The following is a 238,379-nucleotide window of genomic DNA, read 5'->3' as shown; positions in this document are numbered from 1 at the left end:
CCCAAACCACATTTCATTTTTCATTTCATCATCCTGTTACTCGCCGATTGCCTCGAGCAGGCCCCAGTAACGTCTCTTTCATCCTAGCCCTGAGATTATATTCACGGCTCTTTAGGAGAATGAGACCCATCATCGTTACTGGTATTTGGCATATTGGGTACGCCACGGGGAGTTTGCCAGACTCTGCCCTGTGGGCAGGCTACATTCGATAGCCTGCAAGTTTGTCCAAAGTAGGAATGAGATAATAAGATGTCATAAAAAAGATGGATTGGAGTCGAGCATCCCCAAACCACATATGCCCTGAAAACCCAGTCCCCTCAGGAGTGATCCCTGAGCACAGAACCAGGAGTAAACTATGAGCATTGCTGCGTGGGCCTCAGCACAAAAACAACAAAAAAAGAATTTTTCCTTATCAACAAATTCCCAATAATACTTCATCTGTCAGCTAGCTTCCTTTCTTGACCTACTTCTGACTCCAGATGACTGCTCTGCTGGCTCTAAAATGGTACTGCAGCAGGTTCTTACTATCCATCAGTCCTGCTCTCCTTATTCATGGGACGCATAAACCACACCGAAGATCTCTGGTCAATGTTTCAGCTGACAGAAATAACTACCGGCCAAATATTCAAAGCGCAGGGTCCGTTACTGGGAAGGACAGTCCAGCGTTAATGTCTCTGCAGCCATGGGCTCCTCCCGGCGCCTGCCTGGGCTCCAGAGGGAGGAGAGTCCTGGTTCTCGACTCTTCTCGGCAAGCGGCTTGCCTTCCCCTAGGTGCTCCTACGTACAAGGAAGGCAGAAACTTCCCCTTCTAGGGAAATGATGTAAGACTCTTGCAATTTCCCCTTCTAGGTAATTTTGCCCATTTGTACCCATTTTAAGATTTGAGAGGAGGAAAGGGCAACAAAGGGTCACTGGCTTTGCTTTGGCTGCGCGGTGTACCCGCTGAAATACTAACGGCTCTATGCCAAAGACTAATCGTTTTCTGGAACGCTGAATTCAGCTCGTCTCACGCAAAACAATAAGATACAATTCAGTGAGTTAAAAAACAAACCGGGACTGATTTCTGTGATTAAGCAAAATATCCACTCTGGAGTAGAATCCCGTTTGAAGTATGATTCCCTACTAGCTTAATAGAAATAAATGATTTTTGAAGCTATAGGTCATTCCTCAGATTAAATTGGGGAAATAATCATGCCAATTGTGTGTGTGTGTGTCTGTGTGCATGTGGGGAAATAATCACAGTAATTGTGTGTGTTTAAGGGCATTTACCTGGAATGCTAACCTGTGTGCGCGCGCGTATGTGTGCGCATTTATCTGGAATGCTAACCTGTAAATTGTGTGTGTTCATGTGTGTAAGGGAACTTATCTGGAACGCTAACCTGCGTGTGTGTGCGCGCGCGAGTGCGTGTGTGTGTATCTGGGGTGCTAACCTGAAGACCAGAAGGTGAGCTAAAGGCAGGTGTTTACTGGGAATCCTGCACAGGGTCGAGGTGGCTGAAGAGGAGGAGTGCGTGTGTGGGCGTGTGTATGGGGGTGTGTGTGGAGCGGAAGAGTGCACGGGTGTGTGTGGAGAGAAGCACGTGTGGGCATGTGTGTGGGTGCGTGTGTGGGCGCGTGTGTGGGTGTGTGTGTGCCTGTGTGTGGGCATGTGTGTGGGTGCGTGTGTGGGTGCGTGTGTGGGTGTGTGTGGGCGTGTGAGTGGAGAGGAGTGCGCAGGCGTGTGGGGGCGTTGTGGGGGTGTGTGGTGCGTGTGTGTGGGCGGGCGGAGAGCAGCGCGGGCATGCGTGCGGGCGTGTATGTGGCTGTGTGCGCGCGTGTGGTGAGGAGCACGTGTGTGTGTGGGCGTGTGTGTGCCTGTGTGTGGGCATGTGTGGGTGTGTGTGCCTTTTTGCGGGTGTGTGGGGTGCGTGTGGGCACCTGTTTGTGGGTGTCTGGGCATGTGGGGGTGTGGGGTGTGTGAGGGCGTGTGCGCACGTGCGCGTGCCTGTGTGGGTGTGTGCGCCTGTGTGTGGGGTGTGTGTGGGCCTGTGTGTGCCTGTGTGTGTGGGCGTGTGTGCGTGCGCACGCGCGCTGCGAGAGGAGGCGCGGGCAGAGCCGAGGTCCGCCCTCGCGGGGTCTCCGGGCCCAGGGCCGGGTCTGCCGGGCGCTCACCGTGTCTCCGGCTCCGCTCAGGGCCCGGGGGCGGCGCCTTCCGTCATCCTCGTCACCCTCGTCCCTCGGGCAGGTGCTGCCCCCGTGGCAGCGGCGCCTCCCAGTGGCCGTCAGCGCCAACCAGGGGCCTCGCGGCCTCAGCGCCCTCCCCAGGCCTCTAGCGCCCCCAGACACGGCGACCGGGGCCTATCGGGGGCCTGGCGGGAGCCCCCACGGGCCTATCAGCAGCCGGGCCGCAGGGGCTGTCGGGAGTCCCCCCGCGGGCCTATCAGCGCGGGCCGCGGGACCTGGCGGGGGGGGGGGGGTCTGCTGGCCTATCAGCGCAGACCGCGGGGGCTGACGGGAGCCCCCACGGGCCTATCAGCAGCCGGGCCGCAGGGGCTGTCGGGAGTCCCCCCACGGGCCTATCAGCGCGGGCCGCGGGACCTGGCGGGGGGGGGGGGGGGTCTGCTGGCCTATCAGCGCAGACCGCGGGGGCTGACGGGAGCCCCCACGGGCCTATCAGCAGCCGGGCCGCAGGGGCTGTCGGGAGTCCCCTCGCGGGCCTATCAGCGCGGGCCGCGGGGGCTGACGGGAGGCCCGAGGGAGCCGGAGCCGGAGCCGGGGCCAGCGGCGAGGACTGGGCGGCGAGGCCAGCGCGGGGACGGTCCTCGGGGGCGCGATGAACTGGGTCGGGGGCTCGCGGTGAGTGGGTGCCGGGGCGGGAGGCGCGACGTTCCGCCGCCCAGAGTGCAGGGGGCGGTCCCCGAGGGGCGGGGCCGGCGGGGGGCGGGGTCCCCAGGGGGAGGGCGCGAGCTGCCTGGCTGCCCGTGACCGGCCGTGACCGCCCCTGACCATCCGTGATTGTCCTGTGGCCGTCTGTGACCATCCCGAGACCGGCCGCGACTGTCCCTGATCGGCCGTGACCGGCCGTGACCGGCCGTGACTGGCCTTGACCGTCCCTGACCATCCGTGATTGTCCTGTGGCCGTCGGTGACGTCCTGTGACTGTCCGTGACCGTCCCGTGACTGTCCGTGACTATCCCGTGACCTTCATGACCGTCTGTGTCCGTCAGTGACCGTCCGACTGCCCGTGACCGGCCGTGACCTTCTTGACCGTTCGTGACCTACGTGACCTTCGTGGCCGCCCTTGACCGTGCGTGTCCGCCCCGTGACCCTCGCGCCCCACCGCGGTCCCAGGCCGACCCGGTGTGAGCTCGGGGTGCCGGGACTGGCCGGGGCGGCCGCCTGCGAGGCCAGGCGCGCCCCACCCGCCGAGGCTCGGACGTCCTGCTTTCTCCTGGGGGACCGTGGGGTTTCGCGGCCGTCCCCGCCGGGCTTGCTCGGTGCTCGGGCTCAGACCTTTCAGACGCGCGTGGCGGTGAGCTGAGACCGCTCGGCCGGGCCGGGCACCCGCGGGATGCGTAGGTGCTGCTGCTCTGTTGCAGATTCTAGTGGCTCCCAGAGGCGGAATATCCTGGGGCTGTTGGAGGAGGTGGAGGCGGTGATTAGAATGCAGGGAATTTTCATCTGTGCTTCACCTGGTTTTCAGTATAGGGAGCCAAAGGACGAGGATGGCACCTCCCAGAGTCCCGGTTTTACTCAGGGTTTGGAAGCACTGTAGCGCTGCCCACCCGTTGTTCATTGATTTGCTCCAGCGGGCCCAGTACCATCTCCATGATGAGACTTCTTGTTACTGTGTTTGGCATATCGAATAAGTCACAGGGAGCTTGCGAGGCTTTGCCTTGCGGGCGAGATATTTAGAAGAGAACTTTGTTTTTTAAAAAATTAAAAATGCATGGATAAATTATAGAACAAAGTGTAAAACTCTTGAAATTTCTTTGGGGGTGGACTTAATAGGGTCAGAGGCGCTAGTGATGAGGAAATTGTGTCTCCCTGCCTTGTACATACATCTAGGTGGGCAAGAACCGCTCCTTGTGGTGCTCTGATGTTCACATCCTCGTGGGCCTTAGGACCCGAAGCCCACTCTCATCAAGCAACTACAGTCATCAGAGAAAAGGAGTTTTTCTTTCAATATCTGATTTTACAAGGTTTATAAATCCTGATTATAAATTATACCATTTTATGCAGTTCTTAAATCAGATGTATTCTTCTATCAACCATTTTGTATATATATTTTTCAATTAGTTACCATGAAATCAGTTATTCATGATTTGGTTTCAGGCATACAAAGTTTCAGCACAGATTTCTTCAGTCCTCTATTTTCACCACTAGTTTGCTTCTGTAAGAGGTGCTTCGTAAGGGCTGGAGTGATAGCCCAGCAGGTAGGGCGTTTGCTTTGCACGCGACCGACCTGGGTTCGATTCCCAGCATCCCATATGGTCCCCTGAGCACTGCCAGGAGTAAGTCCTGAGTGCATGAGCTAGGAGTAACCTCTGTGCATCACCAGGTGTGACCCCCCCCTCAAAAAAAAGAGGTGCTTTGTGTGTGTGTGTATAGATATACACACACTATGGTTTACAGTACTGTTGCTGATAGAGTTTCCTACATAAGACTTTACCATCAAAGAATAGCAGTTTTATTTTATTTGCTCTTTGGGTAATGCCCGGTGATGCACAGGGGTTACTCTTGGCTCAGGCACTCAGGAACTACTCCTGGCGGTGGTCGGGGGACCCTATGGGATGTTGGGAATCAAACCCGGGTCGGCAGCCTTCAAGGCAAACACCCTACCCGCTGTGCTATTGCTTCAGCCCCAAGAATAGCACTTTTATTTTATTTTTATTTTATTTTTTAAATTTTTATTAGTGAGACACCATGAGGTACAGTTGTAGACTTACAAATTTTTGTGCTTGGGTTTCAGTTATACAATGATCAAATACCCATCCCTCCACCAGTGCCCATTTCCCACCACCATGGATCCCAGTATCCCTCCCACCCCCCATCCTCCCCAACCCACCCTGCCTCTGTGGCAAGGCATTCCCTTTTGTTCTCTCTCTCCTATTGGGTGTTGTGGTTTGCAAAAGAGGCAATGGGTGGCAATCATGTTTGGTCTATAGTCTACTTTCAGCATGCTTCTCCCATCCTGGGAGGATCTTCCCATCACCTTTTATTTGGTGCTCCCTTCTCTATCTGAGCTCCCTTTTCCCCTAGCATGTGTGGCTGGCCTCCAAGACATGGAGTAAAATTCCGGGTACTAATCTCGGCCATTCTTGTTAGTCACCTATTTTGTTACTTTATGTTCCCCAGATGAATGCAATCTTTCTATGTCTATCCCTTTCTTTCTGAGTCATTTCGAGAATAGCAATTTTAAAACTGAGAACACCTTGGAGTACTTGTTCATTCTCTGTTAAGGTTATTTTTTAATTGACAATTTTGAAAATTATTAGGAATCTAAAAATATGGTTTATTCTTGAGCTGCTATGGGGGTTAGAATGCCAAACCCCATGAATAATAATAAAAAAATCCCTGTGTAACTTCGTAGGATTGATTTTAGAACTGCCCCATCACCACAACCGTTAGAATCCAGCAATGCTCATGCCCATGTAATGACCTTCATCTGATAATCTCAGGTGGTTAAATCTGGCTGTAGATAATCCCACAAAATTCAGACCTGTATTCAGAGGTCAACTATATAAATAAGTGAAGTAAATGGAGAGTAATTCTAAAACTCCATTGATATAACTGCTCCCTCAGAGAAGTCATCATTCATTTACCAATTATATATATGTGTTACTGATTACCTGTTCTGATGGCATTGTTAATGGGGGGGGGGGGGGAGGGATTCAGTAAGAGAAACATAATTTAGTCCACAAAAAGACTGTTAGAGAATGAAATCAGAATTAGTCAGATGTCTATAATGCTAGATACACATGGAATAGTTCATTTTTTCATTCATCATCCGGTTATTCGTCGATTCCTTCGAGCAGGCCCCAGTAACGTCTCTTTCATCCTAGCCCTGAGATTATATTCAAGGCTCTTTAGGAGAATGAGACCCATCATTGTTACTGGTATTTGGCATATTTGGTACGCCACGGGGAGTACGCCAGACTCTGCCCTGTGGGCAGGCTACATTCGATAGCCTGCAAGTTTGTCCAAAGTAGGAATGAGACAATAAGATGTCATAAAAAAAAGGTTCCAGGATCTGGATTTTATAGTCTCTGAGTCTTGGCCGCTGATGGGATTACACGGCGCCAGGGGGCCAGGTGGTGGGTGTGACCCCCGCCTACTGGAATTTGGAGGATCTGGGTGGAGGATGCTCGACTCCAATCCGAGTAGGCTGGGAGATCTCGGCCCCGGGACCCGCGAGCCTTCGTTCCTCTGCCAGTACCTTCATGTGTGCGGAGAGTGGTCTCAGCATGGTGGTGGCTGGTCCTGGAGGTCTTTGGCTGCCGGAGCCCTGGTCGGGGCGGGGAGGAAAGCTCAACCCGCTCCCCTCCAAAGGGCCCCCGTGAGGAACAGCCAAGCGCCAGGCGCGGGGGCAGGAGACTGCACTGTTCTTGTCCGGGAGCTGGATTTTATAGTTAAGATGTAGCAAAACCTGTTAAAAGTGCTCTTTGTGGAGCTGGAGCAATAGCACAGTGGGTAGAGCATTTGCTTTGCACGCAGCCACTCCGGGTTCGATTTCCAGCACCCCATACGGTCCCCCGAGCACCGCCAGGAGTAATTTCTGAGTGCATGAGCCAGGAGTAATCCCTGTGCATCGCTGGGTGTGACCCAAAAAGCCAAAAAAAAAAAATGATGTTCTTTGTATATAAAGGTAAAGGTAAAGGCCCTCCCGTTGATCGTCGATTTGCTCGAGCGGGCCCAGTAACGTCTCCATTGGAGACTTAATGGCTCTGTGAATTATGTTAAAAAGTTACCATTGTGGTGGTGGGGGGTACTAAGGCACAATTTTATGTGATTTGCCTAAGATCCTCTAGCATCCTGGTTGTTAGGGTTTAAGCCCAATCCTATACTTAATTGTTATGCTATCTAGAAAGATGAGCTAGAAGGGGCACAAATAAAGGAGTGTATGGATATTCAGAAATTGGAGAGATAGGAAATTTCCCGAAGTCTTGAAGATTAGCTATATCAGTTCAGAACAAACACCATAGAGAAGCAGTTAAGTACAGGTTCTTGAAAACTGAAAGGGTGAGGAAAATAATCGGTCAAATGGGAGGTTTAGCTTTTAGTGAGGCTTCTTAGGTGGGCTGGGAAAGAAAGCACAAAAACTGTGATGATAGTACTTAATAATGGCTCTGTACTTCTCTTTTGTCAATGAAATGAATGAAACAGGATGTAGGCAAGTTTGTGTTTTGTTCTTAGCAACCTGATTTTGTATTTAAACATCAGCAGTGCTCTCTTGTCATACAGTATAGAAACCTGAAATACTTTGATTACAGGATCATTTAATAATATCTTTTCAATCACAAAAATATTTACAGCTTGATTAAAAGAAACTTGTCCTTATGTGTTTTGTTACTCATCAGTTTGGGACTCATCCATCTCACGTGCAAAGGGGCTGGTTCTAGGGAAGAAGAGATGTCCCATATTTTACTTTTTTTAATTACTTGGTCTGGCTTATTGTTACTGGTTTCAGACATCTTTGCATATGTGTTTTATTTGATTACTCATCCAGCCTGAGAAGATCCTAGAGGAGTTGGAGTGTGTGTGTGTGTGTGTGTGTGTGTGTGAGTGTGTGTGTGTGTGTGTGTGTGGAGTGGGGTGGGGGGAGTATTGTCCTACATGCCCTGACAGTTATTGAAAATAAGATAATATGTTTAAATATTTAAAAAATATAAGTGTATCTACTTGAAGCTAGACTGAGAAATAAAAATTAGATCTGTTTCTAAGATCTGTCAAAAATGGAAACCACATAATGGAAGCAGTATTTGTGGCATTAGTGATCTATGTAGGCCGGAATATAGCAGAGAATGACTCCAAGGTGGGGTTGATACCAGTTAAAATTTTTTTATGGAATATTTAACACTAGTTTTTCATATTCTGGTATGACTTTATACATTCTTCAAATAAAATCAACACCACTCTTAATTCACTCTGTAGGTGTTAGAGGCGCTGTGAATTTAGGTTAACTATTAAACCTCTATGCAGAGGGTGGTCTAAGTTTGAGTTATGCTTTATGTGGGAAAATTATACAAAATTGTGTACAGCAGAGACACAGTAGTGAATCCCAGAAGATAGCAGCTTACCAGAGATTTCTCCGGACCCTGTACAGAGAAAATTCCACTGGGGCACCTCAGAGGAAGCAGGTATGCCCTCTCTGCCTGCTCCAGATGAAACTTCAATGGCCAAGAGCTTCTAGAAGCAAAACCCAGGTATGTGGGTTCAAGGACTAAGACTCCAGGCCACATGGCGGCAGAGGAGATGGGCTGGCCCTTCCTGTCTCCCTATCTGCTTGGGGTCTTGGTTGCCATGCCCACAGTCTGCTTCTGGGCACCATCTCAGTGCATCACCGGCCTTGATCCAGAGACTCTCAAATGAATCTCAAAATAGATTAGTTCCCTACAGAGATGTCTCTGGACCCCAACAGTTTACACTTTTAGAATTCCAGAAGCTTGCAACTGCTTACACAGCCGCACAACCTCTCATGATATTCATAATAGGCAATAGAAAAGAAATTTATCTAGCATCTGCCCCTGGCAGGCAGGCTTGAATGGTGGTGGGAAGGTGTAATGGTGGTGAGATGGCTTTTGAAATATTGAATGTAATTAATGTGAACAACCTTATGAAAATAAAATTTTAAAAAATTGTGTACACTACTAAGGACTGAAAACATGAGAACGGAAAACCTTTTTTCTAAGATGATTGGAGAATGAACAACTTATGGGCTGTATAAGGCCCATGAAATCATGTAGTCTGGCCTGAGTACATGACAGAACAGATGTGTACTTTTTGTTGCTTCTCTGCCTGTATCATATGGCCAGTGAGTGATGTTGTAAACTTCCAGTGACCTCTGGTAGAGAAAAGTTTTTATGCCTGCACTAAGATCAGGCCCAAGACCAGGATGTCCATTGTCACCTCTGTTATTCAGTGTAGTACTGGAACTCCTTGCCTTAGCTATTAGGCAAGAAAGAGATCTTAAGGGAACCCATATTGGAAAGGAAGTCTAGCTATCACCATTTGCAAATGGTATATTATAATATTTAGAAAATCTTAAGGACTATCAAATACTTCCAGAAAGAGTGAAACCATTCGTAAGGTGGCAAACTATAGCATCAATATACAGTAATTGGAGACATTGCTATATGAAAATAACGAAGGAGACAGGAAAAAGTACAACTGTTCCAGTCACAATTATATGCCACCCTCCCACTCCCCAATCAAGTATCTGGAAATCACCATAACAAAGAGGTGAAAAAAAATACACCCCCCCCCCCATAAGTCACTGTTAAATAGAAGATACAAGGAAATGGAAATACACCCCATCCCTATGTATTGGAAGGATTGTCACTGTCACTGTCCTCCCATTGTTCATCAATTTGCTCAAATGGGTCCAGTAACATCTCCTTTGTGACAGTTGTTAACTGTGTTTGGCATATCGAATACATCATGGGTAGCTTGCCAGGCTTTGCCTTGCGGGCGAGATACTCTCGGTAGCTTGCCAGGCTCTCTGAGAGGGGTGGAGGAATTGAACTCGGGTCGGCCATGTTGGCCGCTTGCAAGGCAAATGCCCTACCTGCTTTGCTATTGCTTCAGCCTTGGAAGGATTAACATTGTTAAAATGATGACTGTACCCAAGCTACTGTACAAATTCAATGTAGTCCCCATAAAAATTCTGATGGCATTTACATTTTATCATTATTTTGGTTTTGAGGCTACACACAGTGGGCTCAGGGATCACACCTGGTAGGCCTGGGGGGATCATATGGTGTGCTGGGGATTGAACTCAGTTCAGCCACAGCATGGCAGAAATGCCCTACATGCTGTACTATTGCTCTGACTCCACAATGCTATTTTAAATTAATTAATTCATTTTATTAAATCACTGAGAGATACAGAGTTATAAAGTTGTTCATTATTTGGTTTTAGTCATAAAATGTTCCAACACCCATCCTTCACCAGTGTACACTTCCCACCACCAATGTCTCCTGTTTCCCTCCTTCCACCCCCCACTCCTAGTATGCCTCTATGACAGGCACTTTTCTTCTCCTTACTCTCTGTCTCTCTTACTCTCATTTTGAGCATTATGATTTGTAATACAGGTACTGAAAGGTTTTCATGTATATCCCTTTCCTTTCTTTCAACACTTAGTTCTTGTTCAGAGTGATCATTTCCAAATATTACAATACCATTTTTAAAGGATATGGGCAAAATATCCTTTAAAATGGGCTGGAGTGATAGCACAGCGGTAGGGCATTCGCCTTGCACGCAGCCAACATGGCTGACCCGAGTTCGATTCCTCCGCCCCTCTCGGAGAGCCCGGCAAGCTACCGAGAGTATCTTGCCCGCACAGCAGGGCCTGGCAAGCTCCCAGTGACGTATTTGATATGCCAAACACAGTAACAACAAAGTCTCCAGTGGAGATGTTACTGGGCCCGCTCGAGCAAATCGATGAACAATGGGAGGGCCTTTACCTTTTACCTTTACCTTTTATGGGCAAAATATTAAAATTTGGTTTCAAAAGGAGCAGCAACACTTCAGAATGTAGGGTTAAAAACTACCTGAATAGCCAAATCAATGCTGGGAAAAATATTGGGAAAAATATGAAGTTGGAAGACATTTCTTTCCTCAACTTTATATTACACTGTAAAGCTGCAGTAATCAAGACTATAGTACTGGAGTTAAAAACTCAAGCCAATGGAGCAGAATTGAAACAAACCTTCAAGTACAGGGATAAATACTTTTGTTAAAACCACAAGATGTTTGAGGTGGAGCAAGAAAAGCCTTTTCTACAGATGGTGCTGAGAAAATTGGTTAGTCACATGCAAAAATGTGAATCTGGATCTCTATCTTACACCATACATTAAAATTAATACAAAATGGATTGAATACCTGGATACTGGACATGAATCCACAAAATATATTGAGGAAAGTAAGCAGAAATCTCTTTAATAGTGTTTGCAGACCCATCTTCAGTGACTATGCCATTGGCCAAGCAAACAAATGCAAAAAACAAAAGGGACTACACCAAACTAAAAGCTTTTGCACATCAAAAGAAACAATGTCGGGAATTAAGAGACATCCTACTAACTGTGATTAAATATTTGATCATCAAGCATCTCACAGAGGGATTGTATTAAAGATCTCTAAAGCACTAGTAAAAATTAACAAGAAGGGACTGGAAAAAAAGTACAGCATTCAAGTGCTTGCCTTGCACGCAGCCTTCTCCAGTTCCAGCCCCAACATTGCATATAGTCTACCAAACATTGCCAGAAGTGAGCCCAAAGCCTGAAGAAATCCCTTAGTACTTTACCCCAAAACAAACTTTAAAAAAATCTCATTAAAAATGGACAGAAGAGCCAAATAGAAAAAAGGAAAACATACAGATGGCCCATAGGTATTTTAAAAAGTGTTCATCATCCACCTACACCACCTCCACTTTACTGATGATATCATTCTAATAACACCAGACATCAGCCAAGCAGCACAAATGCTGACCAACTTCGACCGTGAGTGGGGAAAGGTAGGATTACAGCTGAATCTTTCAAAGACAATGTTCATGAGAAATAGTCTTGTTCCTGATGTTCCATTCACTCTCAATGGAACGAACATCTCCGAATGTAACAGTTATGTATACCTAGGTTGAGATACCTAGGTCGAGAAGTCAACATGACGAATGACCTGGCACCTGAGTTGCGCAGGAAGAAGAGAGCGGCTTGGAATGCCTTCAAGAGCATCAAGAAATAACTAAGAGGACTAAGAACCTCCAGCTCCAAGCACGTCTCTTCGATTCCACTGTTCTTCCTGCATTAACATACGCCTCAGAGACCTGGGCCCTACAAAAACAGGATGAGAATGCTATTTGGGTCTCTCAAAGAGGAATTGAAAGAGCTATGCTTGGAGTATCACGTTTCACTCATATGAGAGAAAGAATCCAGAGTTTCGACCTCCGTCAATGCTCAAGAATCAGGGATGCTGTCTTGTTTGCCAAGGCATCGAAAATCAGATGGGCTAGACACGTAATGAGATTTAGAGATGACCGCTGGACAAGAGCCATTACCGACTGGATTCCACAAGATGTCAAAAGTTCGCATGGCTGCCCACTTACGAGATGGTCAGACTTCTTCGTCAAGACCCTGAATGATCGGTTTGAAGCTCTTCATGTTCCTAGAACGAGCAGATGCCGTTGAGCTACGCTAGCACACAACAGGGATGAATGGAGACATTATTGGTGCCTGCTCGAGCAAATCGATGAGTAACGGAATATCAAGTGATCAAGTGATCAAGTTTATCATCACTTAAGGAACTGTAAATTGTAACTATAACTCTCCTTACACCAGTGACGCTGAAAAGTTTCCAAAGGAGTAGCTACTAGTGCCTGCAGGGACATAGGGGAAAAAAGAACCCTCATTTGCTGTTTGTAGTAATGCCCTGTGGATCAGCCTCTGTGGAAAGTAGAGTGGAGACTTATCAAAAGATTTAGAATTGAGCTTCCATATTACACAGATATTACACATATTGCAGGCTATCGAATGTAGCCTGCCCACAGGGCAGAGTCTGGCAAACTCCCCGTGGCGTACCAAATATGCCAAATACCAGTAATAATGATGGGTCTCATTCTCCTAAAGAGCCTTGAATATAATCTCAGGGCTAGGATGAAAGAGACGTTACTGGGGCCTGCTCGAGGCAATCGACGAATAACAGGATGATGAAAAAAAAATGAAAAATTACACAGAGATTCTGCTTCTTGGCATTTACCCCAGGAGCCCAGAAACAGTATTTTGAAAAGGTGTTTGCACTCTTATGTTTATTGCAATGCTGTTAACAATAGCCAAGATGTGGAAACAACCTAAGCTCTCAACAGATCAGTGGATAAAGAAACTGTGATATATGTATTATATATACACATACGTATACACACACACACACACACACACAAAATGGACTAAGCTGTGAGAAAAGATGAAATCCTGCAGTTTTCTGACATGTGGATGAAACTAGAGAATGTGTTGAGTTAAGTCGGAGAAATACAAATAAAAGATATCAGAGGGTGAGGAACAAATGAAAGGATGATCTTTCACATGTGGAATATAAAGAGACATAGTAAGGGAATTAAAAATAATAGTCCCCGAGAGTTGGACCACAGAACTGAGTTTGCCAAAAGGGTGGGGTGGGAGAATTGGGGGAGGATCTGGGGGCATTAGTGGAGGGATTTTGACACTGGTGATAGGTATGATATTGGAACATTACATGGCTATAACACTAAACGACTTTGTAGGTCACAGTATCTAAATAAAAACATTTAAGTGGTATTTCAACTAATTATTTAAAAGTTATTTTATTCAAAAACATTTTTGCTTAAAGTACCCTGCGACTGTATTTACCCAAAACTTTATAATTCTAATGAATTATAATTGTGATAGTCAAGTTTCTAAGATTTATTGTGAGTGACCTCAAAAACTGATTTCTGTTGTGATATTGGTCATGTGCTAAAAACTCTTCCATTGTGTGACCCAAGAAGTGGCTGCCCATGTTTGTCATTGTATCTTATAATTGTGGAACAGAGTTTTCTGGGTAAATGTATACTAGCCTCTCTGAACTTTAGATTTTATGTTCTGAGTATTGGAGTTCTAATTCCTTGATTTGATGATTTTTTTTCTTAGTGCCTGGTCTTTTGTAAGTATCACATCTTAAAAATATTTCCCCATTGTATTCTAAAAAAGGTTTATGAAAAAGGTATAACATCCTAAAATAGTTATCATTACTATTCCTGACACATAAGGGAGATCTGCTTTAGCTTTGTGGAAAGCCAATGAAAGTATTTTTCTAGGATAGTTACTGTCCTGAATCTCAATTAGGCTACTAGCTAACATTGTGAGATTATGTTTTAGGTTACTGTTAATTTCTTTTATAACCCTAGACATAAAATGTCTTTTATTTGTTACTACTCTGTAACCATTTTTCACATTTCATACTTTTAATCACATTTAAGATATTAACACATAAGAGATCATAACATTCTGGAAATACTTTTTTATTGGCATAATTCTACTAAGAAAATGAAGCAAAAAGTAAGCCAAACCATAGACGCCAAACCAGAAAACAAAACAGAATGTTTCTAGACTGACAGTGTAAGGCATATGACACCCTTGGTATTTAACCTCTAATGTAATTTGAGCAGCTCTTACACACACCATGTGAAATCTATGTTAGTATTGTTTGCTAGTTGAGAGCCTCATCTTTGTGCCTTTAATATTGCTAGCATGTTTCTTTTTTTTTAAATAAGTTTATTTATTGAATCACTATGAGAGCAGTTACAAAGCTTTCGGGTTGAAGTCTTGGTCATACAATGATGAAACAACCCGTCCCTTCACCAGTGTACATTTCCCACCACCAAAAATCCCAGGATATCTCCCAGCCCCCCCCCCCACCTGTGTGGCAGATGGTTTCCACATTACTCTCTCTACTTTGATTACATCCAATATTTCGACACCAGATTCATCATTATTATTTGGGACTTTGCCCCAACACTCACATCTGCCGAAAAGGCAATACTAGACAACCTCTCCTCCATTGCTGACAATGAATAGTATATAGTCTCATGGGGGGGGGGGGGAGGGAAGGGCCAGCCCCATCCCCATCCCACGAGGCCCCCCACCTGGCTTTCCATTGGCCTCTGGAGGATGGTGGACCCCGAGCCGCCAGGGGAAAGAGGCCAAAGCACGAAACCCATTCCCACCTGGGGTGGCCCGGGGCTGATCACCTAATGCAGAGTCCAGATGCATTTCTGCCAAAAGCCGCTGGGTTCAGAGATTTGTGTCTGAGTCTCTGGGATCATGGTTTAAGCTGCTTGTTGAGGGCTCGTTCGTGGGCGGTGACTCGGGGTCTCATTGGGGCGGGGTGCTAGCATGTTTCTTGAAGTCTCCTTTCTAGAGAGGTTAGCAAAGAGCATAATGCTCTGGTGAGTTTCTGTAGTTAGTGTAGTTTAGTACCTTGAGTCTTTAGTACCAAGTATCTGCCTCTCTTCTCTTCTCATTCTCTCCTCAGTCCTTTGTCTCTTCATTGCCTCCCTTCACATCTTTATACCTCACTGCATTCTTACTCTCTCACAGGTGAGTATGTAACAAATACCTAGTTCCAGAATTGGGTAGAGTATATTCTGTGAATAGTTACATATATTGATTTTAGTTTCAGTTTGTGGCTATGATGGTAGCTAGTGTTCATCTTTCTGAAGGTGGGTGACTGCAGCTTTGGCTTGGAGGAGGGGGGATTGATTGGTGGATGGATCTGTGGTATAGCATGAATGTACCATCACTGTTGCCTGGCCTGACCCAGCTGGGAGGGTCCCAAGGTTGTGGAAATCAGTGGCTCTCCAGATGGGAGAACAGTGCGGTCAGTCTCTGTTGGTAGAAATAAATTTTGGGACAGCACCCACCTCCAAGTCCTGTTGGCTGGGTTCATAGTCTCCTTCTTCCCCTGCCTCCACTTAGGAAACAGCACAGTGATTAGAATGTGATCCAGGCAGAACCGAAGAGACTTTGGAATTATTAGAGGTTGGGAGTGGAAAAGAAGAAGTGAGAGCACAGGCCCTGACTTCGAACTATGCCATAAAAGCAATAGTGTTTAAAATTGTGGTGTTGGCACAGAAACACGTGCTGACCAGTGAAATATAGGCCTCAGATAGTCATCACATAGGACAGAGTCCATGGCAAGGGAGTCAGTCCACACAATGAGAAAGAGAGCCACGCCAGCAAATGGTGCTGGGAAAACTCCGCAGCCAAGTGGAAAAGAATGAAACTGCACGAAGTACTGTCCATAACAGTTATGGAGAGTCCAGTGTTGAATACACATGTAAGGTCACACCCTTGAATTTCTATAGGATTGCTAAACAGTGGTGAATCAGTAATAAAGTGAACGTGATGATTTGATACTTGATGCACAGATACGTTGTCAAGAGAAGAGCACATAGAGTAATGATCACCTCTTTCACCCGATCTCTCTCAACCATGGTGAGAACTTTTTTGTTGTTGTTTGGTCCACACCTGGCTGTGCTCAGGGCTTACTCCTGGCTCTGTGCTCAAGGATCACTCCTGGCAGGCTCAGGGAAGGTCCTTGTTATCAGCCAGTTACAGTTAAGAGTTAGCTCCTCAGATATTACTTGTTTTGTAGCTGAAACTTTGTATTCTTTTACCGACTGATTTTCTGCGCGCTCCTGAAATCACTCTTATTTTCTATTTGTTGGTTTTGATTCCTTACCTAATCACTTATCACTTAATCACTTAATCCCCGTTATTCATCGATTTATTCGAGCGGGTGCCAGTAACGTCTCCATTCATCCCGGTTGTGTGCTAGCGTAGCCCAATGGTATCTGTTTGTTCTAGGAACATGCAGAGCCTCAAACTGATCATTTAGGGTCTTGATGAAGAAGTCTGACCATCTTATGGGTGGGCGTCCACGTGATCTTTTGATGTCCCATGGAATCCAATCAGTAATGGCTCTAGTCCAGCGGTTGTCTGTAAACCTCATTACGTGTCCAGCCCATCTGATTTTTGATGTCTTGGCAAATGAGACAGCGTCCCTGATTCTTGAGCGTTGACGAAGATCAGAACTCCGGATTCTATCTCTCATTTGAGTGAATCGTGATATTCCAAGCATAGTTCTTTCGATTCCTCTTTGAGAGACCCGAATAGCGTTCTCATCCTGTTTTCGTAGGGTCCAGGTCTCTGAGGCATATGTTAATGCAGGAAGAATAGTGGAATCAAAGAGATGTGCTCGTAGCTGGAGGTTCTTTGTCCTTTTAGTTATTTCTTCAATGCTCTTGAAGGCATTCCAAGCCTCTCTCTTCCTCCTGCGCAACTCAGGTGCCAGGTCATTCATCATGTTGATTTCTCGACCTAGGTACACATAGCTGTTGCATTCGGAGATGGTGGTTCCGTTGAGAGCGAATGGAGCGTCAGGAACAAGGCTGTTTCTCATAAACATTGTCTTCGTAAGATTCAGCTGTAGTCCGACCTTTCCACATTCACGGTCAAAGTCGTTCAGCACTTGTGCCCCTTGGCTGATGTTTGGTGTTATTAGAACGATGTCATCAGCAAAGCGGAGGTGGTGTAGTTGCCGACCATCTATCTTCACTCCCATGTTTTCCCATTCCAGTCGTCGCATGATGTTCTCGAGGGTGGCACTGAAGAGTTTTGGTGAAATGGTATCACCCTGCCGAACCCCTCTCTTGATATGGATGATTACTTCTTTGTAGAATGGTGAGATTTTGGTAGTGAATCCGCAATAGAGCTCATGAAGGATCCTGATGTATTGAGTTTGTACACCCTGATTGGCTAGGGCTTCCATGACCGCTGCCGTCTCAACAGAATCAAAGGCCTTCTTTAAATCAATGAACGTTAGACAGAGCGGCATCTTGAATTCCCGAGATACCTCAATGAGCTTGGTTATTGTGTGGATATGGTCGATGGTACTGAATCCTTTTCGGAATCCAGCTTGTTCACATGGTTGTCCTTCATCTAGTATTCTGCTAATCCTATTCAGGATGATTCGAGTGAATAGTTTGTAGATGACAGACAATAGGCAGATTGGGCGATAGTTGCCAATGTCGTGGATGTCTCCTTTCTTGTATAGTAGTACAGTCCTGCTGGTTTTCCATTGGGATGGAACCTTGCATTCAGACAGGTAGCATGTGAAGAGTTGAGCCAATGTATTGATGAGTACTGATGGTAAGTTCTTCAGGTGTTCAGGTTTGATCTTGTCTGGGCCAGGTGCTCTTTGTTTCTTTACCGACGAGATGGCATTGTTGGATTTCGGAAGGGAGAACATTGGGAACGACATATCCATCATGTGGTATGTGGTATGTGGGCAAGTGGATGTGGCTATTAAAGAGATCTGAGTAGAAGTCATGAATAATCTTCTCCATTGCCCTTCTGGAAGATGTGATAGATCCATCATGATGTCGGAGGGCAGTCATCTTGGTTTTGTAGTTGGTGAAGAACAGGCGGGCATTACGAATGTTTTTTCCAGCTTCTGCTGCATCTACCAGTACTGCTGCTCTCCTGTTTTTGAGGTCATCCTTAATGGCTTCTCTGCACTGTTTTGCCAGTTCGGATGTTCACTTGTGGTTGCCTGAGGCATGTGCCAAGCCACGTTGGCGAATAAGTTCAAGAGTGTTCGAAGAAAGATGGTTTTTTGTGGTTATCTCTTTCTTGGCATTCCTTGCACAATCATGGAGGTGCTGAATCATTCGATCGTATTCCTCATCAATGTTGTCAATGACGGCATCTTCCCATGTTACCGCTATAGAGCCAAAGAGCTCCCAGTTGGTGGTTGTTCTGGGAGTCCTCTTCTTAAACCTTGCATTCTTTTCTCCTCGTTCTGTGAGGTAGAATTTTGCACGAAGAAGATGGTGGTCTGATCCCGTTTGGAATTTTGGGACAACAGCAACATCGGTTAGGCAAAACCGCCGATTGAATATGATGTGGTCTATTTCATTGTGGAACCGTCCATCGGGAGACTCCCATGTCCAACGTTTAGATTCAGCCTTTTGGAATTGTGAGTTACCATGGAAGGTTTTGGTTGACATGATGAACTCAGACAGTCTGTCACCCTGTTCGTTCCATTCCAGGCCATGGGTTCCGATGTGGAGTTCATCGACTGATCTTCTTGGTCCTATCTTGGCATTAAAATCACCAACAATGATCTTGTAGAAGGTGTGATCTTCTTTATAGAACTTCTCCAGCTCCATGTAGAATTTCTCAGTTTCTCTTTCACCATAACTGGATGTTGGTGCATAGACAACAAAGATAGAAACTGCCGGTAGTGAGCCACATTTATTCAAGTGTAATCGTCCGATTCGGGTTGTTAGGCATTCAAATGAATCAATGCTCGTGACTAAGTTTGTGTTGACAAGGATACCGACACCACCGACGCCTCTTTTATCACATGTTCCAAGGAACAGTTCTTCTCCAGTGTCGAAAACAGCATGATGGGATTGATGTCTTCTCGTTTCGGTCAGACCAATGATGTCGTACTTGATCTTTCGCGCTTGTACCATAAGGTCTTCAATGGATACAGTAGATGCCAGCGTATGAGCATTAAAAGTACAGACAATCATTTTTGTTTTTCTGCGTTTTGGCAGCCTATGTCTGCCTTGGTGTTTTATCAGCCTCTCCTTCCATATCCTTCTCGACTCTGCATATTCAGGGTTAGGGAAATGAGATCCATTTATTACTGGATTTGGCATATCAATTTGATCTATTTGGCATAGACCACGGATAGCTTGCCAGGCTCTGCCATGCGGGTTGGATATTTAAGGTACCCTGAAAACTTAGAGAAAAGTAAATAAATAGTCGCGCGGCCGCGAATCCTTACCTAAGTAGACTCTAATTTGCATTGTCTGTCCAAGCTAATTGTTTCTGCTTAGCTTGCTGCACTTAGCATAATCTACAGTTTGTGTTGCTGTTAAAACAGGATTCAGTTTTGTTTGGCGGGGGATGTTGCAACCAAACAGTGCTTGGGAGAGCCTGGGGACTATCCTGTCACAGGTCAGATAGTTTGGCGCAGTAATTCTGTGCTGCTCCGCCCCGTGGTACTGAGGTGGTTGTGTAGTACCAAGATTTAAACTTGGGTTCTGGTGCACGCTGGGCATCTGCCTTTGATCATGGAGCTATTTCCTTGGTCCTAGAGTTTCCCTCTTAAAGGTTGAAGTATCCCCATTATGTTTCTAAACACCATATTATTTTGGTCTGTTTGTTTGTGGGAAAATATCTAGGTTAATTCAGATCTTAGCCATTGCGAATAGAGCTGCTGTTACGATGGGAAAGTAGATATCTCATTTTTGACCCTGATTTCTCATTGGATAGATAATACCAGAGTGTTTTTCCTGGTTCATATAGTTGTAGCACTTCCACTATAGCACTGTCCCCCCGTTGTTCATCAATTTGCTTGAGTGGGCACCAGTAACATCTCCATTGTGAGACTTGTTGTTACTGCTTTTGGCATATCGAATATGCCACAGGGAGTTTGCCAGGTTCTGCCGTGTGGGCCAGACACTCTTGGTAGCTTGTCGGGCTCTCTGAGAGGGGCGGAGGAATCGAACCCTGGTTGGCCGTGTTTATAACTTTATTTGAAATCTTGTGAGGAGCCTCAGTGCTCTTTCCCATACTGGCGCTATCGATTCACCTTCCCTCCAGCTATGTGCAAGGGTTCCCTTTTCCCACATCCTCACCTTTGCCCCTGTCTTTCTGGTGAAATTGATCCTATAAAGTGGATCACAAACTCCCTGTAACTTTGATGGGCACTTTCCTGGTTAATGATTGTGAATAATTTTCATGTATCTTTTGGCAATTTGCATGTTATCTTTGGAAAAATACTGAGGTCTTTTCCCGTTTAAACTGGGTTGTCTATTAATGTGGTGGTTCCTGCTTTTTTTTTTTACATATTTTGAATATTCCTTAGCAGATAAAAGGATTGCTATTAGGGGCCAGAGAGATAGTACAGTGGGTAGGGTGTTTGCCTTGCCCATGGCCAACCTGGGTTTGATGGCTAATAACACGCATGGTCCACTGAGCCCTACCAGGATTGACCCCTGAGCACAGAACCAGGTGTAAGCCCTGAGCACAGTTGGGTGTGGCCCCCAAAACAAACAAAAATTCATATATTTCCATCTGAATGTTTCTACCTACACCATAGATTGTCTTTTCATTTTGATCAGGGCTTCTTAAAACTTTTTCTGCCCCTTTGGTACTTGGTACTACATGAAAATTTCACACAGTATTTGGTTTATAAAACAGATATGCATATAAAACATTTTACTGATAATAAACCATAGATTTATTTTATGTGTAAAATTTTAGTGACTCTACCACTTTCAGTTACCGTACCACAGTTTAAGCAGCTAAGATTTTGGGCCACAGAGATCATAATGTGGTTAAGATGCTTTTATTTCATGCAGCTGACTTGGGTTCAATCCCCAGAACCCCAAGTGGTCTCTTGAGCACAACCAGGAGTGATCCTTGAACATAGAACCAGGAGTAAATCCTGAGCACAGCTGAGTGTGGCCCATTAAAAAAATCTAGGATTTGGACGATGGTTTCCTTTATGTAGCATTGTCCTCCCATTGTTCATCGATTTGCTCGAGTGGGCACCAGTAACGTCTCACAACAAATTGTGAGACTTGTTTCTGTTTTTGGCATATTGAATACGTCATGGGTAGCTTGCCAGGCTTTGCCGTGTGGGCGAGATACTCTCGGTAGCTTGCCGGGCTCTCCGAGAGGGGCGGAGGAATCAAACCTGGGTCGGCCATGTCGGCCACGTGCAAGGCAAATTGCTCTAACCGTAGGTTTCGTTTATGTGCAGAGATATTTTAGTTTACTGTAGCCCTACTTGGTTCCTTTTGCTTTAATTTTTTTCGTTTCATGCCAGATCCAAAAAATAGATGTCAGTACCATTGTGTTCTTTTTTATTTATTTATTTTTTTGCTTTTTGGGTCACACCCGGCAATGCACAGGGGTTATTCCTGCTCTGCACTCAGGAATTTCTCCTGGCGGTGCTCGGGGGACCCTGTGGGATGCTGGGATTCGAACCCGGTTGGCTGCGTGCAAGGCAAACGCCCTACCCCCTGTGCTATTGCTCCAGCCCCGCCATTGTGTTCTTACAGCAGCTGTATACGTTTAGGCGTTTGCGTCTTAAATGCGTTCTGCATCACTTTTCGTGTCTGGCGTTCGATAGTGACCTGGCTTTATTCGGAAGTCGCTTATTCGCATATTCTCTAGCAGCCCCTTTGGAAGACTTCTTTTCCTGTTGCGTTTTTGGCCCAAGTGGCCGTTTATTCCTAAGCTGCTTTCTGGGCTGTCTTTTCTGTTCGATTGATCTTTGTGTTTGTTTCCATCACCACGACTTTTTACCAGTATTTTTTTCTTTCTGTGTTCTGGGCCACACTCAGCGTTGCTCAGGGGTCACTCTGGGCTCTGTACTCAGGAATCGCTCCTGTCAGGCTCTGGGGATCCTGCGGGATGCCAGGGCTCAAACCTGGGTTGGTGGTGTGCAAGGGAAGTGCCCTACCCACTGTACTATTGCTTTGGTCCCAGCTATTTAATGGCTTGAAATCTCGAAGTGTGATACTTCCAGTTTCATTTTTCATGATTTCTTCAGATACTCGAGGTCTTTCGCAGTACCATAAAATTTTAGATATTTTTCTTCTGTGAAAAATGCCATTAAAATTTTTGTAGGTATTGCGGTTAAAATATATAGGTTGCTTTGAGTAATAACATTTTAACAACACTGATTTTTCCAATCCACTGGTACCATATATCTTGCCATTTATTTTTGTCTTCAGTTTTTTTTTGTTTTTAAAAGTTCTTTGTAAGTAGTTGCTTCATCTTCTCAGTTAATTTTAAGTATCTTTGGTTGTAATACAAACAGAAATGGGGTTTGGGAACCACACATGGTGACACTCAAGACTTACTCCTGATTCTGTACTCAGGAATCACTCCTGGTGAGGATTAGGTGACAATGTCGAGTGCCAGGAAACAAACCTGGGTGGGCCATGTGCAAGGCACGTGTACCTGCGCCAGCCCATTTATTTTTCCTGTGTTATATGCTTTGTAGCATAGCATTTAATGTCAAGGAAACAGTTCTTCACCACAGAAGATGTTCAGTCAGGAATCTTTCTCACTGAAGTTGGTCTGACTTCCCATAGAGTAAATTTTCCATGAATTGCTGTGTGGAACCTAATATTTTATTTTATTTTATTTTTTGGCTTTTTGGGTCACACCTGGCTATGCTTAGGAGTTACTTCTGGCTCTGAACTCAGGAATTACTCTTGGTGTTGCTCAGGGGATTATATAGGATGCCAGGAATCGAACCCAGGTCGGTCGTGTGCAAGACAAATGTTCTACCTGCTGTACTATCACTCTGACTTCCAACATAATATTTTAATGGCAAGCTCATATCTATTATATAACATTACAAAAACTGCATTTTTTCCTAACAAATATTTTAATGTAATGAAATTTTTAACATTGAATTCTACCTCAACTTTTTTTTTACATTGAATCACTGTGAGATATACAGTTGCAACCTGTTCATGATCAGGCTTCAGTCATACAGTGTTCCAACACCCACCTTTCCACCAGTGTACATTTCACACCACCAGTGTCCCTAGTTTCCCTCTCCTCACTTCCCCCCACCTGTCTCTATGGCAGATGGCGGACACTTTCCTTCTCTCTCTCTCTCTCTCTGGCATTATGATTTGCAGTACAGATACTGACAGGTTATCATGTTTGTTCCTTTACCTCTTTTCAGCACACAGTTCTTATCCAGAGTGAGCGTTTCCAACTATCTTTGCCATAGTGGCCTCTTCTCTATCCCAACTGCCTTCTCCCCCAGCACTTGAAGCAGGCTTCCAACCATGGACCAATCCTCCTGGGCCTTGTTTCTACTTCCTTGGATATTATAAAGATTATTTTAAAAAGCTTATCTAAAATTAATTGTACTAATGATACCCTAACATCTTGTGAACTTAGTATTCAACTTGATTATTGATATGGTTTATGTATTGTTAAGTTAATACATTTCACACTTGAGTTCTATTTTTAGCTTGCTCTAGAACTTAAAAAATTAATTTCTATCAATGGCTACTCTTGGTTTCCTGCTAAAGTATTGCTATTAATCGTCCTCGTACAGGGAGAATATGCCTTCTCTAATATAGCTAATATATCTTTTCTTTCAAGCACATGGTTGTCCTTTGTCAATATTTAAGCCTAATTTAACAAATCACTGTATCACTGTCATCCTGTTGTTCATCAGTTTACTCCAGTGGGCGCCAGTAATGTCTCTATTCCTCCCAGCCCTGAGATTTTAGCAGCATCTTCTTACCCGTCTTTTCCCAACAATTGGAGGCTCTTTCAAGGTCAGGGGAATGAGATTTGTTGTCATCACTGGTTTTGGCATATCGAATACATCGCAGGGAGTTTGCCAGGCTCTGCTCGTGCAGGCGGGATACTCTTGGTAGCTTGCCGGGCTCTCCAAGAGGCATATATTTATATATTTCTCTTTGTGATCTGTTGCCTGCTGTCTGAACCCCATCAAATATGGTGCGGCATTTATGGAAAATGGACAGGGAGTATCTATAATGTGTCCGGAAAACGGCCTGGAGCGTGGCGGTGGTTGGATAGTGGAGGTCGGCTGCCAGGGCTGGGTCCCTTGGGGTGGGGAGGGCTCTCACCTGCCCCACTCTGGGGCGTCCCGAGTGAAAACGGCCTGATGAAGAGTCTAACATACCGTACTGAAATTTGTTTAAAAATACACTTCGTTCAACTATAAAAGATTCTCAGAGTATATATTTAATAATTTCTTTTTAGATCATTTTGAATGCATGATCTTCTAAATATTTGGTAATGAATAATACTTCTTTTGATTTGAAGCAGCCATTCTTGCCATGACTTGTGGTCCTTTGTTATTCTGTAGGTCCCTTTGTGTATATCTTATTTTTCCAAGATTTATCGATGGAGTATGCTAATTTAAAGTTTGCTGTGCAAAGAATAGAATCATATCCTTTTTATCGCTGGGTATTTATTTGTTTGTTTTTGGTTTGGGGGTCCACTCCAACTTGCAAACTGTTAGAGCCTCATTCTGCTACTCAGCAGTGTCTCTTCTCTGGTGGCTACTAAGATTTGACTCCTTGATGTTCAGCGGTTTTTCTGTGATATTTAAGGTATTAGATTTATGACTTTTATGAATTCTGAAGCATCCTGCTATCTCACTCAATATTATTTTGTCTCTTGGATTCTCAAAAAGCTGTTTTCTTAATTTCCTGTTTCTGAGCATGGGCACACCAGGGGTCAGGTGTGTGATGTTGTTTCTCTGCTGCTGAGCGACAGCCCTGGCCTTCATTTCTCTTTCTGATTGATAATTGTCGATTTTAGAAATTCCAGGTTTTGTATGTTGATTTTTCATCCTGAAACTTCACTAAAATTGTTACTCATTCCTAACAGGAATAATACTCTGATACTGCCGATACTAATGCTCTCCCTAACAGGATTCTTACAGGTAGGTCCAAGGGCAGGACCTTCTTGTTGGAGGCTTTCGTCCTAAGCAGTAAAGCCACCTGGCACCAGGACTTTCCTGCCTAGAAGCAATGTAGAGGGAAAAGCTGGTGGGAATGCCCAGAATTGGGGACCAAGGAAAATGTCCCGAGGAAGCCCCATGTGGTGCTCCCCTGTGTTCAGCAGGGCTGCCCACTTCTTGGTCTATCCCAACCCAGAGATCTCCAGGAGGGTATTGTTTTCCTCTCCTTTTACAATTTCCCCCCTTTTGTTTTGTGGGCTACACTCAGCCATGCTCAGCGTTTACTCTTGACTCTGTGCTGAAGGATGACTCCTGGTGGTGCTCATGGGACCATATGTGGTACCAGACTTTGAACCAGAGTCCACCTCATGCACGCTAGCGCCTAAACCATTACTACTGTCTCTCTGGAGCTCTCCCTCTCGTTCTCTATGTGAAGAAATTTTATTAAAAGGAAAATAAGAAATGGTTAAATGTTTGAAAGAACCTGGGCTTATCTAGAAGAGGAGAGAGTCTATAAAATAAAACATATAAAGGAATTATACTCCCCAAGATGAGGTGTCGACAGTTCCAGATTGGAATGTATCTCCTATATTCTTTTTCTTAAGAAAATCGGTCACTGTCTTGCCTTGGTTTTCCTGAGTGAATTCTTTTGTCTTGGAGAGATAAGGTCCAGGACACACAGCATGCTCATATCTCGTGGCGACATACCTGGAGATAGCATCACAGTCTTCATTTGTCGGTGGGGAGCAGACTACTGACTCCGTGCCAGGGGGTCACTTCCAGCAATGCATGGAGAGCTACGCAGCGTGGGGAGGTCAACCCTGAGCCTCCTGCACCAAACCATGTGCGCCAGCCCACTGGACTCTCTCTGGTTACGGACAGTCTTAAAGACTTGACCTGCTTACTACTCCAGGTGGCCAGTTGCAGGCCTAGATTGTCTGTCTTTGCCTCTGACCAACTGGCTCTATATTGGAGATTTCGGTGATGTCAGCCTTGGGTTTGAAAAATTTGCTATAGCAATTTGCAAAACTTGAATGTGTTGCATACTAGAGCACTAGTTAATTATAAGAGAAAGTAGTCTATGAACATCCAGATAAAAGAATTGCACAGGACAGAGTAAGAACTGCACAGGGCAAGATATGGGGAAAAGATGGAGTTCCTTATTCTCTCTGGTGCACTGCTGTTCCAAGTGGCCATGTCCTCACTAACCCAGAACCTGACCACGGGATCAGTTCTCTCCATGACCAGCCTCTAATCTTAGGTGTGTTCCAAAAGTGATGGCATTCACCTAACGAGAAACCCTATTTAAAAAATTAGGAAATGTCGGCCATCTTTGAAGCCTTAAGCATAAGAGAAAGAACACATGGAGGGTGCGGGATCCCGGAGGAAAAAAAAAAAGAAAAAACAGGTTCCAAAAAGAGTCGAGTTCACCCGCAAGTTCCAGATGGAGTAGGTGCCGCATCCCGCCTCCCCCAGATGGAACCCCGGTGACCAGAAGCCTCTACAAACACAGCTCGAGTATGCGGGAACGAGGACTTTTTCTCAAAACAGACTTTTTCTCAAAAACAGACATCTCTCTATATACAAAGTGATCAATGAGAAGTAAACCACCCAATCTTTCTCCCTGAAAGTCAGAGTTGTTTGGAGCACGGCCACAGCCCCAGAAACACAAGGACTTAATGCAGAACCCAGCAGCTTAGAGCAGAAAAGTGAAAGGACTATGCGTTAATCCAGGCCATCAAGTCTGCCGGAGGGGAAAGGGTGTTGCCCCATTCGCCCTCTCTTCTCTGGAAAGAAGGATGGCGGCCGCATGGGAGCCTTGTGGACAGCAGGTATGAGCCGGGGGTGTGGGGGCGACTAAAACCTCATGGGAAGGGGGGCGTTCCGGTCCGTCCTTCACGCCCTACCGAGGTCACCAGTTGCCCCCCACGAGCGGCTCTCCAGCACGGCCACAGCCCCAGAAGCACAAGGGCTTAATGCAGAACCCAGCAGCTTGGAGCAGAAAAGTGAAAGGACTATGCGTTAATCCAGGCAATCATTTCTGCCCAGAGGGGAAAGGGTGTTGCTCCCTTCCGCCCTCCTCCCTCTGGAAAGAAAGATGGCGGCCACATGGGAGCCTTGTGGACAGCAGGTATGAGCCGGGGGTGTGGGGGCGACTAAAACCTCATGGGAAGGGGGGCGTTCCGGTCCGTCCTTCACGCCCTACCGAGGTCACCAGTTGCCCCCCACGAGCGGCTCTCCAGCACGGCCACAGCCCCAGAAGCACAAGGGCTTAATGCAGAACCCAGCAGCTTGGAGCAGAAAAGTGAAAGGACTATGCGTTAATCCAGGCAATCATTTCTGCCCAGAGGGGAAAGGGTGTTGCTCCCTTCCGCCCTCCTCCCTCTGGAAAGAAAGATGGCGGCCACATGGGAGCCTTGTGGACAGCAGGTATGAGCCGGGGGTGTGGGGGCGACTAAAACTTCATGGGAAGGGGGGCGTTCCGGTCCGTCCTTCACGCCCTACCGAGGTCACCAGTTGCCCCCCACGAGCGGCTCTCCAGCACAGCCACGGCCCCAGAAGCACAAGGACTTAATGCAGAACCCAGCAGCTTGGAGCAGAAAAGTGAACGGACTATGCATTGATCCAGGCCATCAAGTCTGCCGGAGGGGAAAGGGTGTTGCCCCATTCGCCCTCTCCTCTCTGGAAAGAAAGATGGCGGCCACATGGGAGCCTTGTGGACAGCAGGTATGAGCCGGGGGAGTGGGGGCGACTAAAACCTCATGGGTCGGGGGGCGTTCCGGTCCGTCCTTCACGCCCTACCGAGGTCACCAGTCACCCCCTGCGAGCGGCTCTCCAGCACGGCCATGGCCCCAGAAGCACAAGGACTTAATGCAGAACCCAGCAGCTTGGAGCAGAAAAGTGAACGGACTATGCGTTGATCCAGCCCATCAAGTCTGCCGGAGGGGAAAGGGTGTTGCCCCATTCGCCCTCTCCTCTCTGGAAAGAAAGATGGCGGCCACATGGGAGCCTTGTGGACAGCAGGTATGAGCCGGGAGTGTGGGGGCGACTAAAACCTCATGGGAAGGGGGGCGTTTCGCTCCGCCCTTCACGCCCTACCGAGGCCACCAGTTGCCCCCCACGAGCGGCTCTCCAGCACGGCCACGACTCCAGAACACAGAAACCAATTTCTTAACTATCTGACTTTCAGTAGAAATACTTCCAGGGTCAATAGGTAAAATAGCAGAAATCCAAAACCAACATTTAATTCTTGAACCCAGCTGTAGAAAGCAAATCACTTCACAATGCTTTTTCAGCATGTCTGATTTGGGGGGGGGGGGTAAACTCTAAATAATAGTGGTGAATCTTTTATTGAAACAATCTAATCAAAGCGGATAGAGTGTTAACTAGAATTCATCTGCCTCACAGGGACGGGGAGGGGTGGGGGGTGGGGTTTTATTGGGGTTCTTCATGGGAAAAAATAAGTATTGGTAAAGGGAAATGTGTTTGATATTTGCATGACTGAGACATAAACCTGAAAGCTTTGTAACCTTTCCCACAGTGATTCAATAAATAAATAAAAAAAAAAATAAAAAAAAATTAGGAAATGTCGATGGTTTTAAATATACATTGTTACCAGATATGTATTTTCTGCTTATATATCAGAACATAAACAGCAATTATCTTGTTGAAAGTATAGTACTGAACTTCCTTGCTATTACTTTATCACTGTTCAGTCAGCCTTTTACGTTTGCTTTCTATACTTAGGTGATGCTGCTTCAGATAAATACAGATATTTTTGCTTGTTGTAGACTTGATAAATTACCTCTTCATCATAATGTAATATTCTTCTTTAGCTTTTGTTACAATCTTGGGTTTAATCTTTTCATGTGATAAAACTGTGACGTGATTCCTTTATTTTGACTTCTCTTTCAACCTGAGTGTTCTTATACATGTTGTGAGTTTCTTGTAGGCAACATTTTTGGATTATTTTTTAAAAATACAATCAGTCACTTCATTTATTTTGATTGGAGAATTTAGCTAATTTTCTAACGTGTTTTCTAGTTTTATTTCTCTGATGTTAACTTTCTTCTTCTCCTTGACTTGATGATTTTCTGCAGGGGGTTACTTATTCAATTTTTTTCTCTTTCTCTTTTTTGTATCTATTGCAGGTTTGTACTTTGTGGTTACCTTAAGGTTTACATAAAACATCTTCCACATAAATGTATATTCCGGTCTGTTTTAAGCTGATAATAACTTCAAATTCAGTATTAAATCTCTCCTACATTTTGCTTTTTAAATCCTTTGCATAGTTTTTATTTTGAATTTATTATCCAAAGATTGTTGTTATTTTTACTAATCTTTTAAACTTTCTACCAGAGGTGCTAGTCATTTATCTGCCACCATTACATCCAGAGATTTCTAACCTAAACTTAACTTGGCCTGCTGCCCCTTTTCAGAAAAGGATTTCCTCAGTGTCCCCCTGGAAATTGCCTTCTGGAAGTGAACAGAGAGCACCTTCCAATTGCACCCAAGGCCCCCTCGTGGGCAGGAACACCCACTTTGGGAAAGATTGCATTAGAATATTATAACCTTAACTCTGTCTTTACTTTTACCAATGAATTTTTCACTTTTCTTATGTTTTTCTTTTAATGATTCTTAATTCTTAATCCCTTAAAATTCAAATATATTTTACTTTTGTATATATTTATATAAGTTAAATATATAAGTATTAAATATACTTACTGTCTTTACTTTTACCGGTGAGTTTTTCATTTTTCTTATGTTTCTTATGTTACTAATTGTGTCCCTTTATTTCAGTTTGAAGAGCTGTTTTACTGTTTCTGGGAAAACTAGTCTAGTGATGATAAACTTGCTCAGGTTTTGTTTGTCAGAAAACTAGCATTCATATTCGAAGGATAACTTTGTTGGGTGGGTTTTTATTAAACTTTTTTTTTGTTCATTCCTTTGAATATACATTATCACTCACTTCAGGTATGTAAGTTTTTACTGAAAACTGTGTTTAAATTTGTATGTGGATTCCCTTGTATATGACATGTGGTTTTACTGTCGGTTGGGGACCTTATGCTTGGGATCAAACCAAGGCGTCTCTGTCCAAGGCAAGCGGCCCACGCATTGTTCTATCTGTCCGATCCCCTTGGCTGTTTTTAGATTATCTGCTTTTTTTTTTTTAACATGATAAACATTTTTATTGATTGTTTTTGTTTTACACCCAGCAGTGTTTGGTGTCTACTCCAGGCATGGTCCTCCGGTTACAGTGCTGGGGATAGAACCCAGCCTCTGTTCCACAGAGCATGTATTCCAGCCTTGGAACCATCTCTTGAGGCCTAAATTTTAGTAGCTTAATTATGCGTATTGATGTTAGTTTCTGGGTTCCTCTGATATTGGTACTCAGTGGGCATTTGGAACTAAGGGCTACTTTTTTCCCAGGTTTTTAACCTTATTTCTGTGCCTCTGTGCTCTTCCCCTTTCTCTCTTCCTCAGGGGTGTCTGTGTTATACGGAAAGAAATGCTTGTGATTTCCCTTTGAGTACCTAAAGTTCTCTTGTTTTCCATTCTTTTTGTCCTCTGGATGAATTGTACTACCCTTTTTTTGAGTTCATTGATTCTTCCAATTGATCTGGTCTATTGTTGAACTTTTCTATTGATTTGTTTTAGTTTAAATATTGTATTGCTCAGCTCTGATTTCTGTTGGCACTTTTAAAATATTCTATTTTTATTAAAATTCTTGCCTTGTTTATGATTTTCTCTGCCAACCTTGGTATCTTTATGACTTCTTGACTTTATGACTCTACGTTGAAGTTATTTACATCTGTTTCATGAAGATGTGTTTCCGGAAGTATACCTTGGTCTTTTGCTTGGGAAATATGCCTCTGTTTCTTTTGTTCCTTGACTTTTTTTATAGGTTTCTTCTCATTAGGTGAAACAACAACAGCGGCAACAACAAACTGCTTGTCCCAGTTTTGACACGACCATCTTAAGTAGGAGACGACCCATGTTGATCACATCTAGGCTGGAGGTTAATGTTAGGAAGGGCAGCTGTCCTTGCTCCAAAGCCTAAAGGTAGGGCAGTGGACTCCAGTTTACCCTTAGCACAGAGGCCTCACTTTACTTTTCTAGGCCTGTAGGCAAGGTGGAGTGTGTTTCATGGAACCAAGGCGCAAGGGAGTCTTACTGCTCTGGCGCCGCTCTAGAAACCAGTGTGTTCAGATCTGACTTAACTAGCTACCAGAACAAGCTGAAGCCTTGCTGGAGACTAGAGCAGTGTATAAGCTAGCATGTTAGGGACCCAGGTACCTCCTAGCTAGAAAAATTTGAATTTGAATACTTTTTTTTTTTTTTGCTTTTTGGGTCACACCCGGCAATGCACAGGGGTTACTCCTGGCTCTGCTCTCAGGGATTACTCCTGGCGGTGCTTGGGGGACCATATGGGATCCTGGGAATCAAACCTGGGTTGGCCACGTGCAAGGCAAACACCCTACCCACTGTGCTGTCACTCCAGCCCCCAAGTTTGAATTCTTATACACACCCATGTCCCCGTTGCTTTTGGGAGAATTTGGCTAGGTGCTTTATTCATATGCCATATTTTGCTCAAGTTTCACTATATATTTGGTGTGTCAGGAAAGTGGGGAGTCAGGCATTTGCTTCATATTGCAGTCTTGGTCTATCTTTGGGCAAAAAGAACAATTCTACCTAACTTCCATATTTGTGAGGAAGGCAGGTAGAACCCGTGGCCTTGAGCTTTAAGCAATAAAACCAAGGTATGACCCAAGGGGAAGACCAAGACCGAGAGACTGTTATCAGAGACTGTCATGAGACCAACACTGAGAAACTGGTCCTCCACTTTGGAGAAGCTGGAGTGAGTCTGTGAGATTCTGAATGGCACTAGTGTCTTCCCAGAGCAAGCTGACCCCCCAGGAGAGGAGACCCCTCAGCAGCAGTGGAACTGCAAGAACAAAAGAAGACCACCACAGTTCAGAGCTCTCCCCTCTGCCAACTCTTCCTTACGCAGAGACTCCAGCCTTTGCTATACGGAGACTCTTCATGTATATCCTCAACCCCGTCCCAAAAGTCATGTAGGCACTCTCCCCTTAGGAGAAGCCAGAGTGAAGCTCCATTGAACGTGTTACCTTTTCTCTCTCTTCCCAAATTTCCTAAATAAAATATTTTACATCCCTACTTGTCTCATCCTGGAACCAGGGAACCTGGGCCAAAGGTCAGGACTGCCTTTCCTTTGCTGGCAAAGGACAGTGAGGCCACAGGCTCCTGAACACTCAGGGGTCTGTACCACTTCCTGTGTTGCATAGATCAGGTAGACCATAGGTGCAGTTTGATGTCTGCCTCGCTGATCCCTGGTGTGCAGGTGCTTGTGGCTGACTTTGACTATTGCTGGCACTTGGGGGCAGGGCACTCTCTACTGCGTCCACTCCACTCCCCGCGCATCATTCCATCAGTTTGCAGAGCAGAGCAACTCAGGAGTGTGTATTAGACCTCACTGTCTCATGGAACTGAGGAAGTCAGCTTTGATTCATCAGCCAAGTTCATTGGCATGACCTCTGTAACGTGTCCCTGTGCACATTTTGGCAGCCGAGCATATGCAGCCTCTGTGTTTGGAGTATTTTCTGATCAATGCGTTTTGGTGAAGGCACAGCCATCTCGGTCTGTAGAAGCTGGAGGGAGGGGGATCCAGTGTACTTCATTTATTTATAACACTCAACATAGGCGTGTGTGGGAAGACCCCACATGGAGTCGTTCATGCTGTGACCCCACCCAGATGCAATGCCTAATCTCCTTGCGCTTTCCACATCTCCCCAGAGTGAAGTCTAAGCCAATTCTTTGCAGATCACTGTGTGGTACCAGCGATGTGTTTACTTGAAGATCTCCACCCCTTTCCTTTAGTAAATCTTGTGCTTTTCCCTGAAATAATCCTGGCCCCCCCCTCCACATTATTATTTTTTAAATTTTTTTTATTTATTTATTTTTTTGCTAATCACTGTCCTACCTTTTTTCTGGCAATGAAAACCCTGCATTGTCCTTTGTGCTTCTAGAAGGATGCGGCCTTGACGCATCTGGTCAGATTTCTGAGGTGATGTATTTGATTGAACTGTAGCTAGGGAATGGGAACATATTCTGTTCAGACTTTGATACCCTTGCCTTGTTCTTTGAATTGAAATAGTGATCAGTAAAATGGGAAATCACAGAGCACTTGTTGGAGATGAAAGAATTTGAGAGCTTTAGTGGGATGAAACGTAGACACCGTGATTCCTGTGTAGCTTCTCATTCTGTGGCGCTCCTTCCTGGGGTCATAGGTATCTCTGTGCACTTTTGCCTGAGTGGGCCATACTTCTCAACTTGGGTTTTACGTTTTTTCTTTATGGGGTTCTCTCTCCTCTCAAACAATTCCATAGTCAGACCATTCAGCTTCATTGTCTCCTGAAAATCTCTCATATGATGAAAAGGTAAGACCTGGACCCCGAGCAGAGATAGGGTCGATTTTTCCTTTTCTTGTGACAGCATAATGAGAACCAGGGCTCTTAAAAAATTGGGGTATTTCTGTAATTGTGTGTTTATGTTATGTATTTTATGCTTATTTATTACAGACAGTCTTTTGTATTACTGGATTTTATAAGGAAGTTTTGTAAAAATTTATGTACAACAAGTAATTTTAAGAAAATTATCAAGAATCAGAGGGTAGGGCGCTTGCCCTTGTGTGCGGCCAACCCGGGTTGTTTACCCTGAACCCCATATGGTACCCTGATCCCTGAATGCAGAGCCAGGAGTAAGCCCTGAGCACAGCCATGTGTGCCCCCTCCAAAAGAAAATTATTAGTTCTCTTTTCAGAAGATAATATATTTATTGCTACATTCTAAGAATTTAACTCCAAATCTTTAGCTCAGCTCAAGTGGCAGTAAAACAAGACCATTTCTTTCTGTTGTTTTTCTTCTTCAATTTTTTTTTTTTTTGTTTTGAATCACTATGAGATACAGTTACAAAGCTTTGGTGATTTGGTTTCAGTCATACAATGTTTGAACACCCATCCCTCCACCAGTGCACATTTCCCACTACCAATATACCCAGTGTCCCTCCTGCTAACCTCCCCCACCCCCAGCCTACCTCTATGGCAGGCATCTCTCTCTCTCTCTCTCTCTCTCTCTCTCTCTCTCTCTCTCTTTCTCCCTTTCTCTCCCCCGCCTCTGCTTTTGAGTGTTATGATTTGCAGTACAGATACTGAGAGGCCGTCATGTTTGGCCCTTTGGCCCCTTTCAGCACACATCTCCCATCCGGAGTGATCGCTTCCAACCATCGTTGTCATTATAGTCCCTTCTCTACCCCAGCTGCCCTCTCCCCTAGCATTTGAGGCAGGCTTCCAGTTGTGGGCCATTTGTCCTGGTCCTTGTTTCTACTGTCCTTGGGTGTTAGGACAAGACCATTTCTTAGTTTAATTATTCATTTTTTATTCTGCTTTTCTTTTTAGGTCCAGGATCCTCATCAAACAGGAGAGGAGAAAACAGAAGGTAAAGAAAAAATAGCCGAGCGTGAGCCTACTTGGATGGTGCCCTTCTGAAGCCTTTTCTGAGGAGAGTGCACTCCTGAGTGAGCCTGGGGCCAGTTTTCCTTTCTCTCTGTCCTTGTAATAGTCTGATTAGTCACATTTCTCAGCCAGGAGCTTAGGATCATTGCTACTTTGTTGTTTCGGTACTTTCAAAAATACATTTCAAGTCTGGGTCATGTCTCACTGGCTGTAGTCTTAGTATCTTGTTCAGATCATCTCATTGTCATCTGTTGCCCAGACCCTTGCTTCTTACACTGGGTCACAGCATCATATTGGGGGGCAGGCAGTTGAATGTGGTGGTTGTGAAGAATTGGGCAATGTAAAAGGTTTCTGAACGCTCAGTGGCAAAAAATTCATTCAGAATCCACTGTTTAATGAATCCAGATATCTGTCAGCACTCCACCTTGATGAGTTTCTTGGATGAAAGGAAGTCTTATGGAGAAAAAGTGTAAGAAACCCTGTCATGGCTGTGTGAGTACTTCTTCCTCTTTCTCGGTTTCATTTTGTCACAAGGCAGAACTCAGCACACACATACCTCATAGTGGTATGGCCTGTATACCCTGGCGGATTTTCCCTTGTCCTTCGAGACATAGTAGGCTTTCTTGGATCATTGTGGAGGGAGGTGAGGTGGAGACGGTCCACAGGGCTGCACTTGTGAGCATTGCCGAACAGTGGCCGGTCCCACCCAGCACGGCAGCTCCTGGTACCTACAGTGTGCACGTTACAAAGATGAGCCTCAGAGACATGGGAGTGAAGCAGCAGCTCGGACAGCACCCGGACAACCTCTGGACCCCCAGAGACTCCCGCACTGGAACAAAGGCCATGCCAAGGTGATTCATCAATTGTAAATGCGCCACCTTGGTTACAACCCTAGCCACAGACTTTGGGTGGCGGTTTGGGAAAACTGTAAAAATGACGACTCCGCAGGGATAAAATCGTTCATTTCCCTGTTTGGGGCCGGCTATGGTTGCCCACATCTCTGCGTAGGAAGTATACTCCTGGCACATTCTCCTTCTTGGGGATATGCCGGCAGCTTTGCTTGCGATGTGTGTTGACTCTCTCCACTCTTGACAAGCCCGTGTTCTCGCTTTATCTCCTCTCATTTCCCAGGTAAATTTGTTTCTCTCCGTCTTGGTTCTTTTCTGTGAGGGGAGGCACCAGAGCAGAGGAGAAGGAACTGGAGAGGCTCAGACTGGTTTTTCTTTTCCCGGAAAGAGCAGCTCCTTACTTCAGCCTGAATCCCAAGCATCCAGAGCAAGCGGCTGGCAGGGATGAGTGCCCAGGCCATGTAGATCAAGAGGAACTCAGGGGCAGTTTGCCAGCTGTCAGGCAGAGCTGGGGGAGATGCGAGGTCTGTGTCAAAGCAGACTTTTACAGCCCTGGCCCTCCAGGCACTTCCCAGGATGGATCTAGAGGAGAGAGGTCGAGTCCTCCTCGAGGTTGTCACATTTCCTCCCCATTTCACAGAAGTCCCCTGACACAAGTCCATTCACAAGTTCCAGTACAGAGGCCCATGCTTCAAGGTAGTCTGAGAGAGAGCAGAGCAAAGAGTGGCCGTCTGGAAGCTGAGAGCGGGCTGAGTGCGCGTCCTTCTTGGTTCTGCCAGTGACACTGGCTGGCTCTCTCCCGGCTTCCTCCTACTGCGCTGTTCTTCCCACACGCTGCCCTGTGTTTTAGTTGGCTTGGCTTTTTCTCACTGGGTCTGGTTCCTTTGTGATTATTTCTCAGCTACATGTGTGCTCAGTGATTCTCATTTTTACTTAATGCTGTCTTCTGAAAAGTTAATTTTAATGTAATTGATCATTTTATATATTCTGTCTTGACTCTCTTTTAGTCTGCCATGTAGCAGTCGGCATGGCATTTTAAAAGCACGAGTTTATTATCTTCACGTTTAAAAGTTTCGTTTTCCCCATTTATAATAAAGTCTAGCCTACAAGACCTTGAACAGTCTGTGCTCAACTTGCTTCTCTGACAACTCCCTACCTCACCATTTGTCATTCCAACCACATCCATTTCTTTTAAGCTTCTCTTTGCGCTTTGTCTGGATTTGGGATTATTCAGTTGAGTCTCAGGTAAAAGTATCTTCTCCATTCTTTTAATAATTTTCCTGTGCTTTTATTTATTCTTTTATCAATATATTCGTGAGAAGAGGGATATATTTGCACCTTTAATTTTATTCATTCTGTATATCTTATGCCTAGAATTACATCTAGCAGTGACATTAGTACTTAGAGAAAAACTAGATGTGGTCTGTTCCAAGATTTGTTTTAGCTATTTTTGGATCATTTTTTAAAAGTATATATGCTCTTCAGAGCCTGGCAAGCTCCCCGTGACGTATTCGATATGCCAAACACAGTAACAACAAAGTCTCCAATGGAGACGTTACTGGGCCCGCTCGAGCAAATCGACGATCAACGGGAGGGCCTTTTATATATACTCTTGGCCCTGCACTCAGAAATCACTCCAAGTGGTGCTTGATGGGGAATATATGGGATGTTGAGTATTGAACCCGGGTCAGCCATGTGCAAGGCCTTACCTATTGTGCTATGGCTCCGGCCCGAAGCAGTTATTGGGGGAAAAAAGATGGGAGGCATCACCTTCCCCAACCTCAAACTGTACTACAAAGTGGTAATAATTAAAACAACATGGTATTGGAACAAAGACAGATCCACACAACAAGGAATAGGATTGAGTATCCTTATACACATCCTCAAATGTATGATCATCTCATCTTTGATTAGGGAGCAAGAAATATAAAGTAGAGCAAGGAAAGTCTCTTTAACAAGTGGTTCTGGCAAAACTGAACAGCTACATGCAAAAAAATGGGTTCAGACCTCTGCCTAACACCATGCACAAAAGTCAGATCAAAATGGATCAAGTAACTCAGCATCAGATCAGAATCCATAAGGTACATTGAAGAAAAGGTTGGCAAAACCCTTCATGATATTGAAGCTAAAGGTATCTTCAAAGATGAAACGCCACTGACCAAGCAAGTGGGAGCAGAGATAAACAAATGAGACAGCATTGAATGACTGAGCTTCTGCACCTCAAAGGAAACAGGGACCAGGAAACAAAGACAACCTACAGAATGGGAAAGGATATTCACCCAATACCCTTCTGATAAGGGGTTAATATCAAAGGCATACAAGGCACTGGCTGAACTCTACAAGAAAAAACACTGCTGGCACTTCAGCTGTGTAGGATAACAATTGATTTGTTCTTTCTCCCTTGCCACAAGGAGTTTAGGTTTATCAGGTTACACCCATCACAGTGCTCCTGAGTCACTCCCATTCCTTTGTTTATCTGTAACCACTTCTCTATGCTCTCTTCCCAACCAGTTAATCAGCTTTCCCCCCTAATCAGAATCTGTTAATTTGTAAGGTCAAATCCTTCTAGGACACTGAAACTGAATTGTAAGTTAATATTGCCTTTCTCCTCTCCTTATGTCTTTTGAACAGTTGACTTTAAAGCAATGTCCTTTTTGTATAGATACAGGAAGACAATATTCTGCTTTTGTAACTTAGGATTTAATTGGCTTTAAATATTATTCACTTCCGGACATCTGCTTTCTCGGTTGCCCTTAGTTCCTAACACCCCAAAAGCAGGGTCCTGACGAAGGACTGAATGGACCCAGGGCAAGCGGTGAGCTACCCTGGCATCGAAATGGGCCAGGCCAAAGTGCCACGATTCTTAACTATAAGTTTAGAGCTTGATCATAGACAAATACTGTCATGATCCAAAAGTAACGACGAGACTAGGACCCTGCTAGGGATAGGAAAGACTATCTGGCCTGAGCACTGTAGTCTGAGATTGAGATGGCCCTAGGAGAGCAATTCTATATGTATTTCTTACTGTAGCCATACAAAATGATTTATATTGGAGCTGGAGAGATAGCACAGTGGGTAGGGCATTTGCCTTGCCCGGCGGCCGACCTGGGTTCGATTCCCAGCATCCCATACGGTCCTCTGAGCACCACCAGGAGTAACTCCTGAGTGCAGAGCCAGGAGTAACCCCTGTGCATTGTCGGGTGTGACCCAAAAAGCAAAAAAAAAAAAAAAGATTTATATTATGTATGCTTATATGTTTGTTGGACAAGGAGAGGAGAAACACACCTGGAGGATTCTGCTCTAGAGTGGGTCGTCCTGCTGAGGAGTATCTGTCCTAGAAACTGCTTTCCCAGAGGGAAAGAACTTTACCCCTATTGTTTGTGACTACACCTATGTGTAAGCCCCAACCCCTCATGCTTTGGGATTTAACTGTACTGTAAGAGTGGGCTGGGAGATCAGAATCGAGACTCCAGAGAAGGAGGAGAAAGGGGATCAGGATCCAGACTCCAGAAGGAGGAGAAAGGGGATCCAGATTCCAGAGCCAGAAGGAGAATGAAGGGGGATCGAGGAGGAGAATGAAGTAGCATGGGGAAAGAAGAAGCAGCAGGGGGAGAATCAGAGGAGAATGGAGATGGGATTGGAATAAACTGCAACTGAGACCAACCAGCCTGGCCCTCGTTTTCTTCCTTCACCCTCCCTGGGGTGGGGGAACTGGCGTGAGACTACTGACGCGGGCAGTGGGAGAGATAGACCGCCAATGTTGTCTTTTTTTGAGTTTACATAGTCCAGCCTTTCTGGAGAACAATATGAACATTTCTCAAAACATTAGACATTGAGCTCCCATTTGACCCAGCAATACCACTTCTGGGAATATACCTTGGGGGCCCAAAAACACACAGAAGAAACACCATCTGCACTCCTTATGTTCATTGCAGCATTATTCTCCATAGTTGGAAACAACCCGAGTGACCAAGAACAGACAAATGGACAAAGAAACTATGGCACATCTATGCAATGGGATACTATGAAACTGTCAGGAAAGATGAAGTCATGAAATTTGTCTATAAATGGATGGACTTGGGGAGTGAAATGAGTCAGAAGGAAAGGGACAGATATAGAATGACTGCATTCATTTATGCGGGGTGATGGGAGGGAACCTGGGACACCCGTGCTGGGAAATGTACACTGGTGGAGGGATGGGTGTTGGAACACTGTGTGATTGAGATCCGATCATGAACAGCTTTGTAATGGTCTATCTTACAGCAATTCAATAAAAAAAGTTAAAAACATATATATAGCAGAGACATGTAAAGAAAGCCCTTCCCCCCAAAATGTGGGACTCTGGTCACATCACTTTCCAATCTTACTCTTCTTTCTCCCTGTATCTCTTCTCAAAATGCTTTTTGTGTCCCGTCAAACGTACAAACCGTCATTTCAGATGAACTAAAGCAGTCACATAAGACTTACCTCAGGTTTCTCTCACCAGATCCTTGAACTCTGTATGAGTGGTTTTCTCCTGTTTAAGGAAGTTCTGTCTGTGATGTAGATTCTGTCTGCTGCTTTCTCGGGAATCTCACTGCATCCATTCCTTCTTGTTCTCCTGTTCTCCCTGTTGGAGTCCAGGGAAAATCACATATCCCTCTGGGTTCTTTTGTATGAGTGGTCAAAATGACAGTGAATGCTTTAGCAAAGGGAAACAAGTTTAATAATAAACTACATGAATTGAGCTGGCTGCCACCTCTGAAGTAAAATGGGGAAGACCCGGGGTATATCCTGAGAAAAGGGGGGAGCGCGTAACAGGAGAGGGTGATTCCATCTCCCCTCTGTTAGGGGATGAGTTTCTCAGCACAGGGGGAATTGTTCATGAGAAACTCAGATCTGGGTGACGACCCCAAACCGCATTCTTCTAGACAAGGAATCGCAGGTACAGGAAGGGACAGGGCATAGGGACGAGAGAGCTCTTCTCTGTCTCTGGAGTCCTCATCCACTTTCCTGTGCCAGGACCTCGATTGACCTTTGTTTTCACAGGAAGTGACCCTTTGTGGAAGAGCCACGTTGGGTCCACTGTGGAAATGCCTCCTTGACCCTGCATAGGTGTCTTGAGCCTCTTCCAGCCCTTGAGTTTCCTGTTGAGAGTGTGAGATGCGGGTTTTCTCCTGTTGGAGGTCACTACGCCCTCTTGGTTCTTCTGCCCCTGCCTCTCCTGTCGCTGGACTGTAGGGAAGGGGCTCTCCTCCGTGTGGACTCGGAACAAGTACGGCCTTACTTCCTGAGACCCCTCTGCGCGTGGTTCTTCCAAAGCACTGCCTGCAAGTTTCTTCTGAATGAGAACTGAAAGAAAGCTCGAGTCACCCTCTCAGGCAAACCAGTTCCCCACCTTTGCTCAATGTGGGAGCGTACTTCATCGAGATGGTCAGAGGCCCTGCTCATCTCTTTGAGTTCTCTCAATTTTGTTAGTTTGTAAAATTTGTCATTTTATTTTGAAAGAGCTATGCTTGGAATATCACGTTTCACTCAAATGAGAGAAAGAATCCGGAGTTCTGACATCCGTCGACGATCAAGGATCAGGGACGCTGTCTCATTTGCCAAGGTGTCGAAAATCAGATGGGCTGGTCACGTAATGAGATTTAAAGACGACCGTTGGACTAGAGCTGTTACCGACTGGATTCCACGGGATGTCAAAAGACCGCGTGGCCGCCCACCTACCAGATGGTCCGACTTCTTCGTCAAGATCATGAACGATCGGTTTGAGGCCCTTCATGTTCCCGGAGCGAACAGATGCCATTGGGCTACACTAGCACGCGACAGGGACAAATGGAGACGTTACTGGCGCCCGCTCGAGCAAATCGACGACTAACGGGAAGTTAAGTGATTAAGTGAAGTGATTTGGGCTGGAGCGATAGCACAGCGGGTAGGGCGTTTGCCTGGCAAGCGGCCAACATGGCCGACCTGAATTCGATTCCTCCACCCCTCTCGGAGAGCCCGGCAAGCTACTGAGAGTACTCGCCCGCACGGCAAAGCCTGGCAAGCTACCCGTGATGTATTCGATATGCCAAACACAGTAACAACAAGCCTCAAAATGGGCACGTTACTGGGCCCGCTCGAGCAAAATCAATGAACAACGGGAGGACAGTTCTCGGGGCTCACTCCTGGTGGTGCTCCAGGGGCCATATGTGGTGCCAGGGAATGAACTCAAGTCCACGGCAAGTGCCTTGCCCACTGTACAAACTCTCTGCCCCAAGAGTGTTTATTATTGGTACCATTCTGAAACACTCAGGTGAAAGGATTGTAACAGTTTCCAAGATGATGCTTACTCTGACATTTCACTGTTTTGCCTCCTTGGGCTTTTCTCACTTTTGATATCTCACATTTAACAGCCATGCCGATGACAGTCTGTTACAAGTTATTTAATAGAGCAGAACATGTTTCCACACATAGTTTCTCAATAAACTTTTTAGCACCTGGGAGATAGCTCAAAAGGTTTGAGCACAGGCATTGACCTGAGTTTGACCTCAACCCTAGCATCCTTTGGCCCTCCAAGCATTGTTGGGGGTAGCCTGCGTGGACCCCCAGCACTATCTGGGTGGCCTCAGCGCTGCATTCCTAGGCCCAAGAACCAAACCATCAGGCTTGCAGTGTCTGATAGGTACTGTCGGGAGCAGTTCTTGAGCCTGCAGTGTGTCCCTCGCAAGTCAACCCAATAGGAGACTTTGAGCTTGGTAAATTAAGGGTGTGATCTGAAGATAAAGATGACACGAGTCCTGGATTTAAAGTAATGGCTGTCTAAGTCTGGTTTTAGAAATAGCTCGGAAGCTTTAACAAAGGGAGTTCATTTTCCTTTTCTCACTAACCCTCTCATCTCAATTGGTCTTTAAAGAACACTCAGTTGTCTGATCTCTGCAGTGTTTTATGGCTGTAGCCTTAGCTTGCTCTGTGTGTGTGTGTGTGTGTGAAGTGAGCCGGCTTTTTTGAATGAAAACATACTTAGAAAGGTGGGAGGAGGTGAGAAGGAAAGGAGTGTTGAAGAAAGAGCAGGAGCTTGAAAGTTCAAGTAAGAAGCACACTGAGATAAAGATACATGTTCAAGAGAGCAAGAGAGAGCACAGGTCAGGCCGTCTCAGCACACTTTATAACCTGTCAGATTTATTTTCAGATTTTTAAACTGTCTGCACATAAGCTTTAATCTTTTGGTACTTAGGAATGGTTTTGTAAAGTTGTATTCTGAAGGCATTATTACATTTTTAAAATTTACTTGATTTTTTAAAATCACTGTGAATTACAAAGTTAGAACGATATTTTTGATTGAGTTTCAGGAGTATATTATTCCAACACCAGTTCCTTCACCAGTGCCCACCACCCTCCACCAGTGTCCCCAGTTTCTCTCCCACCCCGCAGCCTACCTCTGTGCAGGCACACTCCCCCTCCTCCTCATCCTAGAGTTCCCTTCCTGACTTACCCCTACCCTGCCCCACTTTCAAGAACTGAAGACCAGTTCTGCTCTTCGTTTCTACTGCCACTGAGCATTGGATATTCTCCTGGAAAGTTTCTTTGTATCCCACACATCCAGAGATCATTCTGAGTATTTTCCTTGCCCTCTGCCTGATTCCACTCAGCATCACGCTCTCCAGATCCCTCCACACTGCAACAAATTGCATGACTTTTATTACAGACATAATGTTTTGACAAAAGACTGATTATAAGACTGTGAAATTGTGACTCTTCAGATTACCAAAATCGTGGTTAAATTTAGTATATGTGAACTTATAAGATCCCCAAGATACTTTAAAAGTGAAGGGGCTGTATTAACAGTACAGTGGGGGAGGGCATTTGCCTTGCATACAGTTGACCCAGGTTTGATCCCTGGCATCCCATAGGGTCCCCTGAGCACTTCCAGGAGTGATTCCTGGTTGCAGAACCAGAAATAACCCTGTGCACTGCCAGGTGTGGCCCAAAAACCAGAAAAAAAAATTAGGTCAAATATTTAACAGCACAACTGAATTTTAAATTATTAATGATTCAGACCATGATTCTGACACAGTTCTTATGATTTTCAAATGTTACTTTAGGAATATTTTGAAAAGAAAAGACTCAAATCAAAAATGAAATTGCTGGGAGTCTTGTCCCCTGTCAAAAATTCTGCGGTCAGTTTGGACCTACTTAACCTGTACATGGTAAATCAGATATCTCGCCAGAGGAAGATGCCTGGTGAGTAGTCATTCTGTTACTATTTGTCTAACTCTGATGTGAGCCTAACATTTAGGTGTCTAATTCCATGATGTAAGAGCTCTAAGGACATGGAAAGTAAACTATTTCGATTGCTCTCTTAAATGAGAAGCCTGATTATTGCTAAAATCATTTTTTGCTTCATGTGTGTAATTTAACTTTATAGGTTTTGTGGCATATGCAGCTGGTTTTATAAGCTGTAGTTAAATGTCTCATGATTTAGTTCCTTCCAGTTTTCACATTATTCTACCTAGGCAGATTTTTACCAAAATTTAACTGAGGGAGTATCTTTACCATCTTACAATGTTTAGAGAATTTGAAAGAAAAAGGTAAATAATGTGAATAATTTCTTTGTTATCCCCTGAATGTTAACTTGAGTAATTCAACATTTCAAAATACATTCCTTTTTTTTTTTTTTTATAATTTATTTATTTATTGAATCACCGTGGGAAAAGCTACAGAGCCCTCGGGCCTAGGTCCCAGTCATGCAGACATCAAACACATTTCCCTTTACCAACACCCATCCCTAACCCCGAACCCCAATAGACCCCCACCTCCCCCCACCCCTCCCAATTCCTGTGAGGCAGATGAGCTCCAGCCAACACTCCATCTACTTTGACCAGATAGATTGTTTCGACAGAAGATGCACAATCATTGTTTAGAGTTTACGACCCACCCCCCACAATCAGACATGCTGAAACAGCATTGTGAAATGATTTGCTTTCTACAACTTGGTTTAAGGATAAAATGATGTCGCGCGGCGGCCGCGCGGTTTTGAATTTCTGCTATTTTACTTATTGACCCTGGAAGAATTTCTATTAAAAGTTAGATAATTAAGAGATTGGTTTCTGTGCCTGTGCGGCCGCCATCTTTCTTTCCAGAGAGGAGCGGGCGGGCCGGTCAACACCCTTTCCCCTCCGGGCAGGCTTGGTGGCGCTGTTTAACACATTGTCCATTTGCTTTTCTGCTCCAAGCGGCTGGTTCTCTGTGCTAAGTCCTTGTGCCTCTGGGGCCGTGGCCGTGCCGGAGAGCCACTCGTGGGGGGCAGCCGGCGACCTCGGTGGGGCGTGGGGGACGGCCCACAAAGCCCCCCTTCCCATGAGGTCCCCGCCGCTCCCGCCGAATACATTCCTTTTGATCTATAAGTTTAATCTGTGTTTTTCTCTCCCTCAAAGGGAAACTGTGCCTGCCGTTTACTTTTATTTGGAGTGGGGGAGAGGGTTGGCCCACCTGTTGGTGCTCAGGGCTTGCTCCTGGCTCTGTGCTTAGGGATCACTCCCAGTAGTGCTTGGCAGACTGTATGTGGCACCAAGGATCGAATAGGGTCTACTATATGCAAGACAAGTCCTTAACCCCTGTGCTGTCTCTCTGGCCCATAAATTCTTCTTTTGGGGGGGGGGGAGTCAGCTTTTATTGTTTTTGAGCCACAACGTGTGGTATGAAAGGGCTGTTGCTGGCTCTGTGCTCTGGCCATGACCCCGAGCAGCATGCCGGGAACCAGTGCTGGGGATTGACCCTGGCTCGACTGCTTTAAGGCAAGTTAAGTGCCTTCTCTCCTGCCCCGTCTCTACGGCCCTGCTGTTTGACTTTTTGAAACATACCAGGGGCACGGGATTTGGCTTAAGCGGTAGAGCATCTGCCTTGCATATGCGAGATCCTGAGTTCAGTTCCAGGCACTACATACATCCTTGAATGTTTCTGGGTGTAGGTCTGGTGGCACTGGGACCAGCCCCTGGGCAGGAATTATTGCCCCTTAGCCTAACGCCTGCAGGCTCCCTCGTGCTGTTCCATGGATGGGTTTCTTCTTTCTTCTGGCGTCAGAGGCCAAGGTCCTGTATTGCACGTCTCCTCTGTTGGGGGCACATGGACTGTCCTCTCTGGCCCACTGTGAATGACACTGCACGGGACAGAGGGTTCAGATGCTCCTCTGAGACCCCATTTCTGTTTCCTTTGGCGACAAACCCCGGCATGAGATTGCCAGATCAAACACCAGTTCAGTTTTTATGTTTTGAGCAGTCCCTCTCCCGCTTTCCAGGTGGTGGCACAGGGCGGAAGCGCTGTGGCGGCACGTGGAGTGGGGAAGGGGGCAGCGATGGGGGACCTCGGAAGGTCTGGGGGTCAGGGCTCCTGGGAGGGGGAGAAAGAAAAACAGGGTTTGCAGAGCGGCTTCCGCGAGAAGTGTATGATTTCTGTTGGTTAGTATTCTGACAATTTCTTCTAGCAAGCAAAGAATATAACTGTTTCTAGTAAACGTAACTTCTAAGAATTCTAATGAGCATGGTAGATAAAAATGCCCTTGAGAGTTTATCATTTCTTATTTTTAAATGACAATTTTTTATTGTAGAAACTGTGAGAAAACCAATTCATGTGAATATGAATAAGGACATAAAAATGCCCGTCAGAAAGCAGGATTTAGAACTTCCAATGTCACCTCCCCGTAGACCATCTAAACTGTGCATTGATGATCTAGAAACCAAGTAGGTTTACATGAATTTCACAATAGATATTTAAGTGGGTCATCATTGACACTGTTATTCCAAGGGTAAGTTCTACATGTCCTTCAAGCTTGAGTTTTTGTTTGGCTATTATCAGTATAATTAAATTATTAAGACGCGTTAAATGATCATATCTATGCTGTTATATGTACAGTTTGACTTTCCTTATAAAATTTTTTATCTCTAGTAATGTAACCTCTATAATGATCTGGGAATGATTCACAACTTACTTCTGAATATTTTTGTGTATTAGTGCAGAACAGCATGATTTTTTAAGTATACATAAATGTCAATTTCAGTGCTGATTTTTTAACCTTAAATTTTTTTTCATAAGTATACATTACCAAATACACGGCAGAAAGGAAGAACATGGACCAGTGCAGGTAAGATTTTATTTTTTTAATTTGTTTATTATTTTTTTTATTAATGTAGGAGTACTGCTATTTTATTCAGCCACTGATTAGGCTGATTGAATTGGGCATGAACTCCACCTTACTTTTTTTTTTTTTCATTTTTTATAATTTTATTTATTGAATCACCATGAGAGCAGTTACAAAGCTTTCAGGTCTAAGTCTCGGTCATACAATGAAACACCCATACCTTCACCAAGTGCCCATTCTCCACCACCAAAAACCCCAGTATACCTCCATCCCACACCCTCCGCCTACCTGTGGGACAGATGATTTCCACATTACTCTCTCTCTACTTTGATTACATTCAACATTTTGACATCAGACCCATCATTATTATTTGGGATTTTACTCCAATACTCGGATCTGCCAAAAAGGCAACAGTAGACAATTTATTTTCTGTTGCAGGTTATGAATAACATATGATGTCGTGTGGCTGCAGTAGTAGCCACACAATTTTGAAATTCTGAAATTTTAACAATTAAATCTGGAGGGATTTCTGCCAAAACCTGCTGGGTTCCGAGATTTGTTCCTGAGTCTCTGGGATCATGGCCGTTAAGCAGCCTGATCAGGAGCCAGAGAGGCCGTTCATGGGCAGCAACTTGGGGTCTCGTTGGGGCGGGGAGGAAAGGGTCGGCTCCACCCCCATCTTGTGAGGCCCCACGTGTCTCGTCACTGCGGGCCCAAACCTGACTGTCCAATGGCCTTTGGTGGATGGGGGCCACTAAGCCGCCAAGGAGGAGCAGGCGGAGGGACAGCACCCTTTCCCTCCTGGGGTGGCCCGGCAACAGTAACCTACTGCAGGGTCCGGACACAATTCTTCCAAAAGCCACTGGCTTTCGAGATTTGTTTCTGAGTCTCTGGGATTAGGGCCATTAATCAGCTTGATCATGATCCAGAGAGGCTGTTTGTAGGCGGCGACTTGAGGTCTCACTGGGATGGGGAAGAAAGGGCCAGTTCTACCCCCCTCTGGCGAGGCCCTGCGTGTCTCGTCACTGCAGGCCCAAACCTGACTGTCCAGTGGCCTCCGGAGGATGGTGGCCACCGGGCCGGCAGGGGGAACAGGCCAAGACACGAAACCTATTCCCACCTGGGGTGGCCTGGCGCTGGTAACCTACTGCAGGGACTGGACGCATTTCTGCCAAAAGCTGCTGGGTTTCGAGATTTGTTTCTGAGTCTCTGGGATCATGGCCATTAAGCAGTTCAATCAGGAACCAGAGAGGCCATGCCTCCGATTATATAGCTGAGCCGGAGGTGGTTTGTGGGTGTGTCTCCCACATACCTAACTTTTGGCCGTTTACTTTCTTGGTAAACTTTGCCCCAAGTTTTGAGGTCTGGCCAAAGGCGCAGCAGCAATTTGGGGGTATCTGGAAGTCTGAAGGCGCCATCAGGCTGCTGATGCACTCGCCTCACAGGTACAGATTGACCTGCTGGCGGCACCATGCCCCCCAGGTAAAATTTTAAAGAAGAGTTGTTTTACTTATTTTTCTGTTTGAAACTTTATTTAAACATGATTTACAAAGTTGTTCACAGTGCAGTCACGTCAGGTGTTCAATATCCCAGTGCTAATCCCACTTCCAGTGTGACATTCCCTTCAACAGTGTCTCAGGTTGCTCCCCCTCCACCCTGCCAGCCTGCCCCATTAGCGGCATGAAACAGTTTGCTTTATGTTGCTTGTTACAACCTTTGTCTTAAGTCATCGTCCACGGACTTGCTGAGCTGTCAGGTACTAGGTGAGCCTTTTGTGCTCTTGTTTTCGCTCCTTGAGCTTAGTGGGCTTCTTTTGCATCTGATTTTCTGTGTTCCTCCTGGGCTGTCAGTCTGTCTGCAGGCTCTAGCAGCTGAGGCCCTGTGATGGTTCTCCGCGTGATGTCTAGATGACTAACTCTTATATTTCCTGTCACTTAGAGTGTGTGCTGGTTCTGTCTTTCGGGTAGGATCAATCTCTACCTCTGGGGAGCCCAGTGAGGGCTGCTCCCCTTTGCACTGCAGAAGAGGAAAGCCTCGGCTGGTGACGGCTGGATCACGGCATGGTATCATTGTGCAGCCACGCTCTGCTTCTTTGGGAGGGTTTCAGAAAAACAAGGCAGATTAAACTCAAACTATAAAGAAGGAAAGTTGTCTGTGACTCTCTGGGCTCCCGAGACATCCTCTGAGCCAGCTAGGTGATGTGATGCCTCTCAGTTCGAAGGATGCCTGTGTCTTTTTTTTTTTTTTTTTTTTTTTTTTTTTAATTTTATTTATTTATTTATTGAATCACTGTGGGAAAGGTTACAAAGCTTTCAGGTTTATGTCTCAGTCATGCAAATATCAAACACATTTCCCTTTACCAATACTTATTTTTACCATGAAGAACCCCAATAAAACCCCACCCCCCACCCCTCCCCGTCCCTGTGAGGCAGATGCATTCTAGTTAACACTCTATCTGCTTTGATTAGATTCATTGTTTCAATAAAAGATTCACCACTATTATTTAGAGTTTACTCCCCCCCCCCAAATCAGACATGCTGAAAAAGCATTGTGAAGTGATTTGCTTTCTACGGCTGGGTTCAAGAATTAAATGTTGGTTTTGGATTTCTGCTCTTTTACCTATTGACCCTGGAAGTATTTCTACTGAAAGTCAGATAGTTAAGAGATTGGTTTCTGTGTTCTGGAGTTCTGGCCGTGCTGGAGAGCCGCTCGCGGGGGGCAACCGGTGGCCTCGGTAGGGCGTGAAGGGCGGAGCGAAACGCCCCCCTTCCCCTGGGGTTTTAGTCGCCCCCACACTCCCGGCTTATACCTGCTGTCCACAAGGCTCCCATGTGGCCGCCATCTTTCTTTCCAGAGAGGAGAGGGCGAATGGGGCAACACCCTTTCCCCTCCGGCAGACTTGATGGCCTGGATCAATGCATAGTCCATTCACTTTTCTGCTCCAAGCTGCTGGGTTCTGCATTAAGTCCTTGTGCTTCTGGGGCCGTGGCCATGCTGGAGAGCCGCTCGCAGGGGGCAACTGGTGACCTCGGTAGGGGGTGAAGGACGGACCAGAACGCCCCCCTTCCCATGAGGTTTTAGTCGCCCCCACACCCCCGGCTCATACCTGCTGTCCACAAGGCTCCCATACGGCCGCCATCTTTCTTTCCAGAGGGAGGAGGGCGGAAGGGACAAACACCCTTTCCCCTCCGGACAGACATGATGGCCTGGATTAACGCATAGTCCTTTCACTTTTCTGCTCCAAGCTGCTGGGTTCTGCATTAGGTCATTGTGCTTCTGGGGCTGTGGCCGTGCTGGAGAGCCGCTCGTGGGGGCAACTGGTGGCCTCGGTAGGGCATGAAGGGCAGACCGAAACGCCCCCCTTCCCATGAGGTTTTAGTCGCCCCCACACTCCCGGCTCATACCTGCTGTACACAAGGCTCCCATGTGGCCGCCATCTTTCTTTCCAGAGAGGAGAGGGCGAATGGGGCAACACCCTTTCCCCTCCGGCAGACTCGATGGCCTGGATCAATGCATAGTCCGTTCACTTTTCTGCTCCAAGCTGCTGGGTTCTGCATTAAGCCCTTGTGCTTCTGGGGCTGTGGCCGTGCTGGAGAGCCGCTCGTGGGGGGCAACTGGTGACCTCGGTAGGGCGTGAAGGACGGACCGGAACGCCCCCCTTCCCATGAGGTTTTAGTCGCCCCCACACTCCCGGCTCATACCTGCTGTCCACAAGGCTCCTATGTGGCCGCCATCTTTCTTTCCAGAGAGGAGAGGGCGAATGGGGCAACACCCTTTCCCCTCCAGCAGACTTGATGGCCTGGGTCAATGCATAGTCCGTTTACTTTTCTGCTCCAAGCTGCTGGGTTCTGCATTAAGTCCTTGTGCTTCTGGGGCCAGGATGCCTGTGTCTTGGCACAGCTGCCAGTGTCTTCAGGGTCAGACGAGTCGGGAGACGTGATTCCCAGGTTCCCCAGGCTTATGGCTTACCCCGTGTAAAAAGTGCTTGCAGTATGGTTTTGGCTTTTTTTTAAAAATATTTGTCATTGGTTGTCTCTGGGCTTCTCATTTCTGTTTGTGGTTTATAAATAAAATGTGTTATATACATAAATATATCATTGTCAGATCCGTGATAGCCTATGATACCTTATATTTAAATAGGACCTTCCACATTAAAAAGTGAATTATCACATTATTGTATACATCTTCATATTATTTATCCATTTTGCATATTCTTATTCAGAAAAAAAATTTTTTTTTTTGCTTTTTGGGGTCACACCCAGCAATACTCAGGGGTTACTCCTGGCTTTGCACTCAGGAATTACTCCTGGCAGTGCTTGGGGAACCATATGGGATGCCGGGGATTGAACCCGGGTCGGCCGCGTGCAAGGCAGACACCCTACCTGCTGTGCTATCGCTTCGCCCCCCCCAAAAAATTTTAATAGCAGTAAAAATTACTAGATAGGAGAACTGAGCAAGTAAAGCTATTTCCTTGGGAGAAACCATTATTTTCAGTCAGAATGCATCTTTAATTTACTAGCTATCCTGGTGTCCTTGGTATTTTCCATAATCTTTGCTTTTCTTTTATTTTAGAGAAAGTGGTTAGCTCAACAGAGTATCAACTATATTTTTAAGCAATCATTCACATATTGATATTATGTTCATTTTTAGAATATGGTTTTGTTTTCAATAAGGGCATCCAATTTTAGAATAAAAATTACATATTTTGAATGGATGTGTTCCCTTAAATGGATTTCATGGCAAAACATACAAACTATATTGCATTGATCATTTTGACATTTTCTTTTTTTTCTGTTTCCAGCTTAGTAATGTTAATTATTCTAATTCCTTGGCTTCCAAATTATATGACAGTAGAGATGTCCTCAGTTCATCTTACAAGACTGTGCAATCTGGAACATCATTTGAAAGTTTAAACAGGTAAGCAAAGTTGTTGAAGGAAATAAAGAAGTTGTAACATTTTTTAAGGTTATTAATTTCATTTATTGGGCAAAAGTAATTTCAGTTAGAAACAGGATATGATAAAAAGAACTCTTCTGGGGGGAATAAAGTAAAATGAAGTATTTAATTAAAACCACTTTAAGTAATTACTCTCTAGTGTATATGTCTACTTTTCCTTTGTTTTTGGTTTTGGGGCCACATGTGGCAGTGCTCAGGATTACTCCTGGCTCTGTGTTCAAGAATTACTCCTGGCAGTGCTTGAGGGACCATGTGGGATGCTGGATCGAACCTGGGTTATCCCTGTGTAATGCAAACACCCTGTCCACTGTGCTGTCTATCTGTATTTAAAACAGTGTTTTGTTAAGGTGCTAAGGTGTTTTGTACCTTTTCCATAATCTCCGTGAAGTTCTCTTTACCATAACGTGTCTGATTTTCACGTGCTGCTGGTGTGAGGCGTGGAGGGTAGGGAGGAGGCAGTACCCTAAAGTGCCGCGGCTCTCCCGCTTCACTGGACTTGGGGAGTTCCATGCCTGGGACACGAGGACCCGGGTGGAAGTGGGGGTGCTCAAGTTTCACCGGGCCCACCAGGCAGTGGTCACACCACACCGTGGTATGGCGCCTATCCCTGCCACGAGAAAGAAGTCACGCTGACCCAAGCCGCTTTCCAGATGGCGCCCTACTTGCCAGGAAATAGTGTTAGGAGGAGACGCAGTGGCAGGGAGAGAGTGTGGCGGGCCTGGGTCCCAGCCCACCACTGTGCAGCCCCCAGAGCCCTGAGTGTGGGCCCTGAGTGTCAGCCCTGAGCACCTCTGGGTGTGGCCCCTAAAGAAACCAGGAAATAAACAGAAGATCTCATGTCTGAGAGAGAACAGGCTGTGAGGGGGGAGGGGGAGAGGGAGAGAGTCAGAGAGAGACAGAGAGAGACAGAAGGGTCTGGAAGTCTGGCACAGCCTCATGTCTCTGCAGATAGGTGTTACTGCCGGGTGTTTCATAGTGAAGGACTTCAGCCTCTGGGGGTCTTCCTTCATATTTGTATTTTAGGGCTGGAGTTTCTCTTCTGCCAGGGATCCGCCTTTCTCTGACTGCCACTTGCTCATAGTGGACTCCCGTTCCTGCATCTGAAAAGAGGTCTGTTTTGTGATTTGGGACTGGAAAAGAACTGGTGGCAGTGACTTTTTTCCACATCATGTCACGGTTCTGTTACTTCCCAGAACTTTCATCTCTCTCTTCTCCTCGCCCCTCCCCTTCTCTTCCACTCCCTGTGTTCTGTAGGGCCAAGGTTGCTTTGGGCATCCCCTCTTTAAAACGTTGCATCCCCTCATCCAGTTATTCTAAATACCACACATCAGTGCTATCATCGGGTGTTTGTCCTTCTGTTTTACTTCACTTAGCACGGTATCTGATTTCATCCACATTGCTGTGAATAGCATGGTTTTTATTTTTGAGCACAAGCTTATCTTTTATTGTTCTCTCCATTATTTTGTGTAGATGTAGATTTCCATCTTTTTTTTTTTGTAATTTCAGTCTGTTAGTTTTCCCTTATTACAATTTAAAATCTTTATTGTGCTTTTCTGAACTAAATCTTTTGTTTATTTTGGAGCCATGCGGGATTCAGAGGCTCATGCATGGGGCAGGGGATTGCCCCAGGGTCCAGCCACCACAGCCACAAGCACCGCACCTCCTGTACTAGCTCTCTCTGGCCCTGAACTGTGTCTTACTAGTTTTACTGGGGGGGGGGAGGGGCACTCTGTTGGTACTCAGATCTATTCCTGGCTCAGTGTTCAGGGGTCACTCCTGGTAGTGATCATGGAGCCATATGCAGTGCAGGGGTTAAACTGGGTTCAGCTGCATGCAAGGCAAGCACCTTAAACTCTATACTATCTCTCTGGCCCTAAGTTGTGCCTTTGAAAATAAGTGTTGAGGGGACCGTGGTTTCTAGTATGTAAGATTCAGTGTACAGCATTATTTTTCAGCATTTTTGGTGGATACCATCCTTGTACTTTCCTCTAAAAGCTTAGTTTTTAATCTTCATTGTGTGAATAATCCCCTTTGCCACTTTCCTACATCCTTTCTCCATTCCCTGTCCTTCTGGTTATCACTAGTTGTGTCTTAAAGTTTATTTTGTTCATTTAGTTCACTCATTGGTTTCTATATGTACCACATATGAGTGAAGTTATATGGTGTTTATTCTCTTTATCTGACTGAGACTAGGTACGTGTTAGTTCACTGTCACTGTCACTGTCCTCCCGTTGTTCATTGATTTGTTTGAGTGGGCCCAGTAACATTGTGAGACTTGTTACTGTGTTTAGCTTATCAAATACGTCATGGGTAGCTTTCCAGGCTTTGCCGTGTGGGCGAGATACTCTCGGTAGCTTGCCGGCCTCTCCAAGAGGAGCAGAGGAATTGAACTCGGGTCGGCCATGTTGGCTGTGTGCAAGGCAAATGCCCTACCCGCCATGCTATCGCTCCAGCCCAAGTGTTAGTTACTACTTAAAATATTTTCAAGTTGAATGAAAAGCTGTTCTTGCTAAATATGTTTTTTCTCACAGTCCAGGAAACAGGGATCTCTTTGGGAGACCTGAGGTTACCAGTGAAGGTGGTGGAAGCTTGAAGGAGCGAAGACAGTCAGACCTTCTTACTGACAAGAATCTTGCACAGAGCTTCTGGGCAGAGAATGCAAAAGATGCTCCAAATTTTCTTGAATATATGAACCAGCCAACTCCAAGTCTCCTGTCAAAAAATTGTGACTCTTTCATTAGTCCAAATCTGATCAATTTATTAAATGTAGACCAACAAACAGTCAAGACAACCTTTGACTGCATGAGGGGTGTTCATGCAGCAGTTAGTTGTGGTAATAGCCGTTCCACTGACAGTTGCATTAGTCGGATTTTTACTGGGCCAGAGTTGACTTTTAGTACTTCTACTCCTAAGGAAAAAATTTATCCAGAAAAGTGTTGGTCAAACAGGACCTATCAGAGAGAGTACAGCAATAATAAAGTGAATCAGCATGGCACATTCCTTCAGAAAGACTCTTACCCAGCGAACTCTCAAAACGGTTTGTGTTACGTTGGAAAGGGTGCACCCTACGGGGCATATTGTGTTCATGTATGCATGCAGGTAGTCGTATGTATCTGGAAGAATATGGAAATAGTATGATCTTCTGGTGTGTGACTTGTGGATTAGTGGTTCCTTATATTAGGATCATGAGAATAGGGTACAGATGTATACTTTTTAAAGCCTATGTTCACTTTTTAGTCTGATGGACACTTTTATTTTTAAAGGGATATTTGGAAATGATTGCCAAGAAAAAATGCCTCAGAACTCCCCCCTGAAATATCCGCTGCACTGCATGTAAGTTCTCGGTACAATCAGGTACTGTGTGTTAGAGGTGTTGCTACTCAGAGTGAGGTAGGGACAGTGATGTGTGAACCTGCACGGCTGGCCCCAGAGGAGACCTCTGCTTGGGAGGGTCTTGGCAGCCTTACTGAGGGCACTCACTCAGATTCCACTGGAACATACCTTATCTGAGTCTTAGTGGAATTAGATTTGGGGAAATTGACTGATATGTTCAAGAAACTTCATATACTCACCCTCATTGTCAATCAGTTTACACAAAAAATTTTGAAGGCGATATGCCAGCAGATGTTCCTACACAGCATGTTTCCTGACTTTCACTGACCTAACGTGAGCAGGTTGCTTGGTTGGTAGAGAGCCAGAGGAGAAAATGAGTTCGGAAGTCAGCAGCATAATCAGACCCTAGTTTATGTGGCTGCACTTTATAGGGAAAGGAAACCTGTAGTTTCAGAGTAGCTTTGAAACTACATCTTTTCATCAGAGTGAATTAAATCATCTGGTTGAAAATCACGGGCTAGAACACACTTTTACTCTGAAAGTACTTTATTTGTAATGCCATGGATGGAAACCAGGGTCTCACATGTATCCTCACTTCACCACTGAACTATAACACTTGCCCCTGGAAGTACTTTGTTATAGAGATATTAAAAAAAAACTTTCATGGTATAGTAACTGACATTACTGTTTTATTCTGCCCACTGCCAGTGGCATGACCCTTCCACCCTTACCCAGGGTTCTCTTTCCCACCACAGATGGATATGATTTAAAAGGACATTCATCAAAATAGACCATGTGTTAGGCCACAAAACATACCTCAATGGAATCAGTAAGATAGTATCAACAATCTTTTCAGACTATGATGCACTGAAGACAGAAGAGAATCACACAAAGACACCGAGAAACACCTGAAAATTAAACAACTCAATGTTGATCAACAAGTGGGTTAGGAAGGAAGTCAAGGACGAAATCAAAAGATACCTGGAAACAAATGAGAATGAAGACAGGAGCTACCAGAACCTATGAGACGCAGCTAAAGCCATGTTAAGAGGAAAATTTATAGCTTTGCAAGCATTCCTAAGGAAGGAAGGAAGAAAGGGCCTACATAGATAACCTGACCTCAAGATCTTAGAAAAAGACCAACAAAAGGAATCAAAACTTAGCCGAAGGAAAGAAATAATAAAACTTAGAGCAGAAATTAATCACTTAATCACTTAACTTGCCGTTAGTCGTCGATTTGCTCGAGCAGGCGCCAGTAGCGTCTCCATTTGTCCCTGTCGCGTGCTAGTGTAGCCCAATGGCATCTGTTCACTCCAGGAACATGAAGAGCCTCAAACCGATCGTTCATGATCTTCACGAAGAAGTCTGACATCTGGTAGGTGGGCGGCCACGCGGTCTCTTGACATCCCGTGGAATCCAGTCGGTAACAGCTCTAGTCCAGTGGTCGTCTTTAAATCTCATTACATGACCAGCCCATCTGATCTTTGACACTTTGGCAAATGAGACAGCGTCCCTGATTCTTGATCATCGACGGATGTCAGAACTCCGGATTCTCTCTCTCATTTGAGTGAAACGTGATATTCCAAGCATAGCTCTTTCTATTCTTCTTTGGGAGACCTGAATAGCGTTCTCATCTTGTTTGCGTAGGGCCCAGGTCTCTGAGGCATATGTTAATGCAGGAAGAACAGTGGAATCAAAGAGATGTGCCCGGAGCCGGAGGTTCTTCGTCCTCTTAGCTATTTCTTCGACGTTCTTGAAGGCGTTCCAAGCCGCTCTCTTCCTCCTGCACAGCTTGGGTGCCAGGTCATTTGTCATGTTGACCTCTTGACCTAGGTACACATAGCTGTTGCATTCGGAGATGGTCGTTCCATTGAGAGCAAATGGGGCGTCAGGAACGAGGCTGTTTCTCATAAACATTGTCTTCGTAAGATTCAGCTGTAGTCCTACCTTTCCACACTCACGGTCAAAGTCGGCCAGCATTTGTGCCGCTTGGCTGATGTTTGGTGTTATTAAAACAATGTCATCAGCAAAGCGGAGGTGGTGTAGTTGCCGACCATCTATCTTCACTCCCATTCCTTCCCATTCCAGTCGTCGCATGATGTTCTCGAGGGTGGCACTGAAGAGTTTCGGTGAAATGGTATCACCCTGCCGCACCCCTCTCTTGACATCAAAGATCACTTCTTTGTAGAATGGTGAGATCCTGGTAGTGAATCCGCAATACAGCTCACGGAGGATCCTGATGTATTGGGCTTGAATGCCCTGATTGGCTAGGGCTTCAATGACCGCTTCCGTCTCAACAGAATCAAAGGCCTTCTTTAAATCAATGAACGTTAAACAGAGCGGCATCTTGAACTCCCGAGAAACCTCAATGAGCTTGGTTATCGTGTGGATATGGTCGATGGTGCTGAATCCTTTGCGGAACCCGGCTTGCTCGCATGGTTGTCCTTCATCTTGTGTTCTGCCAATCCTATTTAGGATGACTCGAGTGAACAACTTGTAGATGACAGACAATAGGCAGATCGGGCGATAGCTGCCAATGTCATGGATGTCTCCCTCCTTGAACAGTAGTACGGTCCTGCTGGTTTTCCATTGGGACGGAACCTTGCATTCAGACAGGTAGCGAGTGAAGAGCCGAGCCAGCATATTGATGAGTACTGGCGGCAGGTTCTTCAGGTGTTCAGGTCTGACCTTGTCTGGGCCGGGTGCTGTTTGTTTCTTTACCGACGAAATGGCGTGTCGGATTTCGGAAGGGAGAACGTTGGGAACGACATATCCATCCTGTGGAATTTGGTATGTTGGCAAGTGGACATGGCTATCGAAGAGATTTGAGTAGAAGTCATGGATAATCTTCTCCATTGCCATTCTGGAGGATGTGATGGATCCATCAGGACGTCGGAGGGCAGTCATCTTGGTCTTATAGTTGGCGAAGGACAGGCGGGCGTTACGAATACTTTTCCCGGCTTCTGCCGCATCTACCAGTACTTCTGCTCTTCTCTCTTTGAGGTCTTCCTTGATCGCATCTCTGCACTGCTTTGCGAGCTCGGACGTTAGCTTGCGGTTTCCTGAGGCATGCGCCAAACCACGCTGGCGAATTAGCTCAAGAGTTTTCGAAGATAGGCGATTTTTTGTGGCTATCTCTCTCTTGGTGTTCCTCGCACATTCATGGAGGTGCTGAACCAGTCAATCGTATTCCTCGTCAATGTTGTCAACAATGGCATCTTCCCATGTTGCCGCAATAGTACCAAAGAGTTCCCAGTTGGTGGTCGTTCTGGGAGTTCTCTTTTTGAACTTTGCAGCCCAACACTACTTCCACTACTCAGCCGTCGCCACACTCCAGGACGCTTTCCGGACCCGCGTGGCAGCTCTGGCCGAGACTCATGCATGACTGAAGACCCACAGAACAAGATAAGCGGAACTCTCTGAGACCTTGGACTCCAGGCTCGGCGGACCCAGGGACAGAGCTTCTCTGCTTGCTCCCACCAACCACAGGTGACAAAGGGATTCTAATCAGGAGCCCCACCCTACCCTGCCCTGTCTGCTTCCATCAACCACCCAGGGATCGAATTGCGCACAGGAGACCCACCCTACCCAGATGAATACTCCACTGGCAGACTTCCACTATCGACACTACCTCCACTACCCAGCCGTCGCCACACTCCAGGACGCTTTCTGGACCCATTAAAAAATGGGGTGATGAACAGAAACTTTCTCAAAGAAGAAATCCGAATGGCTAAAAGGCTCATGAGAAAATGCTCTGCATCACTAATCATCAGGGAGATGAAGATCAAAACAACAATGAGATACCATCTCACACCACAGAGACTGGCCCGCAGCCAAAAGATCAAAAGCAAATGGTGTTGGCATGGATGGGGCGAGAAAGGAACTCCCCATCACTGCTGTTGGGAATACCGACTGGTTCAGCCCTTTTGGAAAACAGTTTGGATGATTCCCAAAAAATTAGAAATTGAGCTCCCATTTGACCCAACAATACCACTCCTTGGAATATATCCCGGAGAGGTAAAAAAGTACAGTCGAAATGACATCTGCACTTCTATGTTCATTGCTGTACTGTTAACAATAGCCAAAATCTGGAAAAAGCCCAAGTGCCCGAGAACAGATGACTGGTTACAGAAACTTTGGTACATCTACACAAGGGAGTACTATGCAGCTGTTAGAAAGAATGAAGTCATGAAATTTACATACAAGTGGTGCTACATGGGAAGTATCATGCTAAGTGAAATGAGTAATAAAGAGAGGGACAGACATAGAAAGATTGCATTCATCTGGGCAACATAAAGTAACAAAATAGGAGACTAACACCCAAGAATAGCCAAGATAAATACCAGGAGGTTCACTCCATGGCTTGGAGGCCAGCCACACATGCTAGGGGAAAAGGCAGCTCAGATAGAGAAGGGAGCACCAAGTAAAGGGTGTTGGGAGGATCCTCCCAGGATGGGAAATGCATGCTGAAAGTAGATTATAGACCGAACATGATTGCCACCCAATGCTACTTTTGCAAACCACAACACCCAATAAGAGAGAACAAAAGGGAATGCCCTGCCACAGAGGCGGGGGAGGATGGGGTGATTGGGGAGTGGGAGGGATACTGGGATCATTGGTGGTGGAGAATGGGCACTGGTGGAGGGATGAGTATTTGATCATTGTATAACTGAAACCCAAGCACAAAAATTTGTTAGTCTACAACTGTACCTCATGGTGTTTCACTAATAAAAATTAAAAATAAAAACATTTATTAAATTTTTTAAAAAATAAAAGGAGATTCATAGCTTACTTGATAAAACCAGCAAATTAGTTTCTGTTGAATATTCTCCAAATGTCAGAAATTTAGGAATGAAAAATTTCATATTAGACCTTTCAATTTTTAAATATTTAAATTTTAAAGTCACATATTTTATGACTTTAAATACGTGCAGCCGCGTGACATCTTATTATCTAGTTCTGACTCTGGAGAACCCGGCAGGCTACTGAAAGCATTCTGCTCACACGGCAGAGTCTGACAAACTCCCCGTGGCATCCGTGGCATATTCAATATGCCAAAACCCCGTAACAGTGATGGGTCTCATTCTTCTCACCCTGAAAGAGCCTCGAATGTGGCACTTTCTAAAATCTCAGGGCTAGGACGAAGGATATGTTATTGGTGCCTGCTCGAGGAAATTGATGAACAATAGTATGACAGTGAAACAGTGATATTTTATGAATGTGATTTAGAACATTATACTCAAACTTAAGGGGTTGAATTTAAAATTAAAGTTTACTTTTGTTGCTGTTGTTTTATTTTGGGACCACACCCAGCAGTGCTCAGGAACTATTCCTAACTCTGTGCTTGGGAGTGACCCCTGCAAGTGTCAGAGAACGGTCTGTGGTGGGTCAGCCACTTGCAGCACTTCAATCTCTGTGCTTTCTCTCTGACTCCTAGTAGTCAAGTTTGACACTCATGTAATAAATTGGTTCCTTAGGATGGAGCTTAGGAATCCGTATTATGGAAGCTCCCCGTATAATTCTGATCTTCGACCAACTCCGGGAGCCTTAATTTGGAAGCAGTTTTCAGAGGGAACAGGCACTTGAGCACTGTTTTCTTTGTGACCCTAGGGGGAATAATCCTTTGGAAGAAGTGCATCCTAAGCTTCCATGGGACTTTGGACTTGGCGAGGTAAAGTACAGCTTTCATTATCTTTCCAGTTAAGTCAGTTGTATTTCTTTCATATGTTTTCCCCTGGGGAAATGACAGTTTAGATGTAGAATTAAATTTTCAGATACCATAATATGCCTAATTTGGGAAGACTGATCTCTATTTAATTTCCTTGGGGGGGGGGTGTGCTGGGCCACATTGCAGTGTTCAGTGCCACTCTGGCCCTCTTCCCAGGAGTGAGCGTGGCAGTGGTCTGCGGACTGTGTGACACCAGGAGCCAGTCAGGAAGAGCTGCACACACGGCACACTCACCTCTGTGCTCTCTCTCGGGCTCCAGTTTAAAATCCCTTAAGCCCTATAAAATTACCTGCAAGATGAAAATTCTTTAGGTTTCAGTGGGCTACAGATGAAGAATAGTTACATACTGAAATATCTTTAAAGGTCCTCTATGTAAGTCACAACCCCTTCCATGAGTGTGCTTGTTTCCACCCCTTTCCCTGAGTACTTTTCCCAACCCCTTCCGTGAGCGTGCTTGTCCCAACCCCATTCCCTGAGGGTGCTTGTTCGCTTGTGGTTTGGGCTCTGCTAACTTCCTCCCAGGTCACAGAGCCTGACTCTGAGGACACTTTCGAGAAGGGAGACTGAGTTGAGACTGAGTTGAGTCTTCCAGGATCACAAACTTGAATGAGGATTCACTTCTTCTGACTATATTTTAACTGTGGCAATTGCTTCCTCTTTTTATCCTTAATTGAAGTGTACATTGAGCACAGATAATGAACTGATTTAATAGATGTTGATTGACTATCGCTACAAACACACTTGCATATGATGGATGATAAACAGCAACCACCACCGCATAGTTTTGGTTGCGGTGAAGTTGCTATTCTCTGTTGAGATTCTGCAAGCTACAGAGACACCAGAACAGGAAGCATGCTTTTATACCTTCCCACCACCACATTTCAAATTTTTCTACCCCGACCCCAAAGCCTGCCCCCAGAGCAGGCTCTAATTTATTTTGTATTGCTTGTTATGAATAATTCACTAAAAATGATCAAAAGAAGTTTCCTTAGAGGAAAGTGTGTGAAGATTGTTATATTTCATCCTGCACCCATTAAGCCCTTGTATACCAGATTACTAACATGGCTGTTAAAAGCTGAGTCCTGTGTGCCAATATATATGTTATTCAAATGTGGCGTGCTGCTTTTGGCACATCAGTGGCGTAGAGTATGAGATGCCACATGGCTGCAAATGTGGCTGTGGACTTTAAGAATTCTAAAATTTTACCACAGTGATACAGCTGAGTTAATTAAAAAAATTTTTTTAACTGGATGGTAACCTTGGAAAGCGTCCTGGAGTGTGGCGACGGCTGGGTAGTGGAAGTAGTGTCGAGAGTGGAAGTCTGCCAGTGGGGTATTTATCTGGGTAGGGTGGGTCTCCTGTGCACAATTCGATCCCTGGGTGGTTGATGGAAGCAGACAGGGCAGGGTAGGGTGGGGCTCCTGATTAGAATCCCTTTGTCACCTGTGGTGGTGGGAGCAAGCAGAGAAGCTCTGTCCCTGGGTCCGCCAAGCCTGGAGTCCAAGGTCTCAGAGAGTTCCGCTTATCTTGTTCTGTGGGTCTTCAGTCGTGCATGGGTCTCGGCCGGAGCGGCCGCGCGATACATCATAAGACACTAAATACCCATCTTCTGGAATTGTCGTACCATATTTGATAAGGTTCAAATATGGTAACACCTACCATGGTGATTAGAGGTCGCCCAAAAAGCCTCTATCCCTCTCGGAAAGACTGGCAAGCTACCGAGAGTATTCCGCCCGCACGGAAGAGCCTGGCAAGCTATCCGCTGTGTATTCGATATGCCAAAACCAGTAACTACAACTGGTCTCATTCACCTGACCCTGAAGGCTTCACCGACATGGCAGCACTGAGAAGGATGAAAAAGGAGAGGCCGACAAAATCTCAAGGCCGAACTAGGCTGCCACAACGAAGGAAGACAAAAATGATCGTCTGTACTTTCAATGCACGTACGCTAGCATCAGATGCATCCATCGAGGACCTGATCGTACAAGCGCGAATGATCAAGTATGACATCATTGGTCTGACCGAGACAAGAAGGCACGAATCTCACCATGCCGTTTTCGACACTGGAGAAGAATTGTTCCTCGGAACATGCGATAAAAGAGGTGTTGGAGGCGTTGGTGTCCTTGTCAACACAAACTTGGCCAAGAGCATTGATTCATTCGAATGCCTAACAACCCAAATCAGACGTTTACATTTGAATAGATGTGGCTCACTGCCTGCAGTTTCTATCTTCGTTGTCTACACACCAACATCTCATTATGATGAAAGGGAAATCGAGAAGTTCTACATGGAGCTAGAGAAGTTCTATAAAGAAGACCACACCTTCTACAAGATCATTGTGGGTGATTTTAATGCCAAGATAGGACCGAGAAGATCAGCTGAAGAACTTCACATCGGGACCCATGGCCTAGAATGGAACGAACAGGGTGAGAGACTGTCTGAGTTCATCATGTCGACCAAGACCATTCATGGTAACTCACAGTTCCAGAAGGCAGAATCTAAACGTTGGACATGGGAGTCTCCCGGTGGACGATTCCACAATGAAATAGACCACATCATATTCAATCGACGGTTTTGCCTGACTGATGTCGCTGTTGTCCCAAAATTTCGAACGGGATCGGACCACCATCTTCTTGGTGCAAAATTCTACTTCACAGAGCGGGGAGAAAGGGCTGCAAAGTTCAAAAAGAGAACTCCCGGAATGACCACCAACTGGGAACTCTTTGGTACTATTGCGGCAACATGGGAAGATGCCATTGTTGACAACATTGACGAGGAATACGATTGACTGGTTCAGCACCTCCATGAATGTGCGAGGAACACCAAGAGAGAGATAGCCACAAAAAATCGCCTATCTTCGAAAACTCTTGAGCTAATTCGCCAGCGTGGTTTGGCGCATGCCTCAGGAAACCGCAAGCTAACGTCCGAGCTCGCAAAGCAGTGCAGAGATGCGATCAAGGAAGACCTCAAAGAGAGAAGAGCAGAAGTACTGGTAGATGCGGCAGAAGCCGGGAAAAGTATTCGTAACGCCCGCCTGTCCTTCGCCAACTATAAGACCAAGATGACTGCCCTCCGACGTCCTGATGGATCCATCACATCCTCCAGAATGGCAATGGAGAAGATTATCCATGACTTCTACTCAAATCTCTTCGATAGCCATGTCCACTTGCCAACATACCAAATTCCACAGGATGGATATGTCGTTCCCAACGTTCTCCCTTCCGAAATCCGACACGCCATTTCGTCGGTAAAGAAACAAACAGCACCCGGCCCAGACAAGGTCAGACCTGAACACCTGAAGAACCTGCCGCCAGTACTCATCAATATGCTGGCTCGGCTCTTCACTCGCTACCTGTCTGAATGCAAGGTTCCGTCCCAATGGAAAACCAGCAGGACCGTACTACTGTTCAAGGAGGGAGACATCCATGACATTGGCAGCTATCGCCCGATCTGCCTATTGTCTGTCATCTACAAGTTGTTCACTCGAGTCATCCTAAATAGGATTGGCAGAACACAAGATGAAGGACAACCATGCGAGCAAGCCGGGTTCCGCAAAGGATTCAGCACCATCGACCATATCCACACGATAACCAAGCTCATTGAGGTTTCTCGGGAGTTCAAGATGCCGCTCTGTTTAACATTCATTGATTTAAAGAAGGCCTTTGATTCTGTTGAGACGGAAGCGGTCATTGAAGCCCTAGCCAATCAGGGCATTCAAGCCCAATACATCAGGATCCTCCGTGAGCTGTATTGCGGATTCACTACCAGGATCTCACCATTCTACAAAGAAGTGATCTTTGATGTCAAGAGAGGGGTGCGGCAGGGTGATACCATTTCACCGAAACTCTTCAGTGCCACCCTCGAGAACATCATGCGACGACTGGAATGGGAAGGAATGGGAGTGAAGATAGATGGTCGGCAACTACACCACCTCCGCTTTGCTGATGACATTGTTTTAATAACACCAAACATCAGCCAAGCGGCACAAATGCTGGCCGACTTTGACCGTGAGTGTGGAAAGGTAGGACTACAGCTGAATCTTACGAAGACAATGTTTATGAGAAACAGCCTCGTTCCTGACGCCCCATTTGCTCTCAATGGAACGACCATCTCCGAATGCAACAGCTATGTGTACCTAGGTCGAGAGGTCAACATGACAAATGACCTGGCACCCGAGCTGCGCAGGAGGAAGAGAGCGGCTTGGAACACCTTCAAGAACGTCGAAGAAATAGCTAAGAGGATGAAGAACCTCCGGCTCCGGGCACATCTCTTTGATTCCACTGTTCTTCCTGCATCAACATATGCCTCAGAGACCTGGGCCCTACGCAAACAAGATGAGAACGCTATTCAGGTCTCCCAAAGAAGAATAGAAAGAGCTATGCTTGGAATATCACATTTCACTCAAATGAGAGAAAGAATCCGGAGTTCTGACATCCGTCGACGATCAAGGATCAGGGACGCTGTCTCTTTTGCCAAGATGGGCTGGTCATGTAATGAGATTTAAAGACGACCACTGGACTAGAGCTGTTACTGACTGGATTCCACGGGATGTCAAAAGACCGCGTGGCCGCCCACCTTCCAGATGGTCAGACTTCTTCGTCAAGATCATGAAGGATCGGTTTGAGGCCCTTTATGTTCCCGGAGCAAACAGATGCCATTGGGCTACACTAGCACGCGACAGGGACAAATGGAGATGTTACTGGCGCCCGCTCGAGCAAATCGATGACTAACGGGAAGTTAAGTGATAAGTGGTGACCTTGGGGTCCAGAGGCATCTCTCTGGCCTGTTGTTCTCGTGTTGCTCTCTTCTGAGAGTTATTAGTGAGTCCCTGGATCATGGCCGTGAGTTCAGTTAGAAGTCCCACATACCTGAGCTTTTCAGGAGATTCACTCATGGATGAGGCTCATCCAAGCCTGAGGAGCACGCGCATGATGGCGATTGAGTTCTGCAGGTTTTGGCTGCCGGGCTCTGTTGGGGCAATTGGAGGGGTTCACCCCTGCACCCCCAGGTTGCCCCAAATGAGATAGCCTGGCACGGAATCCGGAGACATCTTTGCAGCATTTTGCTCTCTGGTTTCAATATTTTTAAATTGACTAAGATTTGTTGTAACCTCTGCTGTCGTTTTGGATCAGGATGTCGCTCAGCAGCAGAACAAGGGCCCTTCTTGCTTGGTGCCCTGAGTCTGATCACTGACAGGGAACAGTTTCGAAAAGGGAGCAGCAGTGTATGCTTGTCCTTGAGAATGCTCAGTGTGTGCTTGAGATGTGGGTGAATAGAGGAAGTGTGCGTATGCCTGTTCAGTCTGGCTGGTCTAGGGTGCCAGGGCTTTATTTATGGCCAGGGCTTTCCATCTGGATGGCAGTCAGTCCTTCCTGCCAGTTTCTGTCCCTGTTTGCTTTGTTTTCAGGTGGTACTGTATGTAGTATGTAGGAGCTACAGATGGTTCATTCCAATGTTGGATCCACTTTTATTGTACAGTTGCCCTTTTTTTGGTCTCAGCATAGTCTCTTTGCCATTTTATCTGGTATACATATAGCTGTGGGCTGGAGCCATTGCACAGCGGGTAAGGCGTTTGCCTTGCATGTGACCGACCCAGGTTCGATTCCTGTACCCCTCTTGGAGAGCCTGGCAAGCTACCGAGAGTATCTCGCCCACACGGCAAAGCCTGGCAAGCTACCCATGATGTATTCGATTTGCCAAAAAACAGTAACAACAAGTCTCACAATTTGTTGTGAGATGTTACTGGTGCCTGCTCGAGCAAATTGATGAACAATGGGAGGACAGTGACATATAGCTATATATCAGCTAATACTCAGCTTGCAAGGAGTGTCTTTGCCCATCTTCATTTCAGTCTGTGTCTAAATCTCCAGTGAGCTGCATTATAAGCAGCATGCAGATGTCCTTGTCCATTCAGCTGGCCTCTCTTGTGGGGCATTTGGTCCATTTCTATTTCCAGTAATTCTATGGGATGAACTTTCATTACTTAGTTCGTTGTTTTCTGTTCTGTAACTCCTGTATTCTATTCTTTTATTCCTTTTTTGATTTGATTTTTTATTGGTTTCTAATTTCTTTCTCTTTCGTTTATCTACTATACGTTTTTGTTTTGGATATTAAACTTACATAAAGCAACTTCTGTATAAATTTACATTTATAACTGTCTTAAGTTGAAAAAAGTTTTCAGTGTGCTTTATGTTTTATTTTTGATGCTGCCAGTTAATCTTTTTGCCTTCTCCATTAATAAGTGATTGTACATGAACAACTTTATAACTGTGTATCTCATGATAATTCAATAAATTTTTAAAAATAATTAAAAAATTAATATGGTCATTGAAAACTAGTACTTTAAGAACTTGTATATTTTAAAAGCAGAATAGAGGCTGGGGAGATAGCTCAGCCGGCAGAATACACACCGAGCACGTGCAGAGCCCTGGGCGGGGTCCTTGTACGTCCCCTGCCCTGCTGGGTGTGTCCTGGTACCCCCCCACTCCACCTGGCTCACACCCCTTAGATGGACAGAAACAAAAAGAAATGGAACTGGTCTTACTATATTAGCAGGCTAGTAATCCATTTCTTAGCAAGTGTTTATTGCTTCTTGCATCTAAGTCAGTCCAAATTTTGTTCTATTGTCTGTTGCAGAAAAATTTTTCTTTGTGGCTTTAAAGTCTTGGCCATTGATGGGATTACACGGCGCCAGGGGGCCAGTTGGTGGGTGTGACCCCCACCTACTGGAATTCGGAGGATCTGGGTGGAGGATGCTCAGCCCTGATCCGAGTAGGCTTGGAGATCTCAGCCCCGGGCGGACCCGCTTGCCTTTGTTCCTCTGCCGGTACCTTCAGGTGTGCGGAGAATGGTCTCAGTGGCCGCGCGACATCTTACTATGACATCTTATTATCTCATTCCTACTTTGGACAAACTGGCAGGCTACCGAATGTAACCTGCCCACATGGCAGAGTCTGGCAAACTCCCCATGGCGTACCCAATATGCCAAATACCAGTAACAATGATGGGTCTCATTCTCCTAAAGAGCCTTGAATATAGCACTTTCTTAAAAATATCAGGGCTAGGATGAAGGAGACGTTACTGGGGCCTGCTCGAGGCAATCGACTAATGGTCGTGGCTTTAAAGTAATATGAAGGCTGAGAACTGCCAAAGGAGCTGGGGTTAGGGGTGACAGGAATACGTGTTTTCAGAGCTAGCAGTCAAAATGTTGTTTTTCTTCCAGACTCCGATGGGAGGAGGATGCTCACGCTATATGAAAGGTAGGGGACCGTATCAGCAGATTTCATTCTCTTAGGATTCTATATTGAAATAGAAATAAGCTAAAATTTTAAGATTTGCAACGTATCTTTATCAGAGATGTTTCATCTATATCTTAGCATATGTACTAGTAATGTAATTGGTCATTTACATTTTAACGTGTTTATAAATGTATGGGTACAGTTCACTAATAGTACAGATCACTTCATCCACTTTGCAGAAACACCCAGAAACACTGTGTGGCCAGTAGAGACCCTCCCAGCTGCCTTTTCTATTCTGCCCCTTCACACTTTCTGCTGTTATTTAAATTTAATTCTCTGTTGGTTGGTTCTGAATTTCTATAAATTAAGGAAGACTATGTTATTTTTCTGCAGCTTGCTAGGGTTTTGTTCACAAGTAATATATTTTGAGTTAATCACGTTCATACTTGGATTCTGTATAGTACTTCCGTGTAACTATCAGCCTTTTCTTGTATCATTTACCACAATTTATCTAGGCATCTTCTGGCAACAACTTGTCTAGGTTATCTTGCATGTTCTGTGATGATACATGATGTTATCCTGGCAATTCGTGAAAGTTTTCCTTACAGTTTTACGTTTTATAACAGATGTAAAATGTTGCCCCAGAAGTAGAACTGGCTAGCTTATATGACATACATGCCTTCAGTTCTGTAGGGCATTGTAAAATTATTGCCAAGATAGTTGTGCCAGTTTAAACTCTCATTAGCAAGATGTTAGCATCTTAGTTACCTATTCTGTTCTTAGAAACACTGGGCAGCTTTCTGCCTGTTTGAAATCTGGTATCACATTGTAATTTTATACTTCCCTGATGAGTAGTTAGGTTGACAGATCATCCGTCTCATCTGTGAAATGCCTCTCATAGTGTTGCCCGTGTTACTTACAGAAATTTCAGCTTTATTTGTGGGAAATGTCTGATGTGTATGTGTATTTATTCTGTATGTATTTTATACATCCTAAATACTGATTACCCATGTACTGGTGTGTAGAAAATACTTTATATCTGAACAGTGTTTTCATTCTTTACCGTATCCTTGTGTACAAAAGGTTCTCACACCTTTGTTTTGTGACAGAGTGAGTTTCCTGGATATCTAGTGTAGTAGGATACCTAGAAATTTTCAAGGACCTTCTCCCTTTTGGTTTAATTTTTAACATGTAAAATATTATTCTCCACCCTATTCTGTCTGATTTTCTTCTGCTTCGTAAGAATTATGTTTGTTAGTTTTTCATTCCAGTGTAACTTATCCCTCCAAATAGAGCCTGTATGTGTGTGTATCACATAAACATGAGTGTTAGTTCCTTGCCTTTCTTAAAGATATTTAATGTAGAATATTTCAAAAAGGAATTGAAAATGAATCTTTTTATTTTGAAAAAACACTCTAGGGGGCTGGAGAGATAGTACAGCAGTGCAGAGAGCACCCCATGTTGTCCCTCGAGCTCTGCCAGGAGAGACCCCAAGCAAAGAGCCGGGAGTAAGTCCTGAGCACCCCCGGGTGTGACTGAAACCCCCCTAAGAACGTGAAATACACTATGTATTTATCCATGATGGTAGTTGCTGTTTCATTCATCATTATGAATGTTTAAGTTCAGAGAAGGTCTTTTGGGGAGTTTGGTTGTTTTTGTTTTGTTTTGAGGGGCAGCTCAGAACCGGCCCCTGGCCCTGGGATTGCCGGGGACCCTGGGGTGTGTGGGGATCACTGGAGCTCTGCCTTTCACCCTTTCTTTGAGCCTTTTCCTGACCCACAAAGTAGTGCTTTTAGCAGGAAAATGGAAATTTTATGTGTGATCTTACTATGTAGGAATTTCCATCCTAAGGGTAGACTTACCTAAAACAGGGGGTATCTTTCTGTATAAGCAATCTGATTTTTTTGTAATTATTTAGAAAAAATTTGAAGCATTTTAAAGGGCTCCAGTTGATCTGTATGGCTTTGTAAGATTTTTCTGTAGGCATCCTTAGCTGTTTCTATAGCTACCTTAGTGTGACTGCATTCTCTGCATTACTACAGGGAGTATAATTTGGATTTTGAAATTAGACACACTAGTTTTTTAAAATAAAAGTGATTGGGACTCGGGGCTGGAGTGATAGTACAGCAGGCAGGGTGTTTGCCTTGCACTCGGTCGACCTGGGTTCAATTCCCAGCATCCCATAGGGTTCCTCTCCTGTAGGCTTTTCTGGCACATCGAGAACCTAGGGGCCGGATAGGGCATTAGTCTAGCACATGGCTGACCCAGATTCGATTCCCAGCATCCCACATGGTCCTCCAAGCACCACCAGGAGTGCACAGAAGTAACCCCTGTGCATTGCCGGGTGTGAACCCCCCAAAAAGTGATTGGAGGTAACAGTAATTTGGAGGAGTATTGATTCATCATAGATAAGAAATGATTCATAACTTGTCTTTATCATTTTTATAATGGAAAAGGGTTAAATCCACCTTCCTAAGAGTTAGGACCTCTACAGACCCTAACCCCAGCCAAGCACAGCCACAACCTACTTTCTGTTTTTATGGGTTCAGACATCTAGGTAGCGCTTGAGTGGAAGCATCCGGTACTCGTTTTTTCTGTGGTCAGTTTCTCTAACTTACAACAGTGTCACCAAGGCTTATCCATGTTGTTGTAGCATGGAACAGTGTTTCCTTCCCTGGAAGGGTGACTGCTGTCATGGATGGCCTAGCCAGCCTGTGCTGAGTCCAGTCACTCAGGAGACACTGTGTTTGCTCCCACCGTGTGGCCGTCTGTGGGTGATGCTGCGGTGACGCAGCGTGCAGGATCGCAGGGACTCTGCTCTCCTCTCTTGCCTGCTGACCCAGCGGGGGATCGCTAAATCACCCGGCAGTTGTTTTTTGTTTGGTTGATTTTCTTAGGAACCACCTTATACCGTTCCGTAACAGTGAACCTTGCAGAGAGCATCACACCTGCCCTAAGAAGTATTGCACTTGAGAAGGTTAGATCTGATTCAGGGCGTCAGTCCTGCCTCAGGAGGGACGAGAGGGACCCTGTGGTTTCTCTCCCTCATGGGTTAGATCTGATTCAGGGCGTCAGTCCTGCCCTCTGGCGTGACGTAGTTGGAGTCCTGGTGCGTGTACCTTGGTGGTTGTCTGATCTGCATGGGTGGTTGCTTCGCGTTTCCTTATTTTCACAGATGAGAGGAAGAGTTGTGGATGCTCTTGTTCGTGGCAGTTGTGCATGTGGGCGAGTCATGAGGTCCTTTCCAGGGCACTCTCCTGTAGGCTTTTCTGGCACCTTGAGAACCTAGGGGCCGGATAGGGCATTAGTCTAGCACATGGCTGACCCAGATTCGATTCCCAGCATCCCACATGGTCCTCCAAGCTCCACCAGGAGTAATTCCTGAGTGCAGAGCCAGGAGTAACCCTGAGTATTGCCGGGTGTGGCCCCAAAAGAAAAAAATAACAAACAAAAAAGAGAGAATCTACTAAGGAGATGGAAAAACAATATCATATGGGATATTTCTTTCTTTCTTCACTGCACACTGAAAATTTATTTCTAATTTAGTAATTGATTCCTTGTTAATAAAGTCAGCTTTTTTTCCTCTTCCTGCAACCTGATACTTGATTATTTATGCATTAAAAAGTGTTTCACATAGGGAAAAAACAAGTCTAACTATTGTGTTCCTTATTTAATTTGTCAGTTGGAGTCTTTTAAGCATTGAATGTACCAAAAATGCAAGCAGTTGGGAATGCAGGTCGTCCGCACCCAAACACAGGTTTCCGGTGCCTCAGAGACACGTCACTGTGTGGGAGTGTCAGACGGGACCTCTCGGCTACCTAAAGTTTCAGTGAATCGTGATTTTCTCTTTGTGGAACGTTTATTTACAGATCCTGGTTCTCCGGAGAGCAGTCAGTCTGCCAGTTACTCTCCAAGGCAGACAGACAGCGACTTCAGTTCTAGTTCAGAGATGGTAAGTTATGCTTTGCATTTTGACTCTTGATTATGTATGACCTGCTACTTTATAATTATTTGCATTTATATAATTTGCGTTCTGAAAAAATAACTAGGACAGCAAATAGTGGAAATAAATGTGATGTAGCTAGAATGGTTTAAAATGCAGTTAAACTAAGAATACAAACATACATATGATCATTCACATTTAAAAAGGTAATGTGTGTGTTATCAAAATGTAGTTCTGCCTATAGATGCTATATTTGTTTTATAAGAAGACACAGTGATAAAAAAAATTCTGGAACCACCTAGAACCATCTAGATAAATGAAATGTTTTAATGTTTACATGAAGAAAAACCTAGAGCATGTTTTTGAAGGCTGAAAAGTAAATAATGAAGTTGATTTCTGCTCTTCTGAGAGGGAATGGGGCACTTATCTCGTCACAGTTTTGGAAGGAATTTTCTCGTGTTGGTTCTCCATTCATCAGTCTTTTCCCTTTATCTGTGAACATTGCTTTTGCTGAGGAAGCGTGCAAATGACTTTGTGTTGCCAAATTCACTGGCACTTTAAACGTCTGTTCTCTGTTGTGGATTTTAGGTTACTCCTGAGGTGCTCAGGGATTGAACCTGGGTATCTGTTCAGTGGAGTGAAGGTGTGCACTCCAGCCCTTTGAGACATCTGTCAGACAGTTCTTTAAATTCCTAGTAATTTGGGTAAAAATTATTATTTTCCTTTTTGGTAAAAATTTTCTCACGATTAAATTATTAAATCGTTTCTTTCGTTCCTCTCTGGATGCTCATTCTTCTGCTTTGGTATTTCCCATCCCTCTCCAGCACTACCCAATGTGGTCACCTGTAGGTTGCTGTCCCTCCCTCTCCTGTGAGTGTCCCTGTGGGGTTTGCTGTCCCTCCCTCTCCTGTCTGTGTCCTGCAGGGTTTGCTGTCCTTACTCTCCTCAGTGTGTCACCATAGTGTGTCACTCCTTCCTGTCTTCTAGAATACAAATTAAACCATGTCCCCTGTTTCACTTACGTCTAGTTGACTCTAGACTCGGCAGTCAGTCCCATGGCCACCCTCTTAGCCCTGCTCTTGGGCAGTCACACCCCGTCTCTCATCCTCCCCGGAACTGAAGGCCTCTGTTCCCTCCCATATCAGCCTTTCACTGGTCCATGTTACCGTCTTAGTCAGGAGCCTTCTCTCTAGTCGCCCACAGCAGAAACCCAGCAGTAGGATGTTGCTTCTTCTTGGCCGCTCTGCCTTTCTGTTTCAGTTTGTTTTCTGGTGGTGCTCAGGGTTACTCCACGCCTGAGCTCAGAGGTCCCCCCTGGTTGTGCTCGGGGACTTACAGGCTGCCAGGGGCCAAACCCTGGCTCTGCCCTTTCGCTCCATCCGGCATCTCTGCTTTCCTGGGCCGTGCTCTTCTCACCCCCTTCTTGGCCCTTTGTCCAGTCCAGACTACCTGCATGCTTACTCACTCCTTAAGGCTGGCGTCAGCCCCTGGGCCTTCAGGGCCACACTCCTGTCTGAGCGGCCGTGTTTCCCAACGGCTCTCCCCGCACGCGCCCTTGCTGCCCGTGGCTGCCTGCACCTGCCGTCCCTCATCTCCACTTTGCTTGAGACTGCCCAGAGGGACTGCAGCCCCCTGGATGTCCTTCCTCAGACTACACCTGCCCTTGCTGTCTGTCTCTTCTCTGGGCGTTTACATCCTGTTCCCAGTTACCTTCATCCCTTTGACTTTCTGGTTTTGGGAGCGTCCTAGCGTTGCTCCGAGCTTACTCATAGTTCTGTGCTCAGGAGTCACAATGGAGTGCAGAGGACCAGTGGTTGGCGTGTGCAGGGCAGGAACCTTCCGCTGCCCTTTTCTCGTTCATCAGCTTCAGGAAGTCACCCCTGAAGGCCTCCCAGAGGCTCAGACCCGTCAGAGCGCTGTGTGCTCTTCCTGATGTCCTGCACCGCTCCTGGGGGCCTGGGAGTGTGGCCCATGCCCCAGGCAGTGGATGGCTGTTCCTGAGAAACACGCTCTTGGGGTTGCTTTGTCCTTTGTGCCATTAGGATTGTTCTCAGTTTTTGAAAACTCCCTGATGTCTGTTGGAAGACTGTTATACTATCTTTGATTTGTGACCTGCCAGTCTCATGTATTTTGAAATTTTTCTATAGTATGGATAGAAAAAGTGTGCCTTAACGAATTTTTTAAAAAAAGATTCAGTATTGTTTACACAACAGTTACACAACAGTTTAAGACTGCCTTAACGAATTTTTTAAAAAAAGATTCAGTATTGTTTACACAACAGTTGCTACTTTTTTAGCTATCTGAAGATGAAGGTTCAGTATCGCAGCAAATGGAACCGCCTGAGAGATCCATCAACACCAAGGAGACGCCCAATAATGTTTATCTGGAACGGGAGACTAGACTTCCAGGGGAGAAGGAAACCCGAGGCAGCCCTGGAATTCAACAAAATGATCATTTCCACCAGTTATCAGTGAAAAATAATCCCACCCATTTTTCACAGTCTCAGAGTAACTCAGTGCAGGTACTGCAGAAGGACAGCATGAGGAAGCTCCCTCCACAGGGGGCAAGGTGCGACGCGGGGACACAGACAGAGGGCTGGCCTGGGGAGGCTGCAAAGGTGGACGTGGCCGTGCAGTGCGGGGGACTGGTGTCTCTGGGTCTCTGTGATGCAGGGGTGCAGACTGAAGGCTGGCGTGGGGGCCCCGCAAAGGCGGACGTGGCCGTGCAGAGCGGGGGGCTGTCTCGGGACACTGAGAAGTGGGCAGGCATGTCAGGGTACCCTGGAGGGCAGGGTGTCCCCAGGGACTGCCAGGACTCGGAAATCCCAGCCTGAGATGTAACCGTGCAGTTAGGGCTCAGAATCCCACTAGCATCATAATGAGAAATGGAGTTAAGCGTTGGTTTATAGCCGGCTTGTCTGAAGACACTTTAATATTGCACATTTAAGTTCACACAGCTATTTCTTTAATCGCTTTTACGTGTCTTCAGATTTCTTGAAAATGCAAATGTTAGTGTCGTCATTCTTTATATGATTATGTTATGATACAGTATATGTGAATTAAAATGCCTGGCTGCTTCTTCCCTTTTGTGCTTATCTTAAAATTTAGTAAGCTGTATCCTTGAGAAATGTTTCCATCCAAGATTTCAAACAAAATATTACAGAACATCAGAAATGCTTTGTAATTTAGATTTAGACAACATAGTTACAATATTGTTACATTTATGATTTTGTTGTACAAAGTTACTGTACCTTCTCATCCACCAACGGACAAAATATGTTTATAGCCTTATTATAAGAATTTTGTCATATAAATTATTTTATTCCCATTAAACATTCTGTCATTGTTTTTATTACTACATTTTATTTAGCTATCACAGTTTCTGGCACTGATTTTTATACAAAATGTATCTTCTACTGTACACCAAAATTTTTCTTAGTGCTTGTATTCAAAGGAAGGTATTTTCTCTTCAAGACTCAATACATGTTTTGATGCTTTTTTCAAAGAATAATTGAGCAGGGACTTGAGATAGTACAGGGCGTAAGGCCTTGCACTAGCCAACCCGTTTGACCCCTGTAATATTCCCTTTTGGCCCCCTGGCCTCCCCCCTCCACCCCAGGCCAGAGCTCCGGACTCTCCTTTTGCCCAGGCGAGTTGGGGGATTGCACGTGGAAGCATGTTCGCTGGCTCTCCGGGCGCTCTCTCTCGCTGCCCACGTTTGAGCCGCTTCTCCACTGGGGACGGCTGTTGCCTTGGACAGATGGAGGAGGATCGAGGGCCAAGCTGGTTGCTGATTAGTTGCCATTTGTTCAGTCTCTCGTCTCTTCTCTGCCTCTCCCTCAGTCTTCCTCCAACTCTCTCTCCCTCCCTCACTCTACTCCTCTTTCTGTCTCTGTGTCTCCTTAACCGTCTCTCTTCTCGCTGTAACCCTGCAACTATTTCCTCCTGCTGTATCCATCTCCTCTATCTCTCTCTGTCTCACTCACTCTTTTACTTCTCCCCCAACCAACGGGAAGCACAATCAAAATGTTTTCCCAGTCTTCCCGACCACCTGCAGCCCACGAGGGCAAAACAGCCCTTAACGTGTGTCTCTTCTCCTTAGACCTGCAACTTAATTAGCATCTTTATTTCTCCTTCCTGATACTTACCATTCTGTATGGACACAGTAATAGACACTTTAGGCTTGTAGGTGACTCTTCTGGGAGTGAGTGGGGACAGGAATCTCAACTTGAATAGGGAGTTTCTGCACTCTCAAATTGGAGGAACATGAGAAGTTTCTTACTCCTTCCAGCATTTACAACATAATTTTAAAAACCCTCTCCAGAGAAAACTAGCATTACCCCTTCATTACTTCACTGTGTTCAAATTCACTTTCTACTTGAACAGAAGAGGTACCTTGAACACACTGGTTTTTAACTTTCCTGGGTGTCCGACATGCTACCGCAGAACAGAGAGAGAATGGAGGGCTTCATGAGGCCAGGTGGGATGAATTCAGGCCAGGCCTATCCCAGGCTTGGTTGCTGCAGGCACAAGACGCCTTCCAGGGATGCTGCAACTAATAGTTCACACGATGCAGGGATGTCACCCCATGGCACGTAGAAGAGATGGATCATAATGACATCACACTGCAGACCACGAAACAAGGCAGAGAATGACCATGCAGCTGACAGGCAGTGAGTGGAGGAGGGAGGCTGGATCCTCCTCACATCTTGCCTTCAGAATGTCCAGGCCTGAGTGGGGCCAGGCGAACAGCTGCTGCCCTCTGCTGCACGGGTGGCGCCCTGCTTGGACTCGCCGTTCTCCTGCCTGGGCCTGCGAGAAGAGCTTAAGGAAGAGCCAGGAGAGGAAAACTGGCGGACAGTCTGCAGAGGAAGTGCTTGATTCCAGGCTGGTCCAAAACGTCCACGAAGACAGCAGTGTCCCCAGCACTGGGCTGACCACGGACACACAGACTGTGCTCTCAGCTGCACTCTCAGGTAAGCACCCGGGGCACAGGCAGTGGAACTGCCATAGGTGGTCTGATGACTGGGTCTCTCTCTGCCTGCTGGCATCAGGGTCCTTGGTTCCATTTGGGGTGGGGGTATGTGGCTTAGTCTCCAGGCTCTTCTCAGGTGGGACTGGTGTGTTCAGGACGCACATCCTGCTGTGAAGTCCAGCTGTCACCCGCTCAGTGACTCATAGGTCAACGGCTTCCAAGAACTTTATTCCAAAGTTTAATTTCTGCCACACCCAGCAGTGTTCAGGACTTACTGCTGTCTCTGTGCTTGGGATCACACTTTGTGGGGCTCAGGGGACCTCATGGGGTGCCAGGGATGGAAGTGGGGGTTGGCCATGTGCAAGACAAACACCATGTCTGCTGTACTACCTCTCCAGCCCCTCCTTGGAACAAGTTTTAGGTATCAAAAGTGTTTTAAACTATGTCAGGTATGATGAAAGGAGAAGAGGAATACCTGAGAATACCAACATGTGCAGTCTCTGTTGATGCTCTTTTTTGGGGGGGTGAGGTCAGGGCTGCACATCATTTGAAGGATTGATAAAAATCAAAGGCTGAAATAGATGTTCTGGAACTGATAGAAAAGTTAAAGGTAACGGATGCTCTGCCCTGGCCCCCAAGGGGTCCTCTGTAGCTGTGGGGCGTGAGCATGAGTCGTGCCTTTGTCACTCACCCCAGAGCTTGCTGGAGAGATTCTCTGCCAAGTCAGACCCAGACCAAGTTGGTTACGTGGTCCCCCGATTCTCGGAGGCCTTCACCTGCTCATCCAGGTAGAGTCTCCAGGACATCACACAGCTTGGGTCACTGTTGCCTGTGGCCAGTTTAGCTCCAGTACTGAATGATTTGTGCTTTTCTTGACGTGTAACACACACTCCATTGCATTAGCCCGTTCTCCGTCATCATGGTTTGGTTTCTTGGTATCTGGAAGGAAAATCCGACCACTTTGCTGGCTCTACAGCTTCTCAGCACGTTCTCTCTCCTCACAAGATTGGTGAAAATAGTTGGCAAAGTTCTCCAAAGCCACCTGGTGGCAGTCGTAAGGCATGGTCAGGCAGACACAGGTGGCACGGAGCCCCAGCTGGCCTGGAGGGCGAGGGTGAGCTCCAAGTCCTAGACAGCCACGAGGGGACGTGGTGCTGAGGCCAGGGGGATGGGCAGCCCTGAGGGGTAAGCACCAGGTAGCCCCCGCACGGCTGGGGGGGACCACGCAGTTTCTGCTTAGAAGTAACTTAGACCCTACTACTCAAGGGAGAGAGAGAAGAAACTGCAAGGAAGATAAATGAGTAATAAATTGTTTCGACTTTTATTATTTCCACTTACAATTCTGGCACTGACACTTTTTTAAAAAAGATTTAAATTTTATGTAAAGGCTAAAATTCAATAAAATAAAAAACATTTACATATACATCACTCCATAAAATATATAATGCTTTAGATACAGCGGTAAGATAGAACGATTTTGAAGAAATGGATAGTCATATTTAAGAGATATATTCTATTTGTCATTATAATAATAAATACTTTGACATGTGAAATATTAAACACTGTAATATATAACATGCAATCAGAAATGAAAATACACATTTGGAAGTAACAGTTCAAAGCATAAAACTTAAAATGTCTAGATGTACATTGTTCTAAATAGAAACTGGAACATTTATTACAAATAAATCTATCATGACATCAATTAAGATATAGTTCAAAAGACGGAATTCTTTACTTGGGTTAGCATTTGGTCTCATTTTTTTTAAATCTTCAAATGAGATGACTACAAATTGTTTACTTTAAAATTTAGGTACTTGCAAGCGGCATGGTCCATTTTTCTTTCGAAATTAAAATAAGAAAAGGACAAACACATTCATGTTCTGAAATAAAGATGTCTAAAGAGCACTCATGAAAGGTGGGTATGTAATATTCCAGAAGTTAAATCACTCAAGTAGAACATTGTTATACACATGAAGGTTCATGAGCATACTGTTTCATATAAACAAGTGAAAAGAGGACAAAGTGATTTTATGTGCTGCATTCTGAACATTGTTAATACCCTTAGAAAACATGTGATGAACACTGGCACTTAAAACGTTTCCTTTATAAGAGACCGTACAGAGCTGGTAACAGGTAGCTGGTCTGGCATTTAAAAATGAGTGCTGTTTCCAGGAAATAGCAACAGAGTTCACTCTGAATAGACAGCTAATAGATAGGGCTATCAGTCTAAATCACTTCATCAAATTAGCTGAACGCTACTGTACACCAGGCTAAGAAAACTGAACAGAGAGTGACAGAAAACAGGCCACTCCAGTTAATCCAGAGAACAATCCTGGGGCCTCTGAAGGAAACAGCTACATCTTCTCTTTGTAGTATATCTACAGTTCGACACATTTTCAGAGAGTAATTCTGGGGCCTTTGGCGGGAGCAGCTACACCTTCTCTTTGCAGGATATCTACGCTGCATTACATTTTGCTACAAAGCACAGGCCCTTTCTCTTCTCCTGGCCTGGTATGTCCGCTAACATTTCATTTCACGAAAAGGTCTAAATTAGGTAACTGAAAATTCACCCGAATGAAAGGAAGTTGTTAGTTCTTTACATAATCTTAGATTTGGCGGGGTGGGGGGTTGGGGTGCTACACCTGGCAGTGCCCAGGGCTCACTCCTGGCTCTGAACTCAGGAATCTCCTGGTGGGTTCGGGAACCACATGGGGTGCCAGCGACTGAACTGGGTCAGTTGTGTGCAAGGCAGGCACCCTACCTGCTGAACTATCACCCTGCCCATAATTCTAGGTCTTACAACCAGGACCCAGATTATAATAAAACACCAAATTCCCTCATCCGAGCATGCTGAGGAGGCCGTGGCACAGTGACTGCCACCTGCTGTCTCGTGGGGCTGCCCGTTAGTGTTGTGGCTCTGGGCGACTCTCAGATAACCTAGGAACGGTATTTTTCTGTTTCTTAAGTCTTTTTCTTAAGCACTCCCATAAGAATCTATGGATTATTAACAATAATTCAGTTTTTCTAGTGTAAAGCAAAAGGACAGAGTTGTAAATTTTCCTATTTTTTGTTTCAGATAATACACATTTTGTTTGAAATTACAGTAAGAAAATTTAAGTCATCTGCTTTAATGGATTCCCCATTTTAAAGTCAATAACTTAAAATAACATTTTCACTCTTCTACTGACATGTGTTTGATGATTAAAAAAAATTATGAGGGGGCCAGAGTGATAGTCCAGCAGGGAGGGCATCTGCCTTGCACGCAGCTGACCCAGGTTCAGTCCTTGGAATCTCATATCGTCCCCCAAGCACTGCCAGGTGCAATTCCTGAATGCAAACCCAGGAGTAACCCTGAGCATCCCCGGGTGTGACCCCAAAATAAATAAATAAATAAATATTTTAAAAAATTATTAAAAAGCCGTTGGTTAGCAGTACCCCCATGGAACTTTCCAAGCAAGGAAGTGTTTATTACATGTGGCTCAGGACAGAATTTCCAAGGAAGCACTTTCTTTTGGGAGGGAACCCTAAGGGAATGGAACCTAGATTTTTACTTACATCATCTATATGTACACTAAAAACTACACTATGTGTAATCGGTGACGAAGGTAGAAGAATGAAATGTAAAGGTAAATTAGTGTTTGATCTTTAAAGCCTTTTGGCATTCCATCTTGCCTTGTGTGTTTGGACTGCAGATGAAACGCTGCACTCTTGCAAGTCTAGTCAGGTGGTCCAGCCAGGCAAGTGTCAGGGCCTGGACCCCTCCTCAGCTGCACTGCCTCAAACAGGGAGACTCGCCGCATTGGCAGCGTACGTGGAAAAAACCACGCAATTTCAGTTAAAAGCATTGAGTCTACAATTTCAGTTAAAAGCATCAGGTTGAATGGATTTCAAGATAATAGGTCAAATCTTACCATATATAAATTGTTCTACACAATACACAGAGGATAGGGTTATTTTCACACTGAAACAGCAACTGGAGATGCTGTGACCCTAAAAGGTGTGTGGCATTTGGAAACTGAAAAACCATAGCATCTAACTTCTAATGTTCTATAAATACTTTTATCTAAAAATAATATCCAGTTTTATTAGGTTCCTTTTCTTCAAAAAACAAATTTTTTTCTAAAAATTATGTTATACTGTGCTCTGTCATACTTCAAAGATATATTGAAAATTATCTTCCTTACTAAGTAACAAATAGTTCTTTAAAGAAAGATCGAGGAGACTCAGGGAGGAGAACTGTGGTTAATTTTCCCTGGAATCGTGTATTTGTGGATATAAAGTCAAAAATACCCTTTGCTATGTTAGCCATATCCTGGTTTAGGAAATAGTCAAGTTCCTGTGCATTTAGCCTAGCTGGTCATAGAAACAAGCATAAAGTTAAGGCTGTATATATAATAAAAGAGAACTGAGGCAACTGTCTGGACGAATGGAAAAGCATCTTTGAAGAGGGTACTTTACTGAACTAGAATAGTTCCCCTCATCATTTTTTGATTTTCTTCCTTTACAGTTTATTTTTTTTACCTCCTTTTACCTATTGCAGAGCTAAAAATTTTTTGTGGAATACAAATATCAAGAAAATAATCTATTAAATCACATCTTTCCTGGGGATTCCCTTGGGAATCATTAAAGCAGCTAATTCAAGAGAAATAATGTCAAAAATAATGAACTTAATATGAAATAATTACTTGGGCTCCACCCAGATGTGCTGAGGGAATAATCCTGGCTCTCTACCAGAATAACTCCTGGTAGTACCCGGAGTAACATCATCACGTCTTTCCACCTGCCCCCCCAAAGTGAAACAAGACATCTTGGACAGAGGCAGAAATGCTGCATGTCGAGAGACCCACCTTTTAATTCCAAGGAGTACCTCACTGGCTATCTAGCCGCATGTTAAATGCACCAAACTTAGGCATTCCTAACCAACCACAGAAAACTTGTTTGTATTTCCACTGTAACTGCAAATAAGCTTGTACGTAATTTTTACACATATTATGCAATTTCTAATGTAAGAGTAGAAATTAGGGTTCACTGATGAATGAGCATTACTTTGTAGAATGGTGGGGAAGTTGGCATTTTATCAGATGTGCTATGTAAGAATTATTGGTTTCAACAGAAAATCTAAATATTGATAATCAAGTATGTGAGAAAGAAACAGACCAACATTTATGAACTGTAGCCCCCCCTCCCCGATTTTGTTAGGGAAAGTGAGAAAGAGTGAACAAAATAAAAACCAGTACCAATAAATCATGAATGTGATGATGCTTTTAGGATGAGTATGAAAAAAGCTAAGAAGGAAGCCCCACTATCTGACTGAATATCAGTAATAGCAGGTTTACTTCTTGTACTTTACTTCCACGAATGTAGCTAAAAGAAGAGAAGTACAGGACTGCTTGATGCTATTCCTATAACACAGCGAAGGCACAGAGAGTAGACTCCAGAGTCACGAATGAAGTCATGCTGAACGTCGGCAATTTGGGCATGGACACACACTGACCCTGAAGTACAGGCAAAGATCTGGCACTATTTTGTGTTTGCAATTATGTGATCAATTCAATCAGAAATCCATAAAAATCTAGCAATAAAAATACTTACTATAGCTTGCTAAGCTTCTCTGTGCAAATGTACACTTCTCACTGATGCAAAAAATATGTAAGAAAATAATCCTTCAAATACCTGCTTTTTACAGTGTTCGAAAGAGTCCATGAAGTTTCTGAAAACACTCGGATCTGAACTGGAGAAAGAAACCCAAACGTGGAAGTCAAAGGAGACACAGACGATGGAATCCTTACAAAAGGTGCTTGGGGTCTGCTGATGACAGGCGGATGGCACTTTCTCACAGCTGGGCCCAGCCCAGCTACTGTCCTCAGGGCACTGCAGGGCCAGGAGGGGGTGACGTGACACACGCCGGGCCACACCGCACAGGACTTAGGTCAGCACTGACTGGGCACTGAGCGTGACATGGGGCATCACTGAAGTCACTGGATACGATACTCATTTAACTCAGGGAGGAATCACACGTTTGTTCTAGATTATGTAGGTTGGAGTCTTTGCGGATATGATTTCCGTATCTTTCGTGTGGGCAGCTGCCACAGTTGTCTCCTCCTGAAGTCACTCTGGCGGGACTGGAAAGAGCCGGGTGAGAAGCAGGGCACTGAGGCCACCATTCGCTGCTCTCACCCCAGGCCGTCAGACAGCGAGAGACAGCACAGTGACAGCTACTCCACGTCAGAAGCGTCGTTGTCCGAAAGATGGTAGTTACTTCCCTTCACCCGAATGTATTCAATGTATCTCCCTTCCTCGGAATCCGAAGCACCACACGTGCAAAGCTTGTGGTCAAAGAGAGATTCAATTTCCTCTAACTTTTTCCCTTTGGTCTCAGGAAGACAGCCGTAGACGAAGAGGAGTCCCAGAGCGGCAAATCCAGCGTAAAGGAAGAAGGCGCCTGCAATCGGACAGACTCATGTGAGTGATGCAGTGTACACAACCACTCGCTCTCGGGACAAGGCGTGGGCTTTTCTTTCTGGTCAACCATGCCTACCCGTGTTCTGACACGGAGCCAAACCGAAACACCACTGCTGGCTTGGCTGACTGTTAGCAATCTAACCCCGAGAATAGAATTCACGTTAGCTCCCCAAATTCAAGGACTGTACCAAGCCCAAGAATGGTGGATGGACTCAAGGGTCACTTCTGCTTTGAAGGATTTTTACTCACTATTCTGGCAAGAGAATTCTCCCCTTGTGTTCTCCTGTAGCTGCTGGTGAGGACCCTGGGGTGGTAACCTGGGCGCCCCTACAGTCTGACCCTGCCTCTGCCTGGGCAAGACCCTCTGGTGGGCCTCCCCGCGGGTCATGGTCCAGCCTCGTCCTGCATGTGGCCTCCAGCTGACACTGCCCCACTGACCAGAGCAGCACGTTTTCCCACTGATGTCCTTGACCTGTGCTGTTCGTGTGTGTAGCTTTGCACTGGGCTCTCCTTTCTCTTCCATGGTTCTGTGTCTACTATGCATTTACGTGTTTAGTCCAATACCATACTGTAACCTGTGGCGTATTTAATACGCCAAAAATAGTAACAACAAGGGGCTGGAGCAATAGCACAGCAGGTAGGGCGTTTGCCTTGCACACGGCTGACCCGGGTTTGATTCCCAGCGTCCCATGTGATCCCCTGAGCACCACCAGGAGTGATTCCTGAGTGTAGAGCCAGGAGTAACCCCTGTGCATCGCCAGGTGTGATGCACCCCAAAAAGCAAAAATAAAATAAAATAGTAACAAGTCTCACAATGGAGATGTTACTGTTGCCCGCAAGAGCAAATCGATGAACAACGGGAGTACAGTGCTACAGTGCTACCATACTGTAAGATAAAGATGGAGCATCGTAGCTTGGCAGTATTTGAAATCTGGTGGTGTGGCTTTGATAGCTTTGTTATTGTTTACTCAGGGTTACTTTGGTTATTGGGATATTTTGTTTTTCTGGAAGGTGTGTGTGTGTGTGTGTGTGTGTGTGTGTGTGTGTGTGTGTGTTTACCTCACAGAGAAATCAGGTGAATGCATCTCAATGGGATTATTTTCTTAATTTCTCCTTTTGATAATTTGTTAGTACTGTATATATACACAGAAATTGGGTAGGGAGCATGAACACCTAGCTATCCCCAGACCCTAAGTTTTATTTCAAAATATTTTATTTTATTGATCTTACTATTAGTTTGGGCTGGAGTGACAGCACAGCAGGTAGGGCATTTGCGTTGAATGTGGCCGACCCGGGTTCGATTCTCCTGTCCCTCTTGGAGAGCCTGGCACGCTACCGAGAGTATCCCACCTGCACCTGCATGGCAGAGCCTGGCAAGCTACCCGTGACATATTCAGTATGCCAAACACAGTAACAACAAGTCTCACAATGGAGGTGTTACTGGGCCCGCTCGAGCAAATCGATGAACAACGGGAGGACAGTGCTACAGTGCTGCTATTAGTTTACAAGACTGTTTTGTTTCAGGAATTCAGCTTCGTGTCTTGGTAGAAGTATAGGCCACAACCACTAACGTTAGCACCATCCACCACTCTGGAGTAAATCCTTCTCGACCCCTTCCTTGCATCCTGTCCTTCCTGCAATCATCTCCTGGTACCAGGGCTTAAATGTTATTTTTCTTGTATTGGTTAGTGTGTTTTGTTTATACTGTGCGTCTAAATGAAATCTGGTATCTTTCTCTTCCTGACTCTTTGCTTGATTCATCCATTCAGCTCCCGACTTTTGCTTTGTGCCCAGCAGCAGGGCTGGAAGCGCCATACGTGCCATCACTTGCTGTCACCGGCCTATGGCGTCTGCTTCCTCCCTCATGGTTGATGCTTTCTGCTGTCTTGTTCTGCTTTAAAGCTTCTAACTCCTAGTAAACATCTCTCTCAGTGGTGCTTTGGAAAGGGGGCAGTACCACCCCCCAGGGAGCACTGTGTGGCTTCTTCCCCCTAAGAAGGCCGAATCGCCTAGGGCCCTGAGGTCGATGCTTCAGAGCAGGTCTGTCGGCAGTGAGTTTCCGTTCACCTGGGGAAGACCGTCTCTCTATCAGGTCTGACAGTCTGGCGAGGCTGAGAACTCCTGTGGTGGCTTCTGCCTTTCCTCATCTCCTCTGGCTGGGGTTCGAGGGGAGAGCCTGACAGTGCTCTGCAGTCCCAGAGGGGCCTGTGTCTGCGTCCTCCTCTGGGTCGCCCCGTCTCACTCACACTCTCTCACAAGCGGAAACATCTTGGAGAGTTTCTTCACTTTTCCTAACTCGTGTCTTTCCTCTTCCAATTCAGTCATTTCTACCGTTTCAGCGACCCTTTCCTGAGCAAGAGAAAGAAGTCTGCTTGCCGTAACACATGGTTACTTCAACTCCGACTCGGCTGAGGAACCCTTCTTTTCTTCCTGAGGTTCCTGGCTTTCCATTCTGTGCTTATGTACGGTTCTGCACGTGACTGGGATCCCCAAGGGCAGGTTTTTATTCACTGTCTCTTAGATCCCAAACAAGTCCGAGTCTTCTTTCTGGGATGGGGGTAGCGAGGCCTGGTGGTGCTTAGGGACTGCTCTGGCTCTGTGCTCGGACACAACCCTTGACCGTGATCAGGGGAACTTACGTGGCGCAGGGGATTCAAACCACAGTTGCAGCTCCAGACCAAGTGCCCTAATTCTTGTCCTCTCCCTGGCCCCCAATTCCACATCGTTAGGTTGGATTTCTGTGTATTTATTAGTCTTCTTCAGCATCTCCATTTTGTTGTGATCTCTGAATCGGCATCCTGGGGCCGGGAGACAGTACTGAGGGCACCTGTCGTGCACAGTGTGGGCGGGATTTGATCCCGGCATCCACAGGGCCCCCCTGAACAGCATCAGGAGTGATTCCTGACTGCAGAGCCAGGAGTAACCCCCGAGAGCCGCCGGGTGTGACCCCCAAACCAAAGACTGAACTGGCACCTGTGCAGCTTTTCCTCTGGGCATGGACTGCCTTCTCTTCCCAGCAGGTGGCACTGTGGCTCTAGTCTTGGAGTTTTGTACATCAGGCTCTGTTGGTGAGGCAAAGGGGGTGGCATTCTCCTTTGTTAGGTCTGGGAGGGGCGGGGGGGAAGACCTAGGCTTACAGACTTGTGTCTTTTCTTTGCCTTTCAACGCGACCAGGTTCTGCTTAGTGAAAAGCACAGAAAGCCTCCTTTGCAGAATGCGAGAGCATCCAAGACCCTATCTGAGCTGAGTTCAGTGACTCAACACAGGCCATTTGCCATCACACCAACACCAAGTGGAATCATGATGACACTTTCAGGATGAGTTTCAGTAAAAACACGAGTGAGGAGGCCTCAGCAGTGGTTTAGAAGAAATAAAAATCTTAAAACGATAAAAAAGGGAAACAAAAAAAGTAGGTATAACCAAAAAATAAAACGCTGGGCTGCATATTTGTGAAATCAGGATTATAAATATAAACCATCTGTAAATCAACATGTAGGCTAAAACGTCACAAAGAAACTCACAAACCCATAGAAAAACTAAGCTGAAACTGCCAGCAGTAATGTCAGGGTTCAGGCACAGGCACAAGCCAGTTTAGCTTATTGCAGAAGCAGAAGCCTACTTCTCACTGCACGCTTCTGAGAGAAACCTCACTGTCCCCATGTACATTTTTTTAAATATATATATATATTTTAATTAGTGAAACACCATGAGGTACAGTTGTAGATTTACAATTTTTTGTGCTTGGGTTTTGATTATGCAATGATCAAATACCCATCCCTCCACCAGTGCCCATTTTCCACCACCATGGATAATATCCCTCCCACCCCCAACCCCCCATCCCCCCCTGCCTCTGTGGCAGGGCAATCCCTTGTGTTCTCTCTCTCCTTTCCCCATGTACATTTTACCTCATGTGTTAGCATCCGTTTGAGAAAGGGGAGCTTCACTATCAAAATCTGACCATGCAGACTTTCATTATTTGGTCCAAGACTTTCTATAAAAAGTGCTTCCTTGGGATGTTTATATTTAGTATTCAGAAGTAATGGAATACTTTTAAATATGTTATCTCATTGTAAGTATATCACAAAGGTAAGGTTCTTAGTAAAAAAATTGTTCAAATAGTAACATTTTATTTTAAAAGATTTACTTCTATTATTATTATTATTATTTTGCATTTTGGGTCACACCTGACCCAAAAGGGGTTACTCCTGGTTCTGAACTCAGGAATTACTCCTGGTGTTGCTCAGGGGCCCCTATGGGATGCTGGGGATCGAACCCAGGTCAGCCGCATGCAAGGCCAATGTCCTCCCTGCTGTGCTATTGCTCTGGCCCCAATTGGTGAAAAAATTCGAGCATCCCAAATACTTAGTTTCAAATGCCTTTTCCCAAAAATATTTCTGACAACCTGAGTGGCCGTGCCTGGAGCCTGGACAGAGAAGAGGTATATATGCGACCTGGGCTCATACATCCCGACCACTTGCAGCAGGTACGGACTGAAAAAGCGTCTCAGTGAAACGACTCATAAGGAGAAAGACAAACACTGGTTTCCCCGAGGGAGAAACAAACAGTGAAAACAAACATCTGGGCCTAAGGCCAATTAGTGTTATCAGAGGGAGGGGTGGCGGTTGTGGGGCGACCTGAGCAAAGGGATGCACACCGGAAACCGGTCCCATCAGGACGCAGGTGCTCCAGAGAAACGCCCACGTGGGGTCCTGGCTGCTCAACAGCGGTTTATGACTTCACAGCAGAGGATCAGAAAACGAGGAAAGAAAGACCAATCCGACATGCGCAGAGGGAGGAAGAACAGATTTTCCTACTGTACGGAACTTCCGCTTTATCGTCTGTCTACAAAATCCATCTGTTCATTTACTCATTTCACACCTTCTCACTGCCAACAGGTGAACAGGTTCCCCTGGGAACGCCAGGACTGTCATATGAAATACACAGTGTTGGCCGGAGCTCACTGTCCAGTCCAGTCCTGGGTGCAGGGGGAGAAGGGGGGACAGGGAAGGGGGCGGCAAGGGCCTAAGGGGGCCGGGATGGAGTGGTGGGGGAAGAACTCAGTCCCAAGCACGGAACAGTGTCTTCGTCCAGTGCTGACGACGAGCAGCTGCCCCTTCCCCTCCCGAGCCCCTCCTGACACTGGGCACGACCACTCAGTGACCCGCCATACCGACAGCACAGCAGGGGCTCTTCCCCCTACCACGAACCCTGCGAGACCCTCCCCACGCAGCGCCACCCCTCTGCAGGGGGAGCTCCACGCCTTGGCCCAACACCACGCCCACATATCACATATCGATTCTCCTTAAACCTCGGGAACCAGCTGGGGAGAGGGCGGTGAGGAACGGGTGCGAGGGAAGTCATAGCAGTGGTCTGCAGCCACCGAGTCACGTCTGTACAAGACTGAAGCCACTGAGGGAGGGATGTGAGCTGCAGTGTTGCCTGGAAGATGAGAATTCCCCTCCCAGTTTCAAGGCCCCTGGGGAACAAAAATCCCAAGAAAAATGTTACAGAGCTCTCCCATCCCTACTCCCTGGGGACAGATTCTAATCTCCACTCCGGGCGTCTGAAACCACAGACAGCACCAGACCCCTCGAGACCCCTCTACAGACTGGCCCAACCCCCCAAGCATGTACACTTGTGATGAACTTAATTCACACATCAGGCACAGTAAGAGATCAGCTACAATTAGGACAATACTCTACAGTGAGTCTGTGACTGTGGTCTCTCAGAGGTCTGTAATATTTTATGGGACAATGTGACTGAAGCAGAAGGCAGACCCTTGAATATTTGGGGGGGGTTCCTATAACAGCGGAAAAAAAAATAGAATGAATCGTCTAGACCAGAGGTCCCCAAACCCTTTATTCCTGGGCCACACCCAGCTCTGCTCAGGGATCACTCTGGTAGAGCGTCAGGGAACATATGGATTGTTCGGGATGCACCCAGGCTGGCCACGTGCAAGGCAGACACCCAACTTGTGTTCTCTCTAGCCCGGAGGTCCCCACACTTAGGATATGACCTGCTACCCCCTTCTCAGAGAAATCATTCACCACCTCCCTTCCTCTGGGAAATCTACTTCCTTTAAGTGAACAAAGTGGCACCCAAAGCTGCTGCCTACTCCCTGGGTCATCCCAGCCCCTCCTCCCTGGGGGATGTAGTGCCACCCATTCTAGGAAACTACACCAGTGCCACCTCCTCCCCACCAGAGCCCCTTCCAACCCTGTTTCTCTCCTGTGGTCCTCTGTCCTTCCGGCCGGCCCTTCAGTTACATGGTTTCACCCGTGGCCCCCTTGGAACATCCAGGGGGCGCCCAGGCGGCCACATGGCCCCTGGCTGGGAAAAGCTGCCTGAGACGTTTGCTTACCCCAGAGCAGAAGCAACGTGTTGGACGATTTCCTCTTACCATAGTATGTCAGGTACTCTGCTGTGTGTAAAAACGTGAGCGAAACCAGGACGTTAAAAATCCAGTTTACTCCAGATGAGCACGCATTTCCTGTGCTTCTTGCCCAGAGGGGATAGATCTCAGAGTTCACAGTCCAGGGCATTGGTCCCATTCCTGAAAACACACACTACTATCAGGTAAAGCAGGAAGTGATTTGAGAAACAGTAGTTCTTCTCATCTAAAAAGAGAGTATTTAATTCACAGTAATAACAAATTCTTTGTTTACCAGGTGCGAAGAAAACAAGATATAAAATGAGGCCCACGAGTGCAGTCCAGGAGTAGGGGGTGGGGCAGAAATTGTAAGCCCAAAATACATCTTCTGTTTTGAATTTGGTTTCGTTTGCACACCTGGAAAAAAAATGCAATGTAAGTATTAAGTTAGTATTTCATGTATAGTTAAATAAACTCAATGTGATCATCTTGGTAGGATTTGAAAATTTCTTTACATCTCTAATGAATAGGGTCCAACATATTTTAAAAAGTCAGATTCTCTCTCTCTCTCTCTCTCTCTCACACACACACACACACACACACACGAAAGCAGAGACGTAGCTCAGTGGTACAAAGCGCTTGGCTTGTGGACGACCTCGGTGTGATCCTGAAACCATAAAAAAAGCACATAGTATTAGAAAGCAACTTTTGTTTCTGCTTTGGGGTCACATCCAGCAGTGCTCAGAGCTTGTTCCTGGCTCTGGGATCAAGGGCCATTCCTGGCATGTTTGGGGACCATATGCAGTGCCAGGGATTGAACTGAGGTCAGCCAGGTCCAAGAAAAATGCATCAACCCTGTGCTATTTCTCCAGCCCCTCACACAACTTTTTAGAATGATACAATTCAAGAGCAACACCAAGAAATACAGGATGTATTTCCTGTAAGTTATCTCAGAAATCAGATGATTTCTAGTCAGTTCCTGAAGCCCCCTGAGAGCAGGTTCGGGTAGAAATACTTCAGGAATCAGAATTAAGAGAAAAAAACAGTTTAAGCACTGCGATTAGAATCCTGGTAATAGTTTCAGGTTTATAATGTCCCAACTCAAACCCCACCAGTACCATCGTCCTTCCACCAAGGTCCCCCAGTGATTCCCACCCTCCACTCCACTTCAGAAGCACGGTGGGCTGTCCTTCCCGCAGGCACTGCAGATGGAGACTGAGGCAGCAGTAAGAGATCCGGAAAGAGCATTGGATTTCCCATCATCTGGCTCCTGCCTCTGATAAGCCCGTGTGCCCCTCTGGAAGGCACTGTCAGGGTGAAGGCTGCATCAGGACATTCACTGCTAGTCCTCTGTCCCCGAATGCCAGGCCCTTTCCAGGTGGCCCCATGCGAACCACCGCCAACACGCAGATGCCGGGTGCTGACCCCCATGTGGAGGTGCAGGTGCTGCCACTCCCAGCTGCCCTCACGCAGGCCTGGTCCCCCCCAGGGAAGGCAGTCTCAGCTGGCTGACCCAGAGGGCACCAAGTGGCCCCCACACTTCAGAGAGGTGTGCCCCACCACTATTGAGTCATGCAGGCAGATCCGGGGGTGAGCCACTGTCCACACAGTCACTCAGCTGCACCGCAGAGTCCAGGGGCCTGCTTCTGCCTTTGCAGAGGAGCTCACTGCACAAGGAGATGGACGCCCACTTGCACACATCCATGCCCAGAGTCCTTAAGAGCACTTGCTGAAACATCACCTCTGCTCTGCGAGGAGCATGGGGTAACCCCAGCTCTACACTGCAGTCCCCAGAAGGGGGATCACTTGGGCTAGTTTGAGGAGCACAGACAGGACCAGAGAAAGGTGACAGGGAACAGGGTGGTTGCCTTGCGTGTGGCTGACCTGGGTGAACCCCCAGAACGACACACGGTTCCCCTGGTCTCTGGTCTCTGCCAGGACAGATTCCTGAGTGCAGAGCGAGGGGTTAGCCATGAGCATCCCCTGGTGTGGCCCAGAAACAGAAAGAAGGAGAAGAAAGCATAGGCAGAGGGAAGAACGTGTACCAAGCCGGAGAGACACGAACAGGAAGCACTTCCGTGAGCAAGGCTCGCCTGGGTTAGGGCGACAGACAGGAGGTTTAGTGGGGATGACCCGCAGAAGGACACAGGAGCAGTGAGGCAGGACGGCTGCTGGAGGGGACGTTCCCGTCTCTGCCACCACCTTGGGTGCACTGGTGAGTTTAAAATTGGTACTGTTCCTGCTTTGCACAATCTCAGAGACAGGCAGCTGAACACAGAGACGAGAGAGCTGGGCGCAGAGCGGACTTGACAGGAGTCGGCGGACATTCTCCCACGCCAGCCCGGCCTAAATCTAATGAGTTGCTCTGGGAGTGGCTCTACGCCCCCGAATGTCGTCAGGATTTAGTCTGTGCACAAACAGGCATGTTCAGGAGGCCGAGCTGCTTGGACAGGAGAAGTTCCAGCACCAGCAGGCAGGCAGGGGTCCCGGGGCCATTGCTGAGCGGGCGAGGAAGATGTCGCTTACACCCTGCAGCCACCAGCAAGGGCATTGCCACCAAGCATCCTGTCACTCACTGGGCACGATGAACCATGGATAGGGAGCGCCACAAAGTCACAGCTTAGGAAATGGAAAGAGCTCATTAGTGAACAGAAAGAATATCCCTTTGGTAATTTTTTTTTACCAGGCAACCAAAGCAAATGCTATGCAATTTAAAAGGGCGTCCTGAAGGTAGCTTCCAGGCTTCAGGGATGAAACTCCATCAGCATGAGCACAGGTTTGTGTTTCTTAGCTTAAGGCTGTAAGACCTGTCACCGTCTGACGTCACAGGTTTCATTCCAACAGTCTGCAGCCACAAGACACAGAATTCCAAAGAGCTAGCACAGCAGTTTTGCTCTTGAAGATGTTAAATTGTAAAAGAAAATCTGTCAAGAAATGGAGCTGGCAATTGATGGCAACAGACGTCCAGCCCAAAGAGGTGCGAGATGAAGCTGGGGTGTGTAGCGAGCGCCACTGTGTACGCATTCAACAAGGGAGCGCCACAGTATACACAGCAAGTACGAACTGACTAGAGGGGGTCACGACAGCAGCACAGACTCCCACATCGACCGCTGAACGAACAGATCATTCAGACGGAAAAACCACTTCCAGCTCAAGGCCTTCCTGCACCCGAGTAATCCAGAAGACGTTCCTCTCAAGTGCACACGAGGCCATCTCCAGGGCAGGACTCAGGCTGAGGAACATACCTCAAACAATGTATGAAGTCTGAAATCGTATCAGACATTTCATAGCTGAATGGAAGTTAAGATCAAAAGAAGACAGGGAAGAGAAACACTAGTTTCTGGAGAATAAACTATCTGCTATTGAATAACCCTTGGGTCAGTGAAGAAGGTGAGCGTGAAAATAAAAACTAGGAAATGGCTAGAAATGGAGACACCTTATCAGAATCCAAGGAAGGGCTGCAAAGCCAAGTGCAAAGAGGGCAGAATAGTGTAGTAATATGGGTCAACTTCAGGGAATAAAAAAAAATCACAAGTTAAATATCTGAGTCATATACTGATGACCTAGAGAAAGGAAAGCTAAAAGTCAGTACAAGGAAGAAAATGATAACAATCAGAGCAATATTTAATGAAATAAATACAAAAGTCAGTTCCAAAGAGCAACAAAACCAAGGGTTGCTACTTTGTGCATGTGTTTTTTTCTGCTTGTTTTGGACTGGCAGTATTTGGCTTACTCCAGGCTCTGCATTCAAGGGTCAATCCCCGCAAGCCCAGAGAACCTTATGGGGTACTGAGGGGCAAACCCAGATCACACCCAGCAAGGCAACAGCCTTACTCACTAGCCCCAAGGGGTGGTACTTTGAAAAAAGGTTTCAATACAGTATATAAATACAAAATATGAGTGATTCATGAACAATTACATGGTAACAAATCACACAGTGTAGGGTAAATGGACAAATTCTTTGAAACTTGACATTCTAAGACTGAATCGAGAAGAAAAAGAAAAAACTGATCAGGCCCATGAGAAAGCAGAAGCTCAAAAAGGAACCTCTGCTTGCAGCTCTACCTTTCCAGGTGAGATGAATTTCTGGCTGACATCACTGGCCCCCCTCGGAACCTCAGTCTGGCAAGGTCCCGGCAGCCTCCACACCCAAACTCCACCTACGCCACATCTCCTGAAGCAGCAGTGCAACAGATAGACTCAGCAAATTTGACAATGCTCACAGTTATACTTGGGTGTCACTGGGTGAAAACGTTTAGAGAAATCAATATTTCTGTACCACTATCGAGGATATTGAAATGGTAATCAAAAGTCTCTCCCAAAATAAAAGCCCAAGCCCAGATGGATTCACTACTGAGTTCTTTCAAACCTTTAAAGAGGATCTTATGCCAATCCTTTTCAAGCCTTTTCAGGAATTTTAAGAGACAGAAATGCTCCCAAACAGTTTCTGTCAGGCAAATGTCACCCTGATACCAAAAGCAGCAAACAGACACCACCAATAAAAGAGAACTACAGGCCAAAATCCTTGATGAACACAGATGCAAAGATCCTCAACAAAACAGGATCCAATAAGCCATCAAAAAGATCATCACCAAGTAGGAGTCATCCCAGGAAAGCAAACATAAGTCAATCAACATAATACACCATGTCAATGGAAAAAATTACATGATCACATCAACAGATGCAGAAAAAAACATTTGGCAAGATACAGCATGTATTCACAATAAAAAAAAAAAAGAAATCTCTTAACAAGATGGGAATTGAAGAAAATTTTCTCAATATAGTCAAAGCCATTTACAAGCCCATATCAAACATTATATTCAGTGGGGACTGGGGTGGGGTGGGGGAGCCTTCATCTAAGATCAGGCACAAGACAAGATAGTCCACTTTCACCACTTCTGTTCTATATAGTGCTGAAGTACTTGCCATAGCAATTGGCAAGAAAAAGTTATCAAGGGCATCCAGATAGGAAAGGAAGAAGTCAAGCTCTAATTGTTTGCAGATTACATGATACTGTACTTATAAAATCCTAAAATCAAGTGAAAGCAAAGATAAACAAATGAGACGACATTAAATTAAGAAGCTTCTGCACCTCAAAGGAAATGATGAGCAGGATATAAAGACAACCCACGGAATGGGATCACAGATATATAAGGCATTGGTACAACTTTACAAAAATACATCCAACATCATCAAAAAATGGGGATAAGGGGCTAGAGCGATAGCACAGCAGGTAGGGCGTTTGCCTTGCACGCGGCCGACCTGGGTTTGATTCCCAGCATCCCATATGGTACCCTGAGCACCGCCAGGAGAAATTCCTGAGGGCAGAGCCAGGAGTAACCCCTGAGCATCGCTGGGTGTGACCCAAAAAGAAAAAAAAAGAAAAAAAATGGGGATTAAATCTTATGTGGAGTGGGGGGCAGGAAGGGGTTTTTGGGACAGTGGAGGGAAGAGTCCACTCTGGTGATGGGTCTGGTGTTTGGAATGATGGATGTATGAAAGTGTGACTGACAGTCTTGTGAACTCCAGAACTTCAATAAAAATGTCTAAAAAAACCTGAAACCGCCCCCCAGCGCCATCTTTGAAGCCTTAAGCATAAGAGAAAGAACACATGGAGGGTGCGGGATCCCGGAGGAAAAAAAAAAAGAAAAAACAGGTTCCAAAAAGAGCCAAGTTCACCCGCAAGTTCCAGATGGAGTAGGCGCCGCATCTCGCCTCCCCCAGATGGAACCCCGGTGACCAGAAGCCTCTACAAACACAGCTCGAGTATGCGGGAACGAGGACTTTTTCTCAAATCTGCCGGACTACACCTCCCAGGTAACCTCTGATTCCGGAAGTCATGCCCACAGCCCGCCCCCCAGCGCCATCTTTGAAGCCTTAAGCATAAGAGAAAGAACACATGGAGGGTGCGGGATCCCGGAGGGGGAAAAAAAAAAAAAAAAAAAAGAAAAACAGGTTCCAAAAAGAGCCAAGTTCACCCGCAAGTTCCAGATGGAGTAGGCGCCGCATCTCGCCTCCCCCAGATGGAACCCCGGTGACCAGAAGCCTCTACAAACACAGCTCAAGTATGCGGGAACGAGGACTTTTTCTCAAAACCGCGTGGCCGCTTATGCGGCCGCGCGACATCTCTCTATATACAAAGTGATCAATGAGAAGTAAACCACCCAATCTTTCTCCCTGAAAGTCAGAGTTAAGTTTGGAGCACGGCCACAGCCCCAGAAACACAAGGACTTAATGCAGAACCCAGCAGCTTAGAGCAGAAAAGTGAAAGGACTATGCGTTAATCCAGGCCATCAAGTCTGCCGGAGGGGAAAGGGTGTTGCCCCATTCGCCCTCTCTTCTCTGGAAAGAAGGATGGCGGCCGCATGGGAGCCCTGTGGACAGCAGGTATGAGCCGGGGGTGTGGGGGCGACTAAAACCTCATGGGAAGGGGGGCGTTCCGGTCCGTCCTTCACGCCCTACCGAGGTCACCAGTTGCCCCCCACGAGCGGCTCTCCAGCACGGCCACAGCCCCAGAAACACAAGGGCTTAATGCAGAACCCAGCAGCTTGGAGCAGAAAAGTGAAAGGACTATGCGTTAACCCAGGCAATCATTTCTGCCCAGAGGGGAAAGGGTGTTGCTCCCTTCCGCCCTCCTCCCTCTGGAAAGAAAGATGGCGGCCACATGGGAGCCTTGTGGACAGCAGGTATGAGCCGGGGGTGTGGGGGCGACTAAAACCTCATGGGAAGGGGGGCGTTCCGGTCCGTCCTTCACGCCCTACCGAGGTCACCAGTCACCCCCCACGAGCGGCTCTCCAGCACAGCCACGGCCCCAGAAGCACAAGGACTTAATGCAGAACCCAGCAGCTTGGAGCAGAAAAGTGAACGGACTATGCATTGACCCAGGCCATCAAGTCTGCCGGAGGGGAAAGGGTGTTGCCCCATTCGCCCTCTCCTCTCTGGAAAGAAAGATGGCGGCCACATGGGAGCCTTGTGGACAGCAGGTATGAGCCGGGGGTGTGGGGGCGACTAAAACCTCATGGGAAGGGGGGCGTTCTGGTCCGTCCTTCACGCCCTACCGAGGTCACCAGTTGCCCCCCACGAGCGGCTCTCCAGCACGGCCACAGCCCCAGAAGCACAAGGGCTTAATGCAGAACCCAGCAGCTTGGAGCAGAAAAGTGAAAGGACTATGCGTTAATCCAGGCAATCATTTCTGCCCAGAGGGGAAAGGGTGTTGCTCCCTTCCGCCCTCCTCCCTCTGGAAAGAAAGATGGCGGCCACATGGGAGCCTTGTGGACAGCAGGTATGAGCCGGGGGAGTGGGGGCGACTAAAACTTCATGGGAAGGGGGGCGTTCCGGTCCGTCCTTCACGCCCTACCGAGGTCACCAGTTGCCCCCCACGAGCGGCTCTCCAGCACAGCCACGGCCCCAGAAGCACAAGGACTTAATGCAGAACCCAGCAGCTTGGAGCAGAAAAGTGAACGGACTATGCATTGATCCAGGCCATCAAGTCTGCCGGAGGGGAAAGGGTGTTGCCCCATTCGCCCTCTCCTCTCTGGAAAGAAAGATGGCGGCCACATGGGAGCCTTGTGGACAGCAGGTATGAGCCGGGGGAGTGGGGGCGACTAAAACCTCATGGGTCGGGGGGCGTTCCAGTCCGTCCTTCACGCCCTACCGAGGTCACCAGTCGCCCCCCGCGAGCGGCTCTCCAGCACGGCCATGGCCCCAGAAGCACAAGGACTTAATGCAGAACCCAGCAGCTTGGAGCAGAAAAGTGAATGGACTATGCGTTGATCCAGCCCATCAAGTCTGCCGGAGGGGAAAGGGTGTTGCCCCATTCGCCCTCTCCTCTCTGGAAAGAAAGATGGCGGCCACATGGGAGCCTTGTGGACAGCAGGTATGAGCCGGGAGTGTGGGGGCGACTAAAACCTCATGGGAAGGGGGGCGTTTCGCTCCGCCCTTCACGCCCTACCGAGGCCACCAGTTGCCCCCCACGAGCGGCTCTCCAGCACGGCCACGACTCCAGAACACAGAAACCAATTTCTTAACTATCTGACTTTCAGTAGAAATACTTCCAGGGTCAATAGGTAAAATAGCAGAAATCCAAAACCAACATTTAATTCTTGAACCCAGCTGTAGAAAGCAAATCACTTCACAATGCTTTTTCAGCATGTCTGATTTGGGGGGGGGGGGTAAACTCTAAATAATAGTGGCGAATCTTATATTGAAACAATCTAATCAAAGCGGATAGAGTGTTAACTAGAATTCATCTGCCTCACAGGGACGGGGAGGGGTGGGGGGTGGGGTTTTATTGGGGTTCTTCATGGGAAAAAATAAGTATTGGTAAAGGGAAATGTGTTTGATATTTGCATGACTGAGACATAAACCTGAAAGCTTTGTAACCTTTCCCACAGTGATTCAATAAATAAATAAAAAAAAAAAAAAAAAAAAAAAAACCTGAAACCAATCAAAGCCCTCACAAAAATCAGAAGCCCAGGATCTGTTGGCTGAACAGGGGAATTGTTACACACTGTCAAATAAGAATTAGTAATATCTATTCTTCTAGAACTCTTCTGAAAAGGTTGTAAAATTTTCCAATGCATTCCATAAAGCCAATTATAATCCCAATTCCAGCACTAGTCAAAGACATTAAAGGAAAAACAATAGGTCAGTCAGTATTCTGATGAACATAGATGCAAAAGTCTGTGAAATACAAGCAGAACAAATTCAATATTACATTAAAAGATTCATACTCCAAAATCAAGTTGTTTTATTCCAGAGATACAAAGAGGGGGTCAGCACACCCAATTCAATAAGCTTGATCCAGCAGATGGACAGAAGTCTTATGATCATCTCAACGGATATAGCAATAGCTTTCGACAAGATTCATTCGTTGACAATTACACACCAAAATGATGATAGATGGAAAATATATCAACATAATGAAGGAGACCATATGTGACAAATCCAGTCGGCACTATATCCAATACTGAAAAATGGAAGGATTTTACTCTAAGACAAGGATATCCACTCTTATCACTGCTACTCAACAGTGTTGCAAGTCAGTAGCTAGAGCAATTAGACAACAACAATAACAACAAAAATAGAAAAGGTATGCAAATGTAAATAAAGCAAAACTATTACTGTGTGCAGTCAGAAAATTCCAAAAGACTATCAAAGATGATCTAAAAGCACTACTTGAAAATAACAAACGACTACAGTAAAGTACTGGCAGGTTACAAAATTATCATCCCCAAATCAGCTGCATAGCTATACACAACAGCTGAAGGAGAAAACCGGAAAATAATCCCACTCATAACTGCAGCCCCAAATTACATGCATTGCCATGAATTTAACCAAAAGAACTAAAGACTTCAACACTGAAAATATTAAGACAATTTAAAGAAGACACTCACAAAAAGGGAAAATATTTCATGTACATATATTGGAAGATTTAACATTGCCAAAATGGCCATACTACCCAAAGCAATGTAATGACTCAATGAAATCCCATCAAAATCCCAAAGCATTCTTACAGGAACAGAAGGGGGAAACCCCCACAAAAATTATTTTTAAAAAATATCTCAAATAGCAAAAATCAAAAAATGCCTGACTTCCGGCAATAACACAAAATGACAGTAATTAAAACAACATGGTGCTGAAATAAAAGATGACAGAGGTCAATGGAATAGTACCAAGAACCCATAAATAGACCCACACACATATGGCAAATAATTTATGGCACAAGGAATATGTCTTCAACAAATGGTGTGTAAACGGAAACGATGATCCCTCTGGCCTGGTGGGGATAATCATGGTCCTGATGCACAATTCACACTGACTGACTCTGCAGCACGATACTCCTGAGACCTGACTCACAGGTCCCTCTAGCCGGCACACTGTTTGTGGAGCGGGGCTAGAAGGAGGAAGGAGGGGTAGACCTCTGATGGAGCTTGGCAGAAGTCCAGCTGACTGCCCTACAAACCTCTTTGTATAAGGGCATATACGATCCTTGGTCACCCCGTATTACATACACGATCTGATTGGTCTTTCCAGTTGGAACACCTCACAGGGGATAACCAATCAGCAGGAACAACTAAGGGGTGGGGACACATGCAGGTCACTCTTGGAGCGCACTGTGGAAGGAGGAGAAGCAGAGAGAATAAGCAGTGAGTAGGTCATGACGAACAGAGAACAGAGAGATGGGGAGAGAGGAACAGTAACTGAACCCAGGATGCAGGTTCCTGTTTCTGAGGCTGGTGCAGTTCGCAGAGATATACCAAGACAAGCTGTTATAAAAGGAGCTGTTTAGTAAAAGCTGTGACACAGAAAACCTCTGGTTCCTAAGAACCACTGTCCACAAGAACCCAGAGCTGTTCGCTCAGTACCTTCTGTCGCAGGAGCCAAACAGCTATCTGGAGAGCTCTATAGAAAGGCAAATTTTGGGGACAACAGACGTCAAGATAACAGATGGAAGATAACCAGAATGGAAGTTCTTGTATCAAGGCTCTACTGATGGCCCTATGGGATCTGCCTCTTCAAGGCAGCCACTGAATTTCTAGGGTGATACACAGGTGCTCTACCTAGACACAGCCTAAGAGTCTTTCTCGAAGTTCGGCAAACATTCAAATAAGGCCGACAGGACCCAGGGCTTCCTCATCTTCCTACACTTCCTTCTATCTGTATATCCCCTCTGAGTAGCCCCTCTCCGTACTGCCCAAGGGACCCTCCGGAGCAGGCAGCCTCAGGGGATGGAACCGGGTTACTGGTCTACACAGTCTGCAGAACTAGTCCCAAGAGTTGCCCAAACAGGCCAGGCCAATATGATGTACAAACCCTGTAAAATTCACAGCAACAATTAGGGGTTTCTGTGCACTCTTTTTTAGCAGATTGGGCTGCTGTTTGTTCTGGTGTACAAAGCGTAGGTTTTGTGTCCCTTCCTTGTACATGCTTGTAGAAGGCCGTGGTTCCACCTCCTCCATCACCAGAGGTTACCTGCGAAACAGCTCTTGGCCTTCCCTGGGTGTACACTCGCGCTCAGCCCTGCCCCATAAGGCTGCGACCCCCTGCCCTGCTGCCTGTATTCCCAGAGCAGTGGCTCTCAGCCCACCCTCAGGCTCATGCCCACAGGGCAGTCAGTCTTGCCTCTGCCCCTGGGTGCTGCCCAGGAGGCCCCAGTTCTCAGCTCAGCCTCATCCTCTGCTCATGGTGTGGGGGGAGGCAGAGGGAATCGGTCTCCTCCCCTGTTCCCGAGGAAACAAACGGGCTCAGCCTCCTCCTGGTCACAGAGCTTCACCGCCTGGTGTATGCCCACTGAGAGTGCCTGATCTCAGCCCCAGGTGCTCGCTCACCAGGCAAAGATTGTGCATCCCCTTTCACTCTCCAAGTCCCTGACTAAGAACCACCTTGTGGGACTCCTGGCCCCCAGATTGCTGCTTCTGCTTCTGAGTCTGCACCTGCAGACACGGTGAAGTTGGCTCAGCAGAGCTCCCGGCTCTGGGGGGAGATGCCTCCAGCCTCTGGTCTCAGCCCCCAAGGCCACTCCCAGGGGTATTCTCTAGATGGGGGCACATCCGTGGGTTTCCACCCAGGGCTGGTATCTCTGCACCGGGCTTGAGGTTTTTATCTCCTGCTGGTGATTCTATGCAGAACATTCCTGGCCTGTTACCCATGAGACACTGGTTCTTTGGTTCATGGACTTTCACCTACTCAGTGGCTTCCTGATGACCCATGGAAGTGGGGTCCCCTCCTTCATGGCAACAGGCACCTGGCAACAAGAAGTCTTGGGTTTGGTGAGAGGTACGATGCCCTGATCAGAGACACACACCTCTTCTGCTTATGTGTTTATAAATCCTAATGCAAACACCTGCCCGGATTATTAGGGAAGGTCTTCAGAAACAAGATTTGGGTCCCCAGGTTTGAGGACAACTCTTAAAGTTGCCTTTCTTTTTGTGTCACAACCCAGAACAGGAGGATCGAAGGATTCTCCAGAGAGACAAAAGGAGATTAGCCTCCTGGGAGCTGCCCCAGCTGCCTCTGGGCTTTTCTGTGCCACCTCAGTGGGAAGGCCCATGTGCTGCCACCAGCAAGGAGAGCGAGTGTCCAAACAGGAGGAGCCCCACCACGCCCTGCCAGCTGTGGCAAAGGATCCACTGTGCAAAGGATCGCCGGGTGTGTGGCTGTCCTCCGTGATCAAGAATGTCGGGTGGGACAGTCAGTTTAGGTGATCTTACAAAGGAAGCCAGGGAGACTCCCACAGCCAAGAACACTGGAGGTGGCAGCAAAGCTACCGACTGTCCTGGACATGGGAGCAGCCAGCAAAGTTTCAAACCCATGGTCAGGACCCCACGCCCCTCAGACCCGCAGCTGACTGGGTCACAGGCCGTGCGTGACACCACGCTACCTGTCCCCTCTGCTGTGTGGAGTGAGCATCCTTCTGTCACCCCTCACAATCAGGACACTCTCGTCTCCAAACCCTGGAGCGTACATGTGCCAGTGGACTTGGCTGTCGGCTAACCTTTTGTCCACCGATGCAGCTCCTCTGTGGGACAGGGCATCCGAGAGTGCAGCGATCTGGTCCCAGGGAGGTAGGGAAACCCACAGGGTGTTCACAGGACCGCGGACATACAACACACAACCATCCTCTAACCATGGCCTCGGAGTCTCCTACCAAAGAGCAGACGCTTCTCACCACCCTCCTCTGGGCAGATGACGGCCCATACGCTTCTGTTTGGTTTTGTCTGGGGGTCACACCAGACAGTGCTGGGGGGGGGGTGCTTCCGGAGGTTCTCAGGGAAGACGCTGTGTGTTGAGGACTGAATTGAGGCCTCCTGCACGCACTAACTTTTGAGGTCCCTCCCCAGCAATTCCGCCCCTGCCGTGTTCTTTACATGAGAATTTCAGCACAGAGCGTCTAGCCAACTCCGAGATCTTTCGGATAGTCTGTGTCCAAGTATTTGACTGTTAGTTCACAGACTGGGTTTCCCTCGAGAGTCGCCCTCTCTTCCCCCCGATGATGGGGTGGGGGCACCGGCACGGGCATCTCCTGTGCGGCTGGCAGTGTGCCCCTTGCTGAGGTTAAGCTGTAGCTCCCAGGGCTCTAACACTGGCACGCCTGTGCATCTGTGCCGCTGGCCGGAGGCCTCGGTGGCAGCTCACCCGAGTGAAGCAGCACCTGGCGAACGACCCCACAGCCTCACTCTGGCCTCACACCAGCTCCCGTGATGACCAAACCTTCCTCCCTAAAAGTGCAAACTCCCATCCTCACTAGCGACAAGGGGCCTATAGTCCGGGGGTTTCCTGCCCGAAGGTGCAGCCCCTCGCCCACAGGGTACACTGCAGGGACAGTCTGAGGGGGGCAGTGCGGCAACTGTGATGGCACTGCCGACCGGACCACTGGATGTGTGCAGGTGCCCGCGACTCACCGGCCCCAGGCTGCCTCACTCATGGACGCCTTGTTAATGGGGTCGCAGGACGACTCGGTGATGGTGGATCTGTTCACCTTGTAGCAGAAGCCACACTCGGGGTCCAGCATACACTCGTCGCAGAAACTGAAAGAGAAGAGGCCAGCCACGTCCGCAGGGCCAGGGAGATACGGGGGCAGCGGGAAGGTAGGAGGTCACGGAAGCGGCAGGGGCGTTCCCTGCAGCTATGGGGACTGCACCCCCGAGTGGGTGTCCCCAAGTGGGCAGCAGGCTTCGGGCCGCCCTGAGGCGCAGGCCTGGAATACCCTCGGGTGCCTCTGCTCAGTACTTTAAGCCAGTCCCCGCCTCACCTTGGTGTAACCCCTACTCTGCAAACAGCGCCCTCCATTTGACTTTTGAGGACACACCCAGTGGTGCCCAGGGCTTACTCCTGGCTCTGTGCTGAGGGGCCCCTTCTGTGCTGCTGGGGGACCACATGGGACACCGGGAACCAGACCCAAGTCACCGTACCACAGCACTCCTGCTCCAGCCCAGCCCACTCCCAGTGTGGCCCCACCCATCCTGAAGCGGCTGTGAGGCCTCTGAGCCTGCTGGGAGCTCCTGGTAATCAGGGCGGCACTAGTGCCCATGGGAGCACTGGGCACGAGGGCTGCCGTGTGGCTGCTTAGCCAAGACCAGCAGCTGAACCGTTCCTACTTGGATCTACTTATTCATTCTGACTCGGGAGGTGAAGCTACGATCCCGTTCATTCCCAGGCCTTAACTGGTGCCCATTTGGAAAAAGTGTGTTGCCAGTGTGTGGGAGAAAGAATGACTGAAAACACCCAGTAATTTCTAGAAAACATCAGAGCACACGGTGATGAAAGGGATCAGTGCCAGAAAGCTGCCGTGTGTGTGCCAGACTCCATGTCTGGTCACTGCTCTGACACAAGTGTCTCTTGGTCTCCCTGACTCTACCGGGCCCTGTCGGGTCACTCAACCACCAATTCTTCTTTTTTTTTTTTTTTATTAGTGAAACACCATGAGGTACAGTTGTAGATTTACAAATTTTTGTGCTTGGATCTCGGTCATACCACGATCAAATACCCATCCCTCCACCAGTGCCCATTTTCCACCACCAGGATAATATCCCTCCCCCTCATCCCCCCATCCCCCCCTGCCACTGTGGCAGGGCATTCCCTTTTGTTCTCTCTCTCCTTTTGGGTGTTGTGATCAGCAAAAGAGGCATTGAGTGGTGAACATGTTCAGTCCAGTCTACTTTCAACCTGCATCTCCCCTCCTGGGAGGATCCTCCAAACACCCTCCACTTGGTGTTGCCCTTTCTATCTGAATTGTCCTTTCCCCTAGAATACCTGGCTGGCCTCTAAGTTATGGAGTAATTCTCCTGGTGTTGATCTCAGCCATTCTTGGGTATTAATCTCATATTTTGTTACTTTATATCCCCCAGATGAATGCAATCTTTCTATGTCTACCCCTCTCTTTCTGACTCATTTCGCTTAGCATGATACTTTCCATATTGTACCACTTGTATGTAAATTTCATGACTTCATCTTTTCTAACAGCTACATAGCACTCCATTGTGTAGATGTACCAAAGTTTCTTTAACCAGTCATCTGTTCTCGGGCATTCAGGTTTCTTCCAGTTTCTGGCTACTGTAAAGAGTGCTGCAATGAACAAACAAGTGCAGATGTCACTTCGGCTACACATTTTTGCCTCTCTGGGATATATTCCCAGGAGTGGAATCGCTGGGTCAAATGGGAGCTCAATTTCTAATTTTTTGAGACTCGTCCATACTGTTTTCCAAAAGGGCTGAACCAGTCGGCATTCCCACCAACAGTGAAGGAGTGTCCCTTTCTCACCACATCCGCGCCAATAACGTCAACCACCAATTCTTGCCCCACACAACGACTCTGGCTTGTCCCTACTCCTCTGTGTGTCCGGGGCCTCTCTCGTCTCCCGGGTAAGACCACAGGAGCGGGGATGTCCTCTCTGCGGGACTCCGTGAGTAGAGAACTCTTGCTGGAGTTTCCTGGCAACGGAGCTGGGGCCGCCAGCACTGAGAGCCCCAGGATTGAAGAAGCTCCTGATCGCAGTTGGACCTTGAGTGCCACTGAGTCACACAGCACCACTTGGGCTCCAGTCAGTGCTGCCGCTTCCAGGGGATACCACGGGTGGGCCTCCCAGCTGCCCCGTGGGCACCTTCCCTCTACCCTGCTCTTCCTCCTCCCTCTGGGTCCCTCCCCACCTGTCTAGGGCCCTTCTTTCCCTGGGTCTCTCTCCCTGACCCCATCCTGGGGGTCTCTCCTCCCATGGCCCCTCTCCCCCTTCTTCTCTCTCCAGCTGCTCTGATTTTCTGCCCTTCTGTCTAAGCCTGGATGCCTAACACACTGCCACTCCGATGTGAAATTTTAGACTTGAAAGCTTCCCAGGGTAGAGAAGAGGCACTCTCACCTGTATCTCGTACAAGAAGTGTTCTGGCCCGAGGGAGCCCCTGGCTGGAGAGTGACGTGTGGTGACACCTGGGCTGACAGCAGAAAGCCCAGCGCCAGGACGACGAGTGCTACGGTGGTCCCTGAAACAAGAGGCACAAAGTCTGTCCAGCCCTCAGGTTAGCAAGCCTTCACTTGAAGTGGGCAGAGTGTGGCAAGCCAGGTCTAAGGCGCCCTTTCACTGGGCTGAAAGGATACCCCCAATCTGTGGGTCCTGCTGCCCCTCCACGGGGACAGAGCGGGCTTGAGTGTTTACCTGTCGGCTGGGCTAGGACCCTCGCTGGGCCTGCAAGACAGGCTTCTCTTGTTACCAGAACCACCCCAACCACTGATCTGGAAAGATCCAATTGGGACCAAGGAGGAACAAATATGGCATTTCAGAAGGGGCTGGAACATTTCTTATTAAGGAGGTATTGAAGACTTTTGGGTCCCAGAAATGGAACAGATCAATCCATCCTGGTTGTACCTGAATAAAGAAGATATGTCTTCAATTTTTTTTGTTTTTGGGCCATACCCGGCGATGCACAGGGGTTATTCCTGGCTCTGCACTCAGGAATTACCCCTGGTTGTGCTCAGGTGGACCCTATGGGATGCTGGGAATCAAACCTGGGTCGGCCGCGTGCAAGGCAAACACCCTCCCCGCTGTGCTATGGCTCCAGCCCTGTGTCTTCAATTTTAATGAACAGGAATAGTGATATGTTTATCACATAGAAAGTTCTGCTTGAGTCCCTGACGGACATTCTGACAGGAAACCATATTTCAGAGCTTGGATTACTGTTCCAGCCACGGTGCAGAAAACAGGAGAAAGGGGAACACACATGTCAGCACTAACTTTCATGCTGAGTGGATTATTTCATATTTAAAATAGGAACTTCACAGAGTGAAGTTTTCATTCCTTATCCTGGGAGGTGTTAAGGTACACTCAGATATATTTTAAAGACAGTGGACAGAGAGGGAGAGAGGAAAAGAGAAAGAGAAGAGGGAGGGAGGGAGGAAAGAGAGGGAGGAAAGAGAGGGAGGAAAGAGAGAGAGAGAGAGAAAGAGAGTGAGTTCATGGAGCATGGTGGGGAGGAGAGGGTTCAGGGTTCATGGGTCTCAGTGGGAGGAGGAACCCTGAACCAGGAGGGGAACAAGGATTCCTGGAATGTGGTGGGGGAGAATACTCGTGATCTCTGTGGGAAAGAGGGGTTCACAGCTCATGGTGGGAGAGAAGATCGGTGGGCCATGGTGGAGCGAGATGATTCCTCAATCAAAGCGGGAGACGATCCCTGCATCACGATGAGTGAGAGAGGGTTCCTGGACCACAGGGGAGACCGAAGTATTATTGGTTAAAACAGAATTTGTAAAATCTGGCCTGGAAACTGTTTGGGGGCCACCAGCAGAGCTCAGAGCTCACTCCTGGCTCTGTGCTCGGACCATGCTTGGGAGTTATACGCGGGGTCGGGGTAAAACCAGGACTGATGTATGTGATGTATGTGCAAGCAAGTGCCTTAGCTCACGCACCACCTCTTCAGTCCCCAAACTTTGTACTTCTATGGGAAAATGTTATCCTAACTCTAAAATGAATGTATAGAGGAAGAAGGAGTCTGCTTGTACATTTGAAATATGTCACAAAGTTCTCTGATGCGACCATATGAAGACAACACAGACAGGCCTCGTTACGGTCAACAAAAAAGCCCTTGCTTCAGGGAGAGAACAGAACAAGTAGGCAGAATTTAAAGAAAAAAGGCACTTGAAAAAATGAGAAACATTTTCTTGTTTACTAATATAGAAAACACATTTGGTCTAATCTTAATTTGCCCTAAACCAGGTTCAAATTAAAGCAATTTGTGCCTGCTTTGTGATTTTAAATTTTCTAAATGTAGAAATTGTTTTGTTCCACTATTCCACTGCTGAGTGTTTTGGGAAAATGCTCCACGAGTGCTTTGATATTATCCTAAAATTAAAAATAAGACAGGTTAAAGTGTGACTTATGAATACTTATGAAAGTTTTTCAGCCAAGGAAGGACAGAACAAAACAATTATCCTGGTCTCTTTTGTGACTATATCACAAAATAGCCTTCACAAATTCAAACTGTTCTAACAATTTCAGCGTCTCGCGTTCCAGTTTCTATTTTCATTCCCAGAACAGACCCAGTTCTTCCCGTCGTTCTGGCTAGCGTTTCAGTGCGCGCCTCTGTGGGCCTGTCCTCAGAGACCAGCCAGGACCATCCCCGACCCTCCACCCACCTGCCAGGCTCCCGAAGGTCAGCTTCCTGCGGCCCAACCTTTCCACCAGCCAGACGCCCAGCAGCGTGAAGAGGAAGTTGGTGAAGGCCGTGACGGAGGCCAGCCAGATGGCCAGTCTGTCGTCTCCCACGCCGGACATCTGCAGGATGGTGGCGCTGTAGTACCTGTGGGAGAAGCACGGCTGAGTTTCCGCACAGATGGAGCAAACCAGGGGCGTCGGGGGCTAGGGACGGGGTCACACAGACCGAACCAGCCAGGGGAGATGGGAAGTCCTGGAATGACTCAATTCACACCACAGGCTGAAGATCACAACTTAAGAGGATTTCATGCCAAGCGCACTCTTTTATTTTTTGAAAATTTTATTTCCCTGCTCTATGCTCACCGTCGCCCTGGCAGTGTCTGGGGGGACAATCTGGTGCGAACCCAGGTCTCAGGCCTGCAGAGCTTGTGCACCATCCCTTGGGGTCAGCATCCTGGCCCCAGGATTTGTTTTTAACCCAGTGCCAAAGGAAAAACAATAAAGCACTGAGAATTGTGTTCCGAGACGGCACTCACCCCCAAAGGGCTGTTGCTGGCAGTCTTGCTACAATGGGCAAAGGCAAGTTCCAGGTTTGGCTAAGATGCTGAGATGACACTGCAGGGAATAAGGGTCCAGAGCCGAAGCCAGTGGCGTCTGGGTTCTCGGCACTGAGCACAGGGTCCAGTGTTTATCTCTTGCGGCCAGCAAGGGGCCAATGCCTCTGAGTACTGGCGGGCTGGTGGGTCTGACCGTCTTCACCATAGTCCCAATCGCATCAGAATCCTTCTCCACGCCTGCTCTGTCCACACTAACATCCACAATCCCCATCTCGTTTGTTTCTGCCTCTGCTGTCTCGATGTTTGAGGCACCTTCTCCACGGCACAGCCTGGTCTCTACCCCCAACTCCCCATACCGCCCCCCAACACAAACACAATCCATCTCCAGTCACACAAGCGGGCTTGGCGCAGGGCTTGGGGAAGTTCAGGGTTTAAATCACGGGCACCCACACCTGAGCCGCAGGGGACCGAGGGGCGGGCACAGCCAGGGGCCTGCCCGAGTGGAGCAGCACCCACCCTCTCTAGTCCTTCCCAGTGTGGTGGGCAAGCGTCCAGATGCTGCGGCTTCACTGCACAGGTTACGGAACACATTGTTCATCTTTGTGCATGTAGCAGAAGAAAATGGAAAGGGAACCGAATAAGAGCAGAGATTGCTGGAGTTCAGCGCCTGCCCTGCATGTGACGAATCCCTGCCCAACCTCGACGCACACCCTGAGCACTGCTAGGAGTGGTCCCTGAGCACAGATCAGTACCTAGGGGCTGCTAACTGTGGCTTCAGAACTGAAGGTGTGAAAGTATCTGTGCACGGAAGAGCCAGTCTTATCCATTTGTCCTCCCCTCACCCCTCGGACTGAGGGTTATCTCAACAAGCTGTTGACTGTAACAAATCTGCAGCATGCACCCACGAACCCTCCAACCCGGACATGCAGCGACCAAAGGCTCTCGGCTTTGCCCCCTAGGAGTTCTAAAATTAAGTTAATCTATGGAACACAGAGAAGCCGAACAAGGGAGTAGGCAGTACCGAGTGAGAGTGAACCTTAGACTTTGATAAACATGAGGCTACCATAACCAAGCTCATTGAGGTTTCTCGGGAGTTCAAGATGCCGCTCTGCTTAACGTTCATTGATTTAAAGAAGGCCTTTGATTCTGTTGAGATGGAAGCGGTCATTGAAGCCCTAGCCAATCAGGGCATTCAAGCCCAATACATCAGGATCCTCCGTGAGCTGTATCGCGGATTCACTACCAGGATCTCACCATTCTACAAAGAAGTGATCGTTGATGTCAAGAGAGGGGTGCGGCAGGGTGATACCATTTCACCGAAACTCTTCAGTGCCACCCTCGAGAACATCATGCGACGACTGGAATCGGAAGGAATGGGAGTGAAGATAGATGGTCGGCAACTACACCACCTCCGCTTTGCTGATGACATTGTTTTAATAACACCAAACATTAGCCAAGCGGCACAAATACTGGCTGACTTCGACCGTGAGTGTGAAAAGGTCGGACTACAGCTGAATCTTACGAAGACAATGTTTGTGAGAAACAGCCTTGTTCCTGACGCCCCATTCGCTCTCAACGGAACGACCGTCTCCGAATGCAACAGCTATGTGTACCTAGGTTGAGAAGTCAACATGACAAATGACCTGGCACCCGAGCTGCGCAGGAGGAAGAGAGCGGCTTGGAACGCCTTCAAGAACGTCGAAGAAATAGCTAAGAGGACGAAGAACCTCCGGCTCTGGGCACATCTCTTTGATTTCACTGTTGTTCCTGCATTAACATATGCCTCAGAGACCTGGGCCCTACGCAAACAAGATGAGAACGCTATTCAGGTCTACCAAAGAAGAATAGAAAGAGCTATGCTTGGAATATCACGTTTCACTCAAATGAGAGAGAGAATCCGGAGTTCTGACATCCGTCGACGATCAAGGATCAGGGACGCTGTCTCATTTGCCAAGGTGTCGAAAATCAGATGGGCTGGTCACGTGATGAGATTTAAAGACGACCGTTGGACTAGAGCTGTTACTGATTGGATTCCACGGGATGTCAAGAGACCGCGTGGCCGCCCACCTACCAGATGGTCAGACTTCTTCGTCAAGATCATGAACGATCGGTTTGAGGCTCTTCATGTTCCCAGAGCGAACAGATGCCATTGGGCTACACTAGCACGCGACAGGGACAAATGGAGACGTTACTGGCGCCCGCTCGAGCAAATCGACGACTAACGGGAACTTAAGTGATTAAGTGAGGCTACCAGCTTGTGGGGGTCTGCGGGGGGAAGAGCCAGCGTGAAGGAGACGTAGGGCTGTGGTGAAGGGGCAATAAACTTATACATCAAGCTCTGAGTACTAATGCTATGACAACTACTCAACCTAAACCACAATAAAACAAAAAAATGAGAAAACCTAAACCACAATAAAACAAAAAAATGAGAAAATTAAAATAAGGCGGGAGCGAAGGCGCTGCCTGTGTGCAGCTGGCCCCTGCGGGATCCACGGCACCGTGTGCTTTCCCTGTGCATCACCAGAAGTAGCTCCTGGGGCAGTGCTGGGTACGGCCCCAAGCCCCTCTTCCCCCCAATTAAATTAACAAATGAGATGGAACAGTTTTTTATTACCAAAGTGAAATCAGGAGAAAAGGATGTCTAACCGAGGTTTGCCATCTCGGGAGAGCTCAGTATTCCCTTGTACTCCACATGCATCAGTCCTCTTAGTTTACCTTCAGGCTAATTTAGTCCCCCCTCCTTTACATAACCTCAGCTATCTCCTGTTACTAGCAGACAGCAGATAGCTTCATGTTCAAACTCAGAAGAAACTAGCAACTGGCATGTGAATACTTCCCAACAGTTCTGAGTCTGATTTCTGCTGAGCTACAGCTCCAGGAGATGGTCTGTCCCTGATTCAGGACGAAGGGAAAGTAAGACACGCAATGAGCAACGAATAAGAGGGATAGAGGCAGGAATAAAGACCACATGGAAACAGACTACGGCGTTGAGTCCCATAAACAACTCTGAATGGCAGCTACAGCTTAAGTCTAAATTGGCCTGACATTGATACCACGCAAGGGCCAGGAAGATTGCTCCACGGCTGGAAGCCTGCCTTGTGAGCTGGGGGAGAAGGAAGCTGGGATGGAGAAGGGACCACTAAGTCAGTGATGGTTGGAGGGATCGCTCGGGATGGGAGATGTGTGCTGAAAGTAGATAAAGGTGGCCCAACATTGGTGGTTGGAAAATGTGCACTGGTGGAGGGATGGGTGTTCGATCATTGTATGACTGAAACTCAAACATGAAAGCTTTCTAACTGTAGCTCACAGTAATTAAAAAAATATGCAAGCAAAAAAATAATTGGCCTGACAGATGTAGATCAGTTGCTTACAAAGTCCGAATGACATTCAGAATCTGAATATGGTACTGCTGCTCTTAGTTCAGTTGTAGACTTAAAGGAGTTTTCCAAAAAGCACATCAATAACAAAGACACAGTCATAAATTTATCAGGTGTGCCACTGATTTTTTATTTGGTATGTAGACATGTTGTGAAATAAGGTTATTGAACACATTCAGCAATTTACATAGTTCCATTTTTCCCTCCTGGGATGGAGCAGATGTTTTAAGATCTAGTCCCTTAGAAATATTTATACACAGAACACAGATGACTGTCATCTCCTTGACACGCCAAGCTCTTATGTGGAACCACCAACCTGCTGTGTCTCTATGAGTTTAGAAATTCAGATTCCACATAGGTGATATCACACAGTCTTTGTCTTCTTGGACTTGACTTCACTAAACATAATGCAATAAAGATTCCCTGTTCTTGCAAGGTAAAGGTAAAGGTAAAGGCCCTCCCGTTGATCGTCGATTTGCTCGAGCGGGCCCAGTAATGTCTCCATTGGAGACTTTGTTGTTACTGTGTCTGGCATATCGAATATGTCACAGGGAGCTTGCCAGGCTCTGCCGTGCGGGCGAGATACTCTCGGTAGCTTGCCGGGCTCTCCGAGAGGGGCGGAGGAATCGAACTCGGGTCGGCCATGTTGGCCGCTTGTAAGGCGAACGCCCTACCCGCTGTGCTATCGCTCCTGCCCTTGCAAATGACAGAATTTTCTTCTTTTCTAAGAATGCATACTATTCTAATTCTTACTAGCAATACAGTTAGAGAAACATACATGTCTGCATCAACCATGTTTCCTTGACTCAATCACATCCTGCCCACAGTGCCTGCGTTCCAATTCCACACTTCGGCTGTCATGCCCAGAGCAGGAATGAAGAGGGGATGGGTATCCCATCATCCTAAGTCCTTCTGGCCTCTAAGCCCACAAGTGGAGTAACTGGACTTGTGCAAGTTCTATTTTTAGTACTTTGAGGAAACTCCTTATGGTTTCCACGGAGGGCATGCCAGTTCACAACCTCACCCCTCACGCACATCTCCCCATCCCTCTCCAACACGTATGTCCTCAGTTCTTTTGACAGCAGCCAATCGCTCAGGTGCAAGGGAATAGCTCACTGTGATTCTGATTTGCATTCTCCTGGTGATTAATGATGGTGAACTTTGAACCTACTGGCTACTTACATCTTCTCTTTGGGAAGATGTCTATTCAGACCTTTCAATCATTTTTATGATTAGATATTTCATTTTTTGCTGTTAAGATGTTCGATTTCTTACAATTTGGGTTCTTAGGGCGTTTGCCTTGCATGCAGCCAACATGGTCGACCCAAGTTCGATTCCTCCGCCTCTCTCAGAGAGCCAGGCAAGCTACCGAGAGTATCTCGCCCGCATGGCAAAGCCTGGCAAGCTCCCCGTGACGTACTCGATGTGCCAAACACAGTAACAACAGGACTCACGATGGAGATGTTACTGGGCGCACTCGAGCAAATCGATGAACAACGGGAGGACCGTGACCGTGACCTCTTAGCAGATGTATAGTTTGCAGAAATTTTCCTCTTCTACACGTTGTCTTTTCATTTTGTTGATGTTTTTTATTGCTTAGCAGAAGGTTTTTTGCTTGATGCCAACCTACCTGTTGATTTTTGCTGCTGTGGCTTTTTCTTCAAATAGCTGTATGGTTTTAAGTTCAGAATTTGAGTCTTCAACCTATTTTGAGCTAATTTTCATGAATGGGTAACCATTCCGATCCTTTCATTCTGTGGAAATGTTATTAGTTTGGGACCACAGCCATAGTACTGCACGTAAGGTGTTGCCTTGTACCTGGCCAACCCAGGTCCTATCACCTGCATCCCAAAAAGGGGGTGGGAGTTGTTAGTACTTTTATTAATAACATTCATTTTCCCATTGAGTATTCATGCCTCCTTGTGAAATATTAGTTGGCCATGTATGTGTGGGAAATAAAACTGGAAGAAATTGCCGAGCCCTAAGGGAGCCTAAGACGTGAAGATCACATCCCTCTGAGATGCAATCGTGAGTTCCTTGGAGATGGGGAAATTGAGGGCCCACCCACAAGAGAGGACCCCTCAGAAAACCAGAGGTTACAGGAGAATCTAAAGGTTGGGCGACGATTATGAAAGCACCGCGGCAGTGTGAGGCTTCCTCAATGACAATGCAGATTAACGATCACGTGGACGGGAACTCCAGACCAAGACAATTCAGAGAAACTGTTTATAATCTTCTCCCAGAAGCAATTCTCTGCCTCTTCCACTCTGGAGGAGAACGTGTTCTCGCCTGGACATACATCTCCTCTGCCTCTCTTTCTTGCGTGCACGCTCTCTCTGCTTCTCTCCCCTCACTTCTAAATTTCTTTCAATAAAAGATAAACTGCTTTGCGACTTTGCTTTCTGCTGAGATTATTTTCGGTGAGGGGAGGTGACGGACCTGGGCTGCCGGTGCTGGGCTTAGGTCTGACTCTACCTCCTGCATTTTCCTCACTCCACACTGAGTCCGCAGCTCCCTGAGAGCTCGGGTGGTAGGGACCGAGTCTGAAGTCTGTGGTGAGCACACGTGAGCCTCTGCGGGGGATGTCTCTCGGGGCTGGCGGGACACGGGCGTCTGTGCTGTGGAGGGCCCTGTAGCAAGCTCTGCCTGGATGACACCAGGCCTCTGCTGGGTGGCGACGGTGGGTGAGGCAGAAAGGTGGACGCACTCTCTTGAGGCTACCTCCCTTGCCCCCACTTTACCTAGTCACTGCAACAAATCCATAGATGAATAAGGAAAATGACCTTTATGTTAACAACACTGGTTCTTTTAATCCATAAGCATGTGTATCTTCCCATTTACTTGTGTCTTTAATTTTTTTTCTTAGAGAAAAAGAAAAAGAAAATATCACGTTTCACTCAAATGAGAGAACGAATCCGGAGTTCTGACATCCGTCGACGATCAAGGATCAGGGACGCTGTCTCATTTGCCAAGGTGTCGAAAATCAGATGGGCTGGTCACGTAATGAGATTTAAAGACGACCATTGGACTAGAGCTGTTACTGATTGGATTCCACGGGATGTCAAAAGACCGCGTGGCCGGCCACCTACCAGATGGTCAGACTTCTTTGTCAAGATCATGAACGATCGGTTTGAGGCCCTCCATGTTCCCGGAGCGAAGAGATGCCATTGGGCTACACTAGCACGCGACAGGGACAAATGGAGACGTTACTGGCGCCCGCTCGAGCAAATCGACGACTAACGGGAAGTTAAGTGATTAAGTGATTAAGTGATTAATTTTTTTTCATCAATGTCCTAGAGTTTTCCATGTACTGATATTTTATCTCCTTAAATTTGCCCAGAGGCATCTTACTCCTTTTGACCATTATAGACGTGACTGCTCACTTTCATTTTCAGAGAATGATTTTTTTTTTAAATGGTGTCTAGAAACAAAATTTATTTTTGCAAGTTCATTTTGGATCCTGCAATTTTACTGGTACGGTAAGAGATTATTCTATCTAGCAGATTAGATGTAGACATTTCTAGATGAAGTACGGGATCATCTATGAACAGAAACAATTACACTGCTACTTTTCTTCTGGTCTTGAGTCTTTGTTTTTCTTTTGTGTGGATTTGATGCTGCTAGGAAGCCACCCCGGAAGAGCGCGGGGTGTTGTGGATCAGACCCGGACCCCCACGTGCAAAGCAGCACCCCAGCTCTCTGTGCTGTGCTCCGGGCCCCTCTTACTTTTCTTGGGTTTTTTTGGGGGGCGGTCTAACTGCTATTGCTTTCAACGCAGCATTTAACAAAAACGGTGAGACTGGTCTTATTCCTTCTATTCAAGGAAAACTTCAAGACTTCCACTGTGGGGTCTGACACGGGCACCGATGGGTCCTCTGCAGGAGGAAGACTGAACAGAGACAGCCCTGGGTGCATGAGTCATCTGGTCTCAATCACATTTTGAGAGGAGCAGCGTCTACTGGACGCAGGCCCTCTCTTACTGATAAATTAGGCTTCAGAATGCTAACTCTCCTATGGCGTTTAGGTCAAAGGACTGTGTGTGTCGTGACTTTCTGAGGAATGTTTTGCCAACATTACTGATTTTAATGCTGAATGCTATCTTTTATGCCACTGAAACCTATAAATATTAATATTCTTAAACATTTCAGAAACACTGAGCCACAGAGCCAGATAAATTTCAGGAGCAATCATGTATATCTTTTTAATATTTTCAGTCTAAAGAAAAAAATCCTGTTGATATAGCACTAGGCCTTTTAAAAAACTTCCAGTACAATCTCCACGCTTCCATAGGCAACCCCTCCCATTGCCTCTTAGAGATGAATGATCCCTTGAGAGTTTTAATCAAAATCTCTTTGGCTGTGATGAGTAATAATTTCGGCAAAATTATATCTGGCACCCACAGTATACTTATAATTTTATTTTTCAAGTGAAATCAAGCAGCTGATTAAGAAGATTCTTATAATCTGAAAAGCATCCTAAATTCTAAAGGCACCTCATTTTTGTCCTCACAGACACACTTGTTACATAAGCAAGCTCTTGTCCTTAACGTGAAGCCTTCTCCAGCCCCTCGGCAGTGACTACAACACATGGCCAGCCGTCATGGGCAAAGGACAAGCTGAATTACTAGGGGATTTCAATTTGACCAAGTGGGTAAGCTTGCTGATTCAATTCCATCAGCAATAACCATCACTCTCCCCCTCCTCTTAGGCGACGTGGACGTCTGTGACACACCCTCACAGTCACCCACGACAGTGTTCGATCTGCTGGGGATCACCGCGTGACTGCCATGGTGTCTTTACTCTGGAGGCAACTGCTTCATTTCACTGGTTTCTGAGATAGTTTGGCCTATTTTTTTGTTCTCTGGGTCTCTGCTCTCTCCTACGTTGCCAGGCAACCAAGAGGCTGAGGCTGGGTGGAAGCTTAGAATCCCAGTTGCGTTGATTCAGGCCAAGTAAATATTAAACCAATTATAAAAATTCTTATGAAAGAGCGACTTAAACAAAGGAGGTGGTGTGTCTGCTGAGGCTATTTTAAATGAGAGGCGCATACAATGGAGACGGCTGCTCCACTTCCGCTGGAAGCAACGGACAGGCCAAAGAATCAAGACAAAGAAAGTGAGATGAGCTGTTTTTTCCATTGGGAATAAAAATGTGTATGTACCAAACTTACCAAACTGTCTTATAAATGAAAAAGCCACGGCTTTGCGTTGGCTTCTTATTTAGATTTCTTCCATTGCTACAGTGAACTGTTTTCAAAGAGGGAATTAGAAGAGGCACCCACAACCTCAAGGCAAAAAAAAAGAAGAAGAAGTATTGCACTGTCGCACTGTCCTCTCATTGTTCATCAATTCGCTTGAGTGGGCCCAGTAACGTCTCCATCGTGAGACTTGTTACTGTGTTTGGCATATGGAATATGTCATGGGTAGCTTGCCAGGCTTTGCCGTGCGAGTGAGATGCTCTCAGTAGCTTGCTGAGCTCTCCGAGAGGAGAGGAGGAATTGAACCCGGCTCGGCCGGGCCAGCTGCATGCAAGGCAAAAGCCCCACCGCTGTACTATTAACTATGCTTAAATACTATCATGTTATTATTTCATTAGCAGCAGATATTGCATTGCACTAATCACTAATCCTTTGTGACTGTCCTGCAAATTCCACAAATTCACAAACCTGGTACACAGGAAAGTCATTCTATGTAGATGCTCTCACAAAGATGAGTCAGCATTGAAAGTATATATGTATACATATGTACATATTCACAAACATCCATAGGAATAAAGCGATGAAAGAGAACATACAGATAACATTTACAGAACATTTACAGATCTAGTGAACAGCTTATTCTTCCTATTTAACTTTCTTAATTGAGAAACAAAATATTTGTTCCCTAGCAATTCCCTATCTAGAAGATTCAAAAATATTTATGCGTGCAGTACCCAGGCTAAGTTCTCTCATCAAAATGGAAGTTGGAGGCCCAGGGTTCTCACAGAGCCCTCTGTGGTGTGTCTGTGCGTACGAGCAGCCCTCAGGAACTGTCTGTCACAGAGGGTGATACCTTGATGTTTAATGTACTACAGTAAACAACCTACTGTGAGTCTGAGATGACACCCCCAAAGCCACCATGGAGACAGAAACAGACACGTCCCCCAGAGAGCCCCTGAAAGGCTGAGGCTGAGCCTATCAAGGGAGCCTCTCACTGGCCTGGTTCTAAGGAGGCTCAGCTCAGTGGAGATGGCGGGGATCACCCTGTTCCCAGGACCAGAGGAAGTCTGCCCTTCCCGAACCCTCAGCAAGCACCCAGCCGGCCTGGAGCCCGGGGGCTGGCCGGAGAGCAGATCTGCCCTCCAGGAGACAAAACAGCAGGTAGAGGCTGTGAGTGAGGAGGAGCAGGGAGCATCTGAGGGAAACTCTCAGTCTTCTGTGGAAGAACATGAGCAGCTAAGAGGTGTCTGATCTGGTGAGATGGAAAGAAGAAAGGGATTCACCCAGGACAGGTCCCAGGCTGGGACAGGACATGCTCCAGGTCCAGGCACCTCCAGGACAGAGACAGGAAACACCATAAAAATCAGTGATTATCACTTTCAAACAAAGAACTTCCGCCAGACCCTTCCTCCCCGCACCTTCCTCATGCCAACCGCTCCCCGTCCAGCAGGGCCTGCACAGGCATTGCTAGATGCTACTTCACACGGACTTCTCTTCTCTGCAGTTCCATTCACACAGCCGAAGGAGAGCATTTGCAGAAGGCGGCACAGGTTCACCCAACAACAACCCATGAACAGCTTGTATCTGTCCACGATGAGGGAGCAAGTAAGGAATCACCCAACGTTCGGGATTTGATCTCAAATGCTTTACCAGGAATATTTCAGGAGAATGTGCTTAACTTTATTTTATTTCAACGATGCTGTTAAATACATGAGATCTGTGCAAATCCAGGGTGGCTAAGACAACCCCTCCAAGCCTAGGGCACCAGCAGTGACTAAAAAAATAAAATAAAGCAAAGCAGTTCATTTTCTGGTTGTTTTTGTTTACTTGTTTTGGGTCACACCTGGTAATGTTCAGGGGTCACTCCAGGCTCTACACTCAGGAATCACTCCTGGTATTGCTCAGGGGACCATATGGGATGCCGGGGATTGAACATGGGTCAGCTGTGTGCAAGGCAAATGCCCTCCCTGCTGTGCTATTGCTTGGTAGTTTTAAGAAGTTCATTTTAAGTAGTTACTCCAAATTTCCAACAGGTCAGCAAAAAATATAGCACCAGCACACTGGACCTCAGGGCAGTATGACACTAGAGAATGAGAACCGTAGGTGGCAGGGTTGGGGACAGGGTGGAGTAATGTCCTAGTAATAGAACTAATGAGTGGAGAAATTAAAGCTTTAAAAAGGAAACTAACAGACTCAAGATGTTAAGAACTCGGTCAACCAGATGAAGAGGCTCCAGAAAGCTCTGCAACAGAACAGACCCTGTGGAGAAGCAAGTCATTGAGCTTGAACACAGACACCACCAGCAGAGAACAAGAGAACAGAGAGAAACAGATACAAAGAAGAAGAAACCTGATAAGAACCATTCAACTTCAAAAGGAAAAGCAACATGGAGAAAATGGGTATTTGGGAAGGGGGAGAGAAAAGGATTGTTCAAAAAAGAGATCATTTTTTGAACAGTTATTGCAGAGAACTTCAAAAATGGAAGCAGGAACTGAACATCTAACTCACTGACACTGACACTCGCTACCTCTGTGCAGAGACAGATGCCCAGACACAGAGAGGAACCGGCAGGAGCGGAAGGAAAGGGGGAGTCCTGAGGGCAGCGAGGGGTCTCGTGGAGGCTCTCCCAGCTGGCTCTCATAAAGCATCTCAGCACAGATTCCATGGCGAGGGGGGGTGCGATGACACATCCTTACATCCAACGACAGCTCTATCCTCAGGACGTGCCTTCAGACACAAGGGGAAATACAGGCTTTCCAAGACAAATGAAGCTGGAGTCTACCACAAGGCTCTTACAAGATATTCTGGTCAAGAGTTCTTAAGAACAACTGGTGTTCTTAAGAATAAATGGCCCCAGGTGGCCAAGTGGGGCTGTGGGTCAAACTCAGGGTCTGGATGTGTATTTAACTGCTTTGACCAATGTACCATAGCCCTCCTGTGGAAAAATATTTAAATTAGGAAAAGCTATATTGGGCTCATATAAAACAGACTTTCGGCCAAAAAAATTGAACAGAGACAAAGACAGACCTTAAGTAATAAAATAAGAAATGACAAAAAGACATAATATTAATAATATATATGCACTCAATATAAAATCACCAAAATATATAGCAACTCTTAAAGGAGGAGAATCAAGAAAAACAAAGACGTAGAAAATAATATTCCAAACTAGAGAACAGATTAATGAGACCTGTTAGGCAGGAGGGCTGGGAGGGAAACTGGGGACATTGGTGGTGGTAAATGTGCACTGGTGGAGGGATGGGTGTTGGAATATTGTATGAAACCTGATCATAAACAGCTTTGTAACTGTGTATCTCACAGTGATCCAATTGAAAAAAAAAGTACAAACCAGGAAGCAAACAACGGAAGAAAACAACTAAAACTACTCAGTAGAGGGGCTCTGCATCCCAGGTAAGTTACGCAAGAAAGAAGGATCAGCAGAGGCAGCTTTGTAGCAGAGGGGAGTGGGGTAAGGGGCGAGGAGGAGGAAGAGGAGGAGGAGGAGGAGGAGGAAGAAGAGGAAAAGGAGGAAGAGGAGGAAGAAGAAGAGAATGATGAGGAGGAGGAAAAGGAGAGGGAGAGGAGGAGGAGGAAGAAAATGAGGAGGAAGAGGAAAAGGAGGAAGAGGAGGAGGAGGAAGATAATGAGGAGAAAGAGGAAAAGGAGAAGGAGGAGGAAGAGGAAGAAAATGAGGAGGAGGAGGGAGAAAATGAGGAGGAGGAGGAGGAAGAGGAAAAGGAGGAAGATAATGAGGAGAAAGAGGAAAAGGAGGAGGAGGAAGAGGAAGAAAATGAGGAGAGAGAAAATGAGGAGGAGGAGGAAGAGGAGAAGGAGGAAGAGAATGAGGAGGAGGAGGAAGAAGAGAAGGAAGAAGAGGAGGAAGAAGAGAAGCAGGAAGAAGAGGAGGAGGAGGAGGAGGCAGTGACAAAAATGACAAAAGCTTAAGGGACTGGTGGTTCAGCACCAAGTGAACTCCTAGATGCTTCACTGACTGCCAGGAGACAGAGATGGAGGAAGGGCCGAGAGACTGCGGGAAGAAACGATGCTGAAAGCCTTTCAACCTGCTGAAGAAACAGATCCTGATTCAGGAAGCACCAAATAACATGACTCAGATACAGGATAATGAATCAGTAAAAGGAAAACGCAGACCTTGGGGGCTAGAGGGAAGACGGCACTCAATATAAACTGTGCGTCCCCTCAGCCTCTGAGATCCCGAGGCTCTTGACTACGCACATTTCAGCAGTGGCTCTGCAGGGCAGAGGGGATGGGGTGCTAGAGTTAAGGGGCCGAAGGGAAAAGGCTGGCAACCGATAAAACTCTACCAGCCAAGGTTAGCTGTTCTTCAGATAAGAAGGAACGATAAATGATTTTCCAACAAACAGAACTTGGAAGAATTCATTGCGGGGACGGGGAGTGCATACAGTGAGGTGAAGCCTATGCCTGAGACACTGCACATGGCCTCGAGCACCATCAGGTACAGCCTTGTCAAAGAAACTGCGGATAGCACTCTTTATACCACAGGCAGACAAATCAAAAACTTAACAAGGTCATTAAACAACGGACAAAGGGTCAATGTGTACCGTATATATTAGATGTAAATGCTTAGGTAGCCACTACGGGAGCATTCAAATGTAACATCAACAGAACTGAAGGTACAGAGAACAAAAGCATAATAGGGAACTCCATAACCACCTCCCCTAAAAAAAACAACTGTTTATTATTATTTTTATTAAATCACGGTGAGATACACAGTCACAACGCTGTTAACGATCAGGTTTCAGTCATACAATGTTCCAACATACACCTCCTTTTGGGCATTATGATTTGCAATACAGGTACTGAGAGGTTATCACATTTGTTCTTTTACTTATTTTCTGCAGGTAGTTCTTATCCAGAGTGATCTTTTCCAATTATCGTTACCATAGTGCTCTGAGAGCATTTCTCAGGAAGGAAGAAAGGGCCCATATAAATAACTTGACTTCACAGCTTAAGATCTTAGAAAAGGACCAATAAAAGGAGCTCAAACTAGGCAGGAAGAAAGAAATAATAAAACTTAGAGCAGAACTTAACAACATGGAAAACCGAAAAACAAGATCAATGAAACCAAGAGCTGGCTCTTTGAGAAAATAAACAAGATCGATAAACCACTAGCAAGACTCGAAAGAGAGAGAAAACCCTAATAAACCGAATCAGAAATGAAAAGGGGGATATCACAACAAAAACCAAACAAATTCAAAAGATCATCAGAGATTACTTTGAAAGTCTATGTGCCACGAGACAAGAGAACCTAGAAGAAATGGATAAATTTCTGGATTCCTAAAAGTAAAGTAATCCTATAACCTCCAAAACTGAGCCAAGAAGATTTGGAATACCTGAATAAACCTATCACTATCAAGGAAATTGAAACAGTAATCAAAAGCCTTCCCCAAAACAAAAGACCAGGCCCAGATGGATTCACTAGCGAATTCTTCCAAACATTTCACTATCACTATCACCCCGTTGTTCTTCAATTCGCTTGAGCAGGCCCAGTAACATCTCCATTTGTCCCTGTCACATTCAAGTGTAGCCCGATGACATATTGGGGGCTCCTTCATGGTCAGGGGAATGAGGACCATCATTGTTACTGTTTTTGACATATCGAGTATGCCACTGGTAGCTTGCCAGGCTCTGCCGTGCGGGCGGGATACTCTTGGTAGCTTGCCGGGCTCTCCTAGACGGATGGAGGCTTTGGGGGCAGCCTCTAATCACCTTTACAGGTGTTCCTAGTCAGGCATATAGGTGGGTATGATACTCTCAGTAGCCTGCTGGGTTCTCTGAGAGAGAGAACTAGAGAATAAGAGTTCGGGAGCTTCTGGGAACTTGGTTTTATAGTCTTATAGTTTTATAGTCTCTGGATGGCTATTGATGGGGTTACACAGCAGTTGGTGGATGTAACTGTCTAGCTACTGGACGGTGGGGAGCTGGGTGGAGGAGGCCCAGTCCTGAACCGAGCAGGCTTGGAGATCTCAGCCCTGGGTCCCACACACCTGAGTTCCCCTGCCGGTTCCTCATCCAAGCATATGGAGAGTGGTCTCAGCATGGCTTTGGCTGGGTCCCAGAGATCTTCAGCTATCGGGGCTCTGCTTGGGGCAGAGAGGGAAACTCAACCCACCGTCCTCCAAGGGGCCCCAGTGAGGACAGGCAGGCGCGGGGGCAGGAGGCTCTGCCTTGTTCTCTTCCGGGATCTTGGTTTTATAGTCTCTGGATGGTCATTGATGGGGTTACACGGCAGTTGGTGGGTATAACTGTCTAGCTACTGAAAGGTGGGGAGAGCTGGGTGGAGGAGGCCCAGTCCTGAACCGAGCAGGCTTGGAGATCTCAGCCCCGGGTCCCACACACCTGGGTTCCTCTTCCGGTTCCTCATCCAAGCGTGTGGAGAGTGGTCTCAGCATGGCTTTGGCTGGGTCCAAACATTTAAAGAGGACCTACTGCCAGTCCTTTTCAAGCTTTTCCAGGAAACTGAAAAACAGAAACTCTCCTAAACAGTTTCTATGAGGCACATGTCACCCTAATACCAAAAGCAAACGGAGAGACCACAAAAAAAGAAAACTAAGGTTGATATCCCTGATGAACACAGATGCGAAGATCCTCAACAAAATAGTAGCAAACAGAATCCAACAACTCATCAAAATCCCACTCATGACCAAGTGGGATTCATCCCGGGAATGCAAGGATGGATTAACATTCACAAGTCAATCAGCATAATCCATCATATCAACAAAAGAAAAGATAAAAACCACCATATGATCTTATCAATCAATGCAGAGGAAGCATTTGACAAGACCCAGCACCTGTTTATGATGAAAACTCTCAGCAAAATGGGAATTGAAGTAACTTTCCTCAATATGGTCAAAGCCATCCCTACAAGCCTTATTCTCAATGGGGAAAAACTGAGAGCCTTGCCTCTAAGATCAGGGACAAGACAAGAATGCCCGCTCTCACCACTTCCATTCAATACAGTACTGGAAGTACTTGCCATAGCAGTTAGGCAAGAAAAAGGCACTAAGGGCATCCAGATAGGAAAGGAAGAAATCAAGCTCTCACTATTAGCAGATGACATGATACTATATTTAGAGAACCCCGAAGCCTCTACCAAGAAACTATAGACTTGTATGGTAAAGTCACAGGCTATAAAATCAATGCCCAAAAGTCCATAGCTTTTCTATATGCAAATAATTAGAGAAAAGAAAGTGATATAAAAAAAAGTAATCCCGTTCACAATCATGCCTCAGAAAATCAAGTACCTTGGAATCAGCTTAACTAAGGAGGTAAAGGACCTGTGCAAAGAAAACCACAAAACACTACTCCTAGAAATAAAAGAGGACACAATGAAATGGAAACAATCCCTGCTGATGGGTTGGGAGAATTAACATTGTCAAAATGGCAATACTCCCCAAAGCATTGTACAGACTGTACAGATTCAATGCAATTCCTAAAAGGATACCTATGATATTCTTCAAAGAAATTAAACAGGGGCTGGGGTGATAGCACAGCGGGGAGGGTGTTTGCCTTGCAAGCGGCCAACCCGGGTTCGATTTCCAGCATCCCATATGGTCCCCTGAGCACCGCCAGGAGTAATTCCTGACTGCAGAGCCAGGAGTAACCCTTGTGCATTGCTAGGTGTGACCCAAAAAGAAAAGAAAAAGAAAAATTGAACAAACACTCCTGAAATTCATAGGGAACAACAAGCCCCCATGAACAGCTAAGGTCAGAGCAGGATCTGGAACAGGGAGTCTACGTAGTAAAGGATTTCCCATCAGGGGGTGGAACAATCGGGCAGTTGCCTTGCACTCAGAGACTGGGGTCCAATCCCCAGCAGACTTTTCGGTCCCCCCAGTCCACCAGGAGTGATTCCTGAGCACAGAGCCAGGAGTAAGGCTTGAGCACAGTTCAGTGTGGCCCCCAAATAATAGAAAAAAAATGCTGCCATCAACTTTCAGCACAGACATGACATTCATTGTGATCTCTCAGGGAATTTAAAAATAGCCAGTGAGTAACCAGGACTGATGCGAGTTATCACACAGGAAGAAGCACAGAATTCAGGGTTAAAAATACCAAAACCATGCTGGCTCATCCAAGGGACCAGGAGTCACGGATTAAAATAACCCAGTGACGAATTCCAGCTCCGCACGGCCAGCGTCACTGAGGCACAGGGAGTCAGGGTGCGTGTGACCTGAGCTCAGCAACTGGCTGTGAGTCATGGCTGCTGCCGGTGAGAAGCAAAGAGACTTGATTATGGCGTCAGTCACAGAACACCTGCCTCCTACCCCTGATGTTCCCAAAAGTCTGATGACCCACTGAGAACATTCAAAGCATCTTGCCTTGGGAGCTGAAAAGGAGCCCAGTAAAAAACCACTTTCTGGAATGTTCTGCAACTTCCTGACACAACTATGCAGAGACAACACGAACACGGAGTAGAAACTGCAGCAGAACCGTGTCTCTGAGCCTTTGCAGAGGTCAGTGCGCGGTGCTGACAGTGGAGGGCAGCCGGTCATGGGGCTAGCACAGGTACCGATAAGCATCGCCATGCGTCTGCTCCCTCTGCTCTAGGTCAGGGCGCCTCTGAATTTTTTTTACCAAAACATGGGCTGGAGCGATAGCACAGCAGGTAGGGCGTTTGCCTTGCACGTGGCCTACCTGGCCGACCCAAGTTCAATTCCTCCACCCCTCTCGGAGAGCCCAGCAAGCTACCGAGAGTATCTCGCCCGCATGGCAAAGCCTGGCAAGCTGCCCATGACATATTTGATATGCCAAACACAGTAACAAGTGTCATAATGGAGATGTTACTGGGCCCGCTCGAGCAAACTTATGAACAATGGGAGGACAGTGACAGTGGCCAAAACATGAAAACCGTGTAGACAGGCTTCCTTCCACACTGCTGAGTGGGCCCAGAGTGTCAAACACGACCTTGCTGTAGTGCTGTTAGAACCTCAGTCAGCTGTCAGTCACACACTGTCACTTCGGCTGAACAGGATTGGCAGCAAAGGTTAAGGATTCTTTCCCTCCTATGGAGATAAGGCCCTGGAAGCTCACCTCACTTCCACAAACTTCCACCTGGAACAAGCAATAAACCCTCAGCGGGCACCTCAGTCCAAAGAGCATCGAGTTTGACACAGTGAGAGCAGTCTTGGGGTCTTGGTTCCAGGGGTGAACCCGGCAGCCAAGGTCCCCGGGAGGGAAGGGGAGGCCTGTCCCACATCCTGGTTGCGCCCAGGGTGCCCAAGACCATGTGGGGCAGCCTGAATGGCTCTGCTTGATCAAGACCAGGCTAGGGCAGCCCTAGCCCTGTGGGGCAGAAGCGCAGCTGGGTGTTCCTGCCCTCAGCAGGCATGGTCACAGCCTCGAGGGCCTCCACCCAGTCCGCTCTTCTTCTGCAGAGACCAGCATGTGGGGGCACAGTGCAGGGCCCTGGGGTCGAGGCATGGCCTCTGGCAGATGCGGGGTCCGGCTCACCCTTTCCCCAGACCTCCATTTAAGTGGGTTTTCTTCACACAAATTAAACAATTGCTGGAATCAATCTACTAGACCTTTCTTACTCCTCACATCTCCAAATACTCATCTGACAACTGTCAAGTGACTGACCTAGCACCCACACAATGGCACACCTGGACCCAGAGTCCTTGACAGGGCTGTTCTGGAGAACCCTGTCCAGGAGAGGAGGGTGCTGTGGTCCACACGTGGAGCCATTGAGGCAGAGGGGCGAGCCCTGAAGGCAGAAGCTGCCAGGTGTGCAGGGAGCTGCGGCCCTCTGCAGAGGCACATCCAGAAGGAGGTGCCCAGGAGCACTGCCCGTCCTTCAGACCCTGAGGGAACACTCCTGGGCCTCAGGTGCCCAGGTGCTCCTGACAGCTGCGGCAGGCAGGGCAGTCTCCTCGTACCCTTTCTCACGACTCCCCCAGAAGGAGCCTCTCTGGACCGAATATCCTGGCATCCTGCCCAGGAACCTCTCGCCAAAGCCTAGATCCCCCCAGACCCCTATATCTGTGGCATCTTCTGAGCCTCTGGATTTCAACACAGAGACTCTTTCTTGATCCAGCTGAGCTGCTGATGCCTCCTTGGGTGCACTGGGGCTGACCCACAAGGATGTGTTTGCCCAGCTGGGATGCAGTGCTCGTCCCACGGGGATTGCTCTCACTAGGCAGGTATTGCTGCCCTTCCTGGTAGAGAGCCTGCAGAAAGACAGGCAGTGCAGAAACAGGCCTTATCTGGGGCCGCAGTCATAGTGCAGTGACCTGAGTTTGATCTCCAGCACCCCGTATGGTCCCAAGTCCTCCAGGAGAAATCCCCGAGTTGCCCCAAGCATCCCTGGGTGTGGCCCTAAAGAAATGGGCCATTATCTGAGCCCTGACTTCCAACACGGGGCGTTGTTTCCCTTCTCTGCTTTGAATGAGCTTCCTGCCATGCAAAACTGAGTCAGACAGGTTGAACTTAGCCTCTAGCCCTGTACCATGGTTTATCCTAGAGGGATTAGTCTCATTATTGCCCTCAAAAGGACAGGCAGAACTGAAGAGGTGCTCAGACAGACAGACACTTGCATGCCCAAGTCCACCCCTCATGATTCCCAACAACCTGAACGTGGACCTAAGTCAGTGCCCACCATGGCTGATGAACAAGATGTGGCACTTTCGTCTATGCCATGGAGTACTGTTCAACCCCCAAACCAGTGTGATTCTGCCTCCACAAGGAGAAATCTTAGAAACAGGAAACTAAGCCAAGTGAGTTAGCCACTTTTGTGGGACTTCTACAATAGGCAAATCCGTAAGGTGGATGAAACAGATTTCGCTGGGGGAGGATTTCGCAGGGCTTGGGGAGCTTTTGCTCAAAGGTGATGGTAAGTTCTGGAGAGGAAGGGGGCACTGGTGGTGGTCCACTGTTAAGCAGTAATGCCATTAAACCAAACACTTAAAAAGGTAGAAATGGTAGCACTGCAGTACTGTCCTCCCGTTGTTCATCGGTTTGTTTGAGCGGGCCCAGTAACGTCTCCATTGTGAGACTTGTTGTTACTGTGTTTGGGATATCGAATACGTCACGGGTAGCTTGCCAGGCTTTGCCATGCGGGCAGGGTACTCTCAGTAACTTGCAGGGCTCTCCGAGAGGGGCAGAGGAATCCAACCCGGGTCGGCCGCATGCAAGGCAAACACCCTACCGCTGTCTTATTGCTCCAGCCCGGTAGAAATGGTAACTTAAGGAAACAAATATATTATTACAGAAAAAACATTCAAATTATAAAAGAAGCAAACTAGGAAAACAACAACCCAAACACATCATGGTGTTTGCACGCCCACATGCACTCTGCCCCCAGGAAAGCACTGTGGTAACGGGTGGCTTCAGCACCTCTCCCTCCTCGCTATGAAAGCATGGATGGGTAAGGTTGGCAGAAGAAGGGCACTGGTGAGGGCCACACGGTCCAAGGAAGCTGGACGCTGATGAGCAGAAACCTCACCTACGAAAGCAGAAGCCCAGGAGAAGCCTCGCATCCTCTCTGGGCTGCCTCTTATCTTGCCAGCTCCACTCGGAGCCTGTTTCTAAAGCAGACAATGGAAGAATCTCTGCTGGGGCCACGCTTGGCGGTGCTCAGGGCCCTTCCCGGCTCTGTGCTAAGGACTATTCCCAGCCAAGCTAGGAACTGAAGAGAGAGAACCACACTGATGGACGCAGAGGAATACCAGGCTGAAAACCCTGGGGCCTGCTTGGGAGGACAGCAGGTTGAATCCCCACCTGCCGAAGTCCCCAAGCTGGCCCCCACAGCCCTCCTCATACAAGCAGCCAGCTCCACGCCTTCACAGCTGATCTCGGAAACGACATCAAGCTGACTGACTTCCAGCTTCACAGCCCCTCGGCTGGGACACTCCTGGGCACGCTAGTCTGCAGCTGAAAACTCAGAGGGTGGGGGGGCAAGCTCTACCCTGCTGAAGCCCCCACACTGCACACCCTACCACAGAAAGCCCCCAGAGCACCCACCACAGGAAACTCGGCTTCCTGACTGGTCCTGGGAGAGAAGCCGAGCTGATGAGGCAGCAGTGAGCTCTTCCCTGGGCTGAAGGTTCGGAACAGGCCCAGCTGTTCCCCTGTTCCCCTGGCAGCTCCCCGCTGCCCAGCTCCGGCAGAAGCCCCAGAAGTCTCCATCATGTAACGGACTGGCTTCATGACTAATCTCAGAGGAGACACCACGCCGATGGAGCTCACAGGCTAGCCAGTCTTGGGCTAAGACTCTAGAAGGGAGGAGACGGCATCCCCACCGCAGCCTGGGCTGATCTCATGAGACACAAAGACAGAGAATCAGCCCAGCTCGACAGCTCTGGGTGTGTGGCCATGGATGCAGCCTCACAACCCTCCCAGTTCCACAACACCGACAGCCCAGCGGGAACACACCAAATGAGGCAGGAAGGGCAGAGAGGCCAACCCAGCTCAGTAAGAGAAACAGTCACAGAGACACGACCAGCCACAAATGCTCCCCAAATATCAATGACTTTGATAGCAACATTGTGAGATATAGCAATTTTCACAAAACTTTTGTTACCGAACTATATTTTGACAGTTCCACCCACATTTTATTGTAATTAACAATGTAAAATAAATTATTCTGTCCTGATAAAGGGGAGGGGGTGTCTTGGGGAATGAGTGAGAAACTGGAGACAATGGTGGACGGAAGGTCACATTGGTGATGGAAGTTAGGAAAAAAAAACCCTCCCATAAATAGGTAAGCTACTTTATACATGTGAGGAAAAATCAAAAATCCAAATATATTACTGATTTGCATTTGTTCATTATAACTATCATGATTTCTATTGAAGTCCTAGCCAATCAGGGCATTCAAGCCCAATACATCAAGATCCTCCGTGAGCTGTATTGCGGATTCACTACCAGGATCTCACCATTCTACAAAGAAGTGATCGTTGGTGTCAAGAGAGGGGTTCAGCAGGGTGATACCATTTCACCAAAACTCTTCAGTGCCACCCTCGAGAACATCATGCGACGACTGGAATGGGAAGGAATGGGAGCGAAGATAGATGGTCGGCAACTACACCACCTCTGCTTTGCTGATGACATTGTTTTAATAACACCAAACATCAGCCAAGTGGCACAAATGCTGGCCGACTTTGACCGTGAGTGTGGAAAGGTAGGACTACAGCTGAATCTTACGAAGACAATGTTTATGAGAAACAGTCTCGTTCCTGATGCCCCATTCGCTCTCAATGGAACAACCATCTCCGAATGCAACAGCTATGTGTACCTAGGTCGAGAAGTCAACATGACAAATGATCTGGCACCCAAGCTGTGAGGAGGAAGAGAGCGGCTTGGAATGCCTTCAAGAACGTCGAAGAAATAGCTAAGAGGACGAAGAACCTCCGGCTCCAGGCACATCTCTTTGATTCCACTGTTCCTCCTGCATTAACATATGCCTCAGAGACCTGGGCCTACGCAAGCAGGATGAGAACGCTATTCAGGTCTCCCAAAGAAGAATAGAAAGAGCTATGCTTGGAATAACACGTTTCACTCAAATGAGAGAACGAATCCGGAGTTCTGACATCCGTCGACGATCAAGGATCAGGGACGCTGTCTCATTTGCCAAGGTGTCGAAAATCAGATGGGCTGGTCACGTAATAAGATTTAAAGACGACCGCTGGACTAGAGCTGTTACCGACTGGATTCCACGGGATGTCAAAAGACTGCGTGGCCGCCCACCTACCAGATGTCAGACTTCTTCGTGAAGATCATGAACGATCGGTTTGAGGCCCTTCATGTTCCTGGAGCGAACAGATGCCATTGGGCTACACTAGCACGCGACAGGGACAAATGGAGACGTTACTGGTGCCTGCTCAAGCAAATCGACGATTAACGGGAAGTCAGGTGATCAAGTGAAGTGATTTCTATTTTCATGGAAGGCTTGTAATGTTACTTGTACTGCACATACTTTATCAAGGTAAACAGTAAAAACATACAGAATTGGAAGGGGAATACCAAGATAATTCACATTTCACTGGAATATATCAATAACATGGAAACTTAAATAAAAAAGATGTTTTCACAAAATAACCTATAACATTTAGTGGTCTTAAAACCTAAAACTTTCTTCACTGAAAAATCCCTAATTTTCTAGAAAGAATAATTTTGCCAGCCCCAGCATAAGGCGTCTCTGGTTATTTCCACATTAGAAAGACGTGGGAAGTGATTAGTCATTTGCCAGGTGCAGAGGTGCCCACCTTGCACTGAGGTCACCCAGATGTCCAGTATCAACAACACAATTTTGTTCACTTGGACCCATGTTGCAGAAGGCCTCCCAGGGCTGTTCCCGAGAAACATCTCTCTGGCGTCTCGCTGCACTGCAGACGGGGGGCAAAGGGTCTCCCACTGGGGGCCCGTCAGGCCAGTCTGGAACCACAGCAGCTGGATGAATGCACTTCAATCTCTTACCTCCTGATAATTCTTTTTACCAGCGAACATCAATTCTTCCTTAAAATGTAACCATAGTAACAGATCGGTGAATGCATTTCTTACATCTGCTGAGCACACACAATCCGTACTCTGTATGCCTTTCAAATACTATTTTTAAAAAAAGAATTAAGTATTTAAATGAGAGTAAGGAAATACTTTAAAAATCCACATACTTAGGTTAAAAAAACTTTGATTTTTCATCGTTCACTGGTTTTGGTTTTTTGTTTGTTTGTTTCTGGGCCACACCCAGCAGTGCTCAGGGCTGACTCCTGGCAGAGCTTGGGGACCACAGAGGTGCCAGGGATCAAACCTGGGTCGCCCACATGCAAGGCAAGTGGCCTGCCCACTCCACTCTTGCTCCAGCCCTGGCTTAGTTACTTTTTTAAAAGTCATTCGGGCTTCACTATGAGAAGAACATGAGTATTCAGTATGATCCTCTGTTCCACTTCAAGCCCATTTCTTAGTCTCTGCTGTTTTACGCTCACTGGAGTTACTTCTTCACTTGTCTATATGTTGGTGCTTTTTCATAGGAAGAGTTCAGAAATTCCTACCAATTGCTCCCCTTTAAAGCATAAGATTCAGGGGCTGAGGGTGTGTCTCAGAGACAGATAACACATCTGCTAGGCCTGGGTTTGATCCCAGGCAATGCTGTGTCGGGCTAAATGTGATCCCTGGCCCCATAAGAAAGTAAATCCAAAGGTAAGTATTCGGGTACTTGCTTATTCTTCTGGCCCACGAAATAACCCTAACCTACTTAGATATGCCTATAGTCAGTCTCTTCAATTATCCAAACACCACCAAAGCCACGGGCAGCCTCACACCGTGCGATAACCACTGCCCCTTCATTACAGTCACCCTCACCCACCTTGGGAAGAACTGGTGGCTGCTGATTTTTTTTACTTGCTTAATTTTCTCCTTACCATTATTTCAGCCTCATGTTCATTCTTGATCACGTAAAACCACATCTGGCACTCATCAAAAAATAGATATATATTAGTTTCATCTTTAAGACTTTCGCGTTATTATATTCCAGTTGGGAAACTTCATCACCATCTTAAGGGCACAGCCAGATGGCAGGTAAGGAGATAGGGCAGTACACAATCAGCCAAACCTGAAGGACAGAAACCCTGGCAACAGACACCCTCTTCTGAAGCTGACAGAGGACTTTACCAAGCCAGACCACGACATGCCACTCACCAATCCCAACTGATCTAAAAACAGTCATCACGTAATCTTCTCTGTGGTGTGAGCTATGCCATTTTTGTTTTAATTTGCATCACTCTGATAATTAGTGATGTAGAGCAATTTTTCATGTATCTTTTGGGCATCTGTGTTTCTTCTTTGCGGCAGTTTCTGCTCATCTCTTCTCCCCATTTTTGATAGGGTTGGGTGCTTTGTTCCTTGTCAAGTTCTACCAGTGCCTTATTTATCTTGGATATTAACCCCTTATGTGATGGGTGTTGAGTAAATAATCTCTCCCATTCCTTGGGCTATCTCTGTATCCTGGTCATTTCCTTTGAGAAGCCTCTTAGTTTAATACAGTCCCATTTGTTTATCTTTGCTTCCACTTGCTTGGTCTGTGGCTTTTCATCCTTGAAGATGCCTTCAGCTTCAATATCATGGAGAGTTCTGCCTACGTTTTCCTCTACGTACCTTATGGATTCCGGTCTGATATCAAGGTCCTTAATCCATTTGATTTGACTTTCGTGCATGGCATCAGAAAGACATCTGATCTGAGTTCACTTTTTTTTTTTTTTTTGCGTGTGGCTGACCAGTTTTCCCAGCACCACTTTTTGAAAAGGCTTCCTGTGTCCCACTTCATATTTTTTGCTTCTTTATTGAAGATTAACTTATATATCTAAGGATCTGTGTCTCAGGGTATTCAACTCTATTCCACTGATCTGAGGGTCTGTCTTTATTCCACTACCATGCTATTTTAATCACTACTGCTGTGCAGGACAATTTGAAGTTGGGTGTTCCTTGCAGTACTATGCATAATTTCCAAAATGTAGAAACAATCCAAGTTGTCCAAAAATAGATGGCTGGATAAAAAAACAACTATGGCACACATACACAATGAAATATTACTCAACCATAAGTTAAGGTTATGGAACTTGCTGATATATGGAGGAACCTGGAGAGTATCATGCTGAGTGAAGTCAGCCGGAGGGAGGGAGACAGACACAGAATGATCTCTCTCGCACACGGCATACACAGAAACTTAGCTGCAATAGCCAATACTCAAAAACAAGGAACGCAATGGACACGAAGACCTGTATTCAGTAGGGAATACGCCTTGGGGGGGGGGGGGGTGGGTGTTGGGAGAGAGAATAGGAGGGAGCCACATCTATGGTGGAGGGAACTGCTCCATCTGGGGGAGGAGGAGGTGCGGAAGGTGGTCAAGTGTCAGGTACGAAATCCTAACAAACACAGTGCCGGAAATCACATTGCAAAACATGTTTGTTTGTTTTCTAGGTGCCTTTCCTAGAAGCAGACTGTTGGGTGGGAAGCAAATGAGGGGGTGAGGGGAATGGTGTGGAAACACTGTACGCCTGAAACCCAATCATGAAGAACTTCGTAATTTCACAGAGACTAAAAAAATTTAAAAAGAAAAAAGAATGCCCATTTTGCGCTTCTATTCAACACAGTGCTGCAACATAAAGCCAGAGAAATCAGGCGTAAAAGGAAAGTAAAGAGTGACAAATCGGACAGGAAGAAGTAAAATAATCTCTGTTCACAGATGACCTAATTTTTTTAATATAGAAAATCTGGGAGATTTCCTGAAAATCTGTTAGAGGAAATGAGTGAATTTAGTAAAGAGGACATAAAGGCAATGCACGAAAGTCAGTAGCATTTTTGCAAAGCGACGACAGAATAAAAATTAAATTATAAAAACAATTTCATGTAAGATACAATAAAAACACTTAGGAATTAAATTAGGAGGTAAAAATCTGAATTACAAGAAGTGATTTTTTCCTTAAAGAAGAGATGTAAAAACATATGCTACATTCATAAATTATAAGATTTAATATTTTCAGTATTATGTGATCTATAGATTCAGCTGCAATCACTACCAAAATCACAATTTTTTCCCTTTCAAAAAAATAGAAAACACATCTTAAACTTACAGACTCTCAACGAGCTTTTCCACAAACAGAAGAAGGGCAACATGGTACCCAAAAGCAAATAAATAGATCCTTACTTAATGAAGCATACAAAGACGAACTCAAGATGGTCTGCCACTCGGGCAAGGGGAGGGTCTGGGATGGGGGGAATACTGGGGCTTTTGGTGGCGGAAAATGTGCACTGGTGAAGGGTCGGATGTTTTTATCACTGTATGACTGAGACTTAAACCGAAAACTTTGTAACTGCTCTCATGGTGTTTCAATAAAACAACAACAACCACATGTTAAAACTGAAATGAGACACTGAGGAGAAAACACAGGGCAAAAGCTTGGTGACACTGGATTTGACAATGAGTTTTCAAATAAGAAACCATACACAGAGGCAACAAAAGAAAGACAAATTGGGCTTCACGAAAAATGTGAAAACCTGTGCATCAAAAGACAGTATCAAGAGAACAACAACAAAATAACAGATAGATGAGAGGAACCACATATCTGGACAAACATCCAGAATGCAAAAAGTATTCAGTAATCATCAAGGGGATGAAATCAAAACAACAGTGAGATAGCTCACACCACGGAGACTGGCACACGCCAAAAGGAGCAAGAACAATCAGTGCTGGCACAGATGCAGAGAAAGGGACTCATTCACTGTTGGTGGAAATGTCAACTGGTCCAGCCTTTTGGAAAACAATACGGGCATTTCTCATAAAACCAGAAATTGAGCTACCATACCACTTCTGGGTACATACCCCAGGGGTGTGAAAATACACAACAGAAAGGTAATCTATACTCCTTTGTTCTTTTTATGTCCCCCAGCGCTGTGTAATCCCATCAACGGCCAAGACCCAGAGACTATAAAACCCAGCTCCTGGAAGCGCGCATTTGTGGCCGCGCAACATCTTATTATCTAGTTCTTACTAGTTCTTACTCTGGAGAACCTGGCAGGCTGCCAAAAGTATCCGGCCCACACGGCAGAGTCTGGCAAACTCCCCGTGGCATTTTCAATATGCCAAAAACCAGTAACAATGACGGGTCTCATTCTCCTGTCCCTGAAAGAGCCTCGAATGTGGCACTTTCTAAAATCTCGGGGATAGGATGAAGAAGACGTTACTGGTGCCTGCTCGAGGCAATCGATGAACAGGATGACAGTGATACTCCTATGTTCATTGCAGCACGATTCACAATGGCCTGAATCTGGAAACAACCTAGTATCCAAGAACAGGCAACTGGAAAAAGAAACTATGGGACATCTACACAATAGAATACTACGCAGCCACCAGGAAAAATGAAGTCATAAAATTCACTCATAAATGGATGGACATGGAGAGTATCATGCTGAGTGAAATGAGTCAAAAGGAGAGGACAGATATAGAATGACTGCATTCATTTGTGGGATATTAAAAAAAAAACATAGTATGGGACTAATCCCAAGTTGTTAGGAAAAATGAAGTTATGAAATTCTCTTATAAATGGATGGACCTGGAGAGTATCATGCTTAGTGAAATGAGTCAGAAGGAGAGGAAACACATAAAGTGATTGCACTCATTTGTGGGATATAAAAATATATCTGAGACTAATACCCAGAGACAGCAGAAACAAGGCCCAGGAGGATTGGTCCATGGTTGGAAGCCTGCTTCAAGTGCTGGGGGAGAAGGCAGTTGGGATAGAGAAGGGGCCACTATGCAAAGATAGTTGGAAACGCTCACTCTGGATAAGAACTGTGTGCTGAAAAGAGGTAAAGGAACAAACATGATAACCTGTCAGTATCTGTATTGCAAATCATAATGCCCGAGAGGGACTGGATCTATAGCACAGCAGGTAGGGCGTTTGCCTTGCGTGCAGCCGATCTGGCTGGCCTGGGTTTGATTCCTCCGCCCCTCTCGGAGAGCCCGGCAAGCTACCGAGAATATCTTGCCTGCACGGCAAAGCCTGGCAAGCTCCCCGTGATGGATTCGATATGCCAAACACAGTAACAAGTGTCACAGTGGAGACGTTACTGGGAAAATCGGTGAACTTGAGCAAAAGACGTTACTTGAGCAAATCGATGAACAACAGGAGGACAGTGACTGACAATGCGAGAAAGAGAGAGAGAGAGAGAGAGAGAGAGAGAGAGAGAGAGAGAGAGAACAGCACGTAGGGTATGGGATAACATTGGTTTCTCCTTTCTCCCCTTGCAGAGAGCTCAAGTTTACTGAGTTACTCCCATCACAGTGCTCTCGAGGCACACTCAATTCCATCAGGTGCTCCCAATCTGTGCTTATCTTTAGCCTCTCCTCTGCCCTCTTCTTCCCTTATCTGTTAATCACTTTTATCCCCAAACCAGACCCCGGGACTTGTAAGGTCAAATTCTTCTGAGGACTCTGGATTTTGTACAGGTAAGTGAAAGAGCTCTTCTCTTTCCTTTACATCTTTTACAGTTTACTTCAGAGCAATGTCCTTTCTGTATAGGCACAGGAAGACAGCTAATGCTGTGCTTTTGTAACGTGGGAGTAAACTGACTCTGAATAATATTTGCTCCTGGCATCTTTCATATGTATTTTCTTGACATAAGCCTCAGATGCCTTTAGTTCCTAACATCACCCAAAGGAGAGTCCCAGCAAAGAACTGGACAGACCCAGGGCAGGCTGTAGACTATCCCGGCATCAAAAAGGGACAGGCCAAGTGCCATGAAGAATATAATAAATTCAGAGCACTGTCATGGAACAAACTCTGTCATGACCCAAAAAGAAATGACTGAGTAAGGACCCTGCTGGGGTTAGGAAAGACTGACCTGGCCTGAGGACTGTGGTCTGGGACCTATAGCGAGACGTCCCCAGGAAGAGCCGAACTTTAAGCTTGATGTATCTCTTACTGTGTTCAGACAAAATGACTAGAAATAAATGGAATACTAGCTAAGAGAAAGTAATATGCCCTTAGATGAAATCTGCCCTTGATTTTTTTTCTTTTTGGGTCACACCCAGTGATGCTCAGGGGTTACTCCTGGCCCTGCACTCAGGATCTATTCCTGGCATTTCTCAAGGGACCATATGGGATGCTGGGGATTGGACCGGAGTCGGCTGGCTGCGTGCAAGGCAAATGCCCTACCCACTCTACTACCACTCCGGCCTGGAATCCCACCCTTGAGAACTTGGTTTAGTAATCCAGAGTGCTGAAGCCCCAGATGAGATTTTGTCTTTGAGTTAATCTCCTCGAAGAACTTCCCCTGAAGGAGGGGCTTTACATCTGTTCATTGTTACGATAATGTTCACCCCCACCTATGTGTACCCCAACTTTAGGATTTCTATATAATTACACTGTGAGACCTGAATAGACGGTCACTGATTACCAGCCAGCCTATGGCCCCGGCCTCCGTTCACCCACTGCTGTCGGCCGGCCTGGGGAGGCGGATCTCGGCCAGCGAATGCACCCACCTTTGAACTCACAGTGGAGCACTTTCCTTGAGTGTGGCCAGGTCTGATCCCTGGTACCATCTATGGTCCCCTAAACCCTGCCAAGAGTGATCCCTGAGTGCAGAGCCAGGAGTAAGCCCTGAGTACCACTGAGCATGGCCCCTAAAACAAAACAAAAACCAAAAATCTGAAGAAACTGTGTGTGGGCGCTGATACAGCTACTGACTTGGTTATGTGCAGATATGCCAAAACCAGTAACTACAACTGGTCTCATTCACCTGACCCTGAAGGCTTCACCGACATGGCAGCACTGAGAAGGATGAGAAAGGAGAGGCCGACAAAATCTCAAGGCCGACCTAGGCTGCCACAACGAAGGAAGACAAAAATGATCGTCTGTACTTTCAATGCACGTATGCTAGCATCAGATGCATCCATCGAGGACCTGATGGTACAAGCGCGAATGATCAAGTACGACATCATTGGTTTGACCGAGACAAGAAGGCACGAATCTCACCATGCCGTTCACATGCCGTTCTTGTCCAGTTTTCGACACTGGAGAAGAACTGTTCCTCGGAACATGCGATAAAAGAGGTGTTGGAGGCGTCGGTGTCCTTGTCAACACAAACTTGGCCAAGAGCATTGATTCATTCGAATGCCTAACAACCCGAATCAGACGTTTACATTTGAATAGATGTGGCTCACTGCTTGCAGTTTCTATCTTTGTTGTCTACACACCAACATCTCATTATGATGAAAGAGAAATCGAGAAGTTCTACATGGAGCTAGAGAAGTTCTATAAAGAAGACCACACCTTCTACAAGATCATTGTGGGTGATTTTAATGCCAAGATAGGACCGAGAAGATCAGCTGAAGAACTTCACATCGGGACCCATGGCCTAGAATGGAACGAACAGGGTGAGAGACTGTCTGAGTTCATCATGTCGACCAAGACCATTCATGGTAACTCACAGTTCCAGAAGGCAGAATCTAAACGATGGACATGGGAGTCTCCCGGTGGACGATTCCACAACGAAATAGACCACATCATATTCAATCGACGGTTTTGCCTGACTGATGTCGCTGTTGTCCCAAAATTTCGAACGGGATCGGACCACCGTCTCCTTCGTGCAAAATTCTACCTCACAGAGCGGGGAGAAAGGGCTGCAAAGTTCAAAAAGAGAACTCCCAGAATGACCACCAACTGGGAACTCTTTGGTACTATTGCGGCAACATGGGAAGATGCCATTGTTGACAACATTGACGAGGAATACGATCGACTGGTTCAGCACCTCCATGAATGTGCGAGGAACGCCAAGAGAGAGATAGCCACAAAAAATCGCCTATCTTCGAAAACTCTTGAGCTAATTCGCCAGCGTGGTTTGGTGCATGCCTCAGGCAACCGCAAGCTAACGTCCGAGCTCGCAAAGCAGTGCAGAGATGCGATCAAGGAAGACCTCAAAGAGAGAAGAGCAGAAGTACTGGTAGATGCGGCAGAAGCCGGGAAAAGTATTCGTAACGCCCGCCTGTCCTTCGCCAACTACAAGACCAAGATGACTGCCCTCTGACGTCCTGATGGATCCATCACATCCTCCAGAACGGCAATGGAGAAGATTATCCATGACTTCTACTCAAATCTCTTCGATAGCCATGTCCACTTGCCGACATACCAAATTCCACAGGATGGATATGTCGTTCCCAATGTTCTCCCTTCCGAAATACGACACGCCATTTCGGCGGTAAAGAAACAAACAGCACCCGGCCCAGACAAGGTCAGACCTGAACACCTGAAGAACCTGCCGTCAGTACTCATCAATACACTGGCTCGGCTCTTCACTCGCTACCTGTCTGAATGCAAGGTTCCGTCCCAATGGAAAACCAGCAGGACCGTACTACTGTTCAAGAAGGGAGACATCCATGACATTGGCAACTATCGCCCGATCTGCCTATTGTCTGTCATCTACAAGTTGTTCACTCAAGTCATCCTAAATAGGATTGGCAGAACACTAGATGAAGGACAACCATGCGAGCAAGCCAGGTTCCACAAAGGATTCAGCACCGTCGACCATATCCACATGATAACCAAGCTCATTGAGGTTTCTCGGGAGTTCAAGATGCCGCTCTGTTTAACGTTCATTGATTTAAAGAAGGCCTTTGATTCTGTTGAGATGGAAGCGGTCATTGAAGCCCTAGCCAATCAGGGCATTCAAACCCAATACATCAGGATCCTCCGTGAGCTGTATTGCGGATTCACTACCAGGATCTCACCATTCTACAAAGAAGTGATCGTTGATGTTAAGAGAGGGGTGCGGCAGGGTGATACCATTTCACCGAAACTCTTCAGTGCCACCCTCGAGAACATCATGCGGCAACTGGAATGGGAAGGAATGGGAGTGAAGATAGATGGTCGGCAACTACACCACCTCTGCTTTGCTGATACATTGTTTTAATAACACCAAACATCAGCCAAGCGGCACAAATGCTGGCCGACTTTGACCGTGAGTGTGGAAAGGTAGGACTACAGCTGAATCTCACGAAGACAATGTTTATGAGAAACAGCCTTGTTCCTGATGCCCCATTCGCTCTCAATGGAACGACCATCTCCGAATGCAACAGCTATGTGTACCTAGGTTGAGAGGTCAACATGACAAATGACCTGGCACCCGAGCTGCGCAGGAGGAAGAGAGTGGCTTGGAACGCCTTTAAGAACATCGAAGAAATAGCTAAGAGGACGAAGAACCTCTGGCTCCAGGCACATCTCTTTGATTCCACTGTTCCTCCTGCATTAACATATGCGTCAGAGACCTGGGCCCTACGCAAACAAGATGAGAACGCTATTCAGGTCTCCCAAAGAAGAATAGAAAGAGCTATGCTTGGAATATCACGTTTCACTCAAATGAGAAAAAGAATCCGGAGTTCTTCGTCAAGATCATGAACGATCGGTTTGAGGCCCTTCATGTTCCCGGAGCGAACAGATGCCATTGGGCTACACTAGCACGCGACAGGAACAAATGGAGACGTTACTGGTGCCTGCTCGAGCAAATCGACGACTAACAGGAAGTTAAGTGATTAAGTGATTAAGTGTGTTTTTTTTTTTCTGAGTAACCCACCATCTGGCCATGTCCACTGGCTCGGCCATATTTCCTGACTGCATGGTAATTTTTATGGGAGAAGATCTCATTGAGACTAAAATATAAGCATGGAACAGATTCAAAATACTATCCTCACAAAAGTAAGTAAAGTAAATTAAATTAATTAAGTACAATGAACAAATGCTGGCTTCCCTGGGAACACAGCCAAAACTTTAACCAAATACCAGGAAATTTAAGAGCCTGGCAAGCTACCCGTGATGTATTCGTTATGCCAAACAGAGTAACCACAAGTCTCAAAATGGAGATGTTACTGGGCCCGCTCGAGCAAATCGATGAACAATGGGAGGACAGGGACAGTGACAGTGACAGTGGGTAAGTTTTCTATATCTTGATTGAGAAGGATACAGTCTTGTTAGCACCCCACCCTTTTTATCCTTAGACGCTATGAAATCCCACTAGCTGTGCTCCCCAGATAAGAGGACGATGGCACCAACTCTGAGTCTTTAAAGTGAAGGGTGGGCCTGGGACGGGAACTCAGTATCATCAGCGCTGATGCACTGCTGTGACCCACCAGCACATCACAGGATTAGGTGGAATCCTGTGAGATCAGCATCTTGGGGGTGACAGTGCGGCAGTGACAGTGTGTGGAGAAGCAGGAAGGTGCAAACTAGCACCAGCAGGAAGCTCACCACTCTGTCACCCTTTTTTCCTTTTCCTGTTAGTATTACATAAAATCAGCAATGTCTGGTACTCAGTGTTCAATAAAGTCCGCAAGTAACCTGATCTGCCACGTTTCCCACAGGTATCTGCGATCTCATAAATGCCCTGGAACATGATCTCCAGGGGCTGCAGGTCAAGCAGGAATGGCCTGCCCATCTGATATAACTGGTTGCTTTTCACCTGCTTTAGCTGATGGGAAAGAGAGACAGGAAAAGGTAATCTGGAAGAATCAATCTGGTAGAGAATTGATTAAAAGTAGAGATGTGGAACAGGGTCCAGGCCCCCAATATTCCCACACAAAACTTGGAATTCGAGATTCCCTTTTTCTATTGATTACTGACTTTCTGCGTAGCCTTAGAACGAGCTGTCTTCTGGAAATGCTCCTCCAGGGGACAACCTGACACATCCCTCGTCCAGAAGGACAAGGTGCTTGTCAGAGTGTGTCACACACAGCTGACTGTTTCTCCAAGGAAGAGAACACCGTGAAACCAGAGAGGAAGCACCAGGCACGCACCCACCCACCCGCTCCTGCCCACCTGACCGACCTCACCCACATGCTGTGTGGCACTGAGGTTGTGAGTGAGTCATCAGGTCGGGTTCAGAACAGATGACAATGAGAATCTGAGAGTCTTCTTCACACCCCCACCTTTCATCTTTGCCTACGACTTCCCTTTCTCCTGACACCTGTGGAAATAAACTGTAGATCTGTACAGGCCAGAGCAATAACGGCAACTATCTATCAGGAAAACTCACACTTTGAGTTTCGGTGCTATTTTTCTCTCTCTTGTGAATAGAGAAAAATCTATTCAGTTATTTTTTGAAGTCAATAAAGTAAAATAAAGTTAATGTATTTGAAGGATGTGATGATTTTAAGCACTCAAAACACCACTGATGGATAAGATAAAAGGTGATAAGGTGTGGATTGGGGCACAAAATGTTATTATACAAATTTAAAATACTTACATATACAGAGTAGTTTTTCATGGTAGAAAATGAGAAAATTACATTTTCCAAGAAGAAAATCTTTCCTTCTAGGAAACAGGGCATTAAATAGGCCAAGAAGGGGGAAAAATAAATATAATATTTCAAAACGCATTTGGAAGATTATTTATCTTTCAAAAGTTTTCCACATGATCTTTGAATAAACTTCTTGAGAAATTCAAAATGCCTCGTATTTCAAGTTTACACAAATTCAGGAGTAGAAGATGGAGTTAAAAAAATTTCTTCAGAAGATTAGGTTTGGGCCATGGATCAAGGGTGCCCACATACCATCCCACTTAGAAGGAAGAAGTTCAAAGGCACTGAAATGTACACCAAGAAAAATCCATAAACTCAGAACTCTGGACTCACAGAGCAACATTTTAGAAACAAAACAAAATGATTAATGTTTTCCCCAACTAAGACCTACTATAAATTGGAGGAGACAAAATCATGATTATTCACTGAAACCTGCAGAACGAGAGGAAGTGCCTTATACACAGGCACCGCCAGCCAGAAGCATCTCACATGTAGCATCCGACATGCTCCCACCTGCGTGGGAACTGGAGTTGCTCCTGTCAAGGAAACAGGGTTTGCCGGGACTTCCTGCCCCAGGGGAAGTGTCTGAGCTCTGAACATGGGTCACTCAGGGTCAACCCTCATCTAGGGTATAAGGTAAAGGTAAAGGCCCTCCCGTTGATCGTCGATTTGCTCGAGCGGGCCCAGTAACGTCTCCATTGGACTGGGCTGGAGCGATAGCACAGTGGTAGGGCGTTCGCCTTACACGCGGCCAACATGGCCGACCCGAGTTCGATTCCTCTGCCCCTCTCGGAGAGCCTGGCAAGCTACCGAGAGTATTCGATATGCCAAACACATCTAGGGTATAATGGCCTGTAAACTCCCTAGGGAGCCCCTTGCACGTGGCACCATTTGGACACCATCTCAACACTGTCACAAAACACTGGCTTCTTGGTCCTCACTGTCTGGATTCACACTCAGTCCTGCTATCTGACCACTTCACTTGTACCGTGCACTGAGAACAGGCCAGGGCCATTCACAGATCAGGGTGCCAGACGCCTCACACTGCACTCCAGTCTCATGGGGCTGGCACCTCGGATCTCACCAACACTCACACTCTTTACCTCCCAAACACCTGAATCTGTGGCCTCACCAACACCCAGACCCCTACTCACCCAATCTCCTCGTCAAGCACACCCCCTGATCTCTCAGAGCAGAGCCAGACCTGGCTCCCAAAAAGTGCACTCCCGAAACCTGTGGGCCACCCTAGGGCCTGCCACACTGACCGCAAAGGGGTGTGAAGAGCCTGTGAGCAGCTCGCCACACTGGACTCCACATGACTTCCCCGCCTGTGCACAGAAAACAACAACTGCAAAAGTGCGGGAAACATTCCCTCCACTTTCCAACTAGTTAATGTAAATGTCTAGATCAAACTAAGAAGCATGTCAGGCAGATAAATCAACAGTCATGCCAGTGCTCATGCAGAAGTCCAAGAGGACATCGAGACACACCCTGGCCTCTCTAGACCTCAGAGGACACGGGATCCTCCAGATCCAGGGACCTCTAGAATCCAACCCCCCTACAACACCTGATCCAGGCGAGAGTGAAAGGACACTCACCCTCAACACAGTCCACAGGGCGACACCCAGTCAGATGCTGAGTACGTCAGATCCGCAAAGGGTGTGTATGTGCCAGCGTACATATGACTGACGCCCTGAAAGCAAACGTGGACATCACAACCAACCACTCCCATGTGCTGTGCAGTCTACATGAAGAAACAGCCTGCAAGGACACATCTGAGCTGAGGATGCACATCTGCACAGGACTGGCACTGAGGGGAAAGGGTCTGCGGCTCCCGTCCGTGATCACTGCACCAAGCAAGCAATCAAGCTGGAAGAATTCTAAAGTCACTAAGCATCGTCCAAAAGGAGCGGTCTACATATTTATTACAAGTCACCACGAGACTTATCATTTTTGCATGTAAAACAATTTCTTACGATTGATTCAGTAAGAGAGCCAGAAAGTCATACGTACATGATGGTGTTAATGCCTGAGAGCTGCTGGAACATTTGCAGGCCACACCCCACAATCAAAGCCCGGCGAGTCGGGGGGTAAGTCAGCATTCTGCAGATCACAGGCCCAGCTTTTATAGAAAAGAAAGAAAAAGAGGACACAGCTATTACTGTTTAGCTCTCACAGCAATTATTCACATTAGGATGAATCCCCCTCATTTCCATAAATCAACATGACTAGGCATTTTAAAAGAGAACATACATTTTTACAGAAATATGGGCATAAGTGATGCTTATTTTTAAAACAAACTTTGTATGCATTTCAGTTTAAATTGTAAAACACAGAAGAACACAAAAGGACTGAACTCAAAACAATTTTTGATAGTAGAAACCTACTAAGTTGTCAGAACTCATTCTTCCTTAAATACCAAGAGTTGTGTACCACTATTTATTCTTCATCTACCTTCAAGATTAATTATTAGATTTCATCTGATGTGGGACTATGCATGAAGTAAGTGGGAAAATTGCTTAAATCAAAGAAACAACACTCATTAAAAAGTTAAAGAGCAGAATTAATTCCAACGTATTTGACTAAAATAATAAAATCTATTCCAAGCCACTCAACTGAACTGAAGGCATTGGGCTACAATACTGGAGTTGTGTACCATTAACACATCTACAAAAGAGTACGTGCAGTGACTGTTCTGGGCTGTCAACAGTTCCCCAGTAGGTGGACAGGAGCCCGTGTCAAGACCATGGACAGCTCCCCTCAAGGCCAGCAGTTCTGTGTTCTACATCAGTGTTTTTCAATCTTCTACTGACTACGACCCCTTCTGGCCTTGTTTGCTTCCTGTGACACCTTTGGGATATCCTGGGGGCTTTTGGGGGCTACGAGAACCTGGTTGAGAAATGTGTTATTAGATGTGGACAGTTTCCTACATGGTGGCCGGCGACATGTATATTTTAGACCACAGACAGTTCTCCATGTGCCCTCCAGTGATCACGTCAGAACAGACTTGAGTTCTGAAGCACATACCCTGGAGTCAGAATTCTAGAACATTCCTGTAAAGCTAAGAATGTGAAGCTCACACCGTGCCAGGCTGTTCCATCCCGGGCAGCCCGGAGAGGGGCGGTAAGTTCCCCTCTCCTCCTCCCCACCTCTGCCCCAAAGAGCCAGCCCCAGCAGCCGAAAACCTCCAGAACTGCCACCCTGCTCACAGTCGCTCTCCACACGCTCAGACGAGACTCAGCCAGGAGTGAGTCTATTCCTGGACCACGCAGCTGCGCAACCTTATACCTTATACCTTATACCTCTGATATACCAAGAGCAGCACACCACATTTGATAAGGTTTAAAGTAGAAGGCAACCAATCTTAGGGGGAATCATATATACATATATGCACTGTACTGTCCTCCTGTTGTTCATCGATTTGCTCAAGTGGGCACCAGTAATATCTCCATTGTGAGACTTGCTGTTACTGTTTTTGGCATATCATGGGTAGTTTGCCAGGCTTTGTTGTGCAGGCGAGATACTCTCGGTAGCTTGCTGGGCTCTCTGAGAGGGGCGGAGGAATCAAACCTGGGTCGGCTGTGTGCAAGGCAAATGCCCTACACATATGCTATCTCTCTGGCCCATGTAGAAATACAAATATACAGATATGTTAAAAGTTGAGCATACAAGGCTCAACCTTTAACAACGTATTACTAATCTCTTATGAAAGGGCATGATGCTTATTTACTAGTTTTCAAAAAACTTGAACCATGGATACTTTTGGTTTAGATTTCCCATCAAATAAAGGGCACTGGCAGTTCCCTTATTAGATTTTTTTTTTCTCTTTACAGATAAGTTTTGGTCACAGCAGTTGCGTATCTGATTCTGCAAAATAACATTAAAGAATTTCCTTTCAGTGAAATCATAAACTTAGTTTGATTGGGCAGTAAAAATAAAAACGCAAACCAACATTAATCTTCTCTCATAAAACTAAGAGACAGGAAAAAAATCTAACAATTGTATTAATGGGTTGAGTGTAAGTGAAATAAAATTTTGTCAAAATTGAATTATATTCAAGAACTTTTTGTAAATAACATTTTATAGATATATTCACTTATTTTTTTACCTCTTTCTTTAAAACACAAATTGCATACAACATAAACCAAAACAACCACATAGGTTGGAAATGGGGTACAACACATACAGCAGAAGAGGTCAGGAACTCAGCACCCTCTGCAACCTCAAACATCATGCCAAGGTGACCCTAAGCATTGTCATCCCAAGAGGAGCAGCCTGGGGCAGGGAGACGGTGCCCCGCGTGTGCCATTTCTGCCAACACCCTGTTCTACCCCGTGCAACCACCTCCAGCCAACGGGCACCCAACAGTGAAACTCATTTACACCTGTGTAAGCCACGGGACTTGTTGGGATTATGGTGGCCACGGGAGCTCAGCTACAAATCGATCTGAAGGAAAAGGAAAGACAAGATCCGGTGATTCACAGACTAGATTCAGCACCAATCAATGAGAACACGAGAAGGTACGAGAGGAGAGTCACAGAACCTTCATTAAATCTGACAGCTGAAGTCTGTTTCCTCAGCAGACTTCCCTCGGCTGAATAAGAAACAGCACAAACACCAGCCAGACAAGCACTGCAAATGCCAAGCTTGTTGACAGACTCGAGTCGGAGTCAAGAGAAGGGCGGGCATGGAGAGCTCTGGGGTGAGGGACAGGCGGGTGAGGCACGCGTGCCTGCAGGGTCACAGGGACACAGATGCAAAGCCACGGCCTTCCCACTCCGTTCAGAGCCCACCCTGCTCCACAGTCCTGCACGCAGAGCTCCAGAGGGAGCCTGAGGGCTGACGCTGTAAGATGGAAAGGGGGAGGCAGCACTGCTCTGGGCCAGGCCCTTCCCTCCAACACGGGACCAGCGGAAACCAAGCTGTCGATCAGTCTGCGGTGACACCGAGGACGGCTCCAGACGTCCTGCTCAGGTCGCCCCTCTGTCCTTCTGGGTTTTACTGTAAGTCCAATCCTAGCATCATGGCCCCTAGAACCGCTAGGCTAGAGTGCTGAACTCTCACCTATTGGCCACGTAGCACTGTGAGTGGCCCCTGGACCTCAGGGACCCCTCCCACCCTGCCCCCCAAAGACACTTCACTAGCCGGCCCTCAAGGGTGCTCCCACAGACTCCCACTACTTTCCAGACATCACGCTCCTCCCCTAACTTCCTCTTGAGCGCATGCTTCCCAGAGCCTGGCTGGCCTGCGTCTCACCAAGAAGCATGAATTCCATTTCCTCTAGAGGACCCTGGGGTGTCGGGTCTGAGCAAACATCAGTTGGGTGCTCTCCATGGACACGGTGGCTGACAAGACTTACGGGGTAGGTAGAGAGCCAGTCTCCTGCTCTGGGTGGGGCTTAGTGCTGCTGGCTGGGCCTCTGCCTCATCGTCCTACTTCCTGAATGAGAAGTCAACAGCCAGCAACCGACAGACACTCCAGAGAAAGCGTTAAAGAACCACACAGAGGGGAAGGCGCACTGATGGAGGGGTTGATGTTGGAAGAGTCAATGCAATAAATCATGAACAACTTTATAAAAGCAAAGAAAGAACCACCAAGCGCCATGCAGCCCTTCAGTCCCCAGATCCCAGGACTGCTAAGCCCCTCCTCACAAGGGAGCCCTTGAGCACGCAGCTCTGAAAAGGCAGCTTGATCTCCTGAGGTGCGGGAGGCTGGTCTCAATTCTAAAAAGCGAGTGGGTTTCTGTAAGGAAAGGATCCCTTTACCGCCATGGCACATAGTGGGGCATTTGCCTTGCACGTGGCCGACCTGGGTTCGATTCCTCCGCCCCTCTTGGAGAGCCCGGCAAGCTACTGAGAATATCCCGCCTGCACGGCAGAGCCTGGCAAGCTCCCCGTGGCACATTTGATATGCCAAACACAGTAACAACAAGTCTCACGATGGAGACGTTACTGGGCCCGCTCGAGCAAATCGACGATCAACGGGAGGACCATGCGACAGTGCTGCAGTTTTATGCTTTTCTCTACAGACGCCATCTGGTTACTTTTAGCAAAACTGAAAAGAACAAAGAGAGAAGAGTGAAAAGGCACCAAGTTAAAAAATCCAAGAAGATTACTTTTAAAACAACTCTGGATTAGAATGGATCAGTCTTTTACTCTGCAAGAAATAACATTGAAAGCACTTATAGAATTTTTTTCACAAAGTCCTAGGACACATCCTAGTGCAGTGTCAGTGCAAGTCTCAGCTGTGTGTATTCATGTGTGTGTGCATGTGTGTGTGCGTGTGTGTATCTGTGTGTGTGCGCATGTGTGCATGTGTCTGTGCATGTGTGTGCGCGCGCTCCTGCAGGGAAGGTGAGCTGCGGCCCTCTCACCCTTCAGGTGCCGAGGGCAGTCTCAGAGCTCTCGGCCCAGGAGCAGGTCCTTCTCAGGGCCGCTATTTTATTTACTATTACTTCTATTGGTTGGGGCCAGACCAAACGGTGCTCACGAATCATGTAGTGGGGGCTGCAGCCAGGGCGCCTGCCCATGAAGCGTGCACTCCCGCCCTCTGAGCCATCTCCTCCGCCCAACACAACTTTACACGACGAGATCACACATTACACCTAGAACACAATTCACCACTGAATAAAGTTCATTAAAATAACCACTACCTCAAAAGGAAAGAAAGAAAGAGTAAACTACCCAAGAACATTTAGGAGAAATCAATACTATTTTATGAATTTTGGCATGTTATATCCCTTGGTCCATAGGTTTTATAAAGACTTTGCACATGAATGATTTGCCAACTAAGAGAAACACCTCTAGGCGACAGAGCTTCCTGCAGACTGAGCAAATATAACTCCTGCTTTCCTCTCTAGGCAGTTAGATCTACACACACAGAGCAGAGTACACTGTGTGTGTGTATGTAACAACGTACATACACATGTGTGCACACAACCGCATCAGAGAGGACATGCGGTGAGCAAGCACAGTTCAGACCCTCTCGTTACTTTCTCAAGTCCCCGCTCCTGCTCGGCAGAGGAAGGCTGAGACTCGCTGAGAGAAGATGTTTCTGTTTCCGCCTCTTACAGCCATTCTGCTGCCTTCTATATGCTGCTGATTAACGTAGAGGCACGTGCACGTGAGTGCGCGTGCACGCACACACACACACACACAGTGGCACAACACTGACACACCTGACCTGGGCAGGACGCCCTCGAGCAGAAGCTCTGCCCCATGCACAAATGGCCACCAGCTCTTGTTCCCAGGGAAAAGTGACTCCAGGACAAAAGCAGCTCTGGCCTTTACTTCCCAGCGCCCAGACACCGAAGAGCTCCTAGACGCCCCAAAGTGAAGGGATTCACCCTTACAGAGAACATCCTCTGCCACGATCCAACTTCCCAACCCCAAAACCAAAGCGGATGAGTTACTGGCCTGCACCCGTGCCTCAGCATCCAGTGCAGTACCCGCCACTCTGCACAGAACAGGAGGGCAGCTGTACACCAAGCAAGAGCAGAGTGATAAACACACACACCAGTGCAGCAACGGGTAAGTTATCAACGTCTTCACTGACATTTCTGAGACTGACCCAAGGTGCTACAAGGGTTCACTGGACATGGTTAGCGCTTTCAGAAACAGTGCCAAATGTGCACATAAGGTGGTTCTGGGAAATTACATAAGTGACTAGACCCTCTGGGGCTGGTGAGATGGCTCAGTGGTCAGGGCACACTTTGCAGCAGGAGCCCCCTGGTTCGGTGCCAGGTGGCCCCCCAGTGCTGCATCAGGAGAACTAAAGCTGATGCCAGAGATGCAACTTTATCTACCCAAGTTTATAAGAAAATCTATTTGGTGCCGATCCCTTCCCTTCTCAATGACTTTACTCAGCAAATATACTCTAGTTCCATCCATGACTGCACGATTTTGTTCTTTCTTAGAAATGCATAGAATTATTTTGTGCATATCTATTAAAATATACTGCATAGTATTCTTTTGTATATATATGTATGTATGCATCACAATTAACAGTATTGTAAAACACAGAATTTCAATCAATAAAGTATGTTTAATAAACAATTAATTTTAATTAAAAATAGGCCATACGATGAATATACGCAACAAGTTCCATGCTGCTCACAGTTCTTCCTGTCATTCTGTGAAGACAGGCAGAACAGACAGGGAGCACCTCGAGCTGATCCCGCACCACCTTCCCAGGGAAAAACTACAGAGACTCTCCCCCGCACAACACTAGAAAACCAACGGGGAATACGTAAAACCCACCACGCCCAATGAGTGAAATCAACACCAAACACATAAACAGCACCAGGAAATCTCAGAAACTAAGGACACTGAGGTGAGAGCGTTTAACGAGTTCAAAGAAACAACAGCATAGGCAATCAGCAAAGCACAAGAAAGCATCAGAGCTGAACTGAAAAACGATTACAGGCAGAGATGACAGAAATGAAGAACACGGTAGGTGATATTAAAAAACAAAAGTCAATAGAAGCTCTGAACAGCAGAATAACAGAAGCTGAGCAGAAGACCGATGAGGTCCATGTCAAAATGAGGAACCAACAGGAAACAGCAGAAAGTGAAAAACAGTCTGGAAAGTAATGAACAGTATTTCGGAGAACTACGGGATGAGATGAAGAGAAACAATATAAGAATCATGGAGCACCTGAAGAACATGAAGGCAAACGTGAAGAAACAACAGTTAAACACATCATCAATAAGAACGGCCCAGAGTTGAGAATCACAGGCACCAAGGTTCCAGTGAAAACAGGCTGTTGGGAAGACTGCAAGTCGCGTCATACTCAAAACGACAAAAACCGAAAGATAGAATATTGAAAGCAGCAAGATCAAAACGAACTTGCATACAAAGGACAGCCCCCAAGATGTACTGAAGATCTGCCAAATGAGACTCTACACGCCATAAGAATATGGAAAGATACAGCACGAAAACCCAGCGAACTGAACACCTCACCAAGAATTCTCTAACCAGCCAGATCATCATTCAGATCTGAAGGAATTATACAGAGCTTCATGGACAGGCAACAGCTCAGGGAATTCACAGCCGTGAAACCAGTTTTGCAAGAAGCATTAAAAGAGCTCCTTTAACAGACAGGAGAAACTTCCCACCACGTGGTACTGAAGACGAGTTGCAGAGGGGGGTCCTCTATTAGATCAAGAAACAGAACAGTCATCACAAATTGACTTCTATTGATTTATTTTCTAATAATTCGATGTGCCATTCCTTTAAGTTTTTCAGAGCAAGTCATAGGAAATAAATTTGCTATATGCCTGCCAGGCGGGGAGCGGAAAGAGAAACCTCATTTATAACAGGAGTGATATTGAGTACCACAATAAGGTTCAAGCACAAAATAAAGCAATGCCATGTGTTTTAGATGCCAGAGCTGAAAACTTAGTTATGTAAACGAGAACAGGCAGTATAATATACGATATTAAATTATTTAAATTCCCCTTTTTACATAGGTTTGGACGAGCCTCACACAAGAAGGAACCGGCAGAGGCACCCAGGTGTGCGGGACCCGGGGCTGAGATCTCCAAGCCTGCTCGGATCGGGACTGGACCTCCTCCACCCAGATCCCCCACCTTCCAGTAGCTAGGTGTTACACCCACCACTGCCCCTGGCGCCGTGTTATCCCATCAACGGCCAAGACCCAGGGACTATAAAACCCAGCTCCCGGAAGAGAACAGCATTCGCGGCCCAGTGACCTCTTACTGTCTAGTTCTTATTCTTGGAGAAGCCGACAGGCTACGGAGTGTATCCTGCCCACACGGCAGAGTCTGGCAAGCTCCCTGTGGCGTATTCGATATGCCAAAACCCAATAACAATGATGGGTCTCACCCCCCTGACTCTGAAGGAGCCTCCGATGTGGCACTTGCTAAAATCTCAGGGCTAGGACGAATGGAGACGTTACTGGTGCCTGCTCGAGGAAATCGATGAACAACAGGATGACAGTGATACAGTGATTCAGTGATACTTACATAGGTTAAAATCATAGAGCAATTAATCATTACAAACTGACTTTTGCTGACTTATCTTCTGGTAATTCCACGTGCCATTTCTTTAATTTTGCTGGAGTAAGCAGTATGAAAAACGTGTTCTATGCCTGCCGGGGGGCAGGCTGCTGGGTGGCAGGGACCCTGCGGACACTGGTGGTGGGATGATGGGTTGTGCAGTTTAAAGAGTCACAAACCAAACAGGGTGTGGGATCAGACCAGGCAGCAAAGTTCCAAGAAGTCAAAAATGGAATTTTGGAATAAATCAATGTAATCACACTCCTAAGCAAGAGGTTTCTATTTTATTTTGGGGAGAAGGTTCTCCTCTCCCAAGCAGTCTCAGCATCTGGTCCAGAAGAGATGCTTCTTGGGTGCCGCGATGCCAGACAGCCACTATCAATCACTGCAGTGGCGCTCAAGAGACTTAAACCCAAAAGCTCTGTAACTGCTCTCAGGGTGATTCAATAAATAAAATTATAAAAAAGGAAAAACAAAAGTAAGGTGGAGTTCATGCCCAATTCAATCAGCCTAATCAATGGCTGAATAAATAGCAATACTCCTACATAAAGAAAAAAAGAGTCACACCCTGCGGGGCTCCCCTGCAGGGCTCAGGGTCCTCAGGGCTACCCCAGTGAAGTTGAGGGGACCACGTGATACTGGGGACAGGACAAGGACCAGTGGCATGTAAGGAATGCACCAGAAACCCCGTTTTTCTTCTCCAGCTCCAGCACGAGGGATCTTATAATTATGTTGCCATCTTATCCCTTAAGCTCTAAATAGCATCTCACTTAAGGAATCCCTTCACAGTTTCCCCACTCACACAATATCAATGCATGTAGGTCTCAGGGGAGCTGATTAACAAGATCCTCATATTGCATTCAAGCTGTTGGGAGGAATCTGGCAGGCACATTAAGGGACTTATTTGTGATAGTTTAAAATAGGAATTAAAAATTAACACAATGTTGAACTCAGTAAAAGTGAATGCTTTTGAACCACAGCACCCAAAAGGAGAGAGAGAACAAAAGGGAGTGCCCTGCCACAAAGGCAGAGTGGGATGGGGGGCTTGGGGGGGTGGGAGGGATACTGGGATTAGTGGTGGTGGAAAATGGGCACCGGTGGAGGGTGCCCTACTCAATCATTATATAATTGATACCCAAGCACAAACATTTGTAAGTTCTACAACTGTACCTCAAGGTTTCACTAATAATAAAATAAAATAAAAATCAAGATTTCAAAAACAAAAAAAAAGTGAATGTTTTTGTTAAAGCAAAATTCTCTTCACTACTTTATATACAAAATCACCCGGAGGCAACCCAGACAGAAGCTCTGAATCCATAGGAATGCTCACCCCCAGGATGGGGACCCAGTCGGGGCCCTGCTCTGCAGGAAGGGCCCTGTGCTGGTGACGCTCCTGCCCAGGATACCTGGTGCAAGTGTGGGCTGACCTGTACTGTCGGATACCGACTGTCACAGAGGCCTCTTGAGGCTTGACCTCCACTCCAACCGGAGAGGCGAGTGGCCAGCCTCCACTCTGGAGCCCGGGTGTGGCACACCACATTTCTCCCTGTGAAAGCTAATCTAGGTCCGTATTCTGCTGGCAGCAACCAGTGCAGACCCCAAGGGCTAAAGGGGAGATGTGGGGTGGGGGGGCAGTCACCAGGGGCACAGGGAGCCCCTCACAGGCCCCACCGCACCCTCACGCTGCCCCTGCAGGCGCAATCCTGCCTCCTTCCCCAAAGTTGCCAACAAGTTAAACAAACTCCAGTTCTCTGGTGGCCTGCTGTGGCACAATGCCAACTGAGTAATTAAACATTTTCATAAAAACAGTAAAGTCTCAAGTTATTCCAAAAGTAACATATGGAAGTATTCCTGTTCTTACAAAACTCAGTATGGAAATTAATGAAATACATGTAAACAGGGCATTTGCTTAGAATAAACATTTATTTTGACAAAAGTTCACAATATATCTGCAGCTAAAATGACGGCCAATAATTCATATCTTTATAAGACGTATACATGTAAACAGACTTTTAAAAAACCATTATTGAATCACCATGAGATATAGTTAAAGTTGCTCATGATTGAGCTTCAGTCATACAACAGTCGGACACCACCCCTTCCCCAGTGCGCATTCCCTGCCATCAATGTCCCAGGGCTTCTTCCTTTCTCCCTGCCCACCCCTCTGCTGACCCTCCCCCGCCCCACTCCCCCAGGAGCCTACCTCTATGCCAGACACTTCACTCCTCTTCTCTATTCCTCTTCTCTCTTCTCTCTCCCTCTCTCCCTCCCTCTTTCTCCTCTCTTCCCCCTCCCCCCTCTCTCAGCACTGTAGTCTGCAATACTGCTACTGAGAGGCTGTGCATATATATCACTTTACTTCCCTTCAGCACTCCTTTTGGTCCAGAGTTCATTTCCAACTACCATGGTCATAGTGGTCCCTTCGCTGTCATAACTGCACTCCCCTCCCTCTTCGTGGAAGTCTCCTACCATGGATCAGTCCTCCTGGCCCTTGTTCCTGCTGCCTTTGGGTACCATTTACATACTATTTCTTTATGAGAGAAATCATTCTGGTCTGTGCCTCTCCCTCTTCACTCCGCATAATACTCGCCATTCCCATCCAGGCATATGCAAATTTCATGACTTCATTTTTCCTGATAGTGTGTCGTGTTCCACTGTGTAGATGTACCATACTTTCTTTTATTAATTTTTTTATTTTATAAAGTAGTTCACAATATTTGATTGCATTTAATATTCAAGATGAGAACGCCATTCAGGTCTCCCAAAGAAGAATAGAAAGAGCTATGCTTGGAATATCACGTTTCACTCAAATGAGAGAACGAATCCGGAGTTCTGACATCCGTCGACGATCAAGGATCAGGGACGCTGTCTCATATGCCAAGGTGTCGAAAATCAGATGGGCTGGTCACGTAATGAGATTTAAAGACGACCGTTGGACTAGAGCTGTTACTGATTGGATTCCACGGGATGTCAAGAGACCGCGTGGCCGCCCACCTACCAGATGGTCAGACTTCTTTGTCAAGATCATGAACGATCGGTTTGAGGCCCTCCATGTTCCCGGAGCAAAGAGATGCCATTGGGCTACACTAGCACGCGACAGGGACAAATGGAGACGTTACTGGCGCCCGCTCGAGCAAATCGACGACTAACGGGAAGTTAAGTGATTAAGTGATTAAGTGATTCAAACACCAATTACACCACCATATTTCAGATATTTCCATCCCGAACCCTAATCCCTGCCCCAAAGCCGAACTGAAATAATATATTTTGTATAGTTTGTTATGTCAAACTGCTGAAAATGCTATAAAAAAGTATCCTTAGAGGAAAAAGTGTGAAGACTATTCTATTTCACCCAGTGGCCATTAAGCCCTTCTGTAAGAGATCACTAACATGCTGTTAAAGGTTGAGCTTGTGTGCTTTTATATACATGTATATCTGTAAAAAAAAATATTTCCCTCTGCGATTGGTTGCCTACTACTCTGAACCCCATCAGATGTGGTGCAGTACTCTTGGAGGATGGGTAGGGTGTGTGGTATGAAGTGTCCAGGAGTAGGTTCACTCATGGGTGAGGCTTGGCCCGAGCATGTGGAGAGTGGCCATGACCATGGCGGCACTTGCGTTCTCGAGGTTTTCGGCTGCTGGGGCTGGGGCCCTTGGGGTGGGGAAGGGTCTCACCCACCCCCCTCCAGGGCGCCCAGAGTGAAACAGACTGGCACAGGGTCCGGCGGCATGGTTATGTGGCATATTTTCTTCATCCAGTCGTCTGTTCTTGGGCACTGGGTGGTTTCCAGACTCTGGCTCTTGTGAGCACTGCTGCTTGAACAAAGGAGTGCAGATGGCTTTTCTGCATTTTATTTTTGGGCTCTTGGGGCATATTCCCAGGATCGGTACTGCTGGGTTGCATGGAAGCTCAGTTTCTAGTATTTTTGAAGAAGTTTTTCCAGAAAGGTTAGACCAACCAGCATTCCCACCAGCAGTAAACGAGAGTCCCCTTCTCTCCACACCCACGCCAGCAGCTCTAGTTCTTCTTGCCCTTTTGATGTGTGTCAGTCTTTGCGACATGAGAAGATAGTACATTGTTTTGATTAGCATCTCCCTGATTAAGCAGTGATGCAGAGCACTTTCTCATTTGTCTTTTGGTCATTTGCATTTCTTCTTTGAGGAACTTTCTGTTCATCTCTTCTCCCATTTTTTGATGGGGCTGGATGTTTTTTCCATGTAAAGTTCTACCAGTGCCTAATATATATAGATTGGATATTAACTCCTTATCAGATGAGTGTTGGGTAGTTTTTTTCATCGTGAGATGTCTTTGTATTATGGTCAACGTTTCTTTTAAAGTGTAGGAGCTTCTTAATTTAATGTAGTCCTATTTGTTTATCTTTGCTTCCAAATGAGTTCTGGAGGTTTTCTGGCTGCCAGGGCTCTGTCGGGGCACATGGGGAACTCACCCGTCACCCTCCGGGTTGCCCAGCCTGGTGCGGGGTCAGGAGGCATCTCTGCGGTGTGTTGCTCTTGTATTGCTCTCTTCTGAGAGATTTTCTCACTGAGTTTCTTTTTCACTGTATCCCGCTACCGCCTTTGGGCCTGGAGGGCTTCCTCCGATACATCTGCTGTGATTCCTGAGGCTGCTCCTTCGTACACAATTCCCTTCTTTCATCTTGCTGCTCTCAGTATTCTATCTATCTGGTTTTCTTCATCTGATTAGGACGTGTCTCAGAGTATTTTCACTTAGGCTGTTTTCAGCTGGTTTCTCCCGGGCTCCTGGGCCTGGGTGCACACGCTCTCCAGCAGATTCTGAGCAGCGTCTTTGTTGCTTCTGGATCTGGGACCCCAGTGATTATGGGGCCGTTCCTCTTCAATTCACCCTAGAGTTCTCTTGTCATCCGTTGGCGTCTTTAGAGGCTTTGTTTCCACCATCTGCTGTCTGGAGACTTTATACACCTTATCACGGGGTCACTGACTCTGCCAGCAGCAGCTGCTACTCTGCTGAGGCCTCTCGTGGCTTTCCATTTCACTCACCAAGGTCCTCAGATCTGCCGTTGCTCTTGTATTTTCCTCATTTCTACATTCAGATCCGCTTGTGTTTTATTGGTGATGTGTTCCACTGTTTCTTTGAGCTCTTTATACATCCTCAACAATTCCTCCCTTCTCAGAGAGGCTACGTAGCTCATTATTATGGGGGCGGGGGGTTAGTCTTCCAGGCCAGCATCTTCACTAAGGCTGGTGGGCTTCTGAATTGCTTTACCATCCTGACTCTGCAGTCTGGAGTTTGTGTGTGTGTGTTGTTGTGTTGCTGGGTGCCGACAGCTAGGATGTCTGTTAACAGCCCTCCCCTTCCTTAACACTTCTCGTGCAAGGTGCAATCCTGATCTGGGGGGCCTTGTGGGGGTACAAATGTCAGTCCTGAGGAAAATGCCGGGCCCCTGACTCCTGAGCTTCCTCAGCTTGCCGGGCCGGGGCTGTGTGGAGTCCAGGCCGGGTGGCTTCGCAGCCCTCCTGCCCTCGTCCACTTCGCAGGGTTGGGGGTGCAATCCTGACTTAGGGGGCAGAAAGTCTCTCCTGAGTAAAATGCCTGGGCTTCCTCAGGTTTCCACATGTCAACAGACGTTTAAAACAGCCCTGCACATCAAACGGTGGCACTGAGTGTGTGTGATTCAGAATAAGACAATCACACAAAGAGGCAGTGATCTGTGATCATAGAGCCACGGCAGGTGTTTTCTTCATTTTTTAGAAGATCATTATGCCTCTTTCAAAAGTAAAACATGTTTAGTCTGGTTGGTGGCACGCAGAAAACCCCCGCGTGCTGTGTAGAGGCCCAACAGGGCTGCAGGCCCGGGACTTCTCCATCAACCCACCGAGAAGCCTGAACCCTTCGGCAGCTAACCCACGGCCTACCTGAGCCGACCTCCTTCTCCTCCTCTTCAATGTTGTTTTTGATGCTGTCAAATTCCTCATCTATGGTCTGGTTTCCACGCATCTGAGACAGAATCCGACGGGCCTTCTGAGTCTGTCCTTTCTGAATGAGCCAGCGAGGACTCTCAGGCAAAAAGAGGAAGCCAAAGAACTGTATCACAGCAGGGATGGCCGCAAGCCCCAACATGTACCTGCAAAGAAATCCAGGAGTGTTGTCAAGCTTGGCTCACCAGCATGAGTTAGGAACAATTTTGTGCCACGCACTTTGGAAACAATACTTAATGCTGACTCTGTCCAAATAATTTCCTTTTTATTGTATGTGACCAGGGGAAAGGATATTTTTATATTGTTGAGAGAAACTGAGAAACCCGATTTCTCTCTCATATAGAACTACAATGAAAAAGTATAAAAACCACAATAATCACACATACGGATGCTGGGCTGGAGAGATAGCACAGTGGTAGGGCATTTGCCTTGCACGCGGCCGGTCTGACTGAGCCAGGTTCGATTCCTCCGGCCCTCTCAGAGAGCCTGGCAAGCTACCGAGAGTATCTCGCCCGCACGGCAAAGCCTGGCAAACTACCCGTGATGTATTCGATATGCCAAATACAGTAGCAACAAAGTCTCACAATGGAGGCATTACTGGGCCCGCTCGAGAAAACTGATGAACAACGGGAGGACAGTGATCGTGACATTACAGTGATCGTGACGGATGCTGAATCCAACATCGTAGACAATACCTGTCTGATTCTACAACCCTCAATTTGAAATGCAGCTGAACCAAACCCCTGTCCTCTGATGAAACACATCTCCTGACCAGAGATCCCTGTAGCAGCGATGCTCTGGGTCCCAGCCCCAGCCTGGGTGGGGCCCACCAAGGAGCAGACATGCTTTCCACGGAAACGAAGCCCTGACTTGTCCCTTCACTGGACTTCCGCTTCTAGACGAAAGTCAGAACCTCACCCTGCTATCCGGGACCACATCGACCCTCTGAGGGGGGAGGGGCAGGCCCAAAGGCATCCTCGAAAGCAACTATTGTCTTTAGAATAACCAGAAACAGGGAAAAGCTTCTCCAGCTGCTTCAAGTTACTAGCCACCTTCTTTGAATGCCTATTCTTTTTTTTTTTAATTTTTGTTAGTGAGACATCATGAGGTATACTTGTAGACTTACAAATTTTTGTGCTTGGGTTTCAGTTATACAGTGATTGAGTACCCATCCCTCCACCAGTGCCCATTTCCCACCACCACGGATCCCAGTATCCCTCCCACCCCCCATCCCCCCCATCCCATGCTGGGCAAGGCATTCCCTTTTGTTCTCTCTCTCTTATTGGGTGTTGTGGTTTGCAAAAGAGGCAGTGGGTGACACTCATGTTTGGTCTATAGCCCTATTCTTAACAGACGGCAAAGTGTCTCAGTGTCTCAGGCACTCCAGAGCATTCTGAACAGACATCTCCACGTCAACATTTGGAAATTGTGTGTGTGTGTGTGTGTGTGTGTGTGCGCGCGCACGCGCGCGTGCACATATACATGTAATATACTTGCACATACACATCTGTATTTATTATGGTACAGGGGATTGAACCAGGGGCCTCCCGCAAGTGAGGCATGTGCTTGTCCCTAAATCACATCCCAGTCCATCTCCATGTTTTTTAACTGACAGCTTAGAAAACCATCAGGCTTTTTCTTTCAATGAGAACATCCATGAATGTAATATATCCCAGTGTTTTCTGTTGCTCCAAATGCCTGGGTGTGTTCTACGGTAGAGTCAGCAAGCCAATCCAGTACTGAACAACCATGTTCACCCGTCTTCATGAACCAAGGTGCAACCACACTACCCACACACCCTCACAGGCCCTGTTCGAAGAACTGCCAGACCAAAGAAGCACAGTCCTGAAGACTTCAGAGATACAACTCATGAAATATGGTCACCATTTGCCAGACAATTCCATTTCTAAAAAAGTCAAAACGTAATAATGCAACACGGGTATAGTATCTACTACTCCAAAGAGTAGCTAAAACTATACACAAAACAGAAAGATCACTAAGATTTAGGAAAAAAGTGCTTATATGGCTGACGAAATCAGGTGGTCTTCTGCATTAAGGAGAGCTTACAGAGGGTCTTTCGTATAAACTCAACATTGCACCATGCTCTATTCATCCACACAACAGTTTTAAACTCAATTCATGTCACTACTTCTAGAATTTACTGTCCGACTGGAGTGCATTTTTGGATTTTTATCTAGCACAACAGCTAATGAAATGTCTGCACACAATAGGACTTTTTAAAAATAAAATGATATGAAGTAGCTATATATCTAAACTCCTATTAAAAGAATATCTCTGCCTCATTCTTGCAACAGTGCTTTACTGCAATTCTGCAAACATCTCACAGCAGTGACTTGCAGTGTTCAAACCTTTGTCATTTCTCACATGACCAGGCCTCTCCTGAAGAGGGCACATCTGATCCCTATTCACAGACCCCCCCCCCCTCTCTCTCTCACACACACACACACACACACACACACACACACACAATGAGCTGCCTCACAAAATCTTCTTCCTGAAAACGTACATTCTATTACTGAAATGCATGGAAGTTACATCAGCTTGGCATCTGTAAAGATTAGCTGTGAAGGTCTGGGGTTTATTAAGCAGGTCTTGGTGGCTGAAAACTCCAGCTTTCTCGGGGTCTGGTGGGGTGACCATCCCCTAGCCCACCCCCTGCCTCGGGAAGACCAGGCAGTCATGCCACACCCTGCTCTGCCGCTATGTGAGCTCACTTACCAGCCTGGCTCCAGACTCATAAATAAATGAGGGAGATCGCCCAGCCACAAAGATTCCCTGGATACCTGTTCCCAGCTGAGGCCTCCAGGGCGCTTCCAGAGAGGCAGGCAGCCACCACCCAGCCAGGCCCAGAACAGCCCCAAGGCCGCTGCCAAGCCTCTGGTCAGCTTCCCAGCTTTTATTCTGGATTCTCTGGAGCGACCTCTCCAAAATCCACAACACCAACATCCCGGTAGCAGTAACACTGAACGTAACATCGAAGTCAACCAATCTTGGCTAACAAAAACATTAACACTGAAGGCTTAACTTGCAACAGCAGTTTAATGAACCCCCAGACAAGGACTTGATCTCTCCATGGTGAGATACAACAATTTTCTTCTACAGAAAATTTTTTTATGATTCTATCAGCCATTTAATGGTAACGAACAATATAAAATAATTGCTGTGGGTTTGCCGCGAGGGCAGCTTGAGGGAAGGTTGGGAAAATGGAGACAATGGCAGAGGGAGGTGGCAGTGGTGTGGGACTCGTGTCGGAATACTGAATGCCTGTAACAAATCTTTGTAAACCAGGCCGTGTTTGAGTGGGGGAAACAAAAGTGGGACAAAAATGTCTGCCTCAAGACGCAGTGACTTTAAGACGCTCTCTGAGAGGCCTGAGTGAACTAAAGATGCGACCCTCAAATTCTGTTTTCCAATCTCTGCGTCCTCCTACCCACACCAAGTACCCGGTGAGGGAGGCATCGCGTCCTCTGTGTTCATTTCCTATTTCTATTTCCCCCTAGTTCTTCCGCCTCAAAATCCCAAACCAGATGAAAACGCCTTGCTCACGGTGCAGAGCTCTGTGATGGATGGTTTTAATTGCGGTAGGCCACTGCAGGAAAGCCCTTGGAGCCAGGCTGCGCTCCAATATGGCCCATTACAAAATTGCAGAGCTCTACGGCACCTCAGCTCAGCTCTGTGGAACCCCCAGCAAGCACACAGGTGCTTACACACCACTATCACCGAGCTGATGTCCTAGCTGTTTTTAACACTATAATTTCCTATTCTTTTTCAAACTCATAGTCAAAAGGAATAATTTTTAAATAAAACCTCCCCTCCATTTCCTAATTACTATCTTGAATATATACTAAAGTATACTTATTAACAACAGCATCCTTACTAAGAAATCAGTTGCAAGTTTTTCCTTAAAACACTAATATTAGCTGGATGACCATCTCTGAAACTTTGCCCTGAGTACAATTGGGTTTTCACCAATATTGTCTACTAATACCTAAGCACTGTCTTAGAATACACAAAAAAGAATCAAGATAAAATTGAAGCTCTGATATAAGACCCAGCCTTGGTCTTCTGGTTTGCATTCTGTTCACGTCCACTGCTGTTGAGCTACAGATCGTATCTGAGTTAGACCAAGTCAGACTATCATACACAGTAATACTATGCTTTACTCTTCGAAACTCCAGTTCCAAGCTGACATCCTCTCTCACATAACCATGAAATAATTTTCTCTGAAATCAAAAAGATTAGCAGTTTATCCTATGTCTCATAAGTTCTTTAATAAGCTACTGAAAGCTTTTTTACTATGTCTGAAAAGCTAAGACTGAAATTCTAGTGATCTCTCTCTGAGCATCTACTGAACACTACCAACGAACATCTTCTGAGAGCCTATAAGCTCTGAGCCGAGCACTGAGGATCAGGAATGAACACAGATAGTACTGAATAAATAATCCCAGGTACCCACCCCGGAAACTGCCTGTGACATTCATCATTATTTCCCTAGTTGGGGCAGGGAAACACTTTCTTAAAAAAGCAGAACCCATGCTCTTCACAACGCATCCAGGAACACTGTAACTTCAGTCCTAACTGGAGCTGACCAGCTGCACTGGTCTGCATTCCTGTGCATTCTCACTTTTCTCTGTGAAGATCTCAATCACTGTATGACTTCTATTCCTGGGTTTACAGAAAAATGGTGATAGATGGCAAAAACAAAACACTGTTTTGATAGTCAACAAGCAAGCTAAGATTCTTATTCTACTTAATGTCAAAATTTCAACAGGTCTCATTCTCCTGACCCTGAAAGAGTCTCCAATCATCGGGAAAAGACGAGTAAGAAGAGGCTGCGAAAATCTCAGGGCTGGGAGGAATAGAGATGTTACTGGCGCCCACTCGAGTAATTCGACAACCAATAGGATGACAGTGATACAGTGAATGTCAAAATTTAAATGCCAAATATTAACACTATGTTTACCCATCTATTCCAGTTACAATGACCCTAACCATGAGAGTGATCACTCTGGATCTATCACTGTTCTTCTGACCTCACTCAGGATATCTTCCAGTCCATGCTGCGACAAACGGCATGATTTTTTCTTAGAGCTGCATAGTATTCCTCTGTGTGTATTCATATATATATATATATATATATATATATACACACATATATATATATATCTCACAACTTCTTGATCCATTCATCTATAATTAGGCATCTGAGTTGTTTGCATATCTTGGCTATTGTACTAAATGAGGCAATGAACATAAATGTGCTTATAGCCTTTCAAATTAATGCTTTTGTGTTGGGGAATAAATGCCAAGAAGAGATTTCACTGTACGGTACTTCTCTTCCATAATTTTTTTCTTGGTTAGAACTCTGTATTGCCTCCACAGAAGCTAAATCAGATGACACCCCCAGCAACAGTACCAGAGGGTCCTTTCTCATCACAACCCGCCAACACCAGCTTTCTTCATACTTTTACATGTGTGTCCTCATAGAGGTAAGATGATACCTTGTTGCTCTGATTTCCATTTCCCTAATCACGGAGTGACAATGAGCACTTCTTCTGTAACTGACGGTCAACTATGTCTTCTTCAGGAAGTATCTGTTCATTTCCTGGCCTCTTCTGTGGATGGGATCATTGTACATTTTTGTTGTTGAGTTTTATGAGAGCTCACAGATCTTGGATATCAATTTCTTATCTGATATGACAGCACAGCGGTAAGGCGTTTGCCTTGCACGCAGCCAACATGGCTGACCCGAGTTTGATTCCTCCGCCCCTCTCGGAGAGCACAGAAAGCTACCGAGAGTATCTGGCCCACACGGCAAAGACTGGCAAGATACCCGTGATGTACTCGATATGCCAAACACAGTAACAACAAAGTCTCACAACGGAGACGTTACCAGGCCCACTCGAGAAAATCGATGAACAATGGGAGGACAGTGACATACATTGTGTACAAATATCTTCTCCTGTTCAGTGGGTTTCTTTTTATTATTGTTTGAGTTTCTTTCACTGTAAGATTCCTTCACTATGCAGAAGCTTTAAATTTGACATAGTCCCATTCTGAAAGATTTTTTGTTGTCTTTGCAATGCAGTCATCTTGCTGAAGACTCCTCTGCGGTCCATTTCCTGGAGACATTTTCTTTAATTTAGTTTATGGTTTAAACTTGAGATTTTTAATCCACTTGAAGCTTACATTTATGAATAGTATGAAGTATGGGTCCAACTTCATATTTTTTTACATGTTGCTATTCATCAAAACTAATTTCTAATTCTCCTCCTTGGATGTATTTGTTAGTGAGAACATAATGTCCTGATTTCCAAATACTTGAAATTTTTCTATCTCACTGCTCTGTTTTGATTTTGCTTTCTTCAGATGACAGAGTCTATGAGATTTCATTTTCTAAGACTCATTTTTGGTCAAGAATGTGGTCACTCAGTGAATGCAGCATGTCTGCTGGTGCTGCGTAAAAGCCTAGTGATCAATAAGCTGTCCAGTCTGATTGAATGACTGGCTTTAGACAGCCTTCTCTTTGGATTAGTTGTCCTATCAGTTGCTAAAAATAGAGTTAACGCTCGCTCTTCAAGCCCATGTTCTCCACTGAACATATATCGCCCTTGCATATCTCTCTCCTTCACTTGCCAATTTCTCCTCTGGAGAAGCCAGTGTTCTTTCTTGAACACATACTTCTCTCATTACATCTTTGTAAATAAGTTTCAATAAAAACTATTTTGCTTCACTCAAAACCAAAACAAAACAAAACAAAAACACCAAGAGCAAAAAGTTCTCCAAATATAACCCTGTGTTGTCTTTCTTCCTGTAGTTCAGTATAGAAATTTTATTATCAAATATGCAGAAAAGGCTATCATTTTTACACCTTTAAATGAACAGATATGTACATGATTACACTCATATTCAAAGTGGGCATGATAAGGACAAAAGGGGAACAGGCAGAGTGAAGTCAGGAATGCGATCCCAAGAAAGTTACCAGTGTGGAATGTCTGGGGATGCGTCGTCCCAGATGGCTTGGACTGTGCTGATAAGAGGACGCCTAAGCAGTCAGGAGACAGTCATCTTTCCCCTGCCTCAGGGATCCATATTCTTGGAAGAAAATAAAGTGCTTATCCACCACTCCCACCCCTTTGTTAAAAAATACCTGAGGGGAAAGACTGTCTTTCTCCAGAACCTTCTTTAGGAGGCCAGGCCATCATCTGGGGAATTCTCTGCATTCCCTTCCCTTCCCTTCAGCAGTCTTCTCTGAATTCAGCCCCTGGATTTCTGGTCCCTTGCTTTCCTTCAGTCTTGACTGCATGAGGACGAGAACCTGCTCTAAAGGCAGACTGACTGAGCAACAGAACCAGGATCCTGGGGGGCCTGAGGGGAGCGTGAAATGACATCGAAGGAGAGAAGGCAGACACCACACTCGCTTCCTACAAAGAAAATCCTTGTCATGAAGAAGCTCAGAAAAGCAACAGTATCCCCGCAGGAATAAAATTAACGAGAGGGAACTAGAAATTTGAAGCTTTAGTAAGAAACAAAAAGGTCCAGGGTGTGAAGAATTAGAATGTCCTAGAACCCAGTGTTATGGGTGTAGGTCCCCAGTGTTATGGGGTGCAGGTCCCAGTGTTACGGGCGCAGGTCCCGGGTGGGTTGTTGGAGATGAGGAGGCAGCAGGCTCAAGAAAGAAATCCACCGCCCTTTTCTACCCCTCTCTGTCACCAGGGAAGTGCCTGGGAGATTTGGAACTGACGGAAGTCTGCCCTGAGCCACTGCATGGCACAGACCTGCATCCCAGCAGCCCCCCAGGCAGCGGCCATGCTGCCCCTGAGGTCCACTTGTCCTGTGCAACATGGGAGATGACCCCTGCCACTCCACTTCTCAGGGAGCCGTGGACTCAGGCGGGAGCAAGAAACTGCAGGAAAGGAGGGTCAGTCCCGATCTTTCCCAGGCCTTGTGAGTTCCTTGCCTTCCCTTACAGAAAATAATTTCAGGAGGAGAGAAAGAGAGACGCAGAGCAGGGTTTTTACTGTGAAATGAAATAAAGCAGAGACAGGCGAGATAAGTACTCGAGAGAGACGCAGACTTTGCTCAGAGTGGAGAGGCCGAACACGCCCAAACACTGAAGTAGGCGAGTGGGGCAGGAGAGAGCAAGTGGGCAGGGCAATTTGCCCTCCAGGTGGCCAACCTAGGTTTGACCCTTGGCATCCCAAATGGTCCCCCGCGCGCCACCAGCGTAATTCCTGAGTGGAAACCCCCAGGAGTAGTCCCTGAACATCGCCAGGTGTGAACCCCCACCCCCAAAGTATGAAAGGGTAAGAGGGCGCATCTCAAGAGGGGAGACACGGGAGGCACCAAGGCAGGCAACAAATGCTCCAGCAGCATGGGAACTGGCAACAAGGGCACTGACAGCGAGCGACCAGGCCACACGAGTGCACACGTGTGCCCCTTCCTCCACCCAGTTGCGTTACATCCTCTTTCCCAAACCGCCCCTTGGAGCTGCTAGAGGGCTGCCAAGGGGTGTCTGGAGCAGCCGAGGGTCTTCCCTTGCTGGTCTTAATCCAGAGGTGCACCCTCTTCCCCAGGGAGACTTCTTATCTAGGCCTGCTGCATCTCGACGACCAAAAATGAATTCAAAATCAAATCTGTTATGAATTCAAGGTATATCAGGGCTTGCTGGGTTGCACTTCCTGCAACCTTAAGAAACTGATCAATGGGCTCAAGACAGAAACCTTGATATGACCCTCACTGAGAAAAAGGGAGAAATAGGATTTATTTAAAAATAAAGAAACACAGGGAGTGATCCAATCACCCCAGGAGAGGCCATGTAAGGAAGAGAAAGGGTACCCCAGGGAGACAGCAGGGAGACAGCAGAGAGCAAAGTCCTTGTCCTGTGAAAGAGACCTTTCCTCTCTTCGCCATCTTTCATTTTCCCGAGAGCATAATTGTCAAGCTGTACAGTTTAGCTGGTACAAGGTCTACCCTGGACACGGGAAGCTCTATCCAGAACCAACAGAAAGGGTTTCCAGTCTCTTAATGCAGAATGCTACTGTGCATTCTTTCCAGGAGAAATCCTGAGCAACTACTCTGGGCTGTTCGCTACAGCAGAAAGCACCAGGGACAATCAGAAGAAATTCAAAAGAACTCATCAACTGAGACAAAGATGTGCTGAAAATTTTGGGTACACTGGATATTTTTGGCTGAAAGCTCTGGGCATTCTTGGAGTTGGGGCCGGAGCCCTGCCCGTACTTTAGAACACTTGGCAGCCACACACATGTTCCACCACTGCTGCCACATAAGCTCACTATCCAGTTAAATATTCCGAATTTTGTGAACATCTCCAGACTCCACACGATTAACATCCCCGTAGTAGCACACCAGACTGGACAGGATGTAACACAGAAGCCAACCAATCTCGACTAACAAAAACATGAACACAGAGGCTTAACTAGCAACAACCCTCAGGAAACCCTCAGATAAGGGTTCATGTATCCCCAGTGACATACAACAATTCTCACAAATTTTCTTTTACTCGGTATTTTCTGATCATTCCATTATCAATTCTGTGGTAAAAGCAGTATAAAATAAATATTCTGGGCCTGCTATGAGTCAGGTTTGAGATGTAGTTGGGAAATGGAGACAATGAAGGAAGGAAGGTGACAGTGGTGGGATTGAGGTTGGGATACTGAATGCCTGGAACAAGTCATCAAAAACAACTTTGTAACCCACAGTGTTAAAATAAAATGGGGTTCAGGTGGGGGGAGGTCCAGGGCAAAAAAGAACTCATCACGCAGTCAAGTTCCGAAGGGCCATCACTGGTGCATCTCTTGCTGATACAATGGCCAGGCGGAATCAGAACCCTTAAGTTGGAAAGGCTCAACAGAAACAACTACCAGGGCTGCCACAGAAGCAAAGAAAGCTCAGTGAGTATCTAAAAAGTATCTGCTAGTGCTCTCACAAAGGCAACTCCTAGGCAAAATCCTGTGAAGTCTGTGAAGTTTCCTGCTCCCTGAACTGGTGGGAAATGCTAAGCTGACAGATCATAAAGATCGAACCATAATTTTAAAAAAAATAATGCGTTAGATTTCCCATACCTGAAGAAGAGACTGAGGTGTAAGTCCACAAAGCCAATGGTTATATAAATGCCAAGTGGTCGATATCTAATGGATGAAACTTTCAAATACAAAACAATGAAGAGTGTAACTGTGTCTTGCCCAGAGCAGGTGAGTCCAATGGCTCACTTACCAGGTTAGACCTCTTCATAGAAACTCTACAGACCAAAAAAACCATGGATGATACATTCAAAATACTCTAAGATAAAAACTGCCAGCCAACAACACTTCATCCTGGAATATCCTTTTCATCTCTGGGAAGAAATGAAAATTTCCCCGGAGGTATGGTGCCGCCAGCAGGTCAATCTGTACCTGTGAGGCAAGTGCATCAGCAGCCTCATGGCACCTTCAGACTTCCAGATACCCCAAAATTGCTGCTGTGCCTTTGGCCAGACCCCAAAAACTTGGGGTAAAGTTTACCAAGAAAGTAAACGGCCAAAAGTTAGGTATGTGGGAAACACACCCACAAACCACCTCCGGCTCAGCTATATAATTGGAGGCAAGGCCTCTTTGGTTCCTGATTGAACTGCTTAATGGCCATGATCCCAGAGACTCAGAAACAAATCTCGAAACCCAGCAGCTTTTGGCAGAAATGCGTCCAGTCCCTGCAGTAGGTTACTGGTGCTGGACCGACCCAGGTGGGAATAGGTTTTGTGACTTGGCCTGTTCCCCCTGGCGGCCTGGTGGCCGCCATCCTCCAGAGGCCACTGGAAAGTCAGGTTTGGGCCTGAAGTGACGAGACACGCAGGGCCTCACGGGACGGGAGTAGAGCCGGTCCTGTCCTCTCCACCCCAATGAGACCCCAAGTCATCACCCACGAACAGCCTCTCTGCCTCCTGATCAAGCTGCTCAACGGCCATGATCCCAGAGACTCAGAAACAAGTCTCGAAACTCAGTGGCTTTTGGCAGAAATGTGTCTGGGCCCTGCAGTAGGTTACTGTCGCCGGGCCACCCTGGGGGTAAAGGGTGCTATCCTTATGCCTGCTCCCTCTTGATGGCTTGGTGGCCGCCATCCTCCAGAGGCCATTAGACAGTTCAGGCTTGGGCCCGCAGTGACGAAACTTGTTGGACCTCATGGGATGGGAGTGGAGCCAGTCTTGTCCTCCCCGTCCCAAAGAGACCCCAAGTCATCTTCCATGAATGGCCTCTCTGGCTCCTGATCAAGCTGCTTAACGGCCATGATCCCAGAGACTCAGAAACAAATCTCGAAACCCAGCAGGTTTTGGCAGAAATCCCTCCAGATTTAAGTGTTAAAATTTCGGAATTTCAAAATCATGTGGCCACTACTGCAGCCACGCGACATCATATGTTATTCATAACCAGCAATAGAAAACAAATTGTCTACTGTTGCCTTTTCAGCAGATCTGAGTGTTGGGGTAAAATCTCAAATAATAATGGTGTTTCTGGTGTTAAAATATTGACTATGATCAAAGTAGAGAGAGACTAATGTGGAAATCATCTGATCCACAGGTAGGGGGAGGGTGTGGGATGGGGGTATACTCAGGTTGTTGGGGGTGGAGAATGGGCACTGGTGAAGTTATGGGTGTTTCATTGTATGACCGAGACTTAGACCCGAAAGCTTTGTAACTGCTCTCATGGTGATTCAATAAATAAAATTATAAAAAATGAAAAAAAAAAAGAAAATTTCCCAAACAAAAGCTGAAAGCATCTGTAACTAACTGCAAGATCTCCATAACAAGAAATGCTAAGAGGATCTCTTCTGTTTGGGAAAATAATTTACAAAACCTTAAGAAATTCATTGAGGCAATAAACAGAATCAGGAAACCAACTGTAAAACGGTAACGAGTAAATCCTCTTTATCAGCAACTATCCCAAATGTCAATGACTGAATCCACCAATCACAGGCAGTGGCTGGACGAATTAAATGAAAGAACCCAACTGCGTGCGGCAGGCAGACGGGGAGGAGCCCTGGAAGAAAACACTGTCTAGAACCTAAATCAGGAAGACATTTGAGACAAGACCCATTTCGGACCCCCAATCTGGAAAACCACTGAGATGAGGAATCTCAGGCCCAGACACGGCTTCACCGCTGGAACAAGGGCACTCTGAGAAGACGGACAGAGACCAGGACCGCTCACCCCTTTGCAGCCACCCTAGTAACAGACTCTGGGTGACAGTCTGGGGAAACTACGTTAACTAACGCTGCAGGCAGAGGAGGAGGCGCGCGTTCACCCACACCTTCCCTGAGATGTGGATTTTCTTACTTTATGCAAACTTTCCTACATTTTGGGGAAATGGTCCGCAGAATTCTGCTTGGGAGGTGTATTTGCTACTTCCATTCCAAAGAAGCTAGCTTGCACTCTCTCTCCCATCTGCCCTCCCCCTCTCTCTTACCCATCCCTCTCTCTTTCTCTCTCCCCCCTCCCTCCCTCTCTCTTTTTCTCTCCTCCCCCACTCTCTCCCTCTTTCTCTCCTTCCTTCCCTCTCTCTTACTTTCTCCCTCCCTCCATCCCTCCATTTCCTGAATAAACTTATCTTACTTTACTATTCTTTTCTGTGAGGGAAAAGCCTTGGGCCTGGAAAGATTGAGGTCTGACTTAGATTTAGAACTGATTTTCCTTTCCTGTAAAGAGCCATTCCTCGGTTCCATGGGTCCCCGAGAGAAATCAGGTGGCAGAGATTATCTCCCACACAGGCAGACAAACAGAATCCCAGCACCATCCTACTAACCCCATGGAGCTGCTATGATGTAAGTACTGGGCTGAAGCGGAGGCTCACAGACTCAGATCATTCCTGAAATTCCCCCTTGCTTCCCAACAGATGGAGCTGGGGGAGAGGGAATCAGGAGATCCCCTCCTCAAGGCTGCCACCTTGCTCCCCTTCCCTGGAGGGAGTCACATCACAACAACTCTTCACTGAGATTCTTTTCAAGACACTCATTTAACTTATAAAAGCCAACACAGACTAAAGGGAAAGGATGGTAATCCGAGTCACTGAGAATTTTTAAAAAGCATGAACCAATGGAGTTATATAAGTTAAAATGGTCTCTCACCCCTTCCAAAATTTGACAAGACAAAAAATGACAAAAATGATCACACAAAAAAAGAAACATTTATTAATATACACACTCAATATAGGAGTAGTGAATATTATTAGGCTAAAGAGAGACAATGCAGCAATAGGTGACTTTAGCAGAAATGGAGAGATCATTCAGACAAAAACCCAACAGTGACAGAGTCCTGAAGTGACAAATAGATGACAAGGGCCGCACGTTTCCTGAGCCTCTGACCCTAAGAGCAAAACCTCATTCTCTCCTACGCTCACTGAGCATCCAGCCACAAAGAACAGGCTGTATGCTGGAACTCGAAACAAGTCTACAACTTTATGGCAAATGAAATAAATTATTCCAGATTTTGGAAACACAACTGCATGAGATTAGAAATCAGCCAAAAGAAGAAAGAGGGAAAAATTACAAATACCGGGAGACTAAACAACATGATGTTGAGTATAATGTAAAAGTCAAAGAAGACATTTTTAAAAACCTGGAAATAATGAAATGAAGAAGCATTAAGATCCTGAGCGAGGCAGCAAAGCAGTTATATAAGGAAATTCAGCGCAGAACAGACAAGGCTCTGGGAATAAGAATCATAAAAATAAAACTACACTTGCACCTAATGGAAACACCAAAGTAGTGGAAGAGAGGGCATACAAGCTGGAGTGAACATAAGATAAAAATACAAATCAAAAGATGAAAAAACAGGTTCTTTGAAAAGTAACTAGCAAGATTCACAGAGGAAAAAATTCTGATGAATAAAATGAAAAATGAAAGAGAAGTTACAGCACAGAATACAGAAATACCACGGATCATGAAAGAACATTATGAAACCTACCAGTACAGTGGAAAAATCTAGAAGGAACGGACGTTATTAGAAAAAATACATTTCAAAACTGAATCTAAAGGAAAGAGAGGGGTCAGGGAGGGAGGGGAAGGAGGAAGAGGAAGGAAAGAAAAGGAAGAGGAGGAGGAAAGGAGAGCCGAGTATTCCCACCTTAAGACGGTGAAATGGCAGAGAGCCTCCAGGCAAATACCCAAGGACCTTCACTAGCGACTTCCATCTGGAAGCTTCCTCCTCGGAAACCATTCCCCTGATTATACAGCTAACGACACCACAGCACAGCATCCTGCTGAAGCTTCGGCTGCTGCATCCTGAACACAGGACAGAGCCTGGCGGCTAGGACCTAGTGCCGTCAACTCCGGCTGCTCTCGGATCCAAAGCTTTCAGAGCCTGAAATCATGACGGGTTTGGCTGCAGAAGAGACAAACACTGACAAACACTCTCATCTGCGTACGGTCTTTCTTTGAACGTGGGCACCATTTTTTAGCCACTTGGATGCAGGCTGTATAGAGAGAGACTCCCTCTAAGATCTTCTGGAGCTAACACCAAAGCAGCGCTGGGCAGGGCCTGGCGTCTGCATGTTCCCACGAACCTTCCTCTGGGCAGCAGGCAGCCTCGCCGAAGCACTGGCACCTCAGGGCATGAGCACTCAGATGAATAATTCAAGGCTGGCAAAGCAAGTCTTCTGCCTACTCCCTCCACTAGTCCAAGGCAGCTTGGTGGTAAACAGATCTAATCATAAATAAATTAAAAGACAAATTGTAAATATCTTTTTTTTTGGATTTGGTGCCAGGGCTTATCACAAACACTGCTGGGTATCAACGGCTGGCATGCAAGGCTAATGCTTGATCTCGTACCACCTCATTTGCCCAATAATCTTTGTTATCTTCCACAGCTCTAGAAGTTTGGGTTATTTATAAATAAATTAAACTCCTATTCTGCAGAGCAGAGAGCAAGAGAGTTGATGTTGCCTTCTTGGAAAACGTGTCGTGTCTCCTCACTCCAAGCCAAGACGCCATCAGCCCCGGACCCACCCCCCTTCTGCTGTTCCCTCGAAGCTCTTCTGAAAACTGCTTCCTGGAATCACTCTCCCTCCCCCGAGCTCTGCCACTCACAGATCCTGCCTCGGGGTCTGGGTCCCCAGGGACCACTCCTCACCTTCCAGAACCTCCTCAGCACGCCAAAGCGAGTCTCTCTCCCTCCAACCTGGAGGTGCGGGACGTGACGCTGGGCATTGCAGCCGCCCAAGCCACTGGCGGGCCCTGCTCTGAGGATGTGGCTTCCACTGCCTGAGAGTCTGGCCCAGCCTGACCTCTCCCGACATCTCTTCGTGTTCAGTTCCTCTCCCTTTCCGACCCCCATCCCCCTCTAGTATGCATCCCACCTACTCTTCCAGGACAGTGTCTCCACTCTCCACAAGTGAGTCTAACAATTTTCTAGAAAAATCCATCCTGAGATGCTGTTTCACATTCTACATCTGCATTCCCTTCAATCTTATTTCTTTAGAAAAGCATTAAAGAAAACCCCACACCTAAGACACTCACATGTGGTTGCACATAGAAGGAGGAATCAGAATGATAAGCCCCATTCTAAGTGTCAAATCTGGGCATAAAATCACCAAAACTAAGCCTGAAAAGTGACCTCATGGGCCTCACCTCATAAACTCCACTGTTGGCTCTTGAAGCTGCCTACGGTGGAACACTCACTCCAAGCCACTGTTCAGGAAAGGCAGACTGGGATTTTGAGATGGCATTTCGTAACAAACACTAATGACCGGCAGTTAGTTTGTCAGCTCTCCCGTACTCTGGCATTTTGATTGGCGATGAGTATCATTTCCCCTGGAGAGCCTGATCCATCCAGCACAGCTCAATAAACGTCCACCGAGCCTTCCGTGTCCTCCAGACCTGCCTACTACAGAGTGAGGCCAAGTTCAGAGGTATCCAGAGCCAGAGTGAGTCAAAGACAAAGGATATCTAACTGGCTCGAAACGCAGCTTATCCAGAACACCCACACGTGTGTTTGGAGAGGCAAGAACAAGGCCGAGACAGAGGCCTAGGAGATGGCAGACGCACCCGGGAGGACAGCCCAGCCCAGTGGGAGAAACAGCACGCGCAGCAGCTGGATGTCGAGAGCTCAGGGCAAAGCCAGGGAGGCGTCCTCCCCGGAGACCTGGGCACTTCCCGGAGGTGACAAGACCACAGTAGGGACAGCAAATGTCAAACGGTGCCTCAGGGAATTGCTGTGGTGACCTCGCTGCTTTTTACTGTCAATTTATCGAGGGTGTGGCTACATGCGCAGCCGTTTAAAATAACCTTTGTTTGCTAGAGGTGTTGGTGAGCAAATATGAACGCGGAAAAAAGCAGGAGGAATGTCATACTTCGAATCTTAGTTGATAAGCACATCTGCAGCTTTCCAAGCACTGTGACAAGTAGAGGAGGAAAGCTGCTCTCGGAGCACCACTGCGCCTCAAGGAGTGAAATTCAAACTCGTGCAAGGTGCCCGCCCTGTGCCAGGCAACAAACGCAGTTACGGGGTGTGGACAGCAACCCCCAGGGTGCTGCTGAGAGTGGGCAGGTGCAGCCCTCTGGGAGAACCGCCACTGCTCCGTCCCAGTGCCATACCAGGACCCCCCAGGACAAGGGAGAACAACATCTCTATCCCTGCCCCTCCAGAACCGAGGTCACACACATCAGCACGAAAGCAGCCGGAATGGAAATGGCTCCGTGTCCGTCTACAAGGACACGGCTACACACCACATGTGCCACAACAAGTGAACTGTGGAGACACACTCACTCAGGAACAGCCCGAGGGTGACACGAGAACTCTCAGAGGCACACACACAGATAACGTGTTGAGCAGCTGCATGACAATACCATTACGTACCCCTTTGGCAGGGGCGGGAGAGGGACACCTTTACTTGGTCCTGGTGAAGGCCACATGAGAGCAAGACACTGGCCACTTTCAGGGGGTTGATCGAAGGGCACACAAGCTCAACTCAGTAACATTCTGCTTAACATTCCCATCTTTCTTCATGTCCTCAAGACCCTCAGGAATCCAGTGACCCTCAGGAATCCAAGACCCTCAGGAATCCAGGACAGAACAAGACAGCACTGGGGAGTTCAGAAGACACCAGCCTCCACGTGGCTACTCCACTTCCTTCTCCAGGGGTAACACCCTCCAGCTGTTCAAGGAAAAGAACTTATTTCTGTGGCACCGTAGAGCCAGGGAGAAAGCCTGGCTGAGCTGAGGGAAGCCCTGTTCTTACAACCCAGCACCTGACAGTCTCCACAGCAAGTCATCTCAGAGTTCAGACTAAAGACTGGCAAACAGGAGAGAAGGAAGGTGGTTCTATTTCCAAGGAAAATCTATTCTTATCTGTCAGATAAGTATTTAACTTTTCTGAACATTTTAAACCTGCAAACGGAGCCGAGAAGCAGCCTCATTTGTTTGGGCTGGGCAAAGGGCACTCTTGGCGACCGTGTGAGCATCCAGCAGGCAGAAGGGGAAAGGGGGGTGACATAGCTGTAACATGACAGAGGTAACAAGAAAAATCAGTAGGGAACAAAATACTAACATACTGGAACCCTGGAGGTAAAATACAGTGAGAACTGGTGTGTGAGAAAGAAACACCACAGGAAACTCCAGGCCCTGTGTTCCTCGGGTGGTCCAAGGCAGTGCCCACACACAGGGGCCTCTACACTGGCTGACAGAGCATCACTTTTTCCGTTCAGAGCCTGGGACTCCGAGCCACCAGAGGTCAGAGGCGTGTGGGCATGCCTGGGTCCGTGCAACAGGGCTCACTGTCGAACATGGATGCCCAGGATATGCTCCCGGTTTCATTCTCACCTGAGTCTCTGCACAGCAGTCAGTGCAAGAGCCATCTCTGAGTGGCTTCTCCCAGCCTCCCTATCCTCCCACAGCTGGTACACGGAGTACCTGCTACCTGCAGGCCTCCGCCTGTCACCTGTGCGCCTCACCCTACGCACGTGAAGGCAACTCCTTCCAGCCTCCTGACAAAGCAGCACCTCTGAGCTGTGGCCGCCCACACAGACAGAAAGAACGGGGTCTGCAGGGCTAGTCATGCTCCCCACCAGACTCAGAATGACTGCGTCAGACCATACCTCTGCAGACCAAGGGTTCTGTGCGTGTGCCATTTCTGAAGAGGGACCCACTACCTCCCCAGCTTCGTGGCAGGCATGCGCCTCTTGCAATGTTGCTCCAGTGAGGAGGTTGCGCTCCGAGCATAATACTATCTGCTTAGATCGCAGGTTCTACAAACAAGCGACCTAAAGGTCCGGTTCTGTGGAGCAGACACTCCAGAAACACACTTCTGACACTCAGGCTGACGAGGGCTTATACGCTCGGTGCCCTGAATATTATTGCAGAACATGACCTCAAAATCCAGAGTCCGAACAACTTCAAGTCTTAACATAAAAATAAATATCTTGCTCTAATTTTCAGGTTGGGGGGTATGAGGGATGTTGAGGGGGACAGGACATCTAGCAGTACCCGAGACTCACTCCTGTCTGGGTACGCAGGGGTCACTCCTGGCAGTGCTTGGGGAACATACGTGGTGCAGGCGATGGGACTGGTGGTCTCCTGAATTTTCCCCAGCCCAGTTTGCTTTAATTTTAAGGCAGGTTTGAAAATGTTTCCTCATTTCTTTTGCTTAGACAAATACAGTGATGAAGAAATAATTTGGTTATTTCATTTAGATACTGAACAGTTAGCATATACAGAAACTAGCAGCTACATCTCAGGCCAAGAAGTAGCTTCTCGAATTCAAAGAGTTCAAGATGCAGCTTCTGCACAGCTCATCACTCAGAAAATTCAACCAACACCCTGTGCGCCTCGTGACCTCTGCCAAGATGCCCTCCCTGCAGGGCGAGGAGCTCCGGTCAGTGCGACCCCGGGCAGCGGGTACCCAGAATCACATACGGTGGTGGGCAGCTCCTGGGGGCCCTACCTGTGCCCCAGCCCGCACACACGCACCTCCAGCCGTTGTCGGGGAGAGAGCTGAAGGCGCCGTCCACCACGCTGGCGAAGAACTGCCCACCCGTGATGAACAGGGTGTTGACTGTGACGAAGCGACCACGCAAGTTGGGCGGGGAGACCTCGGCGATGTACACGGGCACCGTCATGGAGGCGATACCTGCAGGGAGAGAGCACAGCGTGTGGGCACGAGGGGCAGAGAGGGCACGCGGAATGCGGGGGAACCAGGTTTCCTCTTCGCTCTGCTCTGAGCACCCGGCACACTCCACCACGTGCGCCACAGGCCCACACCCACACACCCGAGTCCCAGCTCATCACAGAGTGTAACACCCCAGTGCTGACCCAGAGAACAGTGTCCAGGACAGCAGCAGGAGAGGCATCAAGGCGTCGGAGCAGGGCAGATGCCCCTGACAGGAGAGCGCAGATGAGGAGACAGAAAGGTTAAGAGCGTTCCTCGGAGTTAGAGGCTCCACTGGACAGGAGCTTAGGAAACCCCCAGGGAGAGTGGGTGACACAGCCTGGCAGAATCCAGGGAGAGCAACGCCTATGTCCAAGCAACCCCAAACTCCAAGACAGGAGGTACAGGCTTGTGTAGCGTGCAAGGGGACAGTTCAGGGATAACAAACATATGGGTCTAAAGTGGCACAGACTTTGAATCACCTAAACAGAGAGTACCAGGGCAAAGGTCCTGCTGAGCACTTGGGAAATCCGTGCAAAGGATGAAGCAGCCTGCAGAATGTGGCTGCAGAAACGATCCTGCATTAGACAGGGGCCCAAGGAGCAACAGGAGCTTCAGATATTAAAGCAGCCCAAATAACACCTGAGCAGCCTCCACATCTTTAAGCTGCTCTCGGATATAAGGTCTGGTGTCGCCTGCAAACAGCAGCAGCATCACGAGGGAAACCACGTCAGTCAAGAGACAGCAGAGACGAAAGAGGGAGATGGCCAGGGGCAAGGGCCCCAGAAATGCCGTGTATTTAGAAAGAGGGAATGCTGGTGATGGCAGAGTAAACTGCTGATGGAGGTAGAACCCAGCAGAAATGGAGCTGTTTGATGGTACGTGAACAAAGGAACTTCCAGGAAAGGAAAGCAAAAGGAACTGAACTGTGGGGGGGAAATCCCAGGCTGAAAAAACAGGGTGTGCAGAGGATGGTGGCAACAGACACACCTGGGTAAGTCCCTGATTTGCAGAAAGAGAAGGATTCCTCTAGGGACAAGGTAGCAGGGAAGGGCAGCTGCCCCGCCAAGTACCGACAGCCACGCAGTGGGCATCAGAGCAACGTACTGAAGGAGAACGTGGCGGTTAAGGGCTTTGCACCTGCCAACAGGTGCTCAGGTGTGAGTCTGGAGAGATTAGCACACGCTTTCTGTTTCTAAAACAAATCCTAAGGCAACCCAGCACAAACTAAGGTGGAGACGTTCAGGACCGGCCCAGGAGTCTCCTTCACTGTTCATGGCTTTGCCCAGAGACCACGCCCGCCAGCTCCCCACACAGTTCAGGGCTGTGGGGCAGAGCGTCCTGGCTTCTCTGACAACCACTTCAAAGCATCAACAAATCTTTCTCTGCAGCATCTGGTTTTGGTGGCTAACAGGAGAGCAGGTAAGAACGCTCTACTCTTGCTGAACTAAAACTCATTTCTCAGCATTCGAAGAGGCATATTCTCAGAGAGCTACAGAATGTCCTTCTTCATTCAGTAAGTGGTATTCTGTGTGTTCAAAACTGGGACAAGAGCAACCAGTGAACTTGTTAAAATGGTCAGATGGGGGGCAAGAGAGAGGACTCTAGGTACGTTTGTCTTGCACAGGTACAATCCCCAGTAGCTGTATTCATCCAGCCAAAATGAGCACTATGCAAAATCGTCACCTGAAAATGATTGTGCAACTCACTGTCAAGACAAGAAAGACTGTAGAGTAGAATTTAGTGAAACGGAAAACACAAGAGGATTCAAGTCAAAGATTAGTCCTTTTTAAACTATTAATGTTTTCAAAATTCTCTGGTTTGTTCAAGAAAAAGAAGCCATCAAAATGAAGGAGAAAATGTTTCTACAAAAACTGGACACAGGAAAAACAGGGCCATTATGAAGAACTGTACTCTTATAAATTTCAAAAATTAGATGAAAAGAATATTTGTCTAGTGGGGGAAATTTCCTCATTTGAGTTAGAAATCCTTGCCAGTCCCATAACGATTAAGAAAGTCACATACAGAAATGTTGGAATCTTGGGGCTGGAGAGATAGCACAGCGGGTAGGGTGTTTGCCTTGCACGCAGCCGACCCGGGTTCGATTCCCAGCATCTCATATGGTCCCCTGAGCACCACCAGGAGTAACTCCTGAGTGCAGAGCCAGGAGGAACCCCTGTGCATCGCCGGGTGTGACCCCCCCCCAAAAAAAAGAAATGTTAGAATCTTATGTCAGAATTCTCAGGAAAAGGGACCCAGGGTTTCTTCTCCCACCACCTCATCCTTTTCCATTCCAAATTCCAAAAAGCCTAATTTGACTGAATATCCCAAGTTCCACAGAAATGGAAGGAAGGACAGGCAGATGGGACTGAAAACCAGGCACTCTTGTCTACGCTAGGACACCTGCCCAGGACCCTTCATCCCTACCTTGCCACCGACACAGTCAAAACCTTATTCTTCAGGTAACAACCCAAGAGGGCCTCGCTGATGGCTCTGGTGCCCGCCACGATGCAATCGCTCCTTCCCACGCTGATGCCCTTCCCCGTGCTCTTTCTCTATAAAAACGCTTCCTGGGACACACAGAGCAGACTAGAGGGCCACTTTGAGTTTATGAGCCCACCGTCTTCCGTCTGTTTCCCAGACTATTTTTTTAAAAGTCAAGGTAAAATGTATAAGGAGTATTCTGCCCCCCCCCCCCCCGAATTAAAGGATATCCCAATACTGGAGTATAAACTATTTCCATGGATTAGAAAACTCAAAATTGCAAAAATGCTGTTTCCCAACTGCACTACGGGTTCAGTAAAATTCAAGTAAAAGTCCAACGCACTTGTCAGGAGGACGTACCTGCAGATACTATGCTGATTAGAAAGCTATTATAACTCAGAGTATAGACAAGACAGTCCCATAGACACCCAGAGATATCCACATATGATTCAAAGGATTTCTGACATTTGAACTACTTATCCTGTTCTGTCTACCTTCATGAGGACTTGGTAACAGAAGAGTAATTCATTCCAAAATCTCACCATTTTAAATAACAATTGCCAAAAAGATCAATGGGCAGTTAGCTCCATGCAAATACAGCTGCGATTTTCCTGCATCCAGTTTACAAATTACTTTATTAGCTATATTTCAATATTTCCCTTTGACAATTCTGTACTTGATCCCAAGGAATGGGACAGATATATGCATATTTACATATTTCAATGGCTAAACAGCTTCTAGAAAACTTTTCTAACTTGTTGATTGTTCTACCACTGGTGGTATTTCAGTTTTAAAGCTCAAAACAAAAATTCAGTTTTAGGATTTCTTTTTAGCTTTCTGGGGTCACACCTGGTGATGCTCAGGGGTTACTCCTGCCTCTCCACTCAGGAACTACTCCTGGTGGTGCTCAGAGGACTATATGGGATGCCGGGAATCGAACCCAGGTCAGCCACATGCAAGGCCAACGCCCTCCCCACTGTGCTATAGCTCTGTCCCCTAGGATTTCTTTATGGAAATTTCACAACTTGTCTCAACAGTGACTTAAAACCTACTGTTTTCTTTTTGACAGAAGAACAGGGAGATATTCCTGCCAACAACCCATGAAAGCTAATGACTCCCTCCAGCCACATGGCTGCAGGGGAGAGCTTTATTCTAGTGGTCCAAGTCAAATACGTGGCATGTCTGCAAAGAACTCCTGACTGCGATTACATAGTCACTGCCTGACAGATGGAATCCTGAGCCTGGGATCACACTGCAATAAGAGAGTCAGAGGAGAGAAGCCGATGAAGGTGTGGAAAGTCAGACTTAACTTGCCTTAGTTTTATTCAGCAGAATAATGACTATTGTTTCCCTTGTGATAAAGTTAAACATTGGTGCTTACACAACACACACAAAAATACAGCTTTATGTGTCTCTAGTGAACTTAGCATGAAACACCTTCAGTATCAATTACAAATACTGTAGGGTAACATTGCTTTGGTGGTGGCCACCACCATGCTGAGACCACTCTCCGCACACATGAAGGTACTGGCAGAGGGACAAAGCCACGCGGGTTCCGGGGCCGAGACCTCCAAGCCTACTCGGATTGGAGTCGAGCATCTTCCACCCAGATCCTCCAAATTCCAGTAGGCGGGGGTCACACCCACCACCTGGCCCCCTGGCGCTGTGTAATCCCATCAGCGGCCAAGACTCAGAGACTATAAAATTCAGGTCCCGAACGGCATCTTATCAGAACTTTTTTTAATGACATCTTATTGTCTCATTCCTACTTTGGACAAACTTTCAGGCTATCGAATGTAGCCTGCCCACAGGGCAGAGTCTGGCAAACTCCCCGTGGCGTACCAAATATGCCAAATACCAGTAACAATGATGGGTCTCATTCTCCTAAAGAGCCTTGAATATAATCTCCGGGCTAGGATGAAAGAGACGTTACTGGGGCCTGCTCGAGGCAATCGACGAATAACAGGATGATGAAATGAAATGAAATGAAAAAACATTGCTTTGTCCTTCCACAAGAAGCTTAGGTTTATCTGGTTACACCCATCAATCTGGTTACACCCATCACAGTGCTCCTGAAGCACTTCCACTTCCATTGTGTTTATCTGTAAACAGTCTTCCCTATGCTCTCCTTCCCACCCAGTTAATCAGCTTTCCCCTTAATCAGACTGTTAATTTGTAGGATCAGTTTCCCAGAAATCTACGATTTTATATGTATAAGTGAAATATTGCCTTTCTCCTCTCCTTATGCCTTATGAACAGTTTACTTTAAAGCAATATCCTTTTGTATAGATACAGGAAGACCGTTAACATCATGCTTTGTAACTTAGGATTTGATTGGCCTTGAATATTATTCACTCCCGGGCATCTTTCTCGACTTAAGCCTCAGTTGCCCTTAGTTCCTAACACCCCAAAAGCAGGGTCCCGACAAGGGACTGAATGGACCCAGGGCAAGCAGTGAGCTACCCTGGCAGCGAAATGGGCCAGGCCAAAGTGCCACGATTCTTAACTATAAGTTAAGAGTTTGATCATAGACAAATGCTGTCATGATCCAAAAGTGACGACGAGACTAGGATCCTGCTAGGGGTGGGAAAGACTATCTGGCCTGAGCACCGTAGTCTAGATCGAGATGGCCCTAGGAGAGCAATTCTATAAGTTTAAGATATTTCTTACTGTATCCATACAAAATGACTTATATTATATTCTTATATGCTTGTCGGACAAGGAGAGGAGAGGCACACCCATGGGATTATGCTCTAGGGTGGGTCCTCCTGCTGAGGAAGGATCTGTCCTAGGAGCGGTCTTCCCTAAGGCTAAGATTTCTACCCCTATTGATTTCTACCCCTATTGATTGTGACCGCAATTCCACATGGAGAGAGGATTTAACGAGACTGTAGGAGTGGGCTGGAGGTTCAGAGAGGATCAGAAGAGAGAGGAGGATGAAGGGGGATGGAGAAGGAGAGTGAAGTAGCATGGAGAGAGAGAGACGGGAGCAGAGACAAGCAGAGACAGACAAGAGAGACTGGTGTAGATGGAGAGAGGAATGAAATAAACTGTGACTAATACCTACCAGCCTGGCCCTCGTTTTCTTCCTCCGCCTGACCATCGCCATCGACCTCCCCGGGGCAGGAGAAGGGTGAGACTACCGAACGCAGGCGGTGGGAGAGATAGAGCCACTGCCGCTGTGTGCCGTGCCCCCTACTTGTGCGAGTTTACACAAATACCTTCAAAATAGCTGGTCCATCTCTCAAACTGCACAGCTAGGGGCTGGAGAAATAGCACAGATGGCAGGGTGCTTGCCTTGTGATGGCCCACCAGGGTTTGATCCCGCGCAACCCATATGGTCCCCTGACACCCACTAGGAATAATCCCTGAGCACAGAGCCAGGAGTAAGCCCTGAGCACCTCCAGGTGTGCCACCCCCCCCCCAAAAAAACCCAAAACACACATAAAACTGCATAGCTGTTTAATGTGCAAAATTTCAACATAAAGTTTTCAATAAAAACAAAGTTTGTTTGATGCACTTCAGTCTAAGTTAAAAAAAAATACCTAAAGTGAAGGAATTATTTAATGATGAAACAATAAAAAGATAATAGCTCTGAAATAAGAATTAATTTCACTGGACAAGAAATTTCTTCTCAGCATAGTTCCATGTAGTTAAGATACAGGGCCACTGGCATATGACACAGCCGTCTTAAACTTCTGTCACAATAAAACAAAAAATCATTAATATCTCATCAAGAAGGTTCTCAAAGGATTGGGGAAAGAACTCAAAAGTGCTGAACACAAGATTTGCAGGCAGGAGACCCGGGTTCAATCCCCAGTACCACATAGTTCCGAGCACTGCTGGAGTGACCCCCCCACACACACACACACCACACCAGGAGTACTCCTGAGCACTGCAAGGTCTGACCCTCAAAGGAAGAGCACTGCTGGGGGCTTCGGGGTAACTCCTAAGCTGCGGTGCTGCTTTTCTCGTCTGACACTGAGCATGGATGGTTCTCCCAGCCACTGCTGAGTAACCCCAGACCAGCAATTCAGGAGTAGCACCTGAGCACAGCCAGGCGTGGCCCCCAAGTCAATTGGTGATTTAATTAAAAGAATAATGCCGATCAAGACTCCTACAAAACAACAGCATGCTGGTGGTGAGGAAGCCAGAAGATGCTGTGGACTGTTAGTCCAATTCTGAGAAATCCTTAAAGATCATTACCCATTATCTCAAAGGCACTGAAACACTGAAATCATAACTAAACAACATAACAAACTCCTATGTTTCATTTCATCCATTCAGCAAATAGTATGTTACACAATAAGTCTCACGTCTCAGAAATGAACAAAGTCTAGACACCATTTAACCTACCTGGGAATTTAAAAACCACTGTGGTATATGGCAAGAACCAAGAGTCACCTACATCTCGGTAACCGTAGTAGTGAAGCTCTGGGCCCCAGTTCCTGCCCAGAAACTGTGAGTTTCGCGGATTCAATTAAAGATTCATGGGGGAGAGTATACAAGTTATCTTTACTAAAAAAAAAAAAAGGCCCTCCCGTTGATCGTCGACTTACTCGAGCGGGCCCAGTAACGTCTCCATTGGAGACTTTGTTGTTACTGTGTCTGGCATATCGAATACTCTCGGTAGCTTGCCGGGCTCTCCGAGAGGGGCGGAGGAATCGAACTCGGGTCGGCCATGTTGGTCGCTTGTAAGGCGAACGCCCTACCGCTGTGCTATCGCTCCAGCCCTTTACTATATAAATAATTTAAAATCAAAACTTTAGTCTAAATTAATCAAGCATTATAGGTTTTCTCTAAAAACTTTTTAAAAGGAAGTTTAATAATGATTGGGTTTGTTCCTTAAATAAACAGTATTACTGTGAAAGTCATAACCAGTTGTTTTATACAGAAGTATTCATTTTATGTGTCAGTTAATATTTCTAATATTCCAAAAAATATTTCTAATATTCCACATCTCTCTAAATGTGTAACACTGCATTCTTTCTTCTGAGCTACCACTCACTAGTGTTCATCCCCTGTCCAATCAAGTAGTAGAAAGGTCTCTGTGTGGAGGCAGGCCTCGAGAGTCAACTGCCACTGAAGGGAATGTTTCCTTTCCCAGCCTTTGTACTGCTCACTTAAATAATTCGTATTGGCTAGCATTTTTCGTTAATTTTTCACTCCTCTTTCCCATTCCTCACTATTCTGCTCATACACTGGTTACTTCTGGGGGGAACTGTTATGATGAATAAGTACCTAGTTTTCAGAAAGTCTAACCTTCTGAGTTTGGGGCAGTTCCTAAGTTTTTGTGGGAGTGTTCCACAAGCACACTGCGAGAGATAACGGATAAATACTATGTTGGCTCACTGCAGTGCTGACCTTACCCACACTCTCCAGCCCTTCTGGCCACACAAGTTCCCTAACACCAACATTTAGAGTTCAATGTCAGAACAGCTCAACCTCTAAAGGAAAAACAAGCAATGGTTTCAGGACCACGTGACCTGAAGAAAGTGATTTCCAGTAGAAACGTCCACTTTGCTCTGTCACGGAGCCCGGGACACACAGGCTTAGGGACTCAGGGCCCAGCCCACGTGACAGCCAGCAGGTCCGCTGGTGGAGAGGAGGGAGTCCAACAATGACCAGGCGGTCACCTGTGCCAGGGAGGCACCGTCTGCATCAACCCGCTGCCACGGCTCTCGTGTCACCCTCCCGTCGCTATGTCACTGTCCTGTCAACTCTCCTCACTCACTACGTCATCGCCTCTCCCCTTTCTGCCAGTCAGCCTGTTCTTTCTGGAACCTTCCTGCCATCTTCCGTCACCCTCCTACAGCATCATCCTCCATCCTCCTGCCCCCTCCTGCTGTGCTGTCACCTCCATGTCAACCTCCTCTCACTCCTGTCACCATGTCCCCTTCCTGCCGTGGCTGCCCTCAGCAGCAGGGGCAGACATGCAAGGCCAGGCTCTGGGGTAAAATGATGGGCCTGGGCTCACCCAGGAGGAGTGTTCCCGGGTGGGCCAGCACACCTGCGGGTACCTGGAAGCTGGCCGGGCATGGGCCCCTCGGACACTGACTGGCTGGCTCTGTCTCCAGAGGGATTTCTTTCTCTGCAAAGAGCCACCAGAAGGCAGACCACGAACCATGGTCTCACGCTCCCTGAACCTTTCTAGAAAGGGAAGAAGGGAGAGGAACAGGTGGTGAGGAAGAAGGCGTCTTTTACCTCTGAAAGGGCTGTGAGTATGATTCAGAAACCAGAATCAGGGCCAGAGAGAACGTACAGCGGGGAGGGCACCTGTCTGGCTTGCAGCTGACCCAAGGCTCAATCCCCGGCGCCCCGGATGGTCTCCCAGGTCCTCCAGGAGGGTTCCCTGAGCACAGATGGGTGTGGCCCAAAAGCGAAAAGAAAAAAGAGAAAAGAAGCCAGAGTCCATGATGAAACATCATCTTCAGACTCTGAAGCCCCAAAGGGAAAGGCCTGAGTGTGAAGTAACGGCATCTCTTACCCGTTGACATTCTCCAGTTGGTACGCTGCAGAAGGTGATAGTTAAACTTCGGTTCTGTTGTGCCAATGCAAAGATCACTGTAGTCCTCCCTAAGCCAACCCCACACACGGGGGGGGCGGGGGCAAACAGCAAGACGCTGCTGGTCTTCCTCTTGCTTGGGGGGAGGAACGGCCGCCGTTCAGGTCACCTCGCAGTCAGTCACCAGAAAGGCAGTCCCGCTTCTCTGGGGGGTCAAGGGGAGCCTGCCGGGAGCCGGGAGGTTGGGGCAAATGCTGCAGCACTGAGACACAGCTTTAAATTTTGTGGAGTGGAGCGATAGCCCGGTGGGGAGGGCGTTTACCTTGCACACAGCTGCCCTGGGCTCATCCCCGGCATCCCACATGGTCCCCCGAGCACCTCCAGGAGTAATTCCTGAGTGCAGAGCCAGGAGTCACTCCTGAGCATCACTGGGTGTGACCCAAAAAGAAAAATAAAGATTAAACTGGGCACAGCAGAAGTCCCCATTCTGCTGCATATAACTCTGTAGGCTTCATATATGGACATTTATATTTTCAAATACGTGTTATATCTAGGAGAAAACTTTAACCTAGGGGCCAATCCAGCTGTTCAGGCCTGCAGCAATGGCTGAACTGGCCTCATGCATATCTGCCACTTCAGCTGTCTCCCTGACTCCCAAATGCAGTTTTTAATGCTCCAAAGCATAGTGATTACTAAACAAGGATCATAAAACTGTAGTTTCCAGCACTCATGTTTTTCTTCATCAGCGCATAAGCACTTTTACAAAGTGAGTCTCAAGGCCTGCTGTCTCCAATAAATCCCATCCCTGTGCTCCAGAGAAGCTGGGGTCTGCTGCCCGGTGAGGGGCTCTGTACGGACACACAGGGTCCCGCTACACAGCACCCACTGCCAAGGCGGCAGGACGCACCTACTCCTCTGTTAGACTCTTTAAAATATTTACTTATATTTGTATATACTTGTGAGATTTACTTACACACTATTGTAGCGTCATTCCTTCCAACTTACTACCCAGGGTAAGGAGAAAAATTGATTTGAAAAATTAAAGTGCTAGTTAGAACCTTGTGGTATCTGAAAACCATGACAAAAACCTGAACTCCCCGTGAACCTGAGACCCACACACCTCAGGGTGTAGCCCCTCCGCAGGCCCTCGAGTTGCACGGCCAGTTCCAACCCTTCCCACCCAGTCCTGAACAGCAAGGTCTGAACCATAAGATCAAAATTCCCACATTCAGAGACAAAAAGGAGTGTGAAAATTAGCCGTAAGGAAGATTTGGGTACAGGTAAACTACACCACACCTGGTGCCTTCTAAGCTCCTCGTGCAGCTGCACTTCCCTGGGTCACTGTCACCCTGCGTCAGGTGCTGAGGTTGTTCTGAGAGCTCCTGTTATGGCCCCGGCCCACACCTCCAGTCAGCCAGAGCCGAGCCCGTGACGTGCACCCAGCAACCTCCCACTGCCAGACACGGGAGGTCCCTACGCATTTAGTACTGTATACCATAAATACATCCGTGAAAACAGGTTTTCCTTGATTTACTGATGATCTTGAGCGTGAAATTTCCTGAGGAGAAAATATCAGTAGTTTTAGAAATGAACTCTAAGAATACAGGCCTCCCTGTACTGATCTACCTTGATAGCAACAAAGAATAGTCATTCAGAATAGGTGTTTTGAATACAGAAAATAATAAAGAAGCATGTTAAATGTAGCTGGCTATAATCTAGAATGGTCCCTAAAGAAAATTGTCCTCATTTATTTTAGAACAAGATGATCTTTCTCTTAGGGAACCCCAGCTGTGGGTTTTCCTCATATGTTCCTTTCCTAAGTATGGTGTCATCTTTATTTTCACTCCTGATTATTAGCAAAGTCTGACACTTCCCAAGACTTTATTTGCTAATTGCATCTTATTCTGCTTAAATAGTCTAATATGTTTTGAGTATAAATATATTTTTGACAAAAATACCACAGTATTTTTCCAATCTGTCTCTTGCTTTTAAGACTCCTGATTAGGTTTTTTTTTTTTTCCCCTACTATAGGGACCAGAAAAATGGCTCAAAGGACACAGTGCTTTGCAGTTCCATGCACAGTCCCCTGAGCATTGTGGGGTCTGCACCCACCACTACCCCCACTTCCAAATTCTACTGAACTGTACCACAAACAGAAAAGGCAAATCATCCTGTTACTATTTTAACTTTAGAAACTGTTAAACCAGTATAGTATTAGTGAGATGGGAACTAAATTTCATTTATCCCTCTTCTCCTTGGTTATCTTTCAGTGATTCTTTTCCTTATTTCATCTGATTTGTTCAATATTTAACTGATAAATAATTGATTCTACTGCTGGAATGCTGTTTTTGTTTGATCACCTGTTTTCTGTGTTTATTACTGCAACACACATAATACACAGCATTTACTTGGAATAATTCCTAAGTGTTATCTTGCTTTATGGCTCCTTCAGCACTAAGTTCTCTGAAACATCTCATGAGACTCAAACCATTAGCACCTCAATCCTACATCCTAACCTAAGAGATACCACAGGGGTTTTCTTGGGTTTTTACAATCAAGAACTGGCCCTCAGCAAGACCGCAGTCACCCTGGCCTTGATCCAACACCAAAGTCTGTGACCAGTCTTGAGGAGGAAAAGAGTGGCCCTCTTGGTGATAACTGTGCATGCAAATACCCACCCCAACATACCACACACATGCACAAATTCCACAGGCTCAAATCACACAAGCACATGCAACCGCACATACAAGTACACACAATACATATAATACATGTCCATACATACCACACAGGCACAGATACCACATACACATAAAATCCGTGCACATATCCCATGCACAAACACATCACAGTGCATCACGCACATATATTCACGCGCGCGCGCACACACACACACACACACACACAGAGGCAGAAGGTGGATTCTGTTTTGGAATCTACTGTAATACCTCCGGTAACCCTCACAGTAACTGCAAGCAAGTCTTCTATCCCAGGGCAAGAAGACCCAAGTTTCCAAAATGGAAGAGTTTTCAAGGAAAACGGAAAACTGCTGCAACTCTACATTCTTCCAAGCTACCCGTGACTTATTCGATATGCCAAAAACAGTAATAACAGTTCACAATGGAGACATTACTGGTGCCCGCTAAAGCCAATCGATGAACAACGGAAGGACACTGCTACAGTGCTACTGCATGGATTTCAACATCAGAAAGCACTTATGAAGGATGAACAGTAGAACAAGAATTGTAAACTCCTAAAAATTAAATCTAAGTAACTCCCAGATACAAAACAGGAGTGAACATAACGGATTTCCCATTTGCAACAAGCTTTCTCTCAGGAGGGATGAGAGGGAGCTGGACATTAAGGCATCTCTGTGTCCCTCTGGGGTTGCAGATGTCACAGCAGGGTGGGCAGTCACAGCCTTGCCACCTCGCCAGGACCAGGTCACAGACAGTCCCACCCAGACCACCCACGATGGGCCACATGCATGCGACCCCACCATGCACAGGGCACCGCGTCTGTACCACTTGCTCCTCCAGAGAGACCACGCCCACGCCACGCTCACCTCACACAGCCACAAGGGTCACCAGAGACTCGCCATGCCTCTGACTGGAAAGATCTAAAACACTTGCTATGTCTGGCAGCAAGTAGAAGAATTAGATGGACATGGTAGTCACGTATCAGATTCTACCAAGCTTTCCCTTAGAACAATGTGTTTCAGGAATCTTAGAAGTTTGAATATGTTTGCAGCACGTTTTCAGTCACTACATGATTCTCTCCAAGTTACAAGCATTTGGTACCCAACTATCAAATAGCTCCTTCCTGGCACTGAGCAGGACGCACACAGTTTAATTTCTGGTTTTGTGTGGAATCAGGTCCTGGAATGAAGCTGTAACCTAAGCCAAAAAGCGAACAAAGTTTTATACAAAAACCTCCATTATTAAAATTCATTTGTACCAAAACTTATCATTTTAAGTTTTTATTCAACCTATTCACCTTTAAGTTTAAAAGGGCAGCATTGTATACACTAGATACTGCGACATTCTGCCCATAAACGGGCCTAAGACATCACGCTCCAGGAGCCAGGGAGACAGCACAGTGAGAAAGTCACTTTGCCTCGCGCATAACCAACCCAGGTTCCATCCCTGACACCATATAAGGTCCCTGAGCCCCACAGGAGGAAACCCTGAGCATAGGTGGGTGTCGCCCAATCTAAAAAATGGAGGGAGGGAGGGAGGGAGGGAGGGAAGGAGGGAGGGAAAGAAGGAAGGAAGGAAGGAAGGAAGGAAGGAAGGAAGGAAGGACACACTGTATTCCAAGGGGACTCTTACCACAGACCTGCTGGGGCCTCACACCAGCCCACACCGCCTGGCGATGGGTTCTGACCTGGCCTGTCCAGGCTGCGGCACTGGCTCCATGTTTTATAGCCTCCCAGGTTCACCAGGAAAGCACCATCCCAGACAACCCAGCTTTTAAGCTCCTCCAAGACCCATCTCAAAGCTTTCTTTGTTTCTCTCGGAGTAACTTTCACCTAAGGAAACCTCACCCTGAATGCTGAGCCTGGCCTGACCGGTGAACAGCAGGCACTCACTTCACTTCACTGTGCCCATGGACCGACCTGGCACCTGCCGTTCCACCAGGACAACACGGGATGGCCCCGGGACACCCAGCCCCCCAAGACCTGCCGGCCACATCACTTTAGCCCCACCAGAAACCTGCTTCTAAACAGTGCCCCTCAGAGGCCAGAAACAGGTGTGCCGTGCCCAGACTCACAGTGCTCACCACCTCTCTCATGCCGGGCAAGGGGTTGCCTGACTGATGCAGCCCTGGGTCCCCAATGGACCAGGCCTGTCCCTCCACAGATACACAATCACTCAGATAGGGCACCACGCGCAAGCTCAGGTAGGAAGGGAGTCAGGTGTGGGCTCAGGTGGGAGGGGGCAGTCAGGTGTGGGCTCAGGTGGGAGGGACAGTCAGGTGTGGGCTCAGGCAGGAGGGACAGTCAGGTGTGGGCTCAGGTGGGAGGGGAGTCAGGTGTGGGCTCAGGCAGGAGGGGGCAGTCAGGTATGTCCCCTGAGGGTGTGTCCCCTGAGGTGTGTCCCACACTTCCTGCCTGCACCTGCCTCACCTAGTGTGGGATCTCCTGACACCTGGACTGAAGTCCCAGCGGGCACCACCTCCCACTCCCTGCAGCTGTCTCACAGGAGGTGGCAAACAGGAGAGTGCGAGGTCAGAGTCTGTCAACCCCAGGACCTGGCCCGTGGCTTCCTGGAGTCCCGTCCAGAGAGAACCCCCATGAGGACATCCGTCCAGAGGAGGGGTCACTGTGGTGAAGGCCATCTGACAGCACACAGACCTGCCGACCTTGAAAAGGAGAGGCCCTGCAGGCCTCCAGGGAGCAAGGACTTCCCCAGCCAGGTCTTTCCTGCGGGGGTCTGACTCGCATTAAGACGACACAGGCCCTGCCTCAGGCCTCAGGTTCAGTGCAGGTTACCTGGCCCCTAGCTCAGGTCTCACAGCAAAGAGCAGCTTGGGAAAGCGTGCCCCAGGCAGAGCAGACGCCAAAGACCCAGAGGTGCTTTTCCTAGGTGCTGCCGATACAGTGTGCTCACCGTGGTGTGTGCACCCATGCCTGGGAGACTTGTCTTCCGGGCTGTACTCTGCCCTGGTCTTCTGGGCTAGCCCTGGCCCTCTGTGTGCTCCCAGCTCTCAGGGGTGCGCCCAGCCTTGTAGGGTGCTCAAACCCTACAATAGCACCTCCCCTGTGAGGCCGTGACTTGGTTCCAAAAAAGCTCAAGTCCAAATACCCCAAGTCACAGCCATGCCCTTTGTATCAGCAGAGAACACAGTACAGAGAACAGGGGTAACAGCCCTAGAGCACCACGTGAACCCTGAGCAGGCCGGCTGGGCCTCAGCCGCGCCGAGACGTGACAAAACGGCCTCTCCCGGGCCAGCCTCTCCCTCACAGCCGGAGCTCGGGTGCCCTCTGGGTCACTGTGCAGACGGGATGCGGGGGCAGCACCGGCACAGGGCTGCTTCCGGCAGAGTCCAGCCGGCATTCCTGGGCAGTGAGAGCTAGAAGAGGGATCCAAGAGCCACAAAGAAGGGGACAGAGGTCAAGAGGACGAGCTGCCAGGGGGCCCAGACCCTCCCGAGCCTGCCTGCCGTGGAGAGCTGAATGGAGTGGGGCTGTTGGAGGGGCTGCCCACTCCAACGTGGCCCTTTGGCTCTGCAGCCAGGAATCGTATGGGAAAGCTTGGGGTGAGTCCACATTTCCACCTGACAATGGGAATTTTCTTTGGTCACTACTTGTATACGGTTGACTATGAAGGCCAAGGGAAAGAGAAAGGCAGAGAAATCAAGGCACTGTCTGCAGACGGTGCCAAGGGAGCCGGTTCTACCAGGAAAGGGACCCAACGGGCTGCGCGGTCCCAGCAAGCTCACAGCTCGAGCACCACAGCCCAGCACAGGGTGCTCGTCTGCACGGGGGAGGACACTGGCCCGCAGGCTGACCGCATGGGCTCAGGCCCTGCCCAGTGCAGACAGGCCAACAGCACCAGGTCAGGGCCTCCCGGGTACAAGCTGAGTGTGCCGGTGTGAGTGTGGGACAGAGGTCGCCCAGGTGGAGAGAGTCCTGCCGGCAGAGAGCAGGAATCTAGCACAGAAACCTGCGCGGAGAGAGACGAACAGACTCCACGGTACAAGGCGACCCCGCGTGAGCTGTTTTCCTCTTACGAAGCCTGGCTGATTCTGGCTGACCGCACTTAGAAAGTGAAACTATTCATTAACATTACTCAGCACTACAGGCCTTTTGGATCAGAGATATTTTTATTTGCTTTAATAAGGATGAAAAATGCCGCTGGGGAGAGGGATGACATTTCCAAGAGCATTACTCAACTGGCCCCAGCCCACCGAGATGACACACAGAGGTGACGAGCTGGCTTCCGGCACGGGAGCAGTTACAGCTGAGGATATGTAGGCACAGACCTGGAGGCTAATCAAAACAGCGCGGAGAGAACAGCTCAGCTTTCAGAGAAGTTCTGAATTCCGAGGAACGTCTGAATCCAAAGGCTTCCAGATATTCAGAATATAAGCACTGGATTAGGCGTATCCTGAGCATCACAGCTAATGGCCCTGCTGAGCAAGCACCAAGTGCCTGTGAGCTGCTCTGGGAACTTGCGGGGGCCTCTACCCCCGGGGCCCTTTCTACACAGCTGTGTGCGCAGCGTCACACAAAAGCAAGCGCGAGCAGATGCCGTCTCTGAGTGCTGCTGCTTCTGCCTCCAGCCGGACACGTGCCTGACAGGTGGCGCGCAGAAAGGACACTGTGCCTTGGATAGCAGCAGCTCTGCAGGTCGCAACCACGTCCAAAGGGAGCAGGGCCGGGGGAACAGTGAAGCCAGTAAGACACCTGCCTCAGACGCAGCCAATCCAGGCGAAACCTGGTACCCCGTATGTGTCCCAGAGCTGCACCAGGAGTGGTCCCTGAGCACAGAGCCAGGAGTAGCCCTGAGCATCACTGGGTGTGGTCACAAAACAGAAAAAAAAAGTAAGAATTACCTGGAAGGACAGTACAGATGGCACAGTGTCCGCCTGGCACGTGGCCTTCCCAGGTTGGATCCCCAGCACTCCCTACGGTTGCCCAAGCCCACCGAGAGTGCCGAGCCAGGAGTAACCCGGGGCAAGTGTGGCTGCCAGGGCAGGCTCCGTGGGGAAGAGCACTGCATCCACGGCACATCCGAGAGCGAGGCGCAGAGGCTGACCTGCAGCTGCGCCTGGTCAAGGTGCGGGAGCTGAAGCCACCATGCAACATTCCGCCCCCCCCCCCCCCGCCCCCTCTGCCTCGCCCTGGCAGCTGCGCAAGGCCACTCACCGGGCCAGTGACCCCTACTACCCCAGTCTGGGCACTTGCTGTTCTGCTGTCCCCGTGCAACCACCTGACATCCCCGCTCCCCACGACCCGCCGCCCTCCTCTGTCTCATTCCGGCGCTCCTGCCCCCGTTTCCGCAACCTAAGAGGCAGTTTGCTGGCAGGACAAGCAGCAGCCGAGGCTTTGCTTTCTAAAGATCCACCTCGTGCCAAAGACCTCGTCCACTCATGGGCTGTCAGCTGCATCTGCGGCCAGGAAACAGGGATCTGCTTCTCTGCTGCTTCACGGTTTGCGCCTGGGTTCCGGGAATGCACGCGAACGCGCGCTAAGCAGGCGGCCAGAGTTCGGGGAACGCCCGGGTGCACACGCTGAGCTGAGCAGGCGGCCAGGATTGGGGAATGCACACGTGCACGCGCTGAGCACACCTTGGCCCCTCTCGGCCCCTGTGTCTGCACGACCTATGCCCACCCCTCAAGGTCAGGCTAGGATGACTGCAGACCCTCCCTCGCCTAGCCCGGTAGTGGACCCCAGCGGTTAGGCGCAACTCTTTGTGTCACCAGGAAGCACAGTTCAAGGTTCCATCTTCCTTTTCCTTTCTTTTGCTTCTGGGCCTCACCCAACTGTGCCAGGGACTCCCAGCTCAGGCCCGGTATCGCTCCTGTCGCCACAGGGGCGATCAAACACTGCTGGGGACTAAATCCAAAGCCTCATACACGCAGGGCAATGAGGCACCGAGCCACATCCCGGGAGTATCACAGTATCACACTTAGCCACATCCTCAGTCCCCGAGTGAGGGTTTTTAACTAGTCAACACTTGTGTGCTCCAAATCTGACAGAATCAACAAGGGAACCCTCGTTCGCATCTGTTACACGGACAAGTGGATGATTTAATCAAACTATCAGAAACTCAACCCTGATGACCTTTCAAGTATTTTAACATGCCATCTGTTTCTTTTTTAGAGAACAATTCTAACTTAGAAGGGGTTCCTCTGGCAAGTCTCCTCCTAGGTCTCTGTTCACTGTCCACTGGTTGCCAGAACCTGCCACGGGAGGGAATACTGCCACAACTGAGCACGATGCAGCCCTGCCCTTGAGCCACCCCAACTAGCATCCAAAAGCCTCCAGAAGCCACTTTTCATCATTCATCAACGTTACAATGTCTCTCTCTCCCCGCTCTCCTCTACAGTCTCTGTCTCTGTCTATCTCTGTCTCTGTCTCTCTCTCTCTCTCTCACACACACACACACACCCCAACTCCTAACTATACAAAATCTAAGCACTTAAAAAAAACAGTAGCATGAAATTATCACAAGTTTATTGTAATTAAGCAAGCAAACCAATTCAGTGTCCTGAATCATTCAGGACAAACCATTCTGATTAGGGCCCGGAAATTTCCTGCAGCTTAAATAGAAGAGTGGAAGGTGTGCACTGTCTCCTGTACGGCTCGTGATCTGGGCGAGGAGATGCTGGTGTGTTCTGAAGGCCTGCCGTGTACTAACCGTCAGCGTTGCACAGACCCCGTCTGAACTGTGGCGATACCTCCTTCAAGCCTGCTGAGGCCGTCACACAATCCTCACCTTATGAAGGAGACCCGGCATACTCCGGGCGCTCTGCAGGGCTGAGATGGGCACCAGCAGGCTTGAAGCAAGCCCAGGCGTCCGCAACAGACAGCAGGCCGGAGGAGATAGGCCGGAGTCCTGCCCGGCCACCGCCCCCCAGGGCTGTGACTGCTGCAGACCACCTGCTCCCACCCGCAGGGCCCACCTTCAGGCCCACCCCGGGTAAGGGCCTTTGCTGCTCTCCTATCCCGGACATGCGTGGGGCAGCCCTGCCTCCCTCTGGCGGCTATGGACACCCAGCCTGATTCACCAGAGAACTCCCTACCAGGGAACGGTGTGAAGCCAGCAGCCGCACTGGCTAAAACCCGGCACCATAGTTTGAGTCTGGACGACAGTGTTTAACTTCTGATTCACAAATAAAATCTGGGCGTACTGAGGAAAGCTCGAGACTCGTATCTGTGTCTGAAGGGAAAATCAGACAGCACAGTGTCCAGACAGAGAAAAGGGGTTGCTGGTGGCCGGGCTTTTAGGAGGCGACCAGGGAGGTCTGCAGGCACAGGGGCTCCACCTGGCCGGAATGTTCTGGTCATTTTGTGCTTGGACGCAGTGTGCAACTCAATACTCCCTGGCACCTGACCCTGGGAAAACCGGGTGGGGGCAGTCAGTAAGGGCAGGGTGGCTCTCCAGGACACGTGGAAGGGCCACTCTGTGAAGCCCAGAGGGCGGCTGGAAAACAGTCCAGTGCGTGGGAAGACAAAACCCTGGAAAACACGTCCAGTGCGTGGGAAGACACAAACCCCGGAAGGCCAGCGGTCTGAGAAACAATCCCGGGTAAAAAAGGAAACACTGGGCCCAGTAAGCTGGGAAGAGATTTAGGCCTCCCCCACCAGTCCTCAAGAAAATAACTTTCTAATAACACAGGGCACATTCTAAAGGACGTCCATGGCCAAGACCCTGCCAACTGCGCTCCAGCTCTGCGGGGAAGGTGGGGAAAAACAATGCCAGGAGAGCCTCGATCCCTTCTCGTTTTGTTTTCTTGTTTTTGCAAATTGCAGACAGCCTCTTACTGGGCACTTTCCACAGGCGGAGCAGCTCCTAAACGAATTTAGAAAGTGAACTTTAGTGGATAATTTGGTTCCCGAGGGGTAAGCAGGAGAAGCAAAACAAAGAGGCGAATGGGTAAATTCAGAATCAAAGAGCAAAGTTAGGAGAAAGACACAAGGGACACGCCTGGGAAAAGGACAGAAGCAAAGGGCAAGGCGAACCGTAAAGGCAAGAGCAGGAGCGGTGACGCTCCGGGTAAAGGAAAAGGGCGGCGGGGACAGGGCAGACCCCGGGAAAGGAGGGCGCGCCGGGTCCACCCTGGGCGTCACGTCCACCCTGCGCGCCGCGTCCACCCTGGGCGCCACGTCTACCCTGCGCACTGCGTCCAGCCCTCCGAGCCCCGTCCACCCTGCACACCGCGTCCACCCTGGGCGCCACGTCCACCCTGCGCGCCGCTTCCACCCTGCGCGCCGCTTCCACCCTGCGCGCCGCTTCCACCCTGCGCGCCGCTTCCACCCTGCGCGCCGCGTCCAGCCCTCCGAGCCCCGTCCACCCTGCACGCCGCGTCCACCCTGCGCGCCGCTTCCAAACTGGGCGCCACGTCCACCCTGCGCACCGCGTCCACCCTCCGCGCCGCTTCCACCCTGCACGCCGCGTCCACCCTGGGCGCCACGTCCACCCTCCGCGCCGCTTCCACCCTCCGCGCCGCGTCCACCCTGGGCGCCGCTTCCACCCTGCGCGCCGCGTCCAGCCCTCCGAGCCCCGAGCCCCGTCCACCCTGCACGCCACGTCCACCCTGCGCGCCGCGTCCACCCTGGGCGCCACGTCCACCCTGCGCGCCGCGTCCACCCTCCGCGCCGCTTCCACCCTGCGCGCCGCGTCCAGCCCTCCGAGCCCCGAGCCCCGACCACCCCGCGCGGCCCCGGCCGTGCGCCCGGCGAGGGTCGCGGCGCCCACTCACCGATGCCCAGCCCCACGACCAGGCGTCCGGCCAGCAGCGTCTCCTTGTCGCCGGCCGCGGCCAGCAGCGCCGAGCCGGCCGCGCAGAGCGCGCTGGCCAGCAGCACGGCGGCGCGGCGGCCCAGCGCGCCGTTGAGGGCGCCGCCGGCCAGCGCCGAGCCCGCGGCCGCGCCCGCCGCGCCGGACACCAGCAGCTCCTGCCAGAGCGGCGACAGGCGCAGGCGGCGGCGCAGGGGCAGCAGCGCGCCCGACACCACGCCCGTGTCGTAGCCCAGCAGGAAGCCGCCGAGCGCCGAGCAGGCGGCCGCCGCGTACACCACGCCGGGGGTCTCGCCCTGCTGGAAGCGCCGCCGCGCCGCGCGCTCCAGCGCGGGCCCCGCCAGCAGGCTGCGCTCGCCCGCCTCGCCCATGGCGCCGCCCAGGCTGCGCAGCGAGTACTCGGCGCCCGCGCGCGACATCGGGAGGCCGGACGGCCGCGCGGGCCACGCGCCACCGAGCCCGCCGCCGCCGCCGCCGCCGCCCGCCGCCCGCCAGCCGGACCGGGACGGGGGATGCGCGGCGCGTCACGTGCGCGCGGCGGCCAATGGCTCCGCGGCACGCCTCCCCGGGCGGGGCCGGAGCGGCGGAGACTCCGCCCCGTGGGCGGGGCCCGAGTCCGGCCCCTCTCCGGGCGGGGCCGAAGGGACTGAGACTCCGCCCCGTGAGCGGAACCGGAGGGACTGAGACTCCGCCCTGTGGGCGGGGCCCGAACCCGGCTCCTCTCCAGGCGGGGCCGGAGGGACTGAGACTCCGCCCCGTGGGCGGGGCCCGAGCCCGGCCTCTCTCCGGGCGGGGCCGAAGGGACTGAGACTCCGCCCCGTGAGCGGAACCGGAGGGACTGAGACTCCGCCCTGTGGGCGGGGCCCGAACCCGGCTCCTCTCCAGGCGGGGCCGGAGCGGCTGAGACTCCGCCCCGTGGGCGGGGGCGACTCCGGCCCCTCTCCAGGCGGGGCCGGAGGGACTGAGACTCCGCCCCGTGGGCGGGGCCCGAACCCGGCTCCTCTCCAGGCGGGGCCGGAGCGGCTGAGACTCCGCCCCGTGGGCGGGGCCCGAGCCCGGCCTCTCTCCGGGCGGGGCCGAAAGGACTGACACTCCGCCCCGTGGGCGGGGCCGGAGGGACTGAGACTCCGCCCCGTGGGCGGGGCCCGAACCCGGCTCCTCTCCAGGCGGGGCCGGAGCGGCTGAGACTCCGCCCCGTGGGCGGGCCCGACTCCGGCCCCTCTCCGGGCGGGGCCGGAGGGACTGAGACTCCGCCCCGTGAGCGGAACCGGAGGGACTGAGACTCCGCCCTGTGGGCGGGGCCCGAACCCGGCTCCTCTCCAGGCGGGGCCGGAGCGGCTGAGACTCCGCCCCGTGGGCGGGGCCCGGCTCCGGCCTCTCTCCGGGCGGGGCCGAAGGGACTGAGACTCCGCCCCGTGGGCGGGGCCCGAACCCGGCTCCTCTCCAGGCGGGGCCGGAGCGGCTGAGACTCCGCCCCGTGGGCGGGACCCGAGCCCGGCCTCTTTCCGGGCGGGGCCGAAAGGACTGAGACTCCGCCCCGTGGGCGGGGCCGGAGGGACTAACACTCCGCCCCGTGGGCGGGGCACGAGCCCGGCCCCTCTCCAGGAGGGGCCGAAAGGACTGAGACTCCGCCCCGTGGGCGGGACCGGAGGGACTGAGACTCCGCCCTGTGGGTGGGACCCGAACCCGGCCCCTCTCCAGGCGGGGCCGGAGGGACTAACACTCCGCCCCGTGGGCGGGGCCCGAGCCCGGCCCCTCTCCAGACGGGGCCGAGAGGACTGAGACTCTGCCCCGTGGGCGGGGCCCGAGCCCGGCCCCTCTCCAGGCGGGACCGGAGGGACTGAGACTCCGCCCTGTGGGCGGAGCCCGAGCCCGGCCCCTCTCCGGGCGGGGGCCGGTGGGCGTGAGACTCCGCCTCTGTAGGCGGGGTCTAGAGAAACGGCTCCTCCCTGGCGCGGCCAAAGGGCTGATGCTCCGCCTTCGTGGGCGGGGCCTCGAGACTCATTTCCCCCCTTCATCGGCGGGAATGGCGGTTCCTAACCCCCTGCTGGGCGGGGCCAAAGAGCTACAGGCTCCGCCCTATGGGCGGGGCCCCGAGACTCCGCGGCTCCTCCCCGAGCTGCGGTGGCAGCACGGACTCCGCCCCCTTCTGGGCGGGGCCAACAACCTGACCCCGCCCCTCTGGGCAGGCCCGAGCGAGCCCAGCGGCCACGCCCATTGCGGATGGGCCCCCCCCTTCCCCCCGAGGTGGCGCCTGGGGACCCTCAAGCTCGGGCCCTGGTGAGACCCGCTGCTGCCCGCGGCCGGGCCTCAGGGCGACGGAGAGACCCCGGCACGGGCGCTGCGTCCCGAACGCCCCGCGGGCCTCAGCCCCCTGGCGCCGCCGTCGCCCCGCCGCGCGCCCCCCTCCCCGGGCCCGAGTGTCCCCGGCGAGCCCCGGACAGCAGCTGCCGGGAGGCCCAGAGCAGCCGGAACCGGGGTCGGGTCTCTCCGGGCCCTTGAGCCCTGTCCCGGTGCCGCGCTCCGCCTCCCCTGGGAAGGGGCTTCTTCCCCTGAGGCCTGCTGCAGCGCGCACTCGGCTTTCTCCCTGCTTGGGTTCTTGGGCCACACCTGGCCGGTGTTGCACTCAGGGGTCACTCCTGGCACGTCCAGGGACCACCGGGCTGCCAGGGCTGCGACCCAGGTCGGCCGCGGTGCTGTCGCTCCCGCCCCCAGCCCTTTTCCTTTCAAAGGAAAAGAGATTCTTATTCCGTTACAACACAAAGTTGTGTTCGCACTTGTCAAAATGGCTTTCATTTGGAAAACACAGCACTTTCCAACAGGAAAGAAAGTTCAAGAACGCAGGGCCCGAGACGTCTTCGTTTTGTGGGTACTTTGAAAGCCTCCCCACTCCCCGGGAACCACCCAACAGACAGTGTAAGGCGCTGCAAAAACGAAGGTTTGACCACATAGGCTCAAGAATTTCAGAGGCCTGCTCTGGGACCCGGCTGTGACGGACAGTCCGGTGCTGCCCAGAGGGGCGATGACAGCCCTGCCCTCCTGCCCAGGTGGTCAGCACCCTGGCCTGAGACCCTTACCTGAAGGACTTGGACCTGCTTGCCCCACCTCCTCAGGGTCTGCACAGCTACAGAGGGGCCACATCAGAGAAGAAACAGGGGCAGAGAAAAGGCAGCAGAAGGTTTGACAGTCTTCTCTGTCCAGGAGGGAGTCAGTTCAATTAGCACCACCAGGAGTCTGGAAGTATTACACAGCCCTGAAAACTACACACCGGAGTCCTGTCATATCCCCTGGCCTGGCCCTCTCACCAGCAGAACCTGGGCAAGCAGTCCATAACTAGAGTCTACCTTCTTAAAACAAGCCAGTGACTTCGAAAGAAGCCTCAGTTTCCCCTTGGGAGCTGCTGTGAGTAGCCCCGTTGCAGCTGCCTCTGATCTTTATGGTTGAGAGTCAGGATGCTGCTATCTCTAAACTCCATTCCTGCAAAATCTTGGACTTCGTGGAGTTGGAAAAACTATTCACCCAATTCTCATCTTATAAGGGTTTGATATCAAAAATATACAAGCCACTGATAGAATTTTACAAGAAAAAAGCATCCAACCTTACCAAAAAAAAAAATGGGGAGAAGAAATTAACAGAATTTCCTCAAAGAAGAAATTGGAATGGCCAAAAGGCACGTGAAAAAATGCTCCAGACCGCTAATCATCAGGGAGATGCAAATCAAACAACAATGAGATACCATCGCACACCACAGAGACTGGCACACATCCAGATGAACAAGAACAACCAGTGCTGGCTCGAGTGTGGGGAGAAAGGGACTCTCGTTCATTGCTGCTGGGAATGTCGACTGGTCCAGCCTTTTTGGAAAACAATATGGACATTCCTTAAAAACCTTGAAACTGAGCTCCTATTTGACCCAGCAACGCCACTTCTGGGAACATACCCTGGGGGCCCAAGACCACCCAGCAGAAACACCTTCTGCACTCCTGTGTTCGTTGCAGCACCGTTCACCATAGCCAGAATCTGGAAACAACCTGAGTGCCCAAGAACAGACGACTGGGTAAAGAAGCTATGGCACATCTACACAATGGAACACTATGCAGCTGTTAGGAAAAACGAAGTCATAAAATCGCCTATAAATGGATGGACCTGGAACGTATCATGATGAGTGAAATGAGTCAGCAGGAGACGGGCAGATACAGAACAACCGCATTGATTGGTGGGATATTATTTTAAAAGTAAAGGTAAAGGTAAAGGCCCTCCCGTTGATCATCGATTTGCTCGAGCGGGCCCAGTAACGTCTCCATTGGAGACTTTGTTGTTACTGTGTCTGGCATATCCAATACTCTCGGTAGCTTGCCGGGCTCTCCGAGAGGGGCGGAGGAATCGAACTCGGGTCGGCCATGTTGGCCGCGTGCAAGGCAAACGCCCTACCCACTGTGCTATCGCTCCAATGAAACTAATATCAAAGGCCAAGGAAAACGGGTCTGGCGAACTGGTCAGTGGTTGAAAATTACCACAGGGTTGTGGGGGATGGAGGGTAGTTAAGATAGAAGAGGGTCCATCATGACAATACGACTTGGAAATGATCACTCTGGACAAGAACCGAGTGTTGAAAGCAGGCAAAGGGATATACGTGATAACCTCTCAGCACCTCTACTGAAAACCATAATGTCTAAAATAAGAGAGAGAAAGAGACAGGGAGAGAGAGAAGAGAGGTGCCTGTCATAGAGGCAGGCAGGGGTGGGGGTGACTTGGAGGGTGGGAGAGAAACTGGGGGCACTGGTGCTATGAAATTACACCGGTGGAAGGATTGTATGGCTGGAACCCAGTCATGAACAGCTTCATGATACTCTATCTCATAGTCATTCAATAAAATAGGTTAAAAAATTGAAAATAAATAAACGAATAACAAGCAAAAAGCTCGGGCGTTTCCTAAGGAAGGAAAGCCAGCAACTTCCCAGTACCATGAATTCTGCTCTAGAGTTTAGGCTCACCAGAGACTAAGCAAAATGGCAATCCCTACGGCAAATGATCAGATGGAGAAGCCAAAAGACCTAAACCAGCAAACCACTCTGTATGATCTCTGCATGCTCTGTAGTTCTTTGTCACTCGACAAGTGACAAAAAGATCTAGTTTTCTTATAAAACCCCCACAAAATGAGACACATTTAACTTAGTCCTATACTAAGTTTCTCCCTGCATGGGGAGTTTCTTTTCCCTTCTCTTCCACTTTCCAATAGACTTCTATTTTCTAATTCTGAGTCTGAACATCTTTATTTCTCAATATTTTCATCCTCTGTGTTCGCCCATGGTTTCCAGTTTCATCAAAATTTTCAAGAAGAGACTAGTTTGATAATTCCGTTAGGGCCCATCACAAGTGAATCTCGTAGGCTGTGAATAGGGGGGCCTTAAGATGTCCAGCATGCTATTTTTCTGAGTCAGTGTGAGAACTATTGTTTCAAGAAAGAGGGACTAAGAGATTCAGATATATTGCCTGAAGGGCAGGGTGAATGAAAATTCACAGAACCCACCAGCTCTGCTGCGAGTGAGTGGTGAAGTGCTAACGTGCACATGGTGACTATCGCTCATAGTTAACAGTAAAAGCGCATGCGCTTGACATTTGCTGAGTGGACCCAAAGATCCTTCCACCACCACCACCCCGCCCAACACACACACACACACACACACACTGATTTGAGATGATGATCTGATCATTAGTTTGTTTGTGTAGCCATTCGTAATGTATATGAGTGGTGGCACTGATACCTTAAATCTATATTCAGTCACAATTACTGTAAAACTAGAGGGAAAGAGTTGGGGGTGGGGTACAACTCGGTGGTGATGACTGAGAGTCAGGATGCTGCTATCTTTAGGGAACCAGGACTGTGCATTACGAACCATTCCTCTTGTCTCAAGACAATACCACCATCAGCAAAGCAGGACATCATAGGTGCCTGTCCTGAGGTGACACAGTTAGCAGAAAAGCAGGAGGCTGCTAGGATAGCTGGGATACAGGGGAGGTGCTCTGAGGCGGGATGCACTGGAAACATCCTGCAGAGACACATTATCCATTGCTCTTTCCAGATTCCAGAAAGAGGAAGATTTATACCCCAATTAACCTATCAAAGATAACTGCTTAACATCTGGCTTCTGTACTGAAATTGTGCTTGCTTGCTTTTGCTCATGAGAAAGTTGATTGATGTAGCCAAGTAGAATGTGATAAGGAACGATTCCAAACTTTGCCTGGACTCAGACTCAGGACCGTTCAATACACTGGGAAGCCCTGCAGATTAATAAAGCCCCTTCAGTTCAGCAGACAAGTTTGTCTGAGATTTCTTGGAAGAATCTCACACCACGACATGCCTGGGTGACGTATGAGTCTCCTGGCTTATTAGGCAGCATAAAGAGGCCCTAGTACTTCCTCCTAGCACGCGACAGGGACAAATGGAGACGTTACTGGCGCCCGCTCGAGCAAATCGACGACTAACGGGAAGTTAAGTGAAGTGATTAAGTACTTCCTCCTAAATCTTGTCTTCTATTCCATACTTCTCTGAGAAAGAGAAAAGACGTGAAAAGAAATGGAATAGGAAAGAAGAGAGGTAGTCAGCTTAGTTTGGCAGAAAGGCCCTGTGACCTACGCACTACAAGGACACTCAGGTTCACCGGTTACTGGGATGTCCTAATGGATATTGTCTGAGGAACAGTCCCCAGTCTGGAGCTCAGACTCACCTTGCCTCCTTCAGGTGAAGAGGATGCAACCCCTCCTCTCCTCAGAGAAAGTTCGTGACAGCAATTTCTAGTCTCTTGGTAATGTCATACAAGAGGTCTAAGAGAAATCAGGATGGGGGCAGGGAGTAGAGAGGGAATTTATTCTTATACTAAAGTGAAAAGAATAATTAGTTAATTCAGGAGTCGTTATAGCTAAGTGAATATTACCAAGAAGCAGGGAAGACAGGGGCAGACTATTCTAGATGAAGAGGAGGACGATACAGCTTCCTTTGAGAAAAGCAGGGAAGAGCATGATATCAGTAAGACAAATGGGGAACGGGTCTGCTGAAGGTCTAATGCAGGGTGAGGGGGCACGGAGGAAGATCTCACAGGCTACTTACAGGGGCAATTTTCCCTAAGCTTTGTTCTTCTCCTCTGTCAGAGGAAGTAATATTGCTGTGTTAGTATTCTGAGTCACAGGAAATTTGTATTCATGCAGGGAAGCACTGCTTACATCTGAATACCCAGAGGTGGCAGCCTGGGGATGACGTGATCAGCCTTTGAAAAATGAATCTAATAGCCTGGAGGGACTGTTCAGTGAGGGAGGCACTAGTCTTAAACTACTGCAGCTGTGACTTAATAGCCTGCTCCACTTTTGGTCTCCTGAGCCCAGCAGAGTGTGACCCAAACACTCCCCTCTCAGAAGAGAAAAAAACAGGCCTTAAGCAGCAGGCTTTCCCCATTCTTCACCCTTCTACTTGTATGGCAAGTTTGTGCCCCACTGGCTGCACCCAAGGTAGTCGAAGTTCTTGACCTTTCAGTCATCATTTCTCAGGGCACACAAGAAAGCCTCGCCCCTCTTCTCTTTGCTCATCTGTATTACGTTTCAGGTATAATCACTCAGAGAACTTTGTCTAAAAATACTTGAAAAACTTGAAATACAACAGACCACTTTGGTGCTAGAGACGAAACACGTTCCAGTTTGGTCGCAGAGTCAAAATATCTTTTGTTGATGGGGAATAACAGCACAGCAGACAGGGCACTTGGCCGACCCAGGTTTGATCCCTGGCAACCCATTTGAGCACCAGTGGAGTGAACCCTGAGTGCAGAGCCAGAAGAAGCTCTGAGCACTACTACTGTGGCCCCAAAAGAAAAGAAAAAAATTCTTTGCTGAAAATATTCAGTATTCTAGCTACTCAGATAGCAAGATGAAAATGATATGAAAACCAGCCCACTTACCTTAAAATTTCAAGTAACACTTTCACTGAATAGGAGCAGAAATCTCACCCTTTTAAATAGAGAAGTGATTAATTTGGTGACACTCAGGGTTTTTATTTTACCTTTTTTGGGGGGATTTATTTATTTATCTGCCTTTTTGGGTCACACCTGGTGATGCACAGGGGCTACTCCTGGCGGTACTCAGGGGACCATATGGGATACTGGGAATTGAACCTGGATCGGCCGCGTGCAAAGGCAAACGCCCTACCCACTGTGCTATTGCTCCAGCTTTATTTATTTTGATGGGGGGTTTAGGCGACCTCTGGAGGTGTTCAGGTATCACTCCTGGCTCTATACCGTACAAGTGCTCAGGAACCTTATGTCAGTCAGCAGTTAGTCTCACTGTCCAGAGGAATGAATGCCACTCATTTTCCTGCCAACCCCTGCATTCATCATTTGTATCATGGAATATTTTATGCCTCCGATATTGTAACCTTGCCCAAGTGGTGCTGAGCTTGTGGCCACACCTAGTTTTCATGCAAGTCACTAATATGCGGCACAGGCAGGGGAGAGGAGGGAGCATTTGAGCGATAGCACAGCGGTAGGGCGTTTGCCTTGCACGCAGCCAACATGGCCGACCCGAGTTCGATTCCTCCGCCCCTCTCGGAGAGCCCGGCAAGCTACCGAGAGTATCTCGCCCGCAAGGCAGAGCCTGGCAAGCCACCTGTGATGGATTCCATATGCCAAACACAGTAACAACAAAGTCTCCAATGGAGACGTTACTGGGCCCGCTCAAGCAAATCGATCAACAACGGGAGGACCGTGACCGTGATTCTGTACTTACTTTAACTGGGACCCTTGAAAAGAAAGTCTTCGTAAATGTGATTAAAGATTGTATCTGCAAGTCATCCCAATTAAAGTTACAGTGAAAGAGAAGTGCCCTGAGAGAATGTGGGTAGGGTCTGTCTTCTCCATGATCCCACACCCAAGGCTGGCACACGGAGGTTGGTGGCACATGTGGGAGCTCAGGAAAACTGAAAAGTCAATGAAGAAAGCAGTGAACGAACAAGCAAGTGACTGAGTAAATGAGGGGTGAGAGGGAGGGAGAGTGTCTGTGTGACTGAGGGTGAGTCAAAGCATTTTTCCCTCAGGAAACATATAGCTATAGTAAATTGTTCATAGTTTACAATTTTATGGAAAGAAAATTATTTAACTTTAAAATAACATTTACTGTTTCACTGTAGTAAAATCACTTGAAAGAATGAAATTGTCTTTGGTTGTTCTCTTTCCGGGGAGGAAACGATGCCTGCATGGCCCAGGCCAGCAACTGAGCCTCTACTTGGCATGCCAGAGACAGAAGCATGAACAAATTTGGAGAGAAGAGGTCAACGGATTGAAATTTAAGTTTTATTTTAGAGTAAGATGAATGTTTCCCTCCAGCTTTAATCAGGTGCAATGATTAAAAAAAATGTTACAAAGTATTGAAATGAAAATGGTTGTTGCCACCATGCCTGCCCGGAGGGGAAAGGGTGTTGACCCGCTCGCCCGCTCCTCTCTGGAAAGAAAGATGGCGGCCGCACGGGAGCCTTGTGGACAGCGGGTTTGAGCCGGGGGCGGGGGGCGGCAGGGGCCTCATGGGAAGGGGGGCTTTGTGGGCCGTCCCCCACGCCCCACCAAGGTCGCCAGCTGCCCCCCACGAGCGGCTCCCCGGCACGGCCACGACTCCAGAGCGCAGAAACCAATCTCTTAACTATCTGACTTTTAATAGAAATACTTCCAGGGTTAATAAGTAAAACAGAAGAAATCCAAAACCGCGCGACATCATTTCATTCTTAAACCCAGCTGTAGAAAGCAAATCATTTCACAACGCTGTTTCAGCATGTCTGATTGGGGGGGGGGGGGGGTCGTAAACTCTAAACAATTGTGCATCTTCTATCGAAACAATGTATCTAGTCAAAGTAGATAGAGTGTTAACTAGAACTCATCTGCCTCACAGGAATTGGGAGGGGTGGGAGGTGGGGTTCTACTGGGGTTCGCGGTTAAAAATAAGTATTGGTAAAGGAAATGTGTTTGATACTTACATGACTGAGACCTAAACCCGAAAGCTCTGTAACTTTTCCCACAGTGATTCAATAAAGAAATAAATTATAAAAAAAAAATGAAAATTGTTGAATAAACCATCTTGTGTTGCTTGCACTTCATACTCCTGATCTGTTAGTGTTTAGCAGGGTTTTACGAACGGACGGGGATCCCCCGCACACCATGGCGTGACTCACCCAAACTAATGGACACAAAATCCAGTTTCTGACCACATGGCTGCTCACCCCGTTTATTGCTCCATGGTTCTGCATATTATTCTGAATGAAAAAAGTCAAACAGTGAGTGAATTCGAAAGTTTAGCATAGGAATAATAGTAATAGAGGCTTTGAAAGAAAATAAAATTAAATTTGTGAGCAAAGCCAGTGAACTTCTTATTGAACCTGAGAGGATAGTCAGTATCAACAGGGTCACAGCTGACCTGCTCAGGCAGAGCTCAGAACACTGCTCGGGAAAGATATTCCTGCACAGACTCTGCAAAGATGAGCGACAACCCCTCTACCCCTTGAGCAGACACCACTCTGCTTATACAGGACGGGAGTTGTCACATCATCCCTAACAGGTCAGTGCTCTCCTCCCCTCGGCCCCTCCCCTTTCCGGTTCTGCTCAGCCTCTGAGCAGTTTCCTTGCGGCCCACACAACTCCTGGAAGCCTGGTATGTTTCTGCCAAGCTAACAGATGACGAATGCTGGGTACCCAAAGGTAAAAATATTTACATTCTAAAATGCAAACCCACTGAGACCTGAGAATAGAATGCCTTGAATATGTGAAGTCCCAAACTACCCTTAGCACCACATAAGAACCAGGTGTGACCCCCCAGTGCATCCAGTATGACCAAAAATCAAACAAAAATCGCAATTACAACAATGGTCTATAATGATCACAGCAACCCCAGCAAGTGACTGCTTATGGTTCAACTCTGGGTGGCACCTCAATTAAATCAGCACCCAAAAGTCTCCCATCTGTTGAAGTCTCAGGCATATTCTTCCCCTCCCTGATTCACCCGGTTTCCACGTCTGTTACCTGACATTTGTGCAGACAGTGCTGCTCTGCCTAGAGTATGCTGTACCCCAGGGCACTGAGGGTCTCTCCCTTCCAGGAAGCTGCCATCCTTCTTAGGTTAGTTTCTAGGTTTGTTTGCGTAGACAATGCACTTGGTCAGTCACAATCTCTGCTGGAGCATAAAGCCATGGTGCTGTTTTCATTGCTGCAGGCACTGTCCACTCTGCTGGCCCTGGATAAAGTCCAATAGCTGGAGAAATATGTTGTAAAAGACCAGGACTTCATCCATTCATTCATCCACTCATTTGCTCTGCTGCTTGTTTTCTGTCTTCTCTATATCAAGGGCCATGATGGTATGGGCTCACAGTCCCGGAAGGAAGAGACCTTCCCTTCATCAAACTTAATTTGGCTTTGAAACTACTCCCTATGTGAAAAAATATCTGCTTGGTTTGGGAGGTGCTCTTCAGAAAAACATCAGGATTGCTTAGAGAACAAAGTAGTCAGTGCAGAGGCAGCCCTGGGACACTTAGCTCTCCTCAACAGGAGACCCTAACAGGCCAGAATAACACAGTTGGAAGATCACAAAGAGCTGATCCAGAAGAGGAGAAAGAGATCACTCACAGAAGAGGCAATGACTTGAACAGACTCAAGTCTCAGTGGAGTAATTCCTCAATGAATGAAGATCCCGTTAGCAGAACCTAGGGTGTAGACTGTGCTGATGGGAGGCAGGGTTGTGGGAAAGGGCTGGAACGAGACCTACGGAACAGACTCTCGAGGGAGAAGCTGAGGATGGGGGGGGAGGGGGGATCAGGGCTCTTTGATGTTCACCCCCTTCCCCGCGCCTTTGAGCTCCAGGAGATGATGGTCTCTCATTTGTTCTCACATTACTGCACGCCTCCTGCTCTGGCTAGCACTTGCCTTTGGACGGAATGATAATTCATCTTTCCTGGCTCCAGAGAACCATGCAGTTCGTACTCTTGTTTGTTTGTTTGACCCCGCTTGCTCAGGGTTTACTCCTGGTTCTTTGCTCAGAGATCACTCCTGGCGGGCTCGGAGAACCAGAGCGAATGCCTCCCCTCTTACTATCTCTCTGGACCTGAAGCTCCTGCTTTTGCATGTAGTTCTGCTGTCCCCACCTGGTCTGGGGCTGGAGTGCCCAGCTCTGGCTGCAACTCACATGATACTTGCCCAAAGAAATTTCTCCTCATATTCTTACTGAGGTTCAAAAATTCCCCAAGGCAGGTGCTTTTGGCAAGTGTTATTTTCACCAGTTTTACGTCTTGCCAACTAGGGGTCTCTGGTGACTTTCAAGTGGGGCATCGTCCAAGGCTCCGCAGAGCGGTTCCCATATCCGCTATTCTTTCACCTTGGGATTTCTTCATGTCTTTTCTTGCTACCCTAAACAAACTCTATTGAAGCTTAAAGACTTCATCTTCTTCCTTCATTTATCTAAAGATTTAAAAAATTAAAAATTTAAGCTCTTTTTAAACATAAAGTTCACCATTAAATATTTCACATTCCCATGTGTAATGCTTTCACTTACTAATATTATAAGAATTAAAATGCTCTAGCTTTTCACAGGTGAATGAGACCAGTTGTAGTTACTGGTTTTGGCATATCGAATACACAGCAGATAGCTTGCCAGGCTCTTCCGTGCGGGCGGAATACTCTCGGTAGCTTGCCAGTCTTTCCGAGAGGGATAGAGGCTTTTGGGGTGACCTCTAATCACCCTTGTAGGTGTTACCATATTTGAACCCTATCAAATATGGTACGACAATTCCGGAAGATGGGTATTTAGTGTCTTATGATGTGTTCGCGGCCACGTGGGTCTGGAAAGCGTCTTGGAGTGTGGCGACGGCTGGGTAGTGGAAGTAGTGTCGAGAGTGGAAGTCTGCCAGTGGGGTATTTATCTGGGTAGGGTGGGTCTCCTGTGCACAATTCGATCCCTGGGTGGTTGATGGAAGCAGACAGGGCAGGGTAGGGTGGGGCTCCTGATTAGAATCCCTTTGTCACCTGTGGTGGTGGGAGCAAGCAGAGAAGCTCTGTCCCTGGGTCCGCCGAGCCTGGAGTCCAAGGTCTCAGAGAGATCCGCTTATCTTGTTCTGTGGGTCTTCAGTTGTGCGTGGGTCTCGGCCAGAGCTGCCGCGCGGGTCCGGAAAGCGTCCTGGAGTGTGGCGACGGCTGGGTAGTGGAAGTCGTGTCGAGAGTGGAAGTCTGCCAGTGGGATATTTATCTGGGTAGGGTGGGTCTCCTGTGCACAATTCGATCCCTGGGTGGTTGATGGAAGCAGACAGGGCAGGGTAGGGTGGGGCTCCTGATTAGAATCCCTTTGTCACCTGTGGTTGGTGGGAGCAAGCAGAGAAGCTCTGTCCCTGGGTCCGCCGAGCCTGGAGTCCAAGGTCTCAGAGAGTTCCGCTTATCTTGTTCTGTGGGTCTTCAGTCAGAGCTGTTAACAGAGCTGTTAACAGAGCTGTTACTGATTGGATTCCACGGGATGTCAAAAGACCGCGTGGCCGCCCACCTACTAGATGGTCAGACTTCTTCGTCAAGATCATGAACGATTGGTTTGAGGCCCTTCATGTTCCCGGAGCGAACAGATGCCATTGGGCTACACTAGCACGCGACAGGGACAAATGGAGACGTTACTGGCGCCCGCTCGAGCAAATCGACGACTAATGGGAAGTTAAGTGATTAAGTGATAAGCTTTTCACAATTTATCCCCTCTAGTTGAAAGGTCAATTGTGAGTTCACAAAGTAAAATGTGGGGGTGCATTTGGTGGCCCAGAGCTGCCTCCCACCTCCCCGGCCCTCCCCAGCAGAGAGACAGAGAGACAGGGAGGCTGGAACCACAGCCTGATGGTGAAAATGGCCCGTTTAATGCAGAGCTGCTAGCACACTTATAGCACGTCTGAGGGGGTTGAGGTAAGGACACAGTTACGTAGATAAACATCTGGTGGAGAAAATTCCCTTGGGAAGATTAACTCAAGGAGATACTCTGTCTCCTAGGGATATCTACATTGCTTTTATCTTTCCCTCTAGTTGATAAGTTTTCAATACTTGCAGTTGTTTGGATAAACAGTGTCACTGTCCTCCTGTTGTTCATTGATTTGCTCCAGTGGGCCCAGTAACGCCACCATTGTGAGACTTGTTATTACTGTGTTTGGCATATCAAATACATCACGGTGGCTTACCAGGCTTTGCTGTGCGGGCGAGATATTCTAGGTAGCTTCCCGGGCCCTCCGAGAGGGGCGGAAGAATCAAACCCGGGTAGGCCGGTCGGCCGCGTGCAAGGCAAACACCATAAAGCTGTGCTGTTGCTCCAGCCCTTACTGGATAAACACAGTAAGAGATAAAGATCCCAACATCAAAAAAAATGGGTATGTGCTGGCTCCCTTTCTGGTTTCCTCAAGGCCAGAAGAGAGTCTTGGTCCCCTCTCTGCCTGCTGGTCTTGTCCAAGCTGTCCTCTCCCGTCTACGTCTAACCAACCATGTAAATCTGCAAACCCTTTCTCCACTGCTACTCGCTGTTGGCTGAGTGAGCTGAGTGCAGGGTGCGGGTGTCGGGAAGGGAGAAGAGAGCAATGACCAGCCTGGGGTCCTGAGCGCCTGCCTACCTACAGACACACCTTCCACTGCAAGCAGAGAGCAGAGGGAGCTTCTGGAAAGCCACACTTCATCTTGGAAGGAAGGTCACTGAACTGTAGGTATCTCCATCAAGTAAGCTTTCCTTACTTCACTGCAAGCACTAAATACATCAAACACATTTCATTTCACTAGCTATTGACAAGAACCCAGTTATCATAACACTGTAGAGATTCTACAATTAGAATTATGATTTTTAAAAGAGTACTGGGAAAAACTATTACCTCCCACACAAGAAAACACTTTACTAAACACGCATCACTGCTTTTTAAGTAATAAAACTTAAACAGGTCAATAAAACTATGTTACTGGCAAGAAAAGGCAGCACCCAAGTGGGTCTCCTATGGCAAGAACAATATTCCAGGTGCTCAGTTCCTGTTGTCTTCAGCAAAGCAGCTCACATGTTCCTGTGTTACTGTACAACTTATCCAGGCAGCAGAAGACCCGTGTGTGTATGTGTAAACCTTGTCATCGCGGCCGGAAAAAGAACAGAACAGCATCTCCACCTTGTGGCCCCTTGGGTTCACATCTGGAGCCACAGAGCAGAGGGGTGTATGCATGAGCAAACACACCTGCGTTTCCCTGAGACGTTGCTAAGCACAATGGCTCCAAGGGGCCTCCGTCAAGAGCCAAATAGAAGCAGCCACATGGGTTTCTGCTCTAACTCATTCAGTGATCCCTGTCCAGTTGGGATATCAGGTCAGTCTGGCTGGGAGGGCTGTTAAGAACAGCCACTGTGGGGGCTGGAGCAATAGCACAGCGGGTAGGGCTTTTGACTTGCAAGCGGCCAACACAGGTTCGATTCCCAGCATCCCATATGGTCCCCTGAGCACTGCCAGAAGTAATTCCTGAGTTCAGAGCCAAGAGTAACCCCTGTGCATTGCCAGGTGTGACCCAAAAAGCAAAAAAAAAAAAAAAAAAAAAAAGCTACTGTATGGTATTCCAACCTTTCAAAGATATGTGTTCCAACCTTTTAAACTATCTATATCAGTATTTATTATACGCAGCTAAAAGAACTTCTAAATTAAGTTATAGAAATGTATATACTTTTAAAATTTTGAATGAAAGGAGCCAGAGAAATATTACTGTAGGCCGGGTGCTTGACTTGCATGCAGCTGCCAGAATTTGCTTCCTGGCTCCACATACGGTCCCCAGGCACCACCAGGAGGGGTCCCCAGGCAGTTGAGAGAAAGAACTAAGCGCTGGGTGTGGTCCAAAACCCCAAATCACAAACAAATAAAATGTTAATGGAAATATTAAATTATAGATACCTGTGAATTATACTTATGAAAACCTCACTCCAATCTAAGAATTAATGTAATTATTAAAGATAAATTATTCAGTATCTGTGTTCAGAAATAGCTCAAAATAAGTAATAAATAACTATCGGAGAGAGATTTTTTTATGATAAACCAGCTGAATTTTGTCTTGCTCTTTAAGCCTTGTTCTTCCTCAAACACAATCTTACGTGTTTGTCTCTTTGCTTCTTTGCTTGCTTATTGCTGCTCTGGAGAAGCCTGTATTCGCTCTCAAGCATGAACTTTTCCCTTTGTCTCCCCTCAAATATTTCTAAATAAGTTTCAATAAAACTTTTCTCGCTTCACAAAAAAAAAAATAAAATAATCACTGTAACAAACTCCATCCATGTGTGAAAATGCAGAGTGCAGAGTCGAAAGCCGGGAGAGAAAGCGGCTGGTAACAAGGTGCAGGACCAGGACCCAGGACGAAAGGACAGGATGGAGTTGGAGAGGCCCTTGGGCTGTGTCTGACCTCCCTCGTCAGGGTGACGGCACAGGTCTGGAGTTCAAAGCCTGGCCAGGAAAGAAAGAGACAGTAGCAGCTGGTGCCACAAGGAAACTCTGAATGGGTCACTGATGATAGGTGCTTTCACGCACAAGGTGATGACAGCTCTTTGAAGAGCTATTAATAGTCTTCCCCATTAAAGAAAAACATCATCACTGTCCTTCCAGAAGAACGTAGCCTCTCCCACAGCAGCTCTCATCCTATCAGCACTCAAATGTGCCTTATGGGAAAGTCCCCACTCCTCAACCCCCGCCAAAAGAAGGAAGATAACAAGCAAGAAGAATACGTGGCATGTGCAAGTTGCTTTGTGCCGCATCAATGAATTTATCTTCTGTATGAAATCAGGGGGGCTGGAGCGATAGCACAGCGGGTAGGGCCTTTGCCTTGCACGCGGCCGACATGGCCGACCCGAGTTTGATTCCTCCGCCCCTCTCGGAGAGCCCGGCAAGCTACTGAAAGTATCTTGCTCGCTTGGCAAAGCCTGGCAAGCTACCCGTGACGTATTCGATATGTCAAACACAGTAACAAGTCTCACAATGTTAGTGGGTCTGCTCAGGCAAAATCGATGAACAACAGGGGGACAGTGACAGTGAAAGTGATGAAATCAGGATGAAAAGGGCTGTAAGAGGAAATTGCAAGTGTAAATATGTTGTAACTTTGGCTCCACAAAATCATCCCTGTATCAATAGGATTACTAGTTCACAAAAAGCCTGTGACAGCCAGCAGCTGCTGACTCACCTAGCACCCACTATGATTTCTGAGTACTGCCAATGACAGCAAGCAGAGCTTCCTGGAGAAACGCTGGTTCTAGGGTGGTGGTGGAGAATGAATGCTGGTGATGCCAGAGCTCTCGTAACCCGAAAAGTGAGGGAGCGCTTCAGAAAACCACAAGTGGGGCGTGTCAAAGATCACGGAGAAATCCCGAAAACGCTCCCAATAACCTGAGCTGAACCCTGGTCTAGAAGATCATTTGGTCCATCAGATGACTCATGTTTGTTTCGTTCTCTGGGTTATAAAGAGATTGTCGACTAAGCAGAAAATGGAAAGAAGACACAAAACCTCCTTGGGGGAAATCCCAACACCATGCCCTAGCCCAGTAAAAGGACTGTCTCCACTTCTGATGAGTCATGCTGACTCCTCAGCGGGAGCGCCAGGGTAAGGAGGTGCTTCTAGCTCTTACTAGTCTCCACAAAACTCCCAGCTCCAGTCTAATCGAAGGGAAGCACCACTCACACAAGCTCTCGGGTTCTGCACAGCAGTTTTTCCTCAAAGAGTCTGGGAACCTGACAGACCAGGGGCTGGGGCATGACGGCAGAACAGTGTGAACATGGAGTGAGCATGAACAGTCGCAGGAAACCAGAAACTGGAATGCATGTTGGACAGTAGATAACAGTGTGATCTTCATTTACACATGACACATGTCAGATGTTAATAGGAAGAGAAAATGGCTGACGGGTTTATGGAAATAGTCTTTGCAGCTTTGTGCCCATCTAAAATTACTTTCAAATCCCCACAACTTCTGGTTAAAACTCATGCATAATTGCAACCGAAAGGGGTGGTAACCTGCTTCTGAGACAGGCGGTGACATCACAGACAGTCCCAGCAGCCCCAAGCTCTCAGGAAGAATAACTACCAGTTGCTCACACAGCGTAGAGCTACTGCATTTGTGCGAGCACAGTTCAGACGAACTGAGGTTCTGCCTCACAAGAGAGAACCCAGATGCCCAGGATCAGACGGATACAGAACTTGGACTTTCCACTGAAAACATGCCAAATGAGATTTCCAGAGAAAGTGGACCTTTCGAGTTCGGGTGAAAGCTGCTTGCAGGACAGGAGCTCACCTCTCTGTTCCCTTCTTCCAGGTATTTGTGAGTGTTTGTACTCAGGAACCCGTGAAAGCTGAAGAAATCGCTACCAAATTCTGTGATTCTCCCCACCACCACCAGTCAAAAATGAAAAAACTCAACAAAGATAGCTTTTTGTTAGGAGCACGCACTCTTTGAACCAGAGTAGGAAATCAGCGCACCAGAACAGAGCTTTGCGCCTGTCAACGATCTTGAAGAGCTTAGTTGACAAGTCACTTGGCTACGTAAAGGCTAAGTTGAATGGCAATTACCAAAAATGTTATTTCTGAGGAGAGCAGAACAGAATGCAGTGGTGAGTGGACTGGCGTGAATGTCAAAAAACTTTCTCCTGGTGAAGTGATAGCCTTTAAGTAACAGTACTGGGCCCGCTGGAGCAAATCGATGAACAACGGGAGGACAGTGACAGTGATTGCAAACCACAGTACCTTAAAGGAGGGAGAGGGAGAGGGAGGAAGGGAGAGGCAGAGGGAGTGGTGGAGGGAGAGGGAGAAAGAGAGAAGGAGAGGGAGACAGAGAGGGAGAGGGAGAGGCAGAGGGGGAGGGAGAGAGAGAGAGGGAGAGGGAGAGGGAGCGGGAGAGGGAGAGGGAGAGGGAGAGAGAGAGAGGGAGAGGGAGAGAGAGAGAGGGAGAGGGAGAGGGAGAGGGAGAGGGAGAGAGAGAGCGTCCCCCAGACGTGCGGGGTCAGGAGGCAGACTGGGGCCTGGGGTGGAGGGGAAGGCACACTGGAGAAGGGCTGGGTGCCGAGGCACTGTGTGACTGAAACCCAGTCATGAACGGCTGTGCAGCCAGAACAGAGCAAGCCCCATCCATCCTCCCGGACAGCAGGCGTCAGCAGGCGTCAGCAAGCATCTCTGCGAAGCAGCTTCTTACCGCGAGCTGGGCAAGCGCCGCTGAGCTTGCGCCTTGGCAAACCCTTACAAGGGGACTTCTGGGGGCCGGAGCGGTAGGGCAGCGGGGAGGGCCCGGGTTCGATCCCCGCGTCCCCGGGGTCCGCAAGCACCGCCAGGGGTGCTCCCTGGGCCTGACCTTCTGACGCTCCGCCCGGGCCACAGCGGCGGCCGACCGCAAGGGGGCGCTGTGGCGACGAGGTGTCTCAGGTGCGGCCGCCTCCTGGGCGACGCTGCAGCGCACCTGTGCACCTGCGCACGGGCTGCGCGGCCGGGGGTCACATGCTCCCGGCCGCGCCCGCTGTCCCTTCTGGTCAGCCCCTGCCCTGCTGCCTCTCATACGGCCCTCGGGCCACTCTGGCCGCTGCACCCCGCAGCAGAGCACCCTCGCAGGAGCACCTGCAGGAGCACCCCGCGGCAGAGCACCCCACAGCGGAGCACCCTCGCAGGAGCACCCCGCAGGAGCACCCCGCAGGAGCACCCCACAGAAGCACCCCGCAGGAGCACCCCACAGTAGAGCACCCTCGCAGGAGCACCCCGCAGGAGCACCCCGCAGGGTCTTCCTGCGGCCGGTCCGGGGCTCCTGGCCCTTCCTGCATGCTGGGCGCCCAGGACCTGGCCTGGCGGGGACGCTCACTGTCTGGTCTGTCCAGCGGAACTGCAGGAAAACCCCCCGCGTGCTCTCCGTACCCCTCAGCCTCCTGCCCGCTTCGCCGATCTCTGAGCCCAAGGGCAGCATCCCCTTCGCCGCCTGATTCATGCCAGAAACCCAAACCCGCTTCAGGTCTCCCTGAGAGACTCCCCATCTGTGCTGAATGCGGGTCACTACCGAGTCACGAGGAGCACTGAGAAGCGAGAACCACGGGCCGCAACCTGCTCCCGAGGGAGCACAGCGCAGAGGCGGGAGGGGTGCGCGGGCCTGGGCGAGCCCCGGGCCCAGCGGCGCCACCTCCTCACGCCTGGAGCCGCCTCTCTCGAACTTGGCTTGAATTCGAGCCTCGCCTCTTCCTCCCTCCCTTGTCTTCCCTTTTTAAGAAAAGGCCGCTGGTACAATACCACTAATAATGAAAAGCGGGATCAATAGGAAAAATTAAATTAAAATTGGTGATTTTTATTCATCACTGTCTCTAGGTGATAAACTAATTTAGAGTCTTAAAACACTAAGCAAATCTATAATTATCCGTATCCTAAGTTAACACAAAGAAAGGCAGATTTAAAATAAAGTATATGGCTTCCGCCTTACACCATATCCCTCCCACCCCCTTAAGTCTCTGGACTTCTTTGGAGCTAACTCTCAAACCTACAAGAATTAATATTTCTTTCTTTTTTTTTTTTTTAGTAGGAGTACTGCTATTTATTCAGCCACTGATTAGCTGATTGAATTGTGCATGAACTCCACCTTACTTTTTTTTCCTTTTTCCATTTTTTATAATTTTATTTATTGAATCACCGTGAGAGCAGCTACAAAGCTTTTGGGTCTAAGTCTCAGTCATACAATGAAACACCCGTACCTTCACCAGTGCCCATTCTCCACCACCAAAAATCCCAGTATACCCCCATCCCACACCCTCCCCCTGCCTGTGGGGCAGATGATTTCCACATTACTCTCTCTCTACTTTGATCACATTCACTATTTCGACACCAGACCCACCATTATTTAAGATTTTACCCCAACACTCAGATCTGCTGAAAAGGCAACAATAGACAATTTGTGTTCTATTGCTGGTTATGAATAACATATGATGTCGTGTGGCTGCAGTAGGGCCATGTGGTTTTGAAATTCTGAAATTTTAACACTTAAATCTGGAGGGATTTCTGCCAAAAGCCACTGGGTTTAGAGATCTGCTCCTGAGTCTCTGGGATCATGGCCATTGAGCAGCTTGATGAGGAGCCAAAGAGGCCGTTCGTGGGCGATGACTTGGGGTCTCATTAAGGTGGGGAGGACAGGCCTGGCTCCACCTCCCCCCCATCCCGTGAGACCCAACAAGTTTCGTCACTGCGGGCCCAAGCCTGACTGTCCAATGGCTTCTGGAGGATGACAGCCACGAAGTCGCCAAGAGGGAGCAGGCGGAGGGACAGCAACCATTCCCCCCTGGGATGGCCCGGCGACAGTAACCTACTGTGGGGGCCGGACGCATTTCTGACAAAAGCCGCTGGGTTTCGAGATTTGTTTCTGAGTCTCTGGGATCAAGGCCGCTGAGCAGCTTGATGAGGAGCCAGAGAGGCCGTTTGTGGGCGATGACTTGGGGTCTCGTTAGGGTGGGGAAGACAGGCCCGGCTCCACCTCCACCCCCCCCCCCCCCATCCCGTGAGACCCAACAAGTTTCGTCCCTGCGGGTCCAAGCCTGGTCCAGTGGCCTCTAGAGGATGACAGCCACCAAGTCGCCAAGAGGGAACAGGCGGAGGGACAACACCGTTTCCTCCCTGGGGTGGCCCCGCGACAGTAACGTACTGTGGAGTCCGGATGCATTTCTGCCAAATGCCACAGGGTTTTGAGATTTGTTTCTGAGTCTCTGGGATCATGGCCGTTAAGCAGCTTGATCAGGAGTCAGAGAGGCCATTTGTGGGCGATGACTTGGGGTCTCGTTGGGGTGGGGAGGACAAGCCCGGCTCCACCCTCATCCCGTGAGGCCCTGTGTGTCTCGTCACTGGGGGCCCAAATGTGACTATCCAGTGGCCTCAGATGGATGGCGGCCACTGGGCTGCCAGGGGGAACAGGCCAAGGCACGAAACCTATTCCCACCTGGGTTGGTCCAGCACCGGTAGCCTACTGCAGAGACCAGACGCATTTCTACCTAAAGCCACTGGGTCTGAGATTCGTTTCTGAGTCTCTGGGATCATGGCCATTAAGCAGTTCAATCAGGAACCAAAGAGGCCTTGCCTCCAATTATATAGCTGAGCCGGAGGTGGTTTGTGGGTGTGTTTCCCACATACCTAACTTTTGGCCGTTTACTTTCTTGGTAAACTTTGCCCCAAGTTTTTGGGTGTGGCCAAAGGCACAGCAGCAATTTTGGGGTATCTGGAAGTCTGAAGGCGCCATGAGGCTGCTGATGTACTTGCCTCACAGGTACAGATTGACCTGCTGGCGGCACTATACCCCCAAGAATTAATATTTCTTAATATTTATTTTAAGCCAACAATTCAAAGTACAGGCAAGGAAAACGTATCATTTCTCTCCCCAGGCACCAAACGCAGTTTCACTTCCAGAGGAACCTCTCAAGCTTGTCTTTGCTCTGTCTTTGCTGAGCGTGGCTCTTTCGCCCTGACTGCAGGCACCTGCTGTGAGGTGTGAGTGACTTGGCTCCCCTGCATTCCTCCCTCTCATAGCATCGCTCTGCTCTGTCAGCAGCATAGCTGAGGGCCCTGGTCACAGGCCTCCTGTCAGCTTGCTCAGGGGAGGGAGACTGTCCATGCCCTTTTCTTCTTCTTTGCACTGCTTTCCTTCCTTACCTGTCTTCCTCCCTTTCTCTTTCCCTGCCTTCCCTGTCTTCCTCGTGACTCTCTTTGTGACTATCCTGCATTCACGTTGTTATTTTAAATGGCAAATACTGTTTATACCACATGCCTATGTGCAAACCATGGATAAGTAAACTGGCTGCAAAGGTTCTGGTGGCACTAGGTCCCTGGGGATGCAAAAGTGATCTGTGTGGTTGGATGTTCTGTCTGCAGGAGTCTCTCCACTGCCAGAACATTGTGGACCCCCCTCGATTTCTGGTTTCTTTCTTGCTCTGCACCAGACTCAGGTGCTGGCATATCTTTGGAGTCTCTGTGGCAATCCAGGGATTGTGCAACCTCTTCCAAGATAGTTTAATTCATTTATCCTCTTAAAAGGCTACTAACTGCTAACTGAATGGTACTTCAGAAGTAAAGGGACATGAAAGAGTCTGGGCAAATTGCACAATAGACAGATGGTGTGTACAACAGACTCACTATGAAATAGAGTTGCTGCACGGTTAGGGTTTGTGTGTGTGTTTTCTTACCAACACGTGGAGATACAGAGAGAAACCAGACTCCAGATTTTCCTCTTCCTGCTATTCCCGAGAAGTTAGCCTTGTGTGTGGGGGTGCATAAGGAAGTCCACGAAGGGGCGGATGATTACAAACAAGAAGCAGTGAGTCAATCCTGTACTTGATAGCATGATTTTGAAATGCAATAACGTTTGGCATTTCTGCGGGTTCTTGTACTTTTCCGCTTTCAGACATTTTCTCTCTTATCATCAAGTAGCATTTTTCTTACCACAAGGAACACCTTGGTCATTCACTTCACCGGTATTAGCTGAGCACTTCACATGTGCTTATGCCAGTTGATTTGTTCACTGAAAACCTCGGGCAACTGGAGTGAGTCTGCATCTGTTAAAATGACTAATATGAGATTTCAAAGTTTTCTGCCTCTATCAAATCTTGTCTGAATAGTTATTTGGGGATCATTTTACCTGAAACTCTATTTAGGAACCCCACAGTGAGCAAGAAAATCCACCAAGATCCTCAACATTGTTGGTAAAACCCCAGAACAGTTTAAATAAGGCATCTTCCAAAGTACCACCAGGTGTGCTGACATGTGTCGTGAGTGTAGACATCAGAATCTAAGTTCTTGGATGAGGGAGTGAAGGGTATTTGCTTGATATTTTGTTCATCAAGCTTGGATGCCTGGCTGTCTTTGGAATAAAGAACTTGTCTGCAATGAATGATTCCTTGGCTCTGCTGAGGACAAGACATATTGCCCAGATTCCCTTTAACAACAGGTATCCAAGTGTTTCTGTTCCACTGCGACTCCAGGCCAACCGATCCAGAGATAGTGTGGCCTGAGAAAGAGCGTCAGTGACGACAAACCAACAGCAGGACCCTTGTTCTCTAACCATAGTGCGCACAGCCCTGGAAAAGCCACTTATAAGAAAAGAGAGAGGGAAGCACTTGTATAGGAGGGGTGGGTTGCAGTCCGGAGGATGCCAGAGTGATCAATCGGTTCCCTCAAAGCGTGATCCTCCGAGCCACACTCCCCATGGGGCTGCAAGTGAAGATTTCTGCGACGGCTTCCGCCCTTCTATCCTTCAGGAAAAATTAAAGGGGGCATCCTTGAATTTTCATCTGTTTGTTTCTAGGCCTGACAGTGCTCAGGGCTCACTCCTGGCCGTGACCATAGGCGATGCCATAGGAACCCAGGTGGGTTGAGTACAAGACGAGCACCTTACCTGCGGTGTATCTCTGACACCATTCTTTTTTTTTTTTTAATTTTTATTAGTGAGACATCATGAGGTATCGTTGTAGACTTACAGATTTTTGAGTTTGAGTTTCAATTATACAATGATCAAATACCCATCCCTCCACCAGTGCCCATTTCCCACCACCACGGATCCCAGTATCCCTCCCACCCCCCATCCCCCCCCATAATCCCACCCTGCCTCTGAACAAGGCATTCCCTTTTGTTCTCTCTCTCTCTTATTGGTTCTGACACCATTCTTGGCTTTTAAAGCATTTTACCTGCACAAGTTTTCTGGTTTGTAATATTGAACCCAGTGCTCAAATTATTTGGACTGATTTCAAGCACATTATAACTTTTTTTGGCCCAAATCAGAAATAATTACTTGATAAGGTGTCACCAGCATTGTTCTTCTCTGTCCATAGTTTATCAAGATAAATACACCTTTATGTGGCACAGGTCACTTACCCTGGGTATTTAAAAAGTATATTTCACACATTTCTTAGCATTTATGATAGGAAGAGAGTTACAGAGAAACTGCTGCAGTATTTGACCGGGACACTTGTTTGATGATGAGTAAATAAAGGTGAATAGACACTGTTTAACATATGTATCAGACTGTTGGATATTAACTCTAAGTGTTTTAGGATTCATCAGTGATTTGCCCCATTTCTTCCTCCCAGAGAAACTTACCCCAATTTAGTTGAAGTTTATCTTTAACCTTTCTTTTTTGTTTTGTCTCTTTATGTCACAGTTCCCCAAGTCAGTCTTGGTTGCTTATAAACCAAAACATTCTGGTAATTCTGGATTTTGTATTTGTAGTACATTAATGGCTTTTCTATTCCCCCACAGCCTTTTTATATTTCACTATAGACCAATGCTCTTTGGTTAAACACAGAAAGACTGTTAATGCTGTGCTCCTAATATGTAGGAGTTGACTCTGAAATACATCTAACCTGAGCTTTGGTCATAATTACTCGACTCAGGCTTCAGCTGCTGCAGTTCCTAACACCCCAAAAGGGAGCTCCCGCCGCGGGACTGGGATGGACCCGGGCGGGTGGCAAAGCTCCCCCCGCATCGAAATGGGACAGTCTAGAAAGCATAAATGCAGGGTCTCGATGAAGCTGTTATGACTTAAGAGACAAACCCCCGTGGGGAAGGACAAGCTGAACTGGCCCGAGAAGTTAGTCTGGGTTTTATGGTAAAAGCCTGGCTTGCTCTCAGAGCCCAGAGGACTAAGTGTTGGGGTCTTTGTCTCTTACTGTGTTTCTTCCAATAACTGCAAGTACTGATAAGAAGTAAGCTTAGTTGTTTAACATATACAACTAGAGGGAAAGACAAAAGCGATGTGATGTCCCTGGGAGAGAGTGTCTCCTTGAGCTAATCTCCCCAAGAAAATATCTTAGTTTTATCTATGTAAAGAATCTATGTACATTGCCAGATGTTTTCTCTATGTAAACGATCAATCTTACCTCAACCCCCTCAGCAGCTCTGCATTAAACAGGCCATTTTCACCATCGGGCTGTGGTCCCTGTCTCTCCTGTCTCTCTGCTGAGGAGGCCACACACTTTGTGAACTCACATCAGACAACAGGGTAGTGAATCTTAACCCTGCCTGGGAGAATCAGGCATGAGAAGGGTAAACAGTTGTCTCACCTGAGATGCTAATGTTTGTTAAGGAGTGTTAAAAGTTGTTTCATCATTCATATTTTGTATCTTGTGAATTTTATTCCCTAGATCTCAGATAAGTCAGACAGCAGAGAGGGTTGATACAAACTGGAAGGGTCTCCTGGGATGGGCTGCAGTGGTGTTGGGGTGGGGCGGTCACCAGCAGCAAAAACCAAAGGTTTTCCTCTGCTAAGGGTTGTCAGAGTAGCTTACAGCAGGACTCAGAGTCCCAAGCCTAAGGATTTTTTTTTTGAGCAATGTTGTTAAAAATCCAAATTTAAATCATGAGTATTGGTCTGTAACACTTGGAATCATCTGATTCATCAGACAAAGGGGACAGTGCCATTGCTATTATAAATACCCTTTGTGGATATCTCTCTCATAGCATATATACATGTATATATGACTTACTGACTTTGTAGTGAAAGGTAAACTGGGATGGTTTAAAGAAAGGTTGAGTAACTAACTGCCTAACAGAGAGAGAGAGAGAGAGAGAGAGAGAGAGAGAGAGAGAGAGAGAGAGAGAAGAAGAGACATACAATTGACAACTAGGATTGGCAAGTTTCCCTCACCTCTGGAGGATGGATCAACCTGGTCCCTTAGGTTGTATATATAACCCTCCTTTTTTGAAGCAAGTGAGAAGCAGATTTGATGAGTGTGCTGCAAGAAGGCTCAGGCAGACAGAGGTAAGAAAGCAGTCTGTCTGGACTCTTTGCCAGAACGCTGACTCTCATTCCAACTCCAAGAGTAGCTCATTATAAAAACTTTCAAGACAGGCTGGGGTCTCGGGGGCAAGTTTCTCCAGAGTGTGGCTTGTGCTCTTTAAGGCACACCTCCAAGGACACTGGCAGAGGGACATAAGGCAGCCTGCTGGAATATCTACTCTCTTGATCTATTGTCCTGTCAGGAGTTTTCCTGTTTTGTTGTTTCTTGTGCTTGGCGAAAGAGCTTGTTTCCATTTCCTTTAGGTGTTATTGTACCCCTACATATGAATTTACATGACCACATCACATTCTTTCCAGTTTGAAAAGGTGATTTGAGAAATGATTGCTTCTAAGCTCCTGAAACTACAATTGAGGAGAAATTCAGTTTAAAAAATTTTATTAATGGTTCTTTGCTTTTGTATTTAAAAATGAAATAGTGTTACAGAGTAAGTCTTGAACCACTCCCTTTTTAAAAAAATGCTGAAAATAGGGACTGGAGTGATAGTACAGTGGGTAGGGCATTTGCCCTGCACGTGACCGACCCAGGTTCGATTCCCAGCATTCCATATGGTCCCCCAAGCACTCAGGAGTAATTCCTGAGTGCAGAGCCAGGAATAACCCCTGAACATCACTGGGTGTGACCCAAAAAGAAAAAAAAATTTTAAAAAAGGTTGAAATTAGAAGAAGAAAATAGAATTTTTAGAACTGTATGTCATATGTGAACAGTTTTTTATTATATCTTTTGAATGACTAAAAGGAGAGAAGTGAGTTTTAAACAACTGTGGCTTACCACAGGAAGTGCTGTGAACAATGAAGATTGAAATATTACACACATTAAAAAAGGGAAATAAACAAAAAAGAAATTCAACAAACCAATAGCCGTAATCTTGCAACATTATAACTTTCCAGTCTGATCTAATTCTTGTTTCTAGAGGTGGGATTCACCCTCTGAACTTCAGCCCCTCCCAGATTGGGGGTGGGGGTGGGGATGACAGCAGGAACAGATGCTGGTGGTCTGACAACCCAACACAAGCACCTGGAAGGGGAGAATGAAGCCAACCTCCACTGTGCACAGCTTGTAGCTATATTCCCTCTGCCCTTTGCCACCGAAAGTTTTTATGGCTTCTTTTTGGAGAACATAGAATTTAAATTTCTAAAAACTCAGTTAATAGGAGACTTAAAAAATTCATATTCAGAAAGCACCTCCACATTAAACTTTTTAATCTAACACCATAAATCCATTTGGAATGATGACAATGTCTATTTTTATGTCTCATATAGGAATATAGGAGACAGAAACCTGATATCCTCCTCCAATAGTCTGAGATTTGACAGAATGTTCTGACCCCATGCCAGGCTGTCTTTACCAGGGCAACTCAGAGGGGGCAGGTTGAGTCTCTCGCCCCACCCCCCACCCCGGCATAACCCGGCAGCCCAAAACCTCCAGAACCCAATAGTAACCATGCTCAAGACTGCTCTCCACAGACTCAGACGAGCCTCACCTACGGGGGAACCTCCAGATAAACCCAGATATGCAGGACCTGTGACTGAGACCTCCAAGCCCGCTTGGAACAGGACGGGGTCTCCTCCCCGCCGCTCCCAGTTTTCAGTAGCTTGGCAGTCGCACCCACAAACTGCCCTGGCACCACGTAATCTCAAGATCCAGAGACCATGAAATAAAGCTCCCAGAAGAGAGGGACAGAACCTCCTGGAGCACACGGCCGCATCTTTTATACTCGAGCCCACTGATGTACCAAAAGTAGCACACATTTGTTTGGGTTTAACACACATGTTTGTAATCTCTTATACAATGGCTTAAATGGCTCCAGGATGAAATACAACAATCTTCACACACTTTCCTCTTTCCTCTTACGTTGGTGGGATTGGTGTTTGAATATTATTTGTAATGAACTATTGTCAACAACCTTGTAAAAATTAAATTAATAAAAAACAAAGAAAAAATAGTTTGAGATTCTTCAGAATTTGCTGTTCAATAACCTACTTCTCCATTGGCATAGGATTCTTCCTCGATTTCAGTGTTCATATACAATCAGATTTGTTTGGGGTCTTTCATTTGTCTCATTGTCTAGCAATATTTACAATAAATTTGTATTATTTTATTATTTTTCCCAAGAATATACTTTAATATATAATAGGGGAAATGTTTTATTTTAGTATTTATTTCAAAAAACATTTTTCTCATAATCATTTTTTCTAGTTGGATTTGTGGAAACATGTTTCCTTTTTTTATGTTGATTAAAACCAGATAATTCAATTTTGGAATGATGTCAAACTTGTGAGTTACTGTGATAAATCAATAACTTATTAATTTTTATATTAAAATATAAATGATTAAAATAAATAAATTTTTTCATCAAGAACATGGACTGCCCATGTACTCCAAACCTTCTTATGAATTTTAATTTCTAACAGGGTTTCCCTGAGGTGTTTGGAATCCAAGGACCAGTATAAGAGCTACTTGTCTTGGACGGAACCCAGAGACTCACCCGGGGGTGCTGGGGTCACAGAGCCTCACCCAGGGATGCTGGGGGTCACAGAGCTTCACCTGGGGGTGCCGGGGTCACAGAGCCTCACCTGGGTTTGCTGGGGTCACAGAGCCTCACCCGGGGGTGCTGGGGTCACCAGGGCCTCACCTGTGGTGGTGGGGTCAGCAGGCTCTTTGGGTTCTGTTTCCCCAGCTCTCAAGGTGTGTGTGTCATGGGGGGAGTAGGGGGCTGGAGCTCCCATGCTGAGGTGGCCGTCCATGCCGCCTCCTACCTCCAGAGCCTCCCGCAGGGCCAGCACCTGGCCAGTACCATCTGCCTGGCTCGGCAGGACCACCTGTCAGCGTCGTGCCTCTGGGGCTCCATCGTCTGGCGAGGCTAAAGGCCCCTGTCTGCTGGGCTTTTTAAGCAAACTGTACAGCAGGACTCACCCCCCACCTTGAGGGAGCCCTTGGTGGGGCCCTGAGACACCTCCCCTCTGCAGGTTGCCCTGCTCAGCCAGAATCCCCGCCCCTGCCGGGTCAGGCATGGTTCAGAGGCCTCTCTGCAGGTTCGTCCTGCCATTTTAGCTACTGTTGTTCGTTTTGTTAAATGATAAATGATAAACAGTGAGTTGGTTATTTTTAAAATCAATGCTGTCAGTATGTTTGGTTTTGGAAAACTCGGCAGGACTTGGTACCTTCAGGGCGAGTGGCTTCGCGCACACCCTCTGTTCTGGAAGCTGAGCTGCTCCAACACAGGTTTGGCCCTGTTTAAGCCGGTCTCCGGAGACTTGCCATTTGGTCTGACTGGGAGCTCCGCAAGAGTCAACTTGGCAGAAGATGCCCCTCCCTGAAGACAGTCTTCATGTCTAAGGTGAGCCAGTGGGCAGCTGGCACTTGCTTACTTTTCCATAGCCCTGATTTCCAAGGTGCGAAGCCTGTGACTTGACAGGAATGGAGGAATGTGCCCTGGTTTCCTTTGCTCCTCCATGGGTCCAAGGTCACACGTTCCCAGACTCTGGCCCTTGGAGGCCAGTGAGGCAGGGAGCTTGTCTCAGGGGCATCATTTGAGCCCGTCAGGCTCCTAACTCATGCTGGAATATAGCCAGGTGGGGCCGTGACTCCGTGGATCTACACCGCTGAACTCCGGCCTCCGTGCCTCCCGCAGGGCTGTAGGTACTGGAGGGGCCTAAGAGACACTTCGTCCCTCTGACCAAAAGCAGCTAGAACCAAGTATCGGAGAAGCAATTAGGACAAACGAGCACCAGCAGCAGAGTCTTAGCAGGCATATTCCTCTCAAGTTGGTTGTTGTGTGGCTGTGTACTGATGCCACTCAGAGGGCATTTAAAAAAAAGGTTTGTTGTATCTGCTTGCATCCTGGGCTTGTTTTAAGATGTTTGTAGTTTTCTTTAAGTTGCCAGTATCAAGTCTATGTTGTACCCTACAAATAAAAACTGAGCAGTAAGGGCTTGTTCTCCCACCTGTCTTGGTCACTTAGAACATTCTTTGGGCTCTTTCCAGTCCCGGGGAATGGGAACAGTAGCTCTCACTAGCTCCCAAGCAATGATTACAAAGTTAATATGTTAACAGCCCCTAATTTTCCAAATGCCAACCACATGGCTGAGAGAGCTGAGTGTGGCTGTCCAGATCTCTGCCGGAAGGGCTTCGCAACTGCCCTGACCCACCCCCAGTGCTGACCCTGGTGGCCTGGGGCGGGGGGGGTGAGAGGGGCTTCGGGGGACTCTTTTGCCTCCAGCGTGAGTCACTCATCTCCTGGCTTGCGGGCAGGTTCTTTTTCTGAACAGAAATGGGGAAAGGTGATGACATGAACCTGAACTGAAAGTATTTTTCCCTTCCTTGTTTCGTGTAGAAGTGGTCAGAGCTGGTGTGATCAAGGGTGTGTTTCTCTTTGCAGCAGCAGAAGCAAAACAGGGAAAGAGCCTGTGTAGTAGCCAGACTGGAAACGGCTCTTTTCTGGTTAGAAACGTTTGCAGCGCTTCTGCCCCTGCTACGGCAAAGCCTAGCCCAGGGAGTCAACACAAGCTGGGCCCACTGCTGCTTGTTGGACTCAGAGGCTCTGGCCAGTGTTAGTGTAAGATGGAAGACAAACCCTCTTTGTCCCTGAAACTGGTTGGACTGAGAAGTCTAGTCGCGTGGGGACTCTTAGCTCCACTCCAGGGCCGCTCACCTTGAACTGCCTGCCTGCCTTTCTCAGGTTCTGTGTCCTGTCTCCGTCATGAGGCCCTGGTGTGAGTGGGGACCGTGGAATGCCCCAGGGGTGATGACAAGGAGCCTGGCAGGGAGCAGAGCCCATTGACACGGAGGCGGGCTACACAGGGAGACTGACAGGAGGTCTTGGGGATGGCGGGAAATGGGCCTCAGGGTCTCGGGGCTGGGTCTCAGGGCCCGTGCATGAAGCCTCCAGAAGGCGCTGGTCACACCCCACTGACGGGTGGGACCCTTGGGGGCCACATGGGCTGGGCTTGCGGCACCCTCTGGACTCCATCTCGGGGCCCCAAATGTCTCCAGTGAGGACTCCAGGAGTCCCTGAGGACCAGGGACCTGGCCCTTGCTGGGAGGGGTGACTGGAAGGCGTCTCCCACCTCTGGCCATCCTGGTGGCCATGCCTCCACTGTCCCTGCTGACTGAACCGTGGACTTGCGTTGTTGCATGAGCCCGATCTGTGGAGCCACATTTTGATGAAAGTGACGTGGCAGTGAGCCTCCCTGTCAGCTCCTGAGATGCCTGACGAGCATGGCCTCTGTCTGGCCCCTGGGCTGTCGGGCCCCTGGCCACTGGAGGCCCTGTGCTCGTCTCCTGCTCCCGGCACGGTGGAGACCTGGAGGTGGGGAGTGGCTCTGGCTTCCTTTATGTCCCCTGTGCACTGAGGCTGTGGTGGGAAGCCCCTCCAACGGGCGCCAGCACTGAGCTGTGGTTGGAGCCTCGAGACTGAGTGGAGTCTCACGGGACTTCTCTGAGCTCTCACCCTTCTGCCTGCCACAGCACCTGGCTCAGAAGTCCGGCCTTCCAAGGGCCTTCACCCTCTGGGGCCTTCTGTAGACCGCGAGAGTATCAGTTTGTGTCTGTGTGTGCACGTGGCCCTGTGCATGTACCTGTGTGCGAGGTGTGTAGGGTTTGAGTGTGGTTGTGAGCTGCATGTGTGTGTGGGTGCGTGTGGAGAGCTACTTACTTTGGCGGCCCTCGGATGGTCACTCCTAGTATCCTGTCTCTCAGCCGAGTGCTTTGAAAGCTTGTTCTTTTTTCTTTTCTTCTTTTTTTTTTTTTTATTGAATCACAGCGAGATACACAGCTACAAAGCTGTTTATAATTGGGTTTCAGTTATATAGTGTTCCAACACCGGTCCCTTCAGTATACATTTTCCATCCATCAACAATGTTGCCAGATTCCCTCCAGCCCCCACCCTATGACAGACTCTTCCCCTCCCGCCTCCCTCCCTCCCTCCTTCCCTCCTTCCCTCCCCCTCCCCCTCCCCCCTTTTGGGCTTTATGGTTTGCAATACAGATACTGAAAGGTTATCACGTATATCCCTTTACCTACTTTCAACAGAGTGGTCATTTCTAACTGTTATTGTCATGCTGATCCCTTCTCTCTCCTAACTGCCCTTTGCCCCACAGACACTTGTGGTTGGTTCCAACCATTGACCAGTCCTCCTGGCTCCTGTTTTCCCTGACCTTGGAGATTAGCCTCGTACTATTTTTTATACTCACAACTGAGTGCAGTCATTCTCTCCCTGTCCTCTACTTCTCACTCATTTCATTCAGCATTATGCTCTCCGTATCCATCCATTGATAAGCAAAATGACTTCATTTTTCCTAACTGCTGTGTAATATTCCATTGTAGAGATGTGCCATAGTTTCTTTATCCAGTCATATGTTCTAGGCACCCGGGTGGTTTCCATATTCTGGCAACGGTGAACAGTGCTGCAATGAACATAGGAGTGCAGATGGTGTTTCTGCTGTGTGCTTTTGGGCTCCCAGGGTATATTCCCAGGGTATTTTTGGGTCAAATGGGAGCCCAGTTTCTAGTTTATTTTAGGAATGTCCATATTATCTACCAAAAAGGCTGCACCAGTTGATATCCTCGTCAGTAATGAATGAGAGTCCCTTTCTCCCCACATTCACACTACCATTGGTTCTTCTTCTTCTTTTTTTTCTTTTACTTTTTGGGTCACACCCAGCGATGCTCAGGGGTTATTTCTGGCTCTGCACTCAGGAATTACTCCAGGTGGTGCTTGGGGGACCATATGGGATACCAGGGATTGAACCCAGGTCGGTTGCCTGCAAGGCAAACGCCTTACCCGCTGTGCTATCACTCTGGCCCAGTTGTTTTTCTTTTTGTTGTGTGTCGGTCTCTGTTGTGTGAGATATCTCATAGTTATTTTGATTTGCATGTCTCTGATAATTAGTGATGTTGGGCATTTTTTATATGCCTTTTGGTCATTTGTAGTTCTTCTTTGAGGAAGTTTCTGTTCATTTCTTCTCCTCATATTTATTTGTGGGGTTGGATGCATTTTTCTTGTAAAGTTCTACTAGTGCCTTATATATCTTCAATATTAAGCCCGTATTAGATGGGTATTGGGTGAATAGCCTTTCCCATTCCGTTGACTGTCTTTGTATCGTGGTCACTGTTTCTTTTGAGGTGCAGAAGCTTCTTAGTTTAATGTAGTCCTATTTATTTATCTTTGCTTCCATTATTTGGCCAGTGGTGTTTCATCTTTGAAGACGCCTTTAGCGTAATGTCATGGAGGGTTTTGCCTACATTTTCTTCCACGTACCTAATGGACTCAGGTCTGATGTTGAGGTCTTTAATTCATTTTGATCTCACTTCTGGGCATGATGTTAGACAGTGGTCTGAGTTCAATTTTTACATGTAGCTCCCCATTTTCCCCAGCATCACTTGTTGAAGAGGTTTTCCTCCTTCACTTGCTCCTTTATCAAAGATTAAATAATAACACATTTGAGGGTCTGTGCCAGGATATTCAAGTCTGTTCCATTGGTCTGTGGGTCTGTCTTTATTCCAATACCATGCTGTTTTAATTACAACTGCTTTGTTGTACAGTTTGAAGTTGAGAGAGGTGATGCCTCCCATCTTCTTTTTCTCAAGGATTGCTTTAGCTGTTTGTGGGGGGTTTATAAGTCCATATAAATTTTAGGAATCTCTATCTATTTTTTTTGAAAAGTGTCATGGGTATCTGTCTATTGCTTTGGGGAGTATTGCCATTTTGATAAAGTAATTTTCCTAATCCGTGAGCAGGGAATGTGTCTCCATTTCTTCGTGTACTCTTTTATTTCTTAAAGTAGTGTTTTCATTTTCTTTGTATAAGTCCTTAATCTCTTTAGTTAAGCTGATTCTGAGATATTTGATTTTACAAGACACAATTGTGAACGGGATTTTTTTAAGTGTCTCTTTCTTCTCTTTCAATAGTTGTATATAGGAAACCCAAGGATTTTGGGTATTGATTTTGTAACCTACCACTTTACTATGCAAATCTATTGTTTCCAGGAGCTCTTTTGGTAGTCTTTAGAATTTTATAAGTATAATATTATGTCACCTGCAAATAGTGAAAGCTTGACTTCTTCCTTTCCTGTTCGGATTCCCTTGATATCTTTTTTTTTTGACTAGCTGCTATGGCAAGTACTTCCAGTACTATATCGAATAGAAGTGGTGAGAGTGGGCAGCTTTGTCTTGTGCCTGATCTTAGAAGGAAGGATTTTAGTTTTTCCCCATTGAGAATAATGCTTGCTGTGGGATTGTGGCACGTGTCTTTGACTACATTGATAAATGTTCTTTTAACTTCCATTCTGTTGAGAATTTTTTTACAATATATTATTTTATTTATTTATTTATTTATTTTTAAACATTTTTATTAGTGAAACACCATGAGGTACAGTTGTAGATTTACAAATTTTTGTGCTTGGGTTTCGATTATACAATGATCAAATACCCATCCCTCCACCAGTGCCCATTTTCCACCACCATGGATCCCAGTATCCCTCCCACACGCATCCCCTCATCCAAAAATTTTTTTTTTTATCATAAATGGGTGTTGGATCTTGTCAAATGCTTTCTCTGCACCTATTGACATAATCATATGGTTTTAATTTTTCTTTTATTGTTTTAGTTTACTATTTTGATTGACTTCCAAATGGTAAACCATCCTTGCATCCCCAGGATGAACCCTACTTGGCCATGATGTATAATCTTTTTGATGAGTTATTGGATTCTACTTGCTAGGATTTTGTTGAGGATCTTTACATTTATGTTCATCAGGGATATTGACCTGTAATTCTCTTTTTCTATGATCTCCGTCTGCTTTAGATATCAGGGTTATATTGGCCTCATAGAAATAGTTTGGGAGTGTTTCTGTTTCTTAAACTTCCTGGAAAAACTTGAAAAGGATTGGCAGTAGGTCTTCTTTAAAAGTTTTAAATAATTCACTAGTGAATCCATCTGGGTCTGGGCTTTTGTTTTAGGAAAGACTTTTGATTACCATTTTAATTTCCTTGATAGTGATAGGTCTATTTAGGTAGTACAAATCTTCTTGATTCAGCATTGGGAGGTTATATGAATTCAGGAATTTATCCATTTCTTCTCGGTTCACCTGTTTCATGGAAAGCTTGACCTTATATTCTTATAGGATGCAATACACTTTGATGATAAAAATCCATTCTGGGTGTTTATATTAAGTTTTTTTTACTTTGTTTCATTATTGAGATTTATCTTTCAGTTGGTTGAGTATTTATAGTAACCTGTATAATTTTCTCCTAGTTTGGGGCCAGTGAGATAGTACAGCTGTTTGAGTACTTGCCTTACATGTGGTTGACCCGAACTTGATCCCCCGCATCCCATATGGTCCTCCAGAGCCCTCCAGGAATAATTCCTGAGTGCAGAGCCAGGAATAACTCTGAGCATCACTAGAGGTGGCTCTAGACAAAAATCAAACAAAACTTTTCCTTCTGCTTCTTTCTTGACTTAGAAAATGAAAGTCTTGGAAAACAGTATGGTTGATTCTCAAAAAATTAGAAATTGAGCTCCCATTTGACTCAGCTATACCACTCCTGGGAAAATATCCCAGAGAGGCAAAAAAGTATAGCCGTAGTGACATCTGCACTTGTTTGTTCATTGCAGCACTGTTTACGATAGCCAGAATCTGGAAAAAACTGAGTGCCCGAGAACAGATGACTGGTTAAAGAAACTTTGGTACATCTATACCATGGAGTACTATGTAGCTGTCAGAAAGGATGAAGTCATGAAATTTACATACAAGTGGTACTACATGGAAAGTATCATGCTAAGCGAAATGAGTCAGAAAGAGAGGGACAGACATAGAAAGATTGCATTCATCTGGGGAATATAAAGTAACAAAATAGGAGACTAATACCCAAGAATAGCCGAGATAAGTACGAGGAGGTTCACTCCATGGCTTGGAGGCCAGCTGTACATGCTAGGGGAAAAGGCAGCTCAGATAGAGAAGGGAGCACCAAATAAAGAGTGTTGGAAGGATCCTTCCAAGATGGGAGATGCATGCTGAAAGTGGACTATAGACTGAACATGATTGCCACTCAGTGCAAACCACAGCACCCCAAAGGAGAGAGAGAACAAAGGGGATCTGCCACAGAGGCAGGATGGAATGGGGGGAATGGGGGGTGGGAGGGATACTGGGATCTGTGGTGGTGGAAAATGGGCACTGGTGGAGGGATGGGTACTCGATCATCGTATAATCGAAACCCAAGCACAAAAATATGTAAGTCTACAACTGTACCTCATGGTGTTTCACTAATAAAAATATTTAAAAAAAAGAAAAGAAAATGAAAGCCAGTAAATAAAAGGTGGTCATTCCTTGACTCATTATAAAAGCAACACAATTTATTTCCTACAAGAGTCTTTGTTGCCACACAGATATTTTCTATGGTAAATATGATAGCTTAATTTCTCTACTTATCTGTCATTTGACTCAGCGATTGGACTGAGGCACCCAGACAGCTGAGAGTCCACGTGGGCAGGACTTGGCAACAGGCTTCGTCCCACAAGTGCCCACTCCCATCTGGCTGGGGAGTGGGGTCGATGGCCATGCAGGAGCGAGCAGGTCCCGCAGAAGCCTGTCGGAGATGTAGATGGGTGATGTCAAGTCATCCAAAGCTTCATTCCGTTTTTCGTCAGAACTTATCCTGGTTCTCCTTTCTGTTGGGAGCTGGCCTAAACTGTTTCTGTATTTGTGGCACGTGCAGTGCGCCTGTTTGAGGATGTGAGAGCTTCAAAGAGGCTGGAATTGAAGCTGAGGAGTGCAGGAGTGGCCAGGCTGGCTCTGCTCCAGGAACAGCTCCCAGCGTGTGGCCTGGCCGCGAGTCCCTGCCCAGGAGCCAGCGAGTCACGCTGAGACTGGCTCAAGGCATTCACACAAACCAGACCTGAACTCTCCCTTTGTTAAGTATGCAAGGTAATTTATTTTATTTTCACACCTTTCTGCCTTATCTTACTTCCTGAACCTTTTCTCCTCAGACGACCTTAGTTCTACTATCAGCATCCCTGGCTTGTACTTTTCTTTTGTCCGATCACTGACTTTATTTCCTTATACTGTGCACGTGGGTGAAATCATTCCATACTTGTCTTTTTCCTTCTGGCTCTTTTTGCTTCGCTTAATACTCTCAAGTCCCTGTTTTGGTGCAAAAGCAACATTTTGTCGTTTTAATAGGGAATAGTATTCAATTGCATAAATGAAATTCACCTTTATCCAATCAACAGTCTATGGACATTTTGACAGCTTATTTTTTCTCCTGTAAATAATGCTGCAATATGTTAGGATGGTGAGACTTGCTATGTAAATCTTCATTGTGTCTTCATCTTCTTTGAAGAGATCGCAAATATTCCCACAAACAGCGCATGGCGGTTCTCTATTGTTCGTCACAGCTTCTCCAATACTTGTCATTGCTACTTTGAGGGTAAGTTGTTTTTATGAACATGGGGTTTTAATTAGAATTTTTATGATGATCATTGATGATAAGCATTTCTTTATATACCTACCAAATATTTGTATGTTCTTTTTGAAGACATGTTGATTCAAATTTTTTTGCCCATTGAAAAAAACTGGGTTGTTCATTCACCTTAGATGCTTAGACCTTGTTTGATGTATAGTGTGCCAATATTTTCTCCTATTCACTAGTTTGCTACGTTAAGCATTTAATTATGCTTTTTTCAGTACAGAAGCTTTTCCATTTAATATAGTGCCAATTGTTTATCTTTGCTTTCACTTTTCTTGCTGTTGGAGTTGAGTATCCAAACACATCTCTTCTGTTTATGTCACGAAAAGTTTCACCTGTCTGTCTTCTGAATACTGTTTTGGATATTTATTCCATTCTGAATTTATTTTTGCATCTGGAGTTATAGAGTAGCACAGTTTCATTCTTTTCTCATGTGGCTGTTGAGTTTTCTGATCATTTTAAGAAAGACTTTCTCAAGTGAAAACAGAGATAGACAAATGGGACTATCTTAAACTAAGAAGCTTCTGCACCTCAAAAGAAACAGTGACCAAAATACAAAGACAGTCTACAGGATGGGAAAGGATATTCGCCAAATACACATCCGACAAGGGGTTGATATCAAGGATATACAAAGTGCTGGTTGAACTCCACAAGAAGAAAACATCCAACCCTATCAAAAAATGGGGCGATGAAATGAATGGAAACTTTCTCAAAGAAGAAATCCGAATGGCTAAAAGGCACATGAGAAAATGCTCTATATCATTAATCATCAGGGAGATGCAAATCAAAACCACAATGAGATATCATTTCATACCACAGAGACTGACTGGTCCATACGCACAAGAACAAAAGCAACCGGTGCTGGCCGGATGTGGCAAGAAAGGGACCCTCCTTCACTGCTGGTGGGAATGCCGACTGGTTCAGCCTTTTTGGAAAACAGTATGGACGATTCTCAAAAAATTAGAAATTGAGCTCCCATTTGGCCCAGCAATACCACTCCTGGGAATATATCCCAGAGAGGCAAAAAAGTATAGTCAAAGTGACATCTGCACTTGTCTGTTCATTGCAGCACTCTTTACAATAGCCAGAATCTGGAAAAAACCTGAGTGCCCGAGAACAGATGACTGGTTAAAGAAACTTTGGTGCATTCACACAATGAAGTACTATGTAGCTGTTAGAAAAGACTAAGTCATGAAATTTACATACAAGTGGCACTACATGGAAAGTATCATGTTAAGCGAAATGACTCAGAAAGAAAGGGATAGACATAGAAAGATTGCATTCATCTGGGGAAGATAAAGTAACAAAATAGGAGACTAACACACAAGAATGGCCGAGATTAGTACCAGGAATTTTACTCCATGGCTTGGAGGCCAGCCACACATGCTAGGGGGAAAAGGGAGCTCAGATAGAGAAGGGAGCACCAAATAAAGGGCGTTGGGAGGATCCTCCCAGGGTGGGAGAAGCATGCTGAAAGTAGACTATAGACCAAACATGATTGTCGCCCATTGTCTCTTTTGCAAAGCACAACACCCAATAAGAGAGAGAGAGAACAAAAGGGAATGCCCTGCCACAGAGGCAGGGTGGGATGAGGGAGATGGGGGGGGGGAGGGATACTGGGATCCGTGGTGGTGGGAAATGGGCACTGGTTGAGGGATGGGTATTTGATCATTGTATAATTGAAACCCA

At 47.4% G+C, this 238,379-nt stretch overlaps 2 protein-coding genes across 2 annotated transcripts; one reads left to right on the top strand and one right to left on the bottom strand.

The window, feature by feature from the left end:
* Positions 1-33,710: 33,710 nt before the first annotated feature.
* On the top strand, positions 33,711-74,768 carry REDIC1 (regulator of DNA class I crossover intermediates 1). The gene is made up of 11 exons (XM_056107814.1): positions 33,711-33,718; positions 34,735-34,774; positions 43,706-43,844; positions 46,207-46,339; positions 48,760-48,778; positions 51,539-51,654; positions 54,225-54,680; positions 60,637-60,697; positions 67,977-68,013; positions 71,862-71,944; positions 74,232-74,768. Exons 1-11 carry the CDS (start codon positions 33,711-33,713, stop codon positions 74,766-74,768), a joined length of 1,629 nt encoding a protein of 542 aa, XP_055963789.1.
* Positions 74,769-83,107: 8,339 nt separating this feature from the next.
* SLC2A13 (solute carrier family 2 member 13) lies at positions 83,108-198,880 on the bottom strand. Its single transcript, XM_056107810.1, has 10 exons — positions 198,382-198,880; positions 177,782-177,941; positions 158,746-158,954; positions 144,845-144,953; positions 107,865-108,028; positions 105,598-105,718; positions 103,148-103,273; positions 90,040-90,161; positions 89,775-89,927; positions 83,108-83,354 (listed from the first exon to the last, which is right to left on the bottom strand). Exons 1-10 carry the CDS (start codon positions 198,836-198,838, stop codon positions 83,128-83,130), a joined length of 1,848 nt encoding a protein of 615 aa, XP_055963785.1. The 5' UTR covers positions 198,839-198,880; the 3' UTR covers positions 83,108-83,127.
* Positions 198,881-238,379: the final 39,499 nt, after the last annotated feature.

Source organism: Sorex fumeus, unplaced genomic scaffold (assembly GCF_029834395.1).
Source record: "Sorex fumeus unplaced genomic scaffold, SorFum_2.1 ptg000177l, whole genome shotgun sequence".
In the NCBI taxonomy this organism is placed as follows: domain Eukaryota; kingdom Metazoa; phylum Chordata; class Mammalia; order Eulipotyphla; family Soricidae; genus Sorex; species Sorex fumeus.
Note: the sequence above shows the minus strand (reverse complement) of the source record. Positions and strands in the feature narration are given on the sequence as shown.

Excerpts from the sequence above, each read along its gene's own strand:
- SLC2A13 (XM_056107810.1), bottom strand. The coding sequence starts at position 198,838 with ATGTCGCGCGCGGGCGCCGAGTACTCGCTGCGCAGCCTGGGCGGCGCC. Across the intron at positions 103,274-105,597 it reads ACTTCTTGTACGAGATACAG|TTTCTGCGACGAGTGTATGC; the intron begins GTGAGAGTGCCT and ends CTTCTCTTTCAG. Across the intron at positions 89,928-90,039 it reads TCTTGTTTTCTTCGCACCTG|GAATGGGACCAATGCCCTGG; the intron begins GTAAACAAAGAA and ends GTGTGTTTTCAG.
- REDIC1 (XM_056107814.1), top strand. Across the intron at positions 51,655-54,224 it reads TCATTTGAAAGTTTAAACAG|TCCAGGAAACAGGGATCTCT; the intron begins GTAAGCAAAGTT and ends TTTTTCTCACAG. Across the intron at positions 71,945-74,231 it reads TCAGTTCTAGTTCAGAGATG|CTATCTGAAGATGAAGGTTC; the intron begins GTAAGTTATGCT and ends CTACTTTTTTAG.